The sequence below is a fragment of the Uloborus diversus genome, chromosome 2 (genome assembly GCF_026930045.1).
Source record: "Uloborus diversus isolate 005 chromosome 2, Udiv.v.3.1, whole genome shotgun sequence".
Lineage (NCBI taxonomy): Eukaryota > Metazoa > Arthropoda > Arachnida > Araneae > Uloboridae > Uloborus > Uloborus diversus.
Genome location: NC_072732.1, coordinates 37427554 through 37715911, shown reverse-complemented (window position 1 = coordinate 37715911; position 288358 = coordinate 37427554). Strand labels below are relative to the sequence as shown.

General features: G+C 33.3%; 9 protein-coding genes across 15 annotated transcripts in view; 6 read left to right on the top strand and 3 right to left on the bottom strand.

Annotated features, from left to right (window-relative positions):
• The window catches only part of LOC129217826 (uncharacterized), an 87026-nt gene extending 79626 nt beyond the window's left edge, over nucleotides 1-7400 (top strand). For all 4 annotated transcript variants that reach the window (XM_054852168.1, XM_054852167.1, XM_054852170.1 and 1 more), the window contains 4 exons: nucleotides 1-10; nucleotides 2975-3213; nucleotides 4723-4836; nucleotides 7068-7400. The exon at nucleotides 1-10 is cut by the window's left edge and continues 174 nt beyond it. In XM_054852168.1, the coding sequence (XP_054708143.1) occupies nucleotides 1-10; nucleotides 2975-3213; nucleotides 4723-4836; nucleotides 7068-7106 (402 nt within the window). In that variant the 3' untranslated portion in view covers nucleotides 7107-7400. The remainder of the gene's footprint in view (nucleotides 11-2974; nucleotides 3214-4722; nucleotides 4837-7067) is intronic.
• Nucleotides 7401-12825: 5425 nt separating this feature from the next.
• LOC129235226 (uncharacterized) lies at nucleotides 12826-37649 on the bottom strand. The gene is made up of 3 exons (XM_054868932.1): nucleotides 37492-37649; nucleotides 23122-23243; nucleotides 12826-13071 (listed from the first exon to the last, which is right to left on the bottom strand). Exons 1-3 carry the CDS (start codon nucleotides 37559-37561, stop codon nucleotides 12826-12828), a joined length of 438 nt encoding a protein of 145 aa, XP_054724907.1. The 5' UTR covers nucleotides 37562-37649.
• A 3172-nt stretch (nucleotides 37650-40821) lies between these two features.
• On the top strand, nucleotides 40822-48454 carry LOC129235225 (uncharacterized). Its single transcript, XM_054868930.1, has 3 exons — nucleotides 40822-40891; nucleotides 46783-46904; nucleotides 47838-48454. The coding sequence occupies exons 1-3, from the start codon at nucleotides 40822-40824 to the stop codon at nucleotides 48003-48005; spliced, it is 360 nt and encodes a 119-aa protein (XP_054724905.1). The 3' UTR covers nucleotides 48006-48454.
• A 32962-nt stretch (nucleotides 48455-81416) lies between these two features.
• Nucleotides 81417-136964, top strand: LOC129217824 (coiled-coil domain-containing protein 6-like). 3 transcript variants are annotated; one of them, XM_054852165.1, is made up of 8 exons: nucleotides 81417-81838; nucleotides 84581-84730; nucleotides 88129-88361; nucleotides 100130-100287; nucleotides 107107-107263; nucleotides 124633-124736; nucleotides 128562-128707; nucleotides 134451-136964. In XM_054852165.1, exons 1-8 carry the CDS (start codon nucleotides 81626-81628, stop codon nucleotides 134589-134591), a joined length of 1302 nt encoding a protein of 433 aa, XP_054708140.1. In that variant the 5' UTR covers nucleotides 81417-81625; the 3' UTR covers nucleotides 134592-136964. The 3 variants fall into 3 exon arrangements, with proteins under 3 accessions (XP_054708140.1, XP_054708139.1, XP_054708141.1); XM_054852164.1 differs by having other exon boundaries at nucleotides 81423-81838; nucleotides 128562-128711; XM_054852166.1 differs by lacking the exon at nucleotides 128562-128707 and having other exon boundaries at nucleotides 81423-81838.
• Nucleotides 136965-144586: 7622 nt separating this feature from the next.
• On the bottom strand, nucleotides 144587-146202 carry LOC129216976 (protein CLP1 homolog). The gene has a single exon (XM_054851201.1). It carries the CDS (start codon nucleotides 146062-146064, stop codon nucleotides 144781-144783), a length of 1284 nt encoding a protein of 427 aa, XP_054707176.1. The 5' UTR covers nucleotides 146065-146202; the 3' UTR covers nucleotides 144587-144780.
• Nucleotides 146203-146337: 135 nt separating this feature from the next.
• Nucleotides 146338-160123, top strand: LOC129216975 (rRNA-processing protein UTP23 homolog). Its single transcript, XM_054851200.1, has 3 exons — nucleotides 146338-146734; nucleotides 156820-156986; nucleotides 159684-160123. The coding sequence occupies exons 1-3, from the start codon at nucleotides 146515-146517 to the stop codon at nucleotides 160008-160010; spliced, it is 714 nt and encodes a 237-aa protein (XP_054707175.1). The 5' UTR covers nucleotides 146338-146514; the 3' UTR covers nucleotides 160011-160123.
• Nucleotides 160124-165485: 5362 nt separating this feature from the next.
• On the bottom strand, nucleotides 165486-208189 carry LOC129216974 (EF-hand domain-containing family member C2-like). Of its 2 annotated transcripts, XM_054851198.1 has the most exons (8): nucleotides 208076-208189; nucleotides 204184-204321; nucleotides 200825-200966; nucleotides 194733-194962; nucleotides 186024-186275; nucleotides 179452-179586; nucleotides 165815-165953; nucleotides 165486-165709 (listed from the first exon to the last, which is right to left on the bottom strand). In XM_054851198.1, the coding sequence occupies exons 1-8, from the start codon at nucleotides 208115-208117 to the stop codon at nucleotides 165660-165662; spliced, it is 1128 nt and encodes a 375-aa protein (XP_054707173.1). In that variant the 5' UTR covers nucleotides 208118-208189; the 3' UTR covers nucleotides 165486-165659. The 2 variants fall into 2 exon arrangements, with proteins under 2 accessions (XP_054707173.1, XP_054707174.1); XM_054851199.1 differs by lacking the exon at nucleotides 179452-179586.
• A 339-nt stretch (nucleotides 208190-208528) lies between these two features.
• Nucleotides 208529-224934, top strand: LOC129216973 (histone H2A.V-like). The gene is made up of 4 exons (XM_054851197.1): nucleotides 208529-208663; nucleotides 208744-208821; nucleotides 219681-219794; nucleotides 224599-224934. Exons 1-4 carry the CDS (start codon nucleotides 208661-208663, stop codon nucleotides 224791-224793), a joined length of 390 nt encoding a protein of 129 aa, XP_054707172.1. The 5' UTR covers nucleotides 208529-208660; the 3' UTR covers nucleotides 224794-224934.
• Nucleotides 224935-252831: 27897 nt separating this feature from the next.
• On the top strand, nucleotides 252832-273282 carry LOC129216972 (uncharacterized). The gene is made up of 6 exons (XM_054851196.1): nucleotides 252832-253041; nucleotides 253132-253431; nucleotides 254911-255213; nucleotides 261454-261538; nucleotides 265910-266109; nucleotides 272585-273282. Exons 1-6 carry the CDS (start codon nucleotides 252981-252983, stop codon nucleotides 272878-272880), a joined length of 1245 nt encoding a protein of 414 aa, XP_054707171.1. The 5' UTR covers nucleotides 252832-252980; the 3' UTR covers nucleotides 272881-273282.
• The last annotated feature ends 15076 nt before the right edge of the window (nucleotides 273283-288358 follow it).

Genomic DNA, 288358 nt, shown 5'->3' with positions numbered 1-288358 from the left:
TTGATTCCAGGTATGATTGAAATCATATTTTGTGATTATTGTGATATTCTAAAATGTATATCACTTAAATTTTTTAAGATTAATAATAGTAATGGTTATTTTAAGGGATTTGCTTTTGTACTGATTGTTCATGTAAACAAATCCATTGTTACTTTTGCAAAATGTTTGCAGTGAAAATTGCACATAAGTTTCTGCAACTGTAAAACAAATTTATGTCAAATAATATTGGATATGCTTATATAATCATACATATTTCTTTGAAATGTTATTTTTAGTTCTAGTTATACTCTTTTATTTCCTCATTTTATGTCATTTGGATTCAAAAGAACTTTTTTTTTCATTTTAGAAGTTGCATGCATGATTTACAATAAAATGGCTCTTATTCAAACATGCAAGGTCCGTCTGTAAAGTAAAAAAATGTATTTACTTGCAATACGGGATAAATAGATTGCTTGTTCCCTCCAATGTACTCCGAATTGACACTTTCACACATCGACCCATTCTCATTTCCTATTGATCAAAGCCACACTGCAGTTCATTTTCTTATAACTGCCTCAGTAACTGTGAGGTTTTCAGAATGCAGCTTTAGACTGTATTTGATCGCAAGACTGTCCTGTCGCGATCTTGACCATCATTAACGATAAAATGCTAAATATTTCTGTACCTCAGACCCAGACTGACGTAAGTCCAAAAATTGCAATTTTCCATTTATTAGTGCATTGTATGTAGAAGTCTATTCTGCATCGAGCTATGTGAAAGTAATTCTTTAAAAAAATTCCTTTTTAATTTTGTACCAGGGTTAAAAGAGCTTGCATCCACCACCTTATTTTAACCACTTTGTCTGCTACAACATGTAACACGTAGTGCCAGCCAACAGTTCATTTCCAAGTGTAAAAACTATTTAAGAAAACGGGCATCTGAAATGCATTAGGCCAACTGCTCGTGCTTTAATATATTTAAAAAAAATAATGCTAGGAAAAGCAAATAAATAATAAAAATAGAATTTAAAACTGTTCATGAATGGTGTTTGGTTAATGTACATATTGTATCACAAATAAAATTTGTGTAGTATATATCCGTCACTAGTGTTCACTCTAGGAAAAAAATTGCAGGGTGCTGGTTTTTGAAAGGGGCACTTTTTTAAAAAGGGGCACTATTTCAACGCGGTGTCCCCCCCCCCCATCCAAGACCAATGATGCACCACTCAAAAAGGAATGAGTGCCCCCCCTCCTTGCAAAACAACCAAAAAAACACCTTGCAAAAATTCAAACAGTCTAGTCTGCACCATGACCCCCCCCCCCCCTTGATCGCCATCACCACTGACTTTAGTATTAAATATGATTTCATCCTGAAAACGCACTTGTGTTCAGAATAGGGTTAGCTCACCCCCCCCCCCACACACACAAATGCCTCACACACAATAAGCTAAGCACATTCTCCACACTCCATAGGAACATTTAGCTAATGCTGAAACTTGGCTTTGGGTGTTTTTCAACACTTTTCAGACCATAATTTTAACTACCTATAAGAGTTTTAAAAAAATTCTAGGCATTTCAAAACCCTTTGAATTTCAATTAAAGAAGAACAGTATTTAATAACTGATCCCCCTTTTCTACCAAGCAAACTGCCTAGTAATGTGCATTGTGCCATTAAGTATTTTAGTAGACATCAAAATTGTGATGAGTGTAAATTCTCCTTTTTTAAATATATTTCACTTCAAATAGAATAATTAACTTAAAATACTGTGTGCAGTGCTTCAAAAATGCAGTGGTAGCAAGTTGCAAAACTAAAAAGATTTTATTTGAGTTCTATTTCCTAGTCTTGGAGTTGTTCAAATTCATAACACAAATGTGTTTGCAGATGTATGCGCTCCTAAATGCAATGCATAAGCAGCTTGGGCCAAGCTAAGATTTTTATTTCAGACAATTTTTGTGAAAATTTAATACTTCGCCATTTTAATTTTGTGATTTTTTTAAAAATCAATTGTATAATATTTATGAATGAAAGAGAAACAGTGCAAGATTTTTTCAGTTAGAAAAAAAGCACAAGTTAGTCAAAAGTATAATTTTTATTATGTCAATAAGTGTTTTAAATAATCTGTTATATTATTTATATATAAAACACTTAATATACAAAGATAATAAAAATACTTAGCAAAAAGGAAAGAATTGAATGAACGTCCTGTCAATGCGATGTTTTCATTTCAAACGGCTTTTTTTTTTGTGGGATGGGGTTAAAAATCCGAGATATTAAAAAAATACCCTTGCATTTTAGCCCAGTAAGCTTTGTCCTATGTTCTTCTTAGGAAACAATCAGAAAGTTAACTTTCCAGAAACAGATGTGAAAAGATTGCTACACAATCACTAGCAATGCGCTATAATTGGCTAAGCCTAATTTCCACGTGCACACGAAAAAGGACACAAAGGGCTGAAATATTATGAAATTGTCCTATTCCCTCTCTCATTGTTGATTCTCAGAAGATCAAGGATGGGAAGGAATGAAGCAAAGATCTCTCCTTTCCCAGAAGACCCCACTCCTTCCCACAACCTTTCAAAAACCAACCCCCAGTAGAAGGGAGGAACATGCCTTTGTTTCCTACTGATAAGCCTCTTTGAATTCTGAAAATCTCATCCCTTCTTCCCCTAGGTATTAGCTTCTCCTTTTGTTTATGGGGCCGTTTTCAAGGTGAAATTCTGGGAACAAGGATAAGACATGGGCGTTTTTGTAGACGATCGCTGGACAAATAAAATTGCCCTGATATCGCGGCAGGTCGAAACGATGGTTGAGGCATCTTTTTAAAAACAAAAGGTGCATTTTCATATTTTTGAAAAGGGCAGGGCGCATTTCGCGATCTAAAAGAAGGGCAGGGCGCATTCTGCTGATATGGAAAAAGGCAGGGCGCTGCGCCCTTCAAAAATGGCCTAGCGGGAACACTATCCGTCACCATTATTAATTATATTTTCAACTTTTCCAGTTGCTCCTTTGCATTCATTTAACATTGACGAATGCTCAGTATGTACTACTGTAGTGGATTATCTTGACAAACTTCTAGAAGAAGATGATGTTGATAAAGAGATCACTCAAGTTATTGAAAAAGTCTGTTCTGTATTGCCATCATCATACCAGGCTAAATGCACTTCTATTCTTGAAACATATGGTCCTTGCATTTTACAAATGATTGGACAACTGGCCGACAGTAAGCAGGTTTGCCAGGTATGTTATGGTTCCTGTATTTTGCTCTCCGTTAAAACTAAATTGTTTTTCTATGTATACTTTAAACAGGGAGGATAATTTGTATGTACAGACTTGGCATTTGCAGGGCATAGTTTAGTTGTAAATAAGTCAGGGAAATTTATAAGTGTGAAAAGAAGTATTAAAGCAAGCTCAATTAATGTTTTTTTATTTTTTAAATTAATTTATTTAGTACGAAATAAAACATGTGGGCGTGTGTAAGGTGCTAAACAAGATTCCAAAAACAAAACAATAAACTTATTTTACAATGAAAAATATTTTTTTTAAAAAATATAAATACAGATTATATCTGAGGGGTTGTAACCTAAGATTCACATTTATTACAGTATTTGTCAAGATTTGTTTCCCGAAAATCAAGGCATATGACCTTTACAGTTGAAGTAAAAAATTTGGTAGCAAATTTAGATCTGCAGTCCATTGAAATACATTTTAATAAAAACTCCTCACACATTTTAGTGATCTAATTTAACAGAAAAGTACAGCAAAGACACTACTTGTGATTACACCCTAGATCAGGAAAAAAAACTTTGTTTTTGCATGAATTTCACACACGCTTCATTTAATACTATCTTTTTTGATCTGAAAAATTTGTGTCAGGTAAATGTCATTCATTGGCAACTGTTCACATATGCCCCAGATGAATGGTTCAAAACCCCAATCATTTTCCTAAGTCTTAAATTGCAAATACATATACATTTTTAAATTGAGAAAACAATGAAAAAGAAAAATTGTCTTACCTACGTGTTTAAAAATGTTCTGCAGTAAATAATATTAGCCTATTAACTTTTTTAAACCAGCATCTTTTTTTCGCCTGCACACCGGATTAAATTTGGGACCAGTGAATGTTTTATAATGAAAAAACTTTACTAGATATTAAGTTGTTATATTATTTTATCTGTTAAATTGTTATGTAAATTTACTTGCAATAATTGAATGTAAAGATGAGTGTTCATTGCAACTATTATACATAAATAAACGAACCTTTGAGAGCAATTTACAAAGACAAAATATGAAAAGCAATCACAAAATTCAGGATAGAAATGTTGTATATGTTATTTATTGAAAAACTAAATATTTTAAATAATGTTTGTTAAAAATATCAGATTACCATTGAAATATTTCCATGGAAAGGTGCCAATCTCCCTGCCTGACCATCTGTTGAAAATCCCCTGTTTAAACTGTTTTCACTTAAAGATTTCAGTGTTAAAAACATATACACGCTTGCTAAAACCAAAAAAATCTCATTACAGGCTCATTTTTCTGAAACTTTGTTTAAGAAGTAGTATTGGTACTGTCATCTATTGAGAATTTTACAGAATGTCTTTTTTCGTTTGAAGTATCCTAGTTAAAACATATGCTCACATGCGCCCCCTTCTCCTTTACTTCCACTCAAATATTCCCTGTAGAGAAATGTCTCTCAAAAATGCAATTATATAAGCCATATCTAAAGTAACTCTCTCTGTTTATTAGGATATTGAATTGTGCTCCAGACCCGCTGGACAAGTACACTTAGTCGGTGGAAACAAATGTACATTTGGGCCATCCTACTGGTGCAAGTCAGCACTTCATGCATCAGCATGCAAAGTAAGATGAAAACAATTTGTCTGTTGATTTTTTTCTGATTTAAATACAGCTGCAGTAAAAAGGGCTGTAGTTTTTCCGTACTTCATTTTCCGGGTTAAAACTTAAAAATAATTAATCCCTCTCTAGTTAATTGTTTGTAATGTCTCAAACAGCACCTAAAATATAACTCTTGTCATTCTGTTTTGTAGTGTTTTACTAAGAAACACTATTAAATGATACTGAACAGAAGTGAAATAAACATTGGATTTTACAGAGGGCTGTAAATGCATCTCAAGTTTAAATTCACCTCTATTTGAATGGAAGGTTTGCATTTTCAAAAAGGCGAAGCTACAAAGCTTCGGTTAGCTAAATGGTAGTTAGTATGGCAAAAGAAACTTTATACTAAATTTTTGGGAATTTACTGTGTTAGTTATTGGGAAATGTGTTACTACCATTCAAATTATGAAGAAATGTAAAACACAACCCATGTCATTTCTTTACTTATAATCCAATTATTGGAATATCTTTTAACTTATACTTACTTTGTTCTGTGAATTTAAGTAAAAATTGTATAGTGTTATATTAGTGATTTTTTTTTTAAACAGCAGTTGAAAAAATGTTACAAAATTTTGCACGTGAAAACTCTTATTATCTTTCTATATATTGTGTCTTATCTATTTGTTAGTGTTAGTGTTCGAACAATGGTTGGCGTAGCTTTAACATATTAGTTGTATGGTACAATATTTTTCATAATCAAATATTGTTGTCTGTGTATGAGTAAGGTTTGATGTGTAAGATTTATTTTCAACTTTCCCCCGTATTAGTTAAAGTTATCATCAAAGAAAAAAAAGAAAAACATGCAACAAGAGTTTGATAATAAATGATCACCTAAGATTTCTGTCAAGTTATGATGACTTATAGTAGCCATCAATTTAACTATACTGTGTTAGGGAAAAACGTATCTGAAATATAATGTTCATTAGGAATAGTAATTAAACACTCCTTTTGCAATTTCTAAAGAAAAAATAAAATAGCAGTTAAAAGAAAAAAAAAGAAAACCTTCAAAATGTTTCTAACGTCATTCTTGTTGACTATTATGTAAAATGTCTCCCAAATCCAAATACCTCACAATTTTCCCAATCACCGTCCACTTTTTGGAAATGGCACCCCCTAATTTTTTCAGTTATCACTTGATGCAGTAATAAACAATAGGGCGGTTCATCTCCAGAAATGTAACTGTATATTAATGCCACATTATAAGCATACTTAATATCATTTTAATGTTATGTCTGAAGGTAACTTGAATAATTATAAATAATAAGTGAAGTTTTTTACACAAGATCTGCGGTACGACACAAATACAATATGCAGTGTTTCCAAGATTTTTTTTTCCAACATGAAAATTTTTTTCGACATGGGACTCATAAGAGTGGATTCAACACTCTGGTTTTATGCCCAAAAATAAATGAGGAAACTGTAAAACAGAGCCCTAGAAAAAAAGGCTTTTTGTTTATTTTTTTAAATGTTTTAAGGGGAATACTCCCTTGAGCTATTGCTACAAATGTTCATGTTTTGAACTTAGTGCCTCTCCAACCCCTCAAAAGATTGTTTATAGTTAATATAATGCTCTTTTCCGTTCCTAGTAAAAATGACGACTATAAAACTCTCCACCCCCCCCCCAAAAAGGGTGCCATTTCCCAGAAATGGGGGGGGGGGCGCTGGTCATATTTCATAAGAATGAGCAAGAATAGTGTCAGAAGCATTTTGAAGTTCTTCTTTTTTTTTTTGCTGTGCAGTGTAATTAGGAAACATAACTTTTTACCAGTTTCAATATATTTTTAGTAAAGCATTCTTTTGAGAAAAGCCTAGTAAATTGCTCTGATTTAGACTAAAAATTAAAAATTTTCATTTGCTTCTCCTTTTGCACTGATTTATTTATTTATTTATTTATTTATTTATTATTATCTTTTTCATGCATTTTGAAGCTTTTCTTCCTTCTTTCTTTTGTGTGTGAAGGAGAAGGATTGTATCAAAGAAAGTTTTTTTTCTTTTGTAACACATTTTTAAAAATTGTTAGATAAGCACTGCAATTGAAAACCCCCCCCAAAAAACAAACATACACATAAAAACAGGTAATTTGAATGGAAAATTTTATTTAATAATGATTCTAATAAAATTTAAATCGATGATATAATCATGCATTTTAAGATTTGATTTCATATTGCTAAAAAAAAATTTTCTCCTTTTTTCAGGCTGAAGAATACTGCAAAGAAAAAGTTCTCAATAACTAGAACATTTTTGATCTCCCGGATTTGTTCATTTAGGTTAAGAAAACCTGTTTTATTTACGACTGTATAGTAGCTATGCACCAATTTGTTATTGTTTTTATCTTGCCAAGACTGTTGAACTATATTTTTTATTCGCTCAAACTAACATTTGCAGCTAGACTTGTGCATAGCAAATAAAACAACTTTTGTTTATAGCTTTTGTATTTAAGTCTTATTTTTAAGTGATAAGTTATTGGCTTTTATGCAGCGTGTGTCATTTGTATTGTACAGTTAATGAAATAAATATTTAAATTTGTATTTGCTTTTACATCAATTTTCTGAACTTTGTGAGAGGAGTTAAGTGGATGTATTTTAAGTTATCTCTACTAATATTATAAAGAAAGGGGGAACATTTTTGTGTGTTTATATGTTCGAGGTACTCTCTGGAACCATTGCAGCCATTTGAAAAATTCTTTCACTATATGAAAGGTGCATTCTTACGGAGTGGCATTGGCTATAAACTATGCATACATGTACTTATACTAATTTTTTAAACCAATAGTTTGTCTTCGCTACCAGTTTATGTTTTGCACTGATTTATTCTTTATACATAAACACAAGCACTGGTTGCCCTGTACTTGCAATGACAAAGTAGTTGAAGGTTCTCTTTGAACTGAATGCTAAAAATTAGAAGCGAGTGAAAAGAGTCATGTTGGCGGCATAAGAAAGGATAAAACCTTTACATGTATTTTAGGCAGCAGAGCATAGGATATATGTATCATCCTATTTGCCTTGGACATTGTGATCCATTTAGAGTCGCATAATGTTAATGCATCAAAAATTTTTTTTAATGGATTATAACTGGGATTCGCTTCAAGCAAATTAGTTTCTGAATTCAAGTAGTGCAAATAGATTATATTAATCCGTGCTTCTAATATTTGTAATTTTGCATGCATTTCGGGCTACCCTGTGAGGTTTTTTTTATCTATACTAATATTTTTAAGAGAGAGTTTATTTTGTATGTTTATATGTTCCTGGTAATCTCCGGAACCACTACACCTAATCAAAAAATTTCTTCTTTGTATGAAAGGCACAAACTTGCACATTAAAATATATACTTCTTTACTAATAATAAAGCTGAAAGTCTCTGTCTGGATCTCTGTGACACGCATAGCGCCTAGACCGTTCGGCCGATTTTCATGAAATTTGGCGCAAAGTTAGTTTGTAGCATGGGGGTGTAGCATGTGCACCTCGAAGAGATTTTTCGAAAATTCGATGTGGTTCTTTTTCTATTCCAATTTTAAGAACAAAATTATCATAAGATGGACGAGTAAATTACGAAATTATCATAACGTGGAACCGTAACATGGGCACAAGCCGATTGGCGAGATACGAAATTATCATAACGTGGAACCGTAACATGGGAACAAGCCAATTGGCAAGAAAATTCACTATACCTTATTTGTAAATATACCAGCGAACCAAAAGACCTTTTAATTTTTCTATTACGGGCAAAGCTGTGCGGGTACCACTAGTATGTTATAAAGAGAGAGAGTGGTTTTTGTATGTTTATATGTTCCGAACAAGATTGATACATGATTGCAACCTACTGAATGAGTATGTTTCCAATCACGCAACCAAATTAGTAAACGATCAGCGACTCGCCTATGATGCCAGAACGCAAATTAATGTTCATTGGCATACCCGGTGGAACTGAAAAGAGTTTAATAAATTAAACCAAAATGAAGCTTTTTTTAAAACTTAACTGCAGTAATTTTACTCAGTGGTCGAAAAACTGAGCATTCCAGATTTTAAATACTTGGAATGTCTCCCTTCAGAAAGACTCCGTTCCTTCCATAAGAAAAAAAAATAGTCCATTTGGAAAGCGTCTTCAAAAGGTCTGCTCCATAATGTATTACGGATGTTCGAAACCCACTGTTGGAATATAGAAGCTGTGGATTCCAAAAGAACTAAAAGAGTAAGACAACATTGAGAGAGGTGTCGTTTTTGCATTTGCCGGTGACTCTTGCCAAACTATTCCTGTGGTTTCCTTGATGAAAGCATTCAGATATACTTTAAACCTGTTTAAAGTCATTTCCTTTTAGAAACTCTGTACCTTAAGAACACATTTAAGAGCCCATATTCATTGTATTAAAATTAAAAGCGGCATTCCAACAATTTCGTTGTGACAGTTTAATTTATCTTATGTATGCAATGGAACTGGATATGTAATCATAACTGGATAAGTAAAATCAATATATACTAATATGATTTACCGTATCATTCTTACTGGACCAGCAACAGGTCAGTCAGGAATATTTCTCAAAATCCCATAATCCTAGGACATTTCCATATAAGTAATTGCAATTTCTAATGAAAATTTCTTATGCCATCACCATGATCAAAACTGACGGTCAAACGTACAACGTTGCATATTGGAAGATTATATTGTTTACGGGGAAGTAAAAGCTAGTCTCTCTTGATTAGGAAATGAAGTGAATCAGTTTCTTTCAAAACCTAAAAAAAAAGAAAAAAGTTGCATACGATGATATTTTAAAACAAAAAGTCTGCATAATATTTATTTAAGACATGATTTTCAACCTGAACAAGTTTGGGACAGGCCCCTAGTTTACAATAATTTAAACTAGAAATTCAGTCTGAAACTTCATTCATATTCCTTTACCATAGCTTGTCTTAGAATTTCTAATGCTATCCATTGGATCAATGGCATACCACTTCATTTTTTGCGTGGGGTAATATGAGTTTCAAATGATGTTTAGTTAAAGTCTATTGATAAAAGACCCATCATTAATTAATTGGTGGAACCAGACCTATCATTTTGAATATTTTCCGGGGGAGGGAGAGGAAGGGGGCAAAGTCTATATACTCAATTCAAATTTCATTAGGAAACAAAAAATTTGCCACATATATGCAAACAGATTAACTTTTCAAAGCCAATCAACCCTCATCTGACACCCCTGTATGACGGGATTGGAAGAAATTTGATTGTAAGAGAAAGTGCTCAATACTTTTCTTTGTTCTCCACTGGACAAGATCTTGGCACCAAAGCTGGGAGAAAATCCAAAGGGACTCTTGCAGTTATGTTTCAGCACAATCAGACAAGACATCCACTCCATCCAAGACTGTATCGGATAAGGTTTAAACGAGCTGATGTGTGCATCACATGACTTCCTTTTACTCCAATTTTAATGTCATTTTCCCATTATTGGCAATTTTAATGTGATTCAATAGTTTACTCTCTAAATATCACCACCAGTGGCCAAATTAAAACCAGATTTTAAAAAAAAATTGTCAAATTTGTCGCCAACTTGACGACCAAAAGACTGGCGATATATCGCCAAGTGTCCGCCAAATTATAACACCACTTGAGTATACGTATCGAAATTAACAATGATTTTCCCCCAAAAAAGGACAAAAGACCCCTTTAGAAACACCGGAATGCAACCAAAAGGGGAGGTGCACAACTAAATCCCACTAGGAGTCTTAAGTACCAAATTTCAATTTTCTAGGACATACCGTTCTTGATTTATGCGACATACATACGCACATACATATGTACATACGGACATCACGAGAAAAGTCGTTGTAATTAACTCGCGGGGAATGTCAAATGAATACTTCGGGTTTTTATACGTTCTTAGGCACTTATGCGCATGTGGTTGGGTTGAAAAAAAACTCAACATTAATTCGGGGATGAGCAAAATGGAAATTAAGGCCGAATTCTGAGTGAAAATTTCTTCTCGAATACAATACTTCCTTTTTTGTAAAAGGAAGTAAAAATCAGAATGTAACAAAACATCTCGTGCTCCCATATTAGCAGAGCCAGATCTAGGACTAATTAAGCCTGAGCCTTTGCACCTGGCAGCAAATTCACTCCTTTTCTGTGTTTTTTTCCCAATTGAAACTCAATATAAAAACTTGAAGAAAGTTTTTTCCTCGGTTGGAAAAATTGGAAGATCTGGCACTGCATGTTAGACAGGGCTCACGCACCTCAAGGAACACTTGGAATACTCAGGGAATTCGAATTATTCTTCAAATTTCAGACAGTTCTCACGAAAAACAAGTTTTACATAAAACCTGGAAAAGGTTCGCTAAGAACCTGAAAAACTATATTTTATAGTATGTACCTCTGAAATCAAAATACATCAAATATGATTTTTACAATTGTGTGCATATTTTTTGGTTGAAAGGCAATTTCTCCGATTGATTTTGGTAGCTTGTTGTTTACATTTGCTGCAGTGCAGCAAAGTTGAAAATCAGCTATGATTTTTATATAGTTACATTTTAAAACCTTTTTAACAAACCAATAAAAATAATTGACAAATACTTTGATTTCCTACAAAAAAAAGTCAAATTTAGAAACTACTGTCCCATAAGTAAAGTATGATGCTGGGCATTTGTGTAAACTTATTTTGGTTTCCTAAACTTTAGACTATTACAAATTGCTTCAACTAAAACTTTTCAAAACTGCAGAGTAGTGTCTGCATTATCTAGTTTTCAAACATACTTCATAAGAGATTTTCATAACTTCATTGAATCTCATGATGCTATGATGTTATTTGATGATTTCCAAATTTCATTTTGTCACTGTACAGGAAAATGTTTAAAAAAATCTGCAAATGACAGAAAAAAAAGGAGAAATAAATGCCAAAAAAAAAAAAAAAAAAAATACTGGGCAGAAGGAAATGGGTTTTCTCTTTTGTGCAAAAAACATGCAACACTTTCTGCTGCAGGAAGAAGCATCAGCATCTGAACTTACATAACCAACGTCATTGTATTAAAAGATTCAAAATTCCTTGTTTGGTTTATTTTAGTTTTATGGCACACAAATCTGAATAGCAAATTCTGAAGGAGATGCAAAATAAGATTTAAGAAATTAATAAGAAAAGTCAACAAAGCTTCTAAAATTTGAGATAAAATTGGTTTTATTTAGCTTAATTATTAGCTCTATATGTATCCATAAAATTTTTTAGATTATTTTTGCAAAAGAAACTCTTTGGTAGCAGTTGTATTAATTGTTGCAGTAAATGCTGTACAAGGACTCCAAATATATTAAATCCCTCTCTTATTGCATGAACCTCAGGAAGGACATGGACTTGACTTCTATATAATGCAATTATTGAAAGTTTCCAGGAACAATATTAAATTGATATTTTTTGACTTTGCAAGACGAGCCAAATGAAATCATTTAAGCAATGTTTCTGGAAATCTTTAATATTTAATTCCATTATATAGAGGTAGAGTTCATATTTTTCATAAAGTTCATGCAATAAAAGAAGGATATAATATATTTTGGAGTCTTTGGAGGATGTTTTATGCGAAAATATATTGATACATCTGTTGAAATGAAATTGTAGTGCAGCAATGGCTTTTAGATTCCATAAACAACTTATCGGATATGATTTAAAAACTATCTAAGCATATTTCATACACCCAATGGTCATTCTCTTAATAAAACTCTTTATGAATCATAATAGGTTGAAGAATTATATGAGCATATTTCATAAACCCTCTTTCATTATAAATCTCACTGCCAATCATCATAGGTTCTAGAGATTTCTTTCCACTAATGGATATTTAAAACAGGCAGGACATTCTGTATAGACAGTGTGAAGTAGTATCTGCAAATATCACCTGTATGGTCTTCTGATGCAGTGAACTCATATAGTAACCATCATAGACTCAACATAAAATTATTGCAAAATATATATTCACAAACAATTTATGTGGGAAAAATAAGTAGTGAACACAGTAATAGTAAGAAAGTTGATGTATTTTTCAACTTCGTCCCTGTGGATTTGTAGCCTTGAAATCCACAACGGGCACTGTTGGGAACACTTTCATTGCAGCAGTATCTGCAGTCACTTGTTTCGATGCCGTATCCTTTCTCGACGCAAGTTTCATGGCAGTCTGTTTCACAGGACCTTATGAACTGTACAAATACTCCGCTGATGCGAGTAATTGAGCCCTGAAACATGTACAAAAGTATTAATTTGAATCTTTTTGGCAGATAAATGTATTCCAACAAAGGATTGCTTAAGCAATAAATAAATACCTTTGTGCCGAGGAATAACAGGAAATATCCAACGTTATTTAGCACAAATAATCTGTAATCTGTTTATTTTTGCTAAACAACATTGGATATTTCCTGTTAAAGGATTGCTTGCTAGACAGAGCCGGCCTTAAGCCGATTAAAGCAAAAGGGCCCTGCAGCAGCAGGGGCCCCGCTCCAACAAAATCTTTTTTTTCTCACAAAGAGAAATGAAATACAAAGTTCAAATAAACTCAACTGATATTAATTATGATATGCTTAATTGATGAGTTGATGAGAGTGTTGTTACATATGACTTTATTGAGATAGATATTAATCCATTTAGAAGGCAGCCATGAACAGGAAAAATAATTACAATAAACAATTGAACATACAACAAAAGTAACAATTTAAAATAAAAAAGAAATCTGTAAATTAGAGGAGTTTACAATTGTAGCAGAGAAATAAAGAAAAAGTGATTTCAGGAAGTCCATGACTGATCGCGCAGACCAATAAAACTTTCCGAGTAAATTTTGTTAAATTGTTTTGTTTGTTTTTGTAAATTTGATCTTTGTAACTGCATGAATAGCTGCTCTGGAATCAACCAAGATTACAGTTTTGGAGAGGTCGTTTAGTCTACACTGTTCAAAACAATTAGGGGAGCAAGAAAAAAAATGAGAAAACCGCTCGAGACAGCCACGTATTGGCAGACAATGGGAAGTACACGCGTATCAATACGCAATACAGAAAAAATATGTAAAAAAATTTGGAATTAAGCTTTAATTCCTTAAAAATATGGAAAAAACATGAAGAGATGATTTGGGGCAACAATTTGATTATTTGTAAACGATAAAAAAAAAGCTACTATTTAGGCATGATGCATGAGTTTTAATAGGGCGTATGGTCTCCTCGAACAGCTAAGACTGCTGCACACCTGCTTGCCATGGATGCGATGAGATTATTCCTCTTTATGAATTTATTTTGGTGTGGAGACGCTGGGTGGAGAGGGGCTCCAAAATTGGATAAAAAATTGCCTCCTCCTGAGCCGAATCCGCGCCTGACAATATAACTACAGGTCAAAAGAAAGGAACTAGGTAGTAGGGAGCCAATGTACATATTTTTAAAATGATTATCGGCAATTAATACGGTGAGCAATACGTAAGGGTCAAGAGTCTCTTTTCCAGAATCTTGCTATCACATGATGGGTAATGCGAAAATTGTCCCGAAACCCCGAAATTTTAGGGATTTTCAAAGCTATCTATTACACTATATATTTATTTTTATTACATTATTTTACTTTCTTTATTTGTGTTGATAAAAAATGCTAAAACTCAGCAGCAATAACAATTTCTCTAATATAAAACTAAAATTAACGTAGGTGCAATTCCGAAAAATAAGTAAATAATTGAATAAATACTAAGCCTTAAATACTGCGTGCTTATTACACGTAAAACATCTCCATAAGAATTCTAAAAGAGAACACAAATTGCCTATAGCTTCCATTCCACTTGTAACGTTTATACCTATAGCTTGAAATTTGGGTTTTAAATCTTCAATGGCAAAAAAACAAACCCTGACATATCTTCTAACGTGACCAAAAATACGTTTTTAAGACTTCAATTAAAAAAAAAAAAAAATCAGGAGGAGGGTACTCGAAACCCCATCCTTTGTCACAAAAACTGACAAAAATTGCATCAAGTTTTTAATTTTTAAATTTATCCAAGGAAGGAAGTTTCATAAATTTCACAATCCTCCCCTCCCCTTCTTCTCCTCTAACGTCTCCAAAGGTAGCTTAAAATAGTGTTTTTAAGATTTAAATTTCGAAACATTTCTGGGGGAAGAACTCTGAACCAGTTTTTCTAAGTATGACCCCTTTCCTTAGCATCAGCACAACAGCTCAAAATTTCTATTAGAAAGTACTACCACGAGAAAACACTTGAAACCTTCCTTTCCGTGGATAGCATAAAATTGATTTCAGTTTCGAAAAGAATTCCGGAGGGAATATCCTCCCTTTTCCTCTATCGTTACCAAACAGGGTCTAAAATTGCTTTTTTATCACTTCATAACAAAACATTTTATAAGAGGTACCGAATCCCTTAACGTCACCGATGATGGGCCTAAAATTGCGCCGTAAAGCCTTTGAATTTAAAAGTTTTCCACAAAAGATATCACCAAATTCCCTTTCTTCTCCATCTTCATCAAACATCACCAACTGGGACTAAAATTTCGAAAAAAATTTCTGAAAAAAGCCCCTGATTCGTTATCGTTACCACAATCAGCATAAAGTTATCTTAATTTTTAAAAATAATTCGATAGACAGGGAACCTCTGCCTCTACCCTTTCCCTTAATTTTACACACACACAAAAAAAAAAAAAAAAAGAAAATGCTAAAAATTTGCGATTTCATACGTCAGCTTTGAAGTCTCTTCCAGGGACCGTGGGCAGTTGATAATAGGGTGGTTTCCAAAATTTTTAAATTATTTTTTTTCTGAAAGAGCATGCTTAAAAATATAGGATCTGACCGTTTTTTAAATAATTTGTTCAAGTTTAGTATTTTTAAAAAATTACTTAAATCGGTGCGCTTTCATTGTTTACGTTTCTGTCGTGTGACATCACAAATGATGAAATGCCATTCAGTGTTGCTATTCACGGAGAAAAATATTTATTTCGCATCTTTACTCACGTGTATTGGCAACGATATGGTTGATAGCAAGTGTAGAATGCAATATTTAATTCGCTTCTTGATTATCATAACGTGGAAACGTGGTAGAAAGATGCGCCAAATTGCATCATTTGTGACGTCATAAAGACCACGCATTGTTTTCAAAATCGGACATTTAAAAAAATTAATTAAAAATTAACTGTTGGGAAAATGAAAGTATTTTCTGGGTCCATGTTTTTTTTTTTTTTTAAACTCATTTTATCAATTCCAGTGATTAAAAGTAGTACTTTTGACTGAAGAAAACAACCCCATTGTGGCAGTTTTAAATCCTTTCTCGTCTCGGAAAAATCGAAGGCACTTCTCAAATTTGTACAATCATTCTGTAAAGAGCCCCGCCAGAGCCCTTCGATCGAGCCCTGCATGTGTTAAGGCTGGCTCTGTTTGCTAGAAAAGTAATAATGCATGTTAAACGGTTTAAAGGGTGATATTGGATCTTGCAAACCTTGTACTTCAACAGCAGCATTAATGCGTGTAAAACATTCCTGTCTTTATGGGTGAGAATACAGTTGAAGGGATCGGGGCAAGAATGTGATATGCCACATGATGTGAATTTTTCAGTTGGCCAATTTCCAATAAGCATTCTATATTCTGCGATACTAAAACCACATATATTTTTCTCCAAATGAGATAATCCATCGTCATGTTTATGTCAATTTTAGTTATGAGAAACAAAAATTTTGATCGATAAGTCACTCCTTGTGACTTGTCACATTTCTGCCACGAGCCCTTCAATTTGCAACTCCAACAAACTATAGGGGGCACTGTAGCCACCGTCTAATGGCGAATGAAAAAGGTAACACAAGCGCATGCTGTAGTGTAGAAAATGCTAAAAAGCCTAGTAATTTTTGTCTGTATGAATGATTTTCTTTGTTTTTTACTTTCTTCTATATCTAATATGTAGAAGAAAGTATTCGATTCGTGCAAATTTTCGAATTTCGAATTTTGACGGATTCGAACGTTTTGAGGTGTGCTGAGTCCATTTCGACTATTTTTGGAAAATGTCTGTCTGTCTGTGTGTATGTGTGTGTGTATGTGTGTCACGTCTGTGTGTGACCAGTTTTTTGTGGCCGCTCTACAGCAAAAATTACCGCATGAAATCGAACGAAATTTGGTACACATATGTGCCCCTATGTGAACTTGTGCCCATTGGTTTTTGGCGCGAATTCATCCAAGGGGGGTGGAGCAATGGGACGTTTTTTGAGTTACGCGTGATTGCTATTCCTCAGGAAGTAACTGGCGGAATCAAACAAAATTTGGTCCATATGTTGCCAGTAACAGGAACAGGTGCTGATTCAATTTTGGTGTCAATAACTCAAACGGGGGTTGAGCTATAGAACGTTTCTTGTCGTCAATTGTGACTGCTGTATCTCAAGAAATAATGAACGGAATGAAAGAAAAATTTATCGGCAAGTAGCCCTTAGTGGGTATAAAAGCTGATTTTATTTCGGTGTCAACAGCTAAAAAGGGGGTAGCGCAATCGCCCGTTCTTTTTTTCCATTGTGAGTGCCCTATCTCAAGAAGTAATGCTACGTTCTGGTTGAAATTTGGAATATATGTGAATCCATATGTAAACAGGCTTTGGTTCAACTTTGGCGCCAATCGCGCCAAGAGGTGCTGATTTATTTTTATTATCATTATTTTTTTAGCGAATAAAAATAGCTTTATTAATGCAACAATAAGAAAGATAAATCGTAATAGTTTGTCGTCTGCGTATTTCTCGTGATTTTAATTGTATGGAAATGATCGGAAATATTATCTCAATGATTTAAAATTTTTAACTGTTGCCATCTTATGTTTGTTAACAAATAAAATATTTGTAATTAATTCAAGCAAGGCTTTTAAAATAACTTTCAATTTTCGCTCATTGCTTTGCTTTTGCAATAATTCAGACATTGGGATGGTCGTCAAGTTCTTGCATGTGTAATTTTGTTTTTGTTGGGAATATTGCTTCCTCGTTAAACATGGAGACGGTTCAGAAAAAGGAAAAATATAGAAGAAAGTTTCGTGATGGCCACAACATACTAGTTTCTTTTTAAATTAATTTTTAAAGTCTTGTGGACATTCTGGTCCACGTAGAAAGAAATGAAAATTCAAGAAGCATTACTAAACGTCAAAAATTAATGCAAAGAACGTCGTTCGTAGTTCTAAGCAGCCATTTCCACGATGCTGAATTCGATATTTATCAATTCTTGAACTACATTTTTACTGTGGCCATGAGACTGACAAGAATAACAATGCTAGATAATTTAATTATATGACATCACGATTGATTATTAAAAGAGGAAGATGATACTTCGTTGTCTTGTTTGGCAAGCGCTAATTGTTTTACATTTGTGGCCGAGTTATTTCTCAAATTGTCGAATCGGTAAATTTCATTTTTTCTGTTCCGCAAGTTTCTAATTTGTCGGTTAAATGATTTAATTCTGTCATGCTATGCAAATCATCAATAAAATTCTCACGGATACATGGTGGTAGTTTTCTTTTTAATTGATCTTCCATTATTTCTTTAAACCTGTCGAATTCTGCAATCTTTCTACCATTTTAATCCACTCATGATAAAAAATAAAAATGGTTTAACTGACATGCGAAATCTCGCCAAGGGCTCTTTTCTCGCACAATACTAAAACCATAACCTAAACCATTTGGCGATGAAAATTCTCAGCTTTTGTTTTTGTTCAAATGCGGTAGTTTCCAAAATTTTTAACGTATTTTTTTCTAAAAGAGCATGCTTGAAAACATAGAATCTGACCATTTTTTAAGTAATTTGTTTAAGTTTAATATTAAAATAAAAAAAAAAAACTTAAATCGGAGCGCTTTTATTGTTTACGGCTTCTGCAATGACCTCACAAATGATGAAATGCCATTCTGTGTTGCCATTCACAGTGCAAAATATTTAATTCCCATCTTTACTCACGTGTATTGGCAACGATATGGCCCCTTGCTATTAATCAGCAAGCGTAGAGCGCAACATTTAATTCGCTTCTTGATTATCATAACGTAGAAATGTGGTAGAAAGATGTGGCAAAGTGCATCATTTGTGACGTCATCAAGACCTCGCCTTGTTTGAAAAATCGAACATTTAAAAAAATTAATTAAAAAAAAAAAAAACTGTTGGGGAAATGAAAGTATTTTCTGGGTCCATGTTATTATTATTATTTTTGTTATTTTTTGCTCATTCTATCCATTTCAATGACTAAACGTAGTATCTTTGACTGAAGGACACCACCCCATCAAAACGTTCTTTTTCGGTTAAGCATTTTTCATTTCGTTCTGCGATAATATATTTAAGAAAATATTTTGCATAGTGCTGTCCATTCCAACTAAATGCTGCAGTAAAATAAGGTTAGTTAAATTAATTATTTTTAAATTAGGCGGAGATTTAAGCCCTAAAAGTCTTCTGCAATGTTGTCAAATCTTTCTTTCGAGCTTAAGATTTAAAAAAAAACCCCAACAACACATATTCTTACAAATTCACACAAAACAATAAAAAAAAAAAAACCCTGCTATAACGTTATCCTCTTTCAAAAAAAAAAAAAAAGCTTCGAACAGCATATTTGTTGTTAATTTCATGCAAATGCGAAGTTTTTTAATCCAGAATTTTCTTTTGTTTACGCTTTCTCCATTTACGACAACCAACTCACTTTTTAGAGGGAAATAATGAAAACTAATATTATTTTGAGAAGCTCGAGACTACCATTAAGGGACGAAACAATTTTTGTTGCAGAAAGCAATCTAAGACACATCGAATGCATTAACAAATACTCATAACAAACTGCCTTTACTTACCAACAGGTGGAACGCAATGTTTTACCCTTTTCTGTTATTTTGTAAATCACCGAACGCAAGGTAGCGTATTCGAGCGCTGGAGTTGCGAATTGTTTCTATGTGTAAAAAAGAAGGAAATTTGTTGTATCATCTTCAACGCATTAGACATGATTTCTTTTAAATAAATAAGATTCTAGTTCTATCATTCGCATCTCCAGAGCTTGAATACGCTACCTTGCTACCATTTACAATGCTACCGAAAAAGGTAAAACATTCCACTCCATGTGTTTTCTGTAGGGTAAATTACAGGTTTCAGATAGTTTATAGTGTAATGTAATTTCAGAACAATAGGAAAGAAAGCTTCCTACGAACACTATGACAAATTACTGTCCTTCACTAATCTTCAAAACAAGTTATAAGTTACGGCATTTGTTTGTTTTACCTTTTTCATCCGCCTTTAGACAATGGCTGCAGCGTCCCCTATAGTTTATTGGAGTTGCGAATTCAGTTTTTATTGAAAAACTGATTTTCTACGCATTAAAAAAAGTTAAAAATGTGTGAGAGATCTCGTATTTTTCTAAATTGAAAAAAAAAGGACCTATGGCAAGTAATACAAAATCAGCTAATGAAAAATTGCTTTCACTTCAGCCTCAACCAGCTGAAACCATAGACTAATAATAAGAATAGACCGAGCTATGGCAACCCTTTTGCTGCTCATAAACCAAACCATGTGACTGGTGGATATCCTAGCAACAGCGGGCATTGATCGTAGCAGAGGATCAACGCCCGCGAGAAATAAAATAAATAGAATTGATGGAACACGGAAGGATGATCTTTTATCGAGTCCGATTTGTAAATTTGTTATTCTAAGTTGTAAATATTTTGTTAGTATAGTGAGTTTTTCGTTTAGATAGTAATGTGCATTTTCTTTAGTCAATTTCAATAACTCTCTAAGCAATTAAAGATGCAAGTGCCCAAAAAGAATCGGCAAACGGTAAGATTTTTACTTACAATTTCAATTTAAGATACCGATTAGTACATTTTTGCGTTAACGCAAAACGTTTAAGCCATTACGTTTACGCCAACGCTGACGTAGCAGTTCCGAATGAAATAAAAGTTACTGAAAACTGTGAACAAAAACTAATTACTAATGTCAAAATAATGCATAACTAAAAGAAAAGCAGTTTAATCTCTGCACCTGGAAAAAAATTATAATGAATACACATTACGTCTTAAAATACATGTCGAGTGCCAAACTGTAGATAATGTTGCCATCTAGCAACCATGCTGCCAAAGTTTTCGCCAAGCCTCCCACCAGTCACATGATGTATCCATGAACCAATTTTTTCATCAGGAAGTCTGGGAAAGCTCGGTCTACTCGTATTATTAGTCTATGGCTGAAACCAATAGGCAATTCATAACTCCAATAAATTATAGGGGGCACTGCGGCCACTGTCTAATGGTAGATGAAAAAGGTAAAACAAACAGATGGCTTGACTTATAACTTGCTTTGAAGCTTAGTGAATGACAGTAATTTTTCACCATGTTTGTGGGAAGCTTTCTTTTCAATTCCTCTGAAATTACATTACACCACAAACTTTCTGAAGCCTGTAATTTACCACAAAGAAAACACGTGGAATGGAATGTTTTACCTTTTTCTGTAGCATTGTTAATCACCGCAAGGTACCGTATTCGAGCTCTGGAGTTGCGAATAGAGTCAACTTTTATTTTAATCACTAAAAATAAAATCTTGAACAATTATAGATCGACTTTTTGTTTTCCTTAACTCGCAACTCCAACAAACTATAGAGGGCAAGGCAGCCACTGTCTAATGGCGGATGAAAAAGATAAAACAAACGCATGCCGAAGCATAGAAAATGCTCATAAGCCTGGTAAATTTTGTTCATATGCATGATTTTTTCACTTTATTCTTTTAAAATTAATTTTCAAAGTCTTGTGGATATTCTGGATCACGTAGAAAGCAATGAGAATTCAAAAAGCATTACTAAACGTCAAAAATTAATGCAAATTACGTAGTTAGTTAACTTAATTTAAGATTTAAAGAAAAACCCATATTCTTACAAATTCACACAAAATAATAAAAAATTTTACCTGGTATAACGTTATCCAAGTTTGTTAACCCAGAATTTTCTTGTGTTTACGCTTTTACCATTTAACACTTTTTTTGAAGGAAATAAGGAAAACTAAGATTATTTTGAGAAGCTTGAGAAAACTATTAAGGGACGAAACAATATCTGTAGCTGAAAGCAATCTAAGACACATCAAATGCGTTAATAAATACTCATAACAAACTGCCTATGTTTACCAACAGACACCCGTGGAACGCTTTGTTTTACCTTTTTCTTTAATTTTGTAAATCACCGCAAGGTAGCGTATTCGAGCGCTGGAATTGCGAATTGCAAAACGGTTGTTTTCTTGGCATCGACACTACACTAGTCAAGAAACAAATTTTACAGCATTCCATAATTTTTTTTTTAAATCGAGAAGCGCCATCATTTAGTCGTTTTACCTGAAGGACATTTTTGCAACAGTGGGATCAGAATTGTGAAGTATCTTTCAACTTAATATGAATACGGTCCTTTTCAAAATCTTATTTCAATGACATAAAAAGAAATCGATCGAAATTGGTTGACCGCTTACTCGTTTTCCAAGTGGATGATTGCTTTCTCGTCAAGGACACTACACTAGAAAAGAATAAACTTTTACAAAATTCCATCATTTTTTTTAATTGAAAATCGCCGTCATTTTTTCGTTTGATCTGAAGGACATTTTTGCAACAGTGGGATTATAATTCTGATGTATCTTTCAACTTAATATGAATACGGCCCTTTTCAAAATCATATTTCAATGACATAAAAAGAAATCGATCGAAATTGATTGACCGCTTACTCGTTTTCCCCATGCTTCATTGACGATTGTTTTCCCGGCGAAGACACTACACTAGAAAAGAAACAACTTTTACAGAATTCCATCATTTTTTAAAAAATCTTTAGAAAAGATTGACAATGTCTTGAATCTTTATTGTGGTAACCCTAGCAACCTGTTCACTTGTGAACACCGAAATTGAAAACAAGGACTGAACGTCTTTTAATATTACTTTTTTAAGAGAGAAAATAAGTCAAAATTAAGAAGAAAAGTAACTTACCCCAAGTTTCCTACCATAGAATAATATTTTTTGAAAAATGGAGAACAATTCTGTTGTGTGTTTGCAAAAACATAATTTCTTAACAAAGCTTTGGTTCGCTACCTTCCGGTTTAAACACGTGCGGTGTTGGAATAAAGCACTGTCAGGCAAGTGCTTGATCTTTAATAGGCCAATATAAAAAGTAAATATTTAGTGTGTACTTATAGTTACGTCTTTACTATTATAGTTCAAAATTATCCATGTTAACCAAGATTTTTTTAAAGGCTACAAAGTTGATTCGGATAATCCGGTGGTCCGGATAAACGAGGTTCAACTGTAGTTCAGTGTTTATTACCTGACAATATTTCGAAACTCTGCTGCATCTTGCTTTTTCGTCGTGATCCCTGGGGAACAGACACGAATTATTCGCTTGAAAGGGCTGCGAGCGAAAATCGACGCTGCAGGTGAAACACTCCACTGCAAAGAAGAAAAAGAAGCATCTTTTCAGCTAAATGTTGGATAAATGATTAAATAATCGTAATAGTGAATTTTAAATAAAAATCTAGTGTTGTGTAGAAAATGAAAAAAAAAAAGAAAGAGCAATTGTAATTTTTAGATAATACAGTTGAATGTGTTGTTTTTGTAAAATGTTGTGCGTGACATTTTGTATGTCACGCATTTTAAATGTTAAAAACAAACCCGCCTGTTTTTCCTGCCAGTTTCCATTTCATTTCAAAAATTTTTCTAGGGAGGGGGGACGGGGAGAAATCTCTTTTGGGCCTGTCCCTAAATGACTTCACGCTTCGAGGGGGCGGAGAGTTCAGTAAATAATGACAATTTGACAAGGGAGAGAAAGGGGTTAACGAGAAGTGTGACATCACCCACTTTTTATAGGAATATGTTTATGAAAAATAGCTTGGCCTGTGACAAAAGGGGGGGGGGGTTAGGTGAAGTGTGGCACTTCGCGAAAAAGGGGGTGAGAATCGAGAAATGTTGAAAAAAAAGTAGGCATTATTCATGAACAGCCAACAGCCACTTTATGGTATTTATTGTTTTCGTATATTTCACTCCAAAATGAATTTCCCTCCTCTAAAACTGTCAAGGGGTATTTTCACGCCTTAAAAAAACCTTAACTATATCAATGTTGAATCTGCAATTTCTCTCTATATTCTAAAAAGTTTAATGATGTTTAATAATGTTTAACTCAGTAGTGGGAAGTATCTTGAACATGAAATTTGTTACTATCTCCAAAGTTTGAGCAGTTATCTTTTAATTCTGGTAGAATGGGGTCGTTTCCAAAATTTTAAAAGTATTTTTTTCGGAAAGAGCATGCTTAAAAACATAAAATCTGACCATTTTTTTTAACTATTTTCGTTAAGTTTAACATTTTTAAAAATTTACTTAAATCGGTGCTCTTTCATCGTTTAACGCTTCTGCCGATGACATCATAAATGATGAAATGCCATTCAGTGTTGCCATTCACGATCCAAAATATTTAATTCGCATCTTTACTCACGTGCATTGGCAACGATATGGTTGGTAGCAAGCGTAGCGCGCAATTTTAATTCGCTGTTTGATTATCATAACGTGAAAACGTAGTCTTAGAAAGATGCGGAAAAGTGCATCATTTGTGACGTCATAAAGACCACGCCTTGTTTGAAAAATCGGACAGTTAAAAAAATTTATTAAAAAAACTGTTGGGAAAATTAAAGTATTTTCTGGATCCATGTTATTATTATTATTTTTTTTTTTTTTGCTCATTCTATCCATTTCAATGACTAAAAGAAGTACTTTTGACTGAAGGAAATCACCCCATTGCAAGACCGGGAAAATGTAAAGCCCAGAATATATCACACCCCGGAAAAAAAAGTGACACAACTCAAACTTTGGGGAAAACGTACCAGCTACTGATTTAAAATCTTAATTTAATGCTCTTTCTTGCCACAAAACTCGCACTAAGTTAGCTTACATAACGAGTACGTGGTGCCGTAAAAACGACATTATTAATAATGAGACATCAGTAAAATTTCGTATTTTAGAAGACAGATTTTCCAACTTAGCATTATTGATTTAGACTGTCCTCTAGCATTGGAAAAAAAATTTATTTTTAAATATTTTTTAATCAAAGATAAACTTTAGAGAACCAAATTAATAACTCTTGTTTCATCCTTGTAAAGAAAAAAAAAGTGATTTGTTTTCATATAAAATCAATTTTTATTCTTGTCCTTCTCGCATTCACGAAAGAAATATTGACTAGCCTTGAGTTTGAATACCTGTATAACCCTGGGTGTTTTTAATGCAATTTCTTTTACGTTTTGTCCTCACATATCCTATTTGAATCCATTCAAATGCTGATTCTTAGTTTTGAGTGACAGAAAAGCTGATGTCACTCAAACCAATTCATGTGGATTGCAATTCGATGCGAGTGTACGAACAAGGGAAAAGACAGGCGAATCCTGACACCCTCTAACAGATTTCAAGTGTTGGATTTACTTCAAAAGTGAATAGCTACTTCAATTTAGGCTAGGACACATTTATATTTATTTCTGCTATTAGTACATCACTGTGTACTAAAAGTTGTGTTTGGAGTACATACAGGTAGTTATCAAAATAATGGAAACACCTGTAAATAAAAGTGACATTTTTTACAGTACTTCGTAAGTAATAAAGAATGAAACTAGATGTCTGGATTTTTTTTGAGTAGCAATGTACATATTCTGGTATTATATGGTGGCTCAATGGAAGTTCTGGAAGCCTTGAATTTTTTTCAAGCACGTGAAATGTCGGACCTCTTAAATTTTAAATGACGCCAAATTGTTGCCGCACGTCTAGTTGGAGCAAGTGTAACTGAAACATCTCAACTTTTCGACGTTTCTAGAGGTATAGTACAAAAGTCATAATAGCATACACACAGCACGGTAAGACAAGCTCGGCAACGCAAAATAGTGGATGGGAAAAGGAAGCTCAGTGAAAGAAACTGACGGGTGTTAAAGCGAATTGTAATGTCTAAAAAGCGAACAATAGCAGCAAAAGTAACCACAGTACTCAATCACAATCTGGATTCACCAGTGTGAGTGATAACAGTTAGAAGGAACTTTTATTAACAGAACATTTACGGTAGAGAAGCGATTCTCAACACCACACTTGTCGCAGTGTTTCCATTATTTTGATAACTACCTGTACGCCCTCTGCAATAAGGACTGTAGCGAGAAGTATTGAGATACAGAATAAGCAAGAAAAAAAATTCATTCGTATTCGATACGCTTCTACTTCTATTCTATAGCTCTTGAATAAGCACCCCCTACTGCTGTATCACTTATACTTTCTCTCTGCACCCTAAATGTAACTGACAATGTACTCTTATAGATAAATTTAAACGCATAGTGGTGAAAATAGCATCAATCAAGAATTGGTACAGGCAGCAAAAAATAAATAAATTGTCATTTTCAAATCCGGGACGATTTAAAGAATTTAAGTCGAAAAATTTTCAAAATTCAAGCAAGGAGTGTAAAATTTACGAACAATTATTCAATGTCCAGAACAAATTACAATTGAAATGTATAAAAATGATTCTCAAGTTTCAATAATATTTGTCAACGTATTACAAAGCTAATACGTTCAAAAAGTTTTAATTTTCTAACAACTCTTTTCTACACTTTATAAAGTTTTAAAGTGAATAGGCACTAGATAATCACGTGGAAATTAATGCTTCTGAATTGATCACATAGTAGCCGAAGGTCAACTGAAACAACAGTTTAACTCCGCCTGCCATAAAGATGGTTTGACCAATAGAATTTCTGCTCTTGATGAATCAATAAAAGCACATTAAAGGAATGAGCTGCACAGGAATGACCTTATTCCAAGAAACATTCTTTCGGTTCTCTTTTCATAAATCACGAGAAAAGGCAACGCCCTGTATTATTCTCCTTATTTGTATGAAATTCGAAACCCTCCGGATTTTGGAAAAGCCTTTCCCTCTTCTCTTCATTAAGCTTTGAGCACGATTCTTCTCCGGAAAAATTATTTCTGGTGTTTTACCACAACTCCATTTTGTAAAAGAGACAAAAAAAAAAAAAAAAAAAAAAAAAAAAAAAACGCGTTACTTTGTATTTTAGCAAAACAAAACGTATATATATATAAGTATAAAATTTTACATTTAAACTATTTTTTCAACAAGTGTAGATAAAAATTCTAAAATATTATATACAGGGTCTCCAGAAAACCCTTGACACATTTTAAAAATTCATAGAAACGCAACAAATTGTCTTAAACTGTCTATATGCGGTTTGCGCCATAAAACTTCACAGACTCAAGAATTTTTTTACGACAGTGTAAAAAAAAAAAGAAGAAGAAAAGATAAGAAAAAGTTTTTAAAAAAATGCATTTATAGGTAATCGTTGTATTGTCACAATAAGAAAGACAAGCGTCATGCAAGATGTTTGATCATTTCAGTAAACAAAAAGCAATGCCGTTCATTACCAGAATTCAATGTGTGCACCCTATGTTGCTCGAACCACATTTAAGCGGTACTCAAGTTTATTAAATGTCCAAAAACGCATGAAGCACTTGTGAAAAAAGGTATTGCTCTTTAATAAAATGATCAAGCACTTTACGATATTTTCGTTTTTCTTATTATGACGATACAACGATATAATAACACTTTTTTCTTTTTCATTTTTTTATGATATTATAAAAAAACCTGTGAAGTATTATGGCGCAGACCGCATATTCATACGACAATTTGTTGCTTTTCTATGAGTTTCTAAAATGTGTCAAGGACTTTTCGGACGCCCTGAATTTTCAAGACAGTGAAGGAGAGCAAGGGCTTTCGAATTAAAAAACCATTGAATCAATGAATCCTACGCTGGTTTGGGGATAGACAAAAATACAAACCTGAAGGGGATCCTAAGTGTTACTTTCAGGCATATATTGCGTAGTTAGGGGGGGGGGACAGTGAATTTTTAACTTACTGAATGTAATTCCGAAGTTTGCCGCAGGATGAACCCAACTAAGGATTTAATTTTTTTTTTCAGAGACAAGAATGACTTTCCATGACCTCTCATCGGGGTGTCCCTTGGCACAAAAAAGGAGTTTGGGGCTCGCCGCCGGCAGTTTCTCGAAGTTGAAGTCACCAAAATGCAGTTTCATGCTATTTTTGGTAATGTTAAGGGTTAGGGGTGTCATGAACCTTATGATCCACCGTTAACTTGAAAAGATCGACTTTCTAGAAAAAAAATTGTATTTGAAGAATAATGGGTTGAAAGTGTCGCGGGTGTAACATCAAAAGTCATCCCCTTAAAATACAAAGAATAATTTATTTAATCAAAAAATCATTTTTGTCCTTGTTTACAAAGTTTCTTGACAATGACGTCACGACGCGCGGAAAAACCAGGCCAAGGTACCAAACAAATCCTCACACTTGCTTGCTACCTAGTAGGTGAATTGGTGAATTAGAGTAGAGGAGATCGCGCCAACTGTCAGTGAACTCTCATTAGCTGGTACTGGTACGCAATTGTAAATGAAAGTACTTCTCTGCGCTGCTTGTAAAGTTGAAAATGTTTAGAATTTGCAAAAAAAAAAAAAAAACAGCTATAGGGTAACGGCACCAGTAACAGACATGCTTAAGACATCGCTCTCAGGTTAACTCAATTTTTTGGGCATTTTAATGTATGTATTTAGACTTTTAAAAATATGTTTCTCTCATGCAACTACATCTCATACAACGTTTGGCTACTGCTGAATCCGCTGACTTAGTTAATTCTATTTTTATTTACTCAATTTCGAAAAAAGGTCCGATCCCCAGTAACAGACACCGACAATTCTGATGACACCCAGCAACAAATAGGACGAGGGAAAGAATGAGTAAAGGACAGAATACCCATTTTCTCTTCAAAATGCGCAAAAATTCTTTACTTTTAGATCTAAAACCTTATTAAATTCAAATGAATATGAAACACCGCAGACCGCACCTGTTCATAACCTTCCGCCACTGTTTTATAAAAACCAACTGGCTCATAAAATTCACTTATAATACTTGTCACCGTATTCAGGAGTTGCAGCAACATCAGTTTTACCCGCCTAAAATTCTTAATATTTAAATCCAAACTTACGACTACACCCTTATCTGTTTATTACTAGTGCCGTTACCGTATATGAGTGGGTTTAAGAAACTAATCATGTTTCTAAAGTAAAGCATTTAATTTCACTCAAAATTCGGACACCGCGCCTGGGAGCTACTTCCTTCGCTTGGGTTCAGCTTATTTCTCCATTATCAAAAAACGTTGCAGTCTAGTATAGAAAGTTGGTACTTTATATTATACGAAACATAATGGTTGCTTATACTCAAACGCATAATGGTTTCTTATATCTTTACTAATAATCAGGGCCGATCCTAGGGTGTCGGCCGCCCGTGTGCAAAGACCTTATGTGCCGCCCATTAAGAGCAATTCGCATATTTTGACTAATCTTTAACGTCTATATAAATCTTCCTTTAAATTTCTATGCCAAGTTCGAATTTAAAAAAAAAGGGGGGGGGGGGACAGAAGAATGATCTTATAAAAAGGAAGAAATTTTTATAGTAAGAAACTCCTTAGGTACAATTTGTATATTTGAAGAAAGTAATAGATATCAAAATTTACTAGTCTTGAAAACGCATTTTATAGTAAGATAAATAAATACCTTTGTGCTGTTGTAAAGAAACGAAAAGTAACAACGTATAAAAAGCACAAATTCGCAGATTACCATCTGCGAATTTGTGCTTTTTATACGTTGTTACTTTTCTCATTTTATAGTCTTTCTTCGGTGACATCAGAAAAGGGACGGAGGAAGGGGAAGCGTGGGGGAGGTGTCAGGGGTTCAGGGGAGGAGGATTGCTCCAAGAAAATTATCGAAATCGGCGTATGAAAAATATTTTTAGTTAATCTTTAGTTGTTTTTGGTTGCAAGGACAAAAGAATCAAGTATATTCAAGGTGCAAGGAGAAATTTTCGAAATTGACGTCAAATATAGCAATTTTAGGAACTTTTTCGAGACTTTAGGTGAAAGTAATGTTGCAGTTCTTTCCTAAGATTCTTTCAAAATTGAAATCAATTTGAAGCTATTTTTTTAAGACCGTAGCTTAGGAAGGATCGGCGTTCTTCCCGAAAAATCTCCGCAACTGAAATTTTTAAACCCGCAATTTTGGGTTACCTTTGTTGACGTTGCAAGAGGGAGGGAGATTCAATCGTCTCCCATCGAAAGATTCCGAAATATAAGTTTTAAACGCAAATTTAGGCCGTCTTTGATGACGGTAGGGGATCTGGCGGCTATCCTCCGGTAATTTCACGGCACTATTTTTTCAAAAACCCGTTTTTGGCTAAATTTGAAAACAATAGGGGAAACGTGAAAATATTCCGAACCAAAATATTTTTCGAAACTGAAATCCATTATAGGCTATTTTTGGGAAGAAATTATTTTGGAGCTCTTAAGCGGACATTTCTAAAATCGCAATTTTATATTATCTTTGGTGACGTTAACAAAATTGGGAAGCTTCTACGGATCTTTCGGATGTTTTTCAACATTAATATCTGAAAAATATAACTATAGACTTTTGTCCACCTCACCTCGACGTTTGATGGATATGCCCCAGCGCCGTAAAAAGTTACAGTAAAAGCCTGGCAGTTCTCCTCCGGAATTCTTTAGAAATATAAGTCCCAAAATCGTATTTTAAGCATTGTTTGATAACGATGGGATTAAGAGCGGGCGGGGGTTTAGTGTGCCCTCACGAACTGTGTTTTTGAAACTGAAGTCAATTTCAGGCTAGTTTAGGCAGGAAGCTGTGGCTCCACGGAACCGTATAAAAACGAAGTTTTCTGGTATAGTGATTGCGTTAGAGAAAAGGGGGATCCGGGACCTTTCTCCAAAAGTTCTTGAAACTGATGTTTGAAAAACGCAATTTTAGTTTGTTTTTCAACACGTTAAGTGAGAGGGGGTGGAATTAGGGGCTTCTCTAAAGACGCTAATTGAGACTGTCTTTGGTAGTAATGTTTGCGAATGGATTTCGGGGTCCTCCACTGCAGAGATTTTGAAAAATGTCAAAGCAATTTTATATGACGTTTGATGATAGGAAGGGCTGTCGTCTGGAAACACGTTTTGGATTTTGGAGCCAATCTTTTTAGGCTACGTTTGATTAAGTTATTGTGGAAGAATTGAATCAGAGACTTAATTGGGTCTTTAAGATCGGTGGTTCAACCAGCGAAGTTTTCCGAAAGTAAAGTCCTAGAAACGCAATTTTAAGCCTTCTTTAGTTTCGTCAAGGAGGTCATGGCATCCTTTTGGATCTTCGTTTTTGAGCTACATTTAAATTTGCTTCCCGGGGCAAGGGTCCTGTCCTCCTACCTGATCTGAAACCGGGCAGTTTATTTAAGATTTTAATCAGAAAAACTGTCGTAAAGGGGGGAAAAATACATTTTAGTTCGTCATTCATATATGTTACTCTCAAGGGAGTCGCAATTTTCCACTTTCTCTCCACGCATCCACGATTGTTAAATAGAGTTTATTACATAGTTTGTTGTTTGAAATGCTTGCGAGGGTATCTAATCAGTATAGTTTTTTTTTTAATAAATAAAATGTGTCTTCATTGTTTTGGTCTATAAAAGCTTGGGGGGGGGGGGGGGTAAACATTAGTGGCCACCCTCGGTGCTCCTTTTAGACGGCACCCTTTCATGCTTCAGAAGGGGGCCTTTCCCCTCCCCTGTATCCGTGCCTGATTACCAGTTCTGTCACAAACTTTGCAACCAAATGAAGCATGTGTGTTAAGAGTAGATATTAATGGACAATGAACTAATACAATGTTCCCTAACATTCTATTTTTCTTAAACTATGCTATGCTGTCGGGAAATCGACATATATTTTGACAATTGAACATTTAAAAATCAGCATATTTATTCTATTTATTATAAGTTATCTTGTGAGAATTTCTTGAGGAATTTTACTTGATTATAAGAACTATATGATGCGGCCTGCGGCCGCCCCTTGTTTTGGCCGCCCTTGTGCGGCGCACACTCTGCACACCTGCTAGGATCGGCCCTGCTAATAATAAAGCTGAAAGTATCTGTCTGGATATCTGGATACCCGGAGGATGTCTGGAGGATGTCTGTGACGCGCTTAGCGTCCAGACCGTTCTCCCGATTTTCATGAAATTTGTCTCAAAGTTAGTTTGTAGCATGGAGGTGTGCACCTCGAAGCGATTTTTCGAAAATTCGATTTTGTTCTTTTTCTATTTCAATTTTAAGAACATTTTCCGGAGCAAAATTATTATAAGATGGACGAGTAAATTCGAAATTATCATGACGTGGATTACGAGAGCAAATGAACATAGCCAATTGGCTAGAAATTCGTCATCCATTATTTGTAAATATACAGGCGAACCGAATGACCTTTTAATTTTCAACTACGGGCAAAGTCGTGAGGGTACCACTAGTTCAAATATAAAATTCAAAAACCAACTCTTAAAGGACATGGAATAATATGCACACATATGTATTAAAATGTCCCACTCGCAGCAATGGATTGGACACGCAGCATATGAGATAAATTATATAAATACTATGTTCTTTCATCTGCAGGCGATTCATGATTTTTTATCCCCTCATTTACAAATCTGGTGACTGGAGAATGATTTGCGTTTTCTAATTTCAGTCATTTCGTTGTTCATTATGGCAGCTTAACAGTTTATTCTTTTACGTATCAACTTGACCTATACGTTGAGCCAAATTGATACATTTTAAAAAAAAAGAAGATTTTTTTTTTCATATGAAAAAATTATCTCAACAAAGGTTTTGAAATCATTATTTGAAAGGAAAATAGTAGAGGAGCATGGGGCAAAGTGAGATAATGGGGCAAAGTGAAATGGTGAAATATTTATTCTGCTTTTAGCTCCACCTATCTGTTATTATTTTAACTATGTGGTACCATATGTAGTCTATTCCATTCAGGAAAACATACCGCCAAAGATTAGAGCATTTGGTAATACACGTAATATTTAAAAAATGATACTCATATTGTAATATTTTTTTGTAAGTCAAAAATTATTTTTGTTACTATAAAATGATAGAGTTCTTGTTATTTGCATTTTAAATATGAATTGAGACCTCCTAATATTCAATGTAGTATTAATTCATTTAATGTTAAGCTTATTTTTATTTTAAAGAAATTGTACAATTAGTCAAGTACATGCGGGGCAAAGTAGATGGGGCAAAGTGAAATAGTTTGTTTCATTTACTCACTCAATCGTTTAATATAAATCATTCACATTTTCATTTATCATTTAATTCATTTACATTCCTTCGTCAGAAACTTTCTCTTTTTCTTTCTATCTTCACAAACTTAAGATGAAACAGCGCTCTTAGGTGTCATTATATTTCATTAACTTTCGCATTTAGAATGAAAAAAATGAATGGAAAATGAGGAGTAGTTATATTTGTGTAAGCGATGTTCAAACTAATACGGCGTGGGAACTTTCGCTCTCAGTGATGCTACAGGAATGAAGGTTCATTCATGAAAAAAAAAAAATTTTTTTTTTAATGGATAATAACAAAGCCGATACTTACGGCCGATACTTAAACTTGATACTATTACACAACACAATTCTCTTCGGAAAATTTTCGCGTTGCGGGAGAGGAATTCGCGTCAGGTCTAAAATTCTTTACTGTTAAAAAAATCACAGGCCAAAAAATGGTCAAACCCAAACGTTGAAAAAAAAAAAAAAAAAAAAAAAAAAAAAAAAAAGTTTAAACCTATTGCAAATTACTTCTTACCCTATCAACAAGAAGGGGTAAAAAGTCCCAGCATTTTGCGCGTCGGGTTTTGGGGCTGGGGGAGGGCGAAATAAATCCTCTCTTTTAACAAAAATAATTTCTATTACATAAAAAAATACTCAAAAATCGCAGACACCATACTTTATTATAGTTAAATAATAAACTTTAATTGACAAAAATGCTAATTAGCCGGGGTGCATAGGCGGGGAGGGGAGAGGGCTCCATGGTGCAGATTGCGTCGTTGGAATGTTTAAGGCAGTTTTTTCAAGAGGTAATCCTTTCTTTTCTGAGGGCTTTTATTTCATAAGGATACTCCGTAACACTTGAAGGGTGCGCCATTACTTTTTTTTTGGGGGGGGGGGAGGGAGAGAGCCTGTAATTTGCATTCTTAAATCAATGATTGCAGTGAAGTTCACGAAAACACCAAAAAAATTTCACTGATTTAAAATTTTTCCGAAGTAGAAAATGCTACACAATGATATAGTAATGTCAGAAGGCTCATTCAAAAGTGATCTAAACGAGCTCAGTAACTAATTTAGTTGTGACTGAAGTTATTTAACTGTTTAGGGCGCTGGAGGGATAGCCAAAACTGTATCCTTTTGCAGTTCAAATAAATAAATAAATAAATAAATAAATAAATAAAATAAATAAATAAACTCCAAATTGACTGAAATTTCCGTCTATCTCCTTAACTAATTAATTTCAAACGCAGTCGGTAATGTGAATTATGCTAAATATGTGCACATATACTTACAACACTGTCTGAAAGTTTTGAGTACATTATGCGATAAAATAATTTGATTGTTACATCAGGCTACCCAACGATTCAACGCAGTGACAAATTCTGGTGGTATATATCCTGTAGTGATTCAACGATACAACAAGTTTTGCTGAGAGCAATTAGCAATACAACAGTAGAATGCTAAATATTTACACACTTTTTTGTCTCTCAGTTTGGAGATTCCAACCCGTTTCCAACGCCACCAGAAGTTTCTTCCCTCTCTACAGGTAGGGGAGACTGGGGATACTTGATCCCAGGGGACACATGATCCCACAGCCAAAAATGTACCAAAATCTTTAAGTAGAGATTTGAAACCTGACAATTATGTTGAAGTTATGCTTGTACATAAAAACTGGCAACACTTCTTTTTTTTTTAGCCATTTTGTATTAACTCAAGAAATGATTGTCTGAATGTTTGAAGGGAAACTTGATTTTAGGAATGCATTCTGAAGTTTACATTATCCGTTCTATTCAACTTAAAAAAACACCGAAATGTAACGTTAAAGTATAGACAGTCTTTGATAATTGAGACATATTTTTAGCAAATTACCACAGATTGTTAATAACAGAACAAGTATGTTTGTCAAAATCGCCTATTAGGGACACTTGATCCCTTCGTTTAGAAGGATACATGATCCCAGGTACCAAGTATCCATATGACAATATGAACACAATGAAAGCAAAATAATTGTTGTTTACTTAGTTGACATTAACTTTAAAAATTCAAAACCATGTTAACATAATAAATTTTATCATAGTATGAATGGTAGTTTTAAACAGTCACTGCAGTAAAGATTCTAAACAATTAAAATATCAGTTCGCACTTGTAACATACACTACAAAAATCTAATTATAAACTAACTCTACTGATGAATTATATTCTTACTAGTGGTAATCGCATGGCTTTGCCCGTAGTAGAAAATTGAAACGAATGCAAACGAATTGTTTGCATTTGATTTTTCAGGTTTTGGAAACATTTGCTAGGCTTTCTTTTCTTTTTTATAAGTACACTGATACTTACATTTTTCTTCCCTCTTTTTTAAAATTGATTTAATTGATAAAACTCTTAATTTCATTATTGCAAGATAGGTAGCAAATAAGTTGATTTTTGTGCTTGTCATCCTTTTTTTTTTTCTTCTTTTATTTGTTATAATTTTAGCTTCTCTGCGCTCCTTCAAAAAAAAAAAAAAAAATAAAAAATAAAAAAAAAAAAAAAATAAATAAATTATTTATAAATTATGTTATTTATGTATATATTAGTCTTAGTGAAATTGAAAACAATGTTATTTTGTGTTCACATTATTAAAATCTAATAAAAAAAGTTGGAAATAGTGTTATTTTTTAGAAACATTATGTAGAAAACTAAAGTCCATGAATAAATTGCTGATCTAATGAAAGGTCTATGTATTTTCTCAGTGGAATCAAGTATCCCCCATGAAAGGATCACGTATCCCTTGATGTGGGGATACATGATCGTTTTATGAAATTATTGAAGAAAAATATTTTTCCAAAACTATCTGTTTAATTTCTACTAAAAAAATACTGTCAGATATAATGAAAACATACCATTGTTCAAGCACTTAAATAATAATTTTAAAAAAATGATAATTTGCATCAGAGAAAAAAAGTGAAAACTAAAGTGCGGATCACGTATCCCCAGTCTCCCCTATTGACTAAAGTTGGTAGTGAAAACTGTTCGCTGATACAAGTCGGTCGCTGATAATAAGGTGAGTTGTGATGAGACCTTTTCCCGTTGGAGTATAAATGGAGTATAAATATCCTGTTGGATATAAAAAGATATTGAAGGCAAAAAAATTAGTGTCATTTCTTTGTAAAGGAAGTATGCAGTTAAGTCTTTAGCTTCTGTTACGAAAGTAGTTACTATCTGTAAAGATGTGTAAACCCAAACCATCTTTTACACTGAATGATATGTACAGTAAGGATGGAATAACAAATTGCTAAAAACTTCCAGTACGAGTTATGCGCTGATCCTTCATCAGTATTCGATGAATTTGGCTTCATAAGGAAAGAAATCTGTATCGTTAAAGTGCTGTTATCTGAAGCAAAAGGTCCATCCACCATCACAAAACAAACACCTGGTGTCATGTATGTTATTGATGAAAGATACCTTCTCCATCATGCTTTTTTTTTTCGTTAATGATCTGCAAGCTTCAAGGAAATATGCCAGCAATGCAGTGTATATGTCACTTGTAAATATGGGACAGCTAGTGTTATTTTTGATGGGCACAAAGAAGCAGAAAGCACCATAGAAACATCATCTGCGTCCTATTACAACAGCTCAGCCTTCTGCTCTCGAAAACTTTCTGTGCCTCAAATCTTGTGCTTGCTCTGAGGGGTTCATTGGAAAAATGAATGTTTGATGAGTCTGAAAGTGGACTGAAGTGCTCATCAATATGCATAAACTATGTTAGACACAGCTGCAACAATAACGATTTTGCCGAGATATCTTGATAACGAAGACTTTTTGTTAATTGTTTCGTTTTAGGAGGTGAGCCAATGTTCTTTTGGGATGGACAGTCCTGATTTAATGCATTTTAAATTTGCATGAAATAATACTTCTACTTGAAATGGAAAGAAAGAGGGGGGTGGGCGAAGTGCATTGGAGAATTATTTCGTTGGGGGAGTGGGTGCTGTAGGATTTGGGAGGAGGTGTGCCATTACTCTTGGAGGGTGGACACACTTGTTTTCTAACTTTAACTTTGCATGAAATAATATTTCCATTTGAAATGTACGGTAGGGGGTTCGGGGTTACGGCTTCATCATACGGGGAGAGGGGGGCTCTGTAGCATCGGTGGGTTGTGTCATCCCTCTTGAGAGTAAACCCCTTTAATTTAATGCTTTCAAATTTAGTTTGACATTGAATTCCCACTTGAAATGCACTCTAAAAATTCCAAAACAATACCCAAAAATAGCAATTTTTAGTTGCCCCCCATTCCAAAACCCGACGCCCAATGGGATGTGACTTTTTACCTGTTCTTATTGGGAGGGTAATAAACAACTTGCAACTGGTTTAAACTTTTTTTTTTTGGATGTTTGGGTCCGACCCCTATTTTTACTGTACTATATCCTTGCTTTGAATTCTTGATTCGGCAATAAATGAGAGTAGCAAAATTTAAAAAATATCTCACCTTCACAGAGTACAACATCCCACTCAAAGCAGGCAAGAAAGCCGTACCAGAACACAACCAATCCCACCATTACTGAAAATTCAATTCAAGATTGAACGTTCCTGATGTTCAGAAATCTCCTTCGTAGAAGCGAAAAAATGTGATGGTGTCGTGCGAGTGTCGTCATGTAGAGACTGAATCGAAGACCACAGCAATGTCAAGATAGATGGGTGTGTCCTTCTTGGAGGAGGAACAAGTACATGTTATTCGAATGCCAAGAGAATGAAATTTTCGTAAGGACTGCACGCTATTGATCCAGTGAACCAAAAATTTAATATTCACGTCACGTCTTGTGGTGGGGGTGGGACACCGGAACATGTAAATTAAGGGATTAGTGATTTGACCAGAGCGTATTACGGGCATTAAAACCTGTAAAAATATTCGTCAAAGAGTGCAATTAAATAAAAAATTGTGTGATGAGTTTGAAAGTAATCAATTTGATGAACATGACAGCGTAAAATTAATGTTGCTAAAAGGAGAATGATTTCATTACTTGTAATGGATTACACTTGAACTATTTCATGCAGCTAAAAACTTATACTTAAAATATAAGTCTTTAGAAAAGGTTTTAAATATTACTAATTACAGTCAATCCGGTAACTTTTGCGTCACTTTTTTTTTTCATATTTGACTTAAAACAAAACAAAACAAAACAAAAAAAAAAAAAAAAAAAAGGCGCAGTACTTGCTGTATTCTCCTGGCAAGATTATAAAATTGTTTTTTTATCTCTATATTTTACAAAAAAAAAAAAAAAAAAGTTGCAATATTGCACACAAGTGGGTATAAGCGTGCGTACAGTGAGATACGGAAATTCAGTTATATTTTGTACTGTTAAAAAACACGAAATCATCGTCTTGCAAATTCTTCTTGTTACAATATGTGTCACTGTAATTAGTATTAAAAAGATAAACGAATCCTTACAAAAAGAAAAATGAAATCAGTAAGACACTCTAAGTGGGAACAGTGAGACACATATTTTTCTAATCAACAAACATGGAAGTAATCTTAAAAAAAAGAAAAAAAACTCAGTTGCACGACAGCTCATGGGGGCCAAAGCCTACTGTGCCCATCAGTCTTCCTGACCAAGGGCTCTGGGGTGCTAGGCAGATATTCCCGTTAGGTAGTCAGCCAAACGTGGAGCCCCCAGGATTTAGTTCCCAAGCATGCTTGGTACTCATTTTATCGACCCACTAAAGGCATGAACAGATGAGTCAACCATGCCTGACCCGAGGATATAATCCGGGCCTGCGGCGTGTGGGAGCACGAAGCGCTACCACTGAGCCACTGGACTTCAGGATTCTAACTTAACCTGGAAAAATATGAATATTAGTCATATTGAAACACAGCAGTGACAACTGATACAGGAGGAAAGAAAAAAATGTGCCCAAAATTTTACTCGGCATGCAAATGTAATATCATATTCATTCAGGGCCGGATTTGGAAGTGTGGAGGCCCCGGGGCAACGAAGGAGTGGAAGCCCCTAATCAGGGTTCGAAAAGATCATATTTTCGAAAATATCCGATACTTCGATAAATATCCGAATATTTTGATATATATGTGTATATATCCCATATTTTCGACCCGTGAAAGTTAGGATAGTTTGTAAAATTTTTATTGTGGGGGGGCCCCTTTGTTGTGGAGGCCCCGGGGCAGTAGCCCTGCCTGCTCTCTCCTAAATCCGGCCCTGTATTCATTTGAAGCATTAATTTTATTAACTCTCCCAACATATACTATTTTTTTCGTCTTTTGCTGCAAATGTTACAAGAACCAAATCATCCTTTTTGGGCTTCTTGTTGTCACAAACTAAAACAAAAGGAACTCGATCTTCATCTACGCTGTAAAAATCTCCATCTGATATTCGCCTAAAACATAATCCTGGTTATATCTATCACTCTCAGAACTTACTTCTCTTTACTTACAACACCTATTATGATTACTTTTGATTCTTCCTTTTTTTTGCACCATAGCGTTTCTTTCTGAACTATCTGTTGAGATCACATTTTCCCGTTTCGACCAGGCCTGGCATTGGTTTTTGCTTTTGCTTTCGGATATCCGCTTATCCCAAAGCAAATTTCGTAATTGCGTATTTGTTTAGGATTGAGATACAATGATTTGGAAGATTCTGCATCGGTAAGATGATTTGAAGCGTCATCTTGTAAATGTAGCATTTGATGAGGATAGAATACTTTCACTGTAGCCTTTGTCTTTAAAGAGAATTAGTACAAAATAGGAATAAATATGTGGTGTTAAATACAAAAAATCTAAGTTATTAACTCAAACTTTTTTCGCTATAGTAGCCAAAATTCCATTTAAACATCATTATTTCGATAGTGAGACTTTGAAACTTACCGTTATGATTTGCATCAACAAGTAAGTTGTAATTAAATTTAGTTAAATACATAATTTCTCCACTTTTAATACAAGACTACCACGAGAACAGTGAGACGCGAATGTAAGAAAGTAAGGAAGGAAGGAAGTAAAAGAAATAAGAACATGCTGCACGTAAACTCATGAAAATGCAATTCGTCACATCATCATTGATGAAAATATAATCTTGTTTCATTTCCGTTTCTTTTATTTATTGATATTCTATTAATTCGTGTTCAGAAAGCTAAATTTTTACATCAATAGATTGACTTTGGTACTGTCTCATTTTAAAATAAATACACATTGAAAAGTAATGTAGATATCTATTAAATTAAATTGAAAACCCTTTAACTAAAAAGTATTTATTATTTGAAGATAATACCGAAAATATCGGTAGCTCAGATAATACCAGTATTGCAATCACTTATTGAAGCACGACACATCGCGTTTAACGCTAAGTAAGATGATTTGCGTCAAAAGAAAATTAGTAACATTTGTATCGATTTTGAAGCTATTCCATATTCTTCTGGAAAAACGCTTAAAATCACGGAAATAATGTTTATGGCAATATCCTTTTAACAAAAGCAAAAGCTGTACTTCAATCCTTCCATTCATTTAAAAGTGATATACGGTCTGCAAGAGGGAAAGCAAAAAATTTCTAAAACATCGATATCCATTAAGAGCACTCATTTCGATTGAACGTTCTAAATACAGATCCAGTTCGAAGTTCTAAAAAATATGCGACTGGGCACACCCGCTTGGGATAGACTCAATTCCCTGATGGTAGGTTTCGGCTGTGCTGTATTATCTCCGGTTTTCATCTAGGACTACCCTTCGAGCAGTGTCCTGTTGTTGTAGGACAAGATAAAGACAAAAGGATATTTTTCGAATAGGTTGATATAGATATAATTCGAGTCTGGAGGAATGGATACCGTCCTCAGATGCTGTTTTGTGGGATTACTATTTGGACTCAGTGTACAACTCTGCGATGGAAGTAAGTGGGGAATAAGTTATTATTGTGGTGTAAAAGGTTCGTTGCTGTCATGGATATGAGGGTTAAAAGGTTACATTACCTCAAAAATGATCAAAAAACTTTTTATTGCTTATTTCAAAACTAAAAACTAGTCCAAACACAGGGAAAAAGTTTCATTACTGTTAGTTTAAATATTTAAAAAGTTATGAGTGGTTTTTAGGTCATGCTCGCTATGTGTTCTTCTGCAAAAGAAAAACTTTAAATTGTTTTTCCTCGATGATCGTTTTTTTTGTGTTTTCATGTCATTAGAATCCCTGAGGATTTTTTTCTATTAAAGATACAGCTTCAAAGTAATACTTTTTGCAGTCAGAATAATATATTTTAAAAAAACTGTGCATTTTATAAATTACTCAAATGTTTAGAGCATGTTATACCATTAAAAACCAAAATTAAAAGAAAAAAAAATACGACTTTTTACATAATTAAATCACAGAAAATTTTCTAATAAACACAAAAGTTTGGAATGCACAGATTTTTAGAGATGATGATTGTGATCGTTTAGAAAAAAGCGTTTTTTATATTCGTGCAAAAAAAAAAAAAAAAAGCCTTAAAAATTTAATATTTTAATAAATATTTTTTTGAATTTTTGAAAAAGTAGGCAATATTGTTAAAAATTTCAAAATAAATTATTGATTACGAAACAAGTATGTATGTTATGGTTTCAAAAAAAAAAAAAAAAAAAAAGAAAGAAAAGAAAAGAAAATTTCCATAAATTTAAAAAAAAATGCTTGGAAGGTAATATGACAGCTGCTGAAGCTCGGGGTTAAGATAGCTCAGAGCAGTGCCCGACCAAGCCACAGTGGGACCCTGGGGCATGCTGAAGTTCATGCTGCAACCGTTTCTCCTCAACATGTATCCCTTTTTGGGAATGGCTCCCCCTATTTTTTTCACTTTTCGACAGTGTCATACCCATTTTTTTTTTATTTGGAGGGGAAAGGGAGCGTTATATTATCCATTATTACTTTTCTGAGGGGCTATAGAGATGCATAGTTCAAAAGCATGAGCATTTGGAGCAAGTTGGAGCCTCATGAGGATAGATTTTGAAAATCATCAAAACAGATCTTTCCTTTTCGCAACTCTACCACTGTTTGTGTATTCGGAATTTTTATTTGATAAAGGAGTCGGAGCCGGAGTCGAAGACTTAAAATTCCAAAAGTCGGAGCCAGTCATTTTCCCTCCGTGTCGAAATTTTTTGCCAAAACCACGGAGTTAGAGTTAGAGTCGGTGATCGATTAATTTTCGAGTGCAAGAGTTGGATTCGGAGTCGACTGCCCTAAAATTCTACGAGTCGGAGTCAGTAGTTGTTCATCAAGAGCTATTTCCAACCAAAATTTGTTTGAAGTAAATCCACCTTTAAAATCGGGATCTATATTGACTTTTAGTTTCACCGTAAGCGCAAATGCAAAAAGATTTGAACCGTTCAAAATTGAACGGAAAATTGTTCAAATCAAAAAGATATTTCTCTATACATGCTCTTCTTCAAAAGCTTTTTCCTGCGAAGTTTGCACCTTCTTGACCTCACCATTTCCGATTTTAACAAAAATTTGTGTGAGGGACACATATGTCAAGTAATCCTGCCATTTTTTAGAATTCTACTTTAAAAATTTTACGAAATACAGGGCAGTTTAAAAAACTAAAAAAGCAACGAAAAAGACGAAAAGTTGTGACATAGAAATGACTGTAACATCTTTCCTAGTTATAATAGAATAAAAAATTCAAAAACCATTGTGAAGCTAAAAAACAGAGCTTTCTATTGATATAAAACATGACTTTCTTACGACAGGTTTAAGTTTCAAGGTCATTCACAGTGACTTTTGACCTTGAATATCTCAAAACATGTCTCCTTAAATTTCTTCAAAAAATATATTTTATAGCTCTGATACTATATATTCTTTCCCTACACTAAAACTTAGACTGGGATCGCACTTGCAAGGTACTGAAATAAAATCAAGAACGTTCACATGTTCTACATTGTGGAATTCCATGTGTCAGGTCAGTCACCTTCTTGACCTCCTCACTATTTCCTATTTTAATGAATTTCTTGTGATGGACACACATGACGAGATAAGTAATCCTGCCAATTTTCAGAATTCTACTTCAAAGATTTTACAAACACAGGGCTCTTAAAAACTTAAAAAGTGAGAAATAAACAGAAAGTTATGACATGCTGTAACTAAAGCTAATAACTAAAGCTAACTGTAAAGTTATGACTGTAACTTCTATCATAATTATAGTAGAACAAAAATTTAAAAATCTTTGTAAAGTTTAAAGCTTTCTATTGGTATAAAACATGGCTTTCTCACAACAGGTTTAAGTTTCAAGGTTCACCGTGTGTCAACGGCGTGAAAGTTTTCAAACGTTCACCTTGGTTCAATTCACCGTGAATTTTGACCTTGAATGTTTGAAAACACGCCCCCTTAGAATTTTTTTAAAAATATACATATTATAGCTCTAACATTTGTCTTCTAAAATTATTGATAACGAAGCTATTAGCCGGTCTTTTGGGACTTCGAGTTCTGAGAGTCAACTGAATTTTCGTTAAATGTTTCACATTATTTCTGTCCTAATATTATTGTTTCAATTTTTGGGCGCATTATTCATGAAGTGCAAACAAAACTCTGCCATTATACGGGAAACATTATCACAGGCTAAAACTTGCTGTTTTATTTCCAAAATCTGTTGCTAATTACAGATAAAAATTACGGTTATCAAATAAAAGTTCTGTCATATTCTAGCTTTTATTTAAGAATCCTGTCGATTTGTCAAAATGTGCATACTTTATGAAGAATACGCCCAAAAAATTGAAACAATAATATTAGGACAGAAATAATGTAAAACAGCTAACACAATTATGTAAACATTCCTGATATTTTTGCAGTCCCTTGCCATTGCGGTCCCAGCCTACGCTTTGGTGTGTAGTGGAAGAACAGAGTTAGAGCTACAAAATACTATATATTTTTGAAGAAATTCTAAGGAGACGTGTTTTGAGATATTCAAGATCAAAAGTCACTGTGAATGACCTTGAAACTTAAACCTGTGGGGAAAAAAGTCATGTTTTATATCAATAGAAAGCTTTATTTTTTTTTAGCTTTGCAATGGTTTTTGAATTTTTATTCTAATATCCTTAGGACAGAAGTAACAGTCATATCAAAGTTGTGACATTTGCACAACCCCTTTCCGTTTATTTCTCATTTTATAAGCTTTTAACAACCTTCTATTTCGTAAAAGTTTTGAAGTAGAATTCTGAAAATTGGCAAGATTACTTATCTTGTCATGTGTGTCCTTCACACGAAATTGCATTAAAATCGGAAATGATGAGGAGGTCAAGAAGGTGACTGACCTGACAAATGGAATTCCACAATGTAAAACAGGCGAACATTCCTGATTTCATTTTCAGTACCTTGCAATTGCGATCCCAGTCTAAGTTTTGGTGTATCAGAGCTATAAAATATATTTTTTTTGAAAATTTTTTAAGGGGACATGTTTTGAGACATTCAAAGTCAAAAGTCACGGTGAATGACCTTGAAACTTAAAACCTGTCGTAAGAAAGGTCATGTTTTATATCAATAAAAAAGCTCTATTTTTTAGCTTTACAATGATTTTCGAATTTTTAATTTACTATAACTAGGAGAGAAGTTACAGTCATTTGTACGTCACAACTTTTCGTTTTTTTTTTTTTTTTTTCAGTTTTTAAACTGCCCTGTATTTCGTAAAATTTTTAAAGTAGAATTCTAAAAATTGGCAGGATTACTTATCTTGGCATATGTGTATATCACACCAAATTTCATTAAAATCGGAATGGTGAGGTCAAAAATTAATTTATTTTTTGATTGATTTGATGTAGAATTGCCCACGTACAGAAACAGAAGATTTTCTACCTGTTCATCTTTGTGGTCCTTATTTGCCGGGCTTTTTGAGGAAGCTCAAAATGACCGGTCTCTATCAATTCAGATTTGTTGCTATTTGACGTATAGTAAGTCGTAAAATATTTCAAGCATCCACTTTCGTTTTCTCAAATTCATTAACTTTAGTACCTAACGCCATAACTGTGTAAAAATAGAATGTGACGTCACCAATCGTTTACTGAGCGTTTATATTGTTATGCAAAAAACAAACACATTTTGCTTTTTGGAACACAAATTTAATTGTCCTTATAATTTTGTCCAAATACCAGGGATGTATAAATTCTAACTTCATTGTATGATTACAAAATTTCTATGTATTTCCAATAAAAAGTACACTTCTGGCCATTAAAATTGCTACACCAAGAAGGTGACATGGTACCGACATGAAATTTAAACGACAGCAGGAAGATGGTGTGATATGCAAATGATTAGCTTTTCAGCGCATTCAAACAACGGAGGCGCCCGCAGCCACACCTACAATGTGTTTAAATGAAGAAATTGTACAGCCAATTTCCCTCGTGCAAATTCAATTTGAACGTTGTTGCGTGGTGGAAAGTTGTTGTGATGCCTTGTGTAAGAAGAAAAAATGCGTACCAGCACGTTTCCGCCTTTGATTAGAGGTCGAATTGTAGCCTACCAGGATTGCGGTTTATCCTATCGCAGTATTGCTGCTCGCGTCAGTCGAGATCTAATGGCAGTTAGCAGAATATGGATGCAATGGCTTCAGGATGGAAATACAGATCGCCGTGTTGGTTCTCCACGGCCAGTAATCACTAGCAGCTGAGAGGACAGGCATGTTATCCGTATGACCTTAATGGATCGTATAGCCACGTGACGAGCCCTGAGTCAAGAAATGGGGTCATTTGCAAGACAAGTGTCTGCACGAACAGTTCGGCGACGTTTACAGAAGCATGGACTGTAAGCTCGGAGAACATGGCTGCGGCTACCATTGACGCTGCATCACAGACAGGAGCGCCTTCAATGGTGTGATCAGCGACGAACCTGGGTGTACCAATGGCGAGACGTCATTTTTTCTGGTGAATCCAGGTTCTGCTTACAACATCATGATGGTCACATCCGTGTTTGGCGGCATCGTGGTGAACGCACACTCGCAGCGTGCATTCACCATCGTCATATTGGCCCATCCCCTGGCGTGATGGTATGAGGTGCCATTGGATACACATTTCAGTCACCTTTTGTTCACATTGACGGCACTATGAACAGTCAACGTTACATTTCTGATGTGTTACGACCCGTGGCACTAGCGTTTATTTGAGCCTTGCGAAACTCTACGTTTCAGCAGGACAATGCACGACTGCATTTGGCCGGTATTGTGTAGACTTTCTTGATACGGAAAATGTTCGACTGATGCCCTGGCCAGCACGTTCTCCAGATCTCTCACCAATAGAAAATGTCTGGTCAATGGTTCATGAACAACTGACTCGTCAGCTAACGCTGGCCACTACAGTCGATGAACTGTGGCGTCGTGCTGAAGCTGCATTGGTGTCTGTACCTTGGGATTGGATTGTACATGCCATCCAATCTCTGTATGACTCAATGTCCTGTTATTGCTGCCAGATGTGGTAGTTCTAGGTACTAATTTCTCGGGATCTTTTTCCTCAAATTTCTTGAAAATTTAATCATTTGTTATTTCTAACATAATATATGTGTCCAATAAATATCATTTTGTTATCTGCATTTCTTCCTGGTGTAGCAATTTTAATGGTAAGTAGTGTACTAAAAAAATGTCTTTTACCATTAGTTTCCAGTCGAAAAATTTGTATAACTTTCCGACCAAATGCAGCCAAGATCTGGGGATTTTTCTTTTGTTCTTGCTATTTTGATCACCAATGTAGTCTAAACGTTGTGGCGTATAAAAAAGAAATTCCAAATGAAAGTGGCTTTTGCGCATGTTTGAGGTACGACTTATTATTTTTGTTTTTGCAGTTGGTTGTTTCACATGCACAGTGGACTTCAGATCTGATCCTTTCTCAGTGAATAACACCTGTCTCTTTCCAAAAGATGGTAACGACCTGGGTCATTGTAGCCACAACCAGAAATTTTGCAAGGTAAGAAATCTTCATACCACACACATACACTAAACTGAATACTCATTTTGAATAACTAAAACACAAACAACTATTATGATGATACAGAAAAGTTTCAAATCTGAAAAAATAAAAACCAACATAGAAAACAGTCATATAACAAACGGGTTCAAACTGTTGGCTATTGTGATTCATGCACAGCTGATAACGCTGACCAATGAAATCCAAAACCTTTGTAATCACTTCGCTTGGTATTTGGGCACATTCCCTCACAATGTCACAATGGTTGCTCTCAACGTATTGACTGTAGCTGGTTTTGTGCTGTAAACATTGTCCGTGATATGTGTCCACAGCCCACAGAAAAAAAAAGCATGCGTGTCAAATCCAGAGATCGTAGATGGTGCATGGAAGTTGATCGTCTAAAACAAACTTTACTTGATACCACTAACAAAATTCAATTCTCTGGTCATGATTATCCTTAACAAGAGCGTGCACCAATCTAGAACTATTTTTTTTCATTGGGCACGCTTCAAAATGCGATCGACACCCGACTGTCTCACAGAACAGATGTCGAACAGATTTTCTAGAAGATTTAAGAGGTATTTCAATGACTTTTTCTCTTGTGAAGCTGTGGATGATAGTAGTCATTCGAAATGGTTCTGATCGACATTCTTAATAGTTCCTTCTTACTTAAACGTATACAACAAAGGAATGATCGTGAGTTTCATTGGTACATTAGGTTCACTCTTTTCAAACCTGTTTCTGTTCTTCCCTTAAGAGCACTATTTTTTAAAGTGAAGTATCCTACTTTGATCAAATACCAGAATCAATGTTATAGATGGGAGGGGGGGGGGGGGATTCGTTATCAACTTTCGTTATAACAACGGCATAAATTATATTTTTTTACATATACATTGATTTTTTATTGTTACTTTTGGCCTTGTTCCATTGCAGGCGATCATAACCAGAATAGGAGGTGTTTTTGTAATGCTCCAAAGAAGTTGCTCAGAAGATTGTGCTGAAGCTTGTATTGAAAAAGGATACGGAATAAAAATTCAAGACTGTTCAAAATGTTGCACGAAAGAAAATGACTGTGGGACAGCCAGTTTGATGAGGAAGTGACCTTTAAAGGGACGTGGCAATGCACTACTTGAAAACACGAAAGTATTACTTATCCTACTTCTAATTAAAGCAGGAATGGTTCAAAGACTTCAACTTTAGAACTTTTTTTACATCTAAATCTATGTGGTATCCATGTATCTCTACTATAAAAGCGTCTTAAATGCATTGACAATTCAGCTTATGAGACATATGAATTCACATTTGCATATCGAGTTTCGAGGAAAGAAACGTTGGAGAATGTGGGGCAAATGGTAATATTTTTTTACTCTGTTTGCGGCGCCACAAATGGAGCAATATTTTAACTATGTTATTAATAGTCAGAAAATAGTTGCTTCTGAAGATCAAATTACTTGATACACAATCCATTTATTTTTTAAATTGATGCTGTTATTGTAACATTTTGTGGAAAGTCAAAAATAATGTTATTATAGAATGATAAAGTTCCTGTTATTTGCATTTTTAATTGAAACCTACTCATGTTCTGTGTTAGGTCTCAGTAGGTAGGATGTATTATTTATGTAATGCATAATAAGCTTGTTTTGATATTAAATGTGTGTGTAATACAATTTGTCCAATGCCATGAGCGACAAAGTAAATAAGGCAAAGTGAAATAGTTAAGTTTATTTTTTTTTATTCATTCGTTTATTAATTCAATTATATTCATCGGTTTATTTATTCATTAGCTAATTCTTATCAAGTCATTCATTAATTATTCAAGTTTATTAAAGACTATTTTTTATTTGTTTATCCATTCACACTCGTGTTTTTATTAATTTAAAGAAAAGAATTTTTGATAGTCAAATAGAAACTACTTCATTGCATTTTTTTTTTACTTAATACTTTGTCCCAAGTATAGGGCAGGGCTAATTTTCTATTTTTATTCGAAGGTACAAATTTACCTTTAGAAAAGGAAAAATAACATTTCATTTTCATTACTAAGTTTTACTCTTAATACATTGTTTCATCTTTATGTATTGTAATTTCTAATTTGTTCATTTTGAAAAATCTAATTAATATTAGCTGTAAATGCACCAAAAATAAACATGAAAAATTTTGAAAAAAAAAAAAAAAAAAACAGATTTCAAAAAAGTGAGCGTTCTTATAGCCCACAGTTATTTTTCTTTCGCTTAATAGATATCATATATATGGCATAAGACAACAACAACATGTCATATATATAATACTAATGCACACATACACACGTACATCTATATGATTTTTAGTCGATTGAACGTTGGAGTATAAATGAGACCTGCACCAAAGATCATAAGTCTTTATACTTATGATACAAATGCACAGCTACAATTAAAAAAAAAAATTGAAAAAAAAAAAAAAAAAAAACAGACTTCAAAAATGCTCTAAAAAGTGAAAAATAATTTTATTCCATAAACACTATCGATAATACTTTTAAACGTATTTTTTGAAGTTGGCGCAAAAACAAAAAGTAAAATCCAGATTAACCATGTTTCGTTCCTATTTTTTATCAGAAAATCATCCAAAGTTAGGAACGAAACATTTATATCGTTACTCAAATATGCTGTCATCAATGCATAATGTATGTGATAGTGAAGTAACTGGGCCTGGTTAAATTTATAGTTGTAGTTGAGTTATGGCTCGTTTTTGCGCCAACTTCAAAAATTATGTTTAAAAGAATTATCAATGGTGTTTAAAGAATAAAATTATTTTTCACTTTTTAGAGTAATTTTGAAGTCGGTTCTATTTTTTTTTCTTTTTTCATTCTTTTTAGTGTAAATGTATTTCAGAAATAGTAAAAAGTTATTATCACGAAACTTCAACTTATTTTTTTCATAAACATGCTCCATACTAAAAAAGAACTATAAACACGCTTTAAACTTTAAGCGATTTGCACTAAAAATTTATCTTTGTTCCTCTCTGGAATTCATTTGTGTGTTAATTTAATTATAATCATATAAATATTACGTTTTCCCTAACTAATTTACATTTCACAGCATACAAGTTGCTTGTGATACAACCCTGTATCTCCTTACTTAGCCCGATTGTACGACGGTAACCCCTGTTGCGACGGTAACGCTTTGCCCCGATCATCTGCTATTGGCCTAGATGATAACGAAAAAACTACTACTATAGTTGAGGCAAACCTAACCTGGTGCCATTGTGAAGGTTAAGCAGATCCTAATCACTGCATTACCTCGCTTCCAGGTTAGGACCTACTATAGGGCAGTGACAGTGAAGAAACTTGATGCTTTCTTCAGAGAAGCCTTCATTCAAAATTATCAGTACAATTACTATTAATATTATTGTGGCATGGCACCAAACTTTTGTAACAATGGGTTTTATATTTAATCATTTAATAGGGAAATTGCATGAAATTTACTGTTTTTCCCATATTTTTTTCCTAAAGAACAAATATGGTCAAACAAAGTAATGGGACCAAAGTTGAGTCATCCCCTATCCGTTAAAAAAGAATGATCAAAATCGGTTCACTAGGTGAGACGCTGTGAGTGGACAAACAAACAAACAAAAAAAACAAAAAAAACCATACGTAAGGTATGAACTGATAACCGCCTCCTTTTTGAAGTCGGTTAAAAAATAAGTGAAAATTGAGATGAAGAAACCATAAGTCGAAAAACCACCCACCCGAGCAACCCACCACATGAAATAAATAAAACATAATAATGATTAAAAGAAATCGCTGCAAACAAAAACAAGAAAAATACTGCTCAGAGCTAAGCCTTTCTTTTTCTATTTTTTAATCTTTAGTTTAATTTAGAAAGTTTTCGGGATCTAAAAAAAAAAAAAAAAATACCAAGCATAGAAAATTTAAAGCGCGCAAAGTATTTTCGGCCTCAAATTAGGCGGTTACTGTGGAAATTTCACTTATAATTGAAATAAAAAGAGAAGAAAAAAGAACAAATTGCTTTTTGCTGGACCTTTATAATGCAGTTTACTTGAGAAGAAAGGATGAAAAATCTGTTGATAGGTTCTCATATACGTTTATTAATACAGCAATTTAAAATAAAATAGTCTTCACAGCTTTTAATATTCAAAAATTTTGAAATTCCAACTGAAATTTCTAAAGTGATTTTTTTAAATCTTTGTAACAAAACATAAAATGCTAGAAGATATATATATATATATATATATATATATATATATATATATATATATATATATATATATATATATATATATATATATATATATATATATATATATATAAAAAATAACACCCAAAACTCTTAAATAAATGAAACATTCTTACTTTGTATTAATGTAAACTATCTTTGTATTATATAACTTTGCTAAACTATTACTTTGTATATACCTACAAAGTAGTTCGTGTGTTTTATTCGATGAGTATTTATTGCAATTGTCAAAGTAGCAAAACAAATTAAAAAAAAAAAAAAAATAAAAAATAAAAAACATTAAAACAAATGAATACTCAGCAATTGTAAAAATATATTTTTATTAAGCAGTTAAAATTACTTTTTAGTCACAGGCAATATAAGTCCATATATTAGAAAAAACAAGAATGAAAACTAATACTTGTATAATAAATAACGCTTTTTTGAATGAAGAAGTACGTAATCTGTCCAATAAATACGCGAACTGAGGCCATAAAAAATTATTTTGCAAACTTTAGTCCACATCGATTTTGTCCTCTTCAAAGTACTCTCCATTCGTTGCTATGCACTTATCCCATCTTCTTTTCCACTCTTTAAGCACCTTTGGAAGTCCTCAGCAATTACGATTTTTACGTTTCTCGCTTTATTGAGTCCAAATCTTCCAAGTGATGTCCGCTTATCACATTTTTGCATTTTGGGAACAGGAAAACGTCGCAGGGTGCGAGATCTGACGAATAAGGAGGACGATCAAGGATGGTGATTGATTTTTTTGCCAGAAACTGGAGAACAATCAATGCTGAATGTGCTGGTGCATTGTCATGGTGAAGGATCCACCCATCGCCGTGAGTCAAACTTGGTCGCCCACCACGCACACTATCTCTCAAACACTTGATAACTGTGGTTTCATCAATTTCCGTGATTTCAACAATTTCCATTTTCGACGAACAGTAAAAACAAGAACGACAGAAACTAACATAACTAGCAACATACGCGCAATTTGGCGATCTGCCAAGCACTGACAGCTCATTGGGTGTCAAGCAACGACTTTAAGCGGGACTATAGTCAGCGTCATGACCGCTAGATTGCATGAGTTCGCGTATTTATTGGACAGATTACGTAAGCGTTGACTAAAAACAGATACTTTAAAATTTTACTTTATGAAAATGGGCTTTTGATAATAATTATTAAAGTTTTACATCAAAAAAGATCAAGATATTCTAGACATCTTAAACGTTTTAAAATGGTAAGATTAAAAAAACTAAATGGCGATCGGGGGAAGTAAATGCTTTGTAGTAAGTAGTTCACATAATACTTGACAAAACTTTACATTTGGAATACGTAAAATCAACATCAAGCACAATCAGCTTAAATTTCAGCAATGTTTAAAATTAAATTTAAAAATAATATAAAAACCATCATAAACATTATAATCACACAAAGAAATTCTTTTGTTTCAATTATGAAATATTATAAAAACGAGGTGAGAAATATTTTTCTATCAAAGTATACGGAATACACATTAAGATTGTGTTTGTTGAGAATCTTTAAAATGCATTTAGTAGATACAGTTGAGACTCAATTTTACAAACACTCACAATTCAATGAAGTTAAAGTCTTAAAACCAACTATCAATGGCAAAAATGGAATATTGGTATCTATAGAAACCAGATAAAAAGTTTAGTTCTTTTCAATTCTATTAGAATTTGATCTCTTCCCCTAAGACTTTCTCAGGGCACAAAACAATAAAAAGTTGGTCATTAATGTTGGTAAAAAATGGTAATATACACTCAAGAACATTGAAAATAGGGCCCCAAGAAGGAAGCATTGGATTGAAGTGAAATTTAATATACATAATAATATAGGTGAGAGATACACTTGATCCGAAAGTCCACGCAATTAAACAGATACAGGATAAGAAATGAGATAAATACAGTGCCACTTCAATAGAGCATTGGACCCCCTTTTGCTGCAATACATGCCTCAACACGAACCGGCATTGAGCTAATTAAACGTCTGATGTTATCTTGAGGCAGATAGACCCCAAATTTTGAACAGCCACTTCTAAATCTTGCACAGAGAAGCAAGGCGGCATCAGGCGTTTTAGCTGATCCCATACATGCTCTGTACGGGACAAGTCGGGGGAGCAGCTCGCCATGGAAATGTCTCAAAGGACAAAGGTAAGAAGTCTTGGGCAACTCTAGCTGTATGTGGGCGAGCATAATCTTGCTGGAAAATTGCTCCTGGGAGACCATTTAGGAACGGTCTTATATGTGGTTGCAAAATGTCATTAACATAACGCTGGCCTGTTAATGTTCCACGTACTACAGCTAGAGTGGACCAGCTATCATAGGCTGTGGCCACCCAGACCATTAATCTCGCTGTTCGGGCAGTGTTTCGTGCGATAGAATGGGTTGAATGGAACCTTTCTCCAGGGCGCCTCCACACCCATACGCGGTTATCATCTGACCCTAAAACGAACCGGGATTCATCACTGAACACCACCTTTTGCCAGTCAGTGACTACCCAGATCGCTCTGGCTTGCATCATTGTAGACGGAGTCGCCTATGTTTTGGTGCTAAAGAGAGTACACGAAAAGGGGCTTGGACTGCAGATTCACTGCCGCAAGATGTCTGGAAATTGTTCGACGAACAACTGCTGCATCCAAGTCTGCTTGTATGTTGGAACGTCACTTTGGGATCCACGATCGCTTGCCACACGATCCTTCGATCCTCTCTCCTCGTCGATTTCCTGGTCGCTCCAAACCCGGTTTTTTGCACGCGGGTACCATCTCGTGTCCACTACCTACAACAGTTTCTAACAGAACACTCCGAACGATCCACCTGGACAGCAACACGGCTCGTCGACCAGCCTGCAATTTTCATGCCGATGATCAAATCTTTCTGAAGCTCTCTTAACTGTGAGAAACGTTTTCTAACTCACCGACCTGGCATCCTTCACTCATTAAGACTCTCCTACAATCGGGATGTAATCGTAACATTAATAAATCCCTAACTATGCACTGGTTCATATAGCACCCTTTTCAAGACTGCACCGATACTGTAGGGTAAACGGTCATGGGCATTGACACCAAACTTGGATCATTTGCATATCAGATGTCACTCTTGCATGCAACATTTCGCGATTGAACCTTTCTTCCTTCTTAGAAAGCTATTTTCAATGTTCTTGACTGTATTATCTTTAAAAATTCTGTACTGAACGAAGCAAATTGAACATTAGCAAATTGAACTACTTTAGTGTATGAAGCATGAATAAATGTAAAAGTACTATTTTAATTACACGCACAGTCAAACGTTATTATCACGACAACTGGATTTTACGACACTCCGGTAGTTAAGTCACCTTTTCAAAGATCCGGACTTATGGCATATAATCCTAATGTTAAGTGGATCCGGATATCGTGAGAGTTTTATTGGGCCTATAGGGATGTTTTGTAACCATCCAAACAGTCAAGGAGTTCTATTTCTTCGTTCTGTAAAAGTTCAAGTAAGACACTGAAATAATTGCAAGGAAAAAAATCATTCAAAGCATTTTGGAAAAAAAAAAAACATTCAAAACATCTATTCTTTACGCTACCTAAGGAATGAGTGTTTTGAATGATTTTTTTAATACCTAAACAACGTGGTTTGGTTGATTTTTCACAAGTTCGAGGCCGTAAGGAGTTGATATATAGTCATCCAAACAGTCTGAGAGTGATATTTCTTTATTCCGTAAGAGGAAAAACAAGATACTAAAAACATTCTCAAAAAAAAAAATAATAATAATAATAATAATTAATTGATTTTTTTTTCATTTTCTTAGCAGTCTGGCAGTACTTTAAGGCCGTTTAAACAACGTGGAAGTTCTAGTTCTGTACTCTGTAAGAAGTAAACTAAGAAACTAAAATATTTCCAATTCGCCTAAAGTATTGGTTTTTTGATTGATTTTTGCGAAGGCCTGAAGGTCTGGTTTTATCGTTGATTTTTTGAAAGTTTAGGGCAGTCTGGAAGTATTTTTGAACCGTCCAAACTGTCTATCAGTCCAATTTTCGTATTCTGTTAGAGCAAAACTGATAAAATATAGTATTTCCAATTTGCTAAAAGATGGGTTTTTTGATTTTTTTTTTTTTTTTTGCAAATGCCTAAAGGATTTGCTTTTAAATTTGGTTTTCGCTAGAGGACGTCTGAGAGTATTTTATAATTGCTCAAACAGTCTGGGAGTGGACTTTCTGCATTGTGTGGGAGCTAAATTGATAAAATAAAGTATTTGCAATTTGAATAAAAGATGGGGTTTTTATTGATTTTTTTTTTTTTTTTTGTAAATTCCAAAAGGATTTCTTTTTTAAAAGGTTTTTCGCAAGTTCGAGGACATCTAGGAGCATTATATAATCGTTCACACAGTCTGGGAGTGCTAGTGCAAGAGCTAAACTGATAACATAAAGTAGCCAAAAAGATAGGTTTTTTGATTGGTTTGTTTGTAAATGCCTACAGGATTTGTTTTTAAAATTGTTTTTCGCATGCTCGAGGATGTCTGGGAGCATTTTGTAATCGTGTACACAGTCTGGGAGCGTTATTTTTGCATTCATCAGGCTCCAAAATCAGAAATTTAAACTGTTCCGAGGTGCCTAGGACAGATTTTTTTTGCTACTACGCAACTTCAACTAGCTGCGCAGTAGCAAAATAACCGCAAACGGCCTTGCAGACTCTCGATTCCAGATTCCCTAACATTCAGATCGTACATTTTTTCCAGTTTCTAAGTGCCTAAAATACCTTCCGAAAATACAGGGTGGTTTATAAAATAACGTGTATAATAAAACCCTCTAGCGAGTGAAGTAACGGACGAAACAATGCCCAAAATTCATGGGCACACACAGTAGACCATGGGATTTCGATACCTGAAATAAAAAAAATTAGTACCAGAAAGCGCCACAATGGGAAATTGTGGCGTTGAAAATGTGTATTTCTGTGCCTATTGAAGGATTAAATGCTAACTGATAAAATATGCAATTTTATTCACAAAATATGATTTTTACCAACAAGTGAGGGTCAATATGACCAACATCGAGATTTTCCAGGTACTGCAAATGCACAATACTTTCCACACCTCTGGGGGGGGGGGGGAGGGGGGGATTAATTTCGGCTACCTGCAACACTTTTCTACTTTTGAAAGTTGAGATATCGGAAAAATGTCGCAGATACACAACACTGTTACGAAATCCCCATGTTAAAAAATCACAAGGTGAAAGATTGGGCGACCACGGTCTCCATAAAATGCATGACTAATAAAACTGCTATCAAAGAAATGTTGCCGCCATACACTCAATACTTACTTAAAGCTCAACATGGGGTGGTGCACCATCTTACATGAATATTTTGTTATTCAGAAAGAAATCCTTGCTACCATGCCGAAATTTCTTCCTGACGACGTTTAGTAAAATTCCTCTCTTGTTACAAATTGAAATTTCTTGTTAGTTTTATTGAAGCTCATTTGTAAGCAACAATTATTTGAGCAAAAACTTGATGTGTTCTTTTAATTGGCATTTAATTCTTCAGTATTCACAAGTAGTACACTTTTGCAGCGCTAAAATTCCCCCTGGTGGTGACTTTTGGTAGTATGTTTTTTCATTGTAGAAATCGAAATTCCATTGTCTGCTATGTAAGCCCGTGAAATTTGGCGATGTTTTGTAGAACACTTCATTTGCTAGAGGGCTCTGAACACCTCACGTTATTTTACAACCACCCTGTATGTCACCAGCTCTCCGACTAGTAGGGGAAGATGAACCGCTCTCAATAATTTTACAACTATTAAGGTTTTTTATTTTAATTTATGACCAACAAATAGCCCCTACAGTCCTACAAATTCCATAATGAAATCACTTAATACAGTTAAGTTGAATAAATTATATTTCCGAAAATTTTGGGAGGGCTGGGTAACTTTCATAAGTATGCAACTTTTTTTTTTTTTTTTTTTGAGTATTTTTCATGAAAAATTCACTGAACAATAAATTGAATTTCTCTCCTAAAGTAACATCTTTTAGTTTACAATTATTTGTAGTTTCTTCGTTTTCTGTTGTAAAGAAAAAAAATTATGACAGCATGTTTTTAGAACAAGAACCCAGGATACGTTCGTCCAATTATGGAAAACCCACAGAAAATAAGAGCTTTTAGAACTGTTAGAATTAGAAAAGTACTATTCTAGTATTAGAAACAGCGAAGTTGGTGAAGACCTAAGTTGTGCAGATTCTAGAGAAATATAGATGGTTCTAGCATAAATACAAAAAAGTAGAAGTACTATTTGAAATAATTTGTTAGCTATATTGATCTTTACACTTTATGTTTCCTCTTTCAAAACATAAAACAACGCAAGTTAGTTACAAACTACTGGGATAATATTTATCATTAAAATTGTAACAAAAGTTGTTTACGTTCTTGGACCAACGTACTCCGGGCCTGCGACATGTCAACCAACCTAAGTTTAAAAACACACTAAATTTGCTTTTGGTACACAGTAGATAAATAGACATGATATTCGCATACAAATTTTGCATTTCAGCATAATTTTATCCATCATTTAGAAATTATTTTACCATAATTATCTATTTTTGAAATATTTTAAAATCTGTACAATGAGTGACTAAACTCTAAAAGGTGGCAGAGACACAGTTGCTCAAGAAATTTGATTATAATGCAAATACACATATGTGAGAAAAAGCTGAAAGCTCACATTAAATAAAACTATTATGTTGTTCCCAATACCAAAAATTGTCAAATATGAATACAATGAAATCTCAAAATTTCCACATCTATCAACACGGTATTTCTCACAACTTGAAGTATAAAGCACCGAAGCACCAAGAGAAAGATAACTTTCAAAACTTTTCTTTCTCTTTTTAAATGATATGCTCCCACAAGTAAGTAACAAAAGAAAAAAAAATGCAACCATACAAGAGCACAATCAACTTACTGTGATCCAAAACCATTCAAACACTTTTTGCATAAGAACCAACAATGTAATGGCAAACAATATGTACAGCATTTTAATAGGTATTAGCCGTCTACAATCTATTGGTATGTCTGTCAAAATAACAGGTACAGCTCAGATGTTAGAGGGGCTAAGAAGGTACATGATAAAATATTTGACACAAGCTTTTTTTTCATTGCAATAACTAGTACAGGGAAACACGTTCAACAGGAAAACGCTTAACATGAAAAATTGGTTAATGCGAAGTGATATAGTGGTCCACACTAGAGATGAGCTCAGGCTCATTTTTGAGAGCCTGGGCTCCCCCACGCCAAAAATTTGTAACCGAGCCCGCCCGAGTCCGAGTGATATTGTCTGGGACCAAAATCCGAGCCCAGCTGAGCCCGAAGGAAACTTTCTTGTATCAAAAACCGAGCCTTGTACAGTCTGACATGATCTCTCTGTTAATGAAAAATGTTGTGCCAAATGTTCTTCATTAACAGAAGTTTCTAAATTTCCTCAAAATGCTCCACTTCAAATGAATTTGTATGAGATATTGCAATAGTAATCACAAAAAACACTATAAATAAGCGTTAATTTATTTTCCCTTTTTTTGTTTAATTTTCTTATTTATTAAACTGATTTAAATGTTCTTTTCATTTTCTCACAGTAGGAAAATGTTTATTTGCTTTGAATTTGTTCGAAGATTTACAATTGAATATCTTTGCTTGAGTCCGAGCCCACTTGAGCTCCAAACCTATTTTTCGTTCTAGAACCCGAGCCCGCTTCGGACTCGGGCTATTGGACCCGGGCTGAGTCCGTCTCATCTCTAGTCCACATAGTGTAATGTACAATTTAAAACACAAATCTGTTAATATAAAATTCTTTTAACATGAAAAATTATTTCGGTTCCTTAAGCTTTGTGTTAAACGTTTTTCACTGTAGTTTATTACTTCTATTTTGCCATGTTAGCTAGCAAATCATCATGGAAAAGATTTAATGCAATAAAAATAAACCTTACTTTTTGTTAATGCCAAAAAATAGTTATAAAGATATGACAGAATGAGTTATTCATTTAGACGTGCACATATAATAGAGTATTGTTAGCACGGAAGTGATAAGTGACAAAACAAATATTAGAAAATTAAAACAGTAAAACTGATTTTTTTTACCAAAGTGCAAATTTTCATTTTAAAACATATCATTTTAATCATATTTTAGCACAAAGCATTTTTGATTATTTTTCTTTTAGTGGATCCATTTCTTTTAAATAAATTAAGATATATATATATATATATATATATATATATATATATATATATATATATATATATATATATATATATATTTAAATCTCACTTTTATAAATGACATCAGATATACATTATATTTTATTTTTTATATATTTTAAATTGTCTGTTTGCTGTTATGTAATAAAAAAAAATGTACTAAAGCAACACATGGCACAGTGCTACCCATGTGGGTAACACATCGGCGTGTTAGGTTAGTGACACATGGTACTATTCTGACCATGCAGACAGAGTAGTAACATGACATCGTACTACTCTGACGAGTAGTAGTATTGAGTAGTATAGGTATGCCACCATTGATACAGACTTTAGAGAGAAAAATTCGTAATAGCTTTTTAAAATTCAATTACTATGAAAGAAATGAAAAACAATATATTTGAAAGAGTTTTACAATTGACTATCATTTTAGTCTGTATCAATATTGAAAAACTGCAAAAGAGAAAAATTCGAGAAAAACTTGTTTAGCATATAGAAGTTCACTGCTCACATAGCTCACTGATATTTCTCTTCCAAGTTGAATACAATTTAGTAAAACTGCAAAGATAAGTAACTTTTGCCTAAATTATAGTTCCGAGCTTAGATCTTCTATACGGGAATTTGCAAGACAAATATGGGGGGGGGGGAATCACAAGTTTATGGAGAATAATACTGTAAGTTCACAAAAAACACGAGCAAACAGAAGACTGAACTTGCTATCCCAGAAATGCTTGAAATGATGGGCTTGTTCATAACTTTACAGAAGTTGACTTTTCAGTTTTATATAGATCAAATAATTATCTGAAGAATGCAAAGTTGTTGACTAGATTTCACACAAAATCATCAATTCTAAAAAGTGGCTCAATGAGCACAATAGTTAAAATTACAAACATGACTTTTAACTTTCAAAATTACAAGCTCTACAAAGGCAGAGCTATCTCCAAAGGGGAAGTGATCTGTTTGATTAATGGTAGATTTTAAGGGAGGGCAAATTTTGATAGTGAAAAATACCACAACAAATTTTTAAGCTTTCAATGCTGCTTAGAAGTAAATGCTTACAATTCATTAGCAAATTGTGCATTATCACATTGACTGTTTCTAAAAACACCACAATCAAATTCTAAGAAACAATTACAAGCTTGGATATAGTGAACTTTTTATTGAGTTCTCAGATGGTTCAAAATAACAGTATTTGACTGCGTATGCGTATACATGAGTATCTATAACCAGTAAAATTTAGGCTGAACACGTTTCTTATATTTCGATAAGCGGTCCTTATGTATTTTTCTAGGGCTAAATTAAGAAACATTTTCAATTTTCCCTCATCACAAAAGTTTTTTTTTTTTTTTTGCAAAACACAAATTTGCCAATGAACAAAAAACTAAGATTGGTAAATAGATTAAGACCTTTTTTAGTTTTATTTTACACACACACACACACAAACACAAATAAATATTTACATTAAGATTTAAGTTGAAAGTTGCATTTCACTTCTACTAACTGATAAAAGCAGGGTTGGTTAAGGAAAAAAAAAAAACGGTTTTTTTTGGGAGAAAAAAAAATGGTTGTTTTCGGTTTAAACCAGGTTTTTTTGGTTTAAACCGGTTTATTTGGTTTTTTTACTAAATTGTAAGAAAAACAATTGTATTTTAAGAAAATCACGAAGATTTTATCAATTAATTGTTAAGGAATGTGCAATATTCCTGTTTGTACCTAATTTCTTTGTAATTAATTAAATAATTAATAGTGAAATCTTATAATTTCATATCCTCATACGTAGAGATTTCTATAGGAGAAAATTGTTTGAAAATCTTTAACTATTATAAAAAATGCAATGTGTAAATGGGCCTTGATATAAATAATTGAAGAATTAATGTACTGTGATAGTTCAGACATTATTAACTACTATAAATAACCAAGAATAAATTCTTGTAAATTTATTTCATAATTTACAAGATTATCAAGTTATTTACATAATTATAAAATTAATAATAATAGCTTTCAACCATTAAAAAAAAAAGTAAAGTTAAAATAATGCATTTTTAAACATGGAAAGTATTTTGCAGTATCTACAAATGAACCGCAAGTCTGATGTACATTACAGAACTTTAAAAACTAAAAGATCAACCTATATTTTTTTTAAAGATTTATAGAAAAACAAAGCTACAAATTATGTATGTCATTTATTTACCTAATGTATCAGTGTCAAAAATTATAGAAACAGGACAAGTAGGTTTTAAGAAAATAATTATTTCTTCCGTTATAGACATTATTTCCCCTGGTTTATATGCATTTAAGAATCCTATTTTTTATCAAAGAAAAGAAAAATTAATTAAAAGCCTCAGTATGAAAATACTCTTTCAACATATTTTAATAATGAAAACTCATAAAAATTAATGTTTATTGATTCTTCCACCATTAATACACGAGACTTCTTTTATTATATTCGTGAAAAAAAGTTCTTTGAGTGGTGAAAATTTGGCATTAATTTTTTTTCAATAAGAGCACTGAGTTACATGAATATTTTTTGTTTTTATAATTTTATATATTTTCTTTTCTTGCTCTGACTGCATCGTCTATTGGGGATGCAAAAAGTGTGCAGGTATAAGCAGAATTGTATGCCTTCTCAATGGTACATAATCTATCTCAATAAATCTTAAGTAATCAAGCAAATTACGCAATAAATGAAGTTTTGGTTGAAATAAGCTTTTCCGACTATTTTGAAATGCAAAAGACTGAAAAATAATCATAATTTGAATAAATAAAAAAAAAGAGCTACTTGGATTTTTCTCCATGTAATATTAGAAAAACTTAGTTGGTCTCCCTTGTATATTTATGTACCTAATTGAAAAGCTGCATTGATTTAAAAAAAGAAAAAAACAAAAGAAAAACTATTTAGCAATCTTACATTACCTTAAAAGATATAAGTTTCTAAATTTATTAAATCTGTAATTTATCTATAAAGCTTTGCTAATTACTTTGCATCAATTAAATTTTAATCCTTGAAATAATATGTAAAATCCATGTAAACATTTGGGGGAAAATGATGAAGTTTTTCAAGAAAAAAATTTTTTTTTTGAAAAGAACCACATGCTTTTTTTTAAGCCACTTGGTTTAAATTGTGGTTTAAACTAACGTGGTTTAAACCAAACAACCCTGGATAAAAGACCTGACTTAGAAAACCTAACTGGTTTTGTAGAGAGCATAGGAATACTCAAAATATTTGGTATACAGGCACTACCACTGTTGTGGTCTAGCATACATAAATTTATTTGCATTGCTAGGGAAGACTTAAATTAATAAAAATAGGATATTATATGAAAAATGCAATGATTCCAAAAATATATCATGTAAGTATCTCAGAACCATGATGAAATGAGAGTTGGCTTGTTCCTTACAAATATTTATTATATTTTACAAATGTAATATGCTTTTACAGAAATCATACTAAAGCTGCTAAAACAAATAAAATAAAATTTAACAATATAACAAGATAAAAAATAAGGAAGCATATATTATAACAAGAAATAAATGACTAGAAGCAGTTAGAAAAAATCTAAGTAAAAATAGCATTAAAATGACTAAGAATAGCACTTGAGCTTAAAACTTTTCTATGCTTAAACTAATGGTGTCTTTACTTTTAAGCATTTTAAGTAAAAGCATTGCTTTTAAAAAGTAAACATACACAAACACATTGTACATAAATATTGGTTCATATATACAGTAGAACCAGACAATTCAAACTAATTGGGACCGAGGCCTGTTCGAATTACTCGAAATTCTGACAAAAAATAAGAAAAAGGTATGCTAAAGCAAAATATAAGCTCTCAGAACTTTGTATCCTTTGATTCAAAAGGAATAAAACGATGATATGTCTTTCTTTTGAAACAGAATATCTATTAAATGTATCATAAGCTGTGAACATGCAGCTGAACACACTGTAATTGAGTGGTGGTCTAGTGATACTTAAGTCAACCAGCTATACATAGGTGAATAAATAATTTCCTTAGCTCTGAATAAGCAACAAGATCCTGTCAAAGAAGAAACTTGTAAGTCGGAGAATATCGTCCTCCGCAATTCCATATGTACTTTAACATTTTGGCATAGTGCATGAGAAAATGCAATAAATTAAGAGGCTTTATAAAACAGGTACATGCTTTTTTCTTTCTCTTAATTTTTTTTTTTGAATTTTACCCAAAAATTAAGCCAAATGGAAGAATAATATGAAGTTGATAAAAACACATTGATATTAAACTCCTTAAGTACTTTTTTTTAGTTTCCAAAAAACAAACAGTATAAATTCTACAAAAGTTGACAACTTGTTAAACTATGAATGTGTTTTCTTTCGATTTTTTTTTTTTTTTTTGACTCATTTATAAATTTTTCTGAAGTTATAAAAGCACTAAAAATGCAGGTCTACGATAGATAGAGAAATACAACATCATTCGTCTGATGAATCTGCCAAATTTCTTCACTTCAGAATATGGTTAATGCAAAATAAATACCCACAAAAAAGGTTTTCATTAAATGTATATTCAATCATTGACTTATTGCATTATTTTCTTTAGTAAGCACAGAATTATGCGTGCTGAAAAAGATTTAAAAAAAAAAAAGTTTAGCAAAATTGTTTCAGGTAATCTTTTTAATTATCAGTTTTAAAAATAGAACCAGTTCGGATTAATCAATTTTGGATAAGTAGGGTTCTACTGCATATATATTAGAGGTATAAAACTTTAAGTAATAATCTTTTCAAGAATATCCTTGTGAATCTTCTTATGAAAGAGAATATTCAACAAAAATCAATTACAATAATTACATCACATTGCTTATTTCAGATGTGAATGAATGATTTGAAAATAGAAGAAGTACTTAAAAAATATTATGTTTCAAAGAAAAAGAATAAAGACAATTATATTGTGTCACATTAAGAAATTATAAAAATGTAATAAAACACGAAGTAAAAAGGCTATGTTTAAAGTTTTTCAACTAATAATTCAAACTGAAATGTTTCAATTCTTCGTAAATTGTTCTTAAAACAATTCTGCATTTCTTTCAAAAGAACAAATTTGAATGTTTAAAATTATCCTCACTGCTTTTCATGCTTCAGAGAGATTACCAATTTCATGCTTGAAGTCATGTTAAGATAAAATACCAAACAATCATTTTCTAAAAGAAATTTTAAAATATATTTATTTTAAATACAAGAGGGCAATTTTTTAAAACAAAAACTCTTATGCCCCTTAGTTTTCTTGTATCCTCACTAAAACATGTATACACTAGTATAATAAATAAAATTGAGTGGTTTTATGAATGACAATATAACATATGCTAAATAATAACAGCACCTACATTTCTTTCGGCATTGCAAAATTTCTAAAACTGCTTTTAATAAAGTAATGCAATGATAATGAGGTATCAGTATTGGTACAAAAAAAGCAGACATGAAATTAACATGAGCTTGACATACAAAGGGATTAAAAAGGTCTTTAGAAGCATCCAATGACTACTAAAAAGTGAGGTGCACAGTAGGGTGGGCCGAAAAAACTCATTTTTTTATTTTGAAGTTGTAATAGTGCGGAAAAGTTGTGAATTATAAAGACAAGCAAAGGGATAAAAAAGAATTATGGAAATCGATTGACATCTTCCGTTCGCGCATGGGGCCTAAAGTTTGACAAAATATGAAAAAAAAAACATCATTTTGCGATTTTTTTTAAAAATTTTTAATTAGGCGTTTTCTTAATGTAATAGTTAGTAACGTCTTTAAACAGAGCCTCAAAACAATGTATTTAAATTTCGTTTCGATCAGGTAATATCTTTTGGTCGCGCATGGACCCCAATATTTTCCAAAATAATGAAAAAAAATACACTCTTATGTGTTTTTAGGTATTTGATGAATAATCAGTATTTAAATTTAATAGATGAAGAACTTTTTCAGTAGAACTGACAATCAGATAGAAAAAAAAATGTCAGATTCAGTCAATTTTCCGGTATAGATCTCTTATATTGTGTATATAAGTGAAGAAAGCCTCGCATCTGAACCTCAAGAATTTGTATAGTTTACATTGAAATCATTCATGCCAATGTAGTTTTCTATAAAGCCATTTTAAGACGGCGCAAAACTTGATTACCAAGCAATAAAATATATCAATTACTTGCCAAAACCTTTGCTTATGTTGTCAATCTTGCGACCGAACGGAATGGTTTTTTTGCTCACCTTGAAAAGTTACTGTTTAGCCATGACTCAAGATGACAATAAATTCATATATGTTCGAGGCTCGAAGAATTCTGTCAAGCAGGTAGATCCAAGAAGAAAAACAGAACATTCACGCAAAAGTCAACTTCTATGTGCAAGAATACTCAGAAATGGTCAACTCTGTGGATGTACTGTAAATTATCTTCTTCACCATTGTTGGTACAAATCAGTGATGACGACGTCATTGAATCACACATCGACAGTGACTCAATCTCTGACTTTGAAGACCTATTTGCTGGTGAAGCTAGGCATGGATGATCTGGACAGTAGGATGGTTCTTATTATTCCGTCTCGAGATTCAGCTCTACAAACTTTTCTATACTGCGACTACCGTGACGAGTTTACGCAACGTTCAATAGTCTGCCTGTGCACTGGGAATTGCTTGAAAGTAAAGCCGCGACTCCACATCACCGGAAAAACGAAAACGGAAACTGAAACGGAAAACGTACGATTTTCCGTTCCGTTGTATTTCCGTTCAACTGGCCGGAAATTCTTACGCGGAATCTTGGAGCGCCATCTGGTGAAGGATTCTAGACATTCACTTTAATTTTGTGTATTTAGCGGGAAAGATGGATCGAAGAAAGAAAAAAGATTTTGCAATGATGAGTTTACATTTTCTTAATATAACAGCTCTGCTCTTGGATAAACAAAAACCATATCCGCTCATATAGATGCATTGACTTCACAAAGCCCGTAATTTAGGGACAATTATCTTCTCAAGTGCCCTTAAATGATTGGCCTGCGTTATACAAATTAACCTTTCCAAATTAGCAACATTTTAGGTAGTGAGGATCAAACGGAGTGGCAGTACTCAATACATAATTTTTACAAGGTGGGTCAAAACATTGAAACCACTGCACTTACACATTTCCCAACAAGATTTAATATCAAATTTTAACTAGAATAAAAACCTCCAACACAAAAAATAGGGTGCGTTTGCTGCCTCGCTTGCTCTCCCCTAGATCCAGCACCCTGCAATAGTAACTTTCAATTTTTAAATCGTTAAATTCGAAAATTACAGATCAAAGTTGATTAAAAATTTAGATAAGTGAAACAAAATTTAATTTTATATGCAGAAAAAAAAAGCTATCAATGTATTTATTAGGCTAAATGAAGGAATGAAAGATATATTTCCAAATCCTGCATAAAATAACTATTCTTGTATTTTCTGATGAACACACATTCAGAATAGATTGCATTTGTTGGTACAGGAACCATTTGGGAACATAGACTGCAAGGGTTCCCTTTCCTATACCCAAACTTGTCCCTGACTTTTCTTTTTCTTTAGTAAACCGGTCCCTTTGAACTGTTCACTTTGTTTCTGCTACAGGACCTGCAAAAATTTAATTTGTTGCAGTTGATTGTTGATTGCAAACGCATAGTTTATACCATTCAAATACAGCGACTAAAAATGTTCGACTTACCCACTCAAATTGAATTTGGAGCCGATGACAGGCCACAAACTCTTCTTCATTTGGACATCTTTATAATCTTTCCTTTTTTTATTTATCGAAGAGGCAAGGATATTTCCTGACCTCTTCTAAAAATACTTCTAAATGTATCTTCATGCAGGCCCGTGTCCAGATTTTCATAAAGGGAGGGGTTTTAATCTTACCTGGGGGAGGGGGATTCAATCCCTCACAACCTTCATAGTTTTACCACAAATTATCGACCCCAGTATGGCGTTTATGCACCTGTAAGTACTGCTGTACCCCCCCCCTCTTCCCCTAGCAGAATAATTCTGATTGCTCAAGTGACCAAAGTATTCCTTTATTTTACAGGTTCACTTTTATAAAACCTTGCTTGTTTCTTTTTAATTAAATCTGTTAACTGTGCGGTTTATTGCAACAAGTGTTTAAAACTCTAAACGAATTCTTTTTATGTAAGAGAATGCATATCAGATTTTATGTTCTGAAATAATGCTCAGAACGAGCTTATTGTAGATGCAAAATTACATTACTAAACACCATCACTAATACACCTTCATAGCTGCAACAATTGCCAAATTCATCATTACCTCCTTACAATAAGTAATATTAATGCTTTGTATCGGTAGATAATTCAACGGTTCTACCACCACTGTTTTTCCAAAATATTATTTCAGTCGGCAAAGCTTTAACAGTTGTAAATTACATAACATTTGAATGTTATGCAAAATTTTTTAAGTTATAAGAGAAAGAAATGCAAGCGTTTAGGTCCAACTGAGTTGAATTAGAGGGGAAAAAATACAGAATTACTGAGTTAAAATTACAGAAAAACTTCAGAGAGAAAGGGGGGGGGGGGCGTTAAACCATGCTTTCACATTAAAGTTAATTTAAATCAATCGTTTTCTTCATTTGACATACTTTTTTTTTTCAATGAGAGGGGTTTAACCCCTAAAACCCTCCCCTTGGACACGGCTCTGTCTTCATGGATCCACTTGCCGTCGATATTGCTGAAGAAAAACGTTGTTGACAATGTGAAGAGTTCCTATTGGCTGTTGCGAAGCGGATTCCGTTGCCAGAAACAGAAAAAGTTAAAAATGTTTCAACTCTCGATTCCGTCGTGTTTCTGCCGCTCGGAAAAGGAAACAACCGGAAGTGGGAAGGTTTTTCTGTTTCCGTTGTCCGTTTCCGACGACTTTCCGGTGATGTGGAGTCGCGGCTTAATGTTCAAGACAGTCAACAAACTTTTCACCAAGACCAATTGGTCCTTTAGAGGTACTGAGCTCCGTTGTCTTGTCATCCAAGAGCTTAAACTTGTGGCAAAATGGCAACTCATTGAAATGGATGGGACAAACCTACCATTGCACAGGCATATATCATGACAGAAAACTACAAGAGTTGCCGACTGAAAACAGCTAGATCGAACTAAATAATAGTTTACTGAGATCACTACTGACAGATGCAGACTGAAAAAACAATGTTGGGAGACAGCTAACGTGGTTCTAGGAAGATGGGGATGGCGTGGAGGAGAGCATCCCCAGCCAGGCGAGTGATGTTGTCTGGATTGCTGTCCGATGTCTGCGTTCGAGAGTTTCTAGGCATTCCGCTACCGGAAAACATTGACTGAACATGACAGTTTTTTTTTCTATCTCATTTTCAGTTCGACTGAAAAAATACTTTGTCTATTATATTTAAATACTGATTATTCATCAAATATCGAAAACCCATAAGAATAACTTTTTCATTAGTTAGGAAAATTTTGGGCCCATGCGCAACCAAGAGATATTAGCTGATCAAAACCAAATTTAAACACAATGTTTTGAGGCTCTGTTTAAAGACATTACAAACTATTACATTAAGAAAACATCTAATTAAAAAATTTTTAAAAACCTAAAAAATGATGTTTTTTTCATATTTTGTCAAACTTTAGGCCCCATGCGCCAACGAAGATGTCAATTGATTTCCATAATTCTTTTTTTACTTTGTTTGTCTTTATAATTCGCAACTTTTCCGCGCTATTATAACTTCGAAATAAAAAAATGAGTTTTTTCGGCCCACCCTAGTGCAAAATGCATACCCAGATATTATAAAGCATGGATTTGAGGAGTGGGCTTGGGGGTCAGGACTCCCCCTTAAGTTAGCATCCATTTGCATTTTAGAGACTTCAGTGACAAAAAATTAACAGGGGAGAGCCCAATTCCGTCATTTGTAGTAAAATATTATACTTATGAACCCCCTTGAGAATTTGTGTAGTCATATTTTAATAATGACTTTCTCCAAAACCAGAAGTAAGATCCTCCCTTGGGTCCTAATTTTAACCTTCTATGGCTAGCTGAGTGTGTGTATGTTCACGGGAAAAGTTCATGCTTTGCCACTCCTAAGCTCAATAATGTCAGAATGTAAGTTAATGATAATGAACCACCGCTGATAATTTCCAGAGTCAATCCTGAATTTTCATGAGTTTACCAGCAGTATTTTCAAATTCCCTGAGAATTCTCTGAGAGAGAGTGGTAATCCCTGCAGAAGGTCGATTTCCAATGTAGGACCTATATAACATAGAGTTGTGCATTGCTTTATACTTATAATTGATGTTCCAAAATGTTTGTTTTCTTGCTTTCCGAGAAAAGTAGGCATTACTTTCAAGCTGTTTTTTGAAACATGAAATCTTTTCCTCAAGAAAGCATTCTATCTATCTTTATTCTCGACTATTTTACACTACTTAGTGAGTGTTGGCAACAATAACGTCTAATTACTTTTTATTATTTTATTGTATACAGTTAAAGAAGTTTTGCAATAAGAAAACAAATATTTTCCTGTTGTTATTTGTATTCAAAACTGAACTTTGTATTTTATTTATTGTAAATGTGTACAAAATTTAATGAGAGTACAAGGAAGTTATGTCTGATTTGTTAAATGACACATAAGCTACATCAAAAATGGTAGCAACACCGAGTACATGTGTCAAAAAGAATACTGTATTAATTAAAAATACTTCATTTTCAGGACATGAAATATTTATGACAGGAAATTTAGAGTGATGAACAAATGTGTGAGTAAATAAATAGATAATAACATTGTTATCTTTTTTATACTTAAAAATTTTGACATGATACATGAAAAAAATGCAGTAAATTAAGGCTTTATAAAGCATGTAAATGCTTTTTGCTTGTTAACATTTGAAATGTTTTTTTTTTTTTTTAATTTGGCCCCAAAATTAAGCCAAATTGATGAATATGAAATAGATAAAAGCATACTAATGTCAAACTCATTAAGTACTTTTTTTTTTATAGTTTTCAAAAAACTAATAGTATAAATATTATGAAAGTTGACTAAGTGTTAACTTATCAACCTGCTTTCTCTTTCTTTCTTTCTTTTTTTTTTTTGACTCATGCACACAAATTTTTATGTGTTTGCAGCAGTAACAGAATAGAATATATGTACTTTAGACAACATATATGCAATATATACATAAGTTAAAGGAATAAAAAATGTTCTATTAATGTTTACAAAAAAGGGGTGGCGGATTTAGCACAAATTTAAATCAACCAGCAAAACTTTTGCTAAAATTATTAATCACAAATATTGGATTACATTAAAATGGATTTTAATGTTTACATTCTGAAATAATTTTAATTTTAAGCTTATGCTTTATATTGAAACTAATTATTAATTATCACTGTACAATCATACTTTTAAGTCAATTCTTCTTTTAAAAAAGTGGGTATAAAGAATTTGAAAATGTTGGTCAAGGGAGGGGGGGCATGCTGTTTTAGATAACAAGGAACTTCTACAGTAAAGTTTCAAATGAGCCATAAAATGAAAAATACTTGTATAATGCAAAACCAGTGGCAATAGCTATGTACTTTTTAGCTGGTAAAGTTGATTGTAGCTCTCCATTTCCATAGTTGCACAAATAACCACTGCAACATGATCGACAAAGGAACAGTTTTACACGTTCTCCAACAGTGTTGCAACCAGCTTGACATCTCTCTTCACAGCGTCTTTCCACAGACCAAAACATGTATTCACTTGAGTCAGCTGAATATCTGAACAAAATAACCTTTTCAAAAAAAAAAAAAAAATGAATGAAATTAGTAATAAATAGTTAAAATTAAAAACAGAAGAGTTTTTTACTAAAAAGATATAATTTTAATAATAAATTAAAATTATTTATATATATATAAATTATATAAAATAAAATTATTTTAATAATAAATTAAAATTATTGTCCAGAAATTTATTTTGTTTTTTGTTTCACTCACAACTCATTCAATATTTAGGGAGCACCAGGGTTGTTTGGTTTAAACCAAGTAGTTTTTTAATGTTTTTTTTTTTTTTTTTTAATTAATTTTTTTTTTCTTTTTTAAAATCAATGCAACTTTCCTATAAGAAGCATAAATATACAAGGCAGATAAACTAAGTTTTTCTAAAATTACACAGATAAAAAATCCAAGTAGTTCTTTTTTCATTTATTCAATTATCAGAATTTTTCAGTCTTTTGCATTTCAAAATCGTCCAAAAAGCATATTTTAACCAGAACTTCATTTACTACCTAATTTGCTTGATTACTTAAGATTTATTAAGATAGATTATATACCATTAAAGGGTTGCATAGTATATATAAATTTTAATGCTAGAATATTTAAATGACGAGAAAAAAATAAGTAAAGAAGTCCAAGAACACTTGGAGTAGGCATAAAATTGTGCTCATACCTGCTCACCTTTAGCATCCCCGATAAACGATGCAGTCAGAGCAAGAAAAGGAAATATATAAAATTGTGAAAACAGAAAATATGCATATAACTCAATGCTCTTATAAAAAAAAAAAAAATACTGCCAAATTTTCACCTCTCAAAAAACTTTTTTTATCCCAATATTATAAAAGAAGTCTCATGTGGGTGATTCTCGAGAAAATGTTTTTTATTTTATTCAAGTAACTACTAATTAAGTATGGGAGTAACTGTTATGTTTTAATAGCATATTAAAGCATGTATTATTCCCCAACAGCATTATTTTTTGAAGGCTTTAGTTATCTGTAAAAAAATAAAAAACTGAGGCTCTTATTTTTTTTTCTTTGATAAAAAAAATTGCATTCATAAATGCATTAAACCAGGAAAAATAATGTCTACACTGGAAAACATATTGATTTTCTTAAAACCTACTGGTCCTGCTTCTATTATTGTTGTCACTGATACATTAGGTTAATAAATAAGACTATTTGAATTTTTTTTAAAAATCTTCAATCAAAATATGTGTTGATCTTTTGATTTTTAATGTTCTGTAATGTACATCAGACTTGTGATTCATTTGTAGATACTGCAAAATACTTTCCATGTTTTAGAATACGTGATTTTAATTTAATTATTTTTATTTATTGTAAATAGCTATGATTATGAGGAAATTTGCAAGAATTTATTATTGGTTATTTGTAATTAATAATGTCTGAACTACCACAGTAAAACATTGATTATGTATACCAAGGCCCATTTACGTATTGTATTTTTTATAATAAAGATTTTCAAACAATATTCTCCTATACAAATCTCTACGTATGAGGAAATGAAATCACAAGATTTTACTCCTAAAGAGTTCATAAATTAAGATAATTAATTAATTAATAATTAATGACTAAATTATTAACTAAATTATTAATTTATAATTAATGATATAATTATCAATTAATGATTAAAAAATTAATTTCATTATTTAATAAATTAGGAAACTGGGGTGCCCATAGGGCGGGATTAAGGGCCAAGTTGCGCCATCAAAATTTTTGGGGGGAGAATTTTTTTTCCAGAAGTTTTTTTTTTTTTAAAACATACAATTTTTGATTTTTGGAAGAAAAAAAATATTTAAACTTATTCAACAAGAAATAAGTGTATAAATAATACATTTTTGACATACTCATTCCAAAATTTATTAGCCGTGTCTCATTTTCAATAAAGGGATAATCAGAGACAAGATGGAGTCCGTTGCAATTCAGGATCACACGATTTGATTTCTTTTTAATTTATTATAAACTTGCTGTGTCGCCCAGCTTTGCAGGATTTACCTTAAAAATAAAAGTTATGTCAAGTGATGTGTGTTTAACAATCAGGCTTCAACAAAAAAAAAAAAATCTGTAAAATTTCTCCGAAAGATAGCGGAAAAATAACCAAAGGAAAAATTTTAAATCCCCGATTACAGGAAAAGCCTCAAAACAGAAGCAAGAATTTTATTTGTTCACAGTCGAGGAAAAAAAAAGCAACAGATCTTCTCAATGATTTTACCGATGATAATTAAAACTGAGCTCGCAGTAGACCATAAATTTCCGGTTTGATTTTGGTGTTCCTTTACTTAAAAATGCGTACAACTTTTCTCCTGTTGATTTTACAGCCTTGTTGATGGTTTTGAAATCCAAGGGAAGTAAATCTACTTCAGGGGTTTTTTGCGGGCTTTCGAATGAGACTAAAATCGAACCGATTGGATAATTATTTCGGGTAGAAAGAGTCTTTTAATGCCATTTAAGGTCCTAAAAGTGAAATTCGAACGGTTTGGTACTTCTTTGCCACTTGAAAATCCCTCTATGTTCCTTCTCAAGTGCTCAAGTATCTCCCTGTCAAATTTGGTCGAGATCCGACATAAACTAACATGCATAGGTATATGCACATATATTCTTTGTTTTATTTATATAGATTTTCTGGAAGTAACACAGTTCTGTATGAGGAATACATGTAACAGTGATGAGAGGGAGGTCAAAAATGGCTAAAATAAAAAGTTTTTAATTTTTTTTCCCCCTGTTATTTATTTACTGTTTGTAAGAATTTTGACCACTATGCTCTAGACTTTCATGGATTTATTTGCACCAAAAACAATCGTTTAAAACTGATTTTGAAGTTTTCAAATACAGTAAAACCTGTTAAGTTGACCACCAGTCTAAGTTGACCGCTATTTTCAGGCACAGAATCAGATCTATATCATATAATTCAACATTTATAAGTTGACCACCTGTTTAAGTTGATCACTAAAATAGTGCACCGCAAGTGATCAACTTACACAGGTTTCACTGTAACATATATTTTAGCCCACCACTTAAAAATTAATGTACTTTCTTCATAAATTAACTTAAGTTTATGTAGAATTTTTCATTTCACTTTACTCTCGTTTTTCTACCATTTTCAAATTGACTGTTCTTTTAATTTATCATTAGATGATTTTTATAAAACTTTCAATGATGTTAGGTTCCTCTGTTGGAAGTAGAACAGTTTGTTCTGAAGGTATTTTAACTAGTTTTCTTAAATAGTTTTTATTTTCTTCTATATCTGATATGTATATAGAAGGAAGTATTAGATTCATAAAAATTTCCAAGTTCTGAATTTCGATGTGTGCTGAATAGCTTAATCAATTTTTAGGATTTTCGAAAAATATCTGTCATTGTGAATTTGTGTATGACCCCTCTTTTAACTTCCTTTTACATAAAAGGAAGTATTGTATTCGCGAAAAAAATTTCACTCAAAAATCGGCCTCAATTTCCATTTTGCTCACCCCTGAAGGAATGTTGAGTTTATTTTTCAACCCGACCACACGTGGATATATGCCTAGGAATGTACAGACACCCGAAATATCCATTTTGACGATCCCCGAGTTAATTACAACGAGTTTTCTTGTGACGTCTGTATGTACGTGCGTATGTGTGTATGTATGTCGCATAACTCAAGAACAGAATGTCTCAGAAAGTTGAAATTTGGTACTTAGACTACTAGTGGGGTCTAGTTGTGAACCTGGATTTTTGGTATCATTCAAATGCTCCAAAGGGGGTCTTTTGCCGCTTTTTGGGGGGAAATCATTGTTAATTTTGATGTAAACTCTAGTGATGTTATAATTTGGCGGACACTTGGCGATATATCGCCAGTCTTTTGGTCGCCAACCTGGTGACAAATTTATTTTATTTATTTATTTATTAATTTATTTTTAAATCTGGTTTCAATTTGGCCACTAATGGTGATATTTAATCACATTAAAACTGCCATAATGAGAAAATGACATTAAATTGGAGTAAAAGGAAGTCATGTGATGCACACATCAGCTCGTTTGGATATGCGACCTTAATTTCGGTAAACTTCCAGGAGAGCTCATCCACTGTAACGCCCAAAAAAACGCACTCTTTGCCATTAAGAGTCATCTAAAACTAAGTTTCCAGAACTGTAGCTTCGAAAAATTTATGGGGATATCCCTTGAACCTTCCCTCTTCTTAACACAATCAAAGACAATCTGCAATTGCCTTTTTGGAGTTTCAATTTCGAAAAATTGCTGGGGGAATCCCATCAAACTTCTCTTTCCACTAACATTGCCAAAGATCTATCAAAATTGCGTTTCTTAATCAATAAGTCCGAACATTTAAGTGAAGCGCTCCTCTCTCTTTCCCCACTCTCATCGAAATCATTAAAGATCGTCTTAAATTTGGTTTTCAGGGCTGCAATCACGAAAAAGATTTCTGGGGAATGCTTCCAAAAACTCCTTTCCCTACAGTCACGAAGGTTGGCTACAAGTGCGATTTTAGAGCTTCAATTTCCGAAAAATGCCTGCCCCCTAACCATAGATAGCCTGAAATCGCAATTTTAAAACTTTAATCTCGAAAATTTTTTGAGGGACACCACCCGAATCTCTTCTCTACCTAACATTACCACAGATAGTTTAAAACTGTGTTTTAGAACTACTATTTTGAAAACGGTTTGCAGTCCAGTCCCCGATCCCACCCACTCTCCGTTACACAACAGAAGAGTATCTTCAGTTACTTTTTTGATATTTTAATTTCGAAAAAAATACCGGGGAGGGACCACTGAATTATTCCATTCAAAGCCTATGATCCTTCCCAATTAATGTCTAAAACTTTTTTTAGAACTACAATTTCAAAATTTTTCAGGGGGAGAAACCCCCGAACCTCCCAATCTGACTGAATATTATACTTCCGACAAGGTTCAACTTGCTTACATCCAGTAATGAATTTATCCCAAACCAGAAAGGTGAATCCACTCTCTGTATTTTGTCATACGTTTGAAAAAAAAAACCAAACTTTTCAAATCAGGGCCATATTGTAAGTTTTAAAAGGTGAGATGTGTCAACAATCCAACAATTTTTCGGTTCAGATGGCAGTAGTTAGTGTTCCCCCCCCCCCCTCGTTAGTTTGCCTGGGAATTACAAACTCGAAGAAGTGTTGTCTTTAACCTTATTTTTTGAAAGCGAGAAAATTTTGGGGGGAGGGGGAATTTGCACCATTGAGTTTGGGGGGAAGATGGGCACTCCTGTGAAGAAATTAGGTACAAATATATGAATATTAAACATTCCTAAACAATTAATTGATAAAATCTTCATGATTTTTCCAAAATAAAATTGTATCTCTTGCAATTAGTGTTTAAATCAAATAAACCCAGTTTTAAAAAAAAAAATTAAAAAAAACTGGTTTTAACCAAAAAAAGGCTTTTTTTCCCCTTCAAAAAAAAAAAAAAAAAAACTTTTTTTTTTTTTTACCAACCTTGGGCAGCACTAAATTTAAAAAGAAAATACTGATTAATGGTTAAAAAACATTCAATTTCTTAATACATCACAAAGAACTTAGAAAGAAATTATAGATAAGCAAGCAATATATTAATAGCATTAGTACATTTCTTAAACATAAAACAGTTATCAGCTGCATAATGATTTTACACACATTTTTTTATAATGATATACACCTAAAAAACCAATAGCTTTAACAACATTTGGCAACTTCAATTTAAAGTATGCTGAACTATTTTTGAACTTTTCTTCCTTCAAATTAATAGCAAGAATTTTTTTCTACCCTTTCTTGGAAATTCCCACTTTGTATCAATATTTTATAATATAATGGAAGATTAGTAGTTATTGAAAAAAAAATATAATATTACTATTGAAAATATTAGATTAATATTGCTTTTAAAATTTATTTATTTATTTTGAAAATCCAGGGGCTGAAAGTGCCTCCCTCGCAGCCCATTACCAGTGATGCAAGGGAGGCATAACGCAGCGCCGGAAAGTGTACTAGATATAAACATGAGATTAATAATTTTCGTGACATATTTTGCAGCTTGCTTTTCCCTTCCTGATTAATTAAATTTTATTTTTGAAACTTAGGGGTGAAAGCGCACCACCCTGCCGTCAATCATGGACATAAACATGAGATTGTATCTTTTGTGATTTACTTAGTAGTTTAAGTATTTTGTAGCTTGTCATTTTTCTTTTTTTTAAGGAATTTTATTTATTCAGCACAAATAGTTATTCTTAAAAAGTTTAAATATTAAAAAATCTTTTTTTTTTTGCGAAAAGCTGGGGGGAGGGGGGGGGGGTTGCGATTGCATCCATGATCTGTCCCCCTCACTTTTTCAAGGCACGAGCCGCCACTGAAACAAGAAATTTTTTTTTTATAAAGCTGAAATGATTTTTAGGTCAAAGAGAGAAGCCAACATTCTGTACCTCAGAGCCAGACTAGCGTAAGTCTAAAAATTGTGCCTTTCTGCTTATTAGTACATTGTATGCAGAATCATATTCCGCATACAGCCATGTCTGTAAGGTAATTCTAACAAAAAAAAAATCCTCTGCAATTATTTACCAGAGTTAAAAGAGTGCAAAGAGAAACACTTTTTTCTCAAAATCCATGGTTCGTACTCAAAATTTGAAATTCTTTTCAAGGAGTATTTAAGGACTTTTCAAAGAAAAAATGAGCTTCTCAAAGGACAAGTTATCACTTCGAAAGGGAATTTTTCACAAGGTATTTTACCCTGTGCTGATGAATGCTGATTTTGTTCTAGTTCATATTAAAGTTTCAGCATTAGACAAAACCTTTTACACCGCACCATAAAAGCTACAAAATCAGTCTTTAATAGCAGGGAGTAATTATAAGATAGACTGGCATCGACTCAAAATAACAACAAGAGTGTAATATTTGAAAAATAAGGACAGAAATTTGAAAGATAAAGTGAACAATCAGTAACTTAAAAAATTTCAAAATTCATTATAAAATTTTGCTTTGATGGTACAATAAAAAAAATTTCTCAATGCTTGTTTGCTTTGTACAACCATGATTTTTGAGACTTCAGTGTCCACAATAGTTTATCTAATACATTGTTTTCAGCCACATGCAAATCAAGAGACTGTTGTTTGATGGTGCAGGTATGGCAAATAATAGTGATAATTACTTTGATTTTTAATAATTTAAATCAAATTTTGAAAATCCAAACTGAAAAAAAAAAGGTTTACAAAATACATTTACGGTAGCACATCCATAATAATAATGCTTTGTACTTTTAAAATAATTGAATGAATTACAAAGAACAAAAGGATTGAGATTTGAATTGTCGGCGAAGCCAAAGCACAAGCTTAAAGTGAAAGTTGTAAGTAAGTCGATTTTTTCAATGCACCAGATTTAAGTTTTTCCATCAAAAAAAAATGTCTTAAAATTATCAAATTTTTCTGGAGGAAAAGCAGAATAATCAGAAAAACTCTGAGGAAATTGCGGCCAAAAAAAAAAAAAGTTTTTTTAGTAGTTTAAGGATAAAGATACATTTTTACGTTTTTCAAGCACTTGAAAATAAAACTTTTTATTTTAAGCAGTTTTCAAAACTCTTCTTTTTAGCGTATGAACAATGCAGTCATAGTCAAGTCGCAAAGAGCTAAAGTATGGTAAATAAAAAAATTTACTCTATACTTTTCAGTCAACCATCAAAATGCATGAGGTTAACCATTTATAACATATATAATTTTGGTTGATTTGTTTACCCTCATATTTTATTGGATAAATAATTTGTTTGATTCATTTTCAATTGCTTGAGGATGCTCTCCCAAATTAGTTCCAGTGTTTTTCAAATTAAACAGTTAAAGAAATTTATTAGAGAAGCACCCAAATTTTTACAAATTAATTTTTAATATACTTACAGAACAAAACATCTGATTTGGTTTACATGAGGCTTGAGTATGAGTATCGTTTAGTTGCAAACTCCGACAGGAATCTCCATTGGTTAAGGTACTGCAGTGATAACAAGATAAATTATGAGGTGGTCTTGACAAATGACTTGTCACAGCATTTTGAGTCTCTAAAAATAAAAGAAGGAAACTTCAGTATTATTATATATCATATTGCAGGTGGCTATTTGGTATTAGCTAAACAAAATACAGTAGAACATTGTCAAACTGCACCCCTACAAACAGTTATCCTCTCAGTAAATGATCCTCATCTACCATACAAGAAAAAAAAAATCTGTGTGGGTTTTGATATAAGTTCAAGTTTTCGGAGGATACAATCTATACTCCTCCAATCCCAACATGTTGAGAAAATAAAAATTTATAAGTCAAAAGAAGAAAAAAAAAACTTTTAATTGATTTTAAAAAATCAACCTAAATTCATAATATGCAACTATTTAAAGCAACTCAACTTGTATAATATGATTTTGATCATACATTAAAAAAATATTAAGAAAAACTCCACAGATAAAATTTAGCTTAATATATTGTACACATAGATGGGAAAGGGATTTATTTCTAAAGCCAATACTGTATTTTATAAATTTAATAATTTTTAATTTTTTTCCTTTTGTTATTGATTCCAAAGAAATATAGGCAAAGAAAATACGAACCTTATTCAAAAAAAATTTACTTCACTAAAATAATTCACAATGACAATTTTTAGTTTTTATTTCATCTTGATATATTGCTTTTTTCATTGACATGAAAACAATAATTTTATAATAATAAAACAGCGAATTGGGTAGCACAGTGGTTCATTCTTTCATAATTTATACCCAAGTTTACATGTTCAAACTTGACTCCTTCAAGACTTTCAAAATGCGAAAAATCGCCCATAGCCATGTTATGGTCATGTGGCATGTGAAAGATCCCTTGAAAGAATTTGGTTTGGATGCTCTTGATTAAATTACACTCATTGTGCAATTACCCATCATACAAAGCCTATGCAGAAGTAGTGGGAAACTAGGCAAAGTACAGTGGCCGAGTAGCTCTGAGTACTCGGCCATAGAGCTACTCAGTACTACGGACACTTGATGGTGAGATAAATTTACTTTGTCTACCAGTTTGATGGGGCTCTCAGCTTCAATGAAATGACATCTGTCTAGCTCGGTTATTCACTAATCCAGACTGAAAAGCTCTGATAAGAACAAAACTGCAATCTCTGGATGCGATAACCGAGCTGTCTGGTATATTTCACAGTATGGTTATATATATATATATATATATATATATATATATATATATATATATATATATATATATATATGTATATATATAGTATAAGGGGAGTATAGTAGGGGGGGTCTCATTTTTGTGAATTTTTTAAATTGAAACACCCAATCTTGTCTAATTTTAAAATGCAAACCAAAAGTAATGTATCAATGTTTATTAGATTTCCAATTTACAAATTGCTTAATAAAGGAGTTTGTGAATAGTACAATTAAGTCGAAAGTCGATAAGAATTTTATGAAGTGTCCTTTTTTATTACCGTTGGGGCAAACCTTATCTGGCAGCGTCATAATGCTGTGATTAATACTGCAAGGTTGTTTGCCCCAACTATAGCTGGAGTTCTGTGACGAGTCCATAAACGGACTCAAATTCTATCTAGCCAGAACCTAGAAATCATAGTACACAAAATAATTTGAGCATCAATGCATAGATAACTAAGTGATTCAAATTTTACTGCATTTCAAATTTCATACCGTAAAAACTAACAGTAAAACAAAACGCTTGTTCTTCACAAAAATATTTACTGTTCTTTCTACCGATTACAAATACAAAATACAAATAAATACAAACTTACGCATATAAACTAAGATTATGGATGTGATGGCAAAATACAAAAATCGAAGATTGAAAATTGTGAAACACATTTTTTTTAAACTATAGTTTAGAAGAGTAAAATAATTCATAAATATAAAAGTTTTCGACTGGATGCTATTTGTTTAGTTTCGTTATTCACGTTTCGATCAGTTGCAGTTGAAGTTTTTCACAATCATTTATTTCGAGTTTCAGCTAAGGGTTTTGGGTGTGTTCAAATAGTGTAACTTGCAATAACCAGGCCCATTCTAGCAACCGACCGTTGCCTATACGTACTATTGGTGAAACTGGTAACTCTAATCGAACATACCCGTTGTATGTCTATGTTCGCATTGAGTGACCGGTCATCCCAACCGGTCATTGTCACATACTGAAATACAGATAATAGAATGATTCAATGCACGAAGAACGAATGTAGATCAAGTCATACATGGAAATCAAATCATTCATCAAATTTGACAAGCTTTTTTTAATTGTTTTTATATAAATTTTAGAAAACCGAAATGGCAACATTTTTTTTTTACAATTTACATTGCGATTTCGCTAAAGATGAAAGATGGAATCTTCCATGTGTTGATTGAACATTGAAACAGTGAAATTTTTCTTGATTAAATAGCTCCGTCTATTAAAAGGCTTCTATTTAAATTTTACTATAGTTAGTTTCGTTGCAGTTCATAGTTTACTGCAAATACGAAGAACCCGTGAAAAATGTTTGACGGTGTTTTCTTGATTCCAAATCGCTGAATTAACGTCATTAAAAATGGCGGATAGCGCTAGTGAGAGTGATAGTAGTTCCGTCGATGGTGGAATGCTTATTCCATCATCCCCTGCCACGAGAGAACAATTTCAAAAAAGAATCGAATCTTTGCAGCAGGAAAATCGCGTTCTTAAAATGGAGTTGGAAACTTTCAAACTGAGAGTAAAGAATCTCCAGGAGGAGAACAGAGCTTTGAGACAAGCAAGTGTTAATATTGTAAGTTAACTTATGATATTTCCATTCCAATAATTTGATCTCCTCAGAGCGTTTTTCTGTTAAAACTTCTGGAAGGTGATTGTAATAATTTTATCCTTATATAAAAGTAACTAGTTTAGATTACCAAATTTATGCGTTATACCTGCTCTGTTCATCTTTCCTTGGTCCTGTGTAGTCGGCACGTAATTTTTTTTCACAACAAGAGTATTTGGGCGATTGCACCATGACGGGTGAAACTTTTACAATTTTTTTTCTTTTCTAAGCTATTTTTTATTAGATCATCATCAGATACCTAAGCATAGGTTTATATTTTCTTTTCTTTCATATTTTATAAAAGTTAAATGAAATTAGTAATCGTAATAAGCTGGGAATAATTGTTCTGTGCATGTGCAATGGAACCTCTATTTAACAATTGTCAAGGGACTGGAAAAATTTATTGTTAAATCGATTAGCATAGACATGCAGTCTATGAAAAAATATCGGCAAAAAGCTGTAAGTAAAACCCCTTATAAACTTGTATAATTTAGTATGTTTGTAAATATAGATCTTACAACTCTCGTTGCTTACACAAATAAGACAAGTCCTTCTCTTCAACGACACTCACATTTAATTTCACACTAAATACAAGTACACACTTAAACACAAAAGTTGACACTGAATGTTCCCATCTGGAACCATAACATAATGTTCTACAGAGTTCCCGTCTGGAACACTCCACTCAAGCATCCAACTCTCGTCTCTTTCGCGCGTTTTCTCACTCTGCGAAGAGTTTTCTCACAAGAGGACGCTTTGTACAACAGTTCTTTACACAAATCAAAAAAACAACACTGCAAAACGAAAGTTCACAACATCAGGCATCCTGCAATACTGGCGTCCTCGTCAGCATCACATCTACAGAACATCTACTTAAATGAAAAACTGAAAAGATAAGAAAAAACAAATTAAACATGACATTAAAGGATAGGCAGTGGTTGCGGCACCGACCGCCGGAAATACAATGAAGTACCGACCTCCTTCTGCGCATGCGCAGAGTAGAAATTACTGCCTTGGGGTCGGGGTTGTTTTATGAACCCGACCAAGGGGACGTTACGATGGGCGGGATCTAATTTCAACAGCCGACCAATGATATTCTATGCGGTCGGACGAATTATGTATGGCCGACCACACAAATTAAGATACTTTCCCAATGACCATGCTGAGCGGTCGGACGAAATATGTATGGCCGACCACACAAATTAAGATTCTTTCCCAATGAGTCTAAGCGGTCGGACGAATTATGTATGGCAGACCACACAAATTAAGATACTTTCCCAATGACCATGCTGAGCGGTCAGACGAAATATGTATGGCCGACCACACAAATTAAGATTCTTTCCCAATGACATTCTAAGCGGTCGGACGAGTAATATATGGCCGACTACGCAAATTAAGATATATACGCCGAGCGAAATGATAGTTCTGGAATTAATATAGATATTAAAACGGCATACATGATCTGTAATAATGCTTTAATCATAATTCAATTATTCGATGCGATACATCGACCATCTCCGACCCATGTCCTCGAGTGCCGCTGCTTTGGGTCGGACATGATTCAAATAGACCTTATGAAATTCTATGGAGGTCGGATGTATAATATGAGGCTTAATATGAATTTCCAGTGAAATACTATATTTAGCGATAAATTAATAAGAATTAAGGTAGATTTACGGCGACTAACCGATGTGTGTCACCGCAGGTCGTATAATACGGCAGGAATTCTTTTCCGAACTCTGACTCATGCCCTCGAGCGCGTAATTCTAGGGAGGAAATCCGTAGAGCTATTCATTTTGAACTCTTTTAAACAGTTTTCGAATATTCAATGTACGATTTGAAACTCGCACCGCGTTCCATGATGCTAGCCGACACGAACCAAGCACGCACGCACATGGTCGGAAGTAGTTGGAACTAGTGACGTCACTAGTTGGAACCGCCGCGCCACGCGAAGCGAAGGAGGCGTGTCAATCCGTTGAAAGTGTCAGATTTGCGCATGCGCAAGTTTCTAGGTCGGATGCCGAATCCAGCTCTGACGGTCGGTGCCGCAACCACTGCGTAAAGGATATTTGTAAACCAGGGTTTCATGTGGTCAGCTGCTGTACTAGTTTTGTTTTGGTCCGTCATGGTGTCCAATCTTCACGACATCATAGCGATCATGAGGCTTCACTGCTGTCACATGATTCTTCATACTTATGACAATTGCTTTCTGCTGCTACAAAAATGAAATTTCTAGCCTGTTTTATTTGTATTAAAAAATACACTGACAAAACTACTCCAAATGTCCCGTTCTGTCACATGGAATGGCCCATTTTAGGCATTTGCTCAGTGCTTTGAACATCTGTTCTTCTTCCAGCTATCTTTAAATACTGAGTTTCTTACTTTAAAGCTCCAACTTTTGATCATCGTAGCTCCCCTAGCAATTATTGATTCTATTTTTAATAAGCCAACCCAAAAGCTCCAATCTTTTTTGCGTTAAATGACCTATACTAAATTTAAATTAGATTGCTTCTGGAACATAATGTGTTTTAGGAAGCAATTTAAAAGCCTAAAAAAAGTGGATCAAACAAATGCTTAACTTCAAAACAGCTTTAAATGTAGGTACAACAGTGACATTTTACATTCAGACATTTTTGTGCCTAACTTTTTATGATGAGAGATTTGTGCAATGATGATTTTGTAATACATTTTTTCCTCTAATTTATTTAGCAAGCAAAAGCTGAACAAGAAGAAGAATTTATTAGTAATACATTATTGAAACAAATCAAAACTTTGAAAAAGGAGAAAGAAACTCTTGCTCTAAATTATGAACAAGAAGAAGAATGCCTTACGAATGATTTATCCAGGAAATTGAATCAGGTATGTTGCTGATCAAATTTTATGTACTCTACTAACCGCCTGCGGCGACCAGCTGGTTCGCCTTTTTCCGCCATCCTCCTTTTTATGCAAACAGCTGCGTATGGTGGCTGTTGGCTTACTTGCCATTCACTTTTTTTCTCCAAGATTGCCGTCTTCGTCGGCTTTTTAAATAAATTGTGCAGCGTTTTTTATCAATCTATATCTATATCAAACTTAATTCAAAAAAAAAATCTATATCTCCAGTTGCATTTTGTGCCATACCCCGCTTTACGCTAAGAGATTGCCGACTTTGGTGGCTTCTATCTACCTATACGATCTATCTCTATTTTTTTTACCTAACTGCCTATTCCCTAACAGAAAAACAAAACAAAACAAAAAATCACTCAAAAAAAAACTTGTGTTTTACTTATTTTATTAAATAGCACAAAATAAAAAAAAAACTCTATCTTTTGTTCCTTGTAGTGTGCAAAGAGTAGTGTATACAAAAAAAAACAACCCTCGCTGTTTTTATCGAATTAAATGTGCGCAAATATGTAACGTAAAATAGATACAACAAATTGTCCGTCAGGGGTGGAGGGGGAATCGAAAAAAAAATTAAATCCCTAAATTAAAGAAAAAGCAAGCTCTACTATTAAAATATACAAATAAGAGGTTTTTTCAAAAATTCATAAAAAATACAAAACTTGCTCTATTTTCGAATTTTTTTTGTTCATCATATTTAAAATTAAATTTTCTACTCTATAGTACAAAAAATGTTCATCTGGCGCAATTGGTTCAGGGTGTGTGAGGTAAAGTACTAAAGAGTGCAAAAAAACACATACAGGGTCCGCAGACCTATTTTTTCCTTTTTTTTTTTTTAAATTTTGAAAATTTTCCTGTTTTTTCCTATTTATTCCTATTTTTTTCAATGCAAAATCTTGCTTCCTCATGTTTACTGAGACTACTGTAATTTTCTGCACCTTATCCACAGATTATGTTATGAAAGTTCAAAATTATTGACTCACCGATTGTTTGTGCTTTTTTTTCCTCTAAGTCAAAACTATTCAACATCAATTTACAGTATAAAAAAAAAAAACTGCTCTTGTGCCTATAAGGTTTATTTTGTACAGATTTCCTTATACTCTTGATTAAACAACCTTACATATAAAGAAGAAGCTGTCTCTGTTAAGCCCCCCCCCCCCCCTCTCAATAATGCAGTAAAAACTAAGCTAAAAAACGCAAAACCAGAACACCCCCAAAAATTTTTTTTGAATCTGTTAAATTACTTCTTAACCTTCCAACAAGAAGGGGTAAAAAGTTCCTGCATTTTGTGTGTCGGGTTTGGAGGAAAGGGAGTGGGGCGGAAAAAAAATCTCCTTTTTTAATAAAAAGTTCTATTACTTAAAATTTAACTTCTTGATTAATTTACTTTGGCTTTCATTCTGGAAGGATGCTCTGTAACGCTTGAGGGATGGGCCATCACTTTGGGGGGGGGGGGGGGGCTGTAATTTATTCTAAAATCAACAATTGCAGTGAAGTTCACAGACAAATTTCATTTATTTTTAACTTTTCGAAAAAGGTAAAAATGCTGCACAAGTACAATGATGTAGAAATATCAGAAGGCTCATCCTAAAATGATCTTAGATAACTCAGGAAACAATTTAATTGTAACTGGAGTTATTTAACTGTTTAGAGTGCTAGAATGATATCAGAAACTAAAACCCTGTGAAGCCCCCCCAAAAGTCCTTATTGACTGAGTTTCCTTTGTCCTTCTTAATTAACTCCAATTTTTCCAATCTTTTGCCATCACCGTAAGGGAAGATAAACCAAAATCACCAATAGTGAGACAGGAAATGCTGCAATTCTTCACCCTCAAACGTCGGTGGGAGTTCTTGTTTGCTAACACCAAGCTACTTCTCTTTTACGCAGACTGTTATGTGAATTATGCTAAATATGCGTGCATATACTTGAGAAGCTTTTAAGCATTGTACGATTTTTTTTTTCATAAATGTATTAAATCAAGCTACCTAACAATCCAACGCAATGATAAATTTGGTCATCCAGAACCTGAAGTGACTCAACAATAGATCAAATCCAAGGGCGCCCATATAGGGGGCAAGGGGGGCTCTAGCCCCCCTTAGAAGTTAGAACATCCTTGCTTTTAGTGCTTTTTTTCTTTGCAAAAATGTAAAAACATTTCTTCTCCAGCTATTAATGAATAATTTATTAAAAATGTCAAATTTTGATGATTCTAATCTGTCCTGAAATCGGTTTCCATGGGGAAAATATTCTGCTCAACTATGATTAAAATATTTGAGCCCCTCCTTACAGTTTTGCATATGGGCGCCCATGATCAAATTTTGATGAGAGCAATAAGCAAAACAGCAGAATTTCACTAAAAGTGATTGGATTTCTCACAGCAATTAAATCTGTCATATCTGCTTAACATTCGTTTTACTGTCCCAAAATCCTGGTCGCAAAAGACAAACGAATGTCCTCTCAGAGGAAATTCATCAGCAATCTTGTTAAATTCCTTTAATGTTATTTTCTAGAAAAAGTCCTGCAATGTTGCTCTTATTTTGACCGGCATATATCTCACTGAAAGCGTACAGTTTTTAAACAGTTCCTAGAGTGATGTTAATAAAACCCCTGAGAAATTAGCAAATTTCATTCCGATAGTTCTTCTGCCCTTGTCTACCCAGGTCGTGATTTCGACCCCCCCTCCCCCCCCAACCCTTCTGACAAATCTACCAGTACTGTAATAATGTTAAATCAAAGGAGTTATTTGTTTTCACTTCATTTTGCTAAAAAAATCTAGTTTTTCTATGATCTTGCCACATATTCACAATGCATGTACTGTTCCTTCATTCGCGTATAGTATAAAAAGTCTGAGACTTTTGTGTTCTTTCTGCAAAAAAAAAAAAATATGCCCGTAAATAAAGTGCTATGTTATGAAAGTATGTCATGACACCGATGTCTGGAGTTTCAGGAATTTTACTCTGAAAATCTTCCTTGCCACCCTACAAAGTTTATATGTCATTTTCTTTCAAAACTGCAGAACTTTTCTTAACAAACTGCAAATTACCGCATGTCTGAAAAGACTGGAGGCGTAATTAAAAGAATAATAATAATCAAAAGAGCTTTTACAGTCATATAATTTCAAAATGGGTTTTGTTTACTAACAAAGTTTTTTATTTTTTATGTGTAACTGAACACTATGTTAAATTTCTTCTAAATTTCAAGTTGTGTGTCAAGTTTTTGAAAAAAAAAAAGAAGTTGCTTGTTTTATTTGGAATGACCCCTTTTTGTTCAATTGCAGTTTCTTTCTGCATTAAACCTGTTTCATGAAGATGGTTGATAATTGTATGATAATTGCCAATTAATGTACTTAATTGACACATGGGAAAATTATTTTGCAGTTGAGGCAAGAAAAAGTGCAGTTAGAACAGACTCTTGAACAAGAACAAGAAGCTCTTGTTAATAAACTAATGCGTAAAATTGAAAAGCTTGAGGCTGAAACATTGGGCAAGCAAAGTAACTTAGAACAGTTACGTCGTGAGAAAGTGGAACTGGAGAATACTTTAGAACAGGAACAAGAAGCATTAGTGAATAGGTTATGGAAAAGAATGGATAAGTTAGAAGCTGAAAAAAGGTAATATTGTATTTATACTAAGATCTATTTGCATGCCTAATTTACCATGTATGTTGTCATTGAAGGTCATTTTCAATCAATGTTTTAAAATATTTTTTTTCGCTATAATGTGTCTTGCGAGACTAGATAAGTTTAGCTAGGAAAGATATGCTTATGTATTTCCTCGCTTCAATCAACCAGTGATCGACCAGTTATCTTGACAATGCAACTGAAAACTTTATTTTTCCATTACTACACAGAAAATAATAATGCAATTATTGGTCTGTACATAAATATTTTAACTAATTGAACTTGGTGATACTGCTGCCATTATAAAGCCATATCTGTCTTGTTTTTTGTCAGAGCTTTCCCTGCTATGTTAAACAATTTTCTGCTTACGTGGGATTTTTCTTTCACTTTTAGACATAATGTGACTAAAATTACTTTTTTAAAGTGTTACCAAACCTGATGAGATAGAGAGCGACAAAAGGGTATATACTTAATTTCTTTTCATTATGGATTATGATTTGAATTACCCAAAAATTCTAGCTGTCATTTCTGTAATTATTAATGTATCAACATAGTTAAATTTAAACAAAATTCTAAAACTATTTTACTCATTAAGCAGTTCTAAAATTTTCAGTTTTTGTATTGCTAAAGAAAAATTCGATCTGTGATAGGAATTGGACTTTTTTCCTTTTTGATTATTATTAAGCTCTTGTTAAAAAGCTAAAGATAAAATTTGTTTATTTACATTTATGCCTTAATTTAAAAATGTTTAAATCCTTCATACTTTTGAATGCAAATTTTTAAATGTCATTAAGCTAAAAATCCAGAACTGAATTTTGTATTAAAATACTTTCAATGTTCTATTGTTTTTCCTTTCGGTTTTTTGCATGGTTTTGCATTTTAAATCAACCTGGTTTAAATCATGATTTAAGCCATTTGATCTTTTTTAAATTTTTAAATCTGATTTAAATCACTTGAAATCAGTGCTTTAAAAAGAATAAGTTTATTTGGTTGGAGCATCAGGGATCCCGTTGATGCGTCATAGTGCATAAAAGACACAGAATGCCTGAAAAGGTCTCAATTTTCTTAACACAGCACGTCCCAAAAAATGTGTTATTTCCCCTCCTCAGATCCCCCCCAACCCCAAATTCCTTATTTAAAAGAGCAGTAGGAAATTCATTTTCTTCTTGAAACGATTACAGTCAAATGTCTTCAGAAACGGTTATGAGACCATTTTGAGCATATTTCATGTAAAATTTGATTTCCAATGAAATGTGATAGCTCAATTATTATGTGTTACATTTTTAAAAAAAATTAAGGGTTAAAGTACAGTCAACTCCCGATTATCCGCGGAATTGGGTTTCACATGTGGGGCAGATGATAAAAATCACGGATAAACCATAAAAAGGCTAAAATGAGAAACGGATAACAGGGTTTGTACGCTCCTAGAAAACCTGGAATTGCCAGGGAAAATGACATAGTTAAAAATGTCATGGAAAAGTCGGGGAATTTTTCAGTTTTGGCCAAAAAAGAGTTTTGTACCATGAGATCTAACTCTTCATTTTTGTCGATGTTTCCTGAAAATTTTTGAATTTTGAGGTAAAATGTCGCTGGCAATCAAGTGGCGACACAAAAAAACTTCTGCAGTCGCCATTTTTGCCCCTCTATTGTTCCCAAGAAATGAATTCCTCATGTGAACAGGAATTATGCACAAACTCAACAGGGGAAAGCACAGTTTACTGCTTCAGAAGTACAAGCCTGAGGATGGGAGGGTCGATCGGAGAAATCGTTTTTTTTTATTGGAAACTTTTCAGCAACGTGTGAAACGTAGTCGCCATTTTTGTTCATTAACACGATAGAAGTAGACACAACGCTTCCAAAGTTTCCAAAAACAAAGCAGAATTAGATGTTTTCTTTAACTGCAAATTAATGAAAGTAGTGCAAAATGTGCTGCAAATTATTATTTTATTTTGTTTTATTTTTTTCAATTTTTAAATGTGTAATTTTCCTGAGAAATGAAAAATTTTGTTCTTAAAACTTCATCTTATCTTCAATAGGATGCAAATGTGCTAAAATATTTTCAACTGAATTGTAGTTTCATGATGATTTATTATTTTAAAATAATTATCATGCTACAAATTAAAAAAAAATGTTCTTAATTTTTGGTGTAGTTGCCATATTTAGTCATTTCCAAGATGGACGTACACAATACTTTTTAAGCAGGGTTGGCAAGTTTTGCCGGAGGCGGAAAAACCACGGTTTTTACCGCCCGGCAAAAATAGGTTTTTTGCCAGTTTTTTACCAAAGTTGCAAAAATAGATTTTGTGTTAACAACTTACGGACAGTTTTTTTCCCCTTTTATATAAAACTAAAAGCATGAAAATATTTAATAAAATTTTAATTTAATTATTTTTATAGTTTAAAAAAATTTAAGATTTAACTTACTTTTAAAGTTATGGAGCATTTTAACTTCTAAATTTTTAAACATTAACATAAAATTTCAGTTTGTTACATCTAAGACAAATAATTAACTTACAATGAAAATGTAATTAGCTTGTTTATTATAGAATTTTTTACAGAATACTAAATATCTATATAAAGTATACTTCAGATACAACTATAAAATAAAAGAAATAAAGTAATTAAAAAGCAAAATACACATTTCTTTAGATTGAAATATCACTTAAATCATCATAGTCTATACCATCTTCATCAAAACCTATTTGTTGTTTAAGCATGGCATAGCAATAAACTAGTTTGAGAGAAGCAACTGACAAACGGTTTCGTATTTTTGATTGTACAAAAGAAAAATTTGAGAAATATCTCTCTATTGCAGCAGAACTTGCAGGACACATTTGAAGAGTTGCGACTAGGTGTGCAGAAATCTTTAGGTACTGTCTTGCATGTAAATGCATTATTTCTTTAGTGAGGAAAAGTTAATATTTTACTATATTCAAGTAAATATTCTGTTATTAATTAAATAGCTTAAAAACCTTAGTGGGATAAAAAAAGTGATTACTTAAATATATATATATATATATATAGTTAGAATTCAATCTTTTAGTTAATTTACTAAGCTTAAGTAAACATTCTTTGTTTTAGCATTGAAGGAATTAGGTCATTCTGAAAAATTGTTTTAGCAAACATTTAAAATCTTAAGTTTTGCAATCCCAACATTTTTTTTTTATTTATTTTTCACCCTATAAATTAGAAGTAACATGGAGAGACATAACTAAAACATTAAAGTGCATTATTTATATTATATTGTTACTATTTCTTGATTAACAATATAATGCTACTTTATTTGCAATTAGGTTTTTGTCATTTTTCCCGGTTTTTTTCCATTTTTGCCATGGTTTTTTCCACTGTCCCGGCAAAAATACCTTTTTGCCAGCAAAAAACCAACCCTGTTTTTAAGTGCCTAAGTTCTGAAAATGGCATTGGATGCTTATTGCAATGCTACTAGATTACGAAAATACAGCTTTAAAATGAAATTAGAGCTACAACGGTAAGACTCAAAGTGTGGTTGAACACTTACTCAGAAATTACGCAAAAAAAAAAAAGAATGAAATCTAGTCCCAGACGTTTAAAGGGTGTTGTTGATACTGCATGATACTCTAAATAATAACTCAATAAAAATTTAGATTATTAAATACTGTTCAGTCGAGTCCCGACTTACGCGAGGGATGCGTTCCAACACACCTCGCGTAAGTCGGAATTTCCCATTGTGAACACGTAATTTTTTATAAGCATACCCAATTGTTTCAGACGTTTGTAAACCAGGGTTCGTACGCCCTTGAAAAACCTTGAAAAGTGCTTGAAAAAAAAAGTTCATTTTCAAGTGCTTGAAAACCTTGAAAAAGTTTTAAAACCTTGAAAAAGTTTTTTAGTGCTTAAATTCTCCCAAAAATCAACGAATTGTGCTTAGAAGTTTTAAAAAATATTTCACCAATGCAATTTTCTGAACATGTGTTCAGTATGCAACATCGCGAAAAATTGCTTCCGTGTTTGGGATTTCAATCCTTTTGCATCTTGTAAATATTTTGATGTTTTTTACAACCGAAAGATATTTTGACATATGGTACCTTAGATTAGTTTATTTTTTGTTTAATTTCATTAATTAACAAAGAAATTTATTTGGAAACCATGACAACATTGACCTTACTCGGGTTTCGCGGAAAATTGCTCTTGTGTTTGAAATTTCAATCTTTTTGCATCCTGCAAATATTTAAATATTTTGGCTAATCAAATGTTAGTTTCGCATATGCTACCTTAGATTACTATATTTTTTGTTTAATTTTAATAAAAAACAAATAAATTTATTTCATGGGAAACATGCCACGTCGAACGAACTCGGACTTTGCGAAAAATTGCTTCTCGTGTTTGAAATTTCAATCTTTTTGGCATCTTGCAAATATTTAAATATATTCACTAATCGGATGTTATTTTCATATTTACTACCGTCGATTAGCATATTTTATGTTTAATTTCAGTAAAATATAAGTTTATTTTATGGGAAACATGACAACATTAAACTTAATTCGCGAAAATTTGCTTCCCTTGTTTGAGATTTCAATTCTTTTGCATTTTGTAAATATTTTTATATTTTTGGCAATTAGTAGTTATTTTGACACTGCTACATCAGATTAGCTTATTTTATTTTTTATTTTAATAACTAAAGAGTTAAAGAATTTATTACCTTGGTCTTGTTTAATTATTTGCTAATTTATTTTTGCAATTTTGAATGATTATCTTTACCTAATTTTTGGTCATAGCAGATTTTTTTAAAAAAATTTAAATTTCAGCAGTTGAGCACCTAACAAATTAACTTAAAGTTGTATTTTAAATATAAAGTTGATTTATATAATTTTATTTATAAGTACATCATTTTTTTATGTCTGCTAAAATAAATAAGGTGTATAACAGGGGTGGTTGTGTTATGATTATTCACTTGAAATCCAGTAGTGTTCGTTTTTATGCTTTTACCTCCCTATATCTCCAATTTTCCCCTTTTCCTCAAATGTTCAAAATTACTACTTTATTAAGGTTGTGGGTACTTGGAGCTTACCGAAAGAGGCTTTAATCAGCAAAGGGGTAGATAGCTTAAGGAGGTCATTCATCTTCATTGGATCTAATAAATTGACCAGTACAAGCCTAGCTAGGCCCAGTGCCTGTTGCTGGTTATCAACAGGCACTGGGCATGGTATTTCTAAGCAAAATATTTTGACTTAATAAACTATTTTATGAATTGTATGCATAGCAAAAGTTGTTGTTGTACATATGTATATTCAAGTAATAGGGGTCTTAGTTTTAAAAATTATTTCCCCCCCCCCCCTCGCCCCATTTTGCTCTTTGAAACTTTCAGGTAATTTTTTATGAACTCACAAATCACCTGAATATTATTGCCTTTCTAAATTTAAATTCTAATTTCAACAATAACCCATTTTTTCCCAAAATAAAACTACTTTGTCATAATATATGTCAACTTCTTGTGAATCTTTTCAATTTCGAAATATGGCTCTATAAATCTGAACTTGCACATTTATTGTCTATTGCAAGTTAATCAATGAAAGCTGAATAGGCTCAAGTTTTGCATTCAGAGTATTTATCACTGCTTAAGCTGCTTTTGTATATTTTGAGGTGTAGAGACTGGACTGTGGACTTTCATAAACTTTTCTTACTTCCTAATTTTTAAATTTACTCGAGGACAGTTGAAATGCCTTGTCTGAACAGCTAATAAATAAATACGAATAATTGATTTGCATACTTATAAATGATTTGCAAACCTAATATTTTTAGAACTTAATATTGAAAACTGAAATAACTTTCTGGGTAGTGTTTTTGTCCTAAACGCCCTTATATTGTAATAAACCCTTTATAAATATTGGAAATAAATGTTGAAACCGGGGGGGGGGGGGGAGTGACTTCAAAAACTCCTCTCTGGCAATGCCATTGCCAGAGAGGGGGTGGGCCACTTGGGTATTTTAGTTTCTTCCCATAAAAGTTAAAAGCACTTATGAAAGGTTTTTTTTTTTTAAGTATTAATTTGCTGATTCTAGAAAATATGCAAACCTCTGACTGCTGCAACCTTTGAAAAACCTCAAAATTAAACCTCTTGGTATCTGCTTCTCTTTATGACCAAAGTTTTCAAACATTTTCAGAAAAACTTTCAACGCAGTAGATCTTTCATCAAAGCGTCTCTCGTTGTAGAAAAAGCTATTTTGCTTTCCTATACTTTTTTGTATTATTGCCTTATTTCTATGTGTTTGTAGTAAATGAAATCTGCATACAATATTTTTAGTACAAATTTATGATATTGCCTTGAAAACAAAATTTTTTACCTTGAAAAGTACTTGAAAAGTGCTTGAATTTTTTTCTGCCTAAAGGGTATGAACCCTGTACAGTATATTTTACAGAGAACCGACTTTTTCTGTATTTTAGAAAAACCGTTTTTATTTGACATAAAATTCTGTAATTTAGCACAAAATCAGTGATTAATGGGGGAGATAAACATAAAATAAAGCAGTATGAAACTTACAGTATGTACACTACAGCATTATTTTTGCACTTAACAGTATAGATATAGTAAATATATTTATAATTTAAAAAATGAAGAAGGTTTATGCAGCGTGATCAGAATGTAATCAGAATGTATTTTATCAATGTTTATATGTAAAATGAAAAAAAAAGTTAAGGATCGGAGCGGTTGTTTCTATAAACTAAAGCAAAGCGTTGTTTAGACTAATACAGTGGGTTAACTCCCGCTTTCAGTGATGCTAAATGGATGAAAGTCCATTCACAAAACCCCAATATTTAGTGTCAACGACGCCCATTCTAACTCTGGTGCTCTTTTCCGAAAAACTTCATGTTGCAGGCAAGTAATTTGTGTCCGCATTAAAAAATTCATTCCTCATGAAAAGCCATTATATTATTAAGCCGTTATAGCCATTTTGCATAAGTCGGATCACGTTGTAGCGGGATCCGACAGTATAAACTTTTTTTAAAAAGTGCACAAAAACTTTGGGAGATAAAATTCCTGGTACTTTTTGGTTTTTGATTTTTAAAAAATTAAGTTTCCATATTTTTTAAAAAATTTCATGTACTTTTGTTAAAAATTCATCATAGATCTTATAATTAAATACCCATTCCGAAATATTAATTTTAACCAATGGATATGGGCCTATTACATTGAAAGTCGTAGGTGTATGAACACTTTTGGGAGCCACTATATATAATTTTAGTGGTGCATCTATTGAATAACTAGATAAATTGAGCGGTTGATTGCCTATTGGGAGAGTAGGCCAGCCGTATCTTTCCTAATGTAAATGTAAAAAACATTTATTTATTTATTTATTTTTTTGTTGTTGTTTTTTAAAGTCATTTTTCTACAGCTTAAAATTTTATTTTTCTGTTTTTGCATGTTTTTAAACCTTTAGCTTACATTTTCTTACAGCATTCAGGGTTCGTGCGCTCCTTCAAAACTCCTCCAATACTCCTTCATTTATGAAATTTTTTTGAAGGGCCCTCCAAACTCTTTCATTTTGGTTTTAACTCCTTCAAAACTCCTTTTTTTATTTCAAGACTACATAATCTTCTCTCCATTTTCGATTTAAAAATTGATCATAGTTAATTCATAAAAGATGAAGGTGAGCATTTTATTAGAAGACTAAGACATTTCAAAAGTGAAGTAAAACATGCTGAAATGGTGCTTGGCTATTTTTTCAAGTTTTATGATTATTGTTTTCCCCTCCACCACACTCTTAGCAGCAAAAGTCAGGTTGTCTAGTTATTATTTAAATATTTAAAAATACATAAGTAGATGTACAGTGGCTCCCAAAAGTGTTCGTACACCTACGACTTTCAATGAAAACAAAACTACACAAAAATTTTTAATAAAACATTAAAACTTAATTTTTTAAAAATCAAAAACCAAAAAGTTACGGAAATTTTATCTCACAAAAGTCTTCGTACACTTTGAAAAAATGTCAAAAATTAGTAAATAATCTAACTTTTTACTAAGTTATCATTTAGTGGGATATCATGCAATAACAACAACAGCATTTAAACGTCTGGGAATAGATTTCATTGTTTCTTTCTTTTTTTGTGCAATTTCTGAGTAAGTGTTCAGCCGCACTACGAGTCTTACTGTTTCTAGTTCGCTTTTCGTTTCAATGGTGTATTTTCGTAATCTAGTCACCAGATATCTCCAAATATGTTCCATTAAGTTTAAATCTAGCAATTGAGGAGATATTTCCAAGCTTAAGGACAAATTTTGAGGCACCATACGCGAACGTGTGCTTCTTATCGTTATCTTGATAAAAAACAAAGTTGTTTCCGATTACCAAATTTTGGGGTAATAGTTTTAAATTACTTTTTAAAATATTTAAATGAACAGCATAATTCATTATTTCATCAAAAAATTCCAAATTTCCAAGTCCTGATGCCGAGATGCACCCTCACACAAGAACATCTTCAACGTTCTGATTAACCGATCCAACTAAGTTCTTAAGATTAAATTCCTCTTTTTTTTCTTTCATTTACAATTATATAACAATTTAACCCAAAATGTTGAATTTATTTTCGTCTATAAATAAGACGTTGTTCCAAAACGTATTGAGCTTATTTAACATTGATTTTACGACGGAAAGCGTAATCTTACTGTTTTCCGCACGAACAAGAAAATTTCTGCGGGAAGAGGTCCCATTTAATCTAGCTAATCCGAGAACTTTTCGAACAATTTTAGGTAAAAATTAAACGTAAAATGTTTCATTCAATTCTGTAGAAACTTTTTCAGTTCTGAAATGTGTATTTTTCATATTTTTTTTTTACTGTAAACCTCCGATCACGCTTTGTTAACTTTGCCAGTTGACCTTTTCTTACCTTGTTTTCGATCCGATTCTTGTCTTTAAAGCATTTTATCAAGCCCTTCACTATAGAATGGTATAAATTAACCAATTTAGAGACATTTCAAATCAATTTACGGCTACTGTGAGGGAAAAAACCGAATTTCGAATCGTGTTTGTTGTTTTTTACGCATACCTGCCATTTTAAAATAATAAGCAGAATATTAGGGAATAAAAACACAAAAAAATAAAGTCAAATGACTTTACAGTATCATTACAATGCAAAAATAATAAAAAAAAACCACATATGATAATTTTAATTATGAATTTATTCGAAACTATTTCAGTGTACGATGACTTTTGTGGCGTATTTTTTCTCTGTCTCTTCGTTTTTTGACAAATTTCAAAAATAAAATCTGGCAATATTCCAAAAAAAACTACTGGGTTTTATTCACAATGGCATAGGAATGGTGTGAAAAAAAATTGGACTTCATATTCGAATTCAGTTTTGCATTATTTTGGTTTTACTACAAAATTTCAAGGTGTACGAACACTTTTGGGAGCCACTGTATTATATTAAATGATTGCGTTAAAAGAAAATAATTGTTTAGTTAATTGCAGTTATGATATTGTAAAAAGAGTCATCCCCAAGTGATGTCATGCTTTGAGGAGAAGACGGGCTCATAAAATTGTGACAAGCGGAAGAGAGAGGGTGACAAAAAGTGACATCACACAGTTATTGTAACAGTATGTTTGTAAAAAATATGACATGACAAAAGGAGGAGTTTGGGGTGAAGTGTGACACTTTGTAATAAAGGGTGCAGATGGTCAAATATATTGAAAAAAAGTGTGACATCATTTAATGATGCTCCATTAGTACTCCTTCAAAATCTCATTTAATTCCTTCAAAACTCCTCCAAAACTCCTTCATTTTGTTTCTGAAATTGAGTACAAACCCTGGCATTTAAATTCCTTCACATTAGTGATGCAATAGATGTAAATTTTGTTAGATATTAGATATCGGACATATGACGCTGAAGGTCTGCTGCTTTCATGTGGTTGGGTTGGTACCAACATTTCCTATGACAATACTCGAAAATAGTTGCATTAATATTTTAATAACTTGAGCAACACTATATTTAAAAATTATGTACTTTTTTTAAGATATAAGAATGACTTTAATATCAGTAAACCAGGGTTGGCAGGTTTTTGCCGGAGGCGGAAAAAACCACGGTTTTTACCACCCGACAAAAATAGGTTTTTGCCACAGTGGCAAAAATAGATTTTGTGTTAACAACTTACAGTTTTTTTTTCCTTTTATATAAAAGTAAAAGCATGAAAAGATTTTGATAAAAGGCTTTGCTATTTTTTGTAGAGTGAGCTAGTATCACTAAAAAGTAGAGTGAATATAGAATGCACATATTGATCAGCTTTTTTCTTAGTGCAATCAAAAAAAGTGATTAAATATATGTATATACAGTCGACGCTCGATATAACGACCATCTCCGTCCCAGAGAAAAAGTCTTTATAACGAGTGGTCGTTATAAGAGGTATAAATTTAAAAAATGTACACCGTCATCATGCATGCCCAAGTAAATGCCCAAATATTTTTTATCATAGGAATTTTTAGAAAAGTAGTGTGCAAAATATTATGACAGAATATTAAACAAGTTTTAAAGTAGAAAATATAGGAAGGAAAATGTTACACACTTTCAGATCTGCTACTACTACTACTACCACAACAATTTCTGAAGATAAAACCAGAAACAGAGGTCTGTCTTTTTAGCAGACGTGATTTTTGCAAAACATTATTTTCTGTTTCAGATATAGGTAATAAATTGTGTTTCTCTTGCTTTCCAAAGAAACATTTAAAAGTCCCTCGAGAACCCCAAATCTTTAAAAATACTAGATTTAAACACCAAACTACCAATACATCTGTCAACTCCCTTTTCTTAGGAATCTGGAATTTTCTCGATTTTTCTTCCCATTATTTTTTCTGTGCTAGCTGTGGTGAATGGTAATCCCCCCCTCCCACCCCCTCTTAAAGTTGGATTTGACATTGAAAACTTCAGGCAGATATCCGTAAACAATAATCAATGTCATTTTAAGCTACAAATTTGTTTTATTGGAAAGAACACAAGAAATAGCGTCCGCTGATTCGGTCGCTGTATTGGATTAGACGATACAGAACGGTCGTTATAACGAAAGCAAATTAACATAGAGTTTATAGAGACAAAGTTGGGACTTCTACCACTGGTCGTTATAATGGGACGGTCTTTATAATGTGTGGTCGTTATAATGAGCGTCGACTGTATATATATATATATATATATATATATATATATATAATTAGAATTCAATTTTTTTTTATTAATTTACTAAGCTTAAGTAAACATTCTATGTTTTAGCAAACATTTAAAATCTTAAGTTTTGCAATCCCAACATTTGTTTTTTATTTATTTTTCACCTTATAAATTAGAAGTAACATGGAGAGACATAACTAAAATATTAAAGTGCATTATTTATATTATATTGTCACTATTTCTTGATTAACACTATAATGCTACTTTATTTGCAATTAGGTTTTTTCCATTTTTACCGTTTTTTTTCCATTTTTGCCCTGGTTTTCTCCGCTGTCCCGGCAAAAATACCTTTTGCCGGCAAAAAACCAAACCCTGCAGTAAACCATCTTAACAAATAAACTTTTTGTTAAAACTGAAGCTACTCATAGATCACTGACAAAAATCAACTGACAAAAAAAAGGGGGATCATTTACAAAAGAAGCTTATTTATTTTACATTGATGTTTTACTCTTCATGGGTTTGTCCATTAATTTTTAGACTTATGCCTAAATCGTATTTTTTATCATCTTAAGTGTTAGTTTTTAAATTTAAAAATTCTAATTTTGAAAATTTATTTTATTTATTTATTTTTTAGGATGTTACAGGAGAAGCTAGATCAACCTGTATCTGCGCCTCCATCTCCAAGAGATATTAATAATGGAGATCTTGCTGCTAATTTAACAATGCATGTTCAACATCTACGCAACGAAGTTGCAAAACTAAAAACACAGTTGTTAAATGCTCAGCAAGAGCGTGAGTAAATATCTTCTATTCATTTATAAAGTTATTCATTTATAAAGTCTTATATTTTTGACAATCAGGCGTAAGTTTCATTGTGCTACCTTAGATTAACTTATTTTGGTTTTGTTTTAATAACTAACAAATTTTATAGAATTTTGATAATGAATAGATGCTTCTTAGGTTTAAAGAGCCAATTAAAATCTGAACTCCTCACTGTTAATACAAAAATAAAACAATATAAAACCCTTATTAGACCAATCACTTTATTTGGTTGTGAGACATTGGCAATTAAAACAGAATAAAACTGGCTGCTCATTTTTAGTCTAAAATGTCTGAACAGATGCTTAATGAAGATTAATTATAAGAGACTGGGGCCGTTATGCAAAATACCAACAGGTAAAAATAACAAAGGAACTATTTAAAAAAAATGGTGTGGGCACACAAGTCATATGAAAATTATCTGGAGGAACTAAGAAAGTTGATAGAAGAGACTTTAAAGGAAAACAAAAAATTTAAAAGATGACAAAAAAAAAAAAAAAAAAACAGCAGAGAGGGGAATAAATAAAATGGAAAATGATATTGTTACAAGTTCTGTAAATAACAATTATTTGTATGATTAATTTGTTGTAATCTGGCCAAATTTGGCGTTTATTCCATTATCTTTCATCTAAAATTGTCTTAGTAACATAAGCTGTAAATAGTTTCTTGTAATGAATATACAACACCCTTACATCTGAATGAAGTATATGGTCCTTTCATTTCGGAATGATAAGATTTGTGAATGAATAAAAAGAAAATGCAAGGAAACTTCGGAAATCTCGTGGAATATTTGAGAGCTCTTCCGAGGTTTATAAATAGCCATGCCGCGTCTTCAAAGTCAGACTGGTCTGAACTGTGGGCTGGAAAGTATGTATTTGCCTTTGGCTGTGTTTTTGCGTATTTCGATGTAAATACGTGCGTGACCGTTGAGTTTATGGTGTTAATTGATATTTGCCTAATTGCTATTGATAATTTAGCAGTTAACGATATTTCTTGTGCATAGTTGTAAATAAATCTCCTGTGTTTTCTCAAGAACTGTGTCATCATTTAAAGAAAGTTTGAAGTTGCACTGAACTCCTAACAATATCAAGAAGACAAGGCAGAAGTGATTGCACAGATAAGAAACCCAGTCAAGTCTCCAGATTCTCTTTTAGAATTAGCAAACCAATGGCTAAAATCAGCTATTGAGAAAAGTGATTAATCCGAAATTAGCAAAGCAAAAAGAATGAGGGTGCAGAAAAGTTACAAGAAGAACAAAAACAAAAAAGAAACAAAAGTTAAAACTTATCTCTTTACTAGCAGTACCCGCACAACAATGCCCGTGCTAAAAATGTAATGGAAGTCCATTGAATAAAAAAAATTGACGCCCCCTCCCCGTCTAATATGAAATGATCATTTTTCTTTGTATAAAATGCGAACACACCTTTTCAAAAAAAAAAAAAACTATTGAAGTTTCTTTGGAATTTAAAACTTTTCGTCAATTTATTAAATTAGATTTACAGCTGCTTTGAAACTCTGTTTAGCGAATGAAGCAGTTTTTACTGCAATTTAAAATATTTCGCCAAATAAACAACAACAAAAAAAAGGCATGAAATAATATCTTTCATGTGTAAAAATAATTCCGCAACTCTATTGTTCATCGCGAAACTTGCCCAGCAACCACGCTATCATAATCAATCTGTCTAACGAAAAAAAAATGAAATCAGGTGGAACATTCGAAAATCGTCGTCAGAAAAAAAGAACAAAATGTCGTACATTTCACTCGGATAAAAACAAATCAAAAGTTTCTTTTCTTCCAAAACAAATTGCCAAAACAATGAATTACATTAACGGTTGCCTTAAAACAATAATCCTAGACTGAACTGTTCAGCTCCTAATGCGCCAAGTGACCACGCTACCGAAATCCAGCTCTTTTTCGAGTGAAGCGGATGCTTTTTCTTTGCCAATAATGTTTCGCTAAACAAACAAAAAGGTATAAAATCAAATTAACAGTAGCTTTCAAATCTTTATGTAGCTGCGTTACCCGGCTTTGCCCGGTCTACCTTGAGAATAAAAATTGTCAAGTGACATATATTCAACAATCAGGCTTAAATAAAAGGGGAAAAAAAACACCATGAAACCCCCCCCCAATCCCCCCCCCCCTTCCAAACAATGATGACAGATATTAAAATACTTTTAAGAATTTAAAATACGAAAGATGGATTTTACAAGCATAACCATGGAAACATGAAATGAAATAAGTTTGAGAAAATTAATGCAAAATAAGGAAATAAACAATGGATTCAAAAAGCGTGATCGTGGGAACGTGAAAAAAAAAATGATTGACAACTTAAATCAAAATGACATATTTCGATTTTGATTTAAAACGCTTGTAACTTTTTTCCTTTGAAGATAGAAGCTAATTTTTTCGACCATAGGTCGAGAGAGATCTGGAGTAAAAAATGTCGTTTTTTCCAATGGTGTCAAAAAGAAGACTGTGGGACAATTCTTTCACTTTTTATTGATAGATTTAATGAAGAAAGTAGTGCCTAAATTTCAGATATGCCTAAAAAAGTTCAAGCTACTCCTGTCGTAAAGAAGTTAGAGCATCGAAACAAATTGCTTAGAACGCAGAAAATTCTACCCTTTTCAACGATATATAATACTAATATGTGCAAGTAATTTTTCACCCCTTTAATCGCCAACAATAAGCAATTTACGTGAAATTTGGGCCTAAATTGGAATAAAAAAAGAACTATTTATGGGATTTTTTTCGAATTATAGCCTATGTTACTCAGTGAGAAGGCACCTTTCATACAGTGAAAGAATTTTTCAAATAGGTGCAGTGATTCTGGAGATTACCTCGAACATATAAACACACAAAAATCCGCCCTCTTTTTTTATAATATAAGTATACAGGGGTCTGTCCAGGATTTTTCACAGGGTCCGTTTTTTGTGAAAAATGAATTATTTTTGTGAAAAATCAAAAAATTTCGCAAAAAAAAATTGTTAAAACGAAATTTTAATATTTAGAGATGGCACAAACTGCATCATTTAAACTTAAAGTTGAGTGTTTTCCTCTTCTATATTGAGAATATCATTCTGGATTGTTTTTCTAGTAATTGGCAGGGGGGAGGGCAGCATTGCTCTCTCGAGTATCAATATTTATCTACCATTCTACATTATGATATTTTATATTAGAAATATTTCTGTACAGTATTTAAAATAATTGTAACAAAAAAAATCAGACAAAATACTACAGTATATTATCAACACTTACTATGATATCCGACTTGTTTCTCATTTGTAAGTGCACATTTAAACTCTATGAATAATAAAAAGTTTTCGAGGAATGACTTTTTTTTTCCATTTGCATGTCCATGAATTACAATTATATGGGTGCTAATATTAGCCTTGCGTTATTTAATGAACATACGCCATTCATTCTTTTTTTTTTCAATGTACAGTGAAACTTCTCTGGAGCGACCACTCTCCGTTCCTGAAAAAAGTGGTCGTTAATGGAGGTTGGTCGCTCTTGGAGGTCATTTTCGAACATGCAAATATAGTACCATAGTTGTTATTTACCTTCTTCCTGCAGTGTATTTATCAAGAACATTATGATAAGAATGTATTTAAATAAAGAAACTTTTTTTAAATTTTAACTGAAAAATATACTTTTTTCATGATTTTTCTACTTCAAAACTAATAGCTTTAAAATTCGCCTGCTTCAGATTCTTCGTTTTTCCTAAAACAACTTTCATTTCTAGTTTAGTTTTCCGCTGCAAAAATAAATTAATAATGTGTCCTTATTATTAATGCAAGATAAGATTATCTATTTCTGTTAGAGTTTGTTGTGCTGACAGCTTTTTTTTTTACTGCTAATTTCCTTTAATTTCCTTTCTGATTTTCTTTTCTTGTGTAAGTTCAAAACTTCTGCACATTTCTCGAGTGTGAGATTGCTCGGTTTTTCGAAATTCTGACTGCGACGTATGGATGGTGATGAAAAGCAGAATTCAAATTCACTGAAACCAACTCTTGAGCTTTCAAAAGCACTAAAAATAGATTTTTTCCACTCTGATGAAGTAGGAATGCTCCCTTCTAACTCCCCTCTCCCGTAAGCAACCAAGAAATTCCAAGAAACAACCTTTCAACAAGTCCTATTCTTATCAACTTCCCTCAATGAAAGGTGCACACTTGACTTTCCTTGAGATTTGCATGTGCCACCTTAGCCTCCCTAGGGTCCGAAAAAAAACGCCCTCCTTTTTATGACTTTAATGAGGTTTCAAGCAGAGAGAGCAAGAAAGGAACACGTTTGGACCCACTGGAAAATGGATTTTAATCCATTATTCTGGTTTCCTCCATCTTTGTTAATAGGAGAAAACTGTTCTGTTTCCATATGAACTTTATTTTCTATTGCTTTTCTTCTGTTGTCTCTCTCTTTTTGAGTTTTCTCTAACAAAAATTCCGGTATTTTTCAATGCTGAGGGTTTACGATTTGCCGGTCCTTGTGAGAGGTTTCAATGGTCTTTCCGAGAGGTATTTTAACATTAGTCATATACGGGGGAAATTCGGTGCCTCAGAAAAGTGGTCGTTAATGGAGGTGGTCACTCATAGAAGTTTCACTATACTGTAAATGTAATCAAGACTTCATCGTGTTAACTTTAATGTACGTAATAAAAGCTATTGATCGCTTTATATACATGTGTGATTGTGAATTTAATAACTGTTTTTTAATTTCAAAGCTTTTGTACATTCCTTTTAAAATAACTAAAGTGTGTTAGCAATGTTTTGAAACAGGAAAGTGATTAAATCAGGGTTCATACGGGTCATGGAAATCCTGGAAAGTCATGGAAAAAAAAAAAGCCAATTTCAGGCCTGGAAAAGTCATGGAAAATTGAAATTTTCATTCAAAGTCATGGAAATTTATTTCAAGTCATGGAAAAATGTCCTTGACAAAGAGAAAGTAACAGTAATTAAAAGAGCATTAGAAATCTTATGTGATTCAATAGTATAGCACATAAAAGTTATTAAAAGTCAAAAATTGAAAGATCCAAAAATCAGATCTGAATTTTGAAATCTCATTGCATCCACTCCTGTCGCAACCACTCGCTTTTTTTTAGCAATGTGATTTTACTGCTTGGGCATCACTCATTTTGAATTAATTATTATTTTCAACACTTTTTATGTTTTACATTCTGTAGTAGCAAACTTGCAAGTTCTTGGTTTGGCACGCCCACTCTAAAAACGCAATTCATTTGCATCCGAGTTGGTTTCCATCACTCGTAATAATTTTAGTATAAAATTTAAGAGTTTATTTTAATTTGTTGAAGGTTTTAGAAAACAAAGATCTTTAGTCAGGTGATAAAATACAGAAAAAGGGGAATTCTAATACTCTAAAACAGTAGTGCCCAACATACAGCCCGCGAAACTAATCCATGCGGCCCACTGCTGCGTTCAATGTCGGGAATCACACATTATGTGTTGTTAATTTATATGCATTTGAAAATGTGCAAATAAGTAAGCAAAACAAGTACTTTTGAATCGGAAGATTTATTCACTACTGAATGGGTTTTTATATAATTACCTGGTTTAGAAACAAAAAACTAAACTATGTGGCTTTACTTTAAAAAATGAAAATATTGTGAAGTTATGTGGATGATTAAATGCCATTGTTGACACTAAAAAACAACTTTTGAAGCAAATTTATTGAAACTTAGTGATGACTCATTAACCTTTGTCCCATTGGTTATCATTCTGCTTGTTTATAAAAAAAAAATTAGACATTTACGCTAAAACGCATAAACTTATATGATGAAGACAAATAAAAATAGTTTAGTTTTTTAAGTGTACACTGATATTTTTTTTCCCATTACGAGTAAGTGCTTCAATGAAGTAGTGACAGTCATGTAGAAGTTTTTGCTAATGCTTATTTCTAAAAATTGGCAAAAGTTAGATATTAAATAGTGCTATTCCTGTTAGATATTAAATAATGCTGTAACAAGGTCATGAAAATTTTTATTGAAGTCATGAAAAAGTCTTGGAAAAGTCATGGAATTTTTTCATCCAAATAGAGTATGAACCCTGTTAAATGCAGTTGACATATGGTAGACAACAGATGGTTTATCTTAACTGACTACTAGGCTATCCATCATACTATAACTGAAAATTGTCAAAAACTTTGCTTTGTTTAAGGGGTTTTCAGAACAGTAGGGATAAGTAACTTCATTTTAGACAGAAATGTGGCTGATTAGTACTTGAAAAAAAAAAAAAACTTTTTTTTTTAATGCTTTGAGACATTTTAAAAAAATAATTAATGTAGTGCTTTCATTGTTTTATAAATATCTCTAATATATGCACAACTTTCACATTTTTATCGCTGAAATAAGATTGGTATGAAATAACAGCATTTCTGTGTAACTGGACAAAGCTCCGCTTATCCAGGTGATCCCGCTTATAACCATAATATATAGCCCATGCATTTGAGGTATGTCTATTCATCAAAGTATATGTAACATGATTCAATATTAATACTAATTTTTAAAAAAGTGAGACTATTTTAGATATTCTTTTCCACATTTGGCGACTATTTTGGGATCATAGCTCAGTGGCAGTCCTGTAAGTGTATCTAAAATTTGTTTAAGCTTTCAAATCGCCAAAATATAGGATTTCATACATTTTCACCAAATTTTATTTTTAATGTGTTCATTGGGATATCAGTTAATAGTGCTACACAATTTTGCTGTATTTGTCAAACCCATAGAAGCCACCTTTTGTTTTTGCCTGATTTTTGTAATATTTTTAATATTACTGTAGATTCTGAGAAGATGGCTCAGTTTGCAATGGAAGAAAGATGTGGTAGAGAAGAAAATGTGAGACTTCAAAAAAAATTGCAAATGGAAGTTGAGCGGAGAGAGGCTTTATGTCGCCATTTATCCGAGAGTGAGTCTAGTCTTGAAATGGATGAAGAAAGGTAACTCATGAAATTATTCTGCTTTCAATTTAATTTTGACGACATACAATGTCTTAATACAAGTTTCCAACCTACGGCCCACGTGTAAATTTTCCCAGCCTGCAGGAAGCTTACTTTTTTCTTTCTTTTTTTTTGCATTTCTTTTTAAGCAAAAGAAAACTATGCCCAGGAAATTTTAAAAACCAGGACTGACCATGGTCTTGAGGATAGGCAATGATAGCAACTGCCCTCCCTACAGGAGAGCATGGGTGCAAGACCTTCCGTCTCAGGACGGATTTCCGTCCTGGAAAAAATTTCCGAGACGGAGGTCGGGACGGAAAGAAATTCGATGACTTTCCTTCAGTTTTTACTTAAAAAAGAAAAATTGAGTATTTAAAAAATATGCTTTAATTACTGAACCGTTCCATAACTACGAATGTACATTGACACGCTCTCGATTTTCAACCATGGGCTTGTTTTGTTTGCAACGTGCTTTTGGAAGGAGTGGCTTTTAGACTCGCTCCATTATTTCCAACTCACTGCATTGCAGACCGCGAAGTTGCTTAGTTTTCTCCCTGATTTATCTAATTAATCATTTCTATTTGAAAATTTAGCCTTTTCTCTTTTCATTTTCGATCATCCTTTCGTTTTTTTTTTCAAAAATGTTTTAGAGTTGAATCTAAACCCCCGATTGAGAGTGATTGCTGAAGGGTGAAATGTTTACGCCACAACATAGGGCGTCCACACACCAGGCAAAACGGGAACTACCAGGGACTTTAAAGATTTTAGTGAAAATGGGAATTTTGAAAGACTCGGGAGAAATTTTCAAGCTTGTTTTGAAACACCGATGGGCAACTGTTCCTGCATTTTCAACATGTTTCTGCTAAAATATTCTTGGACTTGAGGAATCACTAAATTCTAATGTCTTCCAATCTAACACTCGCTAGAATGGAAATATGAGGGGAGGGGGGGGGGGCGAGAGAAAGAAAAGGAAACGAAAAAAATGGCGGCAACACGAATTTGCGAAAAAACTCTGCTCTTGCAAAGAGAGTGAGTCCGCAAATTAGCCCACGATACTGAGGTCTTAAAACGTTTGTATTTTTGGACAATCTAAAACGAGGGAGGGGGTGGCTATTCAAGGGATCCAGAATAAAATATCGAAAAACTGAATTGAAAATCGTTTTTGAAGCTAGGAGTGGTTCGGGATTTTCCCACTGCAAACTCTTAAAAATTTAAAAGTCAAAAATGTTGAGGCTGTCTTTAATGGTGTGGGGAGGTTTTTAAAAAAAATCGGAAATTGGAGTCTTAAAAACACTAATTTAGGCAATCTTTGTGGATTGCTGAGATGGTTTTGGTGTTCTAAACGGAAAATGTTTTGTAGCTGATGTATTAAAAACTGTTTGAGGCTATACTTAAGTCAAATTTAGTGAACTTAAGGGAAGAAGTTCGGGGGGGGGGGGTTCTTCCCTGAAAATTTCTCCATGCTGAAGTATTAAACTGTTAATTTGGCTATTTTTGAGTGAGTTAAGAGTTAGGGAATTCGGGGGTCTTTCTCGGAACATTTTCGAAATTGAAGTATTAAAACTTCGGGTTGTCTTTGGTGATGTAGGGAGGGGAGTTGCCCTTTCAATAGAAAAATAAATCTTAAACACAAACTTATACTGCTTTAATAAACACAAAGAGAGGGGGGGGATTCCGCTGCCCAGCCCGAAATATTTCTGTTTCTGAAATTTTAAGAACTCTGTTTTGGGATATCTTTAGATAACTTAAGGAGGAAGGGAGTTGGAAGCTTCTTTCAAAAAGTTTCCGAAATTAAAATATTAAAACTTTTAGGCGGTCATAAGTCATGTATATAGGTAAGGGGGGGTACTGTTCCTAGAAAAAAAAAAGTATTAGAAACTGAATCCTCTTAAAACTCAAATTTAGGATATTTGTGGTAAATTCAGAAGAAGGGGTTCGGGAGTTCTCTTCCGAAAATTTTTCGAAGCTGAAATATTTAAAATGCCACTTTAGGCTATATTTGAGTGATTTAAGAGGGATGTGAGTCGGCGGCCCTCCCTGGGGTGAGGATTCAGTTCCCCTATTGATTTTTTTTTTAATTAATAAATATTGGAAAGTATACCTCGTTTAAAAAATGTATCTACTTCACTGAAGTGGTTTTTTTTTATGGCTAATTTCACCACCTGCTATCTTACGAAATAATTTATTTCCAAATGAAGACTATGGGGGAATGGTGCCAGTTTATTATCATTAGTCGCCCATACCCTTCCCCACCTTTCCTTCTTTTCTGGTTAAATTGGCACTAACTTGGGTAGACTTTCCGATCAGAATTAATTTATGTTGCAAAATGAAAAATCTTATGTCCCAAGCGATTTTATTGCTGCAGTAAAAATGTTTGCGATTGGCAAAACACTAACGGCGGGGAGCCCCGAACACATTTAGCCCTATCCAACATCGTCTAAAATTACGCTTTTGGAACTTCAATTTCGAAATATTGCCGAAGGAGAGTTCCTGAACTCCATCCCTTCGATAATGCATTCAAAAAGCGTATAAACGTTATGAAAGATGGAGTACAATTTCGTTTTTAAAGCTTCAATTTCGAGGAGAGTCCAGAGCGCCCCCCCCCCCTAATACTTTTGAAAGTCGCCTAATATTGTGATTTTGAGGCGATCAGTTTGAAAAAAATGATGTTAGAGAGTCCCTGAACTCCTCCTTTCCCTGAACTTTATCGAAATGGCCTACTATTGCATTTTTTGGACTTCAATTTGAAAAAAATTCTGGAGAGAAACCCCCAAGCCGTTATTGGCGGCTTTTAGGTTTTTGGAATTACAATATCAAAACGCTTAAATATTACAATCTAAACTAAGTTTGTGTTGTTAGAAAAGTCAAAAGCTTAAAACTGAAATCAGATTCCAAAACTGGCATTGTTAAAATCTACAACATTTACACACATAAATTTTTCCTTAAGCACGCATGCTTGAGGCGGGGGGCTGAAAATATTTTCCGTCTTGAACACATCACCAAACTTGCACCCATGCAGGAGAGTTGCCGACTCTCACTTTTAAGGGTGGAGGAGAGTCAAGCGGACCCCTTATCAGTATGGCCACCAGAACATCTCACCATATGAAATTCATACTACTCCATTTCCGAGCCGAGCCTCTAGTTTCTGCCTTGCTGACATAGCCTTTTTCTCAACTTAAATTGTTCTCAATTATGAAATTTTGCTCAAGACAGTTTTCAATTACTAGCACCTTAATTTTTCTTTCATTTCATTTCTAAGTCCATAATTGATGATTCATGCACCATTCTTAATTGGTCTTTCCCATATGTTGACTAAGATGCATTGCATTGTTTCAGTATCTAATTTTTCTATAAGAGAATTAATTTTTTTTCAAATGTCAGTGATGAATCATGTACCATTCTGATGTTGCATTTTTCTTTGTTGATAGTGAACTAATTATTGTCTCAGGCATTTGTTCTAAGAGATACAGGCATCACAGCGTTCCTATATTTTCTTATATTTCTGAAAAAGTTCCTATTTTCCTATAAGTCCTATATTTTTATTTCCGCTTCCTTTTTTTTTTTTTAATCCCCCCCCCTCCCCACGAGGCACGCGTTGACGCCATTTTATCTTTCCTTCCGTGTTTCTTCCTGAGCAGAGCAGCATTTGACTTTAGCTCGCCTTCGCAGTTCAATTCTGCGCACATGAAGCTCCTGTGCAAGTCCCCAAAACTATGTTTTCGAGCTCAGCGTCGCTGAACTTAGGTGATCCTGATGGGCGCATGCGTTGTGCAGGTTTTGACTACGTCATTCTAGGAAGGACGTGCCGACTAACTACCGTTTCAAGTCTCCACATGCGTGATTTTTCTTTTTTTCTTTTAATTTTTTTTCTTTTTTACGGAACTTTGTGTTTGGCAATGGCTGCAATTATTACTGCTTGCGGGAAAGTTAGCTCAACTTCGATTATTTTGGCTTTGATTGTGAAGAATGTAGGTGCTGCAGTTTGCATGTCAACTAAACGTTTATTGTTATAATAATGCCACCGAAGAGATCGCACAGCCAAATTTTCAAAAAAGAATACACAAAGCTGTTCCCGATTCTTAAGGAATCGAGGAAGTCGGGGGGAAAAACATGCATACTTTAGGGTCAATCTAGACCCAAATTGGGTACTCTTTGTGGCCCCTTCAAAAAATTCGGCATCGTAAAAGCGACCCCATTCACAAAATTCAACATCTCAAAAGCAGCTCATTCACAAAATTTCACATCATAAAATAAATATACAAACATAATAGGGTCAATCTCAAACAATCTTTTTTTTTTTTTTTCAACCAAACAGCTACCAGACCAGCAGCTACACGTGAAGCATAGTCGCCATATTTAGTCATTCACTGGATGGAATCAGACAAGATGCTTAAGTGCCTAAATTTATAAGAACAAAGCACAATTTGATATTTATTTACTGCAAACTAATGAAAATAACACAAAATGTGCTGTAAATTCTTTTTTTTTTTTTTTTTCAATTATTTTAATGTTTTCATGAGAAATGAAGCACTTCATGTTTAAAATTTTATCTTATCCTCATTGCTTTAAACCCTTATTGTGCTAAAAACTATAACATTTCCACTAAATTATTGTTTTATGAGGATTGTTTATTTTTTAATTATTTTAGTGCTACTAGTTAAAATCTAGATCAGTATAGTCGCCATTTTTGATCATTCCCAAGATGGAAATAGACAAGCCTTAGACAATAGACGATGGAAATAGAGGCCAACTATTGAAAATACCGCAAAATGTGCCGAAATTTCTTTTTCTTTTTTTTTGGATAACACTTATATTCTTGAAAAATCCAAATTTTTATCTTTAAAATTTTACCTACAGAATATTATTTTATCTTCATTGTTTTGGATGCCAATGTGCTGAAAAATGACTATTTCATCTGAAATGCAGTTTTTTTATGGATTTTTAATTATTTACAATTACAGTAAAACCCCTCCTAACAGACACACCTCTTATGCGGACAATTTTTAATTTCCCAGTTCCAATGCAAATAACATTCTTAAACCCCTGTCCTGCAGACACCTCTCTATTGCAGACAAAAAAAAATTTGTCCCGTTACTGTCTGTAATAGAGGGATTTTACTCTACTTTTATGCATCAATTCAAAAATCTTAACTTTTTCGCGTAGTCGTGATGTTTGTTCATTCTCAAGATTGAAGTAGACAAGACTATTCGTGAAATACACCGCCAGCTCAGTCATTTCCAACCAAGGACTACAGTTTCTTGCTTATTAGCACTCATCAGCCCGGTATAGGAAAGTGACTGAGCTGGAGATGGAAAACCTCTTAAGGGAGCCAGGGCTGGAAATGACTGAGCTGGCGGTGTATTTCACGTAATCTGCCTTAGCCCTGGCTATTGGGCAGTAACTTACTGAATAAGACTATTAATTGCCTAAATTTCCCTAAACAGAATTTTTGGTGCTTATCTCAAAGCAAACTATTGAAAATAACATAAAGTGTGTCATAAATCATGTTTTTTTCCTTTTAAATTAGTTTCTTGAAAAGTGAATCTGCACAATCACATTTGATCCTCATTGTTTTGGAGGCTTTGCTAAGAACTTTAAAAAAGTATACATCTAAAATGCAATTTCCTGCTGACTCTCATTTATTTATTTAGAAATAATTCAAAAACCCATTTTAACGTAAATTTTCCAAAAATCATGTTTTTGATAACAAGTGCAAGGTTCTAAAAACTAACCTCCACCCCCCCTCACTTTTTTGTACTTTAAAACTTGGTGACAGTGGTAGCCTCTAAGTTTTTTAGGTCTGTTTTATTTTAAACCTAGCTTGGATTAGTCACTAATATTTCAGCTGGTTTATTTTGCTTTAATGACCAAATACTTCTCAAACAAATCTTTTTTACTGGGTGTTCTTGAAAGTCATGGGAATTCGTGGATTTCAACTGTGATCGAATTTGGTACTGAAAAGTCGGGATTTTCAGGAGGAAAAAATGCTCAAAAAGTATCATATCCGAGATTTTTCTGAGAAAAAAAAAAAACATGATATACATTTAAAATTTTAACTAACATACATTCAAATTTTTACCTGAAAACTTTTTCCCAGAAAAGAAAAGGAAATTCACAATCATTTCTTTTTTACAAAAATATAGAAAATTCATAAAAATATTTTGCTTTTTCACAAAATGGTATGTAACTGTATTTACTTTTCAAGTTTTAAATTCATCTATGATGATTCATGCACCATTCTGAATTTTCTGGAGAAAACCTTACCCATGTGTTGACTGAGATACTTTGCAATATTTCAGTAATTAATTTTTCTGTAAGAGATTTCATTTATTTTCAAATGTCTGTGATGAATTATGCACCATTCTGATGATTTTCTTTGATGAAAGTTTACCCAATTATCACCTGAGACATTTGTTCGTGGTAAAAATTTTGCTCAGTAATTACTTTAAAAAAATTTTCAAATTAATTTTTATTTTTGCAACTAAATAACAAAATGTTTCATCTTATATAACACTTTCAGATGTTCTAAATATAATCCTTGCTTGTATCTTTCTTTCCCCAGTCATTCTGATGCTGAATTAAAAATTTTGGGGAAATTGAGATTTTTGTCATTAATAAAATTATGATTTAGGGCCATTCCACGAAAAACGGTCATTTTGCCCCGCACGTGTCTGTTTCAGATGTGTAGACTATACTTTTGCACTAATCATATTGTGCGAGTTAATTACTGATCTTATTAATATTTTGCAGTAATCCCTCGTTACATTGCACTCAGTTATATCGCTCATTCAGATACATCATGCTTTTCCTTTGCACCCCGAAAAAGAATATTTAAAATAATTCAGAGAGAAAAGAATGTGTTCTTCAGAAAGAATATGTTCTCTCTTTCTTAAGGGTTCTAAGGACCTTTAACCTTCAAAATTTTCGAATTTCTGGAAAAAATATATGTTATGCATAATTTAATTCTGAACAATTTGATACCTTATTTATTACCATACGCAAAAAACTTTTCAAGTTATTGTACAAATGCCGTATATTTCCCCATAGATATTTATGTTAACAGCAGTTGTTTAAACCACTTTTTCTCAGGTGCTGGTTTCTCATTTTGCACGTGTGTAATATGTCAGAAGGTTTCTTATATATTTCTGTAAAACGTTTAATGCATCTTTGTCTGGTTTATTTTTGTGATCTGAACCTAAATTTATTATTATTTTTTTAATTTATTTATTTGAAATTTTATAATTTAAAATCAAAATTTTCCAAACTTTTGGGCAAAAATATTTATAAAAATTTTTTATTTTAAGTTAAAATTTAGGTTTAGATCATAAAATTAAACTAGACAAACATGCATAAAAAGTTTTACGGAAATATATAAGAAACTTTTTGAGATATCACGCACGCAAAACAAGAAACCAGCACCTGAGAAAAAGAGCCTTAAACAGCTAATTAACATACTTCTGTATGGGGAAAGTTGATGCCTTTTTATGAAAACTTGAAAAGGTTTTTGTGTATGGTAATAAATAAGGTATCAAATTGTTCAGAATTAAATTAGGCATGATATATATTTTTTCCTGAAAATCGAAAATTTTGAAGATTAAAGGTAATTAGACCCCTTAAATAAATTAACAAAGTTGGTATATTTTCTGTACATCTGAATTCATTGTAGTTTCAGCTGCAACTTTCGATTTGTGTTCCATCAAAAAAAATAGAAATATTTACAGCTATTTGCTTTGTGTTAAGGAAATGATTAGCAAACTAATTTGCTTTTGCTTTTTTTCTTGTAAGAAAATAGTCTTAATGTGACCAAAACTTTTCTTTTTTTTATTCTTTGTAGGTGCAGGTGTCATTAATTTGTTCATTAATTGAATTGCTACTTTTTGTGACTTCAGTTACATTGAGTTCTCGGATATATCGCACTTTTTTGTTGTCTGCCAACAAGTTCGATATTATAAGGAGTTACTGTAATTATTTAGCACCAAAGAAAAACTTCTCCAAATGACAATGTTTAAAATTTGTCTTTTTGCATCCTGCTAATATTTTAATCCTTTAAAATGATTTAAGCTAATTTTGAAATATTCAGACTTAGGATGACTAATTCTATAATTTCTTAATTTATTTATTTAATTTATTTGTTGTTAATTTTAGTTCTTAATAAATTCAATGGTAGTTGCATATTTTTTTTTAAACATCAAGCACTTTCTTATTAAAATCTTTTATGTTTCAAAAATAGAATATTTGCTTTCAAAACTGTCTTATCCTCAGTCTATTTGCACAAATCGGATATTTTTATGTGCATATTGGCACTTTATTCCACGAATTTTAAACTTAAGCTTATAATTGTGAAAAATTCAAGTATAAGGAAGTATTATTTATCACTTGAAATATCAACTTTCTAAAAATAAATGTTACTTGAAAAATTATGATTTTACGAATTCCTGGGAAAAAGGGTTTTTTTTTTCTCTCTAACATATTTATTTTTTCATAAAATAGAGACCCCAATAATGAAACTTGGAACAACCTCTCGTGTTATCACTTGAAAAATTTTATTTTATGCAATTTTCTCATCTTCAAAAGCAGTAAAACAAATAATATTCATGTACAGTGGGACCTCAATATAAAATCATCCCTCGGCACTTCAAGAAACTGACCTTATAAGCGGGTTGACCTTATAACCGATTTATATATATTCAATGATAAATAAACATTTAATTTATTAAATCACTTCAAAATTAAATAGGTTCAAAACTATCAGAAAATTAGGTTATTATAGTTAAATTGATTTGAACCAATTTAAATTTTTGGAATCAGTAAGAAATTTTGAAATTATTTTTTAAAATTTTCATTTAGAGTAAAGCTGCATTCAAATATCCCCAAGCAAACAACTGATGTGCAATTTACATTACTTAAAATTGTCATTAATACAGGACTAATGTGTTTTTTCTTTAATTTAAACAAAATGGTTACCAATTATTTTCTGAATTTCTTCAGCTTCCATGACTGGTAAAAGAGTGCAATTTGTACACGCTGAGTGCCCTCATTATTGCAGGGTGGCGACAAATCAGGGAAAAGTCAGGGAACTTTATCACTCAGGGAAAAATCAGGGAATTTTGAAAACATAACAAAAATTCGGAGAAAATTGATCAAATGAAGAAAAAAAAAATTTTTTTCCTTGCAAAATGAAATACTTTGATTCCCTATGAATGTTCCGCCAAGTATTTGTTTTAAAAAAGTAAAACTAATGAGGTGCGGTTATACAGTGCCTCATATTTGTGCATCTTTTTTCCTCAAGGTCAAATTATTCAATCTTAGGATGAGCTTCCTAAGATTGCTTCTGTGTCTGTAAAGTTGTTTATTTTACCTTGCTTGAATTTTCCTTCCACAAATTCCAAGCTACACAAAATAAACAACCCTACAGGCAAAGAGAAAGCCGTCATTAATGACTTTGTTCTCTTGCCTTTACTCATTGCCTTGAAGTAATTAGTACGGTCAAGTCCCACTTACGCGAAGGATGCGTTCCAAGACGCCTCGCGTAAGTCGAAATTTCGCATTGTAGAAAAGGGTATGCGTAAAAACTTTATAAACATAACCAATCATTTTAGACACTTGTAAACGCCACCTTAAACAGTTAAAAACCTTTTCTTAATTATGCATTAATGTTTCTTACATAAAGAACTGAATTTTTATTTGTATTAAAAAAAATGTTTTATTCAATATAAAATACTGCTATGATGGACAAAAACAGTGATAAATGGGAAAGAAAGACATAAAATAAACCAGTACATACGTACAGCATGTAGTAAGGAAAACAAATGCCCTATAGTTGTACTGTATAGTTGATTCAGTAATGATATTTGTAACTTGAAAGATGTGAAAATGATGATGATTATGCTGCATGATCAAACTGTTATTCTAATATATTTTGAAATACAGTTGCTTCGTTGATTCTTTTATAAAGTTTCATTCTATGGCAATTCCCCTCTTCCTGGTTTCTTTAATTTACAATAACGAGCAGCTTCCATTTTCATAATTTTTGCATTTTGCTTGGATACTATTACTCGGTGACCTTTTGTAGATTTCCTTTTCTTGACTTTTAACTGTACATATGGAAGATTCATTCATACCGTCATACCTAATTGTTGTGCTACGCTTTGAAGTATTTTTTTGGTTCCACTTCAACTTTTCGAGAAGCTTTACCTTTTCTTTAATTGTCAGAAACGTTCTCTTTTTCTTTCTATCTTCACCAACTTTGGATGAAACAGCGCTCTTAGGTGTCGTTATATTTCGTTAACAATCGCATTTAGAAGGAAAAAAATAATAGAAAATGAGAAGTAGTTATTTGTATAAGAGATAAATGACTAGTACGGTGTGGGTACTTCTGCTTTCAGTGTTGCTAAAGGAATGAAGGTCCATTCACGAAAAAAACTTACATATCACGGTTCCCTTCTGAAAAATGTCATGTTGCGGGCAAGGAATTCGCGCTAGCTCGAAAATTCTTTACTGAAAACTTCTTACTTAATCGCGTTATAGCCATTTCGCGTAAGTCAGATCGCGTGGCAGCGGGAGTCGACTGTATACTGTTATCACGATTTCAAGAAAAAAATCTTTGTTTTTTAAATTAATGCTGAAAAAATCTTAAAAGTTATCACTTGACATTTTTAATTTAATTGCTGAAATTGAATTTTGACTGAAAATCAAAGTTCTTTTTTTGGCATGGTATTACTTGCTGTCACTTCAGATTATACGAAAGGGTTTTTTTTTTCCAGACTTTAAAATTCTTTTATTTTAAAACCATATACGTATACATTTTGACATTAATAATTGTTTTTTAATTTCAATGTTTGTTACTAAAGTAATCTAAGATTTTTTTTCGACAACTAATGAAATCATTTGAAATTGAGTTGTGTACATAAGTAAATATTTTACTTTCTTTTTTCTAAAAGTTAAAATACTGTATTCATTCATTAAAACCTAAGTTCTTCATTAGAGAATAGCTCAATATGACTGGTTGTTGAAAAAAAATTCAATTTGTTTTACATAAATATGTCTATTCTGCCGTGTGCAAATAAAGGGCAGTAACTGCACATTTTTTTTTTTTTTTTTTTGCATTTCTGTCATCTATTGTACGTTATCTTTATTGTTCATGCTTGCTTATTTGGTTTCCGCTGAAAAAGAAGCGCGAAAAAAAAGGTCTAATTCCAAAATTTTCCTACTGTTAGTACTGAACCCACCACACATTTCTTCAACTATCTCGAAAACTAATTTCTGCAGATACTGCCATTTACCTGCACACAGCATTATTATTTACGTAAGTAAAGCTACATTACTTCTATACTTTAACTATCACTTGTTATTCTTGCAGCAACATTTATACTGCTTGAAAATTCAGTTTAAGATTATTTCCATTTAAATTTTTTAGTTTTATCAGGATGAGATACATCTTTAAGAGTGGTTTTGATAATTTCTTAGAATTCTTATGTTAACTGGTTCCTGGAAATAAAGTATTTGTTTTAGATTTTCTACAATATTTCCCTTTCGATAATTCAATATACTATTTTTTTCAGGAGCAAATTTCAAAATATATTTTTAATTAACAGCTTAAGCCATTCTAAAACACTGCATTTTATTTAACATGCAATGCTTTTCAGGTAGGGCAAAGAAAGGAAACCATTACCATTGGTAATGTAAATCAGGGAAATTTGGTGAACTTTTATCAGGGAAATCAGGGAACTTTTTTTTCCAGCTCCTGTCGCCACCCTGTACTGTTTCATATTTTAGTAGCACTGTCGTATATCTCACTTGCTACTGCATTCTGTGCACTATCTGCTACGTTAATAAGAAAAACGACTTTTCACTTTTTAAGGGTCGTATATTGCGGTGAATTCTTGGAAGTGAATCTGTTAGGCACTGAAATCATTCAAAGAAACCTGACAAAAGTTACCTTATAAGCGATTAATGTATTATGACCTGACCATATATCCAATAATACATGACATAGAATTCCAATTCAGTGAGCCGAGACTTTAAGAAAAGTGACCTTATATAAGTGCGTGACTCTATATCGAGGTCTGACTGTAATACACTCTTACCAACACATATTTACTTTTTCATTTTTAAATTCATCAAAAATGATTCTGAATTTTCTGGAGAAAGTCTTACCCATATGTTGACTGAGATGCCTTGCAAGTTTTCAGTATCTACTTTTTTTGTAAAAAAGATTTAATTTATTTTCAAATGTCAGTGATGAATCATGCACCATTCTGATGATTTTCTCTGATGAAAGTTTACCCCATCATTGCCTGAGGCATTTGTCACTAGTAGATAGCTAGATTTACATTCATGAGTTAACATTTAACTGAGAACGTATATACGGTATAACCTCGATTAAACGATTGTTAAGAAACTGGAAAAAGTTATCATTAAAACAAGGAGCATGAAAATTCAATGCAGTTGAATCCGGACTAGTGAAATGTATCCTTAAATTGAGGAAATTGTTTTATCAAAGGTATATTGAATTTACTTTTTAATTTTAAGGTTCATCTATGATGATTTATGCACCATTCTGAATTTTCTGGAGAAAACCTTACCCATATGTTGACTGAGATGCCTTGCAAGTTTTCAGTATCTACTTTTTTTGTAAAAGAGATTTAATTTATTTTCAAATGTCAGTGATGAATCATGCACCATTCTGATGATTTTCTCTGATGAAAGTTTACCCCATCATTGCCTGAGGTATTTGTCACTAGTAGATACCTAGATTTACATTCATGACTTAACATTTAACTGAGAACGTATATACAGTATAACCTCGATTGAACGATTGTTAAGAAACTGGAAAAAGTTATCATTAAAACAATCAGCATAAAAATTCAATGCAGTTGAATCCGGACTCTTGAAATGTATCCTTAAATTGAGGAAATTGTTTTATCAAAGGTATACTGAATTTACTTTTTAATTTTAAGGTTCATCTATGATGATTCATGCACCATTCTGAATTTTCTGAGGGAAACCTTACCCATATGTTGACTGAGATGCCTTGCAAGTTTTCAGTATCTACTTTTTTTGTAAAAGAGATTTAATTTATTTTCAAATGTCAGTGATGAATCATGCACCATTCTGATGATTTTCTCTGATGAAAGTTTACCCCCATCATTGCCTGAGGCATTTGTCACTAGTAGATACCTAGATTCACATTCATGAGTTAACATTTAACTGAGAACGTATATACAGTATAACCTCGATTAAACGATTGTTAAGAAACTGGAAAAAGTTATCATTAAAACAAGAAGCATGAAAATTCAATGCAGTTGAATCCGGACTCTCTGAAATGTATCCTTAAAATTGAGGAAATTGTTTTATCAAAGGTATACTAAATTTACTTTTTAATTTTAAGGTTCATCTATGATGATTCATGCACCATTCTGAATTTTCTGAAGGAAACCTTACCCATATGTTGACTGAGATGCCTTGCAAGTTTTCAGTATCTACTTTTTTTGTAAAAGAGATTTAATTTATTTTCAAATGTCAGTGATGAATCATGCACCATTCTGATGAACTTCTCTGATGAAAGTTAACCCCATCATTGCCTGAGGCATTTCTCACTAGTACCTAGATTTACATTCATGAGTTTACATTTAACTGAGAACGTATACACAGTATAACCTCGATTAAACGATTGTTAAGAAACTGGAAAAAGTTATCATTAAAACAAGAAGCATGAAAATTCAATGCAGTTGAATCCGGACTCTTGAAATGTATCCTTAAATTGAGGAAATTGTTTTATCAAAGGTATACTAAATTTACTTTTTAAATTTTAAGGTTCATCTATGATGATTCATGCACCATTCTGAATTTTCTGAAGGAAACCTTACCCATATGTTGACTGAGATGCCTTGCAAGTTTTCAGTATCTACTTTTTTTGTAAAAGAGATTTAATTTATTTTCAAATGTCAGTGATGAATCATGCACCATTCTGATGATTTTCTCTGATGAAAGTTTACCCCATCATTGCCTGAGGCATTTGTCACTAGTAGATACCTAGATTTACATTCATGAGTTAACATTTAACTGAGACATATATATATACAGTATTAACCTCGATTAAACGATTGTTAAGAAACTGGAAAAAGTTATCATTAAAACAATCAACATGAAAATTCAATGCAAGTTGAATCCTTCCGGACCTCGTGAAATGTATCCTTAAATTGAGGAAATTGTTTTATCAAAGGTATACTGAATTTACTTTTTAATTTTAAGGTTCATCTATGATGATTCATGCACCATTCTGAATTTTCTGGAGGAAACCTTACCCATATATTGACTGAGATGCCTTGCAAGTTTTCAGTATCTACTTTTTTTGTAAAAGAGATTTAATTTATTTTCAAATGTCAGTGATGAATCATGCACCATTCTGATGATTATTTCTGATGAAAGTTTACCCCATCATTGCCTGAGGCATTTGTCACTAGTAGATACCTAGATTTACATTCATGAGTTAACATTTAACTGAGAACGTATATACGGTATAACCTCGATTAAACGATTGTTAAGAAACTGGAAAAAGTTATCATTAAAACAAGGAGCATGAAAATTAAATGCAGTTGAATCCGGACTAGTGAAATGTATCCTTAAATTGAGGAAATTGTTTTATCAAAGGTATACTGAATTTTCTTTTTAATTTTAAGGTTCATCTATGATGATTCATGCACCATTCTGAATTTTCTGGAGAAAACCTTACCCATATGTTGACTGAGATGCCTTGCAAGTTTTCAGTATCTACTTTTTTTGTAAAAGAGATTTAATTTATTTTCAAATGTCAGTGATGAATCATGCACCATTCTGATGATTTTCTCTGATGAAAGTTTACCCCATCATTGCCTGAGGCATTTGTCACTAGTAGATACCTAGATTCACATTCATGAGTTAACATTTAACTGAGAACGTATATACAGTATAACCTCGATTAAACCATTGTTAAGAAACTGGAAAAAGTTATCATTAAAACAAGGAGCATGAAAATTCAATGCAATTGAATCCGGACTAGTTAAATGTATCCTTAAATTGAGGAAATTTTTTTATCAAAGGTATACTGAATTTTCTTTTCAATTTTAAGGTTCATCTATGATGAATCATGCACCATTCCTGAATTTTCTGGAGAAAACCTTACCCATATGTTGACTGAGATGCCTTGCAAGTTTTCAGTATCTCCTTTTTTTTGTAAAAGAGATTTAATTTATTTTCAAATGTCAGTGATGAATCATGCACCATTCTGGTGATTTTCTCTGATGAAAGTTTACCCCATCATTGCCTGAGGCATTTGTCACTAGTAGATACCTAGATTTACATTCATGAGTTAACATTTAACTGAGACATATATATACAGTATAACCTCGATTAAACGATTGTTAAGAAACTGGAAAAAGTTATCATTAAAACAATCAACATGAAAATTCAATGCAGTTGAATCCGGACTCGTGAAATGTATCCTTAAATTGAGGAAATTGTTTTATCAAAGGTATACTGAATTTACTTTTTAATTTTAAGGTTCATCTATGATGATTCATGCACCATTCTGAATTTTCTGGAGGAAACCTTACCCATATATTGACTGAGATGCCTTGCAAGTTTTCAGTATCTACTTTTTTTGTAAAAGAGATTTAATTTATTTTCAAATGTCAGTGATGAATCATGCACCATTCTGATGATTTTTTCTGATGAAAGTTTACCCCATCATTGCCAGAGGCATTTGTCACTAGTAGATACCTAGATTTACATTCATGAGTTAACATTTAACTGAGAACGTATATACAGTATAACCTCGATTGAACGATTGTTAAGAAACTGGAAAAAGTTATCATTAAAACAATCATTATGAAAAATTCAATGCAGTTGAATCCGGACTCTTTAAATGTATCCTTAAATTGAGGAAATTGTTTTATCAAAGGTATACTAAATTTACTTTTTAATTTTAAGGTTCATCTATGATGATTCATGCACCCCTTCTGAATTTTCTGAAGGAAACCTTACCCATATGTTGTCTGAGATGCTTTGCAAGTTTTCAGTATCTACTTTTTTTGTAAAAGAGATTTAATTTATTTTCAAATGTCAGTGATGAATCATGCACCATTCTGATGATTTTCTCTGATGAAAGTTTACCCCATCATTGCCTGAGGCATTTGTCACTAGTAGATACCTAGATTCACATTCATGAGTTAACATTTAACTGAGAACGTATATACAGTATAACCTCGATTAAACGATTGTTAAGAAACTGGAAAAAAGTTATCATTAAAACAAGGAGCATGAAAATTCAATGCAATTGAATCCGGACTAGTTAAATGTATCCTTAAATTGAGGAAATTGTTTTATCAAAGGTATACTGAATTTTCTTTTCAATTTTAAGGTTCATCTATGATGAATCATGCACCATTCTGAATTTTCTGGAGAAAGCGTAACCCATTTGTTGACTGAGATGACTTACAATATTTCAGTATCTGTATTTTTTGTTTAAGGAACTTTAATTTGTTTCAATGCCAGTGATGAATCAAGCACCATTCTGATAATTTTCTTTGATGAAGGCTTACCCAATTATGTACTGAGGCATTTGTTAGCAGAAAGACAGTGAATGAGATCGCTATTTAATTTCAAAAATTCTGTTAAATAATGTATTTTTCGTGTAACCCTATTTTTCCCATGTGTATGAGCATAAAAAAACTCATGTTTTCAGTGCACCAAAATATTTGGATTTTTTTGTTTTTGTTTCAACAGCTTTTTAAGGTACATTGCAAAATAAATGAATTCATTTCCTTTTATTTTAACTCAATTTTAAATTTGAAAATATGGATGCACCATATATTTCATAATGAACTAGTAAATTATTTAAACAAGCAGTAATAAAAGACAACTAAGAGGGAGTTGTTCCTAGTAAATAATCTGGTGATAAGAAAACTGATATTCTATAATAATATGTTCGTTTTCCTATTGTAGAAAACTTAATAAAATTAAAGCATTTTCCCCTAATTTTGCAGAATTCCTCGAGTTTTCAATCTTTGAATTTGCCAAATTCCCCAAAAAAACTTTCAGCTTTTTTTTTTCAGCTATCACTTGTATTTTTAGTCGGATATTTTCTGTTTCATAAAGAGTTAGGCTTAAATTTACGTTAGTTTTCTATGTGCTTGTGTGTGAAAATGCTCAGAATTGAAAGTTATGTTTCCTGTCTTCCTCTCAAACATATTTAGGGCAGATCTTGTAGAAAGCTCCTCTGTTAATTATACATTTATGTTTTTAGTGGTATATTTTTCAGTTAATTGTGCTTTAACATGTATTACATTTAAATAGGTAGTGCTCCCAACGACTTTTATATCTTTACATAGGTGTTTAAGTGAAATGACGTGTGCACTGCATACCAGGCCTAGAGCAGCATCCAGTCCAGTTCCTCACAATCCTTCTCCAAGTTCTTCACGGCCTTTAAGTCCTGGTAAAAATCTATTTGAAAAGGCCTTTTAATTCAAAAGAAATTTGATAGCCAACTATGTGTCAGTGTGGTAATTAAATGTTGAATTATACATTGAGCACTTCAGCATAACATCTTGTTAATATAATAAATACAAAAAGTTTTAAGAAAAATCTTTTTAATAAAGTATATATTTTTTAAAAAGCGCTCATTTTCATTAGGACCATTATAGGACAATATATGACCTCAAAGTTCATGTTTACAGTGAGAAGCAAAAGTATGTAAGTGGACAATCTCAACTTTCGAGTAAAATGCGTTTAAAGGTAAGGTCTTAGGTAGATTTTTATTGAAAAAAATATTCTAAATCATGCTGTATATCAGCACTTACCAGAGCTACTAGCCCCAAAGCAGAATACTTCTAAATTTGCGGCGTTTATCGCAGAACAGAGGCCTGATCCTGCAGAACAATTCTGTTCAAATGAGAGTAAAACTCAGACAAACTTTCTGCAGGAATTCTCGAAATTTCTACAGAAACTGCAGATTTCTTCAAATTGGAAAAAAATCTGAAATTCCCACAAATTACTTTTATTTGGCGGAAAGCTTGTGCAAAATGTCCGAATTTCATGCGGCATTTGCAGAAACTTTTGATTTACTTTGAACTTAAAGAAATCTGTGAAACTTGTGCAGTCATTAAGATATTCGCAGAAATTCCAGATTTTTGCAGAAAATCATTTTTGGCTGTCTTCACCAGCTTTATGCCATTAATCGCCATACAGGATGATATTTTTTCGGCTTTTACCTAAATTCTATGTTTGTGTTGGCATAAGCCCTTTATATTTTAACGTTCTTGGATCAATTTCATAAAAAGCTAGAAAGTTTTTTAAAATATGTAAACTTACTCTAAATTTAAACTATGAAAAAGATTTCTGTTTTTCATGTGATAGATAACTGACGATATTGCACAAATTATAATACAACAGGTACACCGCCAAAATGAGGAATATCACATTTCTTGCGTCTCATATGCTTAACCTCGTGTATACTCTAGGCAACTTAAAGTAGCATTTACGCATAAGGAAAAAAACTGCTAATGTCTGCATTCATTAGCATCACATGTTTTCAGTGTAATGGATTACACATTTGAATATAGCATCTTTAGACACAACAATGCAATAATTTTTCCTTTTAGATAGACAGCGAGAGGGATTGCTTGTTTCAATAAACAGCATTGAAAGTTCAATTTAATTTTTTAGTTGGAGAAATTTTCCTATTTTTAGCATTTTTGACTCTGGTGCCATCGTGCACCTTGCAAATAGGGACGGCGCAGCCCTGGTTTGCTATGCAGCGTAATGTATGCAAAATTTAATGACATCATGCCGTTGCGTATGGGGTAACTGACTGCTTAAATAGCAAATCAAGATGTTTTTTAAGGAATTTAGATTTAAAGATTTGAAGTCTTAACGGGGCCATAAGGTATACAGTGAGGTGGCTGCTTCTGTGACATGTGTGTGGTATAGAAATGGTATGGTCTACAGGCATAGAAGTGTTCCTATTTTCCTATGAATCTGAAAAACATTCCTATTTTCCTATAATTCCTATATTTTTAGTCCTTTCCCTTGCCACTCTGATTTTTCCAATCTTGAGTTCTAAAAACACCATGATTTCTGCTGAAAAACATTTTCTGTGAACATGCCAGCTTCAAACACACAATTTGCCAAAAATTACATGCCTTGTTTTAAGATTGCAATCCTTAAGCATTCTGTGAAAGTTTCAATTATTTTTGAAGTTTGTTAGTATAGAAACATAGCTACTTTAATTCAGTCTATTGTTTACCTTTGCATGTACATAGATTTCAATAGTTTATTTCTTAAGTTGGTTTTGGTTGTTGGACCTAATCAGCCAAGAAGTAGGATTTAACGAATGGTTTAGGTCTTTCAACCTGAGGTGTGCACAGGAAGTTTGTTGCGCATCACAAATGACTTTTACGGGACTCCTCCATATCTTTTACCCCCTACATATTCGAGGCATGTTTTTAAAATAAGTACCGTTTCGAAATTAAGAAAAGAACGGTACAAGGTACTGATAGAGCAAAGAAATTTATTGCACAAAATCTACCACCTTTACGCTATTTTTTGACATTGCTCCTGTGATTTTCCAAGCATTTGTCATAGTGTGGTACAGGTTTTTATGTACCTATTCGTAGAAAGTTGCCGCCTGTGTACTCAATAATGGGGTAACATGTTCTCTGAGCTTATCATTGATGTTGTGCCAGCGACCGCTGACGAAAGAGTTAAGATGACATAACAAATGGCAGTTACTGCGAGCGAGGTCGGGGCAAACTCAAGGATGCTCAAAAAAGTCCGGCCAAAGCCCTCAGGGATCTGTCCAGGATTTTTCACAAGGTCTGTTTTTTGTAAAAAATCAAATATTTTTGAGAAAAAATCAAATAGTGTCGCAAAAAAATTTTTTTTTTTTTTGTTGAAACAAAAATTTTAGAATTTAAGAGATGGCAACAAACTGCATCATTTAAAGTTGAGTGTTTTCCTCTTCTATGTCGAGAGTATTATCTTTCTGAAGTGTTTTTCTAGTATTTGGCGGGGAGAAGGGGGGGCATCGCTCTCTCAAGTATCAATATTTATCTACCTATACTAGAAATATTTCTGTACAGTATTTAAAATAATTGTAACAAAAAAAAAAATCAGATAAGGGTTCAGCATTTAACTTTTTGACCCAAAACACTCTTAAAAAACACCAAATTTTGTTTAAAACTTACAAAGTTTGTGATTTTAACAAAAATGCTTGCAGGAGCATAGCAAAAGTGTCGTTTTTTTTTTAAAACAAAATTAGCAGATTTTGTATAAGCTGATCTCTCTAATTTGACTTCAAAAAAAGTTCCAAAAATTAACGGTTTGGTTTTATACACGGAAATATGCACATTATTTTGCTTTCAGATTTGTTATTTCAATAAAAAAATTGTGAAAGCTCCAGTCTTGTTTATCAGAATTTTGTGAAGGATCCGTTTTGGTTGATCGGGATTTTGTGTAAGGTCTGTTGATCGGATTTTTGTGGAGCGTCCGTTAACGACCCAAATATCCTCTGGCCAGACCCATGGCCCTGTAAGAAGCCTCATGGTTGTCTACATAGGGGGCAACTTTCTACAAGTAGTGACCTCTAAAAACTTTAAAAATAGTTTTTGATTTTTATTTTTTAAAAATGTTTTGAATGTGTTCTGGATACACGTACCGATCCTATCAAGGTTTAACAAGCCCCCCCCCCCCATTCCCGAAAAATCGGGGATCGTTTTAAGCGGAAAGCTATCTTGCACCCGTTCCAGATACACCACCATTGTGTAAATGCGTGAAGCTGACCCAATGCTCCATGCGTACAAACTAAAAAATCATAAATTTTTTTTCAGAAAAATCTTGGCAAATTGTCGCCCTTTTTGCTGTTGCGTCCCTGGCAAGAGCCAATCCTGCCAACCCCTAGGTATGCCACTTCTCTGAGGTACAGAATTAAGCAATGCAATGAAGTTGGTCTTGTCAGCAGTGGGAGCTTCAAATAAATTAGTACTAAAGAAAATTGTTATCTCAATACAAATGAAGTTTCGGGGTAAATGCATTAAAATCTCCCAAGAACTAATAGACCATGAAGAAGGAATTAGCAGATATATTATTAATTAAATAATACGTAAAGTAATTCTAGACGTTCAAAAAATTTGCTTTTACTGGTTATACTTATTGTTGTTTTCTGAAAAGTTCTAGTGTACAATTGTTGGAAATTGTTTCATATTTCCATTGTGTATGTATTTATCATAGTTTAAAAAAAAAAAAAAAACTTTTTTCTTTAAAGGTATGAGAGATGCTTTTAGTCCTCCTAATCCTATTGCATCACGTTGCCCTCATTGTAGCCAGCCTCTCTTATCTCATGCATCACAGTCTGGAAACCAATACCATGTAAATCCCTGTGTAGGTTCTGGTATCATGACCCACACCTCCGTAGGTGATGTTTTTATTGATATTCTTACCTTTAATGTTTTTGTTATTTTTCACATAATAACATATAGAATAGCCATAGAAGTATTTCCAATTTTCAATGATTCTTGATAAAACATTGTATCTTAAAATGTTAATAAATCCAGGTTTGCTCAATGATTTTAAATAAAACCATACATAGCTTTTTTGTTTTTAGTCTTCAGGTTTAAAAATCAGATCGATGGTCATATATTTAAAATCTTAAATTAGCAACAATTATGTTTATTTTTTTCAACAAATAATTTTCTTTTTAAATACTGAGATAGTCTTAGAAATTAGCTGCTAGTACTGTTCCCATTTTTAAATGTCATCAGGAATGAAAAATCTGCTGAACCCTGTTTATAATTTCATCAGAAGGAAGAAATATTCAGATGAGGTATAAAATTTTTCACAGAATATTTTGATTTTATCTTATTCCCCCCCTCCCCCCACTGATCTTTATTTTTTCTAGGCAGAACAAAATTGTACCTTTTTCTTGTTTCTCCAAAAAGAATTTTCAGTGAGACCAGTTATTCAATCACAAGATTATCAATATTGCTAACTATGTCAGCAAGCAGAGAACATAGTTGGATGCATCATTTGCCAAATTGATTAACTCCATAAAACAAAAAGTAGAGAAAAATGAAGAAGATGGTGTTATCCATAGGAGAGAACAGGCAATCATGTTACATTTTCAGAATGTACTGGTCAGACACATGGTCAGAAATGTACTGAACCAAAACTTTAATATAAATTCACATTGATAAAGCACTGTTAAAGCAGAAATGAAGATTTTTTTTTTAAGTGGAGTTAATCGATTTGGCAATTGAGGCATCCATTGGTAACTCCTTGTAGCTATTGTAATACATTTTGAGTTTATATTTTCAAAATCGAAAAAAATATATACTTGCATAGAAAAATGATTTTTTGAAGGATTTTGTTTTGTTATATTTCTTTTGGAGCACTTGTGTTGAAATGTGCAATCTTTTTGCATCCATAAAAAAAAAAACTTCAATTTTGTTTTCAATGCACATAGCAATCATCTCTTTAGGGCTCTTCAAATCTTTTTTATATTATTTTCATTTGAAGTTGAAACAAAATAAGCCTGAAATGTACCTTTTTGTTTGTTATGACTTACCTAATCTTGGATATGCTTATGGTTTTGAATACTAATTGAATTTTAGATTATATATATATATACTTTAGCAGATTTAAAATTATGCTTTTGTTGGTTTTAAATTGTAATAAGATTTTTAATGCAAGAAAGCTTTTTTTTTCCCCCTGTGCACCATTAATTATCTTTTGTCTTCTGTTCCTTTCCTCCTTTTTTTTTTTTTTTTTTTGCCTCTTCCAGACCTTATTTTTCTGAAAATGCGTAATAAATACGATTTTTTTAAATTTTCACTCCCCAATTTCTTATTCTTTTCATTTTTTTCCCCTTGAATCTTCATCCTTCGCGATATCTGCCAAAAACATATGTTTTGGAATTATGCCAACGACATCAAACACATGCTGCGCCGAAAGTTGCATGCCTCGTTTGAAATTTCAATCTTTTTGCATCCTGCAAGTATTTCATTTATTTTTTATTATTGTTTTTTACTATATGCTACCTTATACCTGCTTATTTTATTCATCATTTCAATAATATTTTTATTTCTTTAATTTATTTTAGAAAAAATGCAAAAGTCAATGAAAAATCCTTTTAATTCTTACTATGAAAAGTTTGCTCTACCACAAAAAAATTTTAGATTTTTCTCTCTGTTGTAAATTTTTACTTTACAAACAGACCCAATTTGAAAATTTATGTTCTCACACATTTAACACTATGAACTCAAATGTTTTTAATGCAAAAGTATATTTTTCTCTAAAAAATATGAAATGTTAGCACTATATTGTGTGATGCAGCCAAGGTTGACCTCTTGCTCCCCCAACCCTTTGTTCAAGGACTCGGGGGTTAGAAATTGTTGTCTCTTTTTCAAAATGTAGATTTATTTAGGAATAAACACTCTTGCAAGAAATGGTACAATGCAGCAAATTGCACAATATTATTAGTACTTATACTTTAATTAAATACGTACAGTCGAGTCCCGACTTACGCGACGGACGCGTTCCAAGACTCCTCGCGTAAGTTGAAATTTTGCGTTGTGGAAAAATATATGCACCCAAATTTTTTGAAGCATACCAAATAGTTTTAGGCACTTATAAACACTCCTCAAACTGCTCTAAAGCATTCCTTAACCATTACAGTTTCTTCCATAAAGAACTGAACTTTTACTGTATTTAAAAAATAAAAAACTGTTATTCAACATGAAATACTTAAGATGCACAAAATGAATGACCAATGGGAATAAAAGATGTAAAATAAAACAACACGGTATGCACTGCATGCAGTAAAATTAAAATAATGCACAAAATCGTACTGTACAGTAGGTACAGTAGCAATATTTACGAGTTAAAAAATGAGGATACTAGTGATGATTTATGCTCCAAGATCAGATCGTTATTCTTATCTAATACACTTTTAAATACGCTTCACTTTTTATTTAAAACGTTTCAATTTGTGGTAGGTAATTTTAAAAACGATCACATGCATGGTGAAAAATAATTGTTAGTTATTACTTGATAAGAAAAGTTAATCTTTTTTGTACAAATTTACCCTTACTACCAATTATGTAAAACATTTGTATTTCCCTTGATCGAACATAAAATTGAAATAAAACTGCCTGAAACTGATTTGCAGACTATATTATTATAAAAATGTTAAATGTATTGCTGACATATTGAAACAAATCTTTTCTATGATTAAAAATTCCGAAAAGTAGGAATTTCCAATCTTTTAAGTATGGCGGTCAAAATGACTGCTGCTAGTCTTTCTAGGTATACGGAAAAAGCTGTATTTCTAGTGTTAATGGGTCGCATTGCCCATGTAAGCGCTTAAAAATTAAGTACAATGAACTATTTTTTAAATTTTTTAGCATGTTTTATTTTGCAATCTAATGTAACTACAAATATAATAATATTGCCCTTTTTAAAAAAAATCACAAAAAAAAAAAAAAACTTTTCATTTCTTTAAAAACATAAATCAAATTTTTATTGCATTTTTTGCTAAATGAACAAAATAATGGAAGACTGCAAATCTGTGCATTTATTTGTTTATCGATTTTATTGAAGATATTCTGCAGTCAACTATGCCGAAAATCAAGAAAATTCTTTAATACAACATGCTACAAGAAGGAATAAAATGATAATCCAATACGATTTTGTCAAATGTGCACTCGCTACATTAAGTGCTACTGTATTAAAAGTATGTTTTATCGAAAAATTCCTTAGGAGCTTAAAAACCATGATCACACAAACACACACAAAAGGATTACTAGGAGGGGAAAAAACTTTTTTTTCCCTTTAGATCACTCAGTGTATTCTAACATTGACTTCTCATGTAACAAATAAGAAAATACAATATTTCACAGACAATTAGTGCAGACTATATTTTGAGCTAACCTAGATCTCATCGTCCAAGATCTCAGTTGACTTCGCTCAGTAATATCCCCTTCCAACCCCTCAATGTTCTTTTTATAAGAGGCTCGTTTGATGGGAGAATTCCGCTTGTGATTACAGCAGTCAAATAATGTTGACAAATCTCACAAAGATATGTTCTTTATGCTGTCTGGGATTTCAAACTCTGATGATAGTGACTTGAATTTATGTCCCCAATAGTGCCAGAAGGCCTAGCACCAAAAGGAGAATCCTTATTGCCATACAAATGTTCAGATCGTGGTAGATTTAAACAGTTTATGTAAACATGACTAGCTTTTCCCAGAAAAGAGGGACTACAGGAATGTATTTATGCATCTCTTTGAACCAACCACCCAGCGACATTTGGTATTGTAGTCATAATTGCTCCAGCTTGGAGTGTCTTTTCATGGTGAGTGTGGTCTGGGCAAGAATTTCTAGATCGGCCCACCCACACTTTGATTTGAAAAGGGAACATATGAAAAGTTCATCTCTTTGATTTCAAGCAGTGTATAACCTAAAACACTCATAATGTTTTTCAGTAATCAAACAATAGAGTGATGAAACGTTTGTCCTTGTGTTTGAAATAGTTTTAAGTTTAGAAATCGTCAATAAAATAAATCAAGTTTGGTCATTTCTTATATCCTAACCCTTAATATCCCAGCCATCATTGTACGCATTCATTGTCGGGAATGAAACTGCATATTGATAGTACCAGTAGATATTGAATACCACTGAAAAATAGGTTTTTTCTGCAAAAAAAGAAAAAGTAAGAGCTTTATTTCCCTAACTTAAAACAAAAGTTTGACTTGTTTTGGTAGAGTTCATTTTTTTCTCGTAAGGCAGTGAGAAACAAAGGAGTTTAAGTGAAAAATTAAAAATTTGGAGATTAATCAGTACAAATGATAGAACCTCTTCTCCGTTTTAAAGCAAGGGTTGGTACTAGTAGCTCTGGTAGTTGCTTCTATACTGCTCTAGGCAGGTAAACAGCAGTATATGCAGAAATGAATATTCGAGATATTTGAAAAAACTAGTTTTGAATTCAATACTAACGATCGGAAAGTGTTGAAATGAGACGTTTTTTTTTTACAACTGAAATCAAATAAGCAAGCTTGTACAATATAGCTAATGTAAAATAGGTGACAAAAATGAGAAAAAAAAAATCAAATTTGCAGTTACTGACCTTTACCTGTCGGTGACAGTGTATAGCATGATTTAGAAAAAAAGTTCAATGAAAGCCTACCAATGATTTAAACTTTTAATGCGCTTTAAAAACATTTTAATGCGCTTTCGAAGTCCACTTACATCCCTTGCTTCTCACTGCCTCTCATGTAAAATCTTTATATTTTTATACATTAGAAAATTTTATCAAAGTACATAAATAAAAACTATTTAAGTGCTGTGCAAACAACATTCACAGAATGCCTGAAGTTTAGTGAAAACTTTCTAAAATTTTATCATTCAGGCTCATGTAGCCTTTTTTTTATTGACATGGACAGGACCCCTTGAAGACTATGTGGGTCCCTGAGGACCACTTTCGTTGGGTCTTCTTTTCGCTTCACATTTTGTGGTGACTGTTTGACCTACAAATTTGTTTCCTGTAAAATACAGAATACGGGAAAATAGGTTTATGAGGATAAGAAATTTATTTTTTACTTCATGTTTAAAATAAGTTGAAGAATCTTTTTTTTTTTTTTTAATCTGAAGAAAGGAAGCAAAATTGCCTGATGTAATTTAAATATTTCTTCAGCTTAAAGCTGTTTAAACTTCATGTAATGAATTCAATTACAAAAATCACTATTTAACTCGCATTCACAGAAATAGTGTTTAATATTGGAACAAGCAAAAACTCGTTTCTTACACAAAAAAATAACTAAGAATCCTTTAAAAAAAAATTGGATCTGAATTTCAAAGAATGTAATAAAGATCCCTGAATTCTATGATATCAAAAATGATAAATGTTAAATTTGAGCAGTTACATAGAATATGAAAAGTCTCCTTCAAAGGCCAGGCAGAGAAAACCTTTTTCGAACAATATTCGCGAAAAATCAAGTCAAAAGTATTGTTAGAATCAAGAAAATATTGAGCGATGCAAGATTTGTTTAATAGTTGTTTTAACTCATAACTTCTGTATTGTTTCTAATGAAATTTTTAAGCATGTTTGGTTTGTCTGATATATAAAACTTAAACCTTTTTTTTTTTAATCATTCTTTAGGGTGCTATTCCCATTCCAATGAAGAATGTGTCCCTAAGCTCATACGAGAAATTTGTGAAACCAAGTGCCCCTCCACCAACACATCCAAGCACCAACTTAGCCCACAGTCCTCTGACGTATACGGAGGGAGACAAGAGTTAAAGAAGATTAAACTTGCCTCAGAAGAGGTAGCTTAAAAATTGACAAATGACAACTAATTAATGCATGTCATAGAAAGGTGAAGAAAATGCATTATTTCAGTTACTGGTCAGAACTCTGAGGAAAGTAATAAAATCTCGTGCTTTCAATTTGCCATATTTGAAGAGAGACATTTTCAGCAGGGTTGTGCCTTTTTTCTCATTGAATGTTTCGGAGACTGAATTTGAAAGATAGTTTTTTTCTATTCATTGCTCTTTTTTTTTTTACTGTACCTGTGAGCTTAGTTAAAAAATATTAATGTTGAGTATCATTTTTAGTGTGCAGAGTTTTTATGTTTGTACATATATTTGTGCTAAATATCTGCGGTGTTTGCCAGTTGTACTTGATGAGAAACTATTTTTGCTGTATAATATGTAAAGACATATGACTTGAAATCAAAAAAGAATTATTTATATATCTTTAAACAATTTAGTATTTTGTTAAATTTTTTTCTGAAAAAAAATTTTAAAAAAAGTTTGTTTGGTTTTGCAGCTTTTAAAACAAAACTTTATTGGCATCCAAAAAATTACTGTGTAAATAAAATGTATTTTCAGTGATGATAAATTTCAAAATATTACTGAAAAACAAACAATGTGATTATAAAAAAAAAAAAAAAATCCTTAAAATGTACATGTAATAATAATTGAAAGCTTCTTGTCAGGATATTTTGATAATTAAAATCAGAACTCTTTTATATGTTGGATCTTGAATTGAAAATCAAGGCAAAAGAAAAAAAAAAAAAAACTAGTGTTGAGAGAAAAAAGTTAATAGCATTACTGTTTTCTTTCCCACTAAAGAAATTTTGTAACTGTTGTTAATTTTAATCATAAGTAAAAGCCATATGGGGACTAGACCTAAGTAAAAGATATATCCTTCTGAATTTCTGCTGTTCTTTATCTTAACTAATATTAACATTCTGGCAGTTTGTAACGAGTAATAAAAGCTGAAGATTTAAACCAAGAAATTGGTAAAACATTAATAATTTGGCTTTAATATTTTTGCTAATGTAGGTTATTTACAACCTATAACTTATAGGGTGGCCATCCTACTTGAAATAGTTCGATAATTTGGAAGAAAACTAAAACATTACTCTTCTACCTTTATCCCTAAACTTTAGAATTATGTTGTCAATAGTCATTAGGATTTTTTTTTTTTTTTTTTTTTAACCTGTGCTACTTAGTTTCAAAGTTTTTTTTTTGCTGACCAAGAGAAGGTTTGGAAAATCATCCTGTTTAACAGAGATATGCTGCTATGTTTTATTTTGAAATTAAAAAAATTGCTACATAATTACTGCTGACTCGTTTGTTATTCAATTTAAATGATAGTTTCATTGTTGCTGCCCGTGAACTTGTTTTATGTTAAGTGAAGATTCAGTTTTCTCCATGCTATCCACAAACATATTACTATTTCTTTAAAGCTTTTATTTCCCAAATATCATTGTAAAATTTCTTATGTTTCTTCTTTATGTGTTCTAAATGGTATGTAAAAAAAAAAACCATTCCCTCCTGATAAATTTTCGGTTTAAACACTGACTGACTTTGGACCGCAACAGCAAATTTTTAATGTCAGACTAAGTCCAACCTAGGACTGCAAAGAGTTAACTCATAATCTTAAGTGTAGCATAGTTTTTCTCCCCTTCAGAACAACAAGTTGTTGGCTTTTTTTTTTTTGAGCTGTTGCCTAGAAAGTCATTTTGAGTATTCGAAATCTGTGATAATTAAAAAAATCTTCAACATACAATGGGAGGCATCAGAGTTGTGATGATCAAACTCATTTTAAATATCAAATCAAAAATTACTTACTATTATGCTTAAATTTTTATTTTGAGTCAAATATAATACACATGAGAACTTCTTAAAATGTCTTTAATATTTTAATGCTTTATTTTTTAATATTGCTTTGTGTTTTAATGCATCTAACTCATTTTTAAAAAGTATGAAATGCTTTTTATTTTCCTTGTATGCTGTATCAAACATATTGAAAAAAAAAAAAAATAATGCCTTGAAGGACTTTGGAAAGTTGATTTTCTTAATCAGAAGCCACCCTAAATTCTTCAATGATGAATGTTTTTAATAAAACTTATGAAATAACCATTACTATTTCAGAATTCTGAACTTTTAATAGATCTACAATCCACACTTGCAAGCCTGGATTTTTATTTTGTTATTGTTTTAAAATCACTTATATTTTCTGTTCTTTAATTGTTTGTATGAATATCTAAATTTATTTTAAAGAGTCAAAAAATATTATGTACATATGAAACTATATTGTTTGTTATTGATTCATTAGTGCTTTTATTGTGATTATATTGGTTATTAAAGAGATTCATTTACTTGATATCTTTTGTATTTTATTGTTCACGAAGAAAATTCAAGCAAATTCAATTGTTTAAAGGTATGTTCTGTAAAATTTATTTCAATGAAACTGAATAAGTAATAAAATGGATAAATTATTCAGGGGCTATCCCTGAATTCCGGGTTTTCTAAATAGCATATCTCAAGCTTCTAGTACTTAAATTGTTTGTTAAAGAGTTACAAAATGGACAGTATAAAAGTTACAATGTATTACATTATAATATGATGCCCATAATGTATCATTTATACTTATCCAGTAACTATCACAAAATCTTGATTTTCTGGGAAAGTCTTTTTTTTTTTTTTACTACTATTGTAGAGTAAATAACAAACAAATATTATCTTATTTTGAACGGTTGTAGCAGTTTTTGTATACCCTCTTTTGATTAATCACCTCTGACTAAAGTCAATGCATGCAGCAAGTAGAGGTCTTTGGGGGATAAATCGGTTTCACACCCGATTAAAAACTTATGCTGATGTGCTGCAATTTTTTTAGCTACCAGAAGTTTTGCCTTAAGCTCTCTATTGGCTATTCAAGACTGATAGACCCAAACAAAACTCTGATAGACCCAAACAAAACTCTGATAGACCCAAACAAAACTGCAATCTCTGTTTGGTCTCTACTTGCTATAACAAGCTGTACCATTTGCTTCTATTCAATAGTTATTTCATACATTAAATATTTTTAAATCTTAAAACAGGGAATTCACCAATTGTTTTTAAAATATTCAGGGAATTTTTAAACTTTCCTTAAAAGCCTGGATAATGCTGAGGATCGCCAATCACTTTCTTTCAGTTGAGTACCCAAGCTCCAAAAGCAAAATGTCATGGCAAATTCCAATCTCAAATTCTCTTGGAGAAACTAAGTACAGGTTCATTCATTTAATCAGCTAAGAATATGGGTAAGACAACTTTTATTATAATGTTTTGAAGGTCAGAGAAGAAACATCTTGTGGAAGTTGTGTTTATACTATACATGTTTATGGTAAAGACTAGTATAAGATAATAAAGATAAGGATAACTGTTTCACTCTCCCATTTTTTGTTTGAAAGTCATAATTAATAATTTTTAAGCAAGTTACAGTGGTAGTTGTTCTAAAATTTCAAATTTTGTCCTTAAATTTTCATTATTCTCTACTTATGCAAAAAAATACCTAAAATTTAAACTTTTCATGATATGCCTATATTATAAGATAAAATAAACTTTCTAAACTCTAAGAAACAAAAAACTTATGTTGCTGCTGCTTTTTTTCTGAAGAAGGGGAGGGGTGTGAACCACACATTCTCAGTATAAAGCTATTTGTTTTATCTATACTTAAAAACTGTTGCAATCATTCCTCTTCTGCAAAACAAAAATGTATAAAAATAAAATTGAAGAAAAAACAGCTGGGCGGCAAATTTTGCAGAAAAAGAGTTAGGGGAAAAGAATATGATCGGATGTTATGGATTTTTTTCCCCTTTAAAAAGAAAACAGAAGTATGTGAACCGGGAGGGGGGTATCATAGCTAGTTGAAATAAATTAAATATGTGTTGAGTTAGGACACAAAAATAAACACTTGGTTCGAAATTTCAATTCGGTTCTTGGTTCAATTTATTTTCTTAGTACTTATCTTGTGTGTGGTTTGAGTATTAGTTTGTTCTTGCAGTTCAAAGAGTCAGTTTGCTTTGTGTTCAGTGAAGTTGGATTATTTCTTGCACATATAATTTTAAATTTTAGTCCCTAACTTTTTGCTTTAAAAAGTAAACAGTAATTTGTTTTATTAAAATGCCACAGAAAACAAAATTCTCTTCCTTGTGGTTGGAAAAAGCAGACAGAAATGGATACAAGATCAGCACATGGTGCCATGCAGAAAAGGATGAATTTAAAGCATTTTTTGTTCTGTTTGTACATTATCTTTCTAACATTAATAATCAAGCATTTTCACGGGTATTCTCTCATGCTGATCCGGGGAGACATAAGAGGTTGACGAGTAGCTTGAAAAATCAAGCTGTGTTTTTAATTTTTTGTTCTTCCATTTCTATGGAAAATAAATTTATTATGTGAAATGTACATAATTGCTCCAAACTGATGCAAAATTTAAATCTTTGCTGCTGCAAGCTGCTCGAAATTTCCAGGTTTACTGCTCCCAAGATTACTCCAAAAGCAAGTTTTGATCAGCACCCCCCCCCCCTTCCTTAAAGGGGAACTTTTATTTGTTCAGCCAGTAACATTTACTTTGTCACTATTATAAGGAGGTTCATAAATGCATATGATAAATGATTTATACATAGTTCTGTGATAGACAAAGAGGCCCCCAAAAGTGTATTCCTTCGGGGCCCTAAACCTGTAAATCAACCACTGTATAGTCTTCAGGGGGCCTACAGCCTCACTTTTAGTTATACGGTATTGAAAGCAAGGAACAGGCTCTTCCCCAGCTCTAACAACCGAGCATTCTGTTAAGAATCGGATAACATCAGCAGTTCAAGGATGGAACTCTCAGAGGCGGGAAATACTCGTTTCTGGAGGTCCCCTCGATCACAACCTACTTTGTGTGACAACTTTCAAGATGAGGACAGGGCGTGATTATCTTGCTCCACCTAGAGGTGTTCTGACATCACTAGTGCCAGCCATGCGGCTATGGATCCATGAACGCTGAACACCTGAAGGCTTGCTCTGCTCTGGACCACAATAAAAAATCCCTGGATAACCTTTTCAGGGAGACCCACCTATACTGTTCAGCAAGTCACCTAGTTACTCAACAGCTAAGGACCAACAGACATTACCTCATCCAAATGTTGGAAGCTGAAACTTTGCATAAATAAATTTAACACCAAAAATTTGAAAAAATAAGGGTGTTTTTAAAATATAAGTAGCAATTTCTTATGTTATCCCTCTATAGTACACTAAATTCAGATTATTGTTATTATATAATTCCCTTTTGTTGAAGTCTAAAATCAACTTTTAGGTTTAATAAAAAAGCATAAGAGTTTTTCTTTTATAAAACATAATATACATTCCTTGCTGGAATGTATATTAATCTAGTTAAAGATACAACAAGATTTTATACATACAATGAGTTTTTTCAGGGTTGTTTGGGTTTTAACCATGGGTAAAACCGGCTTGGATAAAATTTTTGGCCATTGGGCGTGTATATAGGAAATAAAGTTTAAAATCAAAATAAATGAGTACATTATTAAAATAAATATGAAACGCTAGCTTTTACCCACAGCTTCGCTCACGTTGATTTAGTTTTTTTCGATCGATTCAAGCCAATAGTCGAATAGTTACCAAAAAATGGTTTGTCCCCAGTTTCTCCCACATTTCAAATTGCTTCCCCCCTTTAATATATCAAAAGGTATGATCAAAACTGAAAATCGCAGGGGGTGGGGAGTAAATAAAATGTCCGCGAAACTGAGAAGACACCCAAAAAATCACAACATAAATCAGGAAAACGTGCAGGAGTTGTAAAGAAGTTAGGGTAATTCAAAAATTCCAATTCGAATGAGGTCAACAATTCTTAAATAAAGTCGATCATCTTAATATATAAAAATCAATGTCCTGAGATAACACACATATATATATCAACGCACAGCCGAAACCGCTGAAGCTTCAGACTTGAAATTTGGCAGGCATGTCTGCATGATTATGAAAGTAACCACTAAGAAAGGATTTTTCGAAATCTCAATTAGCTTGGGAGAAATTAATTAAAACCTCTTAATTTCTGCGAAATTAAAACCTGTCATTGAATTCATATCCCTTATTTTCGAAGGCTTTCCTCCATTCAAATCATTATTCAGTACTTCATCTCAACTTTTGGTCGATAGCGAACTATAAATTTGATATTGTTTTTGTTTCTCATGTGGTTCTTCGAGGCTTTTCTCAAGTCAAATCATAATGTTTCTATCTATTGCTTTCATTTTTTCAAAACTAGAAACGAAGTTTTTAAGAACATCATCACAGGCGGATTATCCTTTTGAATTTAGAAGAGTGCCTGTTAAAGTTTGCTTTGCAATAACCAGTAATAAGTCACAAGGACAGACATTAAAAGTAGCAGGGACCGATTTAAAAGAAGACTTTTTTTCACACGGCCAATGTTATGTAGCTTTCTCCAAAGTCAGTTCATCAAGCAGCTTAATAATTTTAGCACCAGAAAAAAAAACTAAAAATGTTGTATACAAAGAAGTTCTTGATTAAACATAGGTATATCAATAAAATGTGGATGGCCTGTGTTTGCAAAGATAATCAATACTTTAAAAGGATCGTTAATAACAGTTAAAGATCGGTAAAGGACAAAGGCATATATGTAAGGAGTCCAGGGGCCCCGGGTTCCTCCCCAAATTAGAAAAAGTTATAGGTAATAAGTAATTATTATAGGGGATTTTCGAAACTAGGTGCACCAAGCACTGTTAACCCCTGCTAATTCCATTACCCGAGCAATGCCGAGTACGGGAATGCTAGTTTCTTTTATAATCCCGATCCCCGTCGAATGATATCCAGTGCTACACCGGCTATCTAAATTATTGTATAGCTCCTTACCGGAGAAATCGTCTCAAAATAGGGTCAATAGTCACTACAAATCCTGATTCTACTAATGGCCCCTTTAGAGTGAGAACATCAAACCTTTAAAATCCCCATCAGAAGGAATTCAACTGTTTCTAAATAATGTAAACGGTCCTTATTGAAATACCATTAAAATCAGTGTAAGCACAACAGTTTTTTATTTAAAGTTCCCATTTAAATGAGGACAAAAGAACAAAAAACTTCTCATTTAGGAAAGAGAAGCATTCTCTAAAGTCTCCATTAGAATGGTGATATCAGCGTCTTCAAATAACATTTCCCTCTGAAGATGTTTTTCAGTAACAGGTCCCATAACATAAAAAACATAAAACTAACAATATTATCAACTGCCGCCGTTAAAGTAGGGACATTGATCCCACAAAATCCTAATCAGCATCATTAATCCTTAAAAACACACAAAAAAGATTTAAAACTTTCATGAAAATTTTAAAAAATTCGCCAATGCGCTAACATAGTCGCCTGGTGAGACTGAAGATAAAAAATGGATTTGGCGGACTAATTTGAATTTTAATAGTAGTTTTAATGTTACTTGAGTGTGTTGTTTCACTAATTTGGCGGATTAATTTCAACTTCAATACCTTATATATAGCATTTAATGATCTTTTTACCAAAATTAATTTGGTGAAATTTTTACATTTTAGTGCAAGCTTTTATAATGGCTATAGCGCCAAGATTTTTGAACACTCGTCCCGACCGCATTACCACAACTCTGCGTATCGAATAAGTTTTTTAAATGTCATTTTATTTAATTTCATTTTCTATTTTTGCAATTAAAAGCAGCTCAAAAATATAAAATAATAAATCCAAATCCAGTATTTATCGCCAAAGGACCACAGTACCATACATTCGCCAGAGACTTGCCAAGTTTATAAAACTGCGTAAAATGTTTGCTTGATAATCATAAGATATGATTCTCTATATTGTTTTTTACAAACTTTTGAAAAATGTAGCCGCCCGTAATTCATTACTGAGATTTAAAATGTAACCAAATTTGCAGAAATCGTTTTGGGATACCTTGAATAAGGCTCCCCTCCTTACTTTGTAAAACTGTGTGTTACTAATTTTCATCGAAGAGATAGTGTCGCCAAATACTGACATACTTCTGGTGACCACAAAATGATGCTACCCGAAATGTTTCCAAAATAAGTAGTAAAATTTGGCAATTGTTTGAAATTGTGGGTAAATTTGTGCTGTTTATGGATTTGCTTAATTTAGTTGGCGGATTATTTTACATGTTAACAAATGATTTAAGGAAAGAAATATTAAAGAAATGGCGATATTTTGGTTACATGGTGAAAACCGAGAAACAGTATTTGCGTAGTTTTTAGCTCAAAAAGAAGGACAATTGAAAAAAATGCCAAATGCCTTAGCTATTAAAATGATTCCGCAAAAAAGTTTGGAGAGATTCCTGCTGGTCAATCAAATACCCACTCAACACAAATAAATAAAAAAAAATCCATTAATTGCCTCAAACTTGCGGTAAACAGGAAAATAACCAGCCAAATCCAATCTTGTGCAAAAATCTTACTTTAAGATTTGACTTGAGTTAAGCCTCGAACAGTCAGATGGAAAGCAAAAATAATCAACAATACAATTGTCGCTATTGACAGGGAGTTGAGATGATATGACACTAAATTCTGTATTGGGTTGAGGAAAGCCTTCAGACATGGAACTAAAAAGCTCATAGCTCGTTTTTTATTCTGCTTAGAAATTTCGAACAGGTGCCATCTTCAACAGAAAAAATTACAGCTTTCAATAGACATATAATGTTAATATGTGCAAGTATTTTTCATCCCCATTTTAGAGAATTTATACGAAAACTGTTTTATCGCCCCCTTATGGGGGGTTTTGCCCCTCATAATGGGATGAAAACTACCCCTCTGATGCATAAGCTATATTATTGTAAAGTTTCATCAAAATCCATTCAGTAGTTTTTGCGTGAAAGAGTAACAAACATCCATCCATACAGACAAACTTTCACATATATAATAGTAATTAGTTCAATCCCATAATCAGTCACTATTCATTATTTAAGTAAACAGTTCATTTTACACCCTATGCAAAAAATAAATGACAGCATGTTCCAAAAGGTTAGTCACCTCATGGGGGGGGAGGATTACGAGATACTTTTTTAAAAATATGTTTCAAACAGTGTAAATAGCACAATATACGTACTTGTTCCATAGTTTTATGCGCACAAAATGAATTTCAAATTTAATCAAAGCATATTACTAATTTTTTAATACATTGAAAACATGTTACAAGTTTTGTGAAGAATAGCTATTAGTTCATGTTGTAGGCTGTTTAGTAGTCCTAATAAACGATAGTGATTCGTCTTTAATGTGAACTTTTAATGTTACAGAAAAGTTGCATTTAATCAATAAATCAGTTTTAAAAATTATTTCTGTTATGATAAATACACATCCTATTTCTTATAATCATTCATTAAAATGTGCAATACTATGTTTAAAAACTGTATGTGTACAAATATTAATGTATTTTGGTCAGTTCTACAGTAGTTAAATCCAGTTTTGGCTGGTTTAAACCAGTTTTTGCCAGTGGCATGGCCAAAATAAGTTCTGTCCAGCCAACACAACCCTGGCGCTTTATTTAAAAAAAAGAGAGTACAGAAATAAATTAATCTGTGCATTAGAGCTAAAGATTTGAATTAGAAATGGTTGCACATGGCTGTAATATGAATATAAGGTTGCCATTCAAATTTTGCTTCAAAATAGTTGTTTTAGTAGCCTAAATTGTAAAAAAAAGTCGCCTAAATAGTCGCCTCAGCACAATGATTAAGTTGCTTTTTTCACCCATTTAGTTGCTTTTTCCAATATCTTTTAACTATTTACTAACCCTAAAAATACTTAGTGTAATAAAATCACACAACAGAAAATCTTAAAACATAGCTATTTATAGTAAATGCAAAAAAAGAAAAAAAAATCAAAACTTAATTTCTCAGATGTAACATGTGTTTTAACATCATTCAACATTTTTTACTGGAACTACTACTTACAAACATTGAAAGAGAATGTTTCATTTGTTTTGTCAATATTTCAGTACAGAATGTGAGGAAAAAAATGCAGACACACAAATAAGTATAAAATTTTTATAACCTGTTAAGTTAATTTTCAAAAGGCTTCGCCATCAAGCTTAAAACAAATCAAATTTATGTTAAAGCAAATCTTTATTCACAAAATATCTTGCAATGTGCACATTTAGTTATACTCATCCATAAAATTTTAATGTGTGTCCATAAATTGTATATCACCCATTAGAAGAACTGTTTTAGGTAAGGGACGAGGTTGTGGAGCTAATACTGTTATAGCCTGACGTTCAAGATCCACATTAGTAACGCATATAAATCCAGCAACATTTGTAGTTATTACATCCTCTTCAACAGTTTCAGCAAAACTGACACTAAGCACATGATGTAAAAGATTTTGTCCATTCTGAACTGGAACAAGTTTAGTCCTATTGTCTTCGGCTTTCATGCCTAACGGCATACAGGAATCAGGCAAGGTCGGTGCTCCTATTTTATAGACTTTTATGTCTGAAAATTTAACATCAAACGAATGGGGATATAAATGAGTCTTTTTCCCATAAAAATATTGTCTTATATGGTTATCTTGTGTCTCAGCTCGAGTCTGCTGACTGCGTTCAACCACTCCACCAGATTTTGGAACAAACACAACTTTAACAAATTTCGGCATATCACGGTCAAGTTCGTTAAACAGTCGTTCTTGATCAATTACTAAAATTACATCAACTTCAAAAGCTAATGCTGCATGTTTAATAGCCTGATAACCATCCCCTTTTACCCACCCTCCCGTATTAATTATGCAACCACTTATCCCTGCTCTTCTGTTGCCCTCACTTGCTCGTGCAAGAATTATCTCAGCTAACCTTGAAACTAGCGTATTGTATAAAACTATATTATGACCTGGAGTTTTATGACCATAATGAAAAACTAATGGAGCTGTAGAAGAAAATCCTTCTTCAACATCGGCAACTCTTTCCACTGGCAATGCCGCAACAGTTCCAGGTATTGATATTGATGATAATTCAACATCCAGATCAGCAAATACAGGTCGTCTATTCAGTCTTACAGCATAATTGAGAAGAATGCGGCACAGTGTAGTTTTTCCGACATCAGAGGGTCCACAGATCATTACAACGGGTCCTTTTCCGTCGTCTTTTTCAGCTTTTACCCTCATTTGCTCAAGAGCAGCGTGTAAGTTGGCATAAAACACCATTGGAGTTTCTTTTGCAACATACGCAACTTCTGGTTTACCAACCAACTCCAACGTGCAACCATACCACGTAAAAACAGCAACTTTATCACCAGAACCAAAGTTGAATTTCTTATTTTTAACTAGTTCTGTTCCAAAAACTTCTGCAGTTCCACTTTTCAACTCTAAAGTTATTTTAGCATCCGCTTCTACTTCGAATCGCAACTCGCTCATCTCATCCAGTTTGTATTCTTGAGCACCTGGTTCAACATTGGCCTCCGTCTCTTCCGACATTTTTCGAAATTAATTGAAGGTAAGAAAGAAAAATCTTTGTTTTTGAGATTCATATATCATCAGATTTGAATACATACATTTTTTTATCGACCAATCCAATCGATTCGTAGCCTGGTTGTTGAAGTAAAACGTAAACATAAGAACAACTCAGTTACGGTCATGCGGAACACACATTCTCGAAAATTGACGCCGTTGCCACTCATTTTCAACATTTCTCGCCTTCGAAGTGCATATTGTGTATAAATCATTTGTTTTATTCCTCTTTTCATTGGATAATTCAACACTGAAGTTTATAGCCCTACCAATAAGAATAAGATATTTCGCTTGATTAGTGTGTACTTTACTTTTCCATATTTCCACTTGTTTGGATATTGAATTTGTCTGCATGCTTGTTTATTATTGTTATGTTTATTGTAGAGGAGGAAAGAAATTAACCATAACGTGTAAAAAATGAAAATTTCACGGCACAGACGAGTTCGCCGTTATTTAAATTTCTACAAGAATAATTTTCAATTTAGATCTCCTTTTCAAATATTAATTGATGCTACATTTTGCAAAGAAGCTCTTCAATGTAAATTGAATATTAAAGAACAAGTGCCTAAATATTTAGAAGATCCCGAGGTGAAACTTTTTACAACCCCATGCGTTATTACAGAAGCTGAATTATTGGGTTTGTATATTTTATTAAAATACTATCGTATTTCGTTTGACTATACTTATTCGAAAGCCCATTACCTTTTGCTGAAGTCAGCAATGTAAAAATGCTGTTATGAAGAAAATGCTTACATGAATTTTAGTTCTAAAATCAAAGCTTTGAGTGTCAACTCTTTAAATCTAAGAGGGATTCATTAGTGTTACAAAAAAAAAAAAAAAAAAAAATGGCCTGACATTTCAATGTTGAAATCTATTGGATATCAAAAACTGCAAAAGATCAACACCTTCCGTATAAATTTTTCAACTGGAATGTCCACAAAGACCTTTTAGGGCATATTTCTACTTAGTACTTCATTCGTATTATTATCCCTTTAAACTGATAAGTAAGTGAAATTAACTGACATCAGTCAATTCAGAACTTTGATAATCACACCTTTTTCTCTATCCAGTGCAGAAGAGTGGCGGATTTTCAAGCTTCGGGCCCTTCGCCTGTCTCAGAACTAAAGATAGGAATGGTCATAAAAAGAAATTTTAGGGGGGGGGGAGTTTTTTTTCTTTTTTTTGAAGGAAAGGGGTTTACTTTCATCCAGAAAAATTGGAAATTTTCCAGCATTGAATATTGTATTCTACGCAATTTATAACATTAACATTCTGATGCTTTATTCTTTCCTCCAAATCCCCTCGCAATTGAGACAGTTGTAACATGGTAAATCTGTCACTAGTGTAGAATGATTATGTCGACAGCATTTGAAAGATTCTTTATTTAATGATAAAACATGTTACCATGATTATCAGGTATCAAATTTTGTATCAGGAAAGAAATTTCCATTCAGGAACGTATATAAAAATTAATTTTGGGAGGGGCCCAAGCCAAATATTATAAAAAATTTTGATATTTAAATCAAAAAATATCAAATCCTTTTTCACAATGAGTGGTTTTAAAATTTATTTTGGGAAGGGCCAGGGCCCCTTCGGCTTCTCCCTTAAATTTCTTCTTGTATCCATTTATACAAAATTGCAGATAAACATAAACCAAATTTAGCCAATTAATTTCTTTTTCCTATTTAAATGATTTTTTAAAATTAATGATTAAAGTTAATGTAGATAAATTTACGATGTTCAATGGAAATGTGTTTACGTTTCCCAAAATAGATTAACATTTTTAACAGACTTCAAAAAAGGAGGTTCTGATTTCGTCTTGCGCCTTTTTATGCATGTTTTCGTATTATTCCAAGATTACTGGACCAATTTGAAAAATTCTTTTTTTTTTTGTTTGGAAGGGTTATACTTCCATGGTAATTTGGTCTGGATCCGACAAGGGGTCCCGGAGAAATCCAAGAAACTTCAAATTTTACACATTGTGGCTACGTAATCCAGCTTACGCCATGGGTGGGCTACGTCACGTAGGTCACCTGGTTTTGTCGTGACCTGTGTATTTTTCACTGCTAAGGTTTTGCCTTCGCCTTGAACGATATTTAATTCTTGCGGCATATGAATGATTAATTTTTGCGACACTGCCTGTTAATTTTTAATCATAGGTGTTACTGTGTAGCAAAGCAGTAAATTAAATATATTTTTCTGCTTTAATAGTTGAATCAATCAGCTTAGTTTTTTTTTTTTTTTACTAATAAATAACTTGATTTAGTCACATAAGTGTAATTTTTTTTTTCAATATTTCAGTTTTTAAATATATTTAATGTTCAATTTAAGGGGAATTGAATACTAAACACCAATTTCCTGATGATTTAATTTATATTCCTTAATAAACTGGTAACTTTTTAATAAACTTTGTAACTGGTGCCTGATTTCTGAAGTTTGACCAGCAGTCTTGCGTATTATAGACAAACGCGCGAAAATTTTTTTCAAACTGCTAAAGTTGATTTAAGAATTTTTTTTTTTTTTGTTGGGGGGGGGGGGGAATTGAAAAAAATAAATCAGTTTATTTCTGTTGAAGCCTAAAAATAAATAATGGTTTTGGCAGTTTTCTTCAGTTGGTGAAAAATAACCAAACTAGTATATGTTATTGTAAAAAAAAAAAAAATTTAAAGCACTTTTTTTTTATCTCTTTCATATTTGCATATAAATTTAATTCTTTATTCACAAGGGTGAGTTAGGCAAAATAATTTTTTGCAGAAAATTTTCCAGTTAGGTTTTTTGTTCGCAGAAAGCTTTTTATTTTATCTAAGTCTGTTGACCAGTATTCTAGATTTAATATTTAAACGATGTAGCCAGTTCAGTTAGAAATAAGGGTTATACTAATTAGCAGGCTTGAAAAAAAGGAGGAAGTTCTGAACTCGTCGTATTTATTTTTTCTTTGTACAATGTTCCATAAATACATGAAAACACCTGTACTGATTCGGAATTTTTTGTTTGAAACGGTTACTTCCAAGGCGGTCTAATGGTATTCAAGTCCGGGTTTTATTAAATCAAGGGGGCACTCTTCAAATATCATACTCACACTTAAAGTGATTTGTACTTCATTAACTTTGTACATATGGGGCATTCCACGGTATTTTTGACATTATGTAGAGTCCGTAACGTGACTTTTTTTTTTCCATAACTTTTTAATTTACTGTTTGATTTGCAAATTATTTTAATTTGAGCTGGTGTGTTGGTAGGAAAAGATCAAAATAAAATAATATGCTAATCAAACAGTAAATTAAAAAGTCATGGCAAAAAAGGTCACGTTACAAACTCTACATAATGTCAAAAATACCGTGGAATGCCCCATATTGTCTCGCTTCGTGAACCGGTTTTTATGATTTTTTTGTTTAGTGAATAGAGGTGGTCTAACTTAGGTTCCAAATCTTTGATTGACCCTATTTGTTCTTTAGAGAAAAGTTATGGGTAAAAAAAAATAAATTTCATGTAATTTCCCTCACAAACAATTAAATATAAAACCCATTCTTAAAAAAATGCCATAAAACAAAGGTATGTACTTTCTTTACCCATAGTTAAAGAAAGAACTAAAAAACATTGTACGTTGCACCAGAGGAAAAATTTCCACGTACACAAAAAAACCGTAATTTATATGTGTAAAAACAAGCCACACAACATCATTGAGTTTTCCAGCCAAAACTGCCATTTTTAATTATCCTTCCATGGAACAAAACAAAAACTGCGCCCTCTATAAATTAAAATAGAAGTTATGAATTAAAGTAGAAGTAATTAAAATAAAAATTCCTTTGCTTGCCGCCATCATATATATGAACTGATCTATCCTACTAAAATGCAGTGCTATGGAGGAGCTGCGGAGTTGTTCCGAACTGTACCCTAACTTAAAAATTTACTTGACTTTTACCATGCTGAACTCACTAATATTACGGTCAGGGATGACTATCAAGAGTTGATAGAACTGCCTATCATATTTTTAGGTGGATATACAGAAAATGAATTTAAAATAAGACCACCGGGAGCCATGCACCAAGCTCGATGGATGACTCGAGCGATTTACTCCCTAAAACTATTACTATTTAATTCACAACTAAAGTTAGATATGAAGGAAAATGAAACATTGTTTGATGTCTGCTTGTTTGTAGTAACAATATACAAGAAACCATGCCTTCAATGTATTTTGACAGTCAAAGCACCCAACAAAGAGTTGTGCTTTTTGAAAAAGTGTACGAAAATGTGGACCCAATTATCTCAAAAGCTGCTCTACAAAAATTCATCCAGCTTTTATGGTATGGTCAATAATATTTCATTCTTTGATGTGAAAAAGACTGTCTCAATGTTTAAAACAGTAAACGATGCAGCTGAAAAAGCGGTAGAAATGATGCTTGGTTTGCTTACAGCTGATGAGGAACAAAAACAATTTGTGTTACGTTGCATTCAAGAGCACCAGAAGCTCTATCCTGACTGCAAAAAGCAAACATTGAAATAAAAATATGTGCAGTAATGTTTCTTGTAGTCTAATATTGTTGTAAATATCTACTTTAAATAAATTGATGTCACGTGTAGTAATGAATTATACAGTTAAAGCAATATTTCCACAATAGTTGCTGTACAGGATTTCAGGTCCAATTTTGACCTTAAGTCGGCATGGGTTCCCGTTATTTTATTGCAATAAAACATTTTTCTCATGTTTCTGAGGTGAAAAGGAAAAAATTGGAGGGTATGCGGATTCGATTTCACAATATTCTTTTTCGCCATTATATCTTGAGACACCCTAATATATATATATACATTTTGCGTACAAACTTACACTATATCACCAAAAGTGGGACACTTTCAAAAATTCATTTTTAAGGATTTCTCAACAAATAAGAGATTAATTGCTTTGGAAATTTTGTCACATAGCAGGTATGCTCCAGCTGTCATTTTTCAATAAAAATTATATCACCCTTGCGTTTCGGGGTCAGTAACAATTTGAGGCTAGCAAAAATGTTTTTTGGTCATCATTCATCGTAAATATTTGAGAATAAGCTGTAAATTTCAGAAATTAGTTAGCTTACTATGTACAATCTTTTTTTATACATTCGAGAAGGTATCACTGATATTCACGAAAATATAAGCATTTCTTTCAAAACTACTAATTTTATTTGAAGGTTTTCGGTTCATAACACGCAAAGTTTCTCATCAAGGCTTACGAAATTTTCAGAAAACTTGACAGCATACAAGAGAAGCATAATACCAAAATTTGAAATTAAAATGTTTAAAATTTGATAAAATATAAACATTTAAAGCAATTAATTTTTCACTGCGCATGCACGAAAGATAGCAATTTAAAACTTTCATTATCTAAAACCCAAATAACTCTCTTCAACTAATACAAAAGTTCCAGTTCAATATCTTAAAAATTTAGAAAGTTATCAGCGATCTAATGATCAGAATTTCAATAATTCTTGGATGGGCGACAAACCATGAGAGGACGTTCGCAAATTTGTAACATTTGCTTGCAATTGTTCAGTGTGATTCATGATAAAAACATCAGCTTATTTGCGAACGATCCCTCGTGATTTGTAGTTATTCACATTCGGCTCATTAGTTTGCTGATAACTTTCTAAATTTTTAAGATATTGAACTGGAATTTTTTTATGAGTTGAGGACTCTAGTTGGGTATTAGATGATAAAAGTTATAAATTGCAACCTTTCGTGCACGTGTAGTAATAAATTAATTTCTTTAAATGTTCATATTTTATCAAATTTCCAACATTTTAATTTCAAATTTTAGTATTATGCTTCTCTTGTATGCTGGCAAGTTTTCTGAAAGTTTCGTAAGCTTTGATGAGAAACTTTGCATGTTATGAGCCCAAAACCTTCAAATAAAATTTGTAATTTTGAAAGAAATGCTTATATTTTCATAAATATCAGTGATACCTTCTCAAAAGTATGAAAAATGATTGTACATAGTGAGCTAACTAATTTCAGAAATTTACAACTTATTCTGAGCTATTTACAATGAACAATGACCAAAAAAAAAAACATTTTGTTCCCTCAATTTGTTTCTGACCCCCGAAATGCAAAGGTGATATAATTTTTATTGGAAATTGACAGTTGGAGCATACTAGTTATGTGACAAAATTTACAAAGCAATTGGTCTTTTGTTTCTTGAGGAATCCTTAAAAATGTGAATTTTTGAAAGTGTCCCAATACTTTTGGTCATATAGTGAACTATACTTTCACACAATTGCCTGCTTCAGTGTCAAATCCCGGTTTTCCGATTACACTATACTTGTATTGACCAAATATAGTTAGGTGATAGAGGGGGGAGAAGATATATGAGACCAGTGGCGTAGCTAGGGTTTGGCTGAGAGGGCAGTTGGTCTAGGGCGGCACTTTTTTAGGGGCGGAAGATTTACGCTCAATATCTGGGAAAAGCATACGTATTTTCCCAAAAAGGATAGTATATTTTTTATCTATATTTGCAGGCAAAAATAAATTCTCTTTGAAATGTAAGTCTTTCGTATCACTATCAGAATAAAATTACTTAGATACCAAACAAGAGTTTTTGTGTATAGCATATCAGTACAATCCCTTGTTTTTCTCTGAGGGGATGGCAGAGGAAAATCATGGAACCAATGTTTTTTCTACTTGTAGAGGTAAACTCGAGGTGGAAGAAAACAATGAAATTTTTCTAAATTTCGTTATAAAGAAAAGTTTAAACTTGATTATAAGAGAGTTTCTTGAAAACCTCCTAATAAAACAAAAACTTCCCTTATTTAACATCAGGAAAATGGTGGCAAGAATCAAAGAAAGGGAGGATGAAGGATCCTTCAAATCCCTGACAATCTTAGCAATTTATTTTCGTTTGATTTTGCCATCAACCTTTTGAAGAAAAACAATCGGCATCGGCCCATCAGCCAAAAAATGCCATCGGTCAAGCCCTAGTTCTTTGATCATGTTTTTTTAATCTGAATTCTTCCTGTTGGCGCTAAAAAAAGCATCGCTAAGAACAATGTATGACATATGTCGTCATACATCGTTTTCTTGGTGACGTTTTCTTGGCGCCAAGGGTGGGGTATATGACATTAGTTCTGTGTTTATTTTATATTGGATGTTTAGTTTAGTTGATTTTTGTACTGGAATTGTAAAATAAGTTTCATTTCTAGGTTTCGATAGTAAATAGTATGTAAGTGTAATCAGTTATTTTTTACTTTTTAGTTTGTAGGTGTTTTTTGATGGCGGTTTTTTTCTTATTTAAGAGTAATTTTCTATTCTATATTTGCGTAAAATTCAAATAATACCATTTAAAAATTTTAAACAAATGTGCAGTAAAATATGGTTTTTGGTACATCTCTAGTTTAGTTCTTTCTAGGCTTAATTTAAGAAATCCCTGCTTGTATTTAAAAAATCTCTTTTACACTTATATTTTCTGTCTCTAAATTTATTCATGCAAAATCTCCCACATTTTCATCTTTCAATGTTGGCAGCTACACTGGTGCTCAAAAATGAAGGACGAAGTCGAAAAATTAGCATATCAGCTGAACAAAGAGGCAGAGCGGACAGAAAGACCAATCAGGAGATTAAGTAAGGTGATGTACGGTAGCACATGCGCAGATATGCAGGCAGACATAATGGGGGAGTGTCTGAGTAGTATAAAGCATGTTGTCGGTGTAAGATCAGTATTTCTGGCAAAGAGATTGCACGCCGTATAGCAGTTAAAATCACACCAAGTTGCTGCCCCAGCGAGAAATGGCGAATAATCAATCTGTTAGATGACATCTGGATGCTTTTACCCGAGGTCGAATCATTGGGAAGTTGGAGGAAGGCCGCAGTGTGACAAGTGTGGCTGCAGAGTTCGGAATTGCTCACAGCATCGTTTCACGACTTTGGAGACAATTTGAAACTACAGGAACAGCTATCCAGGGGTTCAGTAGTAGTCGTCCACGAGGAACCACACCCGCAGATGACCGGTATATTGTCTTACAGGCCAGAAGAAACAAGCTGCAGACAGCGGGAGAAATCGCTAGACACAGGCGACTGGACGACCGATATCGTGTTTTACCGTGGCCAGAAGACTGCACAGTGGTGGTCTGTTTGCACGAAGCCCTATACGGTGTGTACCTCTAACGCCTGCCTATCGGAGAAGGCGTTCTCTGTGGTGCCGGGAACACCGGAATTAGAGGGACAATGAATGGGGACAAGTACTCTTTACAGATGAGAGCAGATTCAGTCTGAGTAGCGATTCTCATCTGGAGAGAGCGGGGAAGCCGCAATCATCCCTCGAACATCATTGAAAGGGACAGGTATGGAGGTCGCGGTGTTCTCGTTTGGGGAGGCATCATGCTTGGCAGTCGTACAGACCTTCACATCTTCGACGCAGGTTTAGTCAACGGGACCCGTTATTGTAACGAGATTCTTCTTCCATATGTGCGTCTTTTTAGAGGCGCTATGGGTTCGTAGTTCCTTTTCATGGACGACAATGCACCATGTCATCGCACAGAAGCTGCCGAACAGCTCTTAGAGAGTGAGGATATTGAACATATGGATTGGCCGGCACGATCTCCGGATCTCAATCCCATCGAGCATGTATGGGATTTTCTAGGCAGACGCTTGGCAGCTCGTACCTTACCACCAGTAACGATTCGGGAGCTTCGATTGGCGCTGCAAGACAAATGGGCAGCAATGCCTCAACAACTCATTGACACCCTCATTCTCAGCATGGGCAGACGCTGTGAAACCTGCCTAGCAGTCGGGGGAGATCATATCCCCTACTAAAGACCGGATGTTTCTTGCTGGACACCCATCACAGGGATGTTTCGGCCTTCGGTCGCATTGCACTCCATGCTACTTTTTCAATAAAGCAGGGGTAGAAGTAGTCATATATATCCTATATTTTCAAAAAAAGCATCAAAAGTGTCCTATATTTTTAGCAATTGTCTTATATTTCCTATATTCCCATAATTTGGTGTGTATATTTTTAGAAAATGACCTTGGAAAAACCTTTAGGTCACTTGATTCACACTTTCTTTCAAAGCTTGACAACAAATACTCAAGTCTGCTTAAAAACAAGATGTTTGTATATAAAAAAATATTTTTTTGAAATCTCCAGCACAACCTGTGTGTTTTAATTTTGTTTTAGGTGTCGAGCATTTTTGACAATTTTTAAAATTGTTTTAAGAGAAAGCTTCAGTGATCCATATTTTATAACAAGCTCTCCTAACTATTGATGAAGTACTTTGTCAATGAATTGGTACAAACACCAAAATGTGGGGAAGATTCATTTGATATTTAAAAAAAGCCTATTGAAATGCTTAAATTTAGGTAACTATGCCAAAAAAAAAAAGAAGAAGAAAGGATGAATGAACTTTCCCTGGATTAAAAATTTGATTTTCTTGCAAAAGTTGGTTTACATTATTGTAACACTATATTTTTAGCAGAATTCGTTATTGAAAATTAAGCTTTTCAGAAATTAAAAAAAAAAAAAGTTGCATCCTCTTTATTAGAAAGGAATGTTCCAAAGCTACGTCATCTGAAAAATATCTATGCAATATATTGCCCTAAGTACTAAAAAAAAAATTCTCTAGGCAAATTAACAGATGGAGTCAAATCTTTACATACATAATGTTAAAATTTTTGAGGAATGGAGATTTGATGGTACAGTGAAACTTCTCTGGAGCGACCAGTGTTCATTTTAGAAAAAAAGTGGTCATTAATGGAGGTTGGTCGCTCTTGGAGGTCATTTTCGAACATGCAAATATAGCACTATAGTTGTTATTTACCTTCTTCATGCAGTGTATTAACCAAGAATATTATCATAAGAATGTATTTAAATAAAGAAACTTTTTTTTTAAATTTTAAATGTAAAATATACTTTTTACATGATTTTTCTATTTAAAAACTAATAGCTTTAAAATTCGCCTGCTTCAGATTCTTTGTTTTTCCTAAAACAACTTTAGTTTCTAGTTTAGTTTTCAGCTGCAAAAATAAATTAATAATGTGTCCTTATTATTAGTGCAAGATAAGATTATCTATTTCTGTTAGAGTTTGTTGTGCTGACAGCTTTTTTTTTTTTTTTTTACTGCTGATTTCCTTTAATTTCCTTCCTTGTGTAAGTTTAAGACTTCTGCACGTTTCTCGAGCGTGAGATTTGCTTGGTTTTTCAAAATTTTGACTGCAATGTATGGTATGGTGATGAAAAGCAGAATGCAAATTCACTGAAACCAACTCTTGAGCTTTCAAAGGCTCAGGAAACTCATTCTAGGTATGTTATAATTTTTATTTTAATTTTTTTTTTTAAACTGTATGCGGTATGATTAATTGAAATCATTGATAATAATTGCTGCGAGAATAACTAGATAATATAAACTATATATTGTTTACCTTTTCAAACAAAATTATTCATAAAATGTGTCCTATATTTTTCCTATATTTTTCATGGAAAATGTCCTATATATTACAAGTTAACCACTTCTACCCCTGATAAAGCTTCTTTTTATCCCTCTGATTTCTCTTTTAGTAAGTGTTACTTACATTACACATGTCCTTACGTATTGGGGATCTTACGGTATTAAATGTGTTGATTTGGAAAGCTTTTGTACAAAGTTATATTGAAAAAACCGTCTCGTCCTTAATTTTTGCACACCAGTGTATATCATAAAAAGAAATAATTTGAATTTTTTAAATAATTTATTAATGTGCAACATTAACATTCTGTAGGTCCAAAAGTTTTTGGGGCCATGCTGATTGTTAAACAGTTTAAGGCTCGGAAATGTGGTCATGAGAAGAATCCTATTTGTGCTGCAGATTGTTTACTGTCTATGGTGTCAGACGGAAACCCTGATCACTATATAATTGCAACTCAAGATCGGGAAGTGACTGAAAAGGTATGTAGACATATAAAAATTTCTGTTTAGTTTATTACTTTTTTTTTTAGAGATAGGTTTAGTACAGTATATTCTCTACAATCTTCAATAATGTTACGATAAAAATACAGTGAAACTTCTATGAGTGACCACCTCTATATAGCGGCCATCTCCATTAATGAACACTTTTCTGAGGCACTGATTTTCCCCCGTAATGACTAATGTTAAAATACCTCTGGGAAAGACCACTGAAACCTCTCACAACGATCGGCAAATCGCAGCAAACCTCAGCATTAACAAATTTAGGAATTTTTGTTAGAGAAAACTCAAAAAGAGAGTGACAACAAAAGAAAAGCAATAGAACATTTAGTTTGTATACAGATCTGTTTTCTCATCTTAACTAAGGTGGAAGGAAACCAGAATAAGGGATTAAAATATATTCTCCTGTGGGTCCTAACATGTTCCTTTCTTGCCTTCTCTGTTTGGAACCTCAAAAATGTCACAAAAAGGAGGGTATTGTTTTTTGGACCCTTGGGAAGCTAAGGTGGCACATGCACATCTCGAGGCAAGTCAAGTGGACGCCTGTCATTGAGGGTGGTTGGTAAGAATAGAACTTCTTTAAAAGGTTGTTTCTTAGAATTTTCTGGTTGCTTATAGGAGAGGAGGGTTAGAATGGAGCATTCCTAGTTCATTACAGTGGACACAATCTATTTTTAGCACATTTGCTCAGGAATTGGTTTCAGTGAAGTTACATTCTTCATTTCATCACCATACATCGCATGCAAAATTCTGAAAAAGCTAGTTATCTCATGCTCAAGAAATGTGTAGAAGTTATCAACTTTCACGAGGAAGGATGATCAGAAAGGAAATTAATGTAAAAAGTATTTTAATATAAAAAATGAAAAAAAAAAAGTTTCTTTATATCTTAATGTTCTTGATGAATACACTGCAGGAAGAAGAAAAATAACAGCTATTGGTGGTGTATTTGCATTTTCGAAAATGATCTCTAGGAGTGACCAACCTCCATTAACGACCACTTTTTTCAGGAATGGAGAGTGGTCGCTCCAGAGAAGTTTCACTCTATCAGAATTTAAGAGCATAAATGACACAGGGGTGCCCATCCACCCAAGAGTAATGGTGCCCCCCCCCCCCTAAACACCATTAAGACCTCTTAAAAGAGTGGGAGCCTCCCCAAAAAACAGAAAAATACTTTTAAAAGCAACCCCATCAAAAAATATCATTAGCTCAATCTGCACAAATTTGGCCACTTCTGAATTTTGGCAGGTAGGAAAAACTCTAGTGATCCATTTCTATCCTCTAATTAGCGTAATTATGCTGCTTTTAAAGAAATCTTATATCTACTGTCCATAAAATAATTCATTTAACATTACTTGTTTTACTTAGAGCTGTGTATTTACTTGTTCTTTTTTGCACTAAATTTTCATATCATGTGAATATAAACTGAACTGTGAAACTTATAAAATGATGAAAATTTGTTCAAACTAAAATCAAAACCATGATATTCTAAAAGGTTTTTTTTATTAAAACAGTTACTTGCATCTTCATAGGCAATTGATTCTACAAAGACAAAAGCATCAGCAAAGTTTTAAACCTTGAATTCCCGCAATGATTGCTCAGTTACAGTGATACAGGTCAATGGGTGTCCACAAACAGGACAAAATGTTCATAAGAAGATAGCTGTGTTGACAGAAACATGTCTCGCCAATGAAACAAGAAGTGTGATAAGGTTTTTGCGTTGGGAGGTATCAAAGCACCCTCCTTTCAGTCCTGACCTTGCACCAAGTGATTTCCATCTCTTTGGACCTTGGGATGTTAGCAGTTCAGAACCGATGCTGTGGTTCAGCAAGCCCTTTTGATGTGGTTTAACATTATCGAACATGATTTCTTACAGGCCACACCTTCAAGTATTTTTAAAGATCCAAAGAAATGGAAGTCACTTGGTGCGAGGTCGGAACTGTAAGGAGGATGGTCTAAATACTTCCCAATGCAAAAACCTTATCACACTTCTTGTTTCATTTGCAGGACATGTTTCTGTCAATGCAGCTATCTTCAAACTGACATTTTGTCCTTTTAGTAGACACCCAGGTTCATCCTTTGGTACATATTTAAAGCTCTGATCATTTTCTATATCTTTTTTATACTATTTGAGCATATTATGTGCCTAACATCATAATCTAGAACAAAACATATTTTATATGTTTCTAGTTAGCAATCATTTTTTATATTACAATGTGTTGGACATAATTAATATTTAAAAATGCAAATTTAAAAAAAAAGAAAGGATGGAAAACCTTAAGCAGTGGTTAGTATACTGCTTCTGAAAATGAATGAGCACTACAAAATCATGAATTGCAGTAATTAAAAAAAAAAAAAGAGCCAATACTACTGACCCTTAAGTTCATCCATTAAATGTAATTACATTATGTCAGGTTGTCATTTAGGGGATCAATGACATTGCCCCCCCCCCCCCAGTTTTTACATGTAAGTGGACATAGTTTTGTCGTTTTCTGACAAAACTAGTTTTCAGTATGCAACCTTTGCTCCACCCCCACCCCCAAAAATTCGAAACAGCAGGCCAGCACAATCTTTAAAAATGCTTTTGAAGTTATCTTTTAAAAATTCCACTGCATTTGTAATAGTTTTTTTTATATAACTTGTTGTGCAAAAACATATGTTTACTAATTTATTTTTTAATAGGTGCGATCAATGCCTGGTATTCCTCTTATGTATGTGAAATACAATGCAGTTATATTAGAAAAACCATCGGCTTTGAACACAGAAACTGTTGAAATAAAAACTCAAGAAAAACTGAAAGGCTCAGAACATGAAAGTGCTATTTTGAAGCAATTGAAAACTGAAGTTTTTGGCGAACAAGTTGTAAATAAAAAGAAAAGGAAAAAGATAAAAGGTCCCAATCCTTTATCTTGTAAGAAAAAGAAAAGTAAACCTATTGTTCAGCAAGAAAAGGTCCGAAATAGAAAGCGACATAAGAGAGTGAAGAAAAACATGTCTGAAACTACATGAGAAAATATTTTTCATGATGAGTTACTATTGAATATAAAAAGTGTAATTATGTGATTTTAAAAATGTATAGTAATTGAAATATGACAGTTTAAAAAGTTCTGTTTCAGAGTTTTCATTACTTAACTATAATTTCATCATAATGAAATAGAAATGTTAAAAAATTAAATTTTTCACAAAGTTCATCAAACCTAATTACATACTGTAAAAGCACTTATTTTTGTGATCTTAACAAGCCTGTTGTAATTGCAAATATTTTAACCTCATGGAATATTTTATTTTTAAGCATATAATCAACTCTTGGTTCTGTTCATGTAAAATTCGTTAAAAGAAGTGCTTTTACAGTAGTCTATCTTAATCAGTAAGTTCCCAGTGCGGTAAGCGGTGGTGTAATTCTGAAAAAAAAAAAAGTGTGAGTATGTTTCCACATGAGATAAGTTAATGAAATCAAAAAGTGGGGAAATGCTTGTTTCAAAATGGGACAATGTCTTCCTGTGTCCCCCCTCATCAGTGGTGTTCGCATAGGCAGTGGCGTAGCTAGGGAAAAAGGGCGGTCTGCCCCGAGCAGCACATTTTGAGGGGCCGCAAATTAAACCTTTTGATGTGGAAAAAAAAACGTATTTTTCAAATAAAGAAATTATGGTTTTAATCTGTTGCTGCAGGCAAAAAGAAAATCTTGGAATTGTAAGACTGTTTTGTCACTACCAAATTGAAATTACTTATATATAATTCTTTCTTATTTCTTTAAAAACTTTTAAAATTCTTCCTTGATAGCATATCAGTACAATTCCTTGTTTAGTTTCTGAAGGGGCAGCATTGGACAGTCATGGGACCAATGTTTTTTTTAGACTGTAGAAGCTAACTCCAGGAGGAAGAAAACAATTAAGTTTTTCAACCTTTATCATAAGAAAGAGTTGTCACTGTATTTTAAGAGAGTTTGTTGAAAACCTCCTAGTGAAACATAACCTTTTTTTTTAACTTCAAGAAAATGGTGACAAGGATAAGAAAGATAGGGGGGGGGAATGGTACATGAAACCTTTGATTTTTCCGAGAAAGATACCTTAATCACACCCTCTCCTTTTCTAAGTCTCCAAAGATGGAAACTGCGTTTTGGAAACTTTTTTGAAAAATTTCCTAGGAAGGAAATCCAAGCTCCTCAGAACTTTTCCTAACGTTCCCAAAGAAAGCCCGAAATTTCACCCATAGAAATGTGCGTGGATGGGAGAGCTCGCTAAGCCTTCCTTCTCAAAGATAGCCTAAAATGAAGTTCAGCTGGAAGAAAGATTTTGGGAGGGAAGCCTCCCTCTGTCCCCTTTTGCTCCTAACATTATCAATATCAAACAAAGCCTAAAGTCGTTCATCAATTATGGAAAAAAGTTTCCATTAGAGAGCCGCCTTGCTTCACAACATTTTTGATGCCATTAGATGTTAGGGAACCCTTTAACGTCACCAATGATAGCCTACAATTGCGTTTTTGAGACTTTGGTGCTTAACAAATTTCTAAGAAAGAAGTCGAACCTTCCCTAATCTAGTAAATCGACAAAGATACAATCAAAATTGATTTCAATTAAAAATATTTCAGTAAAGAGCCTTAGCGCCCCTCCCTCCCCTAAGGCTTACAACTGTCTGAGAATACACATGAAATTGCGGTGCCAAAGATAGCATAAAATTGCATTTTCAGAGCTGAAAGTTTTCGAATTGAATATCCAACCATTCCCGATTTTCTTAACCTCTGCACAAAGTAGCCTAAGCTGCATTTTTTAAGCTCTTTTATTATACTTGGCCTGTTTGTCATGGAATAATCTGAGGCTTGGTTTTGCTTATATTTCAGCAACTAGATCACTTAGGGACTTCTGGATTTCACTAAATGATATACTTAATCTTAAGGTACAACTTAACGCTGAAAAATTAAAATTCTGAAATAAAATAATTATTTCGATAGGATGGAAAAAAGCAAATTTCATGTAATTTCCCCCATTAAATGTTTAAATATAAAACCCATTGTTACAAATTTTGTTGCCTTGCTACAGTAATGTTAAAAACCAATTGTAATGAAAATTTTGAATCAAGGCTTCACTGAAGCAAACATGAAATTAGCAAGCATAAATCCTAGAGAGGAACAAGGATTAAATTGTAGTGCCAACTGCTTAAAGTTTTAGACACAAAAATAGATTTTTTTCCCTTTTAGTACCGAGCATTTATATGAAAAAATAAGGTGAAGTTTTGTGATGGTAAAATTATTCTATTTCTGAAATACATTTGTGCTAAAAAGAATAAAATAGCAGAATTTTTTTAAAAATAATAAGCACTTTTCAAAATGCACTCAAAAGGACAAAATAACTTTCCAGGATCAAAAAGGACAATTTAAGTACATATTCCTTCAGTTTTTGAAAATTCCAAGAAAATGACACCACAAACGAAGAAAAGTGCGGTTCTAGTCATTTTAAACCAAACATTCCCAATAAGAAAAATATGCATGTTTCAACACTCAAAGTTATGATTGGAAGCAAGATAATGAAAAGAAAATCTCTTCATGACAATGCAATATGCAATCAATTTTGTCCCGAAAGCTAAGTTTTATTTTTAAATGGCAATTTTAGTTTAATTTAGTCATTTTTTCTGAAAGCACAAGTTGTAAAGAAGCTATAGATTTATATATACATAAGATATGGATAAGAGAAGGCACACATGGAATACCATTTCCATGTCAGAGGCAGGGTAAAAGATCCACTTCTTAACAAACTAATAAAATTGCAGGCAAGGATTGAAAATTTACATTTATTTTTTGGCTAAAGGCTTGTTGATGAACTTTAATCTGCAGTAGAAAAACGAAGATGCACTTTGGAGAACATGCCTGATAGTTTTTCATTTGTTATACTTCTGAAAAAAACGTGTTTTCTTCGATGCCTTTGGTACCCATTATCACCATGGGTGAATTTCACAGCTGTTGTACTAACATTCTCCTTACCTATATCCATTTCGGTCGTTTTACTTTTTTCCTTTGAAATAGATGATATACACTGGTGTAAGAAATTAAGAGAATTTTCAGATTTGGTCAATTATCTCTAGAACTACTAGATCAATTTTAATGAAATTTGGTATGTACATCAATTGAAACAATACAAAACAAATAACCATCCAAATTGTCAAATGCGCACGCATGATCATAAATAACACTCGTTAGAATCGGATGGTATGAAACAGCGGTTGCAAAAGTGAGCAAAAAAATGGGTTAGTCTTGGTTATGGTCCTCTCTAACAGACATATAGGCCTTGCAGTGTGACTTCATACTCACTCAGGCTATGGAGGGCCCCCGGAAGGGTGTTGAGAGTTGCTATTGCTCTCCCAAGAGAGTCCCAGACATGTTCCATAGGATTGGAGTCTAGAGATCTGCTTGGCCAATCCATTCAGTTAATATCCTCCCCTTCAGAAAATTCGTCGACCAGAAGAACACCATGTGGCCTTGTGTTAGCATCCATTAAAATTAACTCAGTGCTAACAGCTCACCTCAAGAGGTGAGCATATTGCTGCAAGACCACATTCCTATACCTCGCAACTGTCACAGCGCCTCGGTCAAAGGCATGTAGGGGTGTGCAGCCATCCAACATGATATCTGCCCAGACCGTCAAACCTCCTCCTCCATAATGGTCGATTGGAGGGTAAGTAGTGGGTACTGGTTTAGCTTAACCGACTATTATTGTCCTACGTTCATATGGATAGAAGCAGGAACCCGCTACCTACCCTCCAATATCCGCGAAATCGACCATTATGGCGTTGGTGGTTTGACGGTCTGGGCAGGCATCAAGTTAGATGGTTGTGCACCCCTCCATGCCTTTGACCAAGACTCTGACAGTTGCGAGGTATAGGGATGTGGTCTTGCAGCAATATGCTCACCTCTTGAAGGGCACTGTTAGCACTGAGTTAATTTTAATGGATGTTAACATAAGGCCGTGTTCTTCTGGTCAACGAATTTTCTGAAGACGAGGATATTCACTGAATGGATTGGCCAAGCAGATCTCTAGACTCCAATCCTATAGAACATGTCTGGGACTCTCTCAGGAGATCAATAACAACTCTCAACACCCTTCCGGGGACCCTCCATAGCCTGAGAACAGCGTTGTTGAACGAGTGGAAATGATTGCCTCAGGCTCCCATAACTGCTTCATTTTAAGTATGAAGTCACACTGAAAGGCCTATATGTCTTAGAGGGGACCATACCTCCTACTAACCCATTTTTTAACCCCCCCCCCCCCCCCCCAACCGCTGTTTCATACCATCCGACTCTAACGAATGTCATTTGTGATTATGCGTGCATATTTCAAATTTTGGATGGTTATTTGTTTTGTATTGTTTTAATGTATGTACATACCAAATCTCATAAAAATCGATCCAGTAGTTCTGGAGATAATTGACCGAATCTGGAAATTCTCTTAATTTCTTATACCAGTGTATATACTGGATGGTTAGTATTTTGACGAGAGGGCACATGCTTTTTATCAGCAAACGAAGAAATCACCAGAGACAGAGTATGCTTCTTTCAGTGCATATTCTCTTCTTTTAATTATTCCAAGTTTTATTTGTTTTCCTGCTAATTTTTTAATCGTTCAGAATTATTTGTTAATTACTTTGGTGACTGATAGCTCTCCGCCACTGCAAAATGAAATCCCATTCACAGGCTTGCATTTGTGATAAAAATATGATAAAATATATTTGGGACAAATCTAATTTCTTTGAAAAATTTAAGGATAGTTGTTTTGTTCTTGATATTTTAAATTATTTGTTTTCCCTCACCAAATTCGGCAAGTCGGGCCGCTGACTGGCACGCGCCCTATGCAGAGTAACCTCGTTTCCTTGACAACGGCTGCAATTCTGCTCGCCTACCTTTTCCTTCAGTGCCAACTTAGAGTGAAACAAAGTAATGTGAATATTTTCACCCCCCCCCCCCCTGCCCAATGAGATAAAGTCAGCTGTAATTATTCAGTGCACAGTAGATGAACGTTTATAGGCCTTCTTGCGTAAATGCCAAAATCTCACTAACTGCAGTGGACGTAGGTGCCGTAGTAGGCTGATCAGTAAGCCGTCAGATTCGTAATTGGAGGGTATGGGGTTCGAAGTCAAACAGTGGATGGTCCTCTGTGTTTGCTAATGGTGCCTGGGGAAAGTTAAATATGTTTGTTGTCACTAAGTCCTCCAAGTTCCCATTCCAAATCAATACCTCTGGTGGTACTGGATCAGAGATTGCTCGGATCCTGTTCTGGGTAAAAACATAGCCTAGGTGAATTTTTAGTACTCTTTCAACCGACAATACAAAACTACCTATGACAAGTACAAACTTTGTAAGTTCACTAGAATCTCAACACATTTAACAAAATATATTTAAATTATCAAAAATACGATAAAAAGTTTCAAGCCCAAAAAGTTTTCCTTTTCTTAAAAGATTAGCAAACTGAATTGTGGTATAAAATTTGTGTAAAAAATATTGACAGTACTAAAACCTCTTGTTTGCTATAGTTTTCAATGCTTTAATTACTTTATTTTTGAATAGTTAATGACTTTTAAGGTGTGTTTTAGATGCAAATTTATCTCTTTACACATTCATGAGTGACCTTGAAAAATGTTTTGTGCCTAAAATTGATTGCAAGGAAAAGACCTTTATATTATTTTATTCCTTGGTAATGCAGGTTTTGGCAAAGGCATCAAACCTGAAAAATGACAACTTAATTAAAACAATGGATTTAATAGTATGTCACTTAAAATAATTGAACAAGTAACTGCACTGTTTTAATATAACTAAAAATAAAACTCACTTTTTTTATATTTGGAATAATAATATTGTTTGGTGAAGTCATCACAATCATATAAATAAAGTTGATGGCCAAAAACATTCAAGTAAATTCCTAATTCAAGATCTTTTTCTGTAAGGTATTCCAAGTTTTTTTCCTTTACCTGAAATATATAGTTATTTATAAGTTATTATAAAAACTAAAAATGATGCAAATCTGAATAATGGTAATCTATCAAAATTGTTTGCTATACATAGCTAATATGCAATGTACCTACCTACATGAAAAATTAAAAATATACTTTATTCCTGCACTTTAAAAATGCAAAAAAAATGTAATATTAAAGTACAAAATATTCAACTTTTTCAAAAAATATTATTTTATAATTTTTTTATTTGCTGGAAAGACATTAATTCCCTGAAAGTGATCAAAGTGATGCACCAGTTTCTTCCAAATATAGGACACAATATAAATATAACTTAAATGAAAACTTTTATAAGTTCAAAAATTGATTTTAACTTTGCAGATGTACAGTATGACCTCGATTTAACAATTGTTAAAGGACCGGGAAAAGTTATCGTTAAATCAAGGACCATAGACATTTAATACAGCCAAATCTGGACCAATGAAACGTATCATTTAATTGAGGACCTTGTTAAATCAGGTATCGTCTAATCAAAGTTATACTGTACCTGCAAAAGGGAAATTTTTTTGCATGGTCCATGAGTTTTTTATGGTATTGTGCCTCATAATCAAACAGCAATCCCACGTGATATTTGCAATAAAAAGTTCTTCCTTGTACTCCTTAACTAGTATAGATATGATGAACCAAAAGAAGTTTACAAACAAAACAATTAGTACATTATTGGCCAAAAATGTTGCAAGTTTGAGAAAACTTTTATTCCTTCAAGAATATGACCAAAATAAAAATAATATTTTTCCCAATTCAACTGATATTTTCAAAAGTCAATATGTTAAACAAGATATATGACTAAGTTATTGAACAAAAATACTCTACAGGAGTTAAGATCTAATTTCTTTTGCCAACATTGTTGTGGATGGAAATGTCAAAATAATAATACTGTCTGTCCACGGTTGGCATGAAATTAGAAAATTACCAGTCGCGACCAGCCTATCTGAAAAAGGGGGAGGGGGAAATCTATATGCGCAAGTTTAATTCATTTCAATGTTTCTATGCTTAATTTAGAAGCTATCACACATGCGCAAAAGCTGGCATGATAGACATCAGTAAATGATATTTATCTGCGTTCTCATTCCTAATGTAATGTAATATAAAATTTACTTTATTCAAATTAGATTAACTTCTCAACTCTTTCGGCATGTGTAAAGTTTCAGTTTTAGGTTGGCATCCTTTGATGCCCAATCATATGCAAATGAGGCAAGTATAAATAGTGAACGATTCCAATCGTTCCCTCTCTCTCTTCTTTTGTGTTCGTCAGCCTCTTGTGAGTTAGGTCCGGTAGGTGTTGGAGAGTTGCGAACTCCGCCTCCACTTATGGCCAGGGTTTATTCTTATAAACTTATTTTGATAGTTTATTTATTTTAGTTTCTATGGACCAATAAATTTTTGGTAAGATTTTAAACAAGTTTCCAATGTTCATTTCTTCACATTAACATTTGATTCTGCATCTTCTACTGTGTGGTATTATCTCTGCTTGTATAAGCATGTAACATTGTTGACTGACTTACGGAATTTAGCCTTTCGGCTTTTCGTTTAAACATCGTAAGTTATCATAAGGGTTATGGGCCCAGCCCTACCCAATCGTATCATAATAATTACGTGTTCAGTATCATAAGTAATAGAAATGTATTAAGATGTTTTCGAATGGTCAGCAGAGTAGAGTATTAGACACCCTCTTTTTAGTTTGTATTTTGGTAATGTAATGTGTTTTGGTGTTTGTAATTTTTTTGTTTTTTGACCATACTTATTGAATTTTCCACGGCTGATGAGCTCTTGATTCATCCTTTCAACTTTTTCTATTAATTGCTGCTTGTATTTTTCTTTTTCTAATCATTATTATTCTTACAAATTGTTTAAAACTTGTTATTTGGCTTGTATATTTTATATATTTGCTTGGCTTTTTAGTTTTGCTGCGTTGCGCATCTATGGGCTTTTGGTTTGGTCTTTTCAATATTCTTCACTTGTATTACAATTATAATAATAATAATTATATATATATATATATATATATATATATATATATATAAAATTAAGCAATCAGAATTTCAAATATTAAACAAATAATAAATGATGATAAAAAAGAAAAATGCAGACAGCTATTAAGTAGGATTAGATAAAGTGTGAATCCAGAGCTCATCAGCCGTGGAGGATTCGTTAATTATGGTCAAAAGACCAAAATTTTAACTATGAACTAGAAGAGAATGTTTAAGCTCCAGTACATGCAATATAGAGTAACAATGGGCAAAAGCACCACTTGCTAAGCTAAAAACAATAAACTAGAGCTCAAACCTAAAACTAAAAGCAGGGGGTTTCGCCTCAACTAATTAGGAAAACAAGTTCTGATAATTAGCCTTCCACGGGACAGTACCTGCCTATAACAAAATTGTCTTACCTTGAAATCCACGTAAACACAGCTCAATCCATTGTTCAACCTGATAAAAATACATTCCAGTTGTCAACATAACATTAAAAACATAAAAACATATCCAGGAACTGGAATGTATTTTTATCAGGTTGAACAATGGATTGGGCTGTGTTTACGTGGATTTCAAGGTAAGACAATTTTGTTATAGGCAGGTACTGTCCGGTGGAAGGCTAATTATCGGAACTTGTTTTCCTAATTAGCTGAGGCGAAACCCCCTGCTTTTAGTTTTAGGTTTGAGCTCTAGTTTATTGTTTTTAGTTTAGCAAGTGGTGCTTTTGCCCATTGTTACTCTATATTGCATGTACTGGAGCTTAAACATTCTCTTCTAGTTCATAGTTAAAATTTTGGTCTTTTGACCATAATTAATGAATCCTCCACGGCTGATGAGCTCTGGATTCACACTTTATCTATTCCTACTTAATAGCTGTCTGCATTTTTCCTTTTTATCATCATTTATTATTTGTTTAATATTTGAAATTCTGATTGCTTAATTTTATATGTACTTGGCTTTTTAGTTTTGCTGCATTGCGCATCTATGGGCTCTTGGTGTGGTCTTTTCAATATTTTTCACTTTTATTATTATTATTATTATATATATATATATATATATATATATATATATATATATATATATATATATAGGGAGCGGTGTATTTTCTTTGTAATGTACATGAGGGGCCCTGGTGTTGACGTTATGAAGTTTCTCGGGGATTTTTTTTTACTTTGTTTGTTATTTTATGGGGGAGGGGGGCGCCGAAACGAGGTCTTGCCCCTATTCGAAAATGACCTAGTTACGTCCCTGTATATTATCAACATTAGAATCCTGAAAACTCTACTCTCGCTAACTCAACACATGTTTTTGCTTTGAAAAATGGAAAAGAAAAAAAAATACTTGTACGGTATTTTTGTAAAAAGTTAATTTAATTTATAGTATAATAATTTTGTTTTTAGACTATTACAGAACAGTGAATATATATCTATGAAAAGATTGAAATTATATTTAAATAAAACTTAAACTATCATTAAAAATAAATCATAAAATATTGCTGTCGCACTTTGATTAATAAGTGAAATAGCTAATTTAAACTTGCTTTGAATGAGGCACAGAGTTCATTAAATAAAAATAATATCCCAAAGTTAATTTGTTTAATATTAGTTAATAAAGTTGATATAGTATGTAAATAGCCAGTTTTTATAGGGTCTTATACCCTAAAAATATTTACGTATTTGAAAATAACTAATGCAATACTATAGTAATGTGGTAATAAAATAGTACTAATATTTCGAAATTTTAAATAAAACATTCTAAATGAAGTTAATTCTCTATTTTATAGAAATTTTAAAAATTGCTCTAAACACCAATATTAGGGCTATCATTAGAAAGGTGCAAATGTTGACCGCCTGACTAGATGACTGAATTTGAAGTCAATGACTGGTAGAATATTCAATTCATCCAAAATATCTCAGTGGTTATGAAGAACAGCCAAGTTGTTCAATCGCTTCTGCCCCATTGTTGATTGGACAGACTTTATCCACAGGTTCGCACACTGGGTCAAATTCTAAGGGCTCGCAGCACCATAACACTATTATTATCTACACCACTCGTTTTCAGTTAACCTGCTTTTTACCATAATAATTATTTGTTTTAACTCATTACGGAATGTATTTTACAAGGTAACTATCTTCAAACAAGGAAAATAAAAAATACTAAGACAAATTTGAGTTTAGAAAGCATTAAATAGCTAATAATTTTCTTAAATTGTTGGGGGGGAGGGCTCTGCCCCCTCAAAAAAATTTTTGAGGGGGCTCGGGCCCCCTCAAGCCCTATGGAGTCGGCGCCACTGGCTGAATGCTGTTTTTGTCTAAAGAGGATTGTATAAAGTTGAGAGAGTCGGTTGTAAATAAAGTTGATCCTGAGGAAAATGGACAAGGATTCTGATGGATCTTAAAAAAGATAGGATGCGGTTCAACTGTCAAGTGAATGCAATAAGCTATCATAATTGCTAAAAAGAAGAAATTCTTGATTAAATATAATTTATTTCATACTGAACAGTTATGTATATAAAGCTTCAATGAAAAAATATGCTGATTTTAAGACAGATAATTTACTTCAGAACCAAAAACTGCTCTAGTAGTCCAGTCATATTAGACATTAAAATTGCAAAATGCGATGTAGCTCTGATTTTTTAATATGTTGTTTGGGTCAATTAGGGTAGTGTAAATCTAAGTTGGCAGTTTTCAAAAACCTGTGCTTGCTGCGTAATTCGCGAAAAACTGCAAAAATTTCGGACTTTTTTTAGTTTTTCCTTTATAACTCCTAAACTATCCAACTTTTGATGTTAAATGTGGCTATCCGATTTAAAACACATCAAATTCTGAACAATTTAAGCTCAAGTGGTGCTCTGTACGACCAATAGTTTAGGAGATATCGTACTTCGAAAATTGGCCATTTTTGGCGAAAATAAAAAAATAATGCTTTGATCACATTCTATGCCAAACATGGGCACGAATTCGCACTCTAATTGGAAAAAAAACTTGATATACTGTCACAGAAAATTTAATTGGCTTTCATTTAAGCCAAAAACGAAGTTTGTAGCTTCAATAGTTTTTTTTTACAATCACAAAACAGACAAATAATCGGAAAATTCGATTTTCGAAAAAATGAGACAAAACACTTTTCAAGACAATATGGACGATCCTATTTTAAAAAAAAGGGGACAAAGAATAATATAATAAGACTCTAATGTGTGCTTCTATAAGTTATGTGTGCTGACAAAACAGGGTGGATATAAAAAAAATTAAATAGGCCAATAGTTGACAGTAGGACTCGACCGATGCCTGGCCGATGCATCGGCGCCGATGGTTCAACAATTTAGCCATCGGCATCGGCGGTCGATGCTAACTTGCAGGAAACATCGGCCCATCGGCCTTAAAAACATCGAAAAGCCGATGGAATTGGCCGATGTTTTTGAAAAAAAAAGACCTTTGTTTTACTTTTTAATACAAAGTAAAGGGAGTTGTTGTTTTCAAACAAAATTGTTTACTTAAATTTCAGTATGAATTTATATTTTAGTCACTCCTGAAAGAGTTTTTAATACTGCATTCTGGTACCAAACACGTTAATTATTGCGTTGTTTCTTGCGGCTGGATGCACGTATGTATCTCTCATAATTCATGACTAAAAAATGGTAAGCTGTAGAAGGCTAAATTTTCGCCTGTGGGAAGTGCGCACGTTCCAGTTTTGACCTTCCCTTTTTGTTTTCGATGGGATGTTCTAAAAAGCCTATTAACTGATTTTTTGTGGCTATTAATTACTTATTTCAATGCAAAACTAATATAACGTCTCAGACTGACGATCATTTGGTGATATATTACCGAATTGGAGACCGTGGAAACAAATATGAGATGCCGAAACCGGTTTTGTTTCATTTTGTTCGATTCCCGTTGAACCGACGGTAATTTTTAATTTTTCGATGTTTGTAATATGAATCACAGTAATGCAGTCTTTTCTGTATCGCTTCGGAGGAGCTACAAGATTGGGGCCCCGTCGAAATACATTTTGGGGCCGTATTTCTCTATCACAGAAGTTGTAAAACATTTATCAAAAGCATTGTTGTAACTCCTACGGTGCCTTTATGGTTATGGGGACCTCGCGCAATTGCAACATTTGCTACATTTTAAATCCGCCACTGCACGTCAAAACGAACTCGGGTGCAAGTTTTTAAAAGGGTTTTTCTGCTCAATGTTTATTATTATTTTGAACTCTATTTTTTGTGAATATTTTTTGTATTTCCGAGAACACTTGCGTGCTCCTCCTCCCACTCCCTCAATTTCTGAAATTAAACTAAAGTTGTACTTCTGAGTTGTTTAAAACTAACACCATTCATAAAATTAGAGATTTTTTTTCAAGTTTTATCTATTGTTTAGGAAGAGTTTAGAGCATTAATTAGAAATCGATTAAAGACGTTCTGAATTGTGACATAATTCGGAAAACAAAGAGATTTTGAATTTTTCTTCGGAAGTGCTGAAGTAGATTCAGAAACTCTTCCGAGGCGTTTGTGGTAGCGCTTCTGTACTAAAAAAATTAAGCCGAAGTTGGGGCAGAAGTTTAACATTGTGAGTTACTCCAAAATTAGAGGGTGACCCCCTAATCCGCCCTCGTCGTTTCAAGCATTTCTTAAATATTTAGCGATTATTTATTTTGGTCAAGAAATGTCATTTTGCGTATTTTTTATACTTGTTTCACTTATATTTTGTAATGCGCAACCTTTTTTGCATCATTAATAGCGATCGATTTTTTTTTCTGTTGTAACTATTTTTATGTATTTATATAAAATCAATGAATAAGTTATTTTTGTTTTCATCATATGTTTAATAATATGTTATAGAAAAGTTTCAAGGATTTTCTACTATGCAATTTTTTAAATTTCAGAAAATTATTGTTAAATTGAAAAATTTAATTTGAACGTGTTTGTAGTGCTCCATAAAAGATTAATCAATCAAATTGTTCAATATTACGCGTGCTAGCATCAAATCAAGTAGTATGTATATGTATTCAGTTATTAACTTGGGGTAAATATTGAGTTTGTTTATTGTAGCTGCGTTTTAAGAATCTCACTCATTTCATGGCTATTTCTTTTTTCCGCAAAATTTACGCCACTGTTATACATTTTATGAAAAATGCCAACTTTTCTATTCATAAATTTTAAATAAGTATAAAAATATTCCTATTATGATTTAATATTGTAATTTATCTGTTACCTTTTTTGTTTAACTTGATGACTAAAAAATGTCTACGTGAAATCTTTCCACTTTAATAGCGTAATTTGTTGACGGTTTCATATTTTTTTTTAAAATGATTAAACAACATAATTTAATGCTTTTTAACTATGTTTAGTTTACCTAAATCGAAACATTATTACAATATTACTGAAATCTTAGTTATATGTTCAATTTAAAAAAAAAATCAATTGGTTATTAAACAGTCTCTTTGTTTTTCCTCCATTTTTTTTTTTTTTTTTTTTTTGCTGTTGTTCTTCGTCTTCCATCATACAGCAGTCAAAAAAGGAGAAGCATAACTACACCCTATACAGATTGTATGTAGTACGATCCAAAAGTTCTAGGGATAAGCTGTATAAAACCTTACCCAGAATAGTTCACATATTACCGAAGCACATCCACCTACAAAAGGTCATCTTGAGGGACTATGTACTTCTGCCAGTGTTCATATAACTTTTGGAAAAACTCCTGGAAGCCATTTTTCACTACCTTCTGTGATGCAGCTTTATCTTCTCCTGACGGAAGAAAGCGGCGTCCATGCAAATGTTTTTTCTGCTGGGAACAGGTAAAAGTCACACGGAGCTAAGTCCGACGAAACGTGATGTTATTGGTTTGTCATATCAGAGTATTGACCAATCGAACCGTGCATCCTCAACATGAAAGTCGCCTTCTTCCCCACGATGAAGTCAAAGCAGCAGCGAAAGAGCCCTTACAGGAGGTTGCGATAAATGTCTTCCAGGAGTCCTTCTAAAAGCTATACGAACGGTGGCAGAAGTGCATAGTCGTTCAAGGCGACTATTTTGTAGATAGATTCACGGTAAATTTTTATACAACTTGTCCTCGAACTTTTAGATTATACTCCCTATGTATGAGTTTTCAACTTACTATTTCATAACGTTTTTGAGTGAAGTAAGTTTACGCGCATGAAAACATCACAAGAGAATTTGCGATAATTTTAAATAAGGAGGCTTTCAAAATGGATATTTCGGTCATCTATATGTTCTTAGGTACATATGCATGTACATATGCGCAGAAAAAACTTGTGAAGTTTATATTGGATGATCGTAAAATAAAAATTTAGGTCGAAATCTGATTTTTTTTTTTTTGGGGGGGGGGGAGTATTACAATTCCTTATTCGTAGAAAGGAAGTAAAGTGAAATGAATCAATGATCCTTTAAATCCCTGACAATTTTATCAATTTATTTCTGTTAGATTTTTTTTTGCCATCGGCCATCGGCAATCGGCCATTTGGAGGAAAACAATCGGCCATCTTTGAACAATTGGCCAACAATCGGCATCGGCCCATTGGCCAAAAAATGCCATCGGTCGAGCCCTAGTTGACAGCCCTATGTAGGTAACGCAAACAATCCTTCCCCTACTTACCTATGCCTTTCACATTGATGAATTTTCGGCCGTATTTCGTTTTTCGAATAGAAAGTTATCTACCGAGTTTGATTTTGAATAGATAATATTTTTGAACAAAAGACTTTCAGTACAAAACACTTCTCAGTAGAATAAGAAATATATCGATAAAAGGAAAAAAAACAGAATGATTTCGAAAGGGTGAAAGTGTTTTTTTCATGTTAGTTTTATCATTAAAACGTATCTTCAATACAATTAATATCTTGGTTTTTATAGTGTATTTGATGAGTACGACGGTACTCCCGAATTGAAAAAAAAAGGTAGTGATAGACCGATTTTTTCCCATTTTTTTTCTTTTTTTCATTTTTGTTGCTCAGAATAGCACAGATGTTGTGGGCAGTCCTTACAAATGGCAGATTGCACAAAGCTGAGCATCTAAGATCAGTTCTACAACAACAGCATGCTCCCATATATCCCTTCTTGCACTAAAATGAGAGAAATCTGAAAAGAATGGGTGAGGCTGGATCATTTAATGTAGTGATTGGCTACATGAACCAATCTCAAAACTTATGCTGGTCTTCTACCAACTCCGCTCTGAGGCATCCTATTCCTCTGCCAACCATTTGTTTACTTGTCAGTACCTGTGATATGAATGGAATGAAGCTAATCTTTTGGTTGAATGCTAACAAAGACGGTTCACAGTTGCATTACATGCTGCTTTGAGAAACAGGTGGAACTGAATACTGTCGCAGGATATCGATGAATGCTTCATTTCCATACAGAGCAACCCAGCTCCATCTCTACAGCTTGGCTAAAGCTTCAAAACTCCCTTCAGGAAGGAAAGCTATGGTGGCCTGATCAACCTTATACCAGTTCGTTTGTAAAACACTGCACAGTTTTGTTTTTCTTAGCCAGACATGAGAAGATGTGGTATCACGTCCACTAACTGCTTGAAGAAAAAGTACAAATCTGAGAATTATTTCATTTTTCCTCCGTTGGAAAAAAAATATAAAGCTGAATACAAATTGACTGGACATTGGCACTTTTCTAGAAGGAAATAGTTTGAATGCTTGAGACAAAAACAGCAACAAAAAAAAAAGTAGATCCACATCCTCTTCATCATCTCGCACGATGTTAAGAGGTACTTTTTTTCGATGGCGGTTTGGATAATGTTCCAATCAGTTTCTCTTGTTTTTTTTTTTTTTTTTTTTTGTTTTTTTTTTTTTTTTCAATGCCCTCAAGTCTAAACCTAGGGAGCAACTCGTCACTGAGGTGTCGTTTATTACACGATTTGAAAAAGCGTTTTCTCAGGAGCACTCTGATGTTGAGCAGTCAAATGTAATCATATTGCGCTGACGCGCAGTCATTCTGATGTATCCAAAGACTAAAAACGTCCCAGAGTCATTCCAGTTCTTCAGTAAAGTTTAACATGAACATAATTCAACTCACCGAAAAAGCACACAGCTGAATTGTTTAATTAGTTACAATTATGGATTAGTTCTTTCAGGCTCTCCTTTAGTTTTATTAGAACCAGTTAATTCATTACACAAGTATGCTCACAAACTAGGCAAAAATTTATTGATTCGCAAAACCATGAAGTTTCTCCCAGTGTACATAAAAATACTTTGAATTCATTCTGTTTTTCACATCTTTTGTAAATAAAGGTGGGCAATTTTTGTGTAGAAATCAAGAATCTGATAAGTGAAAAAATGGAAGCATTTTGGTTAATGTTTCTAGGTGCATTCCTATTTTCCATACTTTCTGCTTGAATGATTTTTAAATAAGTATAAATATTAAAAAACATTGCCCTTTATGTTACAGGGGGTACATTTTTCATTCTAGTTTTCCAGCTAAAGCTTTACACTTGATATGATGAACTTGGGCAATTTCATTTGCTTTTGCAAAAAGAATGAATGAACTTTCATTTCCATTTATTCTTTGTTTCTCTGCTCGTCCACCTTAGGAGAATTGAATCTCATTACAAATTCGTCTGATACCAAAATTATTCTCTATTCGAAATAAAATTCGGTAGGTAACTATCCAGTCGAGAAATGAAATACGGCCGAAAATTTATCAATGTTAAAAGCATAGATACGTAGGGGAAGGAATGATTACGTTACTTGCATAGGGCTGCCAACTATTGGCCCATTTAATTTTTTTATATCCGCTTTGTTTTGCCATCACACATAACTTATATAAGCACACATTAGAGTATTCTTATATCATTCTTTTCCCCCTTTTTTTTAGAATAGGATCGTCCATATTGTCTTGAAAAGTGTTTTGTCTTATTTCTTCGAAAATCGAATTTTCAGATTATTTTTCTGTTTTGTGATTGTGAAAGAACTATTGAAGCTACTGGCTTTGTTTTTGGCTTAAATGAAAGCCAACTAAATTTTCTGTGACAGTATATCCAGTTTTTTTTCAATTAAAGTGAGAATTCATGTCCATATTTGGCATGCAATGCGATTAAAGCATAATTTTTTTATTTTTTGCCAAAAATGGCCAATTTTTGAAGTACGATATCTCCCAAACTATTGGTTGTACAGAGCACCACTTGAGCTTAAACTGTTCGTAATTTAATGTGCTTTAAAACGGATATGTACATTTAGAATCAACAGTTGGATAGTACAGGAGTTAAAAAGGAAAAACTAAAAAAAAACTCCCAAAATTTTGCAGTTTTTCGCGAATTGTGCAGCAAGCACAGGTTTTTGAAAACTGCAAACTTAAATTTACATTACCCTAACTCAGGGCTTCGCAACCGGTGTGCTGCGGCACACTGGTGCGCCGCGACAAGGAACCTGGTGTGCCGCGGTATTTTCGTAGTTATACAAAAAGAGCCTTGACGTAGTTTAAAGTTACGATCGAATAGAGTTTGTATCGTTCTGTAACTTCTCAATTCACCCTGTCGATCATGTGCAATATGACATACCCGACAAGAGGAGAGGCGGGATTTGCTGCCCCACCTCTTTTAAACTTCTTGTGATCCTATTACTTTCAGCTTTTAAAAACGGATTTTAATTTCCACGAAATCAACTAATTATACAGAATGTTTTCTAAATCTGTCGCAAACGGGAGTATCGTCCTCTCCCCCAGGAATTTCAGCCCCAGATTTGCTTTTGTTTTCCCCTTTTCCAGTTCCGATACTAATTTCCTTTTATCGTAGTTTCTCAAAGCTCGATTCTGAGACTTAGTAAAATAGAAATTAAAACCATACACTGTTTCCTCCATTGTGAAACTCTAATGGCAAAACTTACCAGATGAACTGAAGGCAGCTTTGTCTGAAGTCGTGAAATTCGTGAATTTCATAAAATCGAGGCCGCGTAATTCTCGCCTTTTCTCCGTACTTTGTGAAGAAATGAGGGCAGATCACCACTCCCTACTTCTTCATATAGAGATTCGCTGGCTTTTGCGTGGTGAGGTACTATCAAGAATTTTTGAATTGAAGGACGAGATACTACAGTTTTTGATTTTAAAAAACGAAATGCGGTAAGCCAGTTTGTTGCAAGACAAATATAGGGTGGCAAAACTAGCGTACATGGCTGACATTTTTGAAAACATTAACGAATTGAATCGGAAAATGCAAGGACAAGGAGAAAATTCGGGTTACATATATGGACAAGCCAAACAGGTTCAAATCAAAAATTCAGCTGTGGAGAGAAGTAGTTCGTGGCTCCTTGGACATGTTCAAATGGAACGTCAACATGGTATGTGAAGAAAATGGCATGGAAGAAAAGCTGCTGAATGTGGTGGCAGAACATTTAGTCATACTTCAGGACAAGTTTAAGCACTATTTCAAGAATAGTAATATGGAACAGTATGACTGGATTCGCGATTCATTCTCTTCTTCTGCGGATGCATCAGTTAAAGACCTTTCTTGGAAGGCACGAGAAGAATTTATGAACCTCAAGAGCGACCGTACTCTTAAACTTAAGTTGAGCGAAGTGCCTCAGGACGAATTTTGGATGCTAGTTAAAATTGAGTATCTCACTATCTCTTGTCTTGTCATTTTCAATTACATATCTTTGCGAGCTCAACCTCTCAGCTTTCGCACTTATAAAAAACAGTAAGAGATCATCTCTAAAGAGCCTGGATCAAGAACTTTGTGTAGCTCTTTCCGGCATAGAGCCGAAGATCAAACTTCTTTGCAAAAATTGGTGTCAAACGGAAGTTAGGTGCATGCTTTTAATTTCTTGCTTGCTTCTTTCTTGAAACATTATTTGATAAATTGTTTAACTTCAGTGTGCACTTTAATGACATGTTTGACAGAAATGCTTTGAAACATATGAAACATAATTTTCTGTAAATAGTTATAGTTTTTTGTTCATTATCAACCTCAATACATTCAAAATATTTCTGCTTTCTAAATAAATGTAAATTTACTACGTTTGTTATAATTGTTTTATTCATATGAAAAAAGCCCCCCTCCCCCCCCCCCCCCGTCTTTTTACCAGTGAATGATAAAAACATTTCTATATTACCATTGCGAAATTAAGTTCAGTGTGCCCAGTTGATCTAGAAATTTCTTAAGTGTGACGCAAAGTAAAAAAGGTTAAGAAGCACTGCCCTAACTGACCCAAACAACATATTAAAATATCAGAACTACATCATGTTTTGCGATTTTAGCCTTTTTTCTTTTTTTTTTTTTTTTGTATAATATGACTGGACTATAGGTCTTAACTGCATTTTTATTAACACAACACAGAAACTGATTCAAACAAATGAAAGTTGAATTCTTTTCTCTTTATCAACACTTCTTTTATGATAAAGAAATTTATTGTTATCGTTATACATATTATTAATATCATTTTAACTTATTTAGTATAAAATAAAAATGCTTATACAATGAAATTCTATGATTAAAAACTGAGAATAACTAAATAAATATATACCTACTGGATTACTATCCAAAATAAAAGAGGGTTGCTTGAACTCAATGCACTTGTCATCTGTGCGGTTGAAATGCACATTACTGCATAAATTAAGAATAGTTTTCTCACTCTTCTGCCCGATGCTATCTAATATAACATTCTTTTCATGGGAGAGAAAAAAAAAATTAGTCATTTTTGGAAGAAAAAAAAACGAATGTAGCAGGAAATATAATTTACACAGATGCTCTACAATAAATAACATACAAGTTAATTTTTAAAAATATCCTAGCAAAATGTCATATTAGTATCTTGTTTTTTGCTTTAACTATTGCTATCACTTAAAAAATTTACCATAGACTCCTCACATAAACACTTAAAATGGAAACAATTAGAAAAACCAGGAAAAAATATATATATGAAAGTGAAGGTCATAAAAAAAAAAGAAATTTGGTTAAGAAAAGAGGGGGAAAAATTCCGTGCTTTGCGTGATTTTGAGAATTTTTTTTTTAACATGCCCAGTCTGTTTGGTAATTTTTAAAAGTGCATCATGTTTTCATGCACATTTATGACCATAACACATACACCAACAGCAGATCCAGAGTATTTTTTTTTAAGAATGTCACTACAAAGTAGGAGTGCAAGATGCCAAAATCCCTTTGAGCTGTCGGAGACAAAAGAAGCACCCATAAAGCTGGTGAAAGCTACAACCTGGAATTGTCTGGGGTGTTATCTAATAAGCCAGCGGTCCCCAACCTTTTTGTACCAAACAGCATATAAGTCGCACGGTGGCACCATTAATTTTTTCAGGATGTTATGAAAGAGATGGACATACCTAATAAGAAATAGACACAATGTGTAAAAAAATATTTTAAGGTTATTTTAAAAATTGAATTAAAAAAATCATACATATAAAATAAGTAAATTCTAAATAATGAAAGTAAACTATATACAAAATCTGAAATATAAAATGCAAAAACTTCAAAGTTAACACGATTTTCGGAACTGCATTTTATTGTCATTGTTTCGTAATTTAATTTTTCAGGTACTAAGCAAAGGTCAAGGTGCTCAGCTGTACTGCCATGAGGAGGTAAAGTGCAGTATCTGCCGAAATAAGGTTTTGAGATATTTGAAGAAACGCGATATGTATTTTGATTTTATGCAACACTTACTGTCGAAAATTATAATGTTCACAAGTATACGAAATAAGAATACTTTTTTATTTTCTAAAATGTTTCTTAATTATTTCTCAGAAATTATCATTGCATATACGTAATAGATTTTAATTTTAGGATAATGTCACCTTGGATATACAAAATTTCTATACCTCCAGTTCTTCTGTTCTTGTTCAATCGTTGAAAAAAAAAAATATGTATAGTACACTATAGTTTGTGCATGGAATTAGAGAAAACTACTACTGCAAGTAACAGAAGCAATTTTGAAGCACAACTTATTTCTATTTGACAGTAAAATTTAACTTTTAGAAGAATAAAGTCAATTCCACGGTATCCTGTGGGATTGGCTCTTTACAATCCCGAAATCCTGCGGGATTGGAAACCCTAGAAGTCAGGTATGACAGCTTAAACACAAGCTACCTTTACCTTTCAGAGAAATAAAATGTAAAACTTAAATTAGATGAAAAACTGACATTGTACAAAAAAATTCCATATGTGTTGCAAAAAAGTGGGCATAAAATTGCCTGAAGGTAAAAATACAATCATTCGCTTTTATAGCAAGTTTACATTGATGAGTCTTCTTCTTAATGCATTACAAATACAAATACAAATACAAATACAAATGTGACGACCAGCAACAGGCACTGGGCCCAGCTAGGCTGGTCCTAGTCAATTAATTAGTCCCCAATGAAGATCAATGGCCCTCTTAAAGCTATCCACTCCCTTGCTCATTACCGCCTCTTCCGGTAAGCTATTCCAAGTGCCCACGACCCTGCTAAAGTAGTAGTTTTTCCTGATTTCCAAGTTAGCCTGAGATTTAAATAGCTTAAAACAATGACCCCTTGTCCTGCTTTCCCCGCAAAAATTTAATCCATTTACATCTTTCATTTTGATAAATTTAAATAACTGAATCATGTCCCCTCTGACTCTTCTTTGCTCCAGGCTATACATGTTAAGCCTATTAAGTCTGGTATCATAATCTAAATCTGAGAGTCCCCTTACTAATTTAGTTACCCTTCTTTGAACCCTTTCCAATACAAAAATATCTTTCTTCAGATAAGGCGACCAAAACTGAACAGCATACTCCAAATGAGGTCTTACTAAACTCCTATATAAAGGCAGAAGAACTTTCTTAGATTTGTTTGAAATAGATCTATTGATGAACCCAAGCATTTTGTTGGCTTTGTTACTAGCAATACTGCACTGTTGACTAAACTTGAAGTCCTGATTTATAAAGACACCCAGATCCATAACATTTTCTGCCTGATTTATGACTGAACCCTGTAAACGATATCTCATACGCTTATTTCCATGACCTAAGTGTAGCACTTGACATTTCCCTACATTAACTGCCATACCCCATTTATCTGCCCACTTAGTAATATGATCTAAATCCTCTTGCAGCTGTTTTACTTGTTCTTCATTTTCGACAATCCCCATAACTTTTACATCGTCAGCAAAACAATTCATGCTTCCAGAAATATTTTCATTGATGTCATTCATAAATATAATAAACAAAAGAGGCCCTAAAACTGATCCCTGAGGAACCCCACTTAAAACATCACTCCAATTAGAATGATTTCCTCTCACAACTACTCTTTGCTTCCTACCAGTAAGCCAATTTCTAACCCAAAGTAAAGTTTTTCCTCCTATTCCAATGTCAGTTAACTTGCTGAGAAGAGCAACATGCGGTACCTTGTCAAAAGCTTTTTGAAAATCAATATAAACAACATCCACACATTTTTTGTTATCTAAAGCTGAGGTAACCTTGTCGTAGAAATGCAATAAATTAGTAGTACAGGATTTACCTTTCCTGAAACCATACTGCAAACTAGTCAACAGACTATTAGTCTCTAAGAACATCATGATCTTAATTTTGATCAAAGTTTCGAAAATCTTACAAATCACCGAAGTCAAACTTACAGGTCTATAATTCCCAGCAATACCTTTAGACCCCTTCTTGAAGAGTGGCGTTATGTTAGCCAGCTTCCAGTCCTCTGGCACCGTCCCCGAGTTATAAGAAGCATTGAAAATATTCAAAATAACATCCACTAATTCCTCTGCACATTCAACTAAAATTTTTGGATAAATATTATCTGGTCCCGGAGCTTTAGTTGCTTTAATCTTTTTCAAATGAAATAAAACCTCCTCCCTGGAAAATACAAAATCCTCAAGCTGTATAATAGCTTGTGTCTTGTTAGTGTCAACTGTTGCAATACAGTTATCGTTAAACACACTGGAAAAAAAGTTATTTAGAACATTTGCAATATCCCTATCGTTTTGGATTAAATTTCCATGCTCATCAACCAAAGGCCCAATTTGACTGTTTCGAGCTTTCCCAGAATTAGCGTAAGCAAAAAACCTCTTAGGGTTCCCATCAATGTCATCTGCCAGCCTTTGCTCCAATTCCCTTTTCTGAATCCGTACCAAATACTTAAAATTTCGCCTTGCCTTACCATACTGGAGCCTATCCGCACTCTGACCAGTTTCTTTAAACTTACGAAAAGTGGCTTGCTTATAATTAAGAGCTTCTTTAGTCTCCCTGGAGAACCACATGGGCCAAATTTTGGTACTAACACCTTTTCTCCTAAATGGAACATAGTCCCCAACAGTTTTAGCAAGTTTATCCTTAAACTCCGTCCACTGCTGATCTACGTCGTTATTTTCCAACCCTGACGAAAAAACCTCTTTCAAGCTCTGCCTAAGTGCAACAAAATTGGTATTTCTGAAATTGGGCACAAACCTAAAATTATCATCTTTGCACACTTCAAATTTAACCCGGAACCTAATGCTGTTATGATCACTATCTCCAATATGCTCCCCTACACTCAACCCCTGAACAAAACTACCTATGTCACAAAAAACTAGATCCAAAATGGCCTCCTCTCGAGTTCCCTGAGTTACAACTTGATCTAAGAAACAGTCACCAATTACTTTTAAAAATTCCTCTTCTTTGCCATTACCAGGATAAAAATTATTCCAATCAATACCCGGAAAATTGAAATCCCCCATTATGATAACGGATCCCTTACTAGACATGTCACTAATAATACGGTACATCTGTTCATCTTGTCCCTGGTTTGAATTAGGTGGCCTATAAATGTTTCCAAAGCGTAGCTTTATGCCCTTACTGCTCATCAACTCCAGCCAAACCATATCAATATCAGTAGGCTTATCATTTATGACCAATTCATTGCAAATAAAATTGTCTCTAACATAAAATAAAACCCCACCACCTCTTTTATCTACTCTATCCTGTCTGAATAAATTATACCCAGCAATATGTAATAACTCTGCATCAGATTCGGTAGCCCATGTCTCTGTAATTCCGATAACATCCAACTTCTCATCCATAACTATGCTTTTCAATTCATCCATCTTGTTCCTAATACTGCGAGCATTGGTATAGAAAACTTTAAGCATGCCTAAGTTGCTTTTATTTAACACCCTGAAATTTCCTAAATTACAATTGCTAACATTACTACTCTTGTTTGTCACTTTATTTCCATTTCTAGCAATACCCAAAAACATTTCATTCTCTCGATACCTGGTGGTTGAACCATGCCCCCCATTCCAACTTAGTTTTTTGACTCCGAAGCCCTTAAAATTAATCCACTAACCATTTTGACCCCTGTAGAGCTCAGATGCAGGCCATCCCTAGCAATCCAATCCCGTTTACAGTGACTCCATACATCAATGAACCTGATACTGCGCTTTTCGCAAATTGACTTCAGTAGCAAGTTCATACACCTCGCACGTTGATTTAGCCAGCTCCTATGCACTCCATACCTGGGAAGCAAACCAACCACTTGGACATTCGTCGAAAAGCTGGTTGCTTTATCCAACAGGGATTCCCATTCCCTAGAAAACTCCTCATTTTTACTGTGGCCCTACATCATTTGTTCCCACCCACAAAGTAAACCATGTCCTCCTTATTCAATACTCCCTTCTTTTCAGCAACCATATTAACGTCTTTTACCCCGAGCCCCTGGTAAACAACACCTAGCCACCTTACGCTTTACTCTCCCAACTGTGTTACCCACCTCCCTTACCATAGAGTCCCCCAAAATTACACCCTTAGTTTCCCAATCTAACTCCTCATTTGAATTTACCTTTTCATTATTATCAATTTTTAGTAATTTGAATTATATTTATTGCAACGATGTAGAAAGACATTTTTAACAAAGGGGTATAGGTTTTTCAAACCACATAATTTAGAAGAAAGTTATCAATTTTTAAAACATGTATTGCTTTTTACTCTATTCTCTTTTCTATCTTAGGTTTAGGTATTTTCACAAATATTATTTTTTGGACATGTTGTGGAATTTTCGGAATGAAACAACTATAATTTTTACCTTCGTTTTTGTGGGCACTTATGTGTATATTCAAAGACCGTACTTAACCAAACATCGCAAAAATATATAAATGTACAGCACAGAACCTTTTACCAGGATTCAAAAAACTGAAAACTCTTTGTTCAATTTCCTATCTTTCAAAAAAAAAAAAAAAAACTCGATAACTTTAGAAAAAATGAGCATTTTTTCAAAAGAACTAAACAAAATTTGAATGCTCTATTTATAAATACCGTATTACTGTATTATCAAGAAATTTAGTAAAAAAACAAACTTCAAAGTTGAAGGGTCATCTTACAGGTGGGGCAAAATTTCCAAGATATTTTCCTGAGCAAAATTTACACCGAATACCAGATTTGTAAATTTTCCAGAAAGCTCATATCGTGGAATCTAGAGATTGTTAAACGAAAGACCAATTGTGCTGCATGAACTTAAAAAGCAAATGTTCATCGTTATTAATTCAATGCAAGAGCAACAATTAAAAGCTATCACAAACGCTGAAACGAAACCCTTAAAGAAAAAAAAATGTTCATGAAAATGAACTCTTTTATACACTAGAAACTAGTATAAAAAAATCATATTTATGTTCATAAACATGCTATTTATCTTTCATTTTCTTTCTTTATTTTTTTTCAGAAACTTTGGAACGTTTTATATTTTTAGGCTTTTAAATGGTCTTTCATTTAATATTTTTCAACATTTTGAAACTTATAAGCATTTTTGAGTCATTTTCTCATATTTTAAAGTGCATTACTATTTATTATAGTAATTTGGGCTTCCTAAACAATCGGAAAAGAAGCGTTCATTAGTAATCCGGAAAACCGGGAAATTCAGATAACAGGGATAATGATGTTCCCGAAAATCCTGGGTAATTGGTTCTCAACTGTACTTCATATTATTTATCAAGATAGATTTTTTATGAATGAGAGCAATGAAAAAGGTTTCATCTGAAATTACAGTTAAAATCTACAATCATTTGCTTACATAAATCGATGATTAAAGTGATGTCAAATAAAGTTGTATAACAAATTTTAAATATATTTAATCAAAAGAGCAGAATAAAGTGAACATACCTTGGGAACTAATGTTGGTTTCAATAGCAGGCGAGAATCATGTTCTCTGAAATTTAAAGGACGATTTTCTTGAACTTTAAAAGTTCCGTTAGCGATGTTAACACATAATGTAACCAAATATTTTTTATTTCCATAGCTTGTGACATCTTCCCATGCACCATAAAATCTTAATGTTTTTGGATACTCTTCTAAAAATTTTGCAACTTCATAAGATTTAGGGAAAATTTTTTTGCTGATAAACTTCTTTTGTTCCTAATAGAAGAATAATAATAGAACATTAAATCAGGTAAAACATTGTAACCAAACACAAATCCATGCACTTCAACAATGTGGAAAAATGCATTAAAATTAATTTGACAAGACTCTTTACAGATGTTCTTTACTTTTTGATGAGTTTTTTTTTTTTTTTCTTTTTAATTGAAAAATAGTAGTTTAACTTAGGTCCTGTACCTTTATTTAACCTTCAATTTTTAGAACAGCGGTTCTCAACCTGGTGCTTCTCCAGGGAGATTGTAGAAGTGTTTGGAGGGGAGGGGTGAGTGTAAAAAATAAAATAAAAAGTAAATTTAAGAGTTATTTACTCAATTTTGTGGTTGCATGTGAATATTAAGTAACAGTATCAGCTTGCTTATTAATGTTGAGGAAGGAACTCATAAATGTACTCCAACCTCGTCAAGATCCAAGAATGCCTCAAAAAAAGTAGTATTTATTTCCCTGCTTCTTGGATTTCATATTTTGTAAAAATGCAGCATTCAAAATTAAGTTTTTTAGCAATGTTGATTTTTGTGTATAAAATTATCAAGATTTTACTTAATAACTTGCTTCAGTTATCTTAATTAGGTTCATATTCTACTACTTACATTAACACATAAATTGAAGGAGGCACAATCTGGAGGGGGGAAATGGAGGCATAGAGACGGAAAGGTTGAGAATGTCTGCTTTAGAAAGTTATGGATACAAAATCAGCAATTGCATTAAAAATAAAAGTTTAAAGTTTCAAAAAATTACACGATTAGTTTAGACACCTTACACACTAGAAATAAAATGCGAAACTGATTTTTAAAAAATAGTTCGAAATAGAAATTCAGGAATCAAAAACCATTTTCTATCAACAACATACTGCTTCGTCATAGCTGTAATTATACAGAAAAAAAATCAAAGATAAAAGGCCATTTTTTTTTAAATTGCAAAAGCACTTTTTTTTGGGACCCTTTAATTTTAGTGGACCCATCCTTATCATAAAAATTTAAGCTTCGCCAAATATTTTTTTACCCCCCCCCCCCTTTTTTTTGTTAATAAAAATTTTTTGAAAACTATTGCTAGTAAAAATAAGTTATTTTATAGAAGTCTTAAAGCAAAAAAAGCTTATAAGCATTAATATTTTCTAAACATTTATGTCTGCTATCGAGCTAGTAGAAGAATACTTCTGTTTTAAAAACTGTAGAGTTGATTTCTTATCCTTTTTTTCTTTTTTTCAAAAGTAAAACAATGGCAAATGAATATAATGTATTAAAAAAGGGTAAATTAGGAACTTCAAAAATTATGTTTAGTGATCACGAGTTTAAAATACGTCGTAGTACAGCATTATTAAGTACTATAAAATGTAAATCTTTAGGATATAAACTTTCCATTTAACTCACTTATTCAAAAGATTTTACCATATAGGTCCAACTGAATACATACATATACCCATATATTCCTTTAAAAAAATTATCAAAGAAGAAAAAACGAAAATTATTTTATTTTAATCTCTTTAGGTAAAACCGAAATAATGATAGAAATAATTTGTTGGGAAATATTCAAAGAATATTTTACAGTAGGTTATAATTACAGATAAATTTTGACAAAATATTTTAAATTGAAAAACATACAAATGTCACGTTCTAAAAAGACAGAAATCAAGGGACATGAGCATAAAAGCTGAACAAATTAAAATTATGTCGCCTAAAAAATCATCAAAATAAACACAGTGCAATAATCAAGACGTATAAAAAATCTTTCTCTTTCAAGTACGGCACAATTTTACTACCACAGCGCATACATTTTTTTTCTGCCATGATTTTTCTAAAAATAGTGGGGATAATTTTGCAATACTTTAGAACCTTAACTGGTACTATTGCTCAACTTGATTCATTGATCCAAAGTGGTGCGAATTCGAGGCAGTTAACTGCTTATAAATGAAATAATACTAAAAGTGTCTGTTTTACTTTCAATACCTTCCGAACTAAAATGCAGAGCCGGATCTATGGGGGGGGGGGGGCAAGTCGGGGTTCTTGCCCCGGGCGGCAGGGGTGCCCACAAAGGGGGATTATGGTGCAAGTTGTGCCATCAACATTTTTTGGGGGGATTTTTTTTTTTTTTTTGAACATGAAATATTTGGAAGGAAAAAAAAACTTATCCAAAAATAAATGTATACTTCTACTATCGTTTTTTACGTACTTCTTTCTAAATTTAGTAACCGTGTCTCTTTTTCAATAAAGATAACCTCGAAGATGGGATGGAGTCAGTGTTCGTTATGAAAAAAGAGTCGGACAATTTGATTTTTTTTTAATCCACTCGAAGTACGTATAGCACAATTCTATGTAATGTATACATGTGGCAGCGGTGAGATGGAGAAGTAGATAGCGGGGTGGGGGGGGGGGGGGGGAGAGAGAATAACTAAAATAAAATGATTCTTATTGTTTATTGTTTTTCTCTTTATTAATTGTTTGTAAGAACTGACCACTAATCTCTAGTCTTTCATGGATTTATTTTCACCGGGAAAATTGTTACGAACTGGTTTTGAAGTTTGCGAATAACGTATTTTTTAGCTCTTTACATGGCAATTGATCTACTTTCTTCATAAAATAGCTTTAGTTTGAGTAGAACTTTTAATTTCACTTGATTGTCATACTTTCTGCCACTTGCAAATAATCAAGCCCGGATGCATAAATTTTGCCCCCCCCCCCCCCCAGCAAAAAGTCAGCAGGGCCCCTAACTGTCTACTGCAGTGGTTCCTAACCTATGGGTGCGGCCCACAAGTGGGCCGCACCCATAGGTTAGGTGCGGCCCACAAGTGGGCCGCAAGCAGCGTGTCACTGGGCCGTGGACACTGGTCAAGGATCTGAACCAATATAAATCTTGGGGTCTTAATTTTGTTTCTTGCAAAAATTCACTTATTAGATGTACTTTTACTCAAACGCTCTCCCTGGCCCTTAGCCAATAATGAACTTTAAGATTTTTCATATTTCTTAGGAACTTTCTCCAATAATTGAAGATTAAATGTAATGAATCAGAAACCCCTTTAACGAAAATTGCTAAAGAAACTAGTATTAGCTTCAAGCTTCAAATTAAAAATGTCCCTTCTTTGTTGAACTAGTATGACTAACCAGTGAACTTGACAATTAAGAGGCTTTTCGAACACCTACCTATTTGAATGAGACTTTTCATTGCAGTTTTAAAAAAAAATAATAATATAGAAATTCATTGAAGCTTGCGAGTTATTTGAGACTTAAACTATCCAATTTCAATCCAGATATCAACTCCCTCGTCGAGGAAAAACAGCGGCAAAAAATCCTATGGAACTTTTTATTTGATGACTTGTTTTTGATTTTTCTTACACGAATGCCAGCTAAGTGAATGCAATAAAGTTCTTTTCTCTTAGAAATTATTTTGAAAATTCTTCTTGTACAGTACACCTATATCAATGGTACAGCAAGAGGGGAGAAGGATATTAACATCTCCAGAACTCTTGTTTTTGACACACTTTCAATCTGAATTTCCTAATACGGTATATTAAGGATAGTTATGAGCAGATGCATTCCCCCCCCCCCACCCCGTCTTCAGAATGTAAATTTTTGCTGTGCAAATAATATGTAGTATAGTTAATGGGCCTCATTAGTGTTTTCTACAAAACAGGTGGGCCGCACAACTGAAAAGGGTGGGAGCCGCTGGTCTACTAGATACCTATGCCACTAAGGGCCGCAAGTGCAATGCTCTCCCCCCCCCCCATCCGCTGATTATCATTTTATTGTTACAGTCATGTTATTCATTCAATTTCTAATTCTACGATTGAAGTCATGATAGGACACATTTTTTGACAGAGCAAAATCTTTTTTTTAAAAAATATTTTTAGTACATCATGCATTTTTTTTAAATTGGGAATTAGCATCTCTTGTACTTGTTGTGTCATAAATGTGATTTGTTCATTTTTTCAGCTTATAGTGCATCTATTTCACTTTATTTATCTCACGCAAATTTAATTTGTGATTTTTTTTCTTTTGATTTTTTCAACTGATTCACTAGATGCGAGATGTGTGTGAAATTAACTGGAAGTTAAAGACTCTAAAAAATGGTATGTTCAACGCAATTTGAAAGCGAGAAAATTTTTGGGGGGGAATTTGTGCCATTGAGCTTGGGGGGGATGGGCACCCCTGCCGGGCAGCAACTTCAGGAGGGTGGCAAATTTCAGTGGTGCATCCAGGGGCGAACTTGCCCACTGGCCTATGGGCCGGTGCGCACCCCCCCCCCTCTTTGTACGCCCTTTTGGCTTTTTTTTTTTTTTTTGCACCCCCGAATCTGTTTGTTTTTGTTTTCTTTTTTCTGCCATGGAAATATGTGCGACTTCGGCTTCTTTTTTCTTGCGCCCTCGAACGTGTGCTTCTTCGGTTTTCAGCACAAACCTGGACTCCCAAAGGGCTTTGGGACTCCAGGTTGACTCCCTCTTGGGGGGATCTAGGCCACCCCTGGGTGCTTCTGGCAGGGAAAATAGGTGCAAAGGCTCCTTAAAAAACTTAATAGGATAAAAATCGTATAGGTGGGATTTTACTCTTTCTCATGTATTTTGCTGACAATTGAGATCAATTAAGAGAGTCATTTATTTTTGAGAACATTGCATGTTTTTCAAAAGATATCGGCAAAACGAGGCAGTGAGTAGCAAGTGCTTCTTTGCACAAGCGTTTTTTTGGAGTTAATGAGTGGGATAAGTAAGCACTTTTAGTGGGACTGAATTGGAACATGAGTACTAGCCACCCTAATAGTTTCTTCCCTATAATAAATTGAATAATAATTTACTGAACATTGATTGCTTCCTCATTAATCAACTACTGGCTCCGGGTGTAGGCACCATGCTACCAGTACATTTTAGGAGGCAGTATATTTCATGCTCAAATCCATAGAATAGCTTTTCCTTTACAAATATTTTAACTCACCCTTTTCTTAAAAACGGTGGTGGGGGGGGGGGGAGGATGAGCCTACAAATTTTGCTGGGGGCATTTACAAGCACCAACGAGTACACATATGGCTCTCCGTCATGGGCGCAAAAAGGAGGGAAACAGTGTTTTCCCAAAGAAAAAAATATTGCTAACTTTGTTCTGTAGTCTTTATTGTGCAACTATAAAATATGAGTATTTGGTGTAACATCTGACTGGCATTACGCAGAACAAAGCATTAAATCAGCAGAAGAATAATTAGTTCAGGTATTACGAAGAGGGTCCTTCTATAAATATTTAGATTAACTAAGTTTATAGCTGAATCATCTTGCTAAGAACATTGACATTGAGAATTTGCTGCTTACTAGCAGAAATGCTAACGATCATAAACAAACCTTCAACGACATTTTATTGAAAATTGTGCTTTTGGCTCAGACCCATGGGACAGTGGTGAGTGGGGCAACCAAAAGAGGGGGGCATTCCCCCTTTTGATTGCACCACTGCCTGCCCCCCAGAAGGCTAAATATATTATTTGTTTAAAAACATTCCATATTGTTAAACAGAAGAAACGAACACGCCTTGGGAAAACAAAGTAATTTCAATAGAAAAACTATAGAATGTTCGAGGAAAATCTAAATTTCTTTAAAAAAAGAGCCTTAAAAAAAGTCTATAGTTTCAGATTATTCATCAGTTATTCACGTCCTACACCTCCTATTTCTCTTATTCCTCCTTTTTTTCTTTTTCCTAGACGATCAAAAAATAAGAAAATGCTACGCTTTGGAAACCCCCTTCCCCAGCCAAAACCATTCAAGAACGTCTCAAATCTCAATTCCAGGGCTTCAATTTCACCAAATTCCAGGGTAGAACTACAATTACCTTGCCTTCTAACAACATCGAAAATCATTTAAGACTGCTTTTTTTTAACTACAATTTTGAATAATTGCCGAACCCCAAACGTTACCTAATGTGGTCTACAGTCGCGGTTTTAAGACTTCAATTTCCGAACATTTCCAGACAAGGCCCTCGAACCCCTTTTCTCTAATGCCACATAATTCGTCAAAAATTGGACTTTTAAAATGACAATTGATTGAGGCGCTTAGCACGCAGTCCCCTTAAAATAAAGTGAGCTGCCGCTCCCATATAAAATCTGAAGATACAAAAACTACAATTCCGAAAAAAAAAATTGAGGTGAAAAGCTTTAAACTCCTCTCCCTAGTATCACTGAATATTGCTTGAAAACTTCGTCTTTTAGAACTTCTATTTTGAAATGCTTTTTTGGAGAGAGCCCCAGAGCACCCCCTTCCCTAACATCATCAAAGTTTGTCGGTAACTGCGTTTTGGAACTTCAATTTAAAAAAATTGGGGGAGGGGTGATCAATTTTACTCTAGTTTTCAAAAAAATCGGTCAGAAAATAACCCCTAAGTCCCATCCCTTACCCTAACGTCAATAAATATCGCCTATAATAGCGCTTTTAAGACTTTAGTTTCTAAAAATTTCCTCTTAAGTCCTCATGAAACTTTCTTCCCCGTAACATCAACAGAGACACTCTAAAGCAGGGTTGGTAAAAAACCCGGTTTTTTTTTAAACCAAAAAAAAAAACGGTTTTTTTTTGGTTCAAACCAGGTTTTTTTGGTTTAAACCGGGTTTTTTTTTGGTTTAAATACTATTTGCGAGAAAAACAATTAATTTTCGGAAGGTAATTAAGGTTCCATGTAATTAACAGTTATTCAATAGTCACATTATACCTAATTTCTTGATTAATTAAAGAGATAAGAACAAAATCTTGTAACTAAATTAAATAATTAAAATAGCTTTCTGCGGGGAAATATTGATTGAAATGTTTGACTTGATTAACATATTAGTATGCATGTATATATAGACCCTTTATGATACGAAATACTTCAAGAAGTGGTTGTGATGCGGGTTAAGATAAAATATAATGAAGATCCAAGAAAAAAAACTTTATAAAACCAACATAATATGAATAATTATCGAATAAAGGTAAAAGTTATATTTTTAAGCATAATCTTTTCAAAAGAACAATTTTCATATTTTTTCTTTCTGATCTTACATAATGTTGATTTTTATATACACAATGTCGCAAATATTGAAGTAAAGCAAAATGTACAACAGTACATGATTGAACAGTCAAAAAATCGATTGCTGTTGTACTGACAAAGTTTTAAAAAAAGTTCTGCTCTATATTCGACTCTGTTCTTATTTTGGAAAGACTTGGAAAAGATATCTACTATCGCTAAAACAAAGAACCAAATCAAAAATACAAAAATTGGTGTAACATGGCTTAAATTACAGCTTATTTACCGGCATACATGTTGCATCCAGCATTGAAGTTTAAAAAATATTAAATGCAAACTCTTTAGAACAAATAAATGTGTAGCAAATTCTATTTCAAGAAATTTTTTTGGCCAAAAACGTTATATACGTGAAGTATAAACTTTTTTTTTAAATTTGATTCAAAAAATATTATTTGTGTTCACCTCAGAACAAATCTTAATTTTTAGGTGCAAACAATTAAGTTAGACTGTTGATTACCTTACAAGTCAAAGTTAAAATTCCAGGAAAGTGCAAATAAATGGGCAAAAATGTCACACCCCTGCAACAGGAGTGAGCAATATAATGGATTGCATCCACAATAAAAGATTCAATCCTTAGTAAATCTTAACTAATCATGCAAATTAAGCATAATGATGGAAGTTGACTGAAATCTGCTTTATGGCACATATATGAAATAAAAAATATATTAATATTTTTTTTCGATTAAAGCTTGTAATACATTTTAAAGACGCAACTTTGCAATTTTAGTATTTATCTCTGCAACTTAGCTAGGAACTTAGCATAAATGGAATTTTATATTTTTCAATATGTGTGGGGAAATCAATGTAAACCTGTGAAATGGATTTTTTTTAAAAAAAACCAATTGATTTAAACCATGGTTTAAACCAACGTGGTTTAAACCAAACAACCCTGCTCTAAAGTTGCATTCTTAGGACAACAATTTCAAAAATTTCTCCGTGGGAGATCCCTCGGACCCCCCCCTGTAAGTTAGGGAAAATTTTAAGTGCGCCCCTGTAAAAATATTTTCTGGTTGCATCACTGCCAGGTTATTTTGTTTCTTCAACAGTAAAAAAGATTTGGGTGCGAAAAGAACTTTCAGACATTTGAAAACTGATTTTGTAGCATTTATGTCCGTTTTAACGAAAAAATTTTTCATTCTGACATGCTTAGTATAAAATAAATTTTTAATCAAACCCCTCTTTCTCACTTTACAGTTTATTAAACATATTAACTTGATAGAAAAATTTAAAGCAAGATGAATGTGGGGGGGGGGGGGCGGCATTTTGAAGTTTTGCCGCACCTTGAAAACTTCCTAGATCCGGCACTGCTAAAATATGTGTGAGTTTATTATTTAAGTTCTTTAAAAGATCTATAATCAAAAAACATTTCTATTGACACATCATATTTATTGACACTGATTAAGAGCAAAATTACAATACAAACCTTCTCTTGCAATTGACTCAACAAAAAAGTGAATTCAGGTTGAGGTCTATGTATCTTATAACCAAGATTTGATAAAAAATCATGTGTGAAAAGATCACAATTTATTAATGTATACTTCACACCAAATATATCTAAAGATTCGCCAATATTTAAATCATCAGCAGAGTAATATTCATCTTTCGAAGAGAAAGACTTGTTCTTCTTTATCTTTTGTCTGGGTATTATACAACCTAAGAAAAATTAAGAAAATGATTACTTTTTTTTAATATAAAATTTTATTATTTTTTGAAATTTGTTAAAATTTTGGCACTATATCTTAGATGAAATAACTACTTTTTTGATCCTTCTTAATTTGTGGTGATATCCTTTTAATAATGCTTTGACGTTATTTAGAGAATTTGAAATGCCAAACTCGTTTTGAGAAGACAACTTATTTCTATCATACTGATTTAAGAATGTGAAGTGGGGAAATAATTCAGTGTTTAGTTTACTACAGTGAGGGATTTCTAAATTGGCTACTATCTAGCATAGTTTTCATAGCTAGCATAGCATTCATAACTAAAAGAAAAACATTTCAATCTCTGCACTGGGGAAAGAAAAAAGAAACTAATGAAAGTCGATTCCATCTTAAAATAAATGTCAAGTGCCAAAGTATAGATAATGCCGCCATCTAGCAACCATGCTGCAAAGTTTTCGCCAAACCCCCACACCAGTCACATGATACATGTTTGAACCAATTTTCTTCATCAGCAAGAATGAGAAAGCTCGGTCTACTCTTTATTATTAGTCTATGAATTATATGAATGTTATATAACGTAACCCTGTCCGATTTGAACAACATTTCAGGCAAAATCCCACAACTCTCTCAACGAAAATATTAACGAGGTTTCATTTAAAAAGCTTGAATTAGTTTTTATTCATTTATATTTATAATATTTTTTTGATAATACGAAATAGAATGATATTTCCAATCTTATCCGTTTTCTAATTATCATTCCTAATCATCAATTAAAAGCTTGAACAAACTGTTAACTCTTTGAAGGATGGAGGCTTCCTTTGATGCAACCATTTATATATATACATATTTTTTTTTTCTTCAGCCAACTGACACAGTGATTTCAGTAAGCTGAAAAAAAAGAAAAGCAAGAAATAAATGGGGTTCTCAAATGAAGTCACTATTCCTCAAAGGGTGAGGGCTGTTTGAAAAAATTTTAAATATTGAAAAAGGCATATTGTCGTTTCTTATCATTATTTTTTTCTTTCTAATGGGGCTGTGTTAGAGGGCTTTAGATTTTTGTGGAACAAGTGCGAACCAACGATATGGCATCCAGTCATTCATATGCCACCATTAAGGCATGGATGTGAATGTTCCAGGAAAATTTGATGCCCAATTTCCACCAGATGGAGACACCTAAGCTCTCTTCGATGCGAAACTGCAAAAGGAATTTAATTTTGTCAAGAGCATTTACAGTCAAACGACCTAAGGGGTCTTTTACATGCCGATTAATCGAATGTATACTTAATGAATTAAATTAAGCATCTGTGTAATTTTATTTTAACAACATGTTGTTAATTTTAACAACAATACATATCATATTTTACAACGCAGGTAATGATTTTTTTTTCCTTTAATACGATGTCAGCAAAACTTTATTGCAAAAAATAGCAAATATCTTTCGCTTGAAGAAAATAAGAGTTTAAAAATATAAAAAAAAGCAATATACAAACGAAAAACTCAAAAAAATTTACCTCGTATTCACCTTTTTTGTTTTTTTGCTTGTAACGCAGGTAGAGGTAATTTTCACCTAGTAATTTATAGTTAAATGCACATGCCTGTTTTTTGTTATGTTTAATGCTACCTTCACAATTTACTAAAGATGGATGCATAGATGCTAATGAAATAACTCCTCAGTACAAAGCCAATGAATAACGATCAGAAAATGTATTCCAATGATGCAAATACAAATATGTTTTATGGAACAACATCGAATAAGAGATTTTTTCGTCAATTAAAAACTGACCAACTGTTTTTCTTTTGGGATCATAGAATTACAATTTACCGTATTTTCGGGATTAAGCGCCGCACCCAGTATAAGCGCCGCATCGAAAATTATCGTCGCCGGAAAAAAAAAATTAATGTACGCGCCGCACCCATTATAAGCGCCGCGCCCGCTATAAGCGCCGCATCCAACTTAACGCAACTTAAAAGCGCAATTTAGACGTTCAGAAACTTGCAATAAAATGAAAATAAAATTTAAAAGAATATAATTAACATAACTATATTATTATTACTATAATTAAAATTTTCGTACTTTGGGAGGAGACATTGGTTGGTTATCCAGAGCGCGGGACGCGGACCCTTCTCCTCATGGCGCTCCACGTTTTTTTAAGTGGTCGGCGCCACTATAAGCACGCTTTTTTCAGTGGGTCGCATCCACTATGGATCGGCGATTCAAAATCCTTCGAAATCGCTGTCCTCGCTGTCGGACGCAAATAGTCCTAGAAAGTCTGCATCGAGCTCCGGGCTGTTTTCCTCGTCATCGGAGCCATCGTCCTCCGCAGCAACATCCGGGACTCGGGGAATGATCTCCGCCTCGGTGAAGCCGGAAATTATGGTGCTCGGCTTTACCGCATTCCAAGCTGCAGCTACCCACTTCGCCACTTCCGCGAACGACGCTTTCTTCAGGTTGCCGCCTTTCGTGTATTCGTGCAGTCCGTTCACCATCCAGGACTCCCATTGTTGACGCATGTGGCTCTTAAAACTGTGATTGGGGGCCAAATCCAAGGGCTGCAACTTTTTTGTAAGCCCACCTGGTATGATGGCCAGGGACGCCAAACATTGCCGCGCCGCTTCCTTCACAGGGTCGGTCTTGTGCGCCGCCATGGAGTCCATAATCAACATTCCACTTGGTTGGAAAAAAGCGCCTTTCCTTTTTCTCCAAACTTCGTTAAACCAGTCTGACATCAGGGCCTCATTCATCCACCCCTTCTCGTTGCAGCGGATGACAACGGTGGACGGGAAAGACTCCTTCGGGACCGTTTTCCGCTTAAAAATCAGCATAGGCTTCAGCTTCTCTCCGCTAGCCGTGCAAGCCAAAACACACGTGAATGATGTTTTTTCATGCCCCGTGGTTGTAATGGCGACGCTCTTCTCACCGGTAGATGTGACAGTCCTGTTGGGAGGGCAGTCGAAAGTCAAAGGGACTTCGTCCATGTTGATAAGCTGATGAGGCTGAAAGTTGTTTTCTTTCTTCAGCTTCTCGACGTAGTCTAAAAACTTTTTTTTCTGCTCCATCCAATCAGCTGGAAGACTCTGCCCCACAGTTGTTCGCTGCCTGACGGACAAATGATTCCGCTTCATGAATCTGAAGCACCAATTCGCGTTGCCTTTGAAGTTGGAAATATTCAAATTAGCAGCGATGCACCTGGCTTCTATTCGAATCCGGACAGTCGAAACGGAAATTCCTTTAGCTCTCTGCTCCACTACCCACTTCTTCAGGTCCCGTTCTAAATCCGGCCAGTGAGCTGATCTTCCTCGTCGGGCACGTTTTGTCTTCGGCATCGCTTTGATCGTTGATTTTTCGGACCTCCAACGCCGAACACATCTTTCATCAATTCCGAATTCCCGGGCAGCAGGACGATTTCCGATCGCTTCAGCCTTAGCGATAACTTCCAACTTGAAAGCTGCAGTGTAACTCTTAAGTCGTTTAGTAGGAGCCATTTCAGATGAAACTCGATGTAAAAACTTTAAGAAAGAAAAGAACGCACGAACGACAGCAAAAGCGACGATGTGAGTGAATAAAATTGGGGATGGGAGACGGAGAAACAAGTTTTCAATTAGTAGGTCACTTGACCACCCCGAGCAACCCACTTTGTTGAAAGGGGTGATTCCCCTTTAGAAAACTGGAAGTTCCACCCCCCTCCCCTGCTAGTCTTGCTAACAAGCTCCTTTCCTTGACCCTCCGTCCCCCTTCGCTTCGATGAGGCTTCCTCGCCGCTCACGTCATTCAGCGCTCACGTGGTTTAGCGTTTCTCTCTATGGTGCAACACCAGCAATCGCTGACTCACCTCCCCTCATGGCTACCCCTCTTTGCTTTGCTTGTCGCTCATTTCGCAAAACGAAAGGGAAAAGTGTGGCGCCATCTATTGGTAAAATGTTCAACTTTTTTGCAAACTCGGATTTTTTTTAAAACTTGATCGGGGAAAAAAAAAAAAACACTATACCCGCCGCTCCCATTATATGCGCCGCATCCACATTTTTGAAACTTTTTTTCTTGTATGCGCCGCGGCGCTTAATCCCGAAAATACGGTAGTAAGAATTAAAAGTAATAATATCTAATAACTTACTTATTGCATGCGTTAATATGGCCGAACTTGTAATTTCATAAACTGATCACAGTAAAATATTCAAGTAATTTTCAATTTTATTTTTCTATAAAATTTTGATACCACAAAAAGTTTGTTACATCAACTTCAAGTTTTATTTATTCATTTATTTTACCTCAAACACGAATTCTTTTTGGGCATTTAATATGTTCCATGATCATGCTTAAATATTGGGGGAAAACATCAGTAAAAAATCTAGGTAATTTGTTACTGAGAAAGGAGAGAGATGTTAAAAATAATCTAAAAGTTCAAATAAATTTTTTATCAAAATATAAAATGAATCTGAAATGAACCATGCCAAAAATGTAAAGAGTTAAAATGAAAAAAAAAATCAATAATTATTTTTTCTCATCCTCAAACATTTGAAATGTGTAGAATTTCTTTTTTCGCTGCTGGCTTAGAATCTAAAATTAGTTTTTAAATGGCAAAACACATTAATACGTAAAATTGCTTGTATTATTAAGAAACTTTAAAAGGGAGCACTGCAACTTACCTAGTTTGGGTAAACTTAATTTTCTTTTGCATACAAAAATTTTGTTCAAGATATGTTTCCTATAGGTATGACGCAGATAAAAGCTGCGTGTTAAAACAGAAAAGAATTGGAATTCAATTACTGATTCAACAGGAACGCACCTTACTCTGGCTGTCTTTCGTGCAACATGCGTCTATGAAATCCACGAAAATCCAAAAAGAAAAGAGAAAGAAATGAAGAAAACCACGTCAATGAGACTGAAACGGCGAAAGTGGCAATAAATGCTTGTTTTTACTTTGCCGATGGCAATCTAATGGACCAAAGGAGAGGGGCTGAATTTCAAGGTCACACCACCCAGTTGGTTAGAGAGACCAAATGGACATTTCCCGGTTTCCGTCGGAGTACGCGACACAGCAAAAGGGAGACAAAAATTGGGAACCTGCAGTTGTTGCACGAGGTTCTCGTGTTCTGAATTGACTCAAGCGCTGAGAAAATTGCCGATTAATGGGAATATTAAGGGGAAAATGCTGGGTTTTATAAAACTTATACTTTCGGAAATTTTTGTTGATGCCAGATGCAACAACTGAGAAAAAAGGACAGGGGTCTTTTGGGAAGGGCTACGTCCTTGATCTATCTCTTGAACTCCAAAAAGAATAATTAATAATAAGAGTCAAGCTCTAAAACAGTCAATTGCTCCGATCAATTGCCTGTCGAGTAATTATCTAATCCAGCTAATCCATACCAGAAATCAATGTACGTGTGTGGAAATAATGTTTTTGTTACTATAAAACTTTGAGATAGATTTTAATAAAAGCATTGTTTGACAATGACTGTGATCAACAATGAGTTGTCAATTGAAGGCTCACCTACATTTTAGCATGAAATTAGTAAAACAATTATAATTTATGTTCTAATTACTTTAGAACATTCAAACAAATATTATGTGATGCTGTAAAAGCAGGGTTTTCTATCAGTATATAATACTAAGTTATGCCAGCATTTTTTTTGCCCTCACATTAAAGGATTCATGCAAAATGGTTGCTTAAAATTAGAATGAATTAATAATTAATGGTTAATTAATTAATTTGATTATAGAATATTGCATTGCTATCAAGACTGAGATCACATACTGAATTTCAAAAGAATCTGATCACAGGAAGTAGGTGAAAGTTGAGAGATTCTGTTACATACATACATACAGATGAAGCTAATAAAAGCGTATTAAAATTATTACCTCTATTGAGTATTCTTGAAGAGTAATCTGGCTCACAGACTTTAATTGTATCATCATCCAAATAATAAAGAATTTTGCATAAAGTAGCTTTGTCAAGAGTAGTCTTTTGAGCATCTTGATAATAAGCATCAAAACTTAAAACCTATTCATTAGTAATTTTTTTGATTAGTTACAATTTTGTGTGCTGCAAGAAAAAATAAATACATGCTAAAATAAAAAGATGCACAGCAATCAATCAAAATTGCATTTAAAATGATATACATTTGATGTAAAAAACATCACTGGTAAAACGTCACTGGTAATAAGCTATTCAATTTTGATCTTATTTTAAGAAAGATCTTAACTTATTGAAAGGGTTCAAAGAAGAGTTAGAGGAGACATGACACAGTTTTTTGAATTAATTAAAATAGAAAATGTTGTATAGTACAGGAGTTATCAAACTTTTCCGACTTACGGCACCCTTTAAAGAATTAGGATTTCTTCACAGCACCCAAGTCTATCGTTATTATATACATATACAGTATGACCTCAATTTAACGACTGTCAATTGACTGAAAAAAGTTATCGTTAAATCAAGGATATCATTAAATTAAGGAGCGTAGACATTTAATACATTCAAATCTAGACCAGTGAAATGTATCATTAAATTGAGGAAATCGTTGAATCGGGTATCATTAAATCAAAGTTCTGTACCTATCGAAATTCCTTCTGCGGTTTGGAAGCCTTATTGAAGCAAATATATTACCAATACGACAATAACAGGGACTTTACTTGGGAATGAAACTCTACATGGATCCTTATTATTGCAGCAGAAATCAAGTCTAAAGTCTAATTCTTGTTTCATTTGCTGTAACATGGTATGACCAATCTTAAAAAATGCGACTGTGATATTTTGGCATAAATCTGCAAATCATGTGACCTTTAGGGCACAAACTCACAATCTTTGATGTAACATCATAAAAAATTGTTTTGAAATAGGTCCATAAAGCACAGTGGCCATGGAAAAAAAATTATTGTTGTCATTGGAATTTCGTTTAACCAGACGACTAGGGGAAGCTTATGGGAAGAAGCACTTAGAATGAGATAAATAGTTTTAAAAAGCTTCTTGATGTACATGGGGGACTGATACGTTGAATAGGACCAAAGTTGCTGGTCATCAGTTTTATATCTGTATTATTTTTAAAGTTAACACAAAAATTATTGTTTATGTGTACAGTAGTAGATCGTTATAATGTACACCTTGGGACCAGAGCTTTTGCGTTATACAGGATTTCGCGTTACATAGATCATTTCACAAATTTTGAAACTAATATTCAGAATATATCTATATATTAGCACTAAAGAATGAGTTTTATCTGCCATGAGTATTAAAGCAGCAATATCACAATTAGTTATTCACAAATAAATATGTTTCACAATAAAAAAAAAGTGAATTATCCTGCACTTCTGCTAGCTTCATGGTTTGCATAACAGCTGCATTTTCAAGAGCCATCTGCTGGTATTTTCTTTTTACTGTGAACACTAATTTTCATTTTAAAACTTTGAATGAAGATGGAAAGATGAAAAACTGTTTCAAATTTAATTTTCCTAACAATTTTTATGTTTGCAAGACAAAACAGAGGGAGTTTTTTAACTTCAAAACCTATTGTTTACTTCTGAGAAGTTGTGCTGTTTATAGAGAATTGCGTTATATGGGACAACCTCATAACTCTCTCTCTTGAACTCTGTTAATACCACCACTGTTCATATGGAATAATGGCTAAAACAAGCACCTTGTTAATTTTGTTTGGTTTACTATTTAATTACATTACAAATGTCAGGGATATTACGTAGATCAAAATGAAAGTTTCGGTTAAGACAAAACTTCTGACCTCTTCCAGGAAAAAAATCCCAATTCAGTGCTTTAATTTTTTTTTTTCAACAATTTTGGGTCACTTTAGAAAGCTCTCCATGTATTCCTTAACTTCCAACCTTTTTCTTTTAGCCATTAAGTAGTGACAGATATTCTACCTTTTCAGGTTGGCACCGAAAATTTTAAGTGAAAATGAAACTGCTCATAGGCGTGTGCAGGGCTTCAGAAATGGGGGTACCACTGTACCAGGAGGTTGAAATTATGCTTGGAAAGGCTCCCATACTTGCTCGCTTAAGGATAATTTTCAAATATTGTGAGTAAAAAAGCATTTTTAAACCCTACGAGGTAAGAAATTAATGAACCTAAAAATGTAAAATTTTCGCCACTTTTGTATCCACTTTCATTTTTATGTGCTAATGGGGGTACCACGGTACCCCTGGTGACCCCCATGCGCACCACGCCTATGAGACTGCTGTCAACGCAGGCATTATCTATTAATTATCCTTTATATCCCTTGCCTCTTTTTAATCTTGAACACATACTCCAAGTGCATACTTGTTAGCTCTTTAGGGGCTGGAATACTCTATGCTGAATTGAGCTATTGTGGTAGCCAAGGCCGCTGCTATTCTGAAGGAGTTAAAGCTCATTACAACTATTTTGCTTTGGACAGGTCAGTCTGCTTGGGGATAAAACTGTCTTATCTGTTCATTTGGGTATAAATGAACAGATGAGCGAGTGGACAGATGAGAGGTGGTAATGAACAAGGGAGTAGATAGTTTTAAGAGGGCCATTGATCTTCACTGGGGATTGTAAATTGACTAGGACCAGTTTAGCTGGGCCCAGAGCCTGTTGCTGGTCGTCACTTTTGTATTTGTATTTGTATAACCACCTGTTCCCCCATTATCACCTTTATGGCTAAAAAAAATTTACACAATAAAAATTACTGTTCCACTAATTTCGAACCTTCTATTTAGTTTGTTCTAGAATATCGATAAAGCAAGTTATTTCATGCTGTAAATAAGCTTAGCTTACTCTAGTTTGTGCAAAAAAACTACGCTGTATCTATCCTGTCTGGCAGTCACACGTTACTGATAAACTGAATATTGCTTTATTTGGTAACCCATTAAAAGCTAAAGATGGCAAGCGTAAAAAGAAAAGCACTATCCATTTGTGAAAAGATAGACATTGTAAATGAGTTGCAAAGCAATTCTGTTTTAAATTTACATTCACATTTTTTATTTTTTCTCTTTTTACTTATTCACGGTTGTTACAAATAAAGGTTAATACGAACAAATTCGTGAATTTTTGGCATTTCGTATTAACCGAGTTCAACTGAATTTTTTTTATCATTATGCAATGAATAGCAGTTTTCTCTTCAATATGGTCACAAAGTTCAGATGCTCAGGTTGAGCACAACTCATCAGCAACACTTCATATGGAAAACAATTAATGGAATTTAATTTGAAAGAAATGAATCTGAAAATATGAGAAATGCTGTATATCTTACATGTTTTCTAAAATCTGTAGATCCTCTTGATAATCTGTCTGATACATAATTCAATTTCTTATTACATTTTTCATCATGTTCCATAAGAAGTCCATCATTGATGACCAATTTCTGTGATCGATGAAAATCATTTTTCACCTTCAAAGAAGAAGCAGTCTCAATACTTTAAACTTATGTGAAACACATCATTGTGAGTACAAAATTAATTTTGACTATAATTTCAATAAAGTTAATCCAATCCCCTCAAAAAAAAAAAAAAAAAAAAAACTTATGAAAATGACAAAAGAAATGTTAGCTTGAATTAGTGATACACTTTGTTGGTACTTTTCAGTTAAAGATATTATGTCACTTGGCTCATTTTTTAATTTTGGCGATTTAAAATATTTTATCGCTATTGCAAACTGAAAATTTTGCAGTAAGTGACATTCAACATCTTCAATTTCTAAAATCTAGGGTTGATATATAGTACTTGCAGACATCCTCAACTGCTTTGAACATTTTTTCTATTCATGAAATACACTGCCAGCTCAGTCATTTCCAGCTGATGACTGCAGTTTCGTGCTTATTAGCACTCATCAGCCCAGCATAGGAAAGTGACTGAGCTGAAGATGGAAAACCTCTTAAGGAAGCCAAGAGTGCCAAACAAACTGGTAGCTAATATAAAACTAGCACAGACCAGACCTGAGTGCTGATAAGCACGGCTGGAAATGACGGAGCTGGTGGTGTATTTCATGTATTTTTGCTTTAGCCCTGGCTAATGGGCAGTAATTTACTGAATATTTTTTCTATTGTCGCTAAGGTAAAAGGTAAACAAGTTGGCAAACTGAGTGGCATACCTTTAACGGAAAAGTGCTGATCTGTAGAAATAGAAGAATGCAAAGAATTATGACTAAATTTGTTTTTAACACATTCACTTTTTCAAATTCACTTTATCCCAGATACATTCCATTAATCATCATCCCCCATCAAATACATCCCATACAAAAATCCGTTCAGCTTGGAATCAGAGGTTTTGTAGATTTAAGACTTTGGCAATGCGAAATCAGTGGAGGGATGGAAGGAGGGGGGGGGGGATAGCCAGGAACACTTAACCCAAGCAGCAACTTCTTGGGGGTGATAAGTTCACCCTATTTCTGAGTGTTTTTTTTTTATTTTATTTTATTTTATTTTATTTTTATTTTTGTTTAACACTCAATATAAAAACTTGAAGGAAGATGGGCAAGGCAGCAGTTTTAATTTTTTGCTCTGGCTTGGAAAAACCATAGATCCCACACTGATATTTGACAAATTTTGGAGCCATAAAATAATGGTCTTTTTTTTTTTTATTAAAGCAAAATAGTAAACTTACAAAATAAACAAAACACATATTTTTTTCAGTTCAATATTGCAACTATACATGGTGAAAAATACTAGATATTAAAAATGTATGCAATGAAATTAATATCATAAAAACTGAGAAACTATTTCTGAAAGTAGATCTGCAGCTCAATTTTCAAACGGTTAGAAAACTTAATTTTAAAAACTAATTTAAGTTTTTTTAATAATATATAGCATAAATGATCCTTTAGTCTTGCTCAATAACACAACTTATTGCCTTTAAAATGCTTCATATTTATCTCCTAAAATGCTAAAAAAATAGATGAATGAAGAGAAATTCTGTAAGTGGATTTTAGACTTTGGCAGATTTTAGGTTGGTCAATTTTTGGTGCTCGACAGTACGTTATCAAATTGTTTACTTTTTATCTAACCAGGAATAAATGTAAAAGATGAAAGTTTATGTTATTAATTTGCCATATCAAATTAAATCTAAAACTTAGCTTTAAAATATTTAAAGGAAAAATATTTCAGCTTGGAAGATTACAGACAGGGACGTCCTGAACTTAAGTTTATGGGAGGGGGACAATGAAACCTTTGGAAAAAATGTGATGCCATGAGTTTTGAAAAATTGCCTTGACCACCAAACCATAACTCTTCTGAAATACACCATCAGCTCAGTCATTCCAGCCGAGGACAGTGGAGTAGGCGAGGGGGGGGGGGGGGGTCTGGACCCTCTCCAAAATGACTAAGTGTAAATATATGATTGGAGAAAAAAATGCCTTGTGCTGAAAACAAGCATCATACTCAAGTTCAAAAATGGAACAAGAAAAAATGTGCACACATATTTCTCTTGTACAATATATAACATACAATTTTTTTTTTCAAGGAAAATTGATAAATTAACTATACGGTGGGGGAAGGGGGGCATGAAATGAGAGGGGTATAAGGCGAGAGCTTTATTGCAATTCTTAATTTTTCGCTAGTGTGCGAAAATATTCCTCTCTGCAGTCTCCAAAACATTGGTTGCCCTTGTATCATTGAAGTAGATGCAAATTCTAAGAATATACCTGTTTAAAATCTATCGAAATGTACTTATCATTTGTCTAGTTCCGTCTAAATTTCTTGGAATTTCGTCCCTGTTTGGGTTTTCTGGGGAAGTGGGTAATTTAGCTTAGGAACAAGACAAAGAACCGATGACGTCAAGAAAAAAATGCTTTTAGTGCCCCCCGGTTGCCGTTGTAGCAAAGGAACCATTCTGCTGATGAGCCGATTAGCTTCATTGGTATTTTTTTAGAGTAGTTGAGAATTTTATTTTAGGTTTCATTCTTCTTGTAAAACATGAATATTTCTTCTTATACTAATGAGAAAGTATTTCGTTTTCTGATTGTTAATTAAAAATTCCAATTGTTCTTATGCCAGAATTTAAATCACGTTAAGAATAAGCTTTAAAGTACTTGAAACAACAATATGGTGGTAAGATGTTCAAATTAATAAATGGAAATCAATACTTATTACTTCGTTTACTATATTAATGAAATAAATCAAAATGCACAAGAATTGTTATCACCAAAAGCTCTAAACTATTCATATTTTTAAGATCATTCAAGGAAAGAAAAAAAAAAGGCATGAAATCACTTAAAAATACAACAAAATAATCAATAAAATATCTTACACTTGATGAGTCCTAAATATCCACATTGCATATGTACACTTATAAATTTGTCTTATTGTCTACAATACAAAGTTTAACCGTCGTTGTTTCTTGGTTAGTTCTTGAATAACTTCATCTGGTTCTACAACTATATCTTTGTTGATAGAAAGCTGTGCTAATCTATTTAAGCATTCTTGCATCATTGTGCTTCTTAAATAGGACTTGAGACGGCGCAATGTTGAAAACGATCGCTCTGCGGTAGCCGAAGAAATAGGCAGTGTAATGAAAGATTAGTTTCTAACTACAGAAAAAATAAATGAAGGAAAGGAAAGAGGGGGAAGTTTTAAATGACTTCTCATCATCCCTGCTTACTTTGGAAACACTTCGTTTTCTCAAAGCGTGTTCATCTTCGTTCCAATAATAAAAAAGAAAGAGTATTTTTAAAAATTGTTCAAATTAGTGTTCTGGGGGGGGGGGCACGGCCCCCCCCCTCTCTCTGGTTGCGCCCCTGACAGCAACGAAAAAACATGAGCTGTTAAAATGTCCAGGGGATATTTCGATAATTGGGAATCTGGCGCTGTCGTCTCATTTTTAGCATAAATAATTTTATTTTGGTGACCCTGCTGACTTATAGCAACCCTATAGAATAGATGTTTCCTATCTCTTTATTTAGATTTGCAAAGAAAAATACCTCTCACGCAGGCGCAGGAGCTTAATATTGACGCCAATGAAGAAAGATTCCAGATTCCCAATTATCGAAATATCCCCACTGTCCAGTTTTTTGAGGAATGGAAACAAAATTGAAATGATTAGATACATATTTATTTGCATCACTTTTTTTAGACCAAGAACGCTCCAAGCAAAACTAGCAAAACAAAAATGAAGAAAAGATTTTTGATAAGTTAATAAAATAACCATTAACACCTTGCTCGTCAATAACGGCTGTGAGTTGCCATAAAAAGCCATTTTTAAACATCGAGGAATCTCGCTTTCCACATAATCCAAGCACCTTATTGTTCATAAAGTTTCTATAGTAACGTCAGTTACAATCAAAAACAATTTAAAAGACGTTCAATTTTTTTTTTACCGTTATAACTCCCTCCCCCCCTTTTTTTTTGCAAAATATTTAAGGGTATCCGTTGATGAAAAATTTAATAAGTTTTTTAATTAGTTTTCCAAATTTTCGCATGGGACTTAATGATGACTTTTAAATTATTGTTTGGACAACATTTTCTAGTATCAAAATAGCTACATCTGCCTTTAAAAAATGTATATTTTAAAACTATTTCAAGCTGCTTTTTTTATAAGCCTATATTTTTTCTTTTAAAGCAACTGCTTCTCCATGCAAATTAGATCAATGAAGTACTTGAAGAAGAACACCATTCTCAATATTACTATCCAATAATAATGAACCATTTTTAAGTTTTACCGCGAATACGATCGTTACTGTATAAAAAATTAGCGTCTGTTGTCACCGTTGGTATTTCTTTGAACTTGATTTTCTTTAAAATGGTAAGAATTTTGTGTATACCTTAATATTTAAACTCGGTTTTGATAATAATGTGTTAATTTTTGGATATTTCAATGTTTAGGCTGGAGGTAAAGCTGGTAAAGATTCTGGAAAGTCAAAAGCCAAGGCAGTCTCCCGTTCTGCTAGAGCTGGATTGCAGGTTAGTACTTTGTTATGAGTTTTATGCTGTCTAAAACTAGAATTTTATTTGAAATTGTGTTTTAAAGTGAACTCTTAACTCCATTGCATTTTTGCATTCTAAACCTCGAGTAATAGAATTTTTATAAGTCTTAAATCATCGTAACACATTCGGCTTCGTGAACTGTCTTGAGACTTAAAGCGGGGCATTTTAGTTATGGAGTATATATAGTACTCGTTTTCCTCCAAACTTTGTTCTGTAAATCATTGTTCTACCTGTGTTGCAACTGTGGAAGTTACAGGCTCGAGTCCCCCTTTTTTTTCCTTATATTTACATAGGTAAGTCTTCTTCTTAGTTAACCCCAGAAAGATTTTTTATATTTATCTGTATGAGAAGATAGTGTTCGGTGGAACATGTGGATTAAATTTCCCAAGAGCCTAAAATTTTTCCAATTCTCAGTGATCACAGATAGAGGTGTAGACTGGTATTTTTCTTTGGTAGCCAGTGGCTACCAACACCAAAAACTTTGGTAGCCACTTCAAATTTTTGGTAGCCAAACATACACCCACACACATATATATACAGAAAAGCACCGTTTATACATTTATCTTTGATACGTTTTTTGAATTGGTCCCTGCAGAATCCAATAAATTTTAATGCATACCTATTGTACGTTTTCCCCCTTATATACTTTTTTCATACCGTCCCTTCAAAAACGTATAAACTCTGCTTCACTGCTCATATATTTTATATATGTATTCAAAATCTTAGCACAATAAAAATCAGTACCAGTGAAGATTGGTAAGTATTTTCCTTCTCTCATTGAAGAAATCTGAGAATGATTTGGATTGAAATAGGATGGAGGAACACATTAAGTTAAAAATCTAATATTTGTTTGACCTACTGGTTTCATTTTTCATGGAATCCCCCTAGCCAACATATTTGCAAATTTAAATTTGTAGGACCAAATTTTAAAATTCAAAACCACATTACAAAAGCAAACTAGAAAAATATTTGTAGTTTGCGAACAAATGGTTATTTTAAAAGTCTGAATTATAATTGAACTAATTAATAAAGTAGCTATCCACTACTCTATAAATCTGCCTATCAACATACGACATTTAGTATCGTTTAAAAAAATAATGCATTTCAAATTCAACAGCAAAAAAAAAATGTTTAGATTTAATATTTTAGGATAAAATTAAATTGATTAAAATAAAGCTTGTAAAAATAGTATATGAACAGGATTTATTACTTTTTAGTTATTAAAATATAACTTTCAATTATCAAAACTTCTGAAGTATTTAAAAAATGCAAAAAGATTAGCAAAACTGGTGTGCAATGTCGGCACGTTTCCCGAAAATAATTGCATTTATTATTTATTAAAATAAAGCTTAAAATAAGCTGACAACTTCCGACTGCCAAAAAAATTAAAATATGTTGGTACAAGATGCAAAAGGAAATCTAAAGCACAAGATGCAATTATCCTCAGTGCGATTCCAAAGTTAGCATGGCTCCAAAAATAAATTCTTTTATTAAAATGGAACATGAAACAAGCTAATCTAAGGTAGCACACATTAAAATAACTTTTACTTATCAAAAATATAAAGATAATTGTACAAGATGCAAAAAGATTGAAAATTCAACCACGAGGTGCAGCTCCCCACGAAGTGCGGTTACAAAGGAAGCATGGCTTCAAAATAAATTCTTTTATAAAAATAGAACATAAAACAACTAATATAAGGTTGTATTCGTCTAAATAACTTTCTTCTGTCAAAAATATTAAGATATGTATAAGATGCAAAAGGATTTAAAACTCAACCACGTGGTTATAGTTATCCGCGAAGTACGATTACAAAGAAAGCACGATTCCAAAAATAAATAAAGTCTTTAAAATAAACATAAAAATAAGCTAATTTAAGGCAGCCTGTGCCAAAATAACTTCCGATTATCAAAAATATTAAAATCTGTACAAGATCCAAAGGGATTGAAAACTCAACCACGAGGTGCAATTCCCCGCAAAGTACGATTACAAAGGAAGCATGGCTTCGAAAATTAATTCTTTTATTAAAATAGAACATAGACCAAGCTAATCTAAGGTAGTATACGTCAAAATAACTTTCATTTGTCAAAAATATTAAGAAATGAACAAGATGCAATACTATTGAAAACTCAACCACGAGGTGCAGTTCCTCGCGAAGTACGATTACAAAGGAAGCATGGATCCAAAAATAAATCCATTCATTGAAATCAAACACGAAATAAGCTAATTAAATTTAGCCTGCGCAAAATAACTTCCGATTTTAAAAAATATTTTTAATATTTACAAGGTGTAAAAAGATTGAAATCTAAATCACGAAGTGCAATTTTTCGCACGAAGTAAGATTTCAAATTTAATATGGCTCCCTAAATAAAGTCATGAAAATTAAACATTAAATAAGCTAATTTAACGCTGCATCTGTCAAAATATTTTCAGATTGAAAAAAATATATTGTATTAAAATATTCGCAAGATGTAAAAGGAACAAGGGAAGCAGATTTTCGCGAAGCAAGTCTTGAAAAGTTTCATGACACCGGTGTAAGTCGGCCACTTTAAAGTAGTTTGGTTCTTCTAAAAATTGATTTTTAAATCGATAGCGTATTATACAGCAGAAAAATAATGTATTTGGTGCCATGTTTAGTTTGTCACACACGTTACAGTAATCTTTCCAAAAAAAAAATTTTTTTTTCGATAATGATGAAAAATGAACCGACTTGATGCTGGTTGTCTTCGTTTTGAAGAACTGAAATAAAGTCTTGGAAGATGTATCCAATTTTATTCTCTTTGAGCTACCTCTACTCGTCATTTTCAACCTTTTAAAAAGTCATCAGAATTAGCTACGCCGCCGTATTTACGTTTCCCCTCATCAGGCACTGCAGATGCTGCAATGTTGACCTTGATTGGGTTCGGGGATCATGTCTGCTGGACCGCAGGGGGGGGGTCAGTTTTCACCCCCTCCCCCGAACAATGCTCTAAAAGCCCCGAACGCAGTGTAGGTGTAGCAAACGGGAAGTGGTCAACGAATCAGGGAGGAGAGGGGCAACATTTCAACTTTTCTTGAAGGTCAGTAAGTGACGTCACGTCTAGACGAGCGACTACCACAGCATGAAAAACTAGATCCGAAAGCACAGTGCAATCGATAACTTCAACTTGGGGGGGATTTTTTTTTCCCCTTTGGTCACCCGGTGGCGATCGGTGCTGAAATCTTTGGTAGCCATTGAAAATTTTTGGTCGCCAATTGGCGAGTGGCGACCGCTAATCTGCACCTCTAATCACAGAGCATGTCCCAATAGCGTTAGAAGACCAATTTTATGGTGCTGTATTTAAGACTTGGCTTGTGGAGCATTTGTTGAATGGATATTTAAATGCCATGTAGAGAACAAATGGAGAAGTTCTTCCTGATACAGGCAGACCTTGAATACTAGTTTGCTTACATCTGACAAAAAAGCTTTCATAGGATGTCCTTTCATCCGTAAGCTCCCGTCTTCGGCATAATAAAATGGTTCCTTGTGGCCGGGGCTGGGAGGATGGATTTTAAGGTAAAGGAGGTCTAAGGTATGGAAATTCCTGGGGTCAGTCTGTCAAGTCAACAATTCTGCCAGTTATTGCAAAGTCTTAGTTGAAATGATTTTGCAGAAAGACTCATTTGTCCTGCAATCCCAGTCCTTCAACTAGACAAATGACCAATTTAATTAGATATAGTCCAAATTTTATAAAAATTGAAATATTTTAATTAAAATTATAAATAACGTTTATCTTGGACAATCCAGTGGTGGGGGGGGGGGCTACTCAACAGCTCCAGAATAAAATATCAAAAAACTGAATTAAGTAATTTTTGAAGCTAGGAGTGGTTTGGAATTTTTCTTCTGCAAACTCTTAAAAGTCGAATGTTGAGGTTGTCTGTAATGATGCAAAAGTGGGGGGGGGGGGGAGGTTTTAAAAAAGATCAGAACCTGGAGTAAAACCTTAACTTAAAAACGCTAAGTTAGGCAATATTTGGTAGCTGATGTATTAAAAACCATTTGAGGGTATACTTAAATTTAAGAGAAAGAATTTGGGACCCTCTACCAAAAAGTTTGTAATTGAAGTCTTAAGGCTTTTAGTCTGTCTTTGGCAATGTCAAGAGCTTTCTTTAGGCGAAATTCTAAAACTGGACTCTTTAAAGCGCAATTTTAGACCGTCTTGGGGGTTTGGGATCCCCCTTCCCCGAAAAAAATTCAAAGCTGAAGTATTAAGAACTCGGCTTTAGGTAATCTTTGAGGGACTTAAGAAGAAGGAATTCAAAGGCTTTCTCTCAATAAATTTTAGAACTTAAATCTTCAATGATGAAAGAAGGGGGACTGAAAATTTAAGTCTAATATAGTGAACTTAGGGGAAGGAGTTTAAGGGGAGGGGACTCTCTCCCCTGAAAAGGTCTCCATACGAATTATTGAAATGCTATTTTTGAGTGCGTTAAGAGTTAGGGAATTCAGGGTTCTCTTCTGAAAATTTTTCAATGCTAAAATATTTAAAATGTTTCTTTAGGAACTATTTGAGTGCCTTAAGAAGGATGTGATTCAGGGGCCCTCCCTGGGGTGAGGATTCAGTTCCCCTATTGTTTTTTAATTAATGAATTTTTAATACTGCAATACATTTGCAAATTTAAATATGCATTACATTTTAAATGTAACTACTATATATAGTAGGCATATTTATAGAAGTGGGGCGGGGGGGGGCTAGGAGACTTAAGCCCCTCCCATTTGGTCAAAGCTTAAAACGAATTAAAATGTGATCTGCAATGGAATGGAAAGACTTGGAAGAAATAGTGTCGTTCTGCAATTGTTTTCTTTTTTAATCTAACTTTCAAGGGCAGTTCTCAAAAGGTGGGAGCAAACACAGACCTCAACTTTGAAGCTTCAACACCAAATAACTTTCATTTTAATTCAAAAATTTTTGAGTTAAATTATAATACTGTATAAAGATAAGAATTGACATAAATTATAAATGCTCTTCAAGTGCCCTTAAAAATATATTTTCTTTGCTAAAAGGCTCAATTTTGGACATACCAAAATGTTAGCTGAGAAAATATACCATTAAAAAGTTTTTTAAATTATTTCCATACGTTTTAAAAAAATTAAAGATATGAATCTTACACTGAATAATTTTTTGTTAATATTTTACACAAATAACAAAAGTAAAGACATTATTTACTTTGTAAACGATTTTAGAAAAAAGTAAGTTTGAAATTTGATGCATGTCCAAAAGTTACAATCTTTACAATGCTATTATTTGAGAACTAAGTATATGATGTTTTAATTTTAAAGGTATTTATCGATCCTTATAATCAATTTTTAATTGTTTAAAAGTGTTTTCATAAGCTTTTATGCAGTATCTTAGAAGAAAAGTAATTTTTCTTAAACATACATGTGAGATGTCCAAATGGCGTTACGATCTTGACGCCGATAATTCTGTCCGTTTATTCATAATTTTTGATGATCCACTGTCTTCTAACCTCAATAAAAAGGTTATTATGTTATCTTCTTTAATCCATTGGTATTTTGCCTAATTAATACGTTACACATTCCACAATACATAAATTACAGTGGAAACATGGCTGGTTATGATTGTAACAAAAGCCATTTTGCGCTAATATTGCCAAGCAAACCTTCGTTAGCTACAACACAGTATACGAAAAGCTAAAGGTTACCAGAAGGGAAATCCAGTTTGACAAATGTAGTTTCGGTAGTTTATCGTCAGTTGCACCAGTTTTGACGACTTTATCACCTGCGCTAGCATTTTTTTTCCGCTTTTATTATTTTAGGATTTTTTTTCTCTTTCTTTTAGAAACATAATTTAACGATCTCCAAATAGAAATACGAATTTCTTTTTTCAATAATTTTTTTAGACATCGTTTTAATTCTTATGACATTAGAAAAATTATTCATTATTAAAACTGTCACTTTTTATTCTTTCTTAAAGTATATTTTGTTTATTTTTTCCTTTAAAAATGTATATGTCCTATTTGTCTCCATTTTTATTCCTTATTTGTCCCAATAAATCAAACTAAGAGTTTGTGTAGTTATTTCCATGAAGTTTTTTTTTACCTTTCATCAACTTCTTCAAAATCATTCCAAAACTTTATTACATGTAAAGAGCAATATGTATAGCCATTCAAGTACTTCATTAATATCCTCTTTATTAAATTGCAAAATTCAAAAAGTAGTAAATAAAATTTTCATTGAGAAAAGTTAAAAATCAGATTAACAATTATGAAAAATGGTGAAACTTACATTATGATGATGTCCAAAATCCGTTGCCTACAGGACAACAATGTCCAAAATCTGTTACCTACAGACTGCTGATTTAATTTGCTAATTAACAATTTTTACAAAAACCTGCCGTATTTTCATATTCATATATTGTGTTCTAGGTATGCATACCATAGAATAAAAGCAAAATTGATGTCGAATTTGAAAATTTTTGAAATTGCTCAAAGTTAACTTTTTGTTCCCATCTATTGAGAACTGTCCTCAAACTAAACCAGCCATATATAACTTCCTCCCCAGGTTAAGGAGGATATAGCCCCCCCCCCTCCCTCCATGAGGTCAGAAATAACTAAACGAAACAAAAATTTCAAATACTTCAACACTTTTCCGAATTTAAATATGCATTATATTTGAATATGTTCACTATGGCTTAATAATGGGGGGGGGGGCTAAGGGAACTATAACTCCCTCTCCCATTCAGACAAAACGTACAATGTGATTCGCAATGGCATGGGAAGGCTTGGAGGAAATAGCTTCGTCCTGATGCTGTCAAGGTTTTTTAATCTGAAGTTGTCTGTTTAAAATTCACACAGTAATATATTTTATTTCTTTCTCAGGCTATCGGGGCTATAGCCCCCTCCCAATGAGGTCGGAACTTACACTGGATAAAACCGAATTTTCGGAGATTTTAAATACTGCAATACTTTTACAAAGGGCCTAAAATTGCTATTAGGCCTCTAAATTCGGAAAATTTTGTTAGGTGAACCCCGCTTCCCCCTTATGTCATCAAAGATTACTTAAAATTGTATTTTCAGTACATTATTTTCGAATATTTCTGGAGAAAATTTTCTAGTTTACATTATATACAAACATAGAATGAAATTTATAAACTTCTTCAGGTGTGAAACTGCTCTTATATATATCATCCCCTAAGTGAGCTTTAAATATATTTTTAGGATGGAGAAGAGCTCTCGAATCTCCTTACCTTAACAATACCATAAAAAAAGCTTAATATTGCTTTTCTAGCTTTAATGTAGACTCTTTGTTGCGATAGTCTTCAAACACCTGCGACTAAAAAAGATTCATTTTTAGGCCTTCAAGCTTGAAACATCTCCTTTGGATACAACCCTTTGGATAAAAATGTAATTTAAAATTGTTTTCAGAACATCAATATCGAAACATTTCAAAAGGCTGTCCCCGAACCCCAACACGACTTCTAGAATTGTTTAAGAGCCTGAAATGCGTTTTAAAGATTTTGAAAAGGTACTGGAGAAGATCTCTGAACACTCCCTCTTTCCCTAATATTACTATAAGATATCAAATAAGTTTTGTGTTTGAAACTTCAATTTCTAAATTTAGCCGAATGCTTAACATCGCCAAAAACTGCTCTTCTAAGACTTTAACTTCTTCTGGGTTGTCCCGAAACATCTTTTCCCTAGTATCAGCACAGATAGCTTTAAATTTAGTTTTAGAAAATTCTTCGGGAGAAAGAGATTTCGGGAGGGAAGAAAGCAAATATAGTCAAGAGAACCTAAGCCTTAAGTCGCATCTTTAGGACCTTAATTTTGAAAAAAATCTGGAATAAAGACCTGACATCACTTTTATGACATTAGGAGATTCCCCTAACGTTGACAACGAAGGCATACAATCGGGGTTGGCCGGAATGAACCCAATGGGTTTTTTGAAAAACATTTTTTTTAAATCCATTTAGCCCGCTTTTGGGTTTTTAAATTTTCTGAGAATTTTTTTAAAAAAAATAATTAATTTAAATACTTTTACAATTTTTAAACTTTTTTATTTGTTCTTCACCACAGACAATGGACATAAAAAATGAATTTTGAGCTTTAATAGTATTTCTCAACTCTTAACTGGATTAAAAATATACTTCAAAGATTTTAAATAAATATAATGGACTTTTTTCTTTAACTGGTCAATAAATAACTCATTATCTTGACTTAAGTCCTGTCACGTCTGATTTTCTCAATATTTGTAGATTGTACAGAAGAAACTACTCTAGCTAAAGGGCTCTCATTTGAATTTTCTGCAAACCCACAAATCTCGAATAAACAAGGTATATTTTTTAGAAATGAACAGGTGTTACAAACGGTCAAACAGAATTGGATGTACAGTATTTTCATTATCTTACGAAAAAGTTTAATATATCTTATTCTGTACACAGAAATAGAAAAACAGGCAACATAAAATTTAAAGACATTTCTTGATTAAGCTGGAAATCAGTAAAAATGGATTTAAACTACTTGAGGTTCTACAGTTGTTTTGCATAACAAAATGAAATACAATAAAGTAAAATGCAAAAAAAATGTAGTAATTAAAAACGAACAATAGATTTTATCACTCGAGAAGTAACTTTGCCTTAACTGTTGGTAATCATGAAAACTAAAATCTGAAACTTCACCATTCTTGGATTTTGTCGTCTTTTATACTTTTTTTTCAGAAAACGCTGAATTTTCCAGCTTTTTTACCCCAAGTAAATTTTTGTGCTTTGTCCATATACTTACGCTACAATATGCTACAAGTACCCCACATTTTCCCTAAAAAAGACAAAAAAAAAAATACCAGCTTTAGTTGTTTGATTTTTAAAAAACCAAAAAATCCTAGGTCCATGGGCTTTTAAAAAAAAACTGGTTTTTGCCAACCCTGCATACAGTTCAGTTTTTTTCGATCTTTAGGGTCAAAAAACTTCCAGAGACAGCCCGTGAGCTTTTTTCATTTCTCAAACTAAACATTACCAAGGACAGCCTTTTGAAAACTTAGTTGTTAAAATATTTTCATAGAGAGCCTCTAAAAATTCCCTTTTCTAAACTTAATCAATCATAGACTAGAATTGTCTTCGAGACTTCACTGACGAAACTTTTCCAAAGAGGATCTCCAAACCCTCTTCATTTCTTAAACGTCACCAGTTATAGCCTAAATTAGAGTGTTCAATGTCAAAAGACTTCCGGAGGAGAGCCGCTTAGTAATGTAAATTCACCAGAAGTTGCAAAAACTCCTTAAAGACTCTAATTTTGAAAAACTTTCAAGGAAGTCACCAGAGAATTTCTCTCCTAGTGTCCCCAAAGATAGTCTATAAGCTTGATTTGCCGAGTTCTAGAGGGGAAGCTTTCAGAGAGCTGGACCAGACTCGGATCTATAAATTTTGGGCCCCCCTGCAACATAATCTCTAGGGCCCTTGTACGTAGATCCGGGCCTGCCCTGGACTATCGCAGATATTCAGTAAATTACCGCCCATTAGCCAGGGCTAAAGCACGAAATCGGCAGTCCTCTGCTGGAAATGACTGAGCTGGCGGTGTATTTCATGTTTTTCTGCTATCACAGATAGTTTAAAATTACGTTTTTAACCATTTGTCCAAATTTCTGGCAAGAGCGATTAGATTCCCATATCGCTAAAGCAAGCTTTTAAATCGACTATAGTAAGGGTAAGTACTCAAAGGAGCCTCAAACCCCATCTCGCCCAATTTTACCGCCAAAACGTTCCGAAAATTGTGTTTTTGACTTATTTTTAAAAATTTCTACCGAAGGGCTTGACCCGTTTCACACATCCGCTTCTTTTTACTTTCTCTAGCAGTAGCTGGGGTATAATGTTTATACTCTAGCTTTTATCTTCATTTTTTCGATAGGGAGCCATACCATGTTTGCTCACATCTTAGCTGTTATGCAATGTATTTTTATCTACCACTGTGACTCAGCTTTAAGAGGTTTTTGCCTGAGCATGGTTTTAGCTATTCCAGACTCATGAAGCTAAAACGCAGCTGCAATCTCTGGATGCCATAATTGACATTTTCGGTGCTTGTTTGCGATTCCGTCTAAGCTCTGGTCATGGGGGCGGTAATTTGTAGCTTTATATCCATCTGAGGTGCATAAGTGATTTCAGACCCTTGAAATGTTCACGAAATTATTTATATTCTTTAGTATACTATATAAGTTTATTTAAAATAAAAAAGTTTTTGAAGTCCTAAATTTTTCGGGAGAATGACCCCTTGTAGAGAATTTCATTTTGTTTAAGCAATGGTGTATGTCCTTCCGAGAGCGATGCTCCTACTAAGATTGAGAGTATCCACAAAAACGACGAAAAAGACCCTCTGAAATGGTGCCTCCCACTTGGACCCCCTTGCTCGGTTCTAGATCCGCCTCTGTGCTATATAGATACAAAAATATGTGGGAGAACTTTCAGGTGTACTGTAATATATTAACAGTGTTGTGTTAGCTCACACAGCCATGCCGGTTCATTATTTTCATCCTGTTTGGATCACTTGTCTTATTTACTAATAAGAAAGTAAGAAGAAATATTGTAAGTCAAAAGCAGATGCCAAAAGATTGCTGTCCAAACTTGAATTTTCAGAGAAAGAAAAAAAATTCCTTTTTTTTTCTAAATCTAAGGGGGAAATTTCAGTTCTTTTGCATTGCTACTTTAAACAATTTTAATTATTTTGAAAATATTGTAACTTAATTTTGAATGAAAAGAGTAACCTGGAATTTTTTAAACAGGAAAAGTCTGAATTTTTTTAACTGAAAGTGTTAATTTGTTGTGCTGCTAAGTTTTTTTTTTCTCCTTGACAATATTTTTTAATTTTTTAGTTTCCAGTTGGAAGAATCCATCGTCACTTAAAACACCGTACTACCAGTCATGGCAGAGTGGGAGCAACAGCAGCAGTGTATAGTGCTGCGATTTTGGAATACTTAACTGCCGAGGTATTTATATTAGTTAATTTGTTTACCTCTTAACAAAGCATCCGTGTTCACGCTCAACAAATCCGTAACCTGGGTCTCAGGAACCCATTAACGAAACAGATTTGGGTCCTTTGGTGGAAAAACAGTCCCTTAAATTTTTAGCAGAAAATATTACTGTACAAATGAATAATATAAAAATATTTATGCTTGGGGAGAAAAAACTAACCACACAGTGATTTTAAAAAGTTGTGAAATAAACTAAGTTGGCCGTTTGCCTTTATTTCTTGTGATTATCATTGTAAAATTATTTTCAAATAATACACTTGCAAGACTTAGTTGTGTGAGAAACTATTTGGTCATTTACAATGAGATTATAACTCAAAATTTAATTATATATATGTTGGATTTTACCATAAAATACTAAACAAGTACCTCTGATCAAGTAGAAAGTACTCAATTAACCTTTGTTTTCCTGGAATTTTTTGTAGGTGAAAATATTGAACAGAGCCCCCTCCCCGCAATCATGAATTATCAATTATCATTGGCGATTACACAGAAATAGAAGAAAAAATTGCAAGTGAATGAACCCAACGCAAAAATCGCGATCGCAAAATTGAACCATTCTCTCGCATGAGTGTGGAAATAGCTCATTAGCAATCTTAAATTAGTATATTTTACTTGATTTTGACTCTTTCACAATATCTGATTTGGCTTTTATGCTATTTTTAAAATTGCACCATTTTGAAAATGGCGCAATTGATTAATACCTAACTTTTGCAAATCCAAATAGCCCATCAGAAAGAGAACAATGCTAAAGTGCTTTTGTATAAAATGCAAGTATTCATATGCAAATTAACAAGAAAAATGTGTGCAGTTCAAAACTTGGTGTTTTGGGAAAAATTCGCCATTTTTTTTTCTCCCATTCTTGTAATTGGGATGCAAAAGAATAATTTTTAAAAATTATTCCGGTTACATGAATGAAGATTAGCTTTTACTGTACAGTTGTCTCGTATCAATCTTAAAGATTGCATTGAAACCACTTACTTTCAGTCTTGATTGCTGTTTTTAGGAATTTCCCCATGACAATAGGCTATTTATGAACTTCATTTTCCCCAATTTTTTTTATAGGTAGACTCCTAGTGGGGTCTAGTTGTGCACCTCCCCTTTTGGTTGCATTCGGATGTTTCTAAAGGGGTCTTTTGCCCCTTTTTGGGGGGGAAATCATTGTTAATTTGCAAGTAAACTCAAGTGGTGTTATAATTTGGCGGACACTTGGCGTGGCGATATTGCCAGTCTTTTGGTCGCCAACTTGGTGACAAATTTGGCTTTTTTTTTTCTGTTTCAATTTGGCCACTTTTGGCGATTTAGGCGTTCAATTTGGTGATATTTAGGAAGTCTACTATTGAATCGCATTAAATTGCCAGTAATGGGGAAATGATATTAAATTGGAATAAAAGGAAGTTGTGTGATGCACACATCAGCTCGTTTTTGTAATGCGATTTTACTACTGGAGGTGTCGCTAATTTAATTCATCATTATTTTCAGCACTTTTATATTGTATTCTATATATTAGTGGACTTGCACATTCTTGATTTTTGCCATGCCCCCTCAAAGTATAATTCAATTGCGTCAGAGTTTGTTTTAACTACTTGTAAAAAGTTCATTATTAAATTTACCGAAGTTTATCTTAATATGTTGAAGGCTTTAGAAAATGACGACTTTAATCAGGCAATAGAATATAGAAATAGGGGAATTCTAATATTCTAAAACAATAGTGCCCAACATACAGTTTGCAAAACTGATCCTTGCGGCCAGCTGAAATATCTGGTTTAGAAAAATGAATTTATTAAAAACGTGGCTTTACTTTAATGAACGCATACACTGTCAAGTTACATGTGTGATTGCATTCACTAAATTTTTTATTTTGCTTGAATTTATAAGATAAAGACAAATAAGAATAATTTATTAGCTTCTGCAGTGTGCACTAATATTTTTTCAGTCACAAGCAAGTGCTTCAATGAGGTAGTGGCACTCATGTAACAGTTTTTCTAATGCCCATTTCAGGAAATTGTCAAGTTTTACATTAAATAATCCTGTTCTCTTCGTGTAACAATGTCATTCGAATTTTATGAAGTCATGAAATTTTTATCCAAATTGAGTATGAACCCTGTATGAACATTTTTTTTTTTATTGGGACGTGAAGTTGACCAGCCTGGATACCGGGATTTTTTCTGAAAATCGGGATGTCTGGCAGGTGTACATTTGTCTTATTGAATAATTTTTTGCTACGCTTATATTTAGGTTTTCGTATAATATATTTTCTAAATGCATTTGAAGTTGATGATTGTAAATTAAATTATTGAAACAGTGGAAAACTTGCTGTTTATTCTCATTTCGTCAATTATTTACAGGAATAGAAACATTCCAACTCGTTAAAAAAGAACATCGCACAGCGCAATATTAATAGCAGACGAATTCGGCAAGTTGGTGATGAAAAATAAAATTAATTTTTTCATTAAAATACTGTGCAAACTTCCTGTGGACGAAAACCGTACATCGTCCACTATATTAGCCCTTTCTTACAACCAATTTCCAGTAGTTTCTTTCTTTTTTTGCTTTAATAGTTGCCTCTAAAAAATGAGAAACTTAGCATCATTTACATTGATCTGCTGCGATTGACGGGAGCGGTTCGGGAGCGGTTCACTGACAGCGCTCTCTAAAAAAAGTGAACAATCGTTGCCACTTTTACAGTAGCAAACCTGTAGGACATTTCCCTCCTTCTTCCTACTCCGTGGTTTAAACTCGGCAGTTCTGAAGTTGTTATGATGCACAGTACATTGTTTTGTCTGCGAGAGCGACTGAAGTTTTTAATGAGCTGCAATCATCTTTTCATATTTTATATTATTTCTTTAAATCAATTGATGAAATCGTATTATTCTAAACAATTTTGTTCTGTAAATTTAGTTCATTAGACAATTTTAAACTTAGAAAGTTTATTTTTTACAGAAGTATCGCTAATCTTTTAGTATTTTGGTAGTGATCTTTAAAGACTTCCAATGCGCTTCTTTCTTTCAAAATAAAAATAATCCGATTAAAAAAAAAATCTGCACATCAGAGAAGTTTCTGATCAATGCTCAAAATTTAACTTTATGACAGGGTGCCCACAGGAGTGATTATGGCGCAAGCTGCACCATCAAAAAATTTTTCGGGGGCGGGGAGGGATTTTTTTATTTATTTTACTTTATTTTTTATTCAAATTATTTACTCATATTATTTTACTTTATTATTTTCATCTGTGTGTGTGTATTTTATTGGGGAGCGAGCACACTTTTCTTTCAAAACAATAATAATTAAAAATAAATAAATAGGTAAAAAATTAAATAAAAAAGAGGGTTAAAAATAAAAGTGCTAAGGCGTTCAGAATTATTGGGGGGGGGGAGCACCCCTGTTTTATGAGCAACAAACAGGGGAAATATGTGAAGCTAAAAGATGCATGATTTTTTTACAGGCCAAAGTCTAAAAGCGCTTTGAGTTCAATGGATTGGAGGGGTAGAAGGCAATAATTGAAAAAGTTTAGGTTTCATAAGTTTTTAGTTCAGATTATTTTAGCAATTAACTTTATTTTTGTGATGTCACAATTGTTAATTTTGCTGTTCTTTCACTTGATGTAAGGCAGTGGCTCCTCGCTATTGAAAATTAGATATGCTACATTTACATTGTTTATTATAGTGATTTGCTTCACTTGTGTTAGTACATTAGGGTAGTTCAAAAATACACTTTATAAAAAAGATTTCTCCTAGAAAACAGGACACTACTCAGTGTTTTTAGTCTTGTGGATAGTAAAATACTGGAAGAATTTTAACTTCCTATTCCAACTGAAAGAGGGTGCTCGACCTCCCCTCCCTTAAACTTCATAAGTATGAGGAGGGGGTTAAAAAAATACATTGAACTGAAAAAACAATGTTACATACTATAATCTACACAAGTTATATGCATATTCATTGCAATAAAATAATTACTTACATTAAAAAATAAAACAGTTGGGGAAATTAAATGTTTCTAAATTTGTGACTTTTTCTATGCTAGAGCTATTGTTAAATTAAGGGGTCATTGAGCACCCTCTTAAAATTTGAGTAAAAAGCTAAAACTTTTACTATTAGTAAAACCAATACTATTAGTAAGTCTAAAAAAAATAAGGGGTGTCTTGGGACTCGAGCTAAGAGAAAAAAAAAATTGAACCACCCTTAGTACATATTTTTGATTATTTCAGCTTGAATAAATTAAATTTGGTAACCATTGTTTGTAAAGTTTGAAAATGAGGTAAATTTTATCAAAATTTGAGATGTATATATTAATGTTGCAAAATGAAGGTGGAGATCGATAACCTGGAATTTTTCTCAAAACCACCTGAAAATGTCAGGGAATTTCATTCTTGAACTTCCGTGGCAACCCTGAGTAATGCTACGTTCTAGATGCAATTTGGAATAAATGTGAACCTATATGTAAATAGGCGTTGGTTCAACTTTGGCGTCAATCCCTCCATGGAGGCTGTTTTGTGCGAATAAAAATAAATGCAATAATAAATAAAGCTTGGGGAGGGAACAGTTTATAAGAAAGATATAGAAGAAAGTTTTGTAATGGCAACAACATACTAGTTTATTTCTCATCTCAAGATTGATATACTTGATTCATACTTCTTGAAATTGATTCAATGTTCGTTTTTACTTCTAAATTACAAATTTAATATTCGATGTCTGAATTCCTTTATTTAATGACAAACAGTGATTTTTTTTTTTTTTTTTTTTTTTTTTTTTTTTTTGTTTAGGTCTTGGAATTAGCAGGAAATGCCAGTAAAGATTTGAAAGTGAAAAGAATAACCCCTCGCCATCTACAGTTGGCTATTCGTGGGGATGAAGAACTCGACTCTCTCATAAAGGCTACCATAGCTGGTGGTGGTGTCATTCCTCACATTCATAAATCGCTCATTGGAAAGAAAGGCACAGCTCCCAAAACTCCTTGAAATGGAACTGAAATAAAAATTCAGTCTCTTTAACTTGACTATGCAATTCTTTTGCAGGATTTTAACTTTTTATCATATTTGTAAGTGACATTGCAAGTAGTAAACAAACTTGGAATTAATACTTTTAATAAACTTTGTTTGGGAAAATGTCTGGTTTCAATTTAAAAAAAAAAAGGTATCGCAGTCGAATCCCGTTTTAGCGAGGTCTTGGGTTTTCCCTTACAAAAAATAAATATGAACCAGGCACACATTTGTCATACAAGTGTTGTGTGACAATTTGTTGCGGCTAAATGGTTTTGACTTTAACCCTTGGACTTGGTTAAAATGAGATCCGGCTGTATCTCTGCACTTTGGTCTTTCTCCTACACTAAAGTCTCAAATCATTTGCAAATTGTCTCCTAAAATTTTGTAGGTGTTCCCAAAAATATCTGAAAAATTAAATTTTTTTTTAGGAGGATTTAAACTGCCTTTTGTGGAGGAGACCCTTCACAAAGATTTTATCGCAAAACAAACTTTTCACTGAATATTTTATCTGATAAAATACACAATCTGTTCACACAATATTTCGTTGATAATCGAATCCTTCATAGTATTTTTCGCTTAGCAATAGACCTGTCGCAAAATTCTTCCTCTGAAAAACGAATCGTGAAATGTTAGATGTTTTTTTATAACTGTACTTGAAGGAAACCTATAATGCTTAATTTTTTTTCCCGCAACTTAAGGGGATATCACACGAGAGAAATTACGGGACATCGCAACCGCAATAGGAACCGTCAACGCTATCTGGAACTGGTTTTTCGGGCGGGAAGTTGCCTACAGGGTTACTGCCGGTTGCTCGGACGGTTGCTCGATTTGCTCACAACGGGGGCTACCATTTTTTAGTGTATATCCATGTGCTTGCGCTTGTTCATCGCTTTTCGTCAATTCCGCATTTGGTTATCACGCTGCGTCGCGTTAATTCGACACTTATGGATGAAATTAGTAATCGAATACTTAATGCAGCTCTTGCAGCTTTAATTGTATGTGGATTTGTGAAAAGATGGCAAAAAAAAAAAAAAAAAGGAAATGATCAAGGCAATGATTGATTTCAGAGCTAGAGCATCAATTATTATTTCATGCAGTCACCAAAGCTCCTCCTGTTAAATTCATATTTGAGTTTTAACATTAATTTGTAGAACTTATGGTGAAAATTTCAGAAAAACAGAAAACTTTTATTACTATTAATTGAATGTTTGATTTAAAGTAATACTCTTGTTACATTTAAAGAAGACATACAGAATATATGACTTCTCTAGGCTTATTTTTTCCCATAACTACTAAATTAAATCTTAATTTTAGATAGGACTTATTAGTCACTTATTGACAGGTAAGAAGAAATTTTAATTCTAACAAATTATACCTAAATTCATAGCTAAAAACAAACATGACAAATAAAAAAAAGCCAGCAAACTCTGATCAATAGGCCTTTCATAAGCATTTTTTTAAACTTCGAGTTCATAAATATATTGGAGATGTGCTAACACTTTAACCTACTCAAATTTAACGCCACTAGATACATATTGCACACAGGAAAATCTGAGGCCGAGTTTATTAAAATAGTTCCAGACATTTAAAAATAAAGTGACGCTTTAAAAAAATGTAATGAAACGATGATGCACATTTATACAAGCTATACTAGCATTTATAATACAAATAAGCTTAATAATGAGCAAATTAACACTGCATTGAATATTAGTACGTCTCAATCAATATTTCAAATGCTAATAAAAATAACTTTATCATTTAATAATGCCAAACATAATTTTTGACATCTCAACAAAATATTACAATGTGCGTATCATTTTTAAAAAATTCTTTGTATTATCATATTCTTTGATTTTCAGAGGGATTATTTTTCTTGACTGGAATAGAGTACATGTGTTACTACACAGTCAAAATATTACTAAATAGGTGGAGCTAAAAGTAGAGTAAATATTTCATTATTTCACTTTGCCTCACATTCTCCTACATTTTAAGTATTTTCAAATGGTACATACTGTATGTACCCATCAGTTTGAATTAAAAAAGAAAAGTACAGCTTCAATGCTATGATTTTTAAAAAGGAATTTTCACGTAACTTTTTCAAGGAAAAAATTTACTGTAATTGTTCAAGTATCAGAATGGGGTGGCTTCCTCCAGTCAAAAGTAGTACTTTTATCACTGAAATTGATAGAATAAACAAATAATAATAATAATAATAATAATAATAACTTGGACCCAAAAATACTTTCATTTTCCCAACCGTTATTTTTTATGTCCGATTTGTCAAACAAAGCGCGGTCTTGATGACGTTACAAATACGCGTGAGTAAAGATGCGAATAAAATATTTTGCTCTGTGAATGTCAACACGAATGGCATTTCATCATTCGTGACGTCACACGACAGAAATGTAAACAATGAAAGCGCCACGATTTAAGTAATTTTTTAAAAATATTAAACAAAAACAAATTATTTAAAAAATGGTCAGATCCTATGTTTTTAAACATGCTCTTTCAGAAAAAAATACGTTTAAAATTTTAGAAACGACCCCATTGTAACATTTGTGCAAAACAATTTTCAAAAACCTAATGAAACGAAAAACACTAATATAAATTAAGAAATGCATAAAATTCGCACTGATGTTGACTAACATATAAGTAGCAATTTAAATTCAAAATCAGATGCAAAACCAAAGATTAAATGTCGCTCATCCGTTTTTTAAAGTGTAACTGAAAATTTTTGAAACATAAAATAAATAGAACAATAAAAAGGAATCCCCACATTGCTGTCGCCACGATTGCAAATGTATTTTACAGTGACGCTGCCTGACGTCGCGAAATCCCAGCGCCCTGATTGGTTCCTTCGTAACTTGCTCAGAATTAAAGGCAATTTTTTTCTAGCGGAGGAAAAAGTTTGCCCCTATACGAGCAACTGCAAATTTCCATAGCACACGAGAATTTTGGAGCAATCGTTTGTGGAAGTGAGTAGAAAAACCAGTTGCGGATAGCGTTACGGTTGCTATTGCGGTTGCGATGTCCTGTAATTTCTCTCGTGTGATATCCCCTTTAAGCTTCTTACTCGCCTATCCCGACCATTTAAGCGTTTCGAAATCAGTTTGCATCCTCTCCTGTAAAGCTCTCTTTTTAATTTACTCTAATTTCTCCATTTGGACATCAATTATTTTATTCTTACCATTAATTTGAACCTTGCTTAGTTTTCTGTTGTCGGTAGGGAACTTGTAAACTCGTCAGCCCCAAAGCAGAATACTAAACTATGATCTGCAACGAAAAATAATTGGACCAAAATTGTTCTGCAAGTACTTCAAGCATTGCATACACAAGCAACCTATGACCTTTTGCACAAATCCCCGAAATCAAAATCGTTTCAAACAGATTTTTTTTTTATTACAAAATTTTATAAAATTCCGAACCTAGGTGTCAAGTCCTTTTTTTGGTTAATTTTACGTGGCATGATAGAGCAATTAAAATAATCTTTACAAATAAATTACTAAATGCATAGATTTACGGTAGCATATAATAAAATACTTAACTTTCTAAGCAACTGAAATATTGTCAGGATGCAAAAGGATTGAAATCTCAAACAAGCAGTGGCGTAGCTACTAGTGATGGGCATAATCGAGATCTCGGGAATCGAGTACTTCTGATAATCGAGATCTTCCGAATCGAGTACTCGAGCGATTGACTTCTCGAGATCTTCCGAATCGAGATCTCGAGATGTTTCAAATCGAGATCTCGAGACACTTGAATCGAGTACTCGAGTAGTTCATTTTCTGAGCTTTTCCAAAATTGAGTTAACTGCTACGGGGGTGCCCACTAAAAGGGGGTGGGGCATGGCGCAGCCTGTGCAACTAAAATTTTTAGAGCCGGTTTTTTGAGAGGGTTTTTTTAATCTCATTTTCGAAAGGGGGAGGGGGTCCATGGCGCAGCCTGCGAAACCGAAATTTTTAGAAGCGGTTTTTTTAGAGTTTTTTTTTAAATCTCATTTCGGGAGGGGGGGGAGAGCTCTTTCTAGACGGATGCTCCGTAACATTTGAGAGGGTGCGCCATCGCCCTGCGAAAGGGGGGAGGTGGACTCCCTTGACTTCAGTTGAATTCCCGAGTTGTTTTGGCAGAGATGTGCTCGAGATAGGAATGTGACATTTAGCCTACCATAATAAGGGGTGAACCCTCCTGGCTTTGAGAAGTTTTAGGTTAAGTTGGGGGGGGGGGGGGTATTGACACACCCCTTTTAGAAGGGGAATCAATACCACTCCCCCCAAATTCCATGAAAAATTCTAGTTTTTACATTTAAGTGGGTCTAGTTTTTTGTTGTTTTCCGATAAAATTAGCCGATACACCTTTTGTCCCCTTACCCTCCGGTAAAGTTCGAAATGCAAACTTGTTTTAGGGGGTCGCAATCCTTGGCGGATGCAGGTTCGACTATACTAGCTTGCAAGTTAACTTGTCAGTGACGTCATTAAGCGCGGAGGAAAAACACTGAGTGAAAAGACCGCCTGTAGGTTTGTAAGGAGGATCTCCGATAAGACACCGCACTGGCAGTTGCCTGCTTGGCGAATTAATCCGCTTTGGCATACTTCAACGAGAGTGGAGCACTTGAGCAAAATCGCGCCAAACGCAGAATATCCGGAGATCGCCAACTGTTTGTGAGCTCTGATTGGCTGGTTCGTTCAGTTGCAAATGAATGTATGGATCCGCGCTGCACCGCTCTTAAAATTGAAAATATTTAACGATTCACAGAAATTATGACAAAAAAATGTCCCTTTTGCGTCGGTTTAACTAACTAATCCGATTTCTAAAGCAAAGTGCGTAATTTCCCCCCGATTATCTGGCAAAGCGCAAGGAACTATTTCCTTCACTTGGCCGCAGCTCATTTCTCCATAGCCAAGAAAGCTTGCAATCGAGTATAGTTTGCTCTGCGCAAAAGTACTCATTCTTTCCTAGTTTATAGCTTTGCTTTTTTTTTTTTTTTTGATCTTGTTGAGAGTAGTTGAGTATATTTATCTGATTAATACATGAGGAGGGAGGGTAAAATATTTCTGATTTCGTTTTCCACAGGATTGGGATTCCCGGCGCATTGAAAAGTGTACAAGTGTGGCTTGAAGTTCATGATTATTTTTTTTCTTTCTTGATCCGCTCTTTTTTATTTTTATTTTTCATTCGTCGACTTTAGGAATACGCAATAACAGTAAAAGTGTTGGGAGTGAAGTTGAAATGTTTCTGAGTGCATTAAAAAGAAATATTGAAGTTTGTCGTGTGGGATTAATTTTAGCTTCCACTCTTCGGCCCAATTTTTAAATAAAAATTACATTTTATACAGAATGTTTTTTTTTTTTTTTTGAAATTCCATACGCAAGATATTTGTGACTTCTTGTGTGCGTAGCATTTATTTTCGCGTGGGTAGTTAAATTTAAGTATTTTGCTTGTTTTACTCGCTTCTGTTTGTCATATTCCTTATAGTTTCGTAAATGTTGATTAGTATATTATTTACTCAACTTAAAAATTTTCAGTCAATTAATGTGCTGATTTTATGTTTTTTTTTTTTTTTTTTTTTTTTTTGTAAAGTTGAGGCAAAACTGCTGAAAATGCTTAGGCTCGCAACGGTCCATTTCGGAGCTTAAGGTTCCGTAGCTACGTTTCATTTTCCGTGCGCTGGTCCTCAAATAGGTTAAAATTGATTGTCAAGTTTCTCTGAAAAGCAAATTACGTATTCGGTTTTCAAATCATCCGAGATGCTCGATAACCGAGCATTCCACAACAAACAATATATTATACAAGAGAAAGCGCGGGGGAGGGGGGTAAATGGCGCAGACCGCGCCATTGAAGTTTTGAAGAGGAGAGGGTAACTTAAGCGGGCTTTAATTTATTTTAGGGGGTTCAACGTCGCATTTGAGGGATGAGTGTCATCGTCATGGGGGGGGGGCACCACTGAATTATAAACCCCTTGCGTTTAAACATTTCATAAACGTTTTAACATGGCTGTCACAGCGTTATAACAATCGCTTTAAAACGTTTACTCAACGAAGTGTGCTCTCTGAGTAACCCCATTAGAAAAAAAGCAGAAGCAAATATTTGATTCAATAACTTTATAGAATGACAGGGGTGACACATTTGAGAAGCAATTATTTGATTCTAAAACCTTATAGAATGACAGGGGTGTCCGTCCGTCCCCTGTGCGAGCTTTTTATGACAATCCCCCATCCCCCAAGAAACGATAATCCGAAAAAGGGCTAAGACTACATTAAATTTTCAATTACACGGTTTGTACCATACCGGTCAAGGGCGCCCATATGCAAAATTTTAAGGGGGGGGGGCTCAGATATTTTCTCCATGGTTTAATAGGATATTTCCCCCATAGAAACCGATTTCAGTAGATTAGAGTTATTAAAATTTGATATTTTTAATAAATTATTGATTAATTGTGCTGGAGAAGAAATGATTTTACATTTTTGCAAAAAAAAAAAAAAAAAAAGTACTAAAAGCAAGGATGTCCTAATTTCAAAGAAGGGGGAGGGGGCTTGAGCCCCCACTTGCCCCCCCCCTATATGGAAGCCCTTTGATACCGGTTTAATATATTTTTACGTTTAACAACTCTCAAGTTTAAACCTGCTAGTGTCGCCCAACGACTTGCCCATATTATCATTATCCCTCACTTTGTAATAAAAATTGTACATACGTACGTATTTAATCTTAATAACTGTCAAGTTCAAAACAGTATGGAAAGCGTTTCTCTATCCTTTGCTTCAAGATTTCACCACCGTTCACACCAGGGGCGGATACAGAAAACCATTTGAAGGGGGGTGGGGGTCATGCTGAAGAAAGATCTCCCCCATGAACGAAATTCCCGTTTTAAGTACGAAAAAATTCTGAAACTTTTTTGGGGGTCAATAAAAAGCCCCAAATCAGTCAGGAATAAGGCACATAATTGGGGATAAACGTTGCAAATTAATTTCATAAGCAATAAAACAAAGTAGTAGTTCAAATATTTTCTTTGAAAAATAATTGATGTATTGAAAAGATAAGATACTGTAATCGTTTGCATTTTATGCATAAATTATTTGAACACAATGTGTACGGATACTATTCTCGAGAGTTCAGGGGGGGTCATGACCCCCACGACCCTCCATTGTATCCGTCACTCACACAACACATGCCCCTCCATAAATCTGCTCATATGATAATTAACAATTTTCGTTCTAAAAATATCGTTCGATTATTAAGGAATCTCTCAATTATCGAAAATTCGAAGCCAAACATTCAACTATTACCCCATTCGAATAAAGCAAGAGAAAAGCAATCATTCGATTTTAAAAATCATTCCAAATCTATCCATTTCAAGAGCAAATAGCACCACCTATGAAGCTCTTCCCCCAAGAGCAATACCCCAAAAGAGACAAAATCCCCTAAAAATTACAATCCCGCAGTTTACGTCAAAACTCCCCCCCCCTCCCCTCTTATTTGCACCCATAGGGATGAATTACACGAGAAGTTAACCACTTGTTTTATTAAGAAATAACTAAGTATCTTTGTGCCGAGAAGTAACATGAAATAACAAACGTTTTGTATCCCAAATACACAGAGTACTGCAGAAACGTGTTTTGGAGTTTTAAGGTACTCTTTTTTCAACGAAATAGTAAGCTTTTACATATAAGGGGCCATTCCTTTGTTACATATGGATGATTTTGGCCATTTTTGACCCCTTCCCCCCATGTAAGGGTACGTAAGGTTTTTCAAACCCCTCCCCCTATTCTTACGTAAGATTCCATTTCGTTTTAAGAAATAATGAAATAACTAATCTAATATCACTGGAATCGAAATTTAATTCACTATTATTAAATTAACCCTTTTTGCGTGAAGAAATATTTACTAAAAAGTTGGAATCTAGACTGAATGTGTTTTCGACATTTTTTTGTATATGATGCGATAGTAGTTTAAAATAAAACATGCCATACATAGTGCAATTCTTTTATTATGTTTTACATAATTAATTCTTCGTAAAACAAATAAAAAAGTCATCCTAATACGTTTTTATTTTCTAGACGCAAATAAAACATCGGCTTGGAAAATACTGCTTAAGAATGCGTTTGAACCCCTCTCCCCCCAAAAGTATGCAGACATTTTTCCACCCCCACCCCCACGGGACCCTTACGTAATTAATGAATGGTCCGTAAAGACATCCAGTAATGTCCTTGCATTCACAATCTCACTATTTTGCGTTGAAAAAAGGGTTTTTTGAAACCCCGAAACACGTGTCTGCAGTGATCTGTATATTTGGGCTCTAAAACGTTTGTTATTGCCTATTACACTTGTATCATTACCCAATCGTATAGTCGAAGGTGAACGTAAGGGGGAAGACGTCCCCTCAGGTTTTCAACTTAAGTATTCCCTCTTTTTACCTGAACTATAATTTTAATGCCTCTCAAGTTAGAACCTTATATAAGCTCCTCAACCTTTACTTCCACCACCGGGAGACACAACAGACCCGTCCATGTGTTTATTCATTAACACTTTTCGCTCAAAACATATCATTAGACTACCAAGCATCCCCAAAGAATCATTTGATAATCAAGCATTCAACAGTATACATTCGATTATAAAACTATTCGAATGAAACATTCGAAAGGCAATTATTTGATTGTAATACCATTTAGATCGCAAGGGGATCTATTCCTCAAGTGTGCTGGCACACTTTTTAAAATCAGGGATCCTCTCTCCCCCTCAAGAAGGACACTCCCTAAAAAAGTCTAACGTCCATTAGGAATTTCAATGGCGCAGTCTGCGCAATGACCCACCTCCCCTGTGGGTTCCTCAGCGCAGCCCGTCTTTCTAAGGGAAGGGTTAAAAGGTTTCAATGCAAATTTTTTCGGAAGACAGAAAAAAACCATGCTCATTCATAAGTAAAATCATTAACTTTTCAAAGCCAGCCCTTTGACCGCCTAAATGACGGATCCGCCCCTGCAACTAAAACACTTCAGAAGCAAGGGTGCTCACCCGCCCTGAGGTGAGCACCCAAGGCCCCCCCCACCCTCAATATCGCAGAGACCTCCCCCCAACAAATGAGAAAAATACCCCTTAAAACACCCCCCCCCCTAAAAATGTCAATAGCACAGTCTGCGCCATGACCCCCCCCCCTTAATAGGTGGGCACCCTTGTCAGAAGTCAACTATATTGAGAGGTTCATTCGATTATCAAATCGATCGAAGAATAACACTGCTCGAGGGATTGACATCTCGAGAACTCAATATCTCGAGAACTCAACATCTCGAGCAGTTGATCGCTCGAGAACTCGGAAAGTGACAATCGAGAACTCGAGCAGTTGATCGCTCGAGTTCTCAGAAAGTGATAATCGAGAACTCGAGAAGTTCCTCGCTCGAGAACTCGAAAAGTGATAATCGAGTACTCGAGAAGTTCCTCGCTCGAGAACTCGAAAAGTGATAATCGAGTACTCGAGAAGTTCATCGCTCGAGAACTCGAGAAGTGATAATCGAGAACTCGAGATACGATAATCGAGAACTCGTGGTAATCGAGTTCTCGAATGATCTTGAATAATCGAGTGATTCGATTATGAGAACTCGATTATGCCCATCACTAGTAGCTACAGTGTTTGCCGCCCATTCGTTGTGAAATAGCTAATACATTAAATTGTCAATGGTGTTTAAATTAAGTAAAACTAGAAATTTAATTGAAGAAAACAAGACTTAATTAATTTCTATGTACTTGCAAAAAAAAAAGGAGGGGCGAAAAGGACTACATGGAGAAAATGCTAAATTTACGCATAAAGAGCGTAATTCCATTCAATTTTTATTTACGTGCGAGGAGAGGGCGGGTTGGGTTTGCTCCCTATTTTTTTCAAAACCGAAACCTCTTTTAGTGTTTCTTTGTTGACGTTAGGGGATCGGTGTGCATCGCAAGACAATTTTCCGAAATCAAAGTTTAAAATGTAGCTTAGCTACTATGGGGAGCTTAAGAAAATCGTTAATGGTCGAATACTGAATTCGAAAATTTTAAGCTTTGAAATATGCAATTTTAGGCTATCTTTGGCAGCGCAATTGCATGTGTCCACGGTGATGGTGCAGAGGGTGGCGGTGGGAAAATAAAATGATAGGACATCAAAAACAGTCAAATAAAAGCAATAAGCAATCGTGATTGCTCAAAAAAAAATATATATATATATTATATATATATATATATATATGTAAGAACCGCCGCTCGGTTCTTATTACGAATCTTGTTTTCGCAAGTTGCAGTGTTGTGGCGTGATAATCTACCACGTAGGAAGAGGACAGAGCTACATTCACTAATCACATCTTTATTTTTACATGGAATATAACAGCAGGAACTTCTCTTAACTAACTTGTTTAGTTGTGCCACGATTTTTATATAGGGAATATCATTAAGAGATTACAGATAATTATCCCTCGATCATGTGATCTCACGTGATCTATATAGGAGGAGCAGATTGCAATAACGAAATATTATTGGGCTTTGCACCGCAGACAGAGGCTGGCTTAAGTCTGGAGGGAAAAAAAGTGTCTGGTAGGTACTTTAAGGGGAATCTCATCTGAGCCCAGAACATAGCCATATATGGTGTGAGAAGCATTTAAGTGTGTAATAAATAATGTCTGTGACTCATACGCGCTGACATATAAGTGAACAGAACTTAATATGGAAAAGGCCTAGCAAAGGATTTTTCATATTACATCCCCCCTCCCCCAAAGAATACGACAGGATTGAATAAGGGGGGAAAATGAAGACGGGAAATTATCTGCAACCTCTTCCTTTTTTTTTCTTCACTCTTCTGAAATGTTATAACATTATACACATTACCTATACAATAACACTACAGCTACTAATAAAAACACAGTACAATTAAAATGACATTGTAGTTTGAGGTCAAATTATGTAACACTCAATACTTTTTGTAAGTTCTCTACATAATTCAACATATGTACTCAACATTCTTTCTTCTTTTAGCTGAACGATGAACAACAATCTTATTTCACTCGTGAGATAGCTTGAAGTTGCTCGGTACATTATATTTCCTCAGTTTAGATATATGAACTGTTTGTGTTTTTTCTTTGGTATGCGCATTCGGTTTGTTAATTTCATAATTAACATCTGAAATTTTTTGAAGAATTTTATATGGTCCACTGAATGGTTGAGACAGTTTTCGAGAATTAGGGTATTTGAATTCTTCATATATGACAGTGTCATTTGTGTTAAAAGTTTTGTCCACAAATCTTGCATCGTAGTATATCTTATTTCTTTCGTGGTATTCTTTAGTTCTTTCAACTGCCAATTTCCTTGCTTGTTCGACCGGAGGATATATGTCTTCTTTTATTGGATTTTCAAAAGGTACAATACCATACATTAAATATGAAGGAGGAAACTTTGTTACTGAGTGTGGAGTCAAGTTGTATTCTTGAGTCACCTGCTCCAGTAATTTAGGCCAAGGAACTTTTTTAGAAGTTTCATTTACTTTACACTTTAATCGAGTGACAATTGTTTGGTTTAGTCTTTCCACTTTGCCATTACATTCTGGCCTGTGTGCTGTAGTCAACAATTGTTTAATTTTATTGTGCTTTAGAAACTTCTTAAAATGGGAAGACGTAAATGCCGGATTCTTATCACTCAAAATACTTTTAGGCACTTGTACGCTGAAAACTTGCTTAAGAAAGTTAATATATGTTTCAGAAGTAATTGACTTTGACGCAAAAGACCACATATATCTTGAATGATGGTCAATGATTAATGTCATATACTTTTTAGTGGAATTGTAGTAATTGAAACCAGCTACACTATCTACTGCAACAAGATCAAATGCTTTTTCAACCGGAGGCATGGATTGTAGCAGGCCAAATCTTTTTTGCCGAGGTTTTTTATTTACCTGACACGTATGACAATGCTTGTTAAAATTAGTTATGTCTATTGTTATATTTTGCCAATAGTAAACAGGCGTAAGTAAATTAATTGTTTTTTGAATTCCTGGATGTCCAAATTTTTCATGGACAGTTTTGAGTAGTTTATATCTTAAGGAGAATGGAACAACAATTCTTGTAAAACCCTTTCTACGCAGGCATAAAATATTATTAATTTCAATGAAATTACCCGTTAAATTGTCATTTTTTTGAGCCTCTTTAATTTCCTCCAATTGCAGTAGATGTGAAGCTTGGGTTCCAGTAACTGTTACTGCATCTTCCTCTTTTAGATTACTTTTAGGTATATCTCTAGAGAGCATATCAGCTTCAAAATTCATGGTACCTTTCGTGTACCTAATATCATAGTCATACATGCTTAATAACAAGGACCATTGGAACAAACGTCCTTTTAAATTTTTTACATTTTTGAGCCAAACTAACGAGGCGTGATCAGTATGTATGGTAATTTTTCGACCAAAAAGATAGTGATGGAATTTGTTTAAAGAATCGACTACAGCCAGACATTCCAGCTCCGTAATTCCATAATTTTTTTCATAATCCTTTAAAGAGCGGGAATGGAAAGCTATAGGATGTAAGGTACCAGAATCATCAGGCTGTTTCAGTACTGCTCCCACACCAGTTTGACTCGCGTCAACACAAATATGACATTCTTTGATGGGATCAAATATTTTTAAAATAGGTTTACAAATTAATGAATTTTTCAAAACTTCAAACGCTTCCTGGCACTCATCTGTCCATTGCCAAGTTGTGTCTTTTTTCAGCAAACGATTTAATGGATTTCTAATAGTCGCATACTTGTTTATAAATTTGTGATACACATTTATTGACCCCAAAAATCTTTGAAGAGATTTGACATTGGTTGGTGGTTGCAATTTTTTAATAGCTTCAATATTACTATTATCTGGGGTAACAATTCCGTTACAAATTTCATAACCTAAAAATTCGATTTTTGTCTGTAAAAAAGAGCATTTAGAAGCTTTTAGCTTAATGTTTTCTGTCCTGCACATTTCAAAGATTTGTTTAAGGTGATTTAAATGTTCTGTAAGAGTCTCGGAAAAAATAATTATGTCATCAAAATAGTTAGTTGCAAATTTAATTTTTTGTTTTGTCAGAATTCGGCGCAGAGTTCTCTGGAAAATACTTCCGGAATTTTTCCAACCAAACGGCAATTTATTCCACTCATATAGGCCACTGTTAGTGACAAATGCAAGCTTTTCTGTATCTTGGGGATGTACGGGTATATGCCAATATCCCGAAGCCATGTCTAATTTTGAGAAATATCGGCTTTTTCCTAATTTATCTATGAGTGTTTCTATTAAGGGCAGTGGTTCTGCATCTGATTTTGTAATTTGGTTCAATTTCCTGTAGTCTATGCATAACCGACTTTTTTTATTTTCGTCTTTTTTAAAAACTAGGGTAACAGGTGCACTATAAGGACTTGAGCTCTCTTTTATTATTTTTGCTTTTAGCAATTCTCGAATTTGATTGTCAATTTCTTCCTGTTGTTTAGGGGACGTTTTATATGCCCTTAATGTCACCGGTAAGTCTGATGTTAACCTTACCCGTTGTGGTTCAATTCTAATAGTTCCAACATCATACTTATTTATCGAAAATATATCGTCATAATTTTGGAGCATTTCCTTCAGATCCGCATTTTCTCCGTTTTCCGATTCCCCGTTGATTGACTGACGTGAGCGTAGGCCTCCACCCCCGCAATCCAACACGGAACCCTTAGAAAAATGAAGAGGGTCATTTATTTCGCTTCTCCAAATTTTCTTTTTTTCTCCTTCTTGATTACTGGTGCTATTAATTGCCTTTTTTATGCTGTTTTCAGTTCGATTTTCCTTAAAACATTTTTTCTTTTTAGTTTTGTTAACTTTTCTCCTACGCTTACTTTTCTTTAATTTAGTATTTTCATTTCCAGGATCAGTATTTTCACCGTCCTTAACCTTGATTTCAGGCAAAATGTGCAAAGACACATCATTTAGCGCGGACTCAGAAAAAGTGATAAGTTTTTTCCGATCCTGCATAACGACCCGTCTCATACAGTCAATGACTAAATGAAATCGAATGCAACTCTTTAAACCTAATATGGCATATGGTAAATCGGTGTCTAGAATAAAAAATTCCACCGGTCTAACGATATTACCAACTTTAAGGTGGAGCGTGCATGTTCGGTTAAGTGTCAGAATTCCTTGGGTTTGCTTAACATTCACGATTGTTTTTTCTTCAATCGAGACATTTAATGTTTTTGCAATCACACTAGGAATAATGTTTAAGGTTGATCCTGTATCTAAATTTAAACAAATATTTTGTAATAAACTGGAGTTTCTTTTATTTTTAGTGTACACTTCATTATATAATTTATTTTCATTATATAATTTCTTTTCACTTTTGTAGATTATTTCGCTTTCTATATACCCGGGAACTAGTAATTGTCATGCTTCATTTGAATTTTCCTCTCCTTCCTTAAATTGTTTATCCTTATTTGGAGACTTTAGTAATGGTTCAACCGTCGAGGTATTTGGTTTATTTATGCAGGTTTGTCCCCAATGATATGCGTTAATAATTCCTCGTCGTGCGCAGAATTTACAAGGATTAGGAGGTAGCTCCAGTGTATAATGTGTTGTTTGTTTTTTACGGGCGTTCTTTCCCTCATTTTGGTTTAAAACACGACGTTGGTTGTCCTGTGGTTGACTAAAATTATTTCGTGAAAAATTATTTCTACTTTGGTGAGCGTAATTAGGGTTTTGCCGAAAATTATTTTGCATTTGGTTTCGCGGTACCCAGTTTTGATAAAATTGGGTAGGTCCCCTATAAGCACTTGGTTGTTGTGTCTTGGTCTTAAATTCATTTTTTGACATTTCGTGTGGTACCTCGTTAATTATCTTAGTGACCACTTGAAGCCATTCTGTAGGAGTTTGCGGGTCTTTAATTAGCAGAAAAGGTTTAATTTGTTGCGGTAACCCATCTGAGAGCCCTTCTAGAATATGTTTGTTACTGAGATTTATTTTCCTCCCCAGTTCTACTTTTTCAGTGAAATAAGAGAATAATTCTTTGGCGTTTCCCGAGAATCTCAAGTTCTGGAAATCTGTGAAACTACTCATCGGGGTGAAATAATGTTCCTCAAAAATGTCTATTATCTCGCGAAAAGAAGTGCAACACAAACATTGATTAATATAGATTTTTAAGGCGGATCCGCGAATAAATTTCTGAAAATTTTTTAACTTCCAGCTATCATTTAATTTATTTAGGTTCGTTTGTTGGTTAAAATGAGCTAACCAAGCTGAAAAATTTATTCCCAACTCTGGCTCAAACAATAAGATTTCTGGATTGCTACCCGTATTTGTTTGTTTTGCTTCATTTTCAGAAGCAGAAATCCCGGCTAAATTTAGTTCTTGTATTCTCTCAGTCACAGTTTGGCATTCCGCATCTGTGTTATTTACGTTTAATTCAGGCGGTACCTCAGCTTGAGTTTCCGCATCTTTTCGATTTGACTCTTTGTTTTCCATTTTTGAATTATTTTTATTAGAAGGGACTATTTCTGGGTCATTTTCTATTTCAAGGTTTTGACTAGTTTTGCCACTACGCAATATCATTATCTCTAACTTCACCAAACTTTAAAGCATTTCTTCTACTTTCCACATTCATATTCAAATTACTTAGTAAAATTTTAACAAATGATACAAATTAAAGACATATAAAAATAGTACCACAAAAGAGACTATCTTACTTTAAATCAGAACAGGAAACACATTTACATTACATGAAACATTTTTGGCAACCAAACAAAATACTACCATAACGGCATGAGCCTTCTAAAGAGCTTGGCCGATAAATATTATACATATTAACCATAATTAATGCAAAGAGATCATGAAAACCTTTCCCTAAAAATCACAATATGGACGAAAATACGTATTTCAAGAAAGTAAAAGTATCATATTCCGAAATCTAAAAACAAATGTAACTCAATCACCAGCCTGATCTCAAGATTTCAATTGAACGAAAGGGAAAAAAACACACAAGAGATCCTTGCAAATCGAACTTTCAACGAGCGAGGCCCCTTTCATCTGATCATCACAGTAAACCATATGGTGGCACAATTTATCACCAGCAAGTGGGTTCTAATGATGCTTTCGCACACTGGATGGGTCACACTCTCACATTCAACAGATGCGCTGAGCACCAACACTCGGAAAAATCTTCGCTGGAGTTCCACTGAAATGATCTCTGGTCTCCATCTGGCACTTAAAAATTTCTTTTTCTTTCTTAGGATATTCTGAAGTGGTTTCACTGTTGTTAGCGGTTAACTCCGAACGATACTGTTTCGATGTCTTGAAGCAAAAAATCCTCTTGCGGATGAAGCATGGTATTATCTTACGCAAATCACTCAATGCTGTAAAAATTTTAAAATGCTACAGCTCTGCCCTTATTTATCATCCTACCGGCTTGTAAGCACCGCCGCTCGGTTCTCATTACGAATCTTGTTGCAGTGTTGTGCCGTGATAATCCACCACGTAGGAAGAGGACAGAGCTACATTCACTAATCACATCTTTATTTTTACATGGAATATAACAGCAGGAACTTCTCTTAACTAACTTGTTTAGTTGTGCCACGATTTTTATATAGGGAATATCATTAAGAGATTACAGATAATTATCCCTCGATCATGTGATCTCACGTGATCTATATAGGAGGAGCAGATTGCAATAACGAAATATTATTGGGCTTTGCACCGCAGACAGAGGCTGGCTTAAGTCTGGAGGGAAAAAAAGTGTCTGGTAGGTACTTTAAGGGGAATCTCATCTGAGCCCAGAACATAGCCATATATGGTGTGAGAAGCATTTAAGTGTGTAATAAATAATGTCTGTGACTCATACGCGCTGACATATAAGTGAACAGAACTTAATATGGAAAAGGCCTAGCAAAGGATTTTTCATATTACATATATATATATATATATATATATATATATATATATATATATATATATATATAGGAGTTAGTAAGAAAATACAGGAGAGAATATCTGAGAAATTATGAAAATATAGGAGTATGGGACTAAGAGCCCTGAAAATATTGCCTCTGTGCTAAAAACTGAGCCAATTGATCACTACAATAAATCTTTTAAAAATTTTTACTTCGGGCAGTATAGTAGCGGGAACTGGTAGTTTGTTTTTTGGGTTTTGGAATACTTGGTTATGGGAAGAAGAAAGTACTTGAAACAGGTCTTTCTGATCTTAATCTGGAAAAGAAAAAAAAAAAAAGACTAATTTTTTTGGTTTAAACCACCCATTATTTCATTTCGTTTTCATATATCAAGGTGCTGATATATACAGCAGCAGAAATCTGAAATATGTTTAATGAAAGCAGAATTTTAGTTCTGTTTTAGTGACTAATTGTTGCATACAAGTGTTTTAAGGTTACAAAGAAGTTATTTTCACATTTGTTAGCTTACGTATAGAGAACATTATTATGAAGAATATAGTACATACATGACATACACCGCCAGCTCAATCATTTCCAGTCGAGGACTGCAGATAAAGGCCGGCCAGCCTGGCCTTTTTTTTTTTTTTTTTTAAAGAAAAGGCTGGCTTTTTTGCCTTTGTTCTAACTGGGCATCTGGACGGGCTCTGTTCTAAAAATTCATCATGCTAGATCATTTTAATTTTTCAAGATCTTTACTAACCAAAGATAAAGTCTGATAAAAATACTAACTTTTAAGAATGCAGGCCCGTGTCCAGATTTTCATAAAGGGAGGGGTTTTAATCTTACCAGTAGCGGGGGGGGGGGGAATTCAACCCCCTTACAGCTTTAAGTTTTACGAAAAATTGCCGATCCCAGTATGGCGTTTATTCACATGTAAGGACTGCTGTATTCTTGAAGGATACCTCTAGCTGTACAAGTTACCAAAGTATTCCTTCGTTTCACAGATTCGCTTTAATCAAACTTTGCTTGCTTCTTTTTAATTAAACCTGTTTTCTATGCAGTATATTGCAATGAGTATTAAAAACTCTTCACAAATTCTTTTATAATGTTTGTAGAATGTATATCAGGTTGTTATGTCCTGAAATAATGCTTAATAAACTAAACAAGAAAGAGCTCTTTGCAGATGCAAATTACATAGCCAAGCACAATCACTAATGCATCTTCATAGATGTAACATGTGCCAAATTCACCATAAGCTCCTTACAATAAGCAATATTCTTTCTTTGCATTGGTAGATCATTCAGCGGTTCGTCCGCCATACTTTTTCCGAAATATTACATCAGTTTGTAAAGCTTTAGCAGTTGTAAATCTCAAAAAACTTCAGAGAGAAAATTAAAATAAAATAAAAACGCTGAACGCAAACTTTCTCATTAAAGTAAATTTAAGTCAAATATACATTTTCTTCATTTTGCTTATTTTTTCCCCAAGGGAGGGGTTTAACCCCTAAAACCCTCCCCTTGGACACGGCGCTGGACAGGCGGGCTCCTCACGATGCTGCACCTATTGCGAAAGCCATCTCCAGGTTGCATCCATGTCCTACACACACGCGCATACATACACAACTACACACACATACACACACACACAAACACATACACCTACACACATAAACGCATACACACACGCATACATACACACAACTACCCACACATTCATGCCTGCACACAGACACAAACACATATGCCCACATACGCATACATACACACACATACACACAACTACCCACACATTCCTGCCTGCACATAGACACAAACACATATGCCCACATACGCATACATACACACACATACACACAACTACCCACACATTCCTGCCTGCACATAGACAAAAACACATATGCCTAGATACAAACACACATACACGCACACACAAACACATACACCTACACACACAAACACACGCATACATACACATACACCTACACACACAAACACACGCATACATACACACAACTACCCACACATTCATGCCTGCACACAGACACATATGCCCACATACGCATACACACGCATACACACAACTACCCACACATTCCTGCCTGCACACAGACAAAAACACATATGCCTACACACAGACACAAACACACATACCCCGTACACACAAACACCCCTCCCCACACACACAAACACACATGCCTACATACACACACTCGTGATTGCGAAAAACATAATTTGAATTCAAGATGTCAAAATTCAAATTAATTTTTTTTTTTTGGCGGATGTTATATGCTACCCAAAAATGCAAAAACCTTTGATCCAGTGTTTTCTTTCTTCCCTGCACTGTGCACTGTTACATATTGAATGTTGGCAGATTTTGGAAGTTAGAGTACTTCAAATATTTCAAAGCTTGTAGCTCGCTGAAGAATAACTATCTCTACGAAAAACGTGTCATTTTTATCTGCTTTTTTCGAATATGTACGAGTATTTATTTTGTGTAGATGTTCCAAGAATTTCAGAAATTTTTTTTTGGCTCATTTTTCTACTATCTTCTTGGTTATACGAAAACTAATTGCAGAGAATAATGGATGGTTCTATGCGCCACTTGGGCTCTTCTAACACCCCCTTTCGTTTGGCAGATAAGGTCAAATTCACCCTTTATACATGTGTGTACATATATATACACACATTAACTGCAAGTTATGGATAATGTCCTAAGAGTAAGCGACGGGTATCTGAATCAGCCACTTTAATGAATCAATTTCTCAAAAACGAAACAAAATCCAGTTTTAACATTAGGGCCGCCATTCACGGGCGCTCCATTCATCCGAATGGCGCGGCATCACTCCAAAATCCGGTCGTGAATGCCAAACGCCTCATCCATTTGGATGGCGTGGCGCGGCTCGCTGGATATCCAGCGAGCTGAAATCCATCGCACCGCGCCGATTTTCGACCGTTCCATCGCATCGTGAATGTGAAAACCCGCTTGGAGTGGGAAGTCGAGATCGTATGTACTTGAAGCGACTAATTGATATCAACCAATGAGATTTGAGCTCCCTGGGTTTGAGAGAGGTAGCAGAGGGGTGAAAATCGTGATGCAATATTTGTTTTTGTTGATGAAATCATGTTCTCTCATGTAATGGATATATTTTTTTCAACTTTTAGCTCTGCAATTGGAAAAGAAAGCAAATTCAATATAAAAATGTTGCCGTTTAAGAAATGCGTCATATGTTCTACATGCATATTGTATTTGTTTTGAATGAAACGCATGAGAATGAATCTGACAAGGGTCAAAGATTTTTCAATAATTTTCTCACAACTGAATAATACTTAGGGAATTTTGTATTTAAATTGCAAAATAAAAGCAGTATTATTTAAACCAATTACTGTTTGTGAAAATGCGTTTCGTAAACAGAGGTAGGAGAACAAGAAATTGGAAATGAAAAAGATTAACTCGTATGATCTCACTACTCTCAAAAATTAGAGCCTATAAAAGTAACAATATGAAATAAATAGGTTTTATTAACAGTTGTTAGGTTCAATAGATTGTACTCAAGGTGAGGTTTTTTTTATATGGCTAAAACCAACTGGTGCAGCACATTATTCATACTTGTCAAAAAAAAAAAAAAAGCTAAAAATTTTATACGTATCTGTTCATCAACTTTAGTTAGTAACCACTAAAGCTGACTTTTTTTACAGCATACTTTAAATATCTTTTTCATAACTGTAATGTAAGCATTTTTTAGTGCTACATAATGCTGCACTAAAAACTGCATATTCTGATATGTTTCAATTTCATCAATTGAAAAAAAGAAAATCCTACATGCCTAAATTCTTGAATTCAAAGAAAAAAAAAGAAAGTCATTCTAATATTTTGCACACAAACAAAACAATATGAATTCTTTTTTCTTAGTGATAAAGATTTCATTGAAATTAATAGTAAGAGCAGATATTGATGGTTCTTAGCACTCAGCTAAATTTTCTTACGAAGACCTTATTAAGTTCTTGCAATTAAATGAATAATCAAGTGCATATTTTCATGTTAAGAAAAATGTGTGCTATAAATTTTGCACTAGTGCAGATTGATTTTTTTTTTTGGTCATAACAGTTTTGGAATGACAATATATATTAAAACCAAATGTTCCTGGGGGGGGGAGAAGGGGCACGACTTTCTTTGCAGCACTAGTTACGAAAAACCTTACCTGGCAGCAATGAAATGGTAGGATTGAGATTTGCATAGCCTTTACAATACTGCCAGGTTAGGTTTGCCCTAACTGTATGTCTTTAATTGATAGCGATGTGCCAGATATCCAAAAGAAAATAAAGATTTGTATCCATATCATGATTAGTAGATCTTAAATGGATTTTTAGCCATAAACTCTTATTACATATTTGAAATTCTACATGTGGATAACTATAAAATAACATACAATTAAATTTGAATTAGCTTTACATTTTTTAAAGATATTATAAGGTAACATTTCAGCATTTTTTTTATACTGATTTAGGAATTGTACTATTCCTCCTATCGACTCTTCCAGCCATTCTTCGAAAAATTGAGACAGAATTCGCAGATTACTCTTCGTAAAAATGTTCTTGGCAGTGCTATGTCGGTAAGGGCAGGTCGAGAGGAATGGAACAACAGCATTTATATGCCGAAATATTATTTCTAGCCAGCAGATGTAGCAGCTACTAGTAATAGCTACAGACCAAGCTAGAAATAATTTTTCACATTTTACTTCGTCTTAAATGCAATGCAGTCTCATTCTTACCGACACTCCCCTTCTCTTCGTAGAACTTATTTTCAGAATAAATCAAATTCCTGATTATGTTTCTGCTACGGATTGATTTTTTAAATAAATCGTGCTTTTACCCTTACGGGAATACCTTTCATCTCAAATTTTACACTTGGACAAGGATCAAATTGGGTTAAAAATTCAAGGTCCATATATGTATTTGCGGAGCTACATTTTTATGATCCGGCAATTCACTAGTAATTATACACTGTAGCAGTGTTCTATTTTCAGTAGGAGATTTATGGAACCACTGTCAATTTTATAAACAAAATTTAATTTTAGAGAAAACTAAAAACATTAATTGTCAATATTCTGAAAATATTAATGATAATTATTTGTCTTTTATTCGTTCAAAAACAAATGCTTTTGATTTTTTTTTATTATTTGTGTGTGTTTATGAAGGTACTGGCTTTACAGAAAAAAACATAGATTGAAATAAGAAAAATTCTCGTAATAACAAAATAAGTTTATTCATACAGCATTTATATACATTAATCTTTTAAAGTGAACATTTATTGCCAGGTGGTGTAAAGTTGCACACATCAAATAAAAGACTATGTTACTAAAATATAAATAGTCGAAAGAATGTTAAAAATATGTATATATATTTAGATTTTATCAATAAGGAATTAAATTTCAATTTCCAAATTTTACTGCAGACAATTCTTTACTTAGAAAAAGCAATGGTGTTATTTACTTATACAACATTTTAAAATCGGAACACTCTCATTTTCGCTCAAATTTTGTAGAATTTTCATGACATTGGCTGCGTAGAAAGCTTCATTTTTTAAAAAAGTTTCATGTACTGTGAACAAAGGCAACCAATGCCAACTTGTATCCAAAAGCGTGAATCAGTATGCCTTGTGTACCAGGCTAACCTAGGGTAAACCTTGTGTACTAGGCAAATCGGAATCCTTTTTTTTTTTTTTTTTGAAAATTCGTAATTCCAAGTGGATAAAAAGACGCCCCTTTTGTCCCCACATGTACCATAAAATCATTAATCTCAGAGGCATCTTGTACAAAGCCAAAAATTTATAATTTTTCTTCAAAACTATTGATTATTTCTTCCTTTTTAAAAAAAATCAAACATAAGTCTAAAGAAAATATCAAGCTGAAAAATATATTAGCTAACAAACTTTCGAATCAACATTTGCAAATGAATAATAAAAAAAATAACATATTCAAAACGAAAAAAAACAACTGAAACTTACAGAAATCAATATTTTTAAGCACTATGCGGGAGATTTTAGTGATGCATGAGAGCAAAAACTATTTCATATTAATTACCTAACTACAAATAATCAAGATAATCAGTTACTACTTACTATTTTTCTATCTAGCGAATGCTTCCACACTTTCAAAAGTAAAGACGCATTGGTCTCCACTTTTCTAAGTTCACAATTATTAACTAATCGTAAAATAAAAGTACAGATCGACTATTGTGTTTACAGAAAAAAACAGACTTAAATATGTTTTACATTTTTCTCATGTAATTTTATACAAATTGAAATGGAAGGAGGGAGTCTCTACTGTGGCCATCCACCTCGATTTTTGAGATTATGTCCCAAATGTATTTGAGAAGGTCATTTAATTAATAATCACGTTAAAATCCAACATAGTCAAATTTTCATTAAAAGTTGATGATGAAGAGTTTACCCTAATCATCTCTTCCTGCATCTTTTTCGGTGCATCAGCTATCTATAAATCTTTAATGAGCCAACTTATGACTACAGGGCATTAAAAATGTATATAATTTAATTAAATCAAGCCGATTTCTTTCAAAGAACTAGCTGTGTCGAGCGTTTTAACTTTTATGGTTCTTTTAAAATAGTCGTATATCTGTTGTTTAATTATGACCACCTTGCCCCATGTACCACTCCTTTTACCTCACCACATGGGGTAAAGCAGTCATAACTACATATGAAAAAGAAAGTGAATAAAATATTTTTTTTTTTCTTCTGAAAACTTAATGCAATGTGTTCTCTTAATGTAATGTTTCAAAACATATGTGAAGTTTTTACAGGAAGTCTTAAATATTTATTACGTACATAAGTTGAAAAGCAGGATTTTATGACAATTCCCCACCCTTTCCTGACCGTAATAAATAAAACAATATCATAGAGAAAAATAATAAAGTACATACACCAAATCTAATTTTTCTTTTTAAATTAAAACTAAAAATTGCATTGCATAAAAATAGTTTTCATAAATGTCCTATTTTCAATCACAAGTGATCATAGCCCCTACCACAAACTAAAGGAAACATAAAATTATAAGATAATTTTTTGTGCAGAAATCATTAAACGAAGAAAAACTGTTTTCCTAGAAATTAAAATTGCATAACTTCAACATTTCAAAACAGTAAATATAAAAGTAGTATGAAAGTCAGTGGCGCACACGAGGGGGTCCAGGGGGTATGGGTGGGGTCCGGACCCCTCCCATAGCTCGTTTTTTTTTCCTGATTAAATTCCCCGCATGTGAAATAATTTCAAACAAAGGTAACAATTGTTTCAGTTCCAATGAGTGAAAAACTAAAATCCTAGTGTTAAAACATTTTTTAAAATATTATGCACTTTTCACATAATGCATTGCCTTTTAGAAGTGCAACGGTGATTATAAATGAATACACTGTAATAACCCTGTTTTTAGTTTTGACATTATAGAAAGAGAATTGAAAAGAGATTCTATGAACTTGAATTTTTTTTTAATTATGAGAAATGTAAAAGTGTAAATTATTTTGCTCTCTGGTTATTTTGTGTATTTCATTCAATGATGCTAATTACTTATTCAAGTTTATTTTTTACTGTTTTCCATTTTCGGGCACTGATAAAATCAAGTCGATATGTTTGACGGCATATTGGTGTATGAGATAGGAATTGCGCTTTCGACCTTGGACCCTCCCCCTTGCAAAATTCCTGTGTGTGCCACTGATGAAAGTGCATGATAAAGCAAAGTCATTATTGCAAAACAAAAATTATACAAACCTTTCTTTTTTTTTACTTCCACTACTGAGGGATACATCCTAAAAGCCAACAAAAGCGAAAGCCAAATTTAAATTAACAGGCAATCACCATCGTATGACCATTGGGACGAATTCTCTTTATCCCTTTATGTCACTTACCATAAACATGTTATGCGTCCTTTTCAGTTGCATGCATAGTGAACAAAATTGCCATTAAAAATATAATACTGCTGCGGACGAGAAGGTAAAATAATTACTTATTGAAATGAAAAATTTTAATTTAGGGGAGTAACTCAATATTAACAAACTTATATTTTACAGCATTAAAGCAAATGCGACAAGCTGTTTGCTTTTTTTTGAGTAATTGTAAATATATATATACACATGTGTCAGGTTTTTCAAATAGATCATAAAAGAAAGAGACGACTTTTTTTATGAAGTTAAGAGTACACGATAAGGACTTAGAAAATGCTTCTCAGTTAATGGCTCTCTCCTTGTTGGTTGCTATAAAACTAAGAAATAAATTATCTTAAAATGGGCAATGTAAGTTTTTTTACCTTCAAATGTCTGTTAAACAAGGTAGTTTTGCATAGCACATTTCGAGAAACGTCAATCGTTGTGGCGAACGATTAGCGAATTTCAGTAAAAGGTAATCTGATCTATGTTTGCAACGAAAAATCTTGTGAATACAAACATGTGAATACAAATGCTTAACCTCATCTTAGTAAAAAGCAAGACACGTTTACACAAATAAATGAAGAAATTTGGCTGATGAAGCCAGGAGATAAACGTATACAAAGCTATTTGAGGACTAACTATCATTAAATTGACGTTATTTGACCAAGGACATCCAAATAATTTCAAATAAATGCAGGAATAGCGATTTTCTATTTCAAAACAAACATTGGCGCGGTGCGGTGTGGATGCGGTCGTGAATGCGGTTACAATTTTATCCCATTCCAAATGGAACGACTCCGAATGGCTCGGCTCTATTCGGCTCGCTCGTGAATGGCGGCACTTAAACGAGCTGATGTGTACATCACATGACTTCCTTTTACGCGAATTTAATGATAATAGTTCTGCCTTGGAGTAGGCAAAGAAACACTTTAAATATTTTTGCCCCAATTTTGTTGCGAACTGAAGCAAAAAAAACGTTTTGTAGCGATAAATTTTCCCAATATTGGACATTTTAAAGTCATATGATGCATTTAAAGTCATGTCATATGATTCAATGGTTAACTCTAAGTATCGCCAATAGTGGCCAAAATAAAACCAAATTTATAAAGAAAAAAAACGCCAAATTTTTTTTGTCCGCCAACTTGGCGACCTTAGCCATATGTCGCCAAGTGTTTGCCAAATTATAACACCACTTGAGTTTGCATTGATATTATCAATGATTTCCCCACAAAAAGGTGCAAAAGAACCCCTTAAGAACATCCGAATGCAACCAAAAAGGGAAGTGCACAACTAGACCCCACTAGGAGTCTACGTAATAAATTTCAACTTTCTAGGACATACCGTTTTTTGATTATGCGAGATACATACATACAGACGTCACGAGAAAACTCGTTGTAATTAATTCGGGGATCGTCAAAATGGATATTTCGGGTGTCTATACGTTCCAAGACATATACCACGTGTAGTCGGGTTGTAAAAAAAAAACTCAACATTCATTCGGGAGTGATAAAAATGGAAATTAAGGCCTATTTTTGGATCAAAATTTTTTCGTGAATACAATACTTCCTTTACTTCGTAAAAGGAAGTAAAAATTGCAGAATATTTGAATCAAAGATGCTGCTTAATGAATCAAGCGTATGAGACTCTCCCCCCTGCCCCCTCCCCTAATCATTGAATTTTTCATTTAGTTGTAACATGCTTTGAATATCACTGATCAATTAAACGTGAGCATTGACTTAAAAGTGTGCCTTTTCAAGTTCAATTACCCATACTTCATGTTTCATCTAGATTCGTTACAGCAGAAAAGTGTTTCCTAATTGAGACTGATCAAAAGGGCCATTAAGCTCTACCATCAATGACGCCCGCCCGCCATCTGAATGAAGACCTATAAGAATATTCTAAATGACGCAGTTGCTATCATTGGACCGCTAGGTGTTTTCACGAATGGACCACTTGACAAAGTGATTCATTCAAGGAAAATCTCCAACATTGTTGTAACTTTATCTCAATTACCTTTGAAAATTACTCAATTGTTTTAAAATAAATACGATAATAAAAAAAAATAATCTCAATAATTCATGAAAACCCCCTTGTACTTTGTTATAATTTCAAGTCAAAATTTTTTATAAAATTTGTCAAAAATTAAAACATAAAAATACAGTTTCAAATACTTTTGCTGTTCCAGAAAAATGCAAAAATTAGTAAAATATGGCCAGTGGACAGGTGGTAGTACGCAGTACGTAACGTGCTACAGTAGCTTACAGAAATGGTATGGTGGCATGGACCTTAACGAAGTCTGCCGACAATATCGAGTCTTGAAAGCAACTTTAAACTGTTGCATGGTAGATAAAAAACTGTTTGTTGTTGCCTTTTATTAGTCACTTATTAGAAATTTAGGAGGCGACCAATGTTCCCGGCGCCCAACCTTCCCATTTCGCGACCTTCGGCACAAAGTTCAGAATTACGGAAGCCATCAAGGAGCGTTTTTTGATCAAAATAACACATGATGATAGCTTACGAAACAATTTAATCGAAACCGAAAATATAAGATTAGTTCAGTTAAAAGCCTGTTTCAATAAACTTGTTTACATATCAACACTAAGTAACGTTGCTTCTGGTAGCAACAAGTATATTTGATGATTGTCAGCTTCGAATAAATGCGTGTAAAAGATTGAAAAAATAAAAAGTTGCAAGTTAACCGTTTCAAATATTAAAGCAGTATGCTGAAATAAAAAATTATAGACAAAGGAAAAGTTAAAGAGCCTTAACTGCGTGAACTCTTCTACATTAAAATGAAATTAGTTTGTATAAGAAAAGTACTTTTACCTACGATCTCTTAAAAATTTATTCCATAGCGCCCAATATTTTCTTCGCATTCAGGTTGTTCAGAACTCTTTGGTATGGTAGTGAAAAATGTGCATATGAAGTAACATTATATCCTATTTCACCTAAAGCAAGCAACATTACTGTTTACTGGTAAACTGCACTGTTTCAAAATTTCGCGCGTTCATAGATCGACGACTGTTGGTGCGGGGGTGTAACGAAGCGGAGGGGGGGGGGGGGAGAGTTATCACGTGGGTTACGCGCCGGTTAACCGCAGGCGCCGGCTACTATATGCGAACACAGCTAAGACGCATGTGACTTTCTCATTTGTAACATCTCAACTTTTTATTGTAGCATGTTTACATTTTCACGCAATGTAAATATATTATGATTTTGTAATTTTTTTTGATAAGTTTCAAAAGCTGGCATTTTTGTGTAGTTTTTACCAACACTGCAATGAATAAATTAAAAACTTTTTCGTCTGCAAAAAATATTTGGTGATTTTATTCTTAAGTAACGTCAGATATGAAATGCTTACAGAAGATATGTGTTGTTATTATTGCTTCGGTATTTGAATTTACCATAGGTAGATAAATTAATATTTTATCTTTTGTAAAAACTTCATCAATTTCTCAAATTTATTTTTTTAATTTTCAAACCATTTGTTTCTTTATAGTTGCATGTTCTCCTCAGTTGGTAGTGGGTAATGACGGACCTGCTACTCTTGGTGCTAATATTACATTTACAGCTCTTTTGAAGGATTACATTCCGTCTCACCCGATGACCTATGTATTCAGCGACGGAATTCAAAGTGAAAATTGCACTACTGAAAATAGAAACGCAACTATCAGCCTTGCTTTCACGCAAAATATGTATAGAGAAGGAAAGTATTGCATGAATGTTACTGTTTTTGTTTCCAAGTTTTTTATTTGGGAGACAGTAGTGGCTAAAAATCACAGTTGTTTTAACTTAACGAGTAAGTACTATTAAAAAGTTTTTTTTTAAGATTCCCGGCCAAATAAACAAACACTAATTGTAGTATGGATAATGTGACCATATGTTTGTCCTGTTTTATGGTGTAACGTCCTGCTGTCTCTGCACGTAGTGGCGCAACTCTGATATGTCCCATTTTCTAAAATGGAGAGAGCGGAATCCTAAAATGTTTTAACTGAAAGTTGTTAGGAAGAAATTTTCAAGTATTTTTTTATCAATAATTAGAATTGTACAAACTTTCGTCAAAAGTATTTTATATTTTCCGGGCCTAAATGCACTGACAGAAAAGAGTTTTTCGCAAATGAATAATTTGTGGACTAGCAAAAAACAAGCTGTAGTTCCTAAGGCAATGCTTATTGAAAATCAAATAGCAGAAAATATAAATTTTGCCAAGAGTTTCTTTCTTATTTAAATTCAGCTCTAGGGATGCTCTAGATCACTCACTATTTTGCTGGATACTAGATTTTGGATTAACAGTTTCTTAGTTTACGGAATTCAGATATCTGACTCAACAGTTGCTTTTCAAATATCTTACATGCTCAGTTTTAAATGGTTGATGTACCAATGTTTTGATGCACAAAAATTGCTAACTACTGCTGACACGTGTTTCAGTTAAACAAGGACATCTTTTTTCAATGAAAAGAAGTGTGAGCTTTTGAATGAAGAGTCATCCTCAAATGACTCTTCATTCAAAAGTTCACACTTCTTTGCATTGAAAAAGGTGTTCCTTGTTACACCAAAACATGTGTCTGCTGTAATTTGCAATTTTTGTGCATTGAAATGTTGGTAAATCATTCATTTAATTTTTTTTTTATGCTCAGTTTTGTTTAATGCTGTTTCAAAACTATAAATCTAACTCGTTTTGCAGATTATTTGCTTAAAAACATATTAAATATGTTAAAAGATAATTTTGAAAAGCTTTATATTTTAATATGTAGTTGATAGGCTCGACTTACTTGATAGGGGTAAACCGATGACATCTTTCAGCCGATTGCTTTATGATGACCAATAGCTGATTAATTCCTGTTTCATTTGACATTTGACACCCTCAGAGACCACCCCCACCTACCAATTGCTCAGTTTATCAGTTTTAAATGCTAAGATAAATCTGAGCAAGTGGGTCTGTGAGGAACTTAATTTAAATACATACAAATACAGAAAAAATACATTATCTGCTACAATTTTGATTTGCTCTTGACAAAAATTTTGATAATTTAACAATTCCTGTTTCAAATGTCCATTGGAAACACGTAACTTAGGACCACTGAAATGTAGGTTTCAAACATTTTTAAGGGACAAAAAAGTATTCAGTGTACTGACATTGCTTAAGTTTTATGATTGAGTAAGTAATGTTTAAGTAATGAACCGTTCATTTATTTTTAAACTAAAAACCATTACTACTACTCTTTTTTACCTTTTCTTTAATACAATATTAACTCCTAATTATTTGCTTTCATTTCAGGAGATCTCATTGGTGAGATACATGTGTTTAGAGAAAATCAAACTATTAATAGTGTAGATGAAGTTGCTGTTGGTGAAAATGTAACGTTTTTGTTGAAACTTAAAGATCAAGGTGACTATCTAAAATCAGCCATTGTTGATTATGCTTGGAATGTGGATATGGAGCGAGTCTTTGAATTTGGGAATTCCCTTGTGTATAATTTTAGTGAACCAGGAATGAAGCAAATTAAAGCTATTGCAACTGCAACATTTCCAAACAGTGATTTTAAGTATGGCAGTTTTGAGACATTTGTGACTGCCAAAGGTAATATTAATTTATTCTTTTAGTATTACAGTTCTTCATGTGTATTTTATTACTAATATTAGGGGCAAACTGGCCCTAAAATTTTTATGTGGAAAACTATTTTTTCCGGCCCCAACCCAAAAAATTTTGGCTGTATTTTTCTGAACCCAAAAGGTCTCTAGTGGAGTTTTCATTTAAAAAAAGAAAGAAAAGAACAAGTTCCTTCGAAGACTACACGTCTTTAACCCCCCCCCCTCCCCGTTTGTAGTACAGACAAGATTTCTCGGAACTAATGTCATATACCCCACCCTTGGCGACTTTTTCCTGTTGGCGCCAAGAAAGCATCGCCAAGAAAACGATGCATGACGATGTATGTCATACATCGTTCTTAGCTATGCTTTTTTAGCGCCAACAGGAAAAATTCAGATAAAAAACATGATCAAAGCACTTCAGAACACAATATATACAAAAACAACATAAAACCAGAGCAAAATACATGGCGAATATTTGCTTCAAAAATATCAGAAACTAGGAAGTTTTTGTACAAAGAAAAATTACAAGAAGGTATCTAAAATGCTTAAATTAACAAATTATTATCGCAGCTGATCAAAGAAATATGTACCAATAGAAATAAAAGCTGTTTTAACATGCATTTCATCGAACAAAAACTTTTCTCATACGCTACTGAAAATGAGCAAAGCAATTCAATATGCAATGTTTAAAGCGGAAAGTATCCCCAAAATGTAACTATTTCAGCCAAAAAAAAAAGCTCTTAGTTATTCAAATTTCGATGCATGAAAAGTAAAAATGTCGCGACAGAACATCCCAAACATAAACAATACAAAAATACCATATATTAATTTGCTATTCAGAAATGCTTTCAAAATACCTGCCAAAAATATCTACTATATTTTACACAGAATAACACTTCATATTTTTATAAAACACTAGAGTCGACTTATTTTCAGAAATTCAGTATCTAAAGGAGGCACGTTTATAGAATATGCCTGAATAAAACTTGACATCAATATGAATTAACTTTTGGAATAAAAAAACCGTACTATTTTTGTAAAATAAATTTACATGCAGTAAAAATGAACTTAAAAACTACAAGAAACTCTCAAGATTTTCTAAAAATTCGGAATTTAGGAAGTGAGAGTTTTTTTTTTTTTTGAATTCTAAAAAGAGGAACTTACCTTTTTATTATATGAATCCTCACACTCAATCTGAAACACAATAACATATTAAATGATGGCACCTTACAGAGACACACCCCAAGTTGGATTTTACTTTTAATTAATGGTCAAGTTTGAAGAAACTGGCATTCCTAATGTTTATTCATCAAAACATGACTACTAAATTCAAATCAACACAAAATAAGCTTTCATATAAGGTATATTGCACGAAAAAACAAGAATCTATCTAACGTGAAAGGGCTGCAGTAAACAAGTTCGAACAGATCTAAAATTGCCTTTGGGTTGCCAAACACAGGTTAGTTTCTCCAGGGATGCCATGCTTAAAAAATTATCGTCTCATTGGCGAGAAAAATAATTAAATTTTGTGCAAAAAATTGGATGTCGCCAAATGGGGAGGTATATTACGAGGCGTATCCGGAAAGTAAGTACCGTTTTGAGAAAAAAGCTATAAATTTTTTTTTTTTAAGATTATTTAATGTTTACATGAAAGATTATACCTTAAATTATTTTTCAACATAGTTTCCACCATTGTTGAGGCACTTGTCGTAGCGGCTCACCAACTTATTTATACCTGCCTCAAAGAAACTTGCCGCCAATGAAGAGAGCCATAAATTTACAGCGTTTATTGCGTCGTCATCACAAGCAAAGCGCCTACCTCCAAGTTCTCGTTTCATGTGTAGGAACAAGTGGAAATCAGACGGTGCCAAGTCTGGGCTGTACGGCGGGTGATTAAACTGCTCCCAACCGAACTGTTCAATTAGTCTTTGAGTGTCACGAGCAGTATGGGGGCCGAGCATTGTCATGCAGCAACACAATTCCATGGATTTCGGATGGCTTAACGTTCCTTGCATTCAAAAACCGGATCACAGAACGAATTTCACAGTCGGCGGTATCATCGATTTTTTAAACATTATATACGGCCACAGTAAACGCAAAGCACAAGACAAATCAACCGTAATGGGGCGAGTTCGTAGCCGATGAACAGAGGAAACAAGTACGCATGCACTGAGTGCCGACAGCAGCGCTGCAGCGGCATTAGAATGAAACGGTACTTACTTTCCGGATACGCCTCGTACATCTGTACCGATTTCTCTGGCTGGCAAAAGAAGCCATACTTAGTTTTGTTTAAAACATTCTTTACTCTTTTGTTTGTTATTAATATGTTGCTTGCTGTTTTTTTTTGTTGTTGTTTGTTTTACCTTTAAAACAAATGGACTGTGAAAATGGTAGGTGCGGGGGACTTCCGAGTGTCATGTCATGTCCTTTTTTAATTGACTATAAGACAGAAAATGGTATCAAGAAAGTGGTGCAGAGCTTACCCTATAAAGTGACGTATAGAACAGCCCCAATTTTAGGGGGCCTGAAAGTTTCTCCCCTGGAGGAAATTTTGAAAAAAAGGTGGAAAATTCTGCATTTTGACGCCTTATAAGGGGTAATTGGAACGAAAAAAAAGGCGAACAAAACCTTTTTTAAAGTTTCTTTTGCAAATTAATATAATAAAACTTGTTTTTGGTTCGACAAATCAATAACAGCAGTCGACAGGCGGAAAGAGCGAGGGAGGAGAAAAGATAATGCACTATTGCGTGCTCACATCGGATTTCGGTTCAATTAGTTTTTAGTCACCCCTCAAATCCATCAACAAATGCAACAATGAATTAAATATATAACCGATTAAGTGTAAAATCTGCTCTAAAAGAAATTGTGCACAGATTTCGAAAATGGGGAACAACAGAGCCACGTCCATTTTTACTATTTATAAAGACTAATCTAGTTATTTTCAATGACTCTAGAGCGGTTAAAATTATTTAAGGCACATCATTTGCATATTCCTGTCTATGACAATTTAGTACTTGATACAGTAAAACCTGTCTACAATGATACTGTGAGGACCTAAAATATATTATTATAGCCAGGTTATCGTTATAGACAGTTTCATTTTTTTGCTGACATTTTGCTGGGACCAAGAAAAATATTGTTATAGACAGGTTTATTGTTGTACACAGTATTGTTATACACAGGTTTTACTGTACTATACTTTTATAGTATTGTTCTAACTTTGTAAGAAACAGTCATTTTAAGTTTAAACGGAAAAATAAAAGATTTTTCAGTACAACTTTTTTTTCATTACAAGTAGTGCAGAAAACGAATAGGGTTGGTGGGATTTTTTTCCCCATGCTAAGCATTTTAGGCTTTTAAATTTTAGATTTGTTTTTAAATTTGTAACATTACAAATGTCAGTGTACATTGCGCCAGAGGGAAAATTTCCATGTGCACGAAAAAAACCGTTATTTATCTGTGTAAAAACAAGCCACACAACATCATTGAGTTTCCCAGCCAAAACTGCTATTTTTATTATCCTTCCAAGGAACAAAACAAAAGCTGCACTCTCTTTAAATTAAAGTAGAAGTTGAGAATTAAAGTAGAAGTTATTAAAATAGAAATATAATCAACCAGTCAGTAACACTAGATAATCTATTTCCAACTAAAATGAATAGTATAATACGTGTATTTCCAGTAGATATGAATAGTGATCACATCAATAATTTTCTAGCTACTTTCTGAACTAAGAGCTGTCAAAAGCGATTCATTGACAATGCTTCTTTTAAAACTGTTTAAGAAATATTGCAGCCAGTCAGTTAATATTGAAGAATATCGTAAAACGGCCAATTTTAAAATGAAAAATACTGTGAAAAGTTTGCTTATAATAAAATATTTTGCAGGGAAAAGAATTAGTGATTTCAATAACATAACTTTGCAGATTTGTTTTTATCATAAAACATTTCATGAAAGATTTGTAAACAAATTTAAATTATTTCTAACCAAAACCCAGCATTTTACAAATAGAATGTAATAAGTGACTCATAAAAAAAATAATTGCATTAATAAATTCATTATTAATGCATTTATTAATTGCATTAATAAATGTTTTATTAATGCATTTATTAATTGCATTAATAAATGTTTTATTAATGCATCGATTATTTAAACTCTTAATTAAAATTTGTTTGTACAGTCGCTAGAACAGTGCTTCTCAACTTTTTTTACTTTGTGGCACACTTAAGAAATTTCTAGATCAACAGGACACACTGAACTTAATTTTGCAATGATAATATAGAAATGTTTTTATCATTTACTAGTAAAACAACGGGAGGGGGGGAGGGCTTTTTTCATATGAATAGAACAATTATAGCTATTGTAGTGTATTTAAATTTATTTAGAAAGTAGAAATATTTCGAATGCATTGCGGTTGATAATGAACAACAAAACTACCTATATCAGACTTTACAGAAAATTATGCTTGATATGTTTCAAAGCATTTCTGTCAGACATGTCATTGAAGTGCACACTGCAGTTAAGCGATTTATCAAAAAATGTTTCAAGAAAGGAGCAAGCAAAAAATTAAAACCAAGCACCTAACTTCCGTTTGACACTAATGAGACACTTTGAGCCTGCTTTGAGGAGCAAAGATATTTGATGTTTGACTCTATGCTGGAAAGAGCTACACGAAGTTCTTGATCCAGGCTCTTTAGAGATGATCTCTTGCTGTTTTTTTTATAAGTGTGAGGGCTGAGAAGCTGAGTTTGCCAAGATATGTAATGGAAAATGGTAGTAGTACATCAATAGCAAGGCCAGAAATAGTGATATACTCATTTTTAACCAGTAACCAAAATTCGTCCAGAGGCACTTCGTTTAGCTTAAGTTTAAGAGTACGGTCACTCTTGTGGTCCATAAATTCCTCTCGTGCCTTCAAAGAAAGGTCTTTAACTGATGCATCCGCAAATGAAGAGAATGGATTGCGAATCCAGTCATACTGTTCTATGTTAGTATTCTTGAAATAGTGCTTAAACTTGTCCTGAAGTATGACTAAATGTTCTGCCACCACATTCAGCAACTTTTCTTCCATGCCATTTCCTTCACATATGATATTGATGGTCGGTTTGAACATGTCCAATGACCCACGATCTACTTCTCTCCACAGCTGAATTTTTGATTTGAACCCATTTAGCTTGTTTACACGTGTAACCAAATTCTCTCCTTGTCCTTGTATTTTCCGATTCAATTCGTTAAGATGTTCAAAATTGTCAGCTAGTTTTGCCAGCCAATATTTGTCTTGCAACAAACTGGCGTATGCATTTCGTTTTTTAAAATCAAAAACTCTCGTACATCGTTATATTTTAAGTTCAAAATTTGATTTTCATTAAAATCTGAAAATAAAAATATTTTGCTGCTGTAAATGTGTGTTATTTTGTTGATTACGTACAGTAAATAATAAAAACACATTGAGAGGTTGGTTATGTTTTGCTTGCCTTGCTTACATTAATGCGTACAGATATTGAGAAAAAATTAAGTTAGCATTTGTTTAGACCCAATGAAAAGGAAATTTATGTTAAAGTTTGAGTGGTAAATTTCCGTGAAGACAATAGTTCCTTGTTTTTATACAATGAACTAAAAGTCCTCTTGCTTATGTCTTCCAAGTAGTGTAAATTTTAAATCTGGAAGAATTTTCTGCATATTCTGAGGGTCACCTGTTGGATCAGGCCCAAGCCTGAAGGGCCAGATATTTTTAAAATGAGGATGGAATATATGTAAGGATGTAAGGGTAAAAAGTATAGAGGGGGTCCCTCAAAAGTCATTTGTGACGGGCCCCAAAATTTCAGTGCACGCCCCTGTTTGGCTCATAAAGTTGTCCGTACTACAAAAGGGCTGCCATACCTGAAAATATTTAAAGCCCAGTTAAGTCTAAATCAGGTCTTGACTTGGAGTGATAACTTACAGCTTATCAAAGTGGAAAGTTGAAACCAATCAAATTTTGGTAATATGATGCTAAAAGTCAAAATACCCTGGACGTTGTGGATTCAATTATTTCTTATAAGAGATTCAAAAGGTTAACATTGAAAGTTGTATCTGTGGACAGATCTGCACATAGACATGTTTATATTTCATATTGAGTAATTTTGTTTTTTATTTGGGTATGTTTTAAAATGAACTAAAAATGTACTATACTCTTCTAATGCAAAAGAGGGAATGTTTCTAAGCATTTATGTATTAAATTTGGTATTTTCAGTCCCAGTGAGTAATGTGACTATAGAGGGAAATCCTTTTATTCATCATTCAGAAAGTCTCGACCTTGTTGTGAAATGTAATGGCACGTAAGCATGAATCTTTTTTTTAATGTTTCATGAATTTTTTTTTCATTGTTTTCATGTGTGTTATTTAGCTTAAAATTCTTGAAATGAATTAATCATACTCTTATCTTAGAAATGAAAGAAATGTAGCCTTTAGAGCTTGACCAATGTATTAAAGTCGGCTCATCGGCTGAAAAAAATCCACTCTAGGGGGAAATTTTTAATTTCAAGTGGTGTTCTCTCCTATTATTAAACTTTCGTCCTTTTCTCTTTAAGATTCCATTCTTCCTCTGAATTGTTGTGAAACTTATAAAATTAATTGCAATTGTCTTTTGTATATAGAACAAACTCTGTGCTTTGAAATTCTGCTTGAAAGAGCAGCAAAATTATGTGAAAAAGCAACAATGAAATAAGTCGAGTATTGCCCAACATTGTTAGTATTCAAATCACTCTTCCCCATTGGCATATATGTACTCTTCCGCAGAGCACAACTCAGGCTGATTAGAGCAAAAGAGTCCAATCGGGCCCCGCACCAAAAGAAAAAAAAAACGTAATATTTTCCCTTTAGATGAACAAGAGAAAAAGTGTATGAAAATAGAATGTTTAAACTTAATATTTAACTGATGTTTTATCTAAGAGTGTGGAGCTACTCTTAGTTCAATCAATGGAGTAAAGGAAGTTCCTGAAGCTCTCAGCTAATTTTAAGTTTTCCATAAGCATCAGGAGTTATAGTTAGGAAAATATTTTTTAAAAATATTTGTGTGAAATAAATTTCCGGAAAAAAAGTTAAAGTATTTGTTAAAATGAACATCTGAAAAAAAAAAGGCCATACCTACTGTACCAATCAGTCAAGGAAAAGAGAAATAGGTAATGGGGCCACAAAAAATATTTTTTTTTCATGACTACCGTCAATTAGTACGGTGAGTAATAAAGTAAAAGCCCCACCTTAAGTCCTAACTGTAACTATTGCATGGACAAAGCGAAAAATGACTCAAGGCACCCAAATTTTAGGGGCCCCAAAGCTGTCTCTCAAATTTAATTCATTTATTTGTTTTATTTATTTAATAATTTATTTTTGACGGGAAAAGTGTGAAAATTTAACAAAAATGATAATTTTGGTTATATACAATTTATAACAATGTACTGTATATAATCTAGAATACTACTTGCTCCAAATATCACTAATACTCTTATTATTGTGCAATTAATTGTGAAAGAACCCAAAGCTCTCAATTACAGTGTGATTGCCGCTAAATATTTTCAAAACAGTTCTGTAAAAAACAAATTGCTAACAGCTACTTGTAAAAATGGAGGAATCACTGCTATCCCACAATTGGTTGTGGGTTAAAACCTTCGAGTAAAACCTGAACCCATGCATTTTTTTTTTCTCTCTCTTTGGAAAAAAGTGCGTGTTTGATTAGGGATTACTATCTTCAACTAGGTCTCATCTGCAGTTACTCGTTGTTTATTTTCTAATTTTGAAGGTTATTGCATTGAATGAAAAATTTCCCACGAAAAGAAATCTACATCTATAGTAAGTCAAATATTATAACATTTGATTATCTATAATACCAGTGATGCCCAACTTCTTTATGACCACGGACCCAACCTCATGTCAATATGATTCTCACGGGCCAGAACCAGTGGTGCAGCGAGGGGGGGGGGGGCATGTTCTTTCAGAAAAAAACACTTTTAAAATTTTGGAAATGACCCCATTCAAAGTAAATTAAGTTAAACTTCCGAATTGTAGCAGACAATATTTTTTCGAAGAAAAGTAATATATAACAAGCTGTTAAATAATACAAAAAAAAAAAAAAAAAAAATGTGAAAGTTACCCTTCTTAATAAAATATTTCTGTTTTATAATCACAATTATTTGTGGAAAAATAAGTGAAAACTTTTTTTTTTATGCATTCAAAAGAATAATGGGTTTAGTTTTCATGATCCTTTTTAAAAAACAGTTTGCACTTTCTACCAGTTTTATTAGCTTTTATGGTACACAATACATAGGTAAAAGTCTGATAAGTTGATGTATGTTAGTTTTAGAATTACTTTTAGTCTAAGTTTTAAACTTTTTTCTGAAATTTTCAGAACTTAATTCATTAATACGTGCTGCTGTCACTATAAAAAGATCGTGCCTGATGCTGGTTAATACGTAAAGATGACTGAAGTGTTGGGATTTTAAAACTTTTCAAAGCGGTCTAAGTTTAAATTTTGAGTTATGAAATTGTTCCTTTCTACATATTGATAAGAAATACCCTCCCCCTTTTTTGCCTGATTGTGGAACATGTATCACTTGACTTAACTTTTATTTTTGAGGTAGACCGTGCAATGCCAGGGTAATTCAGCTTATAAGACATAAATACCAAAAGCACCTGTTCGATAATTTCAAAACTAACACCGGTGTAAATATAGTTGTTGAGCATAAAGTGGCTTAAAGTTTGCCAAAGAGTCTAAAATACACTCTATAACAAAAAAATCGACGCACCAAAAGCAATCATCTGATTGCTTTGAAATTTCGTATACATGAGTGTTTTGACCAGATATGCAAATGATTAAAACTTGGTGTCCAATGAATGAATAGTTTGATCTCCAGCGCATCGGAACTGCGCATCCAGCAGATGTATATAAGAAGCAGTTCTTCAATGGTTGTTAAAAATTTCGGTTCGATTGCAATTCAGATTAACTTTTAACAACTTAAAAAATGCCTCGGCAGAGAGTTTGTGCACATTACGAGCTACTGTTACAGTTTGAGAGAGGTCTTATCATTGGATTGAAAGAGGCCGATTGGAAAAATTGGAGAATTGCTCGTCATTTCAGTTTAGCGATGCAGCGATTCAAAGGTGCTGGCAAGGATGGATGAAAAATGGCAGAGTTCAGCGTCAGGATGGTAGGGGTCAACCTAGGACCGCAACAGATCGTGAGGACAGTGATTGTCCGATCAGCTGTCACAGCAGCTTCTTCATCTCTATCAACCATCAGAAGTTCAATCCAAACACCAGTGTCCATCATGACCATTTTCAGACGATTGAGACAGCGAAATCTACGCTCGCGCCGATCGTTACGCCACCTGCCACTGACGCCTGCACTTGTTAAGTCAGATTACAGTGGTGCATCGCTTGATCAAGTTGGAATGATGCCGACTGGGGACGTATAGTCTTTAGCGACGAATCCTGCTTCCAACTGTGCTCTGACGATCACCGAAGACGTTTTTGGATCCTGCTTTCACTATTGCACTCCACACCAGCCCTTTAACAAGGCATTATGGTCTGGGGTGTATTTCCTTTGATAGCCGGACCCCTTTGGTCGTAATTAGAGGTACACTTACTGCACTGCGGTAAGTCGACGAGATCCTACGACTCCTTTTGCAGTACCCTCAGCTGGTTTTTCAGCAGGAAAATACGAGACCACATACGGCACATGTTATTATGAACTGTCTGCAAGCTTGTCAAACACTTCCTTGGCCTGCCAGATCTCTCTGCCATCGAGCATGTCTGGGATATGATGGGAAAGGGATTGCATCTAGCACGGAATGTTGATGACCTTGTCCGACAATTGGAGAGAATTTGGTAGGTTGTATCCAGGCTAGAGGCGGGTTAACACCATATTTAATTTCTTACTGTAACTCTGACATAAATTATGCAATTGTTCTGAGACTTTAATCATTTGCTATTTTGTATGTTGTCTTCCTATCCACCAATTTTCGTGTCAATCGGACTACTCTTTCCAAGTTTGTCGATTGATTTGTTATAGAGTGTATTAAGGAGAAATTTTGTTTCCTTATGGAATATTTACATCTTGCTCTAGTACAATATGAAGCACTTTGTTGAAATTTTGAGACAAGTTTGGTTCTCTGGGTTGTGCCTATGACTTAATCAGGCCCCGAGTGTAATTTTATTAGGAATAACAAATTAACTCGATTTTTTTTTGAAAAAAAAATGATAAAACATGATTGTAAAAATGAAGAAAAATAAATTATTCACAGAAATTGGGGAAAAAAAGATTCTGAAGAGTCAAATTAAAAAAAATATAAAATAAAAAATCTTCCTATATAATTTATTAGGTGTTTATTTTAATTTTCAATTTTTTCTGAAAAAAATAAGAGATTGGTGAATTCACAAAGCTAAAAAACGTTTAAAATTTTATATAGCTGAAGAATTTTTTTTCATAAAAAATATCTTCAAGGATTTTATTTTCATGATTAGGACGGGCTTACAAAAATTAAAGATTCATGAAAATAAGTTCTTTTGCAGTTCATACGTTAACAGTAGTCAGCCAATTTGTATATTGGTGCTTTCTTAGTATACATGTATTATGCACACATATAAATGTTAGTACATACTACACATATATGTGCAATGAATTGATTTAATTAAATATTTTTTTTATGTTTCAGGCCACCATTTGCATATTGTAGTAGAATTTTAAAAGAAAATGCAACAGTGGAAAATTTTACATGCAGTCAACTGACATTATTTAATTCCTGCTCAATGAAAATTGGTTACTTCATTCCTGATGGTGACCATCAGTTGGGAATATATATAAGCAATGATGTAAAAGAAGTTAAAAGAATAATACTTGTAAGGGTATACAAAGGTAAGAAATTCATAATCACTTTTTATGAAATACAGTAGACCCTTGTTTTACCCGGGGTTTACTTTTCACAGAAATGCCGCGTAAATTCAGGGCCATCCTAAGAGGGGTGCGAGCGGGGCAATTGCCCCGGGCGCCACAAGGTGCCCCTCGTTTCGACGGAACACGACGACATTCACATGAAATGAGGGGTGCCTTGCGGCGCCCCCTCATTTTGTGTATCACATCATCATCAGTCAAAAACACACAAAATACAGAATCATTGCAATGATTCTCTATTTTTTCCCTAGGGCAAGAAAATATTCCTCTCTCTGTCTCCAAAACATTCCTTTATATTATTGAAGCAGATACAATTCCTGAGAATATAATTGTTTAGAATCAAACAAAAGGCACTTTCCTTTGTCTAGTTCTCACCAAATTTGCTTGAATTCTGCCCTTGCGTGCAGTGACATAACCAGAAAAAAAGTTTTAAGGGGGCACATTGAAAAAAAACAAAAAAACAGAAAAAAATTTTTTTGATCATATAGGAAACAGTTAAAATGTGTCTGGTCAAAATTTTGAAACTTTTAGTTTTAAGCACGCAATTTTAGCCTTAAAAACGCGATTATACATACGCGATTATTGACGTTAGGGTAAGGGAGGGAGCTCATAGACTTTCCGATCGATTATTTTTTTAACTAGATTGAAATCAATTCCTTCTCTCCCTGCAAATTTTCGAAATTGAAGTTTCAAAAACGCAACTTTTTACAAACTTTAAAGATATTATGAATAGAAGGATCTGGAGCATTTTCCAAGAAAATTGTTCAAGATTATGGTTTAAAAAATATAAGCAATGTTTCACATTCAGGGGCTCTTCCACTTAAATTTTTTTAAGCGTCGTTTAAAAACCCCATTGCTTATATTAAAGAAAGGTGGCACGGGGACCCTTGCACGAATATTTTCTTAAACTCAAGTCTTAAAACGCAATTTGTAAGGTTAATTATGTAATATTAGGGCCAGTGATTTTTCGGAAAACGCAATTCTGAGCGATTTTTGATGATTTTGAGCATTTGTTGGCTTTTCCCTAAAACTTAAATATTTGATGAAAAATAACATCTTTGTTTATAACATAAATGAAAGCTGGTATTAAGTTGGTACAAGTAAAACCAAAAAAACTCTTGAAAAGAAACATTGGAGGAGTCCAGATCGAAGTTTAATTTTGATGTAATTTACTTCGATAAATACATTTTCTATTTATAATCAGCAAATTATTTATTCGTGTTTTTCGTTTGTCAATATAAATAACCAATTCAGTTTTAATTGTCTGGTTTTTATTTAGTGGGATAACATTTTACAAGATGAATATTTGTATTTTTAACATTTCCATTTTTTGAAAAGTTTTTGGTTCATTAACATTTCACAAATATTAGAAACAGATTCATTGCTTGTGTTTTAATTAGTATTATGAATAGCCCTCTGATTGTTCTGTTCATTAATATGTAAAACATTCAAATATGTATTATGCACTGATGTTATAACTAACTTGATTTTTCTGTGTTTATGGGGGGGGGGGGGGCGACAGAAAACCTTTACCCCGGGCACCGTCAGCTCTTCGGGCGACCCTGCGTAAATTGAGACTTAATACTAGTGTTAAAATAGGGGTTTGGTTCGGTAGATAACAAAATACTTCATTCTAGTGATGACTTATTGTATAATAAGTTTAATGTGTACTAATATCGACTTTTATGCACAACATGCATAATGAAAACATAAATTAATTTCGTGTTCTGTTTATAAAGTGGAGCTGGCTATGATAGTCTTTTGGCAGTCATTAAGAATTTTTCTCGGTAATTCTTTGCAGAGCATTAACGCATCCATGATCACTTGTATCATCTCCATGATAGAATCTTACTTCACTAACAAATCAGAAAGGTCATTTCTATTGTCTAGGAATGGCTCAGAATTTTCAATGTGAACGTTTTTTGGTTGTGCATCACAGACGTCGGTATCCTCGTTGGTTTTAGCCTCCTTTGTCATTCCTAAAAGCTCTTCTTCCAGTGAGTTCTGAACTGTGTTAATTTAATAACTTTACTTCTAGAAAGAACTCTGATACCAATCGCGTCTCCAGTTGCCCAAGCTCGATTATTAGCATGCCAAAATGCAGTTGATTACGCGTAATCTGCAATCTTTAGGAGTTTGGACTTAGAGGGGAAAATTTTATCTGTTTGCATTGCTGCATCCGTGTAAAATTGAAATTTAACCACGTAAAATAAATCCGCGTAAAAGGAGGGTCTACTGTAAATTTTGTATCACCTGTTTCTGATGATCCAAGTAAAACATTTTAAAAATGTCTCTTATTACAGATTTTTATAATTAAATTACTTGTCCTAGTTCTTTTTTTTTTAAATCAACTTTACCCAAACAAACTTATTATATTTAAAGGCAAAATTGTATTTAAATTTATTGTATTTAAAGAGTACCAACATCATGCATGGATGTGTTTCATATTCATAGTTGATATCAGTTACTTAGTGCATAAAACCTAAATGGAAATCACCTGCCTTGTTGAGAAAGTCTCAATGTGAGGCAGCGAGAAGCAAAGGGATGTGAGTGCCAGACTTTGTCTTAATATTCCTGATAAAATATGTTTCGTTCCAATTTTTAGCTTTTTGTTATGATATTCCTGATTTTAAAAAAAATCAATTTTGGAGTTCCGAACTGGTTTTTTGTTTGTCTAATTTTAATCTTAACTTTTAAAGGTTAATATTAGCGATGCAAGGATTATTTTACTGATTATCCTATAGGCCACTCATAGTGAATTTATCCAATGAAAAATCATTTTTTTATTAAAATTAATTTTACTTAGACAAGTTAGTCAGAGATGTTAAATGAGTTTTAGACAATAAATTGGCTGAAAAATTATTATGCTTTTTATTGAAATTACTTTTGCTTAGAACAAAAGACTGCTAAATGAATTTATTACACCTAACCAAATTTCAAACTCTAGCTATTGTGTCCCTGTTTAATTCAAAAATTTTCAAATTATTAAAATAGGGGTGTGAAAAACATATTATTTTAGGAAAAAAAATAGATAAAAGAGGTTCAGAGAAAATTCAAAATGAAACTAATTTTAAAGGGAAAAAGAAAAAAAGTGACCAAACTTCCTGCAATTTGCATTGGCCTTTTCTATTGCTTCCAATACTATATATGTATTGGCATATATGTACACTGCACACTTTTAAAAATACTAAAAGTGTCCTGATTTTTATAATATTGTATCTGATTTTTCTTTTTAAGCCACAACACAAAATCTGGAGTGTAAAGGTTACATTTTGTGTGAAACTCATTCTTAGTTAAAATTGTATACTAAATTCTAGCAGAGACCCTGCAACACTCCTCCAAAGTTGGTGTATGCCAATTCGCCGCCGGGGATGCACAAGCCACCGTTGCTGAAGTGGCTATTCTAGCCGCCTGAGTGATTAGTTACCAATATAAAATCTGAAAACAAAAACATAACAAAATTTGCAGACGATTTAGCGATTGTTTTTTTTTTGAATTTTATTTAACAGTAAATTAGAACTTATTTTTATTGTTTTTCACTTTCCAGCCTCGTAAGTAGATTGCTTGCATTGCACATTAAAACTAGTTGAAATATACAGTTGGCTCTCTGTTTAACGACTCTCAAGGGACCACAAAAAATTATCCTTAAGTAGAAATCGTCCTTAAATTGAATGCTTTTAAAACTAAAGAGGACCATCTTGGGCTGTGAAAAGCCGTCGTTAATTAGAGAAAGTAGTTAAATAGAGCATCGTTAAACAGAGAGCCAACTGTATAACAAATCTGCGTCGAATCAAAGAGATGTATCCGCATTTACATCCTTCTGCCGGCAAACAAAATGAAGCTTTCATTTAGTATGATTTTTCAATAGTGCTTTTATATATACGATTTTTAGTCATACCTCTAAAACCTAAGACTAAACTCCACTGACACACACAACAGGTGGATGTTTCTTCAATCTTTTGCAATAATTATCCTTATTTTTTACTAGAAATGCACCAAATACCAGAATATCAAATATTTGGTTGATATTGGAACCGAATATTCAGCCGAATGATTATTAATTCAAAATAAATAATTCCAAAAGTAGAAAAAATCAGTATAGTAAATGGATAATGTGGTTTATATTTATCTGCAATACTGCATAAATGGCTAATTACTTGCAATTTCTTTCCTGATATATGACAACCGATATAATCATGGTAACATGTTTATTTCATGAGGTTTAAAACTTGAGAAATTAAAATACTCCAGAATTTAATATCCAAGTGTTTTTCTTCTTTTTCTTTAACTGCGTATTGCATATAAAAAATCAGCAAGAAATGCTACATAGTTATAAGTTGACTTAATGTTTTTTTTTTATGGTTACTGTGTCATACACTGCTCGACATTGAAAATGCAACACCAAGAAGGGGTGTTCAGAAATTTATGCAAATTTTAGAGTAGACGTACATCACTGAATTATGTAAATGATGTGAAATGCGCAGCTCTCCGACGCACGTGAAGTAACATATAAGGAAAGGTTCTTGCAGATTGGGCAAAATTGTTGTTATTTCTGACTGGAGAATTATCGAAGAAATTTTGTTTTTGTCTTGGAGGATACGTGTAACACGAGAGAATGCCAGGCTGCTGTCAACGAAGGCACTTTCAGCAGATAGATGATTTTACGAGGGGTATGGTGATCGGACTGAGAAGGGGAGTTTGGTCCGTACATCAAATTGTAGCTGATACCCACATGGATGCGAGCACAGTGCGTCAGCTGTGCCGAAGATGGTTGATGGTTGGAACAATGAAATGTGGCAAGATTGAGCGGTGCTGGGGCAGCCAGACTGACGTCAGAACGCGTGGATCAATGCATCCACCGACAAGCTGCAGCAGACCCACAAGTCACTTGTTCCTCTATTCTGCAGCAGGTGCAAGATACCCTGAATGTTCCCATGTCAACCAGAACTATTTCCCGGCGTCTGCTAAGAAGACTGTCATTGACCCCACAACATAGACAGCAACGTTTAGTATGGTGCCGGACTAGAGCGACGTGGATGACAGAATGGCGAAATGTCGTGTTCTCAGATGAATCCCGCTTCTGTTTATCCAGTGATAGTCTCTGCATACGTGTGTGGCGTCGACGGGGAGACAGATCTAATCCCGCAGTAACTGTGGAACGTCCCACCGCACGACAACGTGGCATAATGGTTTGGGGCGCAATTGCGTACAATTCCATATCACCTCTAGTGCGTACTCGGGGCACTATGACGGCCCAACGATACTTGGATAATGTCTGTGTCCGGTGGCAATCCCTTACCTTCAAGGGCTACCTAATACGATTTTTCAGCAGGATAACGCCCGACCACACAGTGCTTGCATCTGCCAACATGCTCTCCAAGGCACACAGATGCTTCCCTGGCCACCATACTCTCCTGATCTGTCACCAATCGAACATGTGTGGGATGTGATTGGACGCCGTTCGCAGACTCTGTCCCTGCCTCGTTCAGAAGACCGAACTGTGACAAATGGTTGAAAGGGAATGGAGAGCTATCCCTCTGAACACCATCTGCACCCTTATTGACTCTATCCCTAGACGTGTTTCTTCGTGTATCGCTGTCCGCGGTGGTCCTACATCCTACTGAGCCGACGCCGTTCTCGCTCTGTATTCTGCCTATCATTTTGAAATTAAGATCATTTATTATTTCTTGCTGTCTCTGTCTTTTTTCCAAATTTCATCACTTTCTGTCCACTCCTTCTTGGTGTTGCATTTTCATTGTCGAGCAGTAAATTTAAATGAGTTTGCAGTAGTGTATTGTGTGATAAGATTTAAAAGAAGAATTTATATGTAACAAATTTTAAATTTATGAGTGTTTTCTCTTACATTAAAATTACCTTGAATATAATAAAATCAGTAAGAAACAATTTGAATTAATTTTCTATTATACAGTCTACTATATCTAACTAATGCAAACACACAAGTTGCTGATAAGTTCTATGAACAGCACAAACATACTTTTATATTCAAATTTTAAACTTTTTTCCTGCACTTGAAAAACCCAAATTTTCCAGACTTCTGCATAATTTGTTTCATAACAATAAAACTCCTTCAACTTCTGACATCTATCGTCATGGTAAAAAGCTTCCTCAATGCCCTCCTTTTTGAAATCTTCATAACTGCTGAGAAAAATTAAGACTAAATTTTTCAAATGGTGTCTTGAACTAACTTGGATGCAGTTGATAGAAATTTTTGAACTGCTATAGCAAAAAGATAAGGATGCAAGTTCTCAGCAGAAGATAAAAAAAGCAAGCGGTTCAAGTTATCTTCAACTTAATTTTTAAGTGGTAAAATTGCCTAATAGACAAAAATGAGTTACAAATGTGAATGCAATTTTGTTTAACATTACACATGTTATGGCTATTGTATTCAATTGTACTAATAATGACTTTCCTTTTTTAGTTGCTATAAATCATACGCTATCAACAATTATAATACCTACAGTTTGCAGTATCTTAACTCTTATGATCATAGCAGTAGGAATATCCTTCTACATTCAACAGCGAAAGCAATTAGCTGTTGAAGTTGCAAATTTTGATTTTCAAGATGATTCTTCCGATTCATACATTGAAAAAACTTTCTTTGAAAAAATTGCTGATTCAATCACATGTAGATCCTGTCCATCACGTCTGCTACCTTGCAATAGGAGGAGTGAAACTGATCCTTTACTAGCTGATGACTATAACCCTAATGTATAACTTAACTGAAGGATGGGAAGAAAAACTTTTTATTGTAATATGTCTCTGCTGTAGCACAGTTGGTCTGATGAAAGAATGTGTACTGTGATATTTGGTTTTCTCACTTTGTCTACAACCAAGTCTTAGCTTATCCGTAGCTTGTAAATAAAAATATGTATTTATCTATTTGATGGTTGTTAATGGGTAAGTGTCTGATTCAGATATGACACAAGATTAATCAGCTTTATTCACTTAAATGATAAGAAGTATGACATTAAACTTGACAGTGGCGAGTTAAATTCTTTGTTAGCTCAGCATTTACAAACAGAAAAGAAATTAAATGAAGTTGTACTTTTGGATGGGGGCTTAAAAACTCCCATGAAGTACTAAAACTATGAAGTAAGCATTGTTAGTAATGAATTTGTTATTCTTCCAAGAAAATAAAGCTTGTTTAAAAATTTTATTTTTTGAAATAAAAAAAGTAGGATCAATAGGGTGAAAGAAAATAAGGGATAAATAGAAATCAACTCTACCACCACACTTTGTTCCTTTACATCGTAATCAAAGTTGTAATGTCTGGTTTACTGATGGTTTTTAAATGAACAAGAGCTTTTGTCAAACATTTGAGATAAATCTTTATTGAAGAAACAATTTCATTTTCAACATAGCAAACTTCTGACAAAAGTATCAATGAAAATATTCAGTAGAATTGTATAAAAATATACCCAATAATGACAATCATTTTCTGGGTCAATAGGCCTAAGTCATCCTGAATGTTTTTAGCTAAAGCTTAACATACAGGATAGACTTCTTATAAACTTGGAAAATAATCCTGTTATGAACACTGACTGTGAAAGCACCAGTTCTCATATTATAGTTATTCATTTCATCAATTAGTCAAGTGAAGACAATTAACAAATTGGGAAGACATTTGTCTAAAAATGTTTAATAAACTGATTTTTTTTTTACATTGCTTTCTTTAAAAAAAAAAAAAAAATCAATTACTGTCACTTAATTGACATTCATTTTTATGCATTAAAAACTTTAATAAAAATTTTTTATTTTACAATCAATGAATCAGTTTGTAATCATGCATACATTTCTGAGAACTGATAAGAATTATCTGAATTGTTGTCCTACTTTCATTCAGTCTCCCTTTTTCTTTCGGACATAGGTATTCATGAAAAAATTTTGAGTCAAAATTTCAGCCTAAATTTAAATGTTTCTAGTTTTTTTGTCATTAATAAGTTAAAATAAAATTTAAAAAGAGTCACATACGTAGGGCTCTGTAATGAGCTCTTTTTCAAGCTCAAAATTCACGAAATTCTTAACAGTAATTAGAGAACATTGAACTTAAATTTTTATGCTTGGTAAAAATACTTTTGTATTGCTATGCAAACAAAGATCATCAGCTTTTTCCATCCATGACAAGACTTGTCATTGTAACTGAATAGATATCCAGTAGAAATAAAAAAATATCACTCATATTAAGGCAATAGTAGTGGCAATGTTAAGAAAAGATTGACTAGTTGAAAATCACATATATATATATATTTTTTTTTTGGTAAACATTACTTAGTCGCAAAACTAAATTTAAATCAACCATTCCTTAAACTTTTCCCCGAGGGGGACATGGATCCTGTTAAAAAGCTGTATTAACTCCTTAGTTGGCCAGGAATGTATGAAAGTATGTCTCTCAAAAATTTAAGACTGTCAACTGAAGGGAACATATAACAATTATGTTAGCTGTATAGTATTCAGATAACAATCACATAATATTCACAACAGACTCTGAAGAATACACCTCATTCACTAACAATCTAGAGTTTAGAACATGAAAAGTAAATTTAATAAGGTATAGTTTGCTCTCTGTTTAATGACATTCTATTTAACAACTTAATTAACTTTTCATGGTCCTGAGCCCTCCACTGTAGTTAAAAAAAATTCTGTTTACGGATGCATTCTTCCACTTGTGGACGATTTTTTGAGATCTCTTGAAAGTCATTAAATGGAGAACCTTTTTAGTGAGTGCATGTTTCTGATCATAATTGAAAGACAGGAATAAATAAATAAAATATCATACATAGCACACAAGTACTTGTTTCAAGAATTTAAATAAACCTTTAATGATAGAGAGGACTTTATGCTGAAGCTTTTACATAAGCTTTTATTTTTTAAGCGTAAGGTTCTGTATTCAATTATTTCATTCATGAAAAACTGAATTGATACATGCCACTTTTTATTTTAAAAATTTCTATCTTGAAAAATTTTGCAACTTTCACCCTGCTATTGCACGCTTTTTAATAAGTGAAGAAATGCATAACTGCTAACAATAAAAGGCACTAATCACCTATGCATTAATTAATGCATGATCTTTAACCCGTTCAGGACCGGCGAAAGAAGAACGAAACTTTCCCCTCGGCCCGCGCGCTTCGGAGGTATACGCACGCACGGGCCCAGAGAGATTTTCCCCGCTAAGCCTAATTTCATACAAAATTCATATAAAATCTGTGCTTGGTTTGAATTTGCTGAAATTTTCAGTAAGTTGTTATTGAGAGCATCCACATATACTGCAAGAAAATTTTAACGATACATTGAAAAGCAATTACGAATTTGAAGGAAAATGGGTTCATTTTAATAAAAAGGTTTATATATATATATAAAAGACAAAAAAGATTTATAAGCATAGCAAAATAGTATTCAAAATAAAGATAAACAATTATAAAGTCAATATTAAAAGCTTAAATGTATGAAACTAAAAAATGTTTTAAAATTTTGTAGGTTATGATACATCTCAAAACACTGCTCGGGACACAACCCTACGTTGCAAGTTTTGCATTGGTAATATGATAGCTTGCGTTTCTTTTCTTTTAAAGAACTTTTTTTGCACACTACACATTGTCGCCTTGACTTTTTACCGTTACTATCAATATATAAACTCGGAAAATGGCGCCCAGAGAGTCGTAAAGGATTGGCAACATGTGATGTAGTTTGTGCTCTAACTTTTCTCCGCATGCACCCCACCTCTTAGCCGTAGGCCTTAGGTTCCACCGCCCGGGGGGGATTTGTTTGTGCTCTAACTGGTCTCACATCATTATATCTTTCGACCATTTGATGAACAATTTTTCTTCTAAATTCCAAAGCTGAACTTTTCACGCCTTTTTGTTTACCGAATAAAATATTTGCATTCAATAGTGCCATGTCCAAAAAATAATTTTTTGTACCATTTTAGTTTTTTGGAAAGCCGGGTAGTGATGCATAACAGAGTCTCCAGTATCAATTCCACCCATATATTTGTTGTAGTCTACCACACAGTGTGGTTTTCTTATTTCCTCTCCCGTTTTTCGGCTTCTTTTCCCGGTATTAATTTGCTCGTTTCCGTGGAATGTCGATAACACGAGAACATCTTTCTTTTCGTCTTTGAATCCAAACACATTGATATTGTCTTTTTGAAACGCAATAGGATTGTGTTGAAAATGACTGGGTAATTCCTTCGGCATACCCTTTCTGTTTTTCTGCACCGTTCCACACACATTCGTTTTTTTCTGCAGAAGGTGGGTAGCCAGCTCGGGAGAAACAAAAAACCTGTCAAGGTAAAGATTGTAGCCTTTTCCTTGTAAATCAGCGAGTAAAGTTTTCACAACGCGTTCTCCATACAGAGCCCCTGGTTCCGTCAGATCCGTGTCTTTACCTGTATAAACAAGGCAATTCCAGATATATCCAGATTTTGAGTCACAGAGTTTGTATATTTTAATGCCATACCGAGCTCGCTTCGAGGGGATATATTGGCGAAAACCAAGTCTTCCTTTCCAAGGAAAAAGACTTTCATCAACAGATATTTCACGATCCGGCACAAAAAGGGTTCTAAAATTTTCTATTAGTTTTTCTATTACGGGACTAATTTTGTCAAGTTTTTTTGCATCTGGGTTTGATGTAAAATGCAGACATCTCATAATGTCTACGAACCTGTTTGTCGACATGACAGAACCGAAAAAAGGAGTACACAAAATTGGATCCGCAGAGAAATACATTTTTATAGAAGGTTTTTTTTATGATACTCATAAGAATAACCAACGCCAGAAACACCCTTATTTCATTTCCCGTCACTTCAGCTATACACTTAAGATCTGGGGATTTTGATGTTGACGGAGCTTCGGAGTTGAGTTCCTCAAGAATTATTTTTGAAAACTTGTTTGTTTCCTTTACAATGATTTCAATAATCTCATTTGTGAAAAACAAATTAAAAAAATCCAGTTCTTCACTAGGATGTGAACTGCTTACGTTCATACCACTATTGGCAGTAAAATCCAGAGAGGGTAGTTGTTTGAGATCAGTGTTCCAATCCTTCTCATTTGAACAGCCCGCACTAGAATCCACATTTAAATTGTACCCATAATCAACAATTTCTGTATCATCTGAGCAATCAGATTCACTTGAACTTTCACTCAAAGAATCACTTTCATCTAATTCATCTAATTCACTGTCTGGTTCATTCATCAACCTAGATATTTCACTCTCGCTCAAATATCTCACTCTTTTCGCCATGGTAACTAAAATGAAACTGACCCAAAAAGCACGAAATTCTTTCTAAAAAACCCGAGACGATTAGTTAACGCCCACCCAACACCCATAAATATTCCTTCCCTTCCCCAGTCCCTCAAAGTATAAACAAACCCAACGCGCAATAGCATACAGACCTTTAAATGCCGCCTGAAAAAGATCCCAACACGTGCAGTTATTTACATCTTCAAGGTCACCGTAAAAAGCAGAAAAAAATTCCAACGCAAATTGAAGGTCAATGCTCTGTGAAACATTATGCAAGAAGATAACGGACTTCAACCGCCATCTAGTGTCATTTAAAAATTCAAATAAAACGTTCCAAACTGAAATCACGCCAGCGTGCGCGGGGGCTTCCTGGCAAGGAAAACCTAAACACGCCGGCATGCTCATGGTCGCGAACAGGTTAATGCAGTCTTTTGCTTTTGTACTTTAAAACTTAATTCTAATTAATCATTTAGCCATGCATTGCATCATAAAATAGCTGCAGTTCACTTTTAATATTTTATGACGCAGCTTTAAGCAAGTTTTACTCAGGGATGCAGAAAACATTTTTCACTGGCAGCATTTCCTGCAATCCATATGAAAATTTTACAATATCTGCTTTAAATAAAAATTCTGTATCACTGTAAGAGAATTTTGGAATAGATAAATTGCATCTTTAAAAACATGCATGAAAGTTCAAATCAAAATCCTATATCTACTATTTATTAATAAATGTAATTTATTAGGTAACAAAGCATTAATGAAAATATAGAGAATAGTGATGCAAATAAAAGAAAGTGCATTCAAAAGACATGTGATGAAAATAGGAAAAATAAAGAAAATGTTATCAACAAAAAATATTTTAGAATTATATTATTAATTAGGCCTAAAATATGAAATAAACATGACCATTATAATGCACACCTTGGGACAAGAGGTTTTGGGTTATACAGATCATTTCACAAATTTGGAAAATAACATTCAGAATAAATAGAGGTTTTTACTCGGTGATTATTAAAGCTCAAATTCTGCAATTAAATACTTCACAAATATCTATTTCATCATAAAAAAAAGTGCACTATCATGCACTTTCGCTGGCTTCATGATTTGCATAGCAGCTGCATTTTCAAGAACAATCTGGTACTTATTTTACCGTGAATGCTAATTATCATTAAAAGCTTTGAATTAAGATGGGAAGATGCAAAATTGTTTCAAATTTTAATTTGCCAAACAATTATTATGTTTGTAAGGCAAAATAGGGTATTTTTTAACTGAAAAAAATCACTGCTTACTTCTAAAAAGTCGAGTGTTTTATAGAGAATTGCGTTTTATAGGTAGGCATCACAAAGATATTTTACTGTAATTAACTGACAAGACTCAAAATTTTCAGACAGCCTAAAATTAATGAAACAAACTCTTGAATTTGAATAACTAATGACAAACCTTGATATTTATAATTTTGCAGAGCATTAGAGTTTTATGATTTATGTATTCAATTGCTATTTTATAAGCATCCTAAACCAATTCTAATTTCTAAAAACCTTCAAAAAATTAAGATTAACACTGATAAAAATTAATAATTTCTATAAGAGGCTTGAACTTTGAGGCAATCACATTGAAATTTTCGAGTGAATGCGGCAAAATGACACGGCCACACACACATGTGAGTCCCTCACTAAATAATATAAAGTATAATAAAGGATTGAAAATAACAACAAATACAAAATTAGTGATGCCAAAGTGATAGAATGATATTGGACACAAAAGCGGGATAATTTAACATAAGTGGATCATCAAGTTTCAAAATGCATTAAATTGGGACAGAAACAGTCATAATGCTTAAATTTTACATGTAATCCTTAAAAGTTGGAAAGTATGCAAGAGAATCTTTTTATTGTCGGGAAAATTTTTCAATCACGAAAAATTGATTGTTAAAATCAAATTGGCAAAATTTCCCTTGATGACTCCCTTCCCTCCATCCCAGATCCCCTTATCAAACATATGCTGCACCTGTATTTTTACCTTAAATACTTTGTTGAACTGTTGGATAGTATGAACAATATTGAGCTAAAAAAATTTATTTTCTCCCTTTTTTCAAGGGCTTTTTCTTTCATAATAATTTATTGTAGTTTAAGTAAGTAAATAGAAAGCACAGTTTCACATGAATAAAATCAGGAAAATGCGTAAGCTTCATGTATCTTGAACACAAATGCATGTAATGTATGAAACAGGGTTCATACACTTGTGGTTAAAAAAAATTCCCCGACTTTTCTAGGATTTCCAGGTTTTTTTTCAAAAGAATTCCAGGTTACACGCTCAATTCAAAATTACATGTAAATAACAATATTTTCAAAATAATTTAAATTGTGGAAAGTAGCAACGCGTAAGAACTGAAACTTTTTCGTTTAGATTTTAAAAAAAAACTTAGATTTTTTTCCCTCTCAAAATTTAAGTTTTTTCAAACGTTTTGCCCAAAGTGGTTTTCATTCGTTTGCTATTTGATCAAAACAAAGTACTTTCAACTTATTTTAGTCTGTTTGATGCTACGTGTCATGCCTAATATTAGCGTTTTACTGTGATCCTGCAGCAATTTTTCAGCATCCACTTCTGGTTTACAATACTTCTTTTTATTTTCTTATTAGTATATAACACAAAACATATTGAACAAAACACAAAGCTATTTTTCAGTATAAATGTGATTAACTTGTTGCATTGATTGGCATACTATATAATGCATGATAATAAAAATCAACGTCTGTCGATCATAGCCCAATGCCAATAATCATAAGTTTATTTTTTCTTTTGCATATTGAAAGATGCTTATACTATAAAATTTTTCTTTTCTAGAAAATAATTTTTTTAAATTCATAATTTATTGCACATTTAATGCTACTTTCAATCATTTTATGCTACGTTGTATTGAGATAAACATTCAATTCTGTTTTTGGAAATTTACGTCTACTTCCATCTTGCAAACGACCAAATATGGCCACTAAGTGAAAAATTTAAGATAATAAGTAGATTTTCGAATTTGTTGCATAAAAGTAATTTTAAATAATAATTCTTAAAAAACATCTATTAAGACAAAATAGTCGGTTTTTAGCACATAAGCGTCTAAATGAATTAGAATAAAAAAATGTACTTAAGATAAAATTTTAATTTTTTTCCAGAAAATAACTACGAATCATCTGAAAAAAAGGACACATTTTGAGTTGTTTTCAATAGTTTGCTTTGCAATACACATCCAATGCCGTTTAGGAAACTTAAGCATTTATAAAAGGCCTGTGTACTTCCATCTTGGGAATGACCAAATATGGCGGCTACGCGAAAAATTAAGAAATAATTTTTTGAACTTGTAGCATAAAATCAATTTGAAAACAACAAATCTTCATGAAAATACAACTGAGTTGAAAAGTTTTTTGCACATTTGCGTCCAAGGCAATGAGGATACGATTAAGTTTTAAGAACAAAATTTTTTATGTCTCAAGAAAACTACACATATAAAATTAAAAAATGAATAAAAAAGGAAATTGCAGAACATTTTTTGATGTTTTAATTAGTTTGCAGTTAAAGAAAACATCAAATTTTGCTTTCATTTTGGAAACTTAGGCATTTAAGCATTGTGTCTACTTCCATCTTATGAATGACCTAAACTGGCGACTAAGTTTCACAGGTAGCTGAAAAAATGATCCAATCAAAAAAAGATTTCCCTGATCGACCTATCCATTCTTAGGGCTGTGCTTCCAAAGCAGTATAAATTGCCTTTTCCCCTGTTGAGTTGGTGCGTAATTCCTGTTCACCTAAGGATTTTTTTCTTGGGAACTATTGAGGGGCAAAAATGGTGACTGCTGAATTTTTTTTTTTTTTTTTTTTTGGGTCGTTTTGCCTCAAAAATTCTACGATTTTTTTCCAGGAAACATCAATAAAAACGAAGATTAGGTCTCACAGTACAAAATTCCCTGGGAAAATTTTGGAAAAAAAATTTTTTGCGGAAAAATTAGAAAATTCCCTGACACGATTTTTTTAACTATGTCATTTTCTCTGACAATTCCAGGTTTTCCAGGAGCGTACGAACCGTGAAATTGTATGCTTGTGCCGAGCAAGGGGACAGAACCCTTTCACTCAATAAAATCAACCGCCATTATGATGAGTATCTTTTGAAAGGAGTGACCCTTAGTTAGGAGAAACTCTTAACTTATAAATTATTGTGCAAGTTTTTAAGTAGTTTGACGTCGGTGAAAATATAGTTCTGCATTGTTTTTTAAAAAAATTTCTATGTCGATCAGTTATAGAACCATTATTTCTGAATGTTCGGGACCGATATTCGTGAACGTAACGGAAGTGCCAAGCTTTTACCTAGTTCGACGTCGGTGAAAACATAGTTCTATGTGGGTTTTTTTTTAAAAAAAATTTCCGTCAATCGGTTTTAGAACCATTATTTCTGAATATTCGAGACCAATATTCGTGAACGTAACAGAAGTGGCAAGTTTTTAAGTAGTTCGACGTCAGTGAAAATATAGTTCTTTTTTGTTTTTGAAAGCTTTTCTATGTCGATCAGTTTTTTATGCTACAAGGGATACTTTCTATAATAATGATATTTAATTCAAATAATTTAGAAGTTTTGCAAATATCTAAGAAAATGCTAGATTCAAAATGGTAAAATAATGATGTGCCCAATATGTAATTAAAAGCAGTTATTTGCTGAATACAATGACAATAATTTCAGCAGTATTCTTTATGCAACTTTTACACATAAAATATATTTAAAATTTTTTAAGAGTTATTTATATAATGAAAGGTAAACGTAAAGGGATTTAGATTTACATGCTCTAATCCAAAAAGTACTTCTTCATCATAATACCCCCTGTTGAAATAGTTTGAGTGTATGAGTGGGTTAACTTCATATCATACTTATCTTCTGGATACTCTTTAATACAACCAGTAATTAAGGTTTGACACTCAACATTGCAATCAGTTTTGTATTTAACACTTTCTTGGTTTTCAAGTTGATTGCAATCAAGCTTTTCCTCAACAAGAAAAATGGATGTGTTTGATGTTTGTGTAGATGTATGATTAGTATTTAATTTAATATCTGTTTGAGAATCATTTTCACTCGTTTTGTATTCAGTTTGCACTGCTCTACAAATAGAAGGTTGAGTTGGAACTGTTTGGCAAGGAATATCTTGAGCAATCACGCTCAATCCACAATAAGCTTCAATATCCTCTAGGCATGTAAATTTTGGTGTTGTAGAAACTGATTTTTCAACTTGTTTGAAGCACTCTGCTTTTCTAAATGTTTCTTTTTCTTTAGATCCTCTTTTAAAAGGATCGTCCATCTTGTATTTATTATGTCTATGGTCATGACTTGGTTCTTCATTTTGATTCACATCCGTCTTTTCACTTACAATTAATTTGGAAGCAGCTTCTTTCAAAATCATAAAAGCTATCAAAATATGAGGATTCATCTCTGAAGCTGTAACGTAGCATTCTACTTTCTCACCAATTTTAAGTGAGCTGAAGCAGTCTGTACAATTTTCATGCTCATTGCATTCGAAACAAGATTTCATGCAAAAGATATTTTGATTTTTATCTTGGTTGCTAAATTGTGCAATACATGAATCATTGGTCAGTAGCTTGATTTCTGCAATTAACGGTTGCAAAATAGGAAGGCAATGGTTTCCCACACTTTGTTTCCTAGTTCTATAGACATTAATGTTTGATTTCATGCACAATGCATCATTATTTATTTCATTTGAAACACTTAAATTTGTCTCAAAATTTATAGTTTCTATTTGGTTTTGATTATGTATTTTGGTTGAGTTATTTTCTGGTTTTAAACATACAGCACTTAACTCACTTACATTTTTGCAGTTTTCTTCACCTTGCTCCATTTTTTGAGTTTCAAAGCTACAATTTCTGTCATTTTGTGAATATTTTAGGTTTTCCAACTCATTGGAAAAATGAAGATTTGATTTTTCTTGATTACAGTCATCTTTGTTTTTGTTTTCTGAAATACTCAAATCCTTACATTTTGACTTCATATTGTTTGCTAAAACTATACTTTTATTTTTCTCACAATCTGATAAGTTGCCCATACATTGTTCATGACTAACAACTGGCAAATGATTTGCATCGAAAATGTGACTTTCAGTTTCATGTTCAATTTCAGTTTTTAAATTATTATCACAGCTGTCATCTTCAGAAGCTACTCCTAGTAACTGAAATGGATTCTCATCTTCTGCACACGTTTCTATTGCACCATTACTATTGCTTGTACTGTTTCGGAAACACAAATCATTGTCATCAACAACTTGATTAATTAAAGAGCTGTTGTCTTCTGCATTACATTCCTGAAAACTGTTGCACAGTTCTTCATGTTTTTCCTCACTATCAATTTCAGAACTGCAGTCTAATAGCCCATTATAGGAGCTTTCATTTCCAAAACTGCAACTGTTTTCTGTAGCATGATGTACTTTATCAGTGTCATTTAAAATACCTTCATCATTGAACAATTTTTTATAACTTGATGAAACATTTTTGAACCTGATTAATCCATTTTCAACAATAAACATGTCACTTTCTATAAGTGTATTCAAAAGAAATTTAGTATGTTCATCTGAAGGAATATGACACAAAAGGGATCTACTTTGTAAAATTCCAGGAATTTCTGAATACCTCATAGTACAATTTTTTCTCAGCCATAAATTCACACAATCAACAAATTCAAATAGAAAATCATGTTTTCTAATGCTTGAATCAATTCCCTTCCTACATAAAAAAAACTCATTTAGCTGTTTAAATTTTAGCTGACTATCTTTTACCTTTTCGGACTCTTTCATTCTTTTTACTTTTTCAGATAACAGTGTCAAAGATTTCATAATTTCTGAAATTTCCAGTTTTGGATTGAATTTAAAACCACCATTCTTTAATGTTTTAAAAAATGAAAAGTGACGTAAACATGTTGCAAGTTGTTCCGATACACTGCTTCCCTCAAAAGCTTTAATCCACTCTTGTTGAGCTTTAGTGCTCTTGGAAAAAATAGAACTTAAATCGTGAATTGTAACTGTAATTTTACTCTGCTTAAAAGAGTTGAAGTAGAATAGACTGCATACATGAAGCAAAAAAGAATAAGCTTCAACAAACATATTGCGAAATTGAAAAGAATCACAAAGAGCTAAAATGTCCATTTTATTTTCATTAAAATGAAGTGGCTTTGGAGTTTCTTTGTAAATTGGATGTAATTTGATTACGTCAGATTCAGTTATAAATTCAGAATGATTCTCAAAAAAGTTGACAAATTTTTCACCCTTGTAATGCTTTTTCATGTAAGTGGAGATATTAGAGGGAGCGCTATCAAGCTTTTCTATTAAACTGCTTATTTCTGCATAGAAGTCTTTTTTTCCTTCTAAAACATTAATGAAATAGTTTGCTGTTTCTGTCTCGAACTTTTGAGATGGTAATACATTGCTTTCTAGAATTTCTAAACAAACAAATTGTAAAGTCATCACAAATTCCATAATTTGCTGTGAAATTTCAAAGTATTTATTTTCATACTGATGAAAATTCATGATAGGAAACATGCTTAAAAGTTCAACATTTTGTTTAGATAAAGATACATCCAAAATCTCAGTCAAACGTTTGCCTATTTCATTCACATAATTTAGACTATCATGGTCTGGTATGGGTGTTGTATCTGGAATTTTGGGCTTTTCATGTACCAGTTTATCATCTGACAATATACTACCTAAACTTTCAGTTGAATTAGATTTTATATTTTCATTGTATCGTGACACAGTATTTGATGATGCTGCTTCTGAATCATTTACAACAACTTCTTCATTGGATAAATTGTCAATTTCAAAGTTTTGCTTTGAAGCACTGTTATCCTGATCACATTTTGGAAGTTTGTAGTGAATCTGATCAGTTGTTTCTGGTCTCAAAGCTTTATTAACAAACATTTGCAAGAGATCTGCAGAAAAAGTATGAGGAACTTTGTAGGCTTTTTGTATTTTCTTCTTAATACTCTTTAAAAGTTTACTCCAATTGTTTGAAAGAGAAACTTCTTCATATTGGTTAACCAAAAAAATATTTGGAGCATCAAGTAACATATTATTGAAACTTGAATAGTTACATCTAATATAACTTCTCACCTCTTCCGGAGCTTGTGAAAGATGACCGCTTAATTTATCAATTCTGCAAGGACCAGGCTTATTATTTATCACAGTTGCAAAAAATTCCAGAGACGTGATTAACAGCTCAACATTTTGTACTAGTTGATCACATTTAAGTACAGTTGATTCATGTTTTATAGTTTCTCTGTCAACATTAACACCCTCCTTTATTTTACTTTTGTCATTTTTTATTAATGTTACACATTCATTTTCATCAATGTGAAATACATGTGAGAATTTACAAAAAAAGTTGCCATCCTGTTTTGCATATGATGACAAATAATATTTTACTTCATTTGGCAAATCCATGGATTGTAAATTATTGAGACATTTTGAATTAATTTTGGCACCCTTTTCTAACAAATCTTTAAAAAATGTTACAGTTAATTCTTCAAAATAATTTTCATTGCGAGCATGCTCAGAATCACAATCATCAGCAACAAACTGTTTGTTTTGCACTAAATTCAACAAATCTTTACTATTCTTTTTGGAACTTGTGTTTTCTTCTTTTTTACTTTTATCATCACCTACAAACTTGCTTGTAGTGTTTGACTTTTTATGTATTAGACACACTTCATTTTCATTGACTAAAAAATAATTTTTTCGCTTTTTAAAATATTCAAGTAAATCTTCCCCTTTACATTTTAATTTAACATATCTCTTTACATTAGGAGGTGCTTGAGATACAAAACCTCTCAGGTTCTCGTAATAAACTGGAGAATTATAAGCTTCAAGCAGGTTTTCAAAATATGCAAAAACTTCTTTCTGGTCCTCTTTGGTAAAAGACATTTTGAAGCTTTCTGAAAAATATAAAATTTGAAGAGTTTTATTCAAAAAATTGTTTAAGGGTATTTTTTATTTGAAGAAAAAAGTTGAGCATATGCACTTTTGCAATTAATTCAAGTACTTAGTAGGCATTTTTTTGAAAATTTTCATTCATTTTTAATCTTAAAAATAATATACTTCTTTGATATGGGGATAAGAAAATAACTTACCACTTGTACTCCAATAGTATTTTATTTTATCGTAACATCACTCCACTGTCATTTAAATAAATGATTTATAACCCTCGCAGGGGCTAAAATGCAAACTTTTAAGTGAAGAGCAGACACTTGTTTAAGTTTTATGAAATAAGAGGTCAACTTTTTAGTTGGGGAGAAAAAGGTCCAATATTATATCACTATTTCAACATTCTAAAATTTTGAGTTGGATGACCTGCTTTTTTGCCCTACAACCATATAAAGTCTGCCAAATATTTGGCATATAAGATATGCATTTATCTAGATTACTACGCACCTCAAAGCAGAAACTATCCATTCGTATGTTGCAGGAAAATGCTTCCCGTGTTTAAGATTTCAATCTTTTTGCACCCTATAATTAATTTTTTTTTTCGATTTTGGACGGTTGGAAGTTAATTTAACACTTGTTTACCAAAGATAAGCTTTTTTTTACTTTTTACTAGTGGTACCCGTACGGCTTTGTCCGTAGTGGAAAATTAAAAGGCCATTTGGTTCTCATGTATATTTACAAAGAATGGACGATGAATGTCTCGCCAATTGGCTATGTTCATTTGCTTGCCCATGTTACGGTTCCACGTTATGATAATTTGGTAATATATTTTCCACGTTGTGATAATTTGTTAGGTAAAATGTTCTTAAAATTGGAATCGAAAAAGAACAAAAATGAATTTTTGAAAAATCGCTTCAAGGTGCACACCTCCATGCTATAAACTAATTCTGTGCCAAATTTCATGAAAATCAGCCGAACAGTCTAGGCCCTATGCACGTCACAGAGTTCCAGACAGAGAGACTTTCAGCTTTATTATTAGTAATGATTGTAATAATTCCGAAATTTATTCTGTTTTGTAAAAATGCAAAACTGCACATGTCATGGGAAATTGCTTTCCATGTTTGAGATTTCAATACCGTTGCATCTTGTAAATATTTTAATATTTTGTGTAATTTGAAATGATATTAATGTATGCTACCAAAAATTAGTGTATTCTGTTTGTTTTAATAATTAGTAAAAAATTTACTTTGAAAGTATCTCAACATTAAGCGTACACATCACGGGAAATTACTTCCCGTGTTTGAGATTTTAATTCTTTTGCATCTGTTAAATGTTTTAACATTTTAGACTATTGGAGCTATTTTAACGCATACTTCTGAAGAATACCTTATTTTATTCTTTATTTTATGTATTGATAAAAAAATTTACTTTTTCGAAGCATGCCAAGGTCAACAAATTTGTATATATGTACTTCTAGTACAAATTACGTATTCAGGGATCATAGCAAATGGAAAAAATATATAAAAGTCTAAAAGGAAACATGTAATAGTTCAGTAGAAAAATAAATAGGAATTTCAAAAAGACAGGATACTGGTTTGGAGCATATATACCAGGGTTCGTAATTTTTTTGACTTAAAAAAAAAAAAATAAATCAAAAAGTTGGATTTTTTAAATTTAAATTATTTTTTTTAATTAAATTTATAATTACTTATTACTTTACATTGATAAACATAATATATTTCATACAGTAGATGAATCTATTCAACTTACTTTTCAAACTAAGATAAGTTCTCTAACTATTCAATACATTTTAAAGATTTATAAATACGTTACAATACTTCGATAAGAAGTGATTTTGTTTTATGCTTTGCTTAAAAATATGGTTTCCATCATCATGTACGTTTTAGTGTAAAAGAATATGTTGAGCAATAACTTTTCTGAATAATATCTCTCAGTGATGGTGTATGAGAAAAACTCAAAATTTTTATTTAACTCTT

What these genes read in the sequence shown, in the direction of transcription:
- LOC129235226 (XM_054868932.1), bottom strand. Translation starts at nt 37,561, where the DNA reads ATGGTGGGATTGGTTGTGTTCTGGTACGGCTTTCTTGCCTGCTTTGAG. An exon ending in GGATGTTGTACTCTGTGAAG is followed by an intron (nt 23,244 to 37,491) that starts GTGAGATATTTT and finishes TCTTCTTTGCAG; the next exon opens with TGGAGTGTTTCACCTGCAGC. An exon ending in GAGTTTCGAAATATTGTCAG is followed by an intron (nt 13,072 to 23,121) that starts GTAATAAACACT and finishes TACATGTTTCAG; the next exon opens with GGCTCAATTACTCGCATCAG.
- LOC129235225 (XM_054868930.1), top strand. Translation starts at nt 40,822, where the DNA reads ATGGATACCGTCCTCAGATGCTGTTTTGTGGGATTACTATTTGGACTC. An exon ending in TGTACAACTCTGCGATGGAA is followed by an intron (nt 40,892 to 46,782) that starts GTAAGTGGGGAA and finishes TTGTTTTTGCAG; the next exon opens with TTGGTTGTTTCACATGCACA. An exon ending in ACAACCAGAAATTTTGCAAG is followed by an intron (nt 46,905 to 47,837) that starts GTAAGAAATCTT and finishes GTTCCATTGCAG; the next exon opens with GCGATCATAACCAGAATAGG.
- LOC129217824 (XM_054852164.1), top strand. Translation starts at nt 81,626, where the DNA reads ATGGCGGATAGCGCTAGTGAGAGTGATAGTAGTTCCGTCGATGGTGGA. An exon ending in GTTAAATGCTCAGCAAGAGC is followed by an intron (nt 100,288 to 107,106) that starts GTGAGTAAATAT and finishes ATATTACTGTAG; the next exon opens with ATTCTGAGAAGATGGCTCAG. An exon ending in CTTGAAATGGATGAAGAAAG is followed by an intron (nt 107,264 to 124,632) that starts GTAACTCATGAA and finishes ATCTTTACATAG; the next exon opens with GTGTTTAAGTGAAATGACGT.
- LOC129216976 (XM_054851201.1), bottom strand. Translation starts at nt 146,064, where the DNA reads ATGTCGGAAGAGACGGAGGCCAATGTTGAACCAGGTGCTCAAGAATAC.
- LOC129216975 (XM_054851200.1), top strand. Translation starts at nt 146,515, where the DNA reads ATGAAAATTTCACGGCACAGACGAGTTCGCCGTTATTTAAATTTCTAC. An exon ending in TACAGAAGCTGAATTATTGG is followed by an intron (nt 146,735 to 156,819) that starts GTTTGTATATTT and finishes AACATTCTGTAG; the next exon opens with GTCCAAAAGTTTTTGGGGCC. An exon ending in ATCGGGAAGTGACTGAAAAG is followed by an intron (nt 156,987 to 159,683) that starts GTATGTAGACAT and finishes ATTTTTTAATAG; the next exon opens with GTGCGATCAATGCCTGGTAT.
- LOC129216974 (XM_054851198.1), bottom strand. Translation starts at nt 208,117, where the DNA reads ATGGCTTTTTATGGCAACTCACAGCCGTTATTGACGAGCAAG. An exon ending in AACCAACATTAGTTCCCAAG is followed by an intron (nt 179,587 to 186,023) that starts GTATGTTCACTT and finishes TCCCATGAAAAG; the next exon opens with AATGTTATATTAGATAGCAT. An exon ending in TTATTTTGGATAGTAATCCA is followed by an intron (nt 165,954 to 179,451) that starts GTAGGTATATAT and finishes TATATATTTCAG; the next exon opens with GTAAAGGAAAAAAACTTGGA.
- LOC129216973 (XM_054851197.1), top strand. An exon ending in CTGCTAGAGCTGGATTGCAG is followed by an intron (nt 208,822 to 219,680) that starts GTTAGTACTTTG and finishes TTAATTTTTTAG; the next exon opens with TTTCCAGTTGGAAGAATCCA. An exon ending in TGGAATACTTAACTGCCGAG is followed by an intron (nt 219,795 to 224,598) that starts GTATTTATATTA and finishes TTTTTTGTTTAG; the next exon opens with GTCTTGGAATTAGCAGGAAA.
- LOC129216972 (XM_054851196.1), top strand. Translation starts at nt 252,981, where the DNA reads ATGAAATGCTTACAGAAGATATGTGTTGTTATTATTGCTTCGGTATTT. An exon ending in GGTATTTGAATTTACCATAG is followed by an intron (nt 253,042 to 253,131) that starts GTAGATAAATTA and finishes GTTTCTTTATAG; the next exon opens with TTGCATGTTCTCCTCAGTTG. An exon ending in ACTTGTAAGGGTATACAAAG is followed by an intron (nt 266,110 to 272,584) that starts GTAAGAAATTCA and finishes TTCCTTTTTTAG; the next exon opens with TTGCTATAAATCATACGCTA.